The following is a 283,406-nucleotide window of genomic DNA, read 5'->3' as shown; positions in this document are numbered from 1 at the left end:
TCGAGACACAGGGCGAGGCAGTGCATGGCATGTGCTCGGACTGTAGGCGAGACGTCGGAGCGGCGACCATACACCACGCTGTGCACTAAGAAACGGTGCGAGAGGTACAACGCCAGATCGGGTTCGAGCGCCCCGTCTGCCTCCCGTTCCTCCTGCGCCAACAGCACCATGGCTACGTCCAGAGCAAACATCCGAAACGCTACCTGCATGTACAGGAAGTGAAATGGAGGTGAAGTTTCCCTACTTTAATGAACGTATGTGAATCGAGTTACTGTTTCTTCTTGATCTCTCACCCTGGTGTTCAGAGAATAGTTATGAAGCCACTTGACAAAAGCAGCATAGTTGTTACATGGCATCTTGGTCACAAGCTTCCCCACAGCCTCAGCACCACTGGCACGGTATTCTGCCTTTTCCACCATCTGAACACACACACACACACACACACACACACACACACACACACACACACACACACACACACACACACACACACACACACACACACACACACACACACACACACACACACAGCCTAGTCACATGTTGTATAATTTTGAATTATTCTAAATAAGTATTAGTAAAGTGAATCCTCTGTAATGTACCTGGTGACAGATGTGCTGTACGAGGATCTTAAGCAGTGGCAACATGACCTCTTTCTGCTCGTCCATGATGTGACTGCAGCGCACACACACACACACACACACACACACTTTTTTATTTTACTTTACAAATTTAGAAATACCTTTAATGATACATTTACACACAATACAAGGATTAATACAAGATTTTACCATCAGCTTCTTCTAATCATAGGTTTAACAACTTTTTTTCATGACATCAGTACATGTTTTTTTTCCTGACCTGATGAAGAGGATGGCCTGGTCTCGAGCGGCACAGACGGCCTGTGATGGAGTGAGCAGACACGGTTTAACTCTGTCCTTCTTCATCATCAGAATGACGTACAGCAGCCGGTGAAAGACACGCCGGCGACACTGAAGACAAAAAAACAGAAACCTCATTTCATTCATTCAACAAACTCACTAACACACCAATTCCACCACTTAGATTCCAGTATTCCCAACTCCTCCCAACACACACACACACACACACACACACAAACGAGATGATTTCTACATGCCCACCTCATTTCCTTCACCGTGATTGGAGGAGCAGAGAAGCCAAAGGCCATGAAAAGCGAGCTCAGGGAGGCTCTGCAGTTTGTCCACATCGCTGAAATCAAAATAAAAAACAAACAAACTACATTATTCAGCTTATTTTGAGTGTTCATGTCCATCGTTAATATATCTCTGAGCAAGGCGTTACTATAGCAACGAATCGCCTAAAAACCTGGTCCTTTTCACCTACATTGTAGGAGCAGATGCCACAGAAGACTAACACCTCGTTAACCAATCAGGAGGAAATACATCGTTACAGATACCCATCAGGAATTATAGTGTGAGACACTGACCGTTGCTCAGAGAAGGACAGCGCTCCGATGACTGGCTCGAAGTTGGTGAGTTCAGTGAACAACTGCAACATTGAGAGCACAGAAACAAATCCATCAGATGATCAGCAGGAAAAATATACCTTTTTGGTTTTATCAGATTTTCACTCTAAAGATGATCATTTTGATTATACTGTTTTATTGCTTTGTATCTTGGGTAAATCTCATTCACAGAACCAGAGCTATTCATTGTAAACCCAATTTCAGATTATTCTCCTCTGATAGCAAGTCCCTCATTACTTCCTTTAAGAACATTTCAGAATCTTTCAACTCAAAGGTCTAAACTATTCTTATCTTAAATCTGTTCTAAGAAACATTTATTGTTTTACAGTAACAGTTTTATACTTTTAAATGCTTATTTATACATGTTTTGTGATTATTTATTGTTGACTTCTTGTTCGCAATAAAAAAAAAAAAAAAAGAAACTTTATTCTATTCTGAGCAGCTGATAAATGAGTAATATGGGAGATAGAGAAGGTTGGAGGATGTGGAGTTGATGAAGCAGGAAGTGGATAGGATTAGTAAGGAGGAAGTGAGAGCAGTGATTAAAAAAATGAAGGCTGGAAAGTCGGTTGGATCAGATGACATACCGGTAGAAGCATGGAGATGTTTAGGAGAGATGCAGTGAAGTTTTAACATGATTTTGGAAGAAGAATAAAGGAGATGTGCAGACCTGCAGTAACTACAGGGGAATTAAGTTGATCAGTCACACCATGAAGTTATGGGAAAGAGGAGTGGAAGCCAGGCTGAGAGAAGAGGTGACCATCTGTGAGCAACAGTATGGTGTCATGCCGAGGAAGAGCACCACAGATGCCTTATTTGCTTTGAGAATGTTGATGGAGAAGTATAGAGAAGGTCAGAAGGAGTTGCATTGTGTGTCTGTGGATTTAGAGAAAGCGTACGACAGGGTGGAGAGAGGAGATGTGGTATTGTATGAGGAAGTCTGGTGTGTCAGAAGTATGTGAGGGTGGTGCAGGACATGTATGAGGACAGTGTGACAGCAGTAAAATGTTCAGCAGGAAATGGTTTAAGGTGAAGGTTGGACTGCAGCAAGGATCAGCTCTAAGCCCTTTCCTGTTTGCAGTGGTGATGACATTGTGATGTCTAACACAGGATTAGTGCAAGAGTGCTTTATCATCATCAGTGTTTACTGACCCGCACGCTGCTATCGGCGCTCTGCGGTTTGTCCCGGAGTGAAAACTTCTCCAGCAGTTTAAGCAGCGTTCGTACGAGTCCTGCCACGTCCTCACGCATTACCAAAAGATCCTGAGCTGAAAAATACACCTCCTCGTCCTCTTCTTCCTCTTCCTCATCGATCTCCATCTGGAACAGGAACGTAGACAGACAGTCACTCATCATACTCTAAAACCTTTTCATCTCATGGATTGGAATCACATCAACATGCACTGTTTTTTAATGTGTTATTATTGTATGACTGGTTGACGGAGAAGTGAACTTTAATTAACAATAGACAGACCTCCTCTGGGACTTTCTTCGGGGGTTTGGGGCGTTTCCCGCTTTTGGATTCAGCCTGCGAGCTCTTTATCGCATCTTTCTTACGTTTCTTCCCCGAGCTCTGCGGCCAGCATTTCAGCACAATGTCCAGGCATGTGTCGAACAGGATCTGGTGGAACACTTTATTGACCACGCTGCCTGCAAAAAGATAAATATTACACCAAGTTTCAATCACACGACCTCAGATATCAACCGAATAAACACTGCATCATGCTGTGAGTTTATTAATATGTTGTTGAGGGGTTTATGTCTTGAGCCCTATTCAGACGGGATTAATTATTCCCGCGTGGTGGGGCAGGAGGAGACACGGAGGCTCACCTGGGATTCTGAGGAGCAGCAGGTACAGAGACGCAGCCTGCAGACTGACGCGTCTCTGCTCCACACTGGACGATTTGGTTTTGGCGCCGAGGACGAAACACGCCAGCACGGCCACCAGAGACTTCACCGACACGCCGTTTTCTCCAAACACGTTCCACACGCTCTGAACAGAAACCCACACCACGTTATGCTCTATAAATCACAAAATCCACACGACGCACCTCCAATCCGTGGTTTCTGAGTCTCGGGATTACCTGCGTGTTTTTCTCTTCACAGGAGAAAGGCAGCAACTGCTTATACACTTTCTTAAAGACGTTCACGTCTTCTTTTATTTCATCTTCCACAGTGGGGTCGAGGGGTTCAGTGTCTGTGAACTCACACTCCCACACGGAGTCCACCCAGGCTGCACACACACACACACACATACACATTATAATTGATTGATTTGCACAAAAAAACACCTTTATTACCTTAAAAATGTTTTATTTAGTTTTCTATCTATCTATCCATCCATCCATCCAACACACTCTCCATCCTACCTGCTATCACTCTTTTCTTCACTTCTCTAACACACTTTCCATCACTCTTTCCTTTACTTCTCTATCACTCTCTCCATCACTCTTTTCTTCACTTCTCTATCACTCTCTTCATCACTTCTCTATCACTCTCTTCGTCACCCTTTCTTCACTTCTATAACACTCTCTTCATCACTCTTTTTTCACTTCTCTATCACTCTCTCCATCACTCTTTTCTTCACTTCTCTAACACTCTCTCCATCACTCTTTTCTTCACTTCTCTATCACTCTCTTCATCACTTCTCTATCACTCTCTTCATCACTTCTCTATCACTCTCTTCGTCACCCTTTCTTCACTTCTATAACACTCTCTTCATCACTCTTTTTTCACTTCTCTATCACTCTCTCCATCACTCTTTTCTTCACTTCTCTATCACTCTCTTCGTCACCCTTTCTTCACTTCTATAACACTCTCTTCATCACTCTTTTTTCACTTCTCTATCACTCTCTCCATCACTCTTTTCTTCACTTCTCTAACACTCTCTCCATCACTCTTTTCTTCACTTCTCTATCACTCTCTCCATCACTCTTTTCTTCACTTCTCTAACACTCTCTCCATCACTCTTTTCTTCACTTCTCTATCACTCTCTCCATCACTATTTACTTCACTTCTCTAACACTCTCTCCATCACTATTTACTTCACTTCTCTAACACTCTCTCCATCACTCTCTCCATCATTCTTTTCTTCACTTCTCTAACACACTTTCCATCACTCTTTTTTTTCACTTCTCTAACACATTCTCTCCATCACTCCTGCTTTTCACTTCTCTAACACATTCTCTCCATCACTCCTGCTATCACTTTTCTTCACACGTTGTTTCCTACCAGCGCAGGAAGAAGCTGATTTGAGACGGAAACTCCCTCGACTATGTGTTTATTTCTAGATCCTGAAGTTCAGTAATAGAGCAGAGTAACCCGCTGTAACTGTCCCAAGCAGAAATACACCGACATGATGTCCACGAGCTCCGGGATTGTTAGCGCCGCGCGCGCCCTGTTAGCGCTGTTTACTACCGGGACTCGGGCTGTTTTTAGCTAATGATGTTAGCTTAGCGCTTCAGTGACCAGCCCGAGTGGCAGAAGACATCAGTAAGTATTTTACACACCGGTCTCTAAAGGCTGGCTAAATTATAATGGAAATAAATGATATATAATATAATATGATATATGATATATAAAAGGTACCGGTGGACACCGCGGGTAACTTCAACAGCTGCAGCGCGCGCAACAACTCCATTTTTCCCCTTCAAATGCGCGCGCCGAATTTCAGCACCAACTACTGGCGTGCACTGCGCCTGCGTTAAATAAAATCCGGGTTGCCAGATTATATTCTCTCAAACTCTTACAACGTTAACCGTAACAGTCAGGTTAAGACTTATTATAATAATATATTATTAACATTATCATCATAATTATTATTAATTATCAATATCATTATCATCAAAATACCTTCCATTTCGTAACCTGCCTTTCTTATATATGTTCTTATACAAAAGTCAAATAGTTTAAGAATAACTAACTAAATAAATAAAATAATAGTGACATTATTAAATATATTGTGTTAAATAATAAAAAAGTTATATAGTTATTATCAGTAAAGCTGCCTGTAGAACATGTTCTTATGCCTAATACACATGATAAAGCATGGCCTCTTTAAACTTCCGTAATTACACCACAATAATTACATTATTATTATTATAATCATTATAATCATTATTGTTATTATTATTATTATTATTGTTCTTATTATTGCTATTATTATTATTATCATTTATATTGTTGTTATTATTATTATCATTGTTATATTGGTAATAATATTATTCACCATCATCAAAATAAAAATAAAAAATCCGAGTATAAGAAAAAAAGAATAGATAGCTAGTGACATTATGTAATATATTGTTTAAAATAAAAGATTGAGTTAGTAAATATAGGAAAATAAAAAAAACGATTATATAAGGAACAGTATATACACATGGCATTATGTCGTTTTTTTATTACTTAATAAAAAAAAAGATTTAATGCCAATAAACAGTCTGAAATAAAAGTAAAGAAAAGCAAAGTAACAGAAATGAAACAATGTTTTCACACAACTAAAACATATGATTAACATGAAAAAAGAAAATCAGAGTTAGGGTTATGATGTAATATTTGCTATGAAGGAATAGATATAAATCTGGCAACCGTGGTATTAGTTCCTGTTTGCCCGACATGCACTACGGCCCGCGAATATCAAAACACGACGTCACGTGACATGTTGGCAGATTGAACCGGGAAGACTCGGTGCGGCTTCATGACGGAAACATTACAAACTACATGCTCGAATAAAATAAACACTGTAAGTATTAAATGTGTAAAGTGTTACTATGTGCTTGATTTTATTCAGACCATTCAGTATTATGTTTTTTTGGCAGGCCACGAGCCTGTTGGATTAGTACCGGTGTCATGGCAACTAAACGGCGGGATACAGTTTTGGGTTTTAGATGAATAGATTTTATGGGAGTAGAATATTACAGGATAAAAGCTGTCGGTCTGATACGAAAATACAGTCTTACGTTTGTGCGACGTCATTGACGTCACGTCAAAATGTCATTGCGTCATGATGTTTTTATAACTTCCGCATTACGTCACCGCATCCGCCATGTTGGAAAGGTCCGAATGAAGTCACCTGGTACTCGGGTTTGGGTGGACAGTTTATAACTTGCACACACACACACACACACACACACACACCCCTAAGCTACAATTTTGTATGCATTTCTTACATGTTTATTTTCCGTAAATAACAATAATAATTCCATGAATAAATTATTCTCAATAGTCCATTCTCTTCATTTCGTAGCTTTTCTCTTGGTTGTGCTGCTTCCTGTAGTGTAAGTTCATGTTTAAGTTTCTGTCCAATCAGATTGCGCGTGGTCAGCAATTAAAAATCAACAATGCAAACTCCTCTGGTTTCTAATACATCTGAATGAAACTGTTGCTTTAACCAATCAGATTTCGAGTTGGGGTCTTCTAGCAGGCGTCCAATAACATCAGGATTTTCACGTCTTCTGACTATGAGGAAAAGGTCGGCCAAAAAAGTTTCTTGCTTTAGTGATGAGATTCATTCTCACTGTGTGAGATGCAGCGTTCATGGTGTCATAATGATGATATTATGAAGTGGATTGATTCGGGATGTCACTGAAGGCCTGGGGGTGAAATCCACAGCCTGAAACTGTGCTACATACAATAAAATACAAAATGTTTTGGATTGTATAACACGTGTTTTCCCCTTTCTCTTGTTTTTTACAATGACAGGGGAAGATGCATTGACACACCAATCTGCTGATGTGGTGAGGATGATGAGTGGAAAGTGGCAGGAGCGGGTGAAGGCGGTGGAGCAGAGGGCTCTATTCTATCACTCTGCCCCCATCAGCTGCCCTTATAAAGCTCGTCTGTCCCAACCGTGGCAGCCGACCTCTGTATGGAGACTGTTCCCTCGCCAGAGCCACGCCGTCGCCTTCAGCCAGCGCTGCAAACAGGTGATCACTCAGCTGTAAAAGAATGATTAGAGACTAATAATGCTGGGGATTCTGCAATACTAATCGTCTTTTGTCCTTTTTCAGGACGTCCATGTTTTTGCCTTGGAGAAAGCAAACACTGTGGCAGGACAGAGGGTTTATTTAGTCACCAGCTACAGTGAGCTCTGGCACTACTACAGGTAACGTTCCTATTCCATGTTCTGGAGCCGAATGTACACCTTCCTCACGTCTACACTGTGTAATCCGACTTTATCCTGTAGTTCACACAGACAGTCTCTGATGCACTGCTATGAGGTGATTCCAGAGGGCGCTGTCTGCAAGCTTTATTTTGACCTGGAGTTCGATGTGGCGTCTAATACACACCTGGATGGCACAAAGATGGTGGCGGCACTGATTCAGGTCAAACATCATATACGCAGAATGAAATCATAAAAAGCCTTTAGTGCTGTCTGAGGAAGAAGCGTCTGTTCGTCTATAGCGCACCATAACCATAATTCTGTTCTTCTCCAACATCAGCACGTGTGTGTGAAGCTGGAGGAGGTGTACGGTGTGCAGTGCACTGCTAAAGACGTGCTGAATCTGGACTCCAGCACAGCTGAGAAGTTCAGCAGACACCTAATCTTCCAGCTCCTCAACTGTGCCTTCAAGGACAACAAGCACACTGGTGTGTGTTACTGAGTGTGTTACTGTATCGTGTTCAGCTCACCATCTGTGTTCACGAGTCCAGTAGCGGAGAATCACCTCGTGAACTTCATTCTTTTATTCACAATCACGTTTTCACGCTTTCACTCACACAATCACGCTTTCACTCACACAATCACGTTTTCACGCTTTCCTTCACACAATTACGCTTTTACTCACACAATCACGCTTTCACTTACACAATCACGTTTTCACGCTTTCACTCACACAATCACGCTTTCACTCACACAATCACGTTTTCACGCTTTCACTCACACAATCACGTTTTCACGCTTTCACTCACACAATCACGTTTTCACGCTTTCACTCACACAATCACGTTTTCACGCTTTCACTCACACAATCACGCTTTCACGCTTTTACTCACACAATCACGCTTTCACTCACACAATCACGTTTTCACGCTTTCACTCACACAATCACGCTTTCACTCTTTTACTCACACAATCACGCTTTCACTCACACAATCACGTTTTCACGCTTTCACTCACACAATCACGCTTTCACTCACACAATCACGTTTTCACGCTTTCACTCACACAATCACGCTTTCACGCTTTTACTCACACAATCACGCTTTCACTCACACAATCACGTTTTCACGCTTTCACTCACACTATCACGCTTTCACTCACACAATCACGTTTTCACGCTTTCACTCACACAATCACGCTTTCACTCACACAATCACGCTTTTACTCACACAATCACGCTTTTACTCACACAATCATGTTTTCACTCTCACAATCACGCTTTTACTCACACAATCACGCTTTTACTCGCACAATCACGCTTTCACTCACACAATCACGCTTTCACTCACACAATCACGCTTTCACTCACACAATCACGTTTTTACTCACACAATCACGCTTTCACTCACACAATCACGTTTTCACGCTTTCACTCACACAATCACGCTTTCACGCTTTTACTCACACAATCACGCTTTCACTCACACAATCACGTTTTCACGCTTTCACTCACACAATCACGTTTTCACGCTTTCACTCACACAATCACGCTTTCACGCTTTTACTCACACAATCACGCTTTCACTCACACAATCACGTTTTCACGCTTTCACTCACACAATCACGCTTTCACGTTTTTACTCACACAATCACGCTTTCACTCACACAATCACGTTTTCACGCTTTCACTCACACAATCACGCTTTCACTCACACAATCACGTTTTCACGCTTTCACTCACACAATCACGCTTTCACGCTTTTACTCACACAATCACGCTTTCACTCACACAATCACGTTTTCACGCTTTCACTCACACAATCACGCTTTCACTCACACAATCACGTTTTCACGCTTTCACTCACACAATCACGCTTTCACGCTTTCACTCACACAATCACGCTTTCACGCTTTTACTCACACAATCACGCTTTCACTCACACAATCACGTTTTCACGCTTTCACTCACACAATCACGCTTTCACGCTTTTACTCACACAATCACGCTTTCACTCACACAATCACGTTTTCACGCTTTCACTCACACAATCACGCTTTTACTCACACAATCACGCTTTTACTCACACAATCACGTTTTCACTCTCACAATCACGCTTTTACTCACACAATCACGCTTTTACTCGCACAATCACGCTTTCACTCACACAATCACGCTTTCACTCACACAATCACGCTTTCACTCACACAATCACGCTTTCACTCACACAATCACGCTTTCACTCACACAATCACGCTTTTTACTCACAATCACGCTTTTACTCACACAATCACGCTTTCACTTACACAATCACGCTTTCACTCACACAATCACGCTTTTACTCACACAATCACGCTTTCACTCACACAATCACTCTTTCACTCACACAATCACGCTTTTACTCACACAATCACGCTTTCACTCACACAATCACTCTTTCACTCACACAATCACTCTTTCACTCACACAATCACGCTTTTACTCACACAATCACGCTTTCACTCACACAATCACGCTTTCACTCACACAATCACGTTTTTACTCACACAATCACGCTTTCACTCACACAATCACGTTTTCACGCTTTTACTCACACAATTACGCTTTTACTCACACAATCACGTTTTCACGCTTTCACTCACACAATCACGCTTTCACTCACACAATCACGCTTTCACTCACACAATCACGCTTTCACTCACACAATCACGCTTTTACTCGCACAATCACGTTTTCAATCTCACAATCACGCTTTTACTCGCACAATCACGCTTTTACTCACACAATCACGCTTTCACTCACACAATCACGCTTTCACTCACACAATCACTCTTTCACTCACACAATCACGCTTTTACTCACACAATCACGCTTTCACTCACACAATCACGCTTTCACTCACACAATCACGCTTTTACTCACACAATCACGTTTTTACTCACACAATCACGCTTTTACTCACACAATCACGCTTTTACTCACACAATCACGCTTTTACTCACACAATCACGCTTTCACTTACACAATCACGCTTTCACTCACACAATCACGCTTTCACTCACACAATCACGCTTTCACTCACACAATCACTCTTTCACTCACACAATCACGCTTTTACTCACACAATCACGCTTTCACTCACACAATCACTCTTTCACTCACACAATCACTCTTTCACTCACACAATCACGCTTTTACTCACACAATCACGCTTTCACTCACACAATCACGCTTTCACTCACACAATCACGTTTTTACTCACACAATCACGCTTTCACTCACACAATCACGTTTTCACGCTTTTACTCACACAATTACGCTTTTACTCACACAATCACGTTTTCACGCTTTCACTCACACAATCACGCTTTCACTCACAATCACGCTTTCACTCACACAATCACGCTTTCACTCACACAATCACGCTTTTACTCGCACAATCACGTTTTCAATCTCACAATCACGCTTTTACTCGCACAATCACGCTTTTACTCACACAATCACGCTTTCACTCACACAATCACGCTTTCACTCACACAATCACTCTTTCACTCACACAATCACGCTTTTACTCACACAATCACGCTTTCACTCACACAATCACGCTTTCACTCACACAATCACGCTTTTACTCACACAATCACGTTTTTACTCACACAATCACGCTTTTACTCACACAATCACGCTTTTACTCACACAATCACGCTTTTACTCACACAATCACGCTTTCACTCACACAATCACGTTTTCACGCTTTTACTCACACAATTACGCTTTTACTCACACAATCACGTTTTCACGCTTTTACTCACACAATCACGCTTTTACTTACACAATCACGTTTTCACGCTTTTACTCACACAATCACGCTTTTACTCACACAATCACATTTTCCTGCTTTTACTCGCACAATCACTCGCACAATCACATTTTCACTCGCACAATCACGTTTTCACTCGCACGATCACGCTTTTACTCACACAATCACGCTTTCACTCACACAATCACGTTTTCACGCTTTCTTTCACACAATTACGCTTTTACTCACACAATCACGCTTTCACTTACACAATCACGTTTTCACGCTTTCACTCACACAATCACGCTTTCACTCACACAATCACGTTTTCACGCTTTCACTCACACAATCACGTTTTCACGCTTTCTCTCACACAATCACGCTTTCACGCTTTTACTCACACAATCACGCTTTCACTCACACAATCACGTTTTCACGCTTTCACTCACACAATCACGTTTTCACGCTTTCACTCACACAATCACGCTTTCACGCTTTTACTCACACAATCACGCTTTCACTCACACAATCACGTTTTCACGCTTTCACTCACACAATCACGCTTTCACGCTTTTACTCACACAATCACGCTTTCACTCACACAATCACGTTTTCACGCTTTCACTCACACAATCACGCTTTCACTCACACAATCACGTTTTCACGCTTTCACTCACACAATCACGCTTTCACGCTTTTACTCACACAATCACGCTTTCACTCACACAATCACGTTTTCACGCTTTCACTCACACAATCACGCTTTCACTCACACAATCACGTTTTCACGCTTTCACTCACACAATCACGCTTTCACTCACACAATCACGCTTTTACTCACACAATCACGCTTTTACTCACACAATCACGTTTTCACTCTCACAATCACGCTTTTACTCACACAATCACGCTTTTACTCGCACAATCACGCTTTCACTCACACAATCACGCTTTCACTCACACAATCACGCTTTCACTCACACAATCACGTTTTTACTCACACAATCACGCTTTCACTTACACAATCACGTTTTCACGCTTTCACTCACACAATCACGCTTTCACGCTTTTACTCACACAATTACGCTTTCACTCACACAATCACGTTTTCACGCTTTCACTCACACAATCACGTTTTCACGCTTTCACTCACACAATCACGCTTTCACTCACACAATCACGTTTTCACGCTTTCACTCACACAATCACGTTTTCACGCTTTCACTCACACAATCACGTTTTCACGCTTTCACTCACACAATCACGCTTTCACTCACACAATCACGTTTTCACGCTTTCACTCACACAATCACGCTTTCACGCTTTTACTCACACAATCACGCTTTCACTCACACAATCACGTTTTCACTCACACAATCACGTTTTCACGCTTTCACTCACACAATCACGCTTTCACTCACACAATCACGTTTTCACGCTTTCACTCACACAATCACGCTTTCACTCACACAATCACGCAATCACGCTTTTACTCACACAATCACGCTTTTACTCACACAATCACGTTTTCACTCTCACAATCACGCTTTTACTCACACAATCACGCTTTTACTTGCACAATCACGCTTTCACTCACACAATCACGCTTTCACTCACACAATCACGCTTTCACTCACACAATCACGCTTTCACTCACACAATCACGCTTTTTACTCACAATCACGCTTTTACTCACACAATCACGCTTTCACTCACACAATCACGCTTTTACTCACACAATCACGCTTTCACTCACACAATCACTCTTTCACTCACACAATCACGCTTTTACTCACACAATCACTCTTTCACTCACACAATCACTCTTTCACTCACACAATCACGCTTTTTACTCACAATCACGCTTTTACTCACACAATCACGCTTTCACTCACACAATCACGCTTTTACTCACACAATCACGCTTTCACTCACACAATCACTCTTTCACTCACACAATCACGCTTTTACTCACACAATCACGCTTTCACTCACACAATCACTCTTTCACTCACACAATCACGCTTTTACTCACACAATCACGCTTTCACTCACACAATCACTCTTTCACTCACACAATCACTCTTTCACTCACACAATCACGCTTTTACTCACACAATCACGCTTTCACTCACACAATCACTCTTTCACTCACACAATCACGCTTTTACTCACACAATCACGCTTTCACTCACACAATCACGCTTTCACTCACACAATCACGCTTTTACTCACACAATCACGTTTTTACTCACACAATCACGCTTTTACTCACACAATCACGCTTTCACTCACACAATCACGTTTTCACGCTTTTACTCACACAATTACGCTTTTACTCACACAATCACGTTTTCACGCTTTTACTCACACAAACACACTTTTACTTACACAATCACATTTTCCTGCTTTTACTCGCACAATCACTCGCACAATCACATTTTCACTCGCACAATCACGTTTTCACTCGCACGATCACGCTTTTACTCGCACAATCACTCGCACAATCACATTTTCACTCGCACAATCACGTTTTCACTCGCACAATCATTCTTTCATCCACGCAGTCTCACTCACTCACTCACTCTCTTACTGTCTCACTCTCTCACTCACTCTCTTAATGTCTCACTCTCTCACTTTCACTCACTCTCTCACTGTCTTTCATTCACTCAGGAAATCATTCTTTCACTCAGTAACTCACTGACAGTCACTGACTCGCTCTGTCTCTAACAGTATTACTCTTTCCCTCACTAGACTCTCTCACTCATTGATCACTCTGAATCACCAATTCATTTATTCTTTATTTTACAGTAAATGACGTAAGCGTTTGTGTTTATCTCTTCTAGGCAATTTCATTCATCACATACTCAAACCAGCACTGAAATATCTGCATAAAGGGTGAGGAAGACTACAGCAGCCACTAATATTTTATACTGAACTGCATTTCATATTGATCTGCAGTTTTCAGTATGAGTAAGTAAATGATCATCGTGTGCAGAAAAACACAGACGGTACATTGTTATATGGGCTTTTCCTCCAAATGAGTTTGAAGGTGATTGAATACTGCATGATTAAAACAATCCCCAAAATCTGCTATATAATTTTTTTTTTTTTACACAAATGCCCTTGCTGGGAGGTTTCTCTAGAGCAGGGTCCCCAACCACCAGGCCACGAATTGGTACCGGGTCGTGAATTATTTGGCACTGGGCCGAACTTTAACATTTTTTTTTTTACTTCCACTTTCATGGACTGCAATATGTTTTATGCATTGATAAATGAAGCTCCCACTGATTCTGTATTATGATAAGTTAGATTTTTCAAAAGATAATATTAAATGAAAAGTGAAACATATAAGATGTTTATGTCATATAATATGCACATTATTGCACCTGATAATATACAGACCCCCTCCATGGATCATGGACCCCCAACCCCCCCAGTTAGCTTGAGTTCCGACTGACTTATCGTCAAAGCAAATTCAAGAACCGTTCTAGTAATTATTTTTAGATTATATTATAGTAGAAAAGAACTCCTTAATTCTGGGATAATTGTATAGTATATGGTTATCGTTTTTCTTTATGTACGGTCTTGTATTTGAGCTCTAAGGTCATATGTGTGATGTCATCCACAAAGCCCAGGGAACTCTCCAGAAGTCGTCGATGATGTCAGCGAGGAGCCTCAGTCGAAGCGAATGAAAAATAATGAGAAGGATGAGGAAGACCTGAGCTTTTTGATAGTGAAGGGAAAGGATGGACAGAAGCAGCTGTTTGTGGATCTCGGTGAGGCTGAATGCAGTTTTCTGAGCACAAACTGAACCTAAATGATGATCCAATGTTCTTAATCTAAACCCCGTGTATTTTGCAGGTGTGTACACTAAAAACCGAAACTTCCGCCTGTACAAGTCTTCCAAACTGGGGAAGAACGCCGCCTTCTCTGTTGCTGTGGATAACGAGTTTGTCCCGAGGTCCGGCAGACGCACTACGGAGGAGGAATGCATATTCCTGGCCTCTTTGATCACCAATGTGAGGTAATTGAAGCCTATATATGATGATATATTGTATATTCTGTAGCCTTGAACTTGTATATTTATAGCACACATTGTCATTTAACAACTAATCGACATCACCTACATTCAGTATTTAAAAAAATTAGCGAAACATTTTATTTAATGTTTATTGGTCAACTTTTTTTGCACAACCAAACGTGACGTCGTTTCTACTCAGCTTTACGTCTCAAAGGATTCTGACGTCTGATGCTCCAGACGGGACTTCGAAACAATCTCCGTGTTCAGCTCGACACAGAGATCCTCACAGCTCGGGTGGTACGTCCCTTACACACTGCTCATTCATTACTCAACACAACTTGTGTATTAGGGACCAGTCTTTTACCTGGAACTACTCTCAGAGCTGCTGTTAGATAAAAAAATTCACCGTCTGACTAATCAGAATCAATAATTCAGTAGCGCGATACTTGGAATAACCTGAAAACAATCTGGCAAAAGAATTTGGGGATTACAGTCATATTCATGATCATTTCTGACTGCATATCTTTTATAATGTGAGTAAGAATGTTCAGGAAGCTGAGGGGAAACTCAGTCACTACAAAAGACTACATAGATATTATTAATGATTATTTAGACTCTATAGCCTCTGTATAATGTGTTCATTTAAAGCACACACTGCCCATAAACTCCCATAAATCTCCCACAATGCACTTCGACTGCGTTGCCCTCGTAGTGACACTGACCCTAACTTTAGAGTGCAGTGTTTCCACATCAGCGTTTCCCAGCCGTTTGTTTTTAACGAGTGGAGATTAGAAATACCAACAATCAATACCAAAATGTCCAAGATGAGAAAATTGCTGGGAATCAAAACAATTCAATGAAAGACGTCGGCATTTCGAAGCCAAGAAAAACCTCAAATCGTCCAAGAATCAAAAGGAATCGCAGCAGGATATGTTTACTAAAGCTTCAGCCAAAGATTTTCAATTTTAACGAACAATTTTGGCCGCAGTGTTTTAGATTTTGGAATTTTTGGAAGTGTAAGGGAAAAGAGGACACTGATTTCCATGTGATTTGGGAATGTTCTCCAGCCATTCTGGCGTGGAATTCTGAGAAGATGAGTGGCTGGGCTTTCATTTTCCTGTGAAACCACAGTTCTTAGAGATAAACCAGTGGTACCCAACATAGCAAAAACATGAATTTACCCGTCTTAAGGTTCTATCCCAGCTGCCAGGATCCGAATCGGATTGTTCTGGGTGATTGAAACAACCTCATATGAGAGACTACAGAAGGAATGTGATGAAACAGGGCCGCTTAAGAACGTTTCATTTCCATGCGTTTAATCTACGATTCATCCTCAGAGCTGGCAGGTGAACATCAGACCTCACCGTACAAGGAGCTGGACGAGTTTGTGCTGAAGCTGCTGCACAGGGACGGAGTCCAAGGAAGTAAGCACAAGCTTTTGATTTGATTCTCAGTGTGTGTAATATCAGCCCGAGCTTGAGTTTAACGATCTCACAGACATCAGGCGCTGGACGTACTTCGTGTCGGAGCAGCTGCTGGTCTACGATGTGGGGAAGTTCCGCTGGTGTTCTAACGTGGGTCGCTTCCACAAGAGCAACAACATCATGTGAGTAAACGGTGATGAAATCAGTCACCGATCAAAGCGGGAGGACGTCGTGTCAGAACAAACCCACACCGGTGTTCTTCAATCTTTGCAGGATCATCGTGGATTTGAAAGAGGAAGTTTGGTACCAGAGGTGCCATGATCCTGAGTGCAGGAGACAGAACTACAGGTCCTCAAGTGAGTCCACACATCTGAAGTGAGTGATCGCATCACAGTTCTCCACCTGTTCCTTATTATAATCGACCCGTTTCACACAGGTTCCCCCCTGCCACAGGAGGTGTGTATGAGCTACATGCTGAAGGAGGTCCGTGACTCAGTTCTAACTCACTTTATATACAAAATGCCACGTATGTGACGATGTAACTTACGAGTGCGTTCGTTTTCAGGACGAAGACGATCAGCAGTTCCTCATGGACGAGCTGGGGAACATCGAATTGAGCTGCGTTTCAGAAAAGGGGCAGAAAACTGGCCGATCCGATCCACTTAACCAGACGGAGGAGGAGCAGGAAGGCTGGGATGATGACGCTCCGTGCTTGGAGGCGCTGCATGAGGTGGAGAAGACCATGCAGGAAAAAGAGGAGGTTCCTGACGAGCTCATGATCCAGGCGTTGGCTGAATGCGAGGCTACTCTCGTCTCCTGAAAACGGCTTCATTTTATTTTTTCCTTGCATGATTTATATTATTTTGCTAGAAGACTGTGAGAACGAGTTCAATTAACCAACCCAGTTATAATTCACCAGGATTATGGCAAGTTTTTGAAAGAGTATTTTACCCACTGTATCTATAATCAGGAGATCCTGATGGACAAGGTGTCCGACGTCATGTCGAGTAAGGATGCATTTCAGAAAGAGAACGGTTGATTTATTTATTTTTGCTAAAGGATGTAGTATATAAGAGCAGTTTGTGATTTTCGTGTTTTTGTTTTCCATTACAGCAAATTTGTTCTGTGCAGATTCAATAAATAATCTGATAATAAAAAGAAAAATTATGACTTTTTTTTTCTCTCTCTAAATACACATAATCTATTAGGAAATTTATTTTTCTCAAATTAATATTTCTGGATTTATGCATTTATTCTTATGCATTTATTTGTATTCTTTTTTATAATAAATTGTCTGAAACACCAGCTTTCCAAAATCGTATCTACAGATCGGGACGGCCGTCACCCTCTTCCACAGCGAATATTTTTAATTAATTAAGAAATGAGTGTAAAATATTGAGAGAAAAAATTTATTAAACCTGAAACACAACATAAAGTAATGAATATTACATAATCTCTGATTATCAATTAATTAAAATATAGATGATTTATAAGAAATAAAATATAAGAAAATATCATTCATAATTAATAATAATTAACCCATGTACATCTACATGTTTGTTTGTTTTTTATCCCTGAATCTCAAGATTTATTAAATCAATCAACATCAGTTCAACTCCTAACACACGTCACTGCTGTGGCCGCTGTCCAAACCGCGTCATAGTAAACACAAGGGCACTTACACGGCCATTCTGCTGCTCCCTTCGTAGTGCACTAGGGTAGGTTTTGACCACGTGATTCGGCACAGGCGCAAGTACATGTTGCCTAGCAACCTTAAACAAATCAGAGCGCTGAAAGTGGCGTTCAGTGGACGCGTCTAACTTTATTTTTTTACACTAATTCATAGTTTTTTTACTTGGAATTCCTATTTCAGGTGTAAATGTATGTTGGAACAGAAATATAACGTCATTTTATTTATTTAACCGCTCGCATGTTTCCAACTGAGAGAGGTAAATCGATTTTTATGCTAATTCCATGATCTAGATGATTAGCTCATTATTTCTGGGTAATTAGGAACAATAAATACGTGTTTATATTTTATTTATAATAAATAGATAGATAGATAGATAGATAGATAGATAGATAGATAGATAGATAGATAGATAGATAGATAGATAGATAGATAGATAGATAATATGATGAATAAATGCCATATAACTGTATTCAAAATATTGTTCATATTTATTTATTAACACATGTACATCTTCATTTATATACATTTTTTTTATTCCCCTGAAAATATGAGCTCATTCTTGGGATGGACTCGTTCCTGTTTAGATCATTGTCACTCCCTTGTGCTTTCATTTTTTAGGAATTAAAAGGAAACTGGAAGGAGACAGTGAAGACCGAGGGGCCACGATGTTCTCGCCCCACCCGTGTGCATCTTCCCAAGAGGATGGGGCACGTCAGATACCCCAAGTCCAAGCCCCGTTGTCACCGCTGACCCGCACGCCAGTGGATGCAGAGCTGCTGAGATCACGTCTCGTATCGACATCACTCAGTGTCCCTCAGCGTCATCCTGACACCCTGGTGTTCACACCTCACACCTTCACGCAGAAGAAACAGCAAAGTGCAGACAAACGTTTGTTGGTGAGACAAAAAAACATTTAATTTGTGCTTTCATTCATTCCGGACACTGGAAACTGGATATATGTGAGTGTGTGTGTGTGTGTATGTGTGTGTGTGTGTGTGTGTGTGTGTGTGTGTGTGTGTGTGTTTGTGTTTGTCCAGCCGGCGCTGAAGCAGCACCAGAAGCCAATCGTCCCAGAGAGCGCTGATAGGAAACACAGTGGGAGGTTGACCCATGCTGGACAGAAGCGTCCTGCAGAAACGTCAGACACGAGCTCCTCGTCTTTACACCTCCCTCGTATTTCAGATCATCTCAAAGAAAGACAGGTCTCTTTATTCTTCTTCTGATCAGCAGGCCAGTGTCTTTTACATCGGCTTGAACACATTGTTCTAAAGAGTGATTCGTCTTGTTTCTGTAGGTCTCTCAGCGCTCCGCTTCTTCAGCCAAAAAGCTGAGGAACTCCTTGAAGAACCTCACTGAAGCTGTAGGAGCCGTTAGCCACACTCCGTCCCAGCCCGTCTCCACCCTGCTGTACTTCAGCTCCGTAGAAGAAGTGATCAGCGCCGGGATTCGTTCTCCCTCCGAGATCGCTCAGATCATCCAGAACAACCCTCACCTCGGATTCTTCTACATGATGCCGAGGGCTTCGAAATCAACTTACGACCTGGAGTGAGATTCATCTCTCATCATCAATCTGATGGTTTCTGTAGCTCTGAGTTAAACCGACCTGAGATTTTTTTTTTCTCCTCACAGGATCGTCACATATGCAAACGTTCAGATGTTGGACTATTACACCATCAGCGCGCAAGGCGTGACACATTACGGTCGTGACGGCACAGACTTCACGCCGCTGGATTGCTGGGTGCGGGAGTACCTTTACCACCAGCGGCTCCTGCACATCCCGACCTTCGGCCACTTCCGCAAGAGAAAAGCCTTCCGCTTGTGGCGTGCCAACGTGCGCCACAAGACTATCAGCACGTGCAAAGAAGTCCTGCAACAGAGCATGTTCATCATGAACGAGGTGTGTGTCTGTTCCACGTTTCAGCGACAGTTTGTACAATCATAAAGCTTCAGTGAGGCTACAGGCGAACTACAGGCGAACTAAAACATTAAACAGTTTCCCCGTGTCGGTGTGTGTTGCAGTCTCTGAGACCAGCGCTGATCAGCATCAGGGAGCTGTGTGATCACGTCTCCGACGTCAACCTGTGCGTAATCGAGAAGCAGCAGTCGTACACGCTCGAGGAGTTCCTGTCTGCTCAGTACGCTCAAGTCAGCGAGGTGAGAAATAACACACACACACACACACACACACACACAGAGCAAATACACTTCTGGACAGAACCCGATTGCCCAATCATGTGTAAAAAATCTTCGTTTTAAATGATTGATTAATAATAAGCTTAATTTGAACCAAATCTTTCTGTAGGTATCTGCACGCCTGGGCACATTTCGAGAGCTGGTGAAGGAGGTGGCATTAACGGCGTGTCACACGGCTCTGCTGGAGGCCGGGTACATACCTGACTATGGCAAAGGTACAGAACATTACACGCATGTATTAACACACTGACTGGACATTGTCTGGAACCGATCAAAAGTCATCATGGGTAAATTCTGTGTTTGTGTGTGTGTGTGTGTGTGTGTGTGTGTGTGTGTTTCTCATCAGATGGAGATGGAAGTAAACCATGTGCTGATTTGGAGCAGTTGTATAAAGAGATTCCGGACACAATGAGCTACAGTCAACAACACACAAAGAAAACCCACTGCAATCGCCTCACTTGGTTAATATGTTTTACACACACACACACACACACACACACACACACACACACACACACACACACACACACACACACTCTCTCTCTCTCTCTTTGGCTACTTATTCTGTACAGGAAATGTACTGGAAATACGATTTGTAGTACATTGTAAAACTCTGATTTTGTATTGTGCGGAATGCCACTTGCTGCCATCGCCAATGTTTTCACGACAGTCTGCCGTTATGGATTCTTTAGCGTTCGCTTCAAGAATTTATCTCAAAAGGAGCAAATCTTGTTCCGCATATCCAGAGAATGAATGAATGAAAGATGGAAGGAATGAAGACATTTGTTAAAGTCTGTTGACATCAGTAGATCATATCTACTTATTTCCCAAATAGGGTATTGCATTCATTTGATTTATTCAAATGTATTTTTATATATTGTATTTTTTATAAAATATTATTTTATATATTATTTAAACCAAGCAGGCATTGTAGGTAAACTTGTTTTAAAAATGTAAACTGTTTACAAATGTAAATAAAAATAAACTACAGTAATAAAAACGTCAAGCAGTTTTATGGTTTGCATTTCCTCCCCTTAATTGTAGCAAAATTGTAACTAATAACCAAACCGTTAATTTATTTATCTATCTATCTATCTATCTATCTATCTATCTATCTATCTATCTATCTATCTATCTATCTATCTATCTGTCTGTCTGTCTGTCTGTCTGTCTGTCTGTCTGTCTGTCTGTCTGTCTGTCTGTCTGTCTGTCTATCTACACACACACACACACACACACACACACACACACACATATTGTGTGATATGATTGGTTGCTAAGCACGGCTTTGTGTGTGTGTGTGTGTGTGTGTGTTTGTGTGTGTGTGTGTGTGTGTGTGTGTGTGCAGTTTCATCCGCCTGGCTGATTTTTTGATAATGAGCACCCTGCACAAGGTGGCCTTTAACTCCATCAACAAGCTTCTGAACGCACTCCAGGAGTACCACATCCCATCACACACTCTAATACAGAGCTGGGCCAGTGCAGAGGCTGAACATGACACAGAAGACCTGGTGAGAGTGTGTGTGTGTGTGTGTGTGTGTGTGTGTGTGTGTGTGTGTGTGTGTGTGTGTGTTTATTAGTTCGTCCATAAGTAAATGCCAAGTTTGTGCTTGAATATACTGTACATGTGCTGCATGAGCTTCCATGTGTGTGTGTGTGTGTGTGTGTGTGTGTGTGTGTGTGTGTGTGTGTGTGTGTGTGTGTGTGTGTTACAGGACAGCATGTCGATACAGAACGCAGACGATTTAGCGTTGCCTATGTTTATCACAGAGTTGATGCTGGACATTCACGGGCTGTCCTTCCAACCGTCCATCAAAGACTTCCAGGTGTGTGGGAACTGAAACCTGCCATCTTCATATATTCAATCATACATGTACCAGACTCTCTAATGATACTCAAAATGCAGGTTTGGGAGATGAGTGTGTTGATGTTTGTGTGTTTGTGTGTATCCGTCAGGAGAGCGTAGCAGAGATAATTTCCCGTTTTCAGGAGACGGTGCTGTTTTTAAAGCCTCTTGTGCTGGACTCTGACTTTGACTCTTTCACACGACCCATTATTAACAACAAGGTACAAAACGTACAAAACTACAGATGCACAACACAAACTGTTAAGAACAGGTTTACAGACTCCCGGGAATTTTCAAGACTGGAAACATTACATGAGAATTAATAGGAATTAACTGTGATAAACTGTGATAAACTGGGAATTTACAAAATTGCAGGTTGAATGCAATTTCATTTGAATTTCTACCCTCATCAATTACATGCACTAATCACTGAGGCCACGCCCCCTACATGCACTGTGCGTTCCTCCTTTACATAACATATAATTTTTTACATCCTGCACACTAAATAATGTCAAAGAAATCCCCATCTTGGCGAGTATTTACGCAAATTACATCAATATTTACAAACATTTATGTTTAAAGTGTCCTTGTGCTGTGCTTAAGCTGTTGTGCATCAAAACTATACTAACAATTAAAGCAAATTCAAAAATGTCATTTTTTAAAAATCTGTATTAGTTTGCATGCATGTCAGCTTATGACAAACAAAACATTTATAGTCACGTTTGTATATGATACAGATTATACAAATTTCCCCAAATTTCAAGTAATTTCCCGATAAATTGCCAAAATTTCCATGGTAAGTTTCCAACTTGGAATATTTTTGCATATCTTTAGTTAAGAAACATAATACGCAAGTTTCTCAAGGTTTTGATATTTTATTTATTGTGTGTGTGTGTGTGTGTGTGTGTGTGTGTGTGTGTGTGTGTGTGTGTGTGTGTGTGTGTAGATCGAGGAGAAGACCTGTGGTGATGGTCCAGATTTAGAGGGTACTCTGGAAAATGATCAGCACCTGCAGAACCTCATACGCAACATCAAGGTTCGCATTGCGTTCTACCCAAACAACGGTTTAGTGTTAACACAAAGTTACACGTGCCCAAGCAATTCTAATGTTCGGTGAAAACGTTTTGTGTTTCCTACTCCCAGAATTCCATTCAGCGTGCGTTCGAGGCTGCCGACGTGTACGCCGACACTTTCAAGCCTTTCCATCTCTTCTATACGGAGAACGAAAGCCTGGATCTGGACACTCTTAAAGAACAGGAGCACGGTAGAGCTTTAGAGGACATTGCATACTGTTACAGAACAGTAAAGATTGTAGTTTACATTCTAATGTGTGTGTACATGTGTGTGTGTGTGACATAGCTGTAGCATTTTTTGATGAAAGCCTGAAGAGGTATCATCACCAGCATAAACAAGCACTGGCCATTAAACCGAAGAGACACCTGGGACTCTTGCTGGTGGACACAATGCAACTGAAAGACAAGCTAACGCCGTCTCCACTGCGCTGCCTGGAGGTCTTTCTCACACATACACGAACATTGTTTAGGTCACTAATAGTAATGGTGATAGATTGAAACCTGACTGGTTTTGCTTGTGGTGTATATTGTGGGGTCCAAATCCAAGCATTAGATTCCATCAGCATTCATTTTAATGGCTGTACAACAATACTAGCAGTCACATGCTGGACCAGGGCTCGCCAACATTTTGTATATCACAGAACGATTTCAGATCAGAACAATTATTCAGAATGTACTTTAGACCTGGTAGCAACTCTTTCACGGATTATTATGGGGTTGTGACCTGGTGGTTGGGGAACCTCTGAACTAGACTGTTATAGTTGCTTCTAGGGGTTTAACGGTACACCCATAGATATCAGGATTTTTCGGTACAGGGCTTTCGGTTCGGTACACGTGTGCACATCCTTTTTACACGCAAACCATAGATAAAATCTGAGTTCCCTCAGGAACGTATTAAGTGGTGAACTGCAACTTTGCTTAGTCTCCGTCTCGTATTTTGAGCGAATTTTTTTATTGTACTCGAAAACATACACAACAATGCCAAAGGTATAAAATAGAAACTGGAGTTAGCGCAGTGACGCTGTGGCTACACACTCCGTACCAGAAATACGGTTTGTTTTGCGCATGCATGAAAACGCTAAAGTATCTGTAGCGCTAGTGTTAGCCGCTAACCAGGAAGTGACTAGCGGCTAGCGGCTAACGCTAGCACTGTGGATTCTTTAGCGCTTTATGTCCAGCTTCACAAATTTCTATTGAAAGAAGAAAATCCTGAAAGTTAAACATATCAAGGGAGTGAATGAACGAAGGATGGAAGGAATGGAAACATTTGTTGTACATATTTTTTGAATATTAAATGTAAAACACACACACACACACACACACACACACACACACACACACACACACACACACACACGTCTTATGTATTAAGCAAATGGTCTAAAAAATTTAAACTATTTAATTACATTTTTCCATTTATTGAATTTTATTTATTCATGTATTCAATTTAATTGATTACTCAATTTAATCAATATAATAAAAAGTGTGTTGCGTTAAAATATTTATTCTATTTTATTTACAAAGGTTAACAACATGGGGGGATTATAGGGTTGGTGTTTAATGCATTGTGGATTTGTTATCTTGTAAGGAATATATAAAAAATATAGGATTTAGATGTCATATATTAAAAGATACACTGGAACTTTAAAGAATTGTATATGGGGTGGAAAATCTAAAGATTTGCTTCATCCCACTCCTTTTCTGACATTTTATAATGTAAAATCTTATGAAGGTGTGATTTTTGTTGTTGTTGTCGTAACACATTTGTTGTGTTTTGTATATTTATTTTTAATATTTAATATTTAGTCGAAAGTAAAGAAAATGAAAACGCTATCATAACCATGCGGCAGTTCTCAAGATGGCTAAATAAACCCCCTACAGGTTATTAACTGCATGCTGCCACTGTTGGCTAAGAGAAAAATGGATGCGGTTATTGGTGAGATACAAGAAGCCTGCTATAAAATGGGGCTCGTCCCAACAACTACCATTGAGTATGTCAACTCCCTCAGCTTCCTTGAGGACATCCAAGTGCGGGTAAGTTTTACGACAAGCCTTGCTAGTTTTTTCTGGTTTTATAAATTCGTTCCTTTGTTTTTCTCACTTTCTTTTCTGCTCTCTCACCGCGTCTCAGATTGAATTCCTGGACGAGGAGGCCGAGACAGTGTCTCAGATGTACAAGCTGATTCAAAGCTTCTCCATTCCCACTCCACCGGAAGACCTTGCTGTTTTCGGGACACTTCAACCATCCAGGACGTCTTTAAATAACACCATGGACAAGGCGGTGGGAGAGAGAGACGCCAACGTGTCCAAGTTTTGCCAGAACCTGCACCAAGACATCAAGGAACTCAACAGCGAGGTGACGAGGATCAAACAACAGGCGGAGGTAAGACAGTCGATCTACACACCGCTGTGGGTTTGATCACCGCTTCGTAGACGGAACAGCGTTGATCATTTTGTCTCCGTTTGCTTTGGATTTTCAGAACAGGATGATTTTGGATTATGAAGCAAACCGGAAAGAGGTTCGTACGCTGCTGGGAGAAATCCAGGAATCTACAGATCAGCTGCAACAGCAAGCCTTCAGCTACAAATCCTACCAGAAGAAATTTAAGGTCTGAAGACGTTTGGATGCACTTCAGTATAGCAGTGTTAATAATTTCTGTATTTTAACTGGCTCTTTTGGTGTGTGTGTGTGTGTGTGTGTGTGTGTGTGTGTGTGTGTGTGTGTGTGTGTGTGTGTGTGTGTGCTCGCGTGTGGTTAGGTGGAGGTGACTAAGTACGACTCTTTGGAGGAGCTGAGTTCCGACATGAAGCTAAAAGTTTTGCTGTGGGATTCATTAGAAGAATGGGACAAGATGCAAAACAGCTGGATGCAGGTAAACACAATCTTTTACAGATCCATAGGCTCACAGTCCTGTTTCTAGGAAAAAGGTCCATAATTATCGTTTCTTTCTCTTTTTAGGTCCAGGTCTGGGTTAAATCACTTAATCCCAGTTCCTGGATCTAAATTCTTGGGTTTCTGGGATAAAACTCCAGGAATTATCTCCCAGGATCTCAGTTCATGGGTTAAAGTTATTAGGTTCCAAATAGTTCCAAATGTCTGAAACAAGTTCTTGGACTGGTTTTCTGGGATTAATTTCCTGAAGCAAGGTCCTTGATCTTAGATTACTGGACATTCTAAACTTGGTATAAAGTGGGATATGATTTTTGTAGACTGCATTGGTTTATAAATTGCCCTCCACATTTATGTTCCATCCATCTTTTGTTCTCCTTCTCATTATTCTATGGAACATCTGATTATTCGATTCTTACATGTTTGTTCCAGAGTAAATTTGACGACCTTGACCCGGAGCTTCTGAGTGCTCAGGTGAACAAGTATAGCAAGTACGTGAACCAGCTGGAGAAAGGGCTTCCACCGAACAGTGTCGTGCCCCACCTCAAAGTTGGTGTGAATACCATGCGGGAAAAGGTGAAACAATAATTCTTTTTCTTTGACCAATTTGTTGGTTTGAAGGAGCGACACATACTTTGGTCCAGTGAAAAATGTTTAGTAATCTTCATAATGATCTCAATGGTTGTGTGTGTAGATGCCGGTGATCACTGATTTGCGCAACCCGTGTCTGAAAGAACGCCACTGGAGCATGTTGGAGAGCATTGTGGGGATCAACCTTCTGGAGAAACCACTCACTCTTGATGCCCTGAAAGAACTTGACATCTTCAGCCATGCTAAGGAGATCCAGGAGGTCAGAGACACATGGGTGGACAAATGGAAGATAGATAAATGAATGGATAAAATATAGAAATGGGAGATGTTTGGGAAGCAAAATTTTGTTCAGATGTTTTTTATTAGATGGTGTTCATCTTTTAACACCCTGTTTCAGATTTCAGGCCAAGCGTCAGGAGAAGCAGCTCTAGAGACGGTGGTGAAAAAGGTCAGTGGCTATAAGACCATAATTATTTCCATATTTCTTCGTGTCACCTGTTTGAGCAGTTTTATAGACTCACATTGCTACTAGGTGGAGGACTCTTGGAAGTCCACAGAGTTTGTGGTGCTGTTTCATCGTGACTACACAGACGTGTTTATTCTCGGAGGCACAGATGAGATCCAGGTGAGAAATAAAGCTATAACACATTACGACACAATATGTCATAAACTCGAGGTACATTTTGATTCAGTATTTTAGTGTTTTGAATAATCGAGTGCTTGCTTTTGACGTTCTCTGTGTATTCGCTTAAAGGCGTTGTTGGACGACAGCTGCATCAACATGGCCACCGTGGCATCTTCACGTTATGTGGGTCCCATAAAGGCCAAAGTAGATGACTGGCAGCAACAGCTCTCCCTTTTCAACCAGACACTGGTAATCAATCTCAGAGTATATACTGAATCCTATTCATGATCAGTTGTAAGTGTGACTGATTTAAATACTAGTCATTATATCTATTTTCTCTCTCTCTGTGTGCAGGATGAGTGGCTGACATGTCAGAGGAACTGGCTTTATTTGGAGAGCATCTTCAGTGCCCCTGATATCCAGAGGCAGCTCCCTTCTGAGGCCAAGATGTTCCTGCAGGTGGACAAATCCTGGAAAGATATCATGAGGAAGGTGAACACCTTTCCCAATGCACTGCGTTCTGCTACACAGCCAGGTCAGACACACCACGTCCGATAATCACATCCGTAATTATCTCTGAACTTGATATGCTTGTGACATCCCATAATACATCTCTGTATCCCATAATATATATCCTTTGCACTTTAGGGCTTTTGGAGACCTTCCAGAACAATAACGCTCTACTGGACCAGATTCAGAAATGTCTGGAAGCCTACCTGGAGTCAAAGAGAGTTGTTTTCCCCAGGTGTGTGAAGCCATGACAGATGAACACTGTACTCACAAACACAAATACACTTTAATGCAGCGGCTTAAGTTCACACGTGTGTATTTACCAGGTTCTACTTCCTCTCCAATGATGAGCTGCTGGAGATCTTGGCCCAAACACGCAACCCTCAGGCCGTACAGCCGCACCTCAGGAAGTGCTTCGACGCCATCTCCCGGCTGGAGTTTGCCTTGCAGACGTCCGACGTTCCAAACGAGGCAGAAAAAGTGTACACCAACGACATCCTGGCCATGATCTCGCCTGAGGGAGAGAAGGTCAAAATCGGATTAAAGCCTAAAATTAGTATAGAGGGTTTTTCTATTTTTAATTTCCCATAAAATATCAAATTTGACCAGGTGCACATGGACTCTGTGTGTATGTGTGTGTGTAGGTGGCTCTAGGAAAAGGCCTTAAGGCTCGTGGGAATGTGGAGGACTGGTTAGGGAAGGTGGAGGAGGCCATGTTCTCCTCGCTCAGACGCCTCAGCAAAGCTGCTATCGCTGACTACCAGGGCAAACCCCGGGTGGAGTGGGTGGTGGCTGGACACCCTTCACAGGTTCGTGTCTGTAACTTCGATAAGGTCTGGTTTAAACCATGATTAAATAACTGTCTGGTTTTGATGATCGAATTGTCACGATATTGATACCTTTTATAATGTTACTGTGAAGGAACAGCATTTTCTTTAACAATGTATGGGTTTCTGTGAAGGTGGTGCTGACGATCTCACAGCTCATGTGGTGCAGAGACATGAATAACTGCCTGGAAGGAGACCACGACCACTTTGAGGCTCTTCAGCAGTTTGAGATCACAAACTTTGAGGTGACGTCCTGGATAATTAGTCAATTAAAGCACTCTAATAAGTAACTACAATGAAACGTCTAGAGTCAAGACTGTAACTATAGACTTTTTAGGGAGTTGGAAAGATCTAGTACTAGTGATTATTATGTGTAATTGTAGACAAACGTCTTCTAGCTATTTACTGCTACAAGTATTATTCTGGTCCTATAATATGCAGTATACTGTATGTGTATAGAGGCTGAATGCATTGGCTGCTCTGGTGCGTGGTAACTTACCCAAAATCCATCGGAACATCATTACAGCTCTCATTACCGTGGATGTTCATGCCAGAGACATCGTGACTGAGCTGGTCAAAGAAAAGGTACACACCGCTCCAAGCACACAGAATCACGACTGTGTTCAGATCTGATAAAAAAAGATAGAATTTATTATATACTACCACACCATTGATATTGCTGTTGCCATGTCTTGAATTACCACATTTTAAGTTACACTGGTGTAACTGGTAAATATGGGACTACCTGTATTTTGTGTTCACTTGTATATATGCATTATGCATGATTAAAGCTTATTTCTTACCCAATGAGATCATACATCCTGTGTCTTTTTCATTGTGTTTATGTAGGTGGATTCGAGCAGTAACTTTGAGTGGCAGAGGCAGCTGCGCTACTACTGGGATCTGGATCTGGATAACTGTGTAGCTAAAATGGCTCTGTCTCAATACATCTATGGATACGAGTACCTGGGAGCCTGCCCACGTCTGGTCATCACCCCACTTACGGTAAGACACGTTAACAACAGGTTAAGAAGCCATCAAGCTAAACATACAATTTAATACAGTGTGCAAAAGTAAATCTTTATTAAACAAATCTGCGTAAAGCATTATTAGCAGAGGCTTGTGGAGTAATGTTCAGATATTAGGCTGTAAATGAACTTTCTGGTGCATCTTTCAGGTCAGGAACTCATTTGGAAACTTTATACTGTGTTGTTGTTTTTTGTTTTTTTTAGGACCGTTGCTACCTGTGTCTGATGGGGGCGCTACAGCTGGATCTGGGTGGGGCTCCGGCCGGTCCTGCTGGAACTGGAAAAACTGAGACCACTAAAGATCTGGCTAAAGCACTGGCCATCCAGTGTGTGGTCTTTAACTGTTCAGACGGACTTGATTACAAGGTGATGTGATTTATTCCTGGTTCCACTTTCTGTTTCTGCATTTTGACACTTTTTATGAATGAATCAGTCCAAGTGAAGTGCAGCAGTCTGTCACAAGGAGGCAGCAGAGCCCTGTATTACTTGCTTTTCTCCTCAATAGAGCCTCGGTCTCGCTTTATTATCACTTTTCACTTTTTATTATCACTTTTTATTTGATTTACGTCTTTTATTTTTAGATATAGAATATAGGAAGTTTTAGTCCTGTACTTTAGAGATCCTGTAATGCATGTTTATGAATTAGTTCTTATTATCAGTCTTAAGAAACTGGCCAGTGCCACAGATGCCACTGTTTTCTTTTGATGGACTGTACTGTGTGTGTGTGTGTGTGTGTGTGTGTGTGTGTGTGTGTGTGTGTGTGTGTGTGTGTGTGTGTGTGTGTGTGTGTGTGTGTAGATGATGGGAACCTTCTTCAGTGGTCTGGCCCAGTCTGGAGCCTGGTGTTGTTTTGACGAATTCAACCGCATCAACATTGAGGTGCTCTCTGTCATCGCCCAACAGCTCATCACTATCAGAAACGCGAAGGCCGCCAAGGTAACACACACCCACACACACACACACACACACACACACACACACACACACACACTCAGGCCTTCCGTTCTTTTTTATACTGTATACGTGGAAGAATGACAATAAAGCTTGAGTTGAGTTAAGTGTAGATAAATAGGCTGAATGTTTTGTGTGTGTGTGTGTGTGTGTGTGTGTGTGTGTGTGTAGTTGTCTCGGTTCCAATTTGAAGGGAGAGAAATTAAGCTGGTGATGACATGCGCCGCCTTCATCACGATGAACCCAGGATACGCAGGCAGGACTGAGCTCCCCGACAACCTGAAGGCTCTTTTCAGACCCATCGCCATGATGGTGCCCAACTATGCCCTCATTGCTGAGGTGTGATTGTCCTTCATTACGCTCCGATAACAGAATCACCTAAATCTTTTACTGCAGTTATAGTATATTCCCTCTCTCTCTCTCTCTCTCTCTCTCTCTCTCTCTCTCTCTCTCTCTCTCTCTCTCTCTCTCTCTCTCTCTCTCTCTTTCTCTCTCACTGCAGGTGATCTTGTACTCCGAGGGCTTTGAGTCCAGTAAGACTCTGGCGAGGAAAATGACTCAGATGTATAAACTGTGCAGTGAGCAACTTTCCCAGCAGGATCACTACGACTTCGGCATGAGAGCCGTCAAATCCGTTCTCGTCATGGCCGGGTACGTCCCTCTTCCAACAGGCTGAACGTGTAGATTTAATCTCTTACTGACATACACGTGAGCAGATCAAAATCCAAACACTGAGCTGTAACAGGACACATATAAGTGTTACAATAACAGCTCAGAATCTCTATACAAGTGCAGCACACACACACACACACACACACACACACACACACATGCGTATTACTGCTAATGAAGCGACGTTCTCACGAGACCATTAAAATCTGTCTGTACTTGTGTGAAGTGCAACAGCTACTGCAAACCAGGATCATAAAAAAGCTAAAATAAAAAATTATAACCTTCATAATGCTGATGAGAGAACGTGAAAATGACAAGAGGATCACAGATTTCAGTTTCAGGGAAAGTGATGGCTTTAAAATTGGATTCGGAGAGAGATATGGGATTCACACGCTCAAAGAGAAAACACGTGGAAACGGTGTCTGATGCGCCTCGGACGTCGTCCTCACTAAATGAGAACTCTGAATAATGAAACGAGTTCAGACACGTGGTCAAATGTGAGATCAGATCTTATTGTACAGATGTTGAAGTGAATCTTCAGTCATTTGCACATCTGTTGGGTAACAGCTGTGTGTGTATGTGTATGGGAGTAAAACAGTGTGTGTATTAATGTGTCAGAATCATTTCATTACTGTGTGTGTGTGTGTGTGTGTGTGTGTGTGTCAGGTCTCTGAAACGAGAGAACCCACACCTGAGTGAGGACGTGGTGTTGATTCGAGCTCTCCGAGACTCCAACCTGCCCAAATTCCTTAAAGACGATGCAGAGCTTTTTGGGTAAGAAACATCCAGACCATGAAGATTTCTTAAATAGAAAGTTGTTATTTAGTGTAACAACATTTTCAGTGAATCTGCAGTATTGAAATCATTAATATGAGGATCACTGGATTCAGGCATCAGGAGGAAATTCTAAAGGAAAATCTACAAAACTACAAAAATGCAATTCTTCTGCAAAGGCTTTTTTTTATACTAAAACGCATTTTTTTCCACAAAAAATCAGGATCCAGACCCAAACTATAAATTGCTAAATTACATAAAAAAGATTTTATTCCCAAATGCATCCTATAATCTGGTATATTATAGTGTTAATCTTAAAAATTAAAATTTTATTCCTATCTATCTCAATCTATATATATATATATATATATATATATATATATATATATATATATATATATATATATATATATATATATATATATATATCTAAATCGATGTAATTCTTTGTGTTTGTACAGTGGTATTCTGTCGGACCTCTTTCCTGGCGTCAACATCCCCGAGCACAACTACGGCTCTCTCCAGTTGAGTATCGAGGCAGCTCTATGTGCTCGCTCCCTGCAGCCCGTCCCCAGCATGACTGCCAAAGTGATCCAGCTATACGAGACCATGCTGGTGCGCCACGGCGTCATGCTGGTGGGTCCTACAGGGGGCGGTAAGAGCACGGTGTACCGCGCCCTCGCCGACGCCCTGCTCGCCCTCTATGAGGCCGAGGGCTGTGAAGTAAACCCCTTCTACCAGCCCGTCAAGACCTACGTTCTCAACCCTAAATCCGTGAGCATGGGTGAGCTGTACGGTGAAGTGAACCCTCTCACGTTAGAGTGGAGGGACGGTTTGATGGCCCTGTGCGTTCGTGCCGCTTCCAGCGACCCCAGCGATATTCACAAGTGGGTGGTGAGCGATGGACCCGTGGACGCACTGTGGATTGAGAACATGAACACCGTGTTGGATGACAACAAAATGTTGTGTCTGGCGAACAGCGAAAGGATCAAACTCACCCCATCTATACACATGGTGTTCGAGGTAAGCTGGAGAAACAGGATACAAGTCCTTTATGATGTTTTATGTGTCACTCTGCACGCTGTTCATTTGTCTACCTGTCTAACTCTCTCTCAGGTTCAGGATTTAGCCGTCGCCTCTCCAGCCACAGTCAGTCGCTGTGGGATGGTCTACATCGACCCAGAGGAGCTGAAATGGATGCCATATGTGCAGACGTGGCTCGCAGGCCTCTCAGACAAGGTTCAACCAATCAAGCACTTCACATCAACAACAACAACTCGTTTCTAACTTTTAGTCTTTCCAGCTTGTTTACAGGATTTTGTGGAACATTGAGAACAACCATGTGGAATTTAACAGTTTTGCTCAATGATCACTAATCACATTTTTAACGGATTTGATCATATTAGGTGGCTGAGCCTGTACGTGAATATCTAATTGAGCTCTTCGGGCGCTATGTGGAGAAGGGTCTCCAGTTTGTGACGAAGCACTGCATCCAGGCCATGGCTCAGGTGGACATCAGCAAAGTCACCACCCTCTGCTGCCTCCTCGAGGCACTGCTGTTCAGCAACGACTCCCCCAGCCTTAAAATGGTACAGTCCATCTCAGATTCTGAAATGTCTCCCTGCAAGTTCAGTAACTCGTGTGAGTTCTTCATTACAATGAAGGTGATATTGAAGTTAAAGGTTTGTATGTATGTGCTCAGGACTCTGCTCGACTGAACATCGTGCTCTGTCAGACGTTCCTATTCTGCTACGTCTGGGCCATCGGTGGGAATCTGACAGACGGCTGCTGGGACGCCTTCGACAGCTTCGTCAGGCAGCAGTTCGAGGACAACACCGATGCCAAGGTTCCCGCTGCTTCACTTCATTACTAAAATGATTTTTCTGTTCACACTGTTGAGTGATTCTGGTACAAAAAACTCCACGTTCTACTTCCTGTGTCTGAGCTGCTTATTCATTTCCTAATACTATTTATACTGTTCCACTTCTTCATTTCCATGTTTCACCTCTTATTGATGCACAGCAGCAGCTTTTATGGCAGAAAGAGTCAATACGATTCGGTTTATGACGCCGACCGTCTTCTAAAAGTCTCTCGCCAGAGTCCCTCTCATCTCTTTCTCTCAGTAAAACTGCCCCTCTTTAATATTAGAGGTGAAAATCCGCCCCGTGAGGGTGATATTTATTTCACAAGGGCTGAAAAGCAGTCCAGAGGGAGTGGGACGGACGGAGACGAGAGGACGAGGCGATGCTGAATACGGAATCATTTAACTTGTTTATTATTTATAGAATTATTTACACCTGTTTTATTAGCACACACTGGAGTCAATATTGCATTCAGAAAAAAAACAACATTTCCATTTCCATTAAAGCTCAAAAACACACAAAAATACCTACAAAGTCAACTATAAATAATCTACTTAAGGACCAGATGCTTCATTTGTTTTAATGATCTACTTTACTTTTCTTCTTGATGCAAATAGTAGTGTTGAATCTCTCTCTCTCTCTCTCTCTCTCTCTCTCTCTCTCAGTTTCCGAGTGCAGGGGACATATGGAGTGTGTATATGGATTTGGAGAGTAAGCGTCTGGAGCCATGGGAGAGGATCATCCCGCACTTCAGGTGAAATATATAATGTATAAGAGGAAAAAAACACTGTGGCATCATATTATATATCCTTTTATTATACATCTTCCATACAGTATTATATATTATATATATTATAATATATAATTATTTTTAATCACTAAACATTTGTTTTACTTATGCGCCAAGTCTCAAATTGAGCACCAAAATCTGCGGACAAATCCGGCAATTAAAACCGTCCGTGTGGAAACATGGAAGCAAAAGTTCCGTTTGGCGTCTTCATGATTAACGTTATTTAAAACACCATAATTACTTCAAAACATTCACAATAATATTTTGTGTTCATGCGCTATGTTGAGCCTGGTTTCATTAATATATAATAATATTCATTTAAGGTACATTTAGAACAGATAAAAACGTGCGAATAAGTTGCGAATAATCACGAGTTCGCTCATGACATCATTAAAAAAACGTTTTGTGTATATATTATACCATTTATTTCATATATATATCCTTTTATACATTTTTTTTTTGTAGGTATAATAACGAGATTCCTTTCTTTGAGATGCTGGTGCCCACTATGGACACGGTGCGCTATGGATACCTGATGGAAAAACTGCTCTCCGTGCAACACTCTGTGCTTTTTACCGGCATTACTGGAGTAGGAAAGGTATGGTGTGTGTGTGTTTGTGTGTGTGTGTGTGTGTGTGTGTGTGTGTGTGTGTGTGAGGTAGTAAACTAGTGAAACAGACATGACAGGGTTTATATATGTATACTGGTAACCTATATTTATGTTGAATAATATGTGTGTGTGTGTGTGTGTGTGTGTGTGTGTGTGTGTGTTTGTGTGTGTGTGTGTGTGTGTTTGTGTGTCAGTCTGTGGTGGCTCGTGGCTTGTTGAACAACATACAAGAGCGGGCAGGGTACATCCCTGTCTACATCAACTTCTCCGCCCAGACGTCCTCGGCTCGGACGCAGGAGATCATCGAGTCCAAACTGGAGAAGAAGAGGAAGAATACACTGGGTATGCACACACACACACACACACACACACACACACACACACACACACACACACACACACACACAGTCTGTAAAGTATACATGAAATGTATGAATGTGATGAATTATCCACTGAAACTCTCACATTTCCCTCTGTTTCTGTAAAAGCAGGGGAGCTTTTATTAAGGCTAAAACATAAATTGTATGTGTGTGTGTTTCAGGGGCCCCTGCTAATAAGCGAATCGTGGTGTTTGTTGATGATCTAAACATGCCCAAGTTGGACAGTTACGGCTCGCAGCCTCCGATTGAGTTGCTGCGTCAGTTTCTAGACTTTCAGGGCTTCTACGACCGTGAGAAGTTCTTCTGGAAGGAGATTCAGGTAGATTCATATGCACACACACACACACACACACACACACACACACACACAAGAGAAAACAAGTAAATTGCTGCAGAATGAAAAAAGTGCAGTTATGGAGTTAAAAATTGTGCGTCTTTTTTTCTATTTATCCCTTCATCTTCTCCTCCTCATCCTCTCCACTCGTCTCTTCGTCTACTCCTCGCCATTATCTTCCCTACTTATTCCTCCATCTTTACTTATCCCTTCATTCCCAATTCTTCCTCCTCATCCTCTCTACTCGTCACTTCATAAACATAATATGTAATGTATATATTTTCTCTTGTAGGATATGACTATAGCGGCAGCATGTGCGCCCCCTGGTGGAGGTCGTAACCCTGTGACCCCTCGTTTCATTCGGCATTTCAGCATGTTCTGCCTCCCGACTCCATCTGAGCAGAGCCTCAAGCTGATTTTTAAGGTACATCATAAAGACAAATAGAAATGTTGTCCCCCCCCCAACCAACACACACACACACCGATGCTCAGTTCTGACAGCTATAACAGTTCTGAGAGTTAAACACACACACACACACACACACACACACACACACACACACACACACTCGAGCTGTACTTATGTAGCTCAGTGCCTTTTTAACATACGTGTGTGTACAGTCATTGGACATTTCTATCAGGTATACAATGTGTGTGCATGTAGCCCATTTGTGATGTGATGTGTGTGTGTTGATTCCGTTCCTCCAGGCGATCCTGTGCGGCTTCCTTGCTGATTTCCCACTGGCAGTGAAGCAGGCAGCAGGGAGCATCGTGGACGCCGCAGTGGAGATTTACAACCGCATGAGCGTGGATTTGCTCCCGACTCCAGCCAAATCTCACTACGTGTTCAACCTCCGAGATCTGTCCAAGTGTGTGCAGGGTGAGACACACACACACACACACACACACACACACACACACACTCATGTGTACAGACTTGTATAATTCAGGTAGAAAGTGTATAAAACTGACAGACGGATGGACGGATGGATGGGCGGATGGACAGACGGACGGACAGACAGACAGACAGACAGACAGACAGACAGACAGACAGACAGACAGACAGACAAAAAGAAAGAAAAATTAAGAGAGATAGATAGATAGATAGATAGATAGATAGATAGATAGATAGATAGATAGATAGATAGATAGATAGATAGATAGATAGATAGATAGATAGATAGATAGATAGATAGAAAATGATGTTTACAGAATTTTTACTGCAAAGCAACACACACACACACACACACACACACACACACACACACACATACATACACCCACACACACACACACACACTTTATTCATGGTGTTCGTATGCTTCAGGCATTTTGCAGTGTGAGCCTGGCACTGTGCAGGATCACAACCAGATCTTCCGTCTCTTCTGTCACGAGTGCCAGCGTGTGTTTCATGATCGGCTCATCAACAACACGGACAAGACCTACTTCAACACCATGATCTGCGAGATGGCCAGTAAGAACCATCACCATACACTACAATAAACTCTTACTGAACAAACTTCAGTACCAGGCTTGAAAAGGTTCCTGAGTGCCATCAGTACTGTAGTTTATTTGTGTACAAATGATAAAATGATGAACATTTAGTTTTTTCCAATATTAAATGTTCAGTACAAGCATTTTTGATGGAACACTGTGGTAACGGGCAACAGGTGAGATGAATTACTCCTGCAACAGGGTAACGAGACCTGAACATTATCACCATATCAGGAACATTAAGGAGAAAATGGACATCTGGTGTACAGAGTGTAACAGAACAACTGTGTTCCACATCACAGAAATTCATTATATTCATTTACTAAAAGAATCATTTCTAAATAATCTACTGCACCAGAGCTCCAAGCTACAGGAAGCAGTTTGTTTCGTTTCTCCTTCAGTCTTTTAATGAGTGTTCGTCTTTGTGTGTTTCAGATAAATATTTCAGCATCAGTTTGGACCCCAGTTCTCTCTCCAAGCAACCGATCATTTTTGGAGATTTCATCAAGGTGACTCTTTTACACATTATATCCAGTCAGATGTTTTAATGGTACTATTTTTTTTATAACTGCCATTTAACAAGAACCCAGTGAGTCTTTAAACCCACTTTACCAAGACGGGATATAATCTGTAATTTCCAAAATCTGATCTCAGAACATTCTACAGTTCTGGACCTGAAAATGGTTCCACACTCTAAGCTCATTCAGTCAAACACTAAAGATCTCAATATATTTCATTTAGAGTCAGAATCTGAGGCATCTTAATGTTTTTAAAAAGAAACATCGTCCCCACATGAAGCAGTCCTTAAGACCTACAAAATGTGGGTATTCAGACGTTGCTCGAGTTTCTGCTGACTCATTCCCGTTTTGTGTAGGTGGGAGCAGAGAAGGCTGACCGCGTCTACGAGGACCTGACAGACACAGAAAAGATCCGGAATGTTCTTCAGGACTACCTGGATGACTACAACTTAGTCTTCTCCAAGGAAACCAAGCTTGTGTTTTTCCAGGACGCCATCGAACACGTCTCCAGGTTGGTCAGGTCACATGACTTTGATTGGTTGGTTGTAATATGGATTCGGGTTCTCTTATTCCTTTGTCTTCGGAAAAGTTTTTGCGCAGCTCCATTCATATCTGAAAACCTGGTAAAGGTGTGTGGGAAGTGAAGACAGTAGTCACGTGGTTTTCCAGCGGACCAACATAATCCACATCCATCACTTAAGTTTTACATAAACCATATAAATCGAAAGAAAGAAAATGCAAGGAAATGACCAAGTGAACCTTTTAGATTTCAGGGACTGATCCCACCTGGAAAAACATGCAGGATATACAGCATTTAGGAAGAAAATCTGATGGGTTCTGAACTCATTCCTCCAGACAGCCATAAATCTCAGGAAATCCAAATTCCCATCATAGAACGGTATCCTGGATGTAGACCCTGAGCAATTAATTTCATCTTAAAAACCTTAAAAAGTAATTTTAGATAAATATCACACAGATTATTGGTAATTCTAGTGCTAAGAGTGTTTAAAAGGAAAAACTCTCAAAGTGAATAACATTTAATCTTATAATATCTATATAAATATAGAGTTTGTAACATTTCTGTACAGCAGGATACAGACATCGACTGAAGTCAAGCATCCAGTCTTTTAAGGAACTGGATTGAACCAGTCATTGGAGTGTAAATATAGTTTTTGTGTCAATCAAATGGCCTCTTATTGTGCAGGTCTGTATGTAACTATTTATGGATCAGATTAGAGTTTAATTCACATGGATCATTTAGACGTACATTAGGGACGAACCAGTAACAAAAAGTCTGTCTTTGTTCCTGACATACTGTTTAGTTCCACTAGTAATTTAGTAATTTTTTTCAGAATCGCCCGCATGATTCGGCAAGAGCGTGGCAATGCCCTGTTAGTCGGTGTGGGCGGGACAGGGAAGCAATCTCTCACACGACTGGCTGCTCATATGTGCGGCTACCGCTGCTTCCAGATCGAACTCAGCCGTGGTTACAACTACGACAGTTTCCATGAGGATCTGCGTAAACTCTATAAGATGGCTGGCGTTGATGGACAAGACATGGTTTTTCTCTTCACTGACACACAGGTACAGACAGGACGAGGACTGAAATTCAATGTTAACCTCGTGCTACTTCATTATTGTGGTTCAGTGGGAAAGATTTGAGGTTCAAACCCTAGTGTTGCAATGCTGCCTCTGTTGGGCCCTTTGGGCAAGGCCCTCAAGACTGTCAGTAGAATTGTTCGGGTTGAGAAGATTCAATATGAGAGAAAGCACAGTGAATTGATTTTCTGTGAAACTTTCTGCCTGCAAATTTCTGCAGCTTTTGGGTTAAGGGGGTACGATGGGGAGAAGAAGATAGAGACAGAGCAGCTAGAGAGTGTAAAGTGTGGTGGTGTGTGTAGAGTTCAGTAACTTGAAGGAAAAAGCAATGTATCACTAGATATAGAGTGGAATTGCAGAAGTGTAATATGGTTAAGTGAAGGAGGTGAAATGATAATTATGTAGTATTCAAGAAAAATGCCAACAGTACCAGAAATATTTTAACCACTGAACCACCAGAATGCCAACACTGCCTTCTAAACGGGCTAAAATCACATACCTGAAGAGGCATTTGCACTCCACAAGGGACGTAGCTTTGATCTGAGGAGTAAATGTGTTAATGAGCTGTTTGTGATGTTCTCAGATTGTAGTTGAGGAGTTCCTGGAGGATATTAACAACATGCTGAACTCTGGTGAGGTTCCCAACCTGTTTGAGAAAGATGAGCTTGAGCAGGTGTTGGCAGCGACACGGCCCCGCGCCAAGGAGGCGGGTATCGCCGAGGGCAAAAGGGATGAGGTACATCCATCCATTTATCTGTTTAACACTTGCATACAAAAACATGCATCATCCTTTTATTCACCTACACTCCCATCTATCTATCTATCTATCTATCTATCTATCTATCTATCTATCTATCTATCTATCTATCTATCTATCTATCTATCTATCTATCTATCTATCTATCTATCTATCTATCTATCTATCTATCTATCTATCTATCTATCTAAAGCATCCACCCCTTTATTCCAAATCCTTCTTTTTATCTGTTTTTTCATCTATTACTCTTACCAAATCACTCATCCATTTATCCCTCCTGCTCTATATAATCCAGATTTATTTCTTTTTTTTCATGCAGGTCTTCCAGTTCTTCATCTCTCGTGTACGTGAGAAGCTGCACATTGTGCTGTGTATGAGTCCAGTAGGTGATGCCTTCCGGTCACGCTGCCGTATGTTTCCTTCCCTCGTCAACTGCTGCACAATCGACTGGTTTGTCCAGGTCAGTATCACAAACCTTCCTTTCCTAAATCAAGTCTCCCCGTTACTCTACTGAGAAACAAAGCATGATGCTTCCACCACCATGCTTCACTGCACAGATGGTATAGATTTTTGACTTGCCAGACCAAGAAATCTTTTTTTCTCTCTTGCTCTCTTGAGGCATGTCTGCTACAGTGTTATTTTGATGGAAATCTTTTTAATAGCTAGAGCCCAATAAAAAACTGATCATACCATTTTATACTGTTCCATGGAAAGTAGAAAAACCCATCTGTTATAGTCTTCCTGCTGTTAGTGTTGCACTTTTTTATTGTTATTACTATAATGAATTTGTCTCTTTGTCTCTTTCCGTGTCTCAGTGGCCGCACGAGGCTCTCCTGTCTGTCTCCCAGACATTTTTCCAGACGGTGGACTTTGGCAGCGAGGAGATGTCAAACTGTTTGTCTCAGATGTGTGTGGAGATCCACATGAGCGTGACGGACATGGCCGAACGTTTCTATTCGGAGCTCCGCCGCCGCTATTACACCACGCCCACTTCTTATCTGGAGCTCATTAACCTTTATCTAAGCATGCTGGGAAGTAAGAGGGAGCAGCTGGAGACGGTGAGGGTCATGAACACACGACATCAAATTTCTATATGGATGTGACGTGATGTTTACAGTGTTCCCTCATACAGTTTATACATTAAGGGGGTATGAGTGATTGAGAGAGAATTAACACTGAGTTCTGTGTGTGTGTGTGTGTGTGTGTGTGTGTGTGTGTGTGTGTGTTGGCAGGCTCGTGATCGAGTGAAAAATGGTCTGACGAAGCTGTTGGAGACCAATGAACTTGTGGATAAAATGAAGGTGGAGCTGTCAGCCTTGGAGCCCGTGCTCAAACAGAAATCCATCGACGTCAATGCCCTCATGGAGAAAATCGCTGTGGACCAGGAGAGCGCTGACCAGGTGTGTGTGTGTGTGTGTGTGTGTGTGTATAAAGGATGAATCAGCAAAATACTATATAAAGGATGGCTGAATTAATAGTGTAGATTTCATATTTTATATTCAATAAAATAGGTTAATGGATAGATGGATGGAGGGATGGATGGATGGATAGACAGAGACTGATGGAATTAGGGACTGGAATATAGACTAACAGACAGATAAATGGAGAGATGTTTATTGGATGGATTGAGGAAATTGAACACTTAATTACATAATTAATGGATGATAAAATTGGAACTCTGATTCCTATAGGATTGATGGATGATAACAATAAAACACGGAGGGGTGGATGGATGGATGATCGATGGATTTGAGTTATAGCTTTCTCGTCTGCTCTTTAACCCCATAGGTGCGCAAAGTGGTGAAGGAAGATGAGGCGTTGGCAAAAGAGAAAGAGCGTATTACAAAGGCCATCGCAAATGAAGCTCGGGAAGACCTGGATAAGGCACTACCTGTTCTGGAGAAGGCCAACAAGGCTCTGGATTCTCTGGACAAGGCCGACATCTCTGAGATCCGTGTGTTCACCAAACCTCCTGACCTTGTCATGACTGTCATGGAGGCAGTGTGTATCCTGCTTAACAGCAAGTGAGTCACCTGTGTGTGTGTGTGTGTGTGTGTGTGTGTGTGTGTGTGTGTGTGTGTGTGTGTGTGTGTTAGTTATTAATTATTATACAGAATGAAGAATCAATGACTGGTGTTTTTTCAATGATATTGTGTAATTAATGTAAAGTGGGCGGGGCTTATATTGGTCCTTAAATAATAGACGTTTTTTAATAGGAGTGGTGTTTATGTTAAATTAATTTGCAGTGATGAGTGTACTCAGGTACATCATCAGGGTGGGGGATGCTTGCTGGCAAAGGCAGGACACATCAGGCATCCCCCCACCCTGATGATGTACCTGATGATTACCCCTTACTCTGGTCTCCTGATCTCGGCCTGATTTCCCATCATTCCTCAAACACAGGACAGACTGGGCGGGTGCTAAGCAGGTCCTCGGTGACTCGAACTTCCTAAAGAGGCTGACCGACTACGACAAAGAAAACATCCGTCCACAGGTCCTTCAAAAGCTGCAGCGTTACATTCAGAACCCTGATTTTATACCTGAGAAGGTGGAGAAGGTTTCTAAAGCCTGCAGGTCCATGTGCATGTGGGTTATAGCCATTGACAACTATTCCCGCGTGCTGAAAGAAGTCGGGCCTAAACAGCAAAAGCTGGCCGCCGCCCAGGTGAGTTAATAACGTTTCTCCTCTTTAATCCTCATGTCTCGGTTTGTTTGTTTTATATATATATATATTGCTTGTTCTTTACCAGGCGGAGCTCGACGCTACTTCAGCAACTCTGAAGCAGAAGCAGGCCAAGCTGCAGGAGGTGGAGAACCAGATCGCAGTACTGCAGGAGCAGTTCAACTCCAGCCTCGCTGAAAAAGAGTCCCTGGGTGAGTGACTAGCAAAATGAAAATAATCTTTTAATTCATATAGAAGTGTTGGTATGTGTTAGAATGTGTGACTGTTTGCGTGCAGCTGAAAACATGGCTCTGACCAAGGCTCGGCTGGGACGTTCGGGGAAGCTGACGTCGGCGCTGGCTGATGAGCGCGTGCGCTGGCAGGAGAGCATTGCATTGTTCGAGATGGAGATCAACAACGTGGTCGGAAACGTGTTCATCGGAGCCGCATGCGTAGCTTATTACGGAGCCTTCACTTCTTACTATAGACAGCTGGTACACTGTTAACACACACACACACACACACACACACACACACACACACACACACACACACACACACACACACACACACACACACAATTCTTACGTCTAATCAAGAAAGAGAAACCAATGGCCAGCTTTGTTTCTGTGTGTGTAGTTGATAGAGCAGTGGATCTCACGCTGTCAGGAGTTTGGGATCCCCATCAGCTCCAACTTTAGTATGATTGGAATTCTGGGCGACCCGTTTGAGATTCGCCAGTGGAACGCTGAAGGTTTGCCACGTGACAACGTGTCCACCGAGAACGGCATCCTGGTGACCCGGGGACGCCGCTGGCCCCTCATGATCGACCCCCAAGATCAGGTGACCTGTTCTGATCAAGTCCTTATGCCATTTTATTCCATTATAATCAATGCAAATGTAATAGGACAAATAGGACTCAGGAAGGGTTTTGACGACCTTCTCTGCAATTTCAGGCAAACCGCTGGATCCGCACACGAGAGGCGAAGAACGGCCTGAAGGTTATTAAACTGACGGACACCGGTTTTCTCCGCACTCTCGAGAACGGCATCCGCCTGGGCATGCCTGTCCTACTGGAAGAGGTGACATTTATGCCCTCACCTCACCTCACCTCACCTCACCTCACCTCACCTCACCTCACACTAAGATGTAGATAATTGTGGTCACCATTTTGAGAACTTTTTACATTCTTTAGTAAACACATGGTAAAGAAATACCAGGAGATCTTATTGAATTCAGTGATGTCCACACAGAGTTTAGAGATGGACCACATATGCGAGTTGAATTTCTTTGTGTGTGTGTGTGTGTGTGTGTGTGTGTGTGTGTGTGTGTAGCTTAAAGAAACTCTGGACCCTGCTCTGGAGCCTGTCCTGCTGAAGCAGACTTTCGTATCCGGTGGCAGAACGCTGATCCGTCTGGGAGATTCCGACATCGACTATGACAAAAACTTCCGCTTTTACATGACCACCAAGATGGCCAACCCTCACTACCTCCCCGAGGTGTGTGTGTGTGTGTGTCCGAGTATTTAAAAAACTTTTGTAGGGGGTAAAACATCAGCTGGAATCCTCTTTTAGGGAAATACACATGTTTTAGTTTTGTATGTACTGTTATGCAGTACAGTGTAATGAGTCTGTGGTGTTACACGAATGCAGCACTGGATGTGTAATTACATTAAACAGCAGTTAATTATGATGTTGAAATCATTTCTTTGCCCACAGGTTTGCATCAAAGTGACCATTATTAACTTTACAGTGACTAAATCAGGACTGGAAGATCAACTCCTCAGGTAATTACTATATGATGGTGTTTTCATGCTTTTATGATTATCTTGTGATTCCGAGATGTTTACTGGTGTGGATTTGAGAGCGAGTGTCCCCCTCAAGTTTAAGCTACAGGCTTAAAAATATCCATTTGTACTATTAGACACAGTCTGTAACTGCATATAAAAACCTGATAAAAACCCGTTTCTCCTCACTTGTTCTTGTGGTGTTTGGTGTTTTACTCGCTCGTTCTTCACAGTGACGTGGTGCGCCTGGAGCGTCCCGAGCTGGAGGAGCAGAGGAACGAGCTGATCGTGCGCATCAACGCCGACCGCAACCAGCTCAAAGCCATCGAGGAGCGCATCCTCAAGCTGCTCTTCACCTCAGAGGGCAACATTCTAGACAACGAGGAGCTCATCACCACCTTGCAGGAGTCTAAGGTCAGACGTCACATGGACACCACAGTTCTTATGGTGTATGGCTGTGAGAAAAGTCCACACACACGCTACTGTAAGATCTTCATACATCTGTGTGTATCTGTGTGCAGGTGACCTCCGAGGCGATCAAATCCCGTCTGGAGGAAGCTGAAGCCACAGAGCTGAAGATAAACACAGCCAGAGAGAAATATCGGCCCGTGGCCACACGAGGCTCCGTCATGTACTTCGTCATCGCCAGTCTTTCTGAGATCGACCCCATGTATCAGTTCTCCCTTAAGTATTTCAAACAGGTAACACACACACACACACACACACACACACACACACACACACATATGGAAAACATAGTCATAGTGTTGCATAAATTTCAGGATAATATTGTGTGTGTGTGTGTGTGTGTGTGTGTGTGTGTGTGTGTGTGTGTGTTTTGCAGCTGTTCAACAGCACTATCGAGACATCAGAGAAGCACAGCGAGCTCAGTGTGCGCTTACAGACGTTGCTGGATTCCACGCTGTTCAGCGCGTACACCAGCGTCTCCCGAGGCCTCTTCGAGCAACACAAGACCATCTACAGCTTCATGCTGTGTGTGGAGATCATGATGCAGAGGGAGGAAATCTTACCACAAGAGTGGTTCTACTTCCTGCGAGGAGCAGGGGGCATGGATAGGGTGTGTGTGTGTGTGTGTGTGTCTGTGTGTGTGAGAGTGTGTGCTGCTTTGATGTTTATTAGCTGTAATATCCTATCGGCCTTCTCCACCATAAGCTAAGTCATAAATGAGATGTAACTGCGCTAATTGTTAATTGCGTTTGTGCCTGTGTTTTTCATGCACTGTATGTACAAAAGTATTGGGACACCTGTCTTTTCCAGCCATATGTGGTTCTTCCCAAAACTCATCCCACAAGGTTTTATACACAATTAAACAGGACGTCTTTGGATCCTCTACATGACGGTGTCCCTGTGCACAAAGCCAGCTCCATGAAAATCTCATGCTCAGTCTTAGGCATCTAACGTTTATAAATGATATAATCAGATAGACCATGTTAACTGAAATTAGTTGTTGATATAAACTCTCTCGCTTACTCTCTTTCCCTCTCGCTCTGTGTGAAGGAGACCCCGGAGAAGCCGAGTGCTCCCTGGTTGTCTGATTTCATGTGGGAGACGTGCTGTGACCTTGAGAAGAATCTGCCCTGCTTCGGAGGCATGAAGAAAGACATTGTATCAACACCAGTAACTGTACAGCTGGGTATGCTAAACACTTCGTGTGTGTGTGTGTGTGTGTGTGTGTGTGTTATTATTATTATAATTATTAAGAAATATTCTTTATAATGTGCTCTGAATCTCTGTCTTTCTCCATGCAGGACGCTTGGAGGTAGCGGTGAACCCAAACCAGTGGGACGGCTATGTAACAGAACTCGCACCCTACTCAGAAGACACCCCCTCCGACAAGCAACCTGAGGTCAGAGGTCACTGGAATGAGCGTCTCAGACCCTTCCAGAAGCTCATCCTGATTAAAAGCTTCAGTGAAGAAAAGGTAGAGGAGAACAACGTTCGCTTGGCACTACACGTGTTAGTTGAGTGTTGTTTTAGTTGTACAGAGGTCAGTGTGGTTGTACCCACGCTTCTCCCTGGGTCCATGTCTCCAGGTCGTTCTTGCTGTGACCGAGTTTGTGATCGTTAGTCTCGGAAAGGCATTCGTAGAAAATCCACCGGTGGATCTGGCAACCCTGTACGCTGACATGTCTCCTTCTACGCCACTGGTGTTCATCCTCAGCACCGGCTCCGATCCCATGGGGGCCTTCCAGAGATTCGCCAAGGAGCGTGGATACCTGGACAGGTACACGAGAAACACACCAAACTCCCACAATGCTTCATTCACACTGGGATCCAGACGATAATGCAGTAGATGTGGTGCTAATTACCTAGCGATTATTATCAGTAAACAGGATCCATGTTGACGGTTCAGAACACAGAAATGCTTTTTCCATTTAGCTTTTGGTGAATATTAGAAAATAATTATGGAGACTTGGTTGAAAATATAAATAACTGGCATTGCACACAATTACATATTTGAGATAACAGTAAGATTTGTGATATAATAATAATAATAATAATAATAATAATAATAATAATAATAATAATAATAATAATAATAAGTTTAATTTATATAGCGCCTTTCCCAAGCTCAAGGACGCTTTACAAGGTACAATAGTTCAATATTTCAAGACAGATGAAATATAATGAACATACATAAACATAAACATATTCGTCGGACATTTGCCCAGGAAGAAGGATCACATGCAGCTGCATGAGTTAATAACAAAGACAACACAGACACAAAAACATACAGGACAAGAGAAAGAACACTACATAGTACATGAAACATACACCACATTTCAGAAAAAATGAAGGACTCCTAACACATATGCATTGAGTGATAGTGGAGGTTGAAAAGGTGGGTCTTAAGCCTTGATTTAAATTCAGACAGAGTGGTGATGGTTCTGAGTGCAATGGGTAAGGAGTTCCATAGTATTGGAGCAATGACTGAAAAGGATCTGCCACTCGCAGAGGATAGACGGTATCTAGGAATACATAAAAGTTCAGAATTTGAAGACCGGAGTGATCGTGAAGGAACATAGAATGAGAGAAGATCGGAAAGATATGGGGGGGGGGGGGGGGGGCATTTAGTGCCTTATAAGTGAGCAGTATGATTTTATATTTTATGTGAGATGAGACTGGCAGCCAGTGACGATCAAATAATATAGGAGTAATGTGGGCAGATTTTTTATTGGAGTTTAACATTCTGGCAGCCGAGTTTTGTATGTACTGTAAACGTGAGATTGAGTGAGCTGATAGACCAGAGAAGAGTGAATTGCAGTAGTCGAGACGGGACGTAATCAAAGCATGCACTAATGTTTCAGCATAATTTCTGCAAATAAAAGGTCGCAGTTTGACAATTCGTTGTAAATGAAAAAAAGATGTTTTGGAGAGGCTGTGAATATGGGCATCAAAGGATAGCGAGGGGTCGAATATGATACCTAAGTTTCTAACAATAGCTGAGGGGAAAATCGTAGTAGCATCCAGATCAAGACTAAAGTCCACAGATTTGTTTTTTATTAGAGATGGGGGACCAGTTATCAGAATGTCGGTTTTACCCGGATTCAGGCTAAGAAAATTTAAGTGTAGCCATTGTTTTAACTCGCTAACACAAGAGGAGAGTGAGGATTTTACATTAACAGAATCTGGTTGACAAGCAGTATATAACTTAATATCATCAGCATAACAATGATAACTAAAACCATGTCGACGAATGATGTTGCCAAGCGGCTGAATGTACAGAATAAATAGTAGTGCGCCAAGAACAGAGCCCTGTGGGACACCCTGTTTAATTAAGACAGTAGGAGATTTGGAATTGTGTATGGAGATGTGATAAGAGGAAAACCAGGATAGTGCAGAGCCTGATATGCCAAATTCTGCTAAGCGGGAAAGTAAGATCTTATGACAGACAGTATCAAAGGCAGAGCTAAGGTCTAATAACAGAAGTATAGAGAGACTACCTGAGTCTCCAATGAGTACAAGATCATTATGTATGTGTGTGTGTTTGTGTGTGTGTGTGTGTGTGTGTGTGTGTGTGTGTGTGTGTGTGTGTGTGTGTGTGTAGAGTGGAGTCGATCTCTCTGGGTCAGGGCCAGGGCCCGATAGCGGAGGCGATGATAACCAAAGCTCAGAAGAACGGGAACTGGATCTTCCTGCAGAACTGCCATCTCGCCATCTCTTGGATGCTGGCCATGGAGGAAATCATCAAGAGCTTCTCTGAGCCAGGTGTGTGTATGTGTGTGTGTGTGTGTGTGCATTTGTGTTTGTCACTGCGTGAGTATAAAACTCAAAAAAAGCACTGCACGTGTTCCTAAACCTAAATGAACTTCTATTCTTCAAAAAAAATGCTCTTGGTCATCCGTTTGGAAACCACTGAGAGGAACATCAGAATAGAGAAAACTGTTGCATGCTGATTGGCTGCTTCTTAGTGCTCTGAGATGTGATTGGTGTTTTGGTTAATTTCGCAGACATTATTATCCATGAGAACTTCAGGCTGTTCCTCAGCTCCATGCCTACCAGCGTCTTCCCCGTCACTGTACTCCAAAACTCTGTCAAGGTAACCTGCACACACACACACACACACACACACACACACACACACACACACACACACACACACACGAAGAGACACACACATCAATACATTCTTAATGACAGAGCTTCTCATCAGCCATTTCACACTCAAATGATGTGATGACATGATGTGTGTATGAGTTCCACCAGTGTGACCTCCTCTCTTCTCTCTGTGTGCAACTAGGTGACTAACGAGCCGCCGAAGGGCCTCCGTGCGAACGTACGACGAGCTTTCACAGGAATCAGCAGCACGTTCTTCGAGGAACACACCCTGGGCAGGAAGTGGAGGAAGGTCATCTATGGGTTGTGTTTCTTCCATGCCATCATTCAGGTCAGAGCTTCAGGGTGCACGTAGTCTCCTACAGCACTTCTATTCACACACACACACAACATAATAATCACACTCCCAGTGCGATACCCCACACTCCAGATTTACACACTGACTGCTAGCTTCTTTTTTACATCCCTAATCATCCTGTTAAAATAATCAACCACTAGGTGGTGTGCTACGGCTCCTTTTATCCCTCTGTGGTTGATTTAGAGTATTTTACTCTATTATCACTAATTCAACTTTTTATTTGTTAAAAAGGGAAAATTTTTAACCATTTATAATTACATTGAATGTTCTGGAATGTCCACGAAACAAATAGATGTTAAACCATAATCAATATCTGTGATTAATGACTCCTAAAGAACATACTGATATTCTGTTATATAGTGTTATTGTAGAATGTGTACGTTTAAACCCACCTGGATATATGTGAATGTGAGTGTGTGTGTGTGTGTGTGTGTGTGTGTGTGTGTGTGTGTGTGTGTGTGTGTGTGTGTGTGTTACACCACACTGAGCTGTCTGTATGAGAAGGCATATTCGTACATTCTTTTATTTAAACATGTAAAAGAGTATCTGAATGTAGAATGCTAATTTGTGTGTGTGTGTATGTGTGTGTGTGTGTGTGTGTGTGTGTGTGTGTTTGTGTGTGTGTGTGTGTGTGTGTGTGTGTGTGTGTGTGAAGGAGAGAAAGAAGTTTGGGCCTCTCGGCTGGAACATCCCTTATGAGTTCAACGACAGTGACAGGGAGTGCGCTCTTCTCAACCTAAACCTCTACTGCCAGACAGGCAACATCCCATGGGATGCTCTCATCTACATCACCGGTATGTGTGTGTGTTAGGGTGTCTGTGTGTGTGTGTGTGTGTGTGTGTGTGTGTGTGTGTGTGTGTGTGTGTGCATTAGAAAGCATGATTAAGTAAGAATTATTCATTGAATTATTCATTGATCTGCACCATGTCCCCGAGCCCTCATCTGTGCATGCAGGAAGTGTGTGTACTATATGGACAAAAGTTTGTGGACACTTACGATTTGGTTCCATCTCATTCCACATTCAGTCTTTTTTAGTTTGCTGTTATAATAACCACCGTTCTTCTGGGAAGATGTTCCACTAGATTTTTTTCTGGAGAGTTGTGCTCATTTACAGCCACAACAGTGTTGATAATATCAGGTACTGATGTAGGTGAGAAGGTGAGGAGGCTTCTGGGGGGGGTGAATAGAGTTAAGAGCTCTATAGCAGGAGATGTTCTCCAACTCCACTCCAACTTATGTAGCATATCTTCATGCAGCTGGCTTTGTGCATAGTGCATAAGTCCAATAATGGCTTCCACTTTTGTAATAAAATAAAACAAGAATAAACACTGTTGGTTTTTGAAAATGAAGTATATGTACCCAGGCAGAAAGTGTGAATATTAGTCCCGGGTTTAAAGATACGACGCATCTTATTCAATGTCCTGTCAGGTTTATATAATATACCCAGTTGTGTGCAAAAGTTTTAGGCAGTGGTGAAAAACCGATTTAAAGTTAGAATGTTTCAAAAGTGATCATCACTGATACTAATGCAGCAATGTTATGTTGTGTGTGTGTGTGTGTGTGTGTGTGTGTGTGTGTGTGTGTGTGTGTGTGTAGGAGAGATTACATATGGAGGGAGAGTAACAGACGCTTGGGATCAGCGTTGTTTGCGCACCATTCTAAAACGCTTCTTCGAGCCAGAGATTTTGGAGGAGGGGTACAAGTACTCAGCATCAGGTACTCTTACACACACACACACACACACACACACACACACACACACACACACACACACATACACACACACACACACACACAAGTGGTGGGTGACCAGGATCATTTAAAACAGAACTGTTAAATGTTACCAAAGTATTATTTAATACATGAAGACGTAAAACGACGAGCGTTTTGGTTCTCAGGGATCTACTTCGCACCCGAGTCTGACAGCCTGGTCGAGTATAACAGCTACATTGAGAATCTGCCCATCATCGATGATCCTGAGATCTTTGGCATGCATGAGAATGCGAACCTGGCTTTCCAGGTAACACAATCACACACACACTGCTAGTCACAAACACCACCATCTGCACAACCGAACACCATATATGCAAACACCACCACCCGCATACACTAACACCAAACACCTCCATCTGCACAACCTTGCACAAGACTTGCACAAATGAACACCTGATGTGCTTGGTGTGTTCACACAGAGGCAAGAGACAGCGACTCTGATTAACACCATCCTGGAGGTGCAGCCGCGATCCACAGCAGCTGCTGGAGGGAAGAGTAATGACCAGGTGGTGCACGAACTCGCAGACTCCATTCTAAGCAAGATTCCAGGTGATTGATAAGTTCACTATCCACCATAAACTACACCATCCACCACAAACTACACCACTTACACCATTCACTATAAACTACACCACCTACACCATCCAACATAAACTACACCATCTACACCATCCAACATAAACTACACCATCCACCATAAACCACACCATCCAACATAAACTACACCACCTATACCATCCACCAATAACTACAACTACACCATCCAACATAAACTACACCATCCACCATAAACCACACCATCCAACATAAACTACACAACCTATACCATCCACCAATAACTACAACTACACCATCCAACATAAACTGCACCATCCAACATAAACTACACCACCTACACCGTCCACCATAAACTACACCATCCAACATAAACTAGACCATCCAACATGAACTACACCACCTACACCGTCCACCATAAACTGCACCATCCAACATAAACTACACCACCTACACCGTCCACCATAAACTAGACCATCCAACATGAAATACACCATCCACCATAAACTACACCATCAAACATAAACTACACCACCTACACCGTCCACCATAAACTCCACCATTTACCATAAACTACACCACCTACACCGTCCACCATAAACTACACCATCCACCATAAACTACACCACCTACACCGTCCACCATAAACTACAACATTCAACATAAACTAGACCATCCAACATGAACTACACCACCTACACCGTCCACCATAAACTGCACCATCCAACATAAATTACACCACCTACACCATCCACCATAAACTACACCATCCAACATAAACTAGACCATCCAACATGAAATACACCATCCACCATAAACTACACCATCAAACATAAACTACACCACCTACACCGTCCACCATAAACTCCACCATTTACCATAAACTACACCACCTACACCGTCCACCATAAACTACACCATCCACCATTAACTACACCACCTACACCGTCCACCATAAACTACAACATTCAACATAAACTAGACCATCCAACATGAACTACACCACCTACACCGTCCACCATAAACTGCACCATCCAACATAAATTACACCACCTACACCATCCACCATAAACTACACCATCCAACATAAACTAGACCATCCAACATGAAATACACCATCCACCATAAACTACACCATCAAACATAAACTACACCACCTACACCGTCCACCATAAACTCCACCATCCACCATAAACTACACCACATACACCATCCACCATAAACTACACCATCAAACATAAACGACACCACCTACACCGTCCACCATAACCTACACCATCAAACATAAACTACACCACCTACACTGTCCACCATAAACTACACCATCCACCATAAACTACACCACCTACACCGTCCACCATAAACTCCACCTACACTGTATGTTTGTGTGTGTGTTTTTAGAGAAACTTAATATGGATGGTGTGGCAGAGACCCTATTTGTTCGTGACTCTAATGGCCGACTGAACTCCCTGACGACTGTGCTGGGACAGGAAGTGGACCGTTTCAACTGCCTTCTGCGTTTGTTACGGGTGAGCTTCACTAAAATGGTGCAAATTTAAAATAGCGATTGTTTTACTCCATGCACATGCATCATGAAATTTCAGAAGAGGTATCCCTCAGGACTGAGAGGGAAAAAGAGAGAGAGAAAGAGAGAGAAAGAGAGAGATTTACTGATCTACATAAGGATTTGGATATTAATGTAACTGTGTAAACTGTGATCTGTGTGTGTGTAGAACTCCCTCCACACCTTGCAGAAGGCCATAGCTGGTTTGGTGGTGATGTCTGAGGAGATGGAGCGGATCTACAACAGCTTCCTGAACAACCAGGTGCCGGAGCGCTGGGCCAGCGCTGCGTACCCGTCTCTGAAGCCCCTGGGCAGCTGGGTACAAGACCTGGCACTGCGCACCGCCTTCATAGACGTAAGAGAAACTTTACATTCCGAGGGTTTAATAACCTGCAGCTCTAGTTACCATGTCAGATCTCTTTCCTTGTCCTACATGGGAACTGAAGCAGAAGCGATTGTCGCCCAGTGAGGAAACCTCAGGCTGATTTTTAATGTCCGTCTGTCCTGATGGAGGTTGTTTTGTACTCGCAGCTATTCGGTCGTTAGAGGCTAACTCTGCTATACTATAAGATATAGATTTTTAGCCTAATTTTTGTTTGTAAATACTGATTTTTCTCAGTTGCTGCTTTCTGTTATTGTTAACCTTCTTCGCCTTTCTCATCACTAAGTTGATGGAAATGTGCACAAGCGGATCAGGAAAAAATGGCTAGAGATATTTGACCTATTACAAGGTCACCAACTACAGCTAGCCACTTTCTGCTACATGTGTCTTTTCTCACATATTTTTAGGTTGCAAAACAGTCAGTGGGTGTCATTTCTTTTCTGTGTGTGTGTGTGTGTTATAAACAGAGCTGGATAAACAGAGGTCAGCCCAAGTCTTTCTGGATCTCAGGGCTCTTCTTCCCTCAGGGCTTTCTGACAGGTTGGTGTTCTTCAAGTCAAGCTAATGTGTGATCTTATGTGATCTACAAAAAGATTTACTACACACACGTTACTGTTTAACAGGGACGCTGCAAAATCACGCGCGGAAGTACAACCTGCCCATCGATGAGCTCAACTTTCGCTTCAACGTGACCACGGTGTACCGAGACCAGGCCATCATCAACGAAGGCCTGAAGAACCTCGGAGCAGACAAGGAACTCGAGCAGGACCAGAAGGTTAGCCAGATGTAGTCAATTAGTAACCATAAATGTATCTTTAATAAATGATTGATTTTTACATGTTGACTAAAACCCATTTTTTTTTTTTTGTGTGTGCATCTGGCTGTAGCTCCCCAGCATAAAAGACGGGGTGTTAGTGCACGGGATGTTCATGGACTCGAGCCGATGGGATGATGTGAACATGGTAATGGAGGATGCGTTACCAGGGGTGATGAACCCCATGCTGCCAGTGGTGCAATTTGAGCCTCAGCAGAATTATGAACCTGATCCATCACTGTATCACGCTCCGCTGTACAAAACCTCCGCCAGAGCCGGAACCCTGTCCACTACAGGTAACACAACTGTACAGTACACTACACTATAGAACATATTGTTTATATATACCGTATTTTCCGGACTATAAGCTGCTACTTTTTTCCCACGCTTTGAACTCCGCGGCTTAAACAATGAAAAGGCTAATTATGGATTTTTCCTGGGTTTTTCCCGGTTTCACAAACTTCAAGCCAAAAAACTGAACCCCATAACATTAGACCAATGAAATTGCTGAACGGTTTCAGGTGAACCAATGAAACTCTTTATATTAAATCAGATGCGCTCCCACTGAATCGGGCCGCACCACATCATAAATATGGATGATGTTCCTCTGACGTTTGACCTGCCGCTCACTCGGAGTGTCTACAGGAAATGCGAATCATTCGTACGCTGAAAACAACCGGGCATGAAAACACACTTCACCTGTGTTCTGAGCTGCATGGCATCGGGAGAAAAGCTGCACCGATGGTGATTTTTAAACGCACGACGATGCCAAAAGAAAAACTCCCGAGAGAAATAGTTGTGAAAGGAAGGAGGAAGACAGTGAACAATGACTTTCCTGGTAGGCTACTGTTTAGATACAAGCCGTGTAACAGACACTGTCTTTCGTTAAAGCCTGTGTAAAGTTCATTAGTTTCAGTGTAGACCTGCGGCTTATAGACAGGTTTTATGTTCAAAATAAAAATCGTTCTCAAATTCAGTGGGTGTGGCTTATATATGGGTGCGTTTAATAGTCCGGAAATTACGGTGTATATATATATATATATATATATATCTTTATATATACATAGCATATATACCTAGTATAGATATAGTGTCTTTAACAGCTTCTCAAGGCACTTTACATTAAATAAAACTATGAATACAGTTCATAAAATTATAAAATCTAATTATACAAATATATATCTTTTTTTACAGGACACTCCACTAACTTTGTGGTGACGGTGATGTTGCCGTCCAACAGGCCAAGCGATTACTGGATCTCCAAAGCCTCAGCGCTGCTGTGCCAACTCAACGAGTAAACAAAACCCGATCACATTTCTTCAGTCCTATTTATACTTCTCTCTGTACCTACAAGAAAAAACAGTCCTGAAATGCAACACATTAAATAAAGTCATATATGGAAGGAAAAATTCACTTTCTTTTACATAAGACTGATCAGATCAGTTAAACCAGAATCTTATTAGAGTTCTGAGATAAAAGCTACTCACGTCGCAGTGCTTCAGTAAACGCTCACTGTGTTCACACAGTGTTCACACAGGATTGTCATGAAGCTTTACATTCACTGGAGTTTAATCACGAAATAAAATCGACGATAGAAAATGCGGACCAAAGAAAGATTTTTTTTCTGAAATGTAATATGATGCAACAATAAAACAAGAGACAATAAAAAAACTTATTATCCAGTAGCTTATTGAATAGCATTTGATCCAGTTCATCCTTTTCACTGAATCACGTACATTTCAGGCCCGAACTCTGAATACTTCAGAGGGCATTGTTGTGCATTCCAGCACACAAGGCATTTAAGCTCATAAGGAACAAGACATTGAGTTTCCCACATCGGCCTCTTTTATCATTGTGTAACAGGTGCTCCAAATTCATTAGCCGATGGTGACTATGTTTTTCGAGATACGCAAATCCCCTCATGTACTCTTTTGTTATATTAGATAAAGACACTGCAAGCCAAATTTCAGGTCAATTGGACTAACAGTTGCGTAATTATAGCTGTTTATATGGTTGTTCCATCTTATGGCGCTATCAATATTCAAGAGCCACAATTTTTTAATTTGACCAAAGTTTGAGCTCATAAACATGTGGACCGAGTTATTGCCGTTTTAGTAAAAGTGGCCACGCCTATTTTGAACGTTTCGACGACCCTTTGCGATGGCGAGTTCTGAGATTCAGTAGGAATTGTCTACACACACAGTGTACGCAGAGTGACACATTTTAGAAGCAGAACCGTAGCAGCAAAAAGAAGAGGCAGTCAGGTGTCTCGTGAAAAACTAGGAGGTGTTAAGGTGACATACATTAAATACCTTCTGCTGCACAAGGGCTACAGGGAGCCACTACAGCGCCACGATAACTACAGTCCAACAGAGGCTGTAAACAGAACACACACATTACATTCGTTCTTGTCAATTGCCTCAGTCAGAATCTTCTTTGTCAAAACCAGGACCCCTGCAGAGGTCCTTCTCTATATCCAGAAATGAACAATGGGACTCATCCTCAAAAATGGTCTCCCTCTGTCTGAGAGAGACCCCGGGATATGGACCCTCTCTCTGCTCTCTGTTGGAAGAGAATGTGAGGTGGAAGTTTTATTCTTTACATCCTGACACTCAACCTAAAGCAGATGAATGTGTGTGGATGTACAGTAGTTTTCAAACACCGTAAATTACAGGCCAAGATGGGAACAACTATTAGATCTGCTGTGATAGACAATTATTGCTTACCCTCTGAACAAACATTTAGAAGAATTCAGCAGTACTAAAATTAATTGGTTCAATATACAATCACATCTATGATTAACTTCATACTAATAATATATTTAGTGTACTCAGGCAGGAAACTGTGTGGTGATGGGGCTGTTTTAAGGTCTTCCTGCTCATAGATTAATTCCCAGAAAAACACACTGTCGTCACTTGTTCGTCACTGCATGTTGAAGTTTCATTAAACAGGAAATAGACTGTGGTTAGTGTTTAGTCAGTTAGCGATCCTTTAGTGCACATTAAGACAATTAAATACCAGTAAGTGTGTCTATCAGGACTGATACCTACAGCACTGAAAGATCAGGATTACTGCGAGAGAAGAATGGACATGAGGGAGGATATTTATGCAAATGCAGAAGTTTCAGCAGAAAATCGAGCTGATTCCTGTGACAGTAAGAAATCATATGAAGATATTTATATGAATGAAGACAAATTGGAGACCCAGAGGGCTGGAGGCTTTAAGCAATCTGAGAGCTCAGGTAACAACACACTCACATTCAGAAATAGTGTGTGAAAATGTACTGATCTGCACATTTACTGATCTCATTTACTGTGTAAAATGCAGCTGCTCATTAACATAGAAAGGCTTCAAAAATCTGTAAAATAAAAATAGACAATTTGTAATGTGATCTAAATGCACACACACACACACACACACACACACACACACACACACACACACACACACACACACACACACACACACAAACACACACACACACACACACACACACACACACACACACACACACACACACTCTCTCTCTCTCACCCCCACCCTCTCATTTTTTTTAAAAAAATATGTACTTCCTTTTTTTCCCCTCAAGCAAATGATCACATGTGCAGACAACACTACTGAGGCATTTTCTGCATTTAGACTTTAAACTGTTTAATAGACAGCAATTAAAGCATTGCAAACAGTTAAGTAGCTATCGATAAAGACGAAAAGAAACTTTTAAAGTGTCACATACCTCATTGTTAAGAATCGAGCTTTACAGTAGGTCTATACCGCTATGATCTCTGGTGCCTGAGAAAGAGTCCATAGCATTTGGCCATTTTAGACGACTGGTACTTTATTTTCAAGTGTCAAGTGGTTTTTAATGTCATTTCAATCAGTGACGGGCCATCAGGGCCAGCAAGGCCTTCTCTCCTGGCCTAAACACTATCAGAACACTGACCTACATTTACATTAAATTTTAATATTTGTTCCATGAAATTGTATTAATTTATTCACAACAGTTTATTCTCTTCATTCTGTAGCATTTCTCTTGGCTGCACTGCTTCCAGTACGTGTATGTGGATGTTATATTTTTTGTCCAATCAGATTTCAGCTTCTATGTGCTGCCATGTCAATCTAATCTGCCTTACCTAAAAGAAACCTTTTAACAAAAGGCTAAGGTACTGCAGCGTGAGACTGTTCAGTGCTTAACTACATGTTAATAGTACGATTTTATAATCATGTGAGTATTGATTTTAATTATATTAATTATATTAAAACACATCTGTGTGGCCATTCCATTTTTCTTTTTAGGGGTAGTGAGTACAAGTAGCAGATGTTACAGACTGAGTGCAGTGTGTGTGCTGCTGCTGCTGCTGTGTGTTCTCCTGCTGACTGCCGTCACAGTGCTGTGGATCAAATTCAACAACCTGAATACAGAATGCAACCAGCTACAGAACAGATACAACAACCTGACTGTAGAGAGAGAACAGTTACAGAACAGTTACAATAACCTTAAAGCTGAGAGAGACCAGTTACAGACCAATTACAAAACTCTGAGTGTAGAGAGAGACCAGTTACAAAAGTATAAAGAGGAACTACAGAAACTTGGTGAGCAATACATAATACTGACAAAATTTTACATTTGCAAAAACATGAAAAACTTCCAATTTTCTTTTATAAATAAAATGTATGTATTTGTAATTTTTTTTATACATTTTTTAATTACAATTTAATTACAGTTGAATTCTCAATATTTTTATATTGAATTTGTCTGGTTCCAGGATGGACACATTTTAGTACCAGTATTTACTATACCTCCACTGGGGCAAAAAGCTGGACTGAGAGCAGACAGGACTGCAGAGAGAGAGGAGCAGATCTGGTGGTGATAAACAGCAAAGAGGAACAGGTGAGAGAGAGAGAGAGAGAGAGAGAGAGAGAGAGAGAGAGAGAGAGAGAGAGAGAGAGAGAGAGAGAGAGAGAGAGAGAGAGAGAGAGAGAGAGAGAGAGAGAGAGAGAGAGAGAGAGAGAGAGAGAGAGAGAGAGAGAGAGAGAGAGAGAGAGAGAGAGAGAGAGAGAGAGAGAGAGAGAGAGAGAGAGAGAGAGACTCTTATTTATTATTATATTTCACTACAACCTGACAGGAGTTCATCAGTATATTGAGGAAAAACAGAGGAGCTTGGATTGGTCTGAATGACAGAGACAGAGAGGGCGAGTGGAAGTGGGTGGACGATACACAACTGACTATTAAGTAAGAAATCACTGAACTAAAATTTACTAATGATGATAAGTTAAAGATTTTTACACAACATGATCCTCTGATTCTCTCCTTCAGGTATTGGTTGAAAGGCGAACCCAACAGTAATGCAGGTGAAGAAGACTGTGCTGTAACAGGTGAAGGGTCTGATCCTGTCAGGAACTGGGCTGATTATCCCTGTAATACTGAGTTTATTTGGATCTGTGAGAAAAGAATTTAAAACTGAGTTGTTGTATGTGAATGAAAAGCAGAAAAATGGATTGACATTTTTATCTGTGTAGATCAGAGTGTTTTGTGTCTGAAAAGTCCTCTCTGTAAATATCATTGCGTCACCTCTTTTCTGTTTTACCATTTGGGATCGTTGAGGAAAAGGGACAGATTCTGCAGCAGTGATGTTTAAGCATGAATATAAATGTGGTTTATGGTCAGCAATCTGCTGTGATGACGCTTACGATTTCATTTACTTAAATGATCCTTTACTTTTATAAATCATTATACTCAGTGTAAAATCACAGTACTTCTACACAGGGAAAGAAAACCCTGAACAGAAAAAGAATAAAGTGTCAATGTATCAACATTCATTCGTCTCCGTATGGTTTCTGTAGCTGCCTTTTAACTTCAATTCAATTCAATTCTCTTAAATTCAATAAAATTATTATTTGTTTAGCATTTTTTAAAATGGACATTGTCACGAAGCAGTTTAACAGAATTTATAGATCAAAACTTTACATCCCTATACATTTTCCCTAATCAGTTTATCCCTAATGAGTGAGCGAGAGGCAACAGAGGTGAAGGCAAAAAACTAAACAAAAAAAAAACCAGAGGAAGAAACCTTGAAAGGAACCAGACTCCTTCTAGATGACCATAAAACCCCAATCTTATCATAGATGACCTGTTGTGAGTTTTGAATCAACTACAAACTTTTGTGACTTACCTACAAAGACCTAAATGATTTATCTCCCATGTATCTATCCAAGTCTTCTAACACACTACAATCCATCATGCTCCTTGAGATCCCAAAACTCTGGACTTATAGTAGTTCCTAGAATAGCTAAATCCACTAAAGGTGGTAGAACATTCTCACATTTAGCTCCTAAACTTTGGAATAGTCTTCCTGACAGTGTTCGGGGCTCAGACACACTCACCCAGTTTAAGTGCAGATTAAAAACGTATCTTTTTAGCAAATCCTAAAAGAAGTCCTAAAAGAAGTCTAAAAGAAATACTACACATAACATACGTCTCACATCATAACCTTGTGCTCCAGAACATCTGATCACATGCACATTATCAACTTGTGCTGGTAATATCATGAACAGCAGCTACGCTAATTCCTCTCCACTGCTTCTTTTTCTCTCCCCATCCCAAGGCATCTTAAAGTTGCTCCAGCTCCAGTCACATCCCACCTCATGAAGATTATGGACCTTTAAAGAAGTAGATGTATCAGCGCCAATTGGATTTCATGTAAAGTTTGGACATTGGACCTCTTTCAGTGTTTAAAGGCTCTGGCATGGAAAAACTGGTGTTGGATGTGTGATGATCTCAAATGTTGAGTTATTTTATGAGTTGCTCAGTAGCTCCTGGTTCCATAACCTCAAATGACTGTATAAGACTGTAGAAAGAACATCACTCATAATAACACACTCAAGTGCTCATGTTAGTTCTCACTCTGTTCTGTATTGTTTTAAAGACTATAATTACACTCCTGATGTCACCCAAATGAGGATGGGTTCCCCTTTTGAGTCTGGTTCCTATCAAGGTTTCTTCCTCATAACATCTAAGGGAGTTTTTCCTGCACCACAGTCACCATCAGGGATAAATACACATCATTCACGTTAATTCTTACATTCTGTAAAGCTGCTTTGATTTGACTTATCTGGGTGATGTCCAGATATTCATTCATTATAATTTTAGCAATGTTGAAGTTATCAGCTGCTCCCTGATGGAGACTTGAGCACAAATTAGTTTGTAACAGTTGTCATCCTAAGCCATTGCAGCAAAGCTCTTCATATTAATCTAAAGACTTCTTCAAGGTTTCTAAGTGTTTATCATCCATGGTAATTATGTGCTTTTGTCAGCTATCCGTATGGAGCCACCCTTAGCAGCATGTGATTGGTGAGTGTGTATATGATGTGGTGATGAGGTATTTTATCACATTTATCATGTGTCATTGATTTTTTTAACAACTTATTTAACCTGTTGGTCAATTTATTAGTCCTAGATTAAATGGATCACATGCCATACAAGTCCCCGTGAACAGTTACTATGGCAACATTAGTGGATCAGAGCCGTCACTGTATCATGTGAATCATTTTTATTACTTTTTGTGACCAACAAATCAAAATATATTGCAGTTTATTGTGGTATATATATATCGTTGTCAGTTTGAGTTGCTTAATTCTGATTCAGGATCTTTTTCTTTAACAAGTTTCTCTAATGCTCTTACATACGTTGTGTAGCGTATCACCTCCTGCTCCATATAATCTACAGGTAATGTACTTTTCCTATTTGGCATTGATATATAGTATGTTAAATAGTTTGAAACCTTCTGTAACTGGCTTTCGGTGTACTTAAGCTGTTGCTCCAGAGACAGGTGACTGGGGAATGCTGGTAGGACCTGAGGGCGATGTTCCTTGATGTTGTATGATGCAAACGTGAGAGGAGGAGCGGAGTAACGGGCAGCAATCTGGTTAATGGCCGCAACCCATGAACTCTGTTCTTCTTCATTCTCGGCCTGGAAGTAGAAGACCCTGGAGTCTGCGGTCTTGATGCACAGCACATGGGGTATGTTTTTGTACTTCAGAGGGTAGGCTATGGTATGATGCAGTCTAATGGTAATCTTCTTGTCTACTTTGCTGTCTTGTTGTAACTGCAGAACCATGTCTTTAAGAACTGCAGTAAAGGGCTTCCATGATCTTCTGCCCTTTCTGGTTTTTCTTCCATTTTCATCCATAACTTGTTTGCAGATGAGATGACCTGTTTTGTGGACGTTGGTGGTATGGCTGTTATTATTGTCAAATGCATCCTGAAATCTTGTTTTTACTCTGAACACCTCAAGTGTTTTCATCTCAATCGAGTCATAGATTCCTATTAATTGTATGGGATCATACTCATACCCCTCACGGCACGCTCTAATCAGGTTCAATGAAAATTCACTGCAAGACATTTTCTTCCCTTTGTGACCTGCATGAAGATCGGCGTTCAGCATGATCATGGCCCAGGTCACGTTGTAAATTTCAGGTTGGAAATCGAGCTGCAGCTTATTACACGCAATGTACTGCTGAGTGAAGTGATTTATAAGTAGATGCTGTAACTCAAGTTCATCCTCTGGCCAGAACACTTTGAGGAACGATCGGAGAGCCTCGTTGATAGGCATCGATTCAAATTTAAAGAACGTAATGTAAGCTTTCACTGTTTCTTCTGCTAACTTCACATCATCTCTCAGCTTCCAAACAACCTCCCGACTTCTGAACTTTTCATGGTGGTACAGTCCTCTGGCAAGCATTTTCCCTTTTTTACATGTTTCGTTTTTCTTTATAAAGGAAGGCTTTTCATCCTGTATTGTACTAGACAGGCTATGAAGGAAGTCCTTCAGAGCTTCTTCCTGGTCTGCAGCACTTGCAGCATCTTCAGTGTTGCTGCATTCACTTGCAACATCATCCTCTTCTATTGGTCCGAGGGCATGTTCTTCCTGCCTGGTTATATCTGAAGCTTGTTGTCTTTTCATCTCCAACTGGCTCTGATAGCAAGTTTATAAGCACTAATAGCAGAGTATACTTTTATATATCCAGCGACACGCGTGTGCGGCCGCTTTTATAGGACCGTACAGACGCGTCATAGTGTACGTCACATAACACATGGCCCCGCCCCCTATTCGAGCGTCTCCAATTTCCGAGCTGTGTTCTCGCTAAACACGGAGAGTCACGTGGTCAGGGACTATCGCGGACTGTCGGCATGCGCAGTGAGAACTTCATTTTGGAGTGGATCAGAGTTTCAGTGGAGCTTTCAGCAAGAAAACAACGAGCTACAAATCAATGTTTAATGATATGAAATGGTGAGATAAGATGTGTCAGATCTAATCTGTCATTATCTCAAAGAGAGAGTTGATTCTTTGGGTTTAATGACATTTGATTAGATTGGGAGGCTACACAAGGCACCAAACTGTATAGTTCTGACAGTGGAAAGCTGCACATGGCATCATCATCATCATCATCATCATCATCATCATCATCATCATCATCATCAACATCATCATCATCATCATCATCATTATTAATTATTTATAAAGGAAGGTTGATTTATTTGGTTTATTATAAAGGTAAAACAGGTCATTGTTTTTAGTATTTATAGTAGTTTTGACATCATTACATTATTATTTATGATCTCAGTCTTAATTGCATTAATAATTAGTCATAAATAATCACACTAGGTGAGTCGAGTGGTGTGGTGTGGTGTGGGTACAGTGAACAGAAAGTTGGAGTAATAGTGTTTACAATCCCAAAACATTGTGGGTGATCACTTTTCTGATGAAAATTCTAAATATGCAAAAAGTTAAATCTTTGTTTAGTGTTTCTCCAGACAGTAAATAGGTGTGTACCCGAGTCCCACTGTTTTCTGACAGTTCTTTGCTGATGACACTGCTGGACACATTTTAGTGTTGAAGGGAAGTAAGCATGATGTGTCTTTCATCCACTACAAGTTTCCTCAGATGAGCACTGCATCTACGATCCTCAACATTGATGTTTCTTTGTGATTTTACTAAATAGCTTGAAAAGCACATCTTAAAACCCCAATCAGGTTAAAATGACCCCATGTCTTGTTGCTGTGCTGTTTTGCCATGATGTATGACCTGTGACATGAAACTGTCTTCCACATCTTCCACACATTAGCACCTGCCTAGTATCATTGGTACCGGAGTATCATACAGTGTAGTGTCATACACCAGCATCATACATAGTGTCATAAACCAGCATCATACATAGTGTCATACACCGGCATCATACATAGTGTCATACACCTGCATCATACATAGTGTCATACACCGGCATCATACATAGTGTCATACACCTGCATCATACATAGTGTCATACACCGGCATCATACATAGTGTCATACACCGGCATCATACATAGTGTCATACACCGGCATCATACATAGTGTCATACACCTGCATCATACATAGTGTCATACACCGGCATCATACATAGTGTCATACACCTGCATCATACATAGTGTCATACACCGGCATCATACATAGTGTCATACACCGGCATCATACATAGTGTCATACACCGGCATCATACATAGTGTCATACACCTGCATCATACATAGTGTCATACACCGGCATCATACATAGTGTCATACACCGGCATCATACATAGTGTCATACACCGGCATCATACATAGTGTCATACACCGGCATCATACATAGTGTCATACACCTGCATCATACATAGTGTCATACACCGGCATCATACATAGTGTCACACACCTGCATCATACATAGTGTCATACACCGGCATCATACATAGTGTCATACACCTGCATCATACATAGTGTCATACACCTGCATCATACATAGTGTCATACACCTGCATCATACATAGTGTCATACACCTGCATCATACATAGTGTCATACACCGGCATCATACATAGTGTCATACACCTGCATCATACATAGTGTCATACACCGGCATCATACATAGTGTCATACACCTGCATCATACATAGTGTCATACACCTGCATCATACATAGTGTCATACACCGGCATCATACATAGTGTCATACACCGGCATCATACATAGTGTCATACACCGGCATCATACATAGTGTCATACACCTGCATCATACATAGTGTCATACACCGGCATCATACATAGTGTCATACACCTGCATCATACATAGTGTCATACACCTGCATCATACATAGTGTCATACACCTGCATCATACATAGTGTCATACACCTGCATCATACATAGTGTCATACACCGGCATCATACATAGTGTCATACACCTGCATCATACATAGTGTCATACACCGGCATCATACATAGTGTCATACACCTGCATCATACATAGTGTCATACACCTGCATCATACATAGTGTCATACACCTGCATCATACATAGTGTCATACACCGGCATCATACATAGTGTCATACACCGGCATCATAAATAGTGTCATACACCTGCATCATACATAGTGTCATACACCTGCATCATACACAGTGTCATACACCTGCATCATACACAGTGTCATACACCTGCATCATACATAGTGTCATAAACCAGCATCATACATAGTGTCATACACCGGCATCATACATAGTGTCATACACCTGCATCATACATAGTGTCATACACCTGCATCATACATAGTGTCATACACCGGCATCATACATAGTGTCATACACCTGCATCATACATAGTGTCATACACCGGCATCATACATAGTGTCATACACCGGCATCATACATAGTGTCATACACCGGCATCATACATAGTGTCATACACCTGCATCATACATAGTGTCATACACCTGCATCATACATAGTGTCATACACCGGCATCATACATAGTGTCATACACCGGCATCATACATAGTGTCATACACCTGCATCATACATAGTGTCATACACCGGCATCATACATAGTGTCATACACCTGCATCATACATAGTGTCATACACCGGCATCATACATAGTGTCATACACCTGCATAATACATAGTGTCATACACCGGCATCATACATAGTGTCATACACCTGCATCATACATAGTGTCATACACCTGCATCATACATAGTGTCATACACCGGCATCATACATAGTGTCATACACCTGCATCATACATAGTGTCATACACCGGCATCATACATAGTGTCATACACCTGCATCATACATAGTGTCATACACCGGCATCATACATAGTGTCATACACCTGCATAATACATAGTGTCATACACCGACATCATACATAGTGTCATACACCTGCATCATACATAGTGTCATACACCGGCATTATACATAGTGTCATACACCTGCATCATACATAGTGTCATACACCGGCATCATACATAGTGTCATACACCTGCATAATACATAGTGTCATACACCGACATCATACATAGTGTCATACACCTGCATCATACATAGTGTCATACACCTGCATCATACATAGTGTCATACACCGGCATCATACATAGTGTCATACACGTTGCACGATTTTTGTGTAAGTGTACAAAGTGTGCAAAAGTAAGAATTGTAAGCCAAATGTTGATATTTAGTGAAATATTGATTTGATTGGATTTTTCTTCTGTTTATTTACTTTCCATTTTGTCAATTGATAAAAATAAATAAGCATATATTTTTGAAAGCATTCTCACTTCACAGCATTTTTTTCCTACCTGCCTACAACTTTTTTTACAGTGTGTGTGTGTGTGTGTGTGTGTGTGTGTGTGTGTGTGTGTGTGTGAGAGAGAGAGAGAGAGAGAGAGAGAGAGCTAAATGGTGGGAAATGGTGCTAGATGTTCTGGTGTAGGAAAATCTATGTGCAATGCATTTTGGTAATGAAACTGTCTCACATTTTCACCTCTGATATCTTCACATCTTGTCACATAAACTCACAGTTGTTTACTTCCTGTTCTGGCAACCAAACTTGTTAATCTCATATATGACATACGACATACTCGAGTAAAAAGCTGCAGATTTACAGTCGTGTTCTCAAAATTTTAGTTTGTATTTTAGAAATGTTCCAGTTATGCATAGAGGAGCAGAAGAGAGACGACAACAAGGACATGACGGTGGTCATGTATACAGTCACAGAACATGTTGAAGGCTATAACACAGGGATTCTGGAAAACAACACAAAAACTATCCAACAAATTTATCATGCAGGTAAGGAAGAATTAAAGCTGGGCAAATAAAAATGCATGAAATAAGAGGAAGGGAAGAAATCCTCACTTGTATTTATCAGAACGATCATGTTTATTATTAAGATTTTATAGTTATAAAGAAGTTATGTACTGAATTAGATTCATTTGTCATAAATTAGTTTGTTTAATGTGGTCGGTGTAAACATTTATAATCACACATGATTAAATTCATACTAATCAAAAGTTCAGCAAACAGTTGCTGTTATTGAGTGCAGACTGTCCCATGTCTTAAACCTCATTTACTGTTATAAAATGTTGAAACTGAATCCTTCCATTAAACATTGTATAAATGTAAATCGCACCCAAAATCAAATTATATCAGTTAAATGAATTATCATGTGTAATAGATTTTTAACAACACATTTAACCTGTTTGTTATTAGATTATATGGATCACATGCCATACAAGTCCCCGTGAACAGTTACTATGGCAACAATATTGTTTTCTACACACACATTGGTGAATCAGAGCCGTCACTGTATCATGTGAATCATTTTTTATTTGTTTTTTTAACCAACAAATTGAAATATATTGCAGTTTATTGTGGTATATATATATCGTTGTCAGTTTGAGTTGCTTCATTCTGATTCAGGATCTTTTTCTTTAACAAGCTTCTGTAATGCTCTTACATACGTTGTGTAGCGTATCACCTCCTGCTCCATATAATCTACAGGTAATGTACTTTTCCTATTTGGCCCTGACATACAGTTTGTTAAATAGTTTGAAACCTTCTGTAACTGGCTTTCGGTGTACTTAAGCTGTTGCTCCAGAGACAGGTGACTGGGGAATGCTGGTAGGACCTGAGGGCGATGTTCCTTGATGTCGTTATGTGCAAACGTGAGAGGAGGAGCGGAGTAACGGGCAGCAATCTGGTTAATGGCCGCAACCCATGAACTCTGTTCTTCTTCATTCTCGGCCTGGAAGTAGAAGACCCTGGAGTCTGCGGTCTTGATGCACAGCACATAGGGTATGTTTTTGTACTTCAGAGGGTAGGCTATGGTATGATGCAGTCTAATGGTAATCTTCTTGTCTACTTTGCTGTCTTGTTGTAACTGCAGAGCCATGTCTTTAAGAACTGCAGTAAAGGGCTTCCATGATCTTCTGCCCTTTCTGGTTTTTCTTCCATTTTCATCCATAACTTGTTTGCAGATGAGATGACCTGTTTTGTGGACGTTGGTGGTATGGCTGTTATTATTGTCAAATGCATCCTGAAATCTTGTTTTTACTCTGAACACCTCAAGTGTTTTCATCTCAATCGAGTCATAGATTCCTATTAATTGTATGGGATCATACTCATACCCCTCACGGCACGCTCTAATCAGGTTCAATATAAATTCACTGCAAGACATTTTCTTTTCTTTGTGACCTGCATGAAGATTCGCGTTCAGCATGATCATGGCCCAGGTCACGTTGTAAATTTCAGGTTGGAAATCGAGCTGCAGCTTATTACACGCAATGTACTGCTGAGTGAAGTGATTTATAAGTAGATGCTGTAACTCAAGTTCATCCTCTGGCCAGAACACTTGAAGGAACGATCGGAGAGCCTCGTTGATAGGCATCGATTCAAATTTAAAGAACGTAATGTAAGCTTTCATTGTTTCTTCTGCTAACTTCACATCATCTCTCAGCTTCCAAACAACCTCCCGACTTCTGAATGTTTCATGGTGGTACAGTCCTCTGGCAAGCATTTGCCCTTTTAAAAATGTTTTGTTTTTCTTTATAAAGTAAGGCTTTTCATCCTGTATTGTACTAGACAGGACTTCCTCCTGGTCTGCAGCACTTTCAGTTTTGCTGCATTCACTTGCAACATCATCCTCTTCTATTGGTCCGAGGGCATGTTCTTCCTGCCTGGTTATATCTGAAGCTTGTTGTCTTTTCATCTCCAACTGGCTCTAATAGCAAGTTTATAAGCACTAATAGCAGAGTATACTTTCATATATCCAGCGACACGCGTGTGCAGCCGCTTTTATAGGACCGTACAGACGCGTCATAGTGTACGTCACATAACACATGGCCCCGCCCCCTATTCTAGCATCTCTAATAAACACGGAGAGTCACGTGGTCAGGGACTATCGCGGACTGTCGGCATGAGCAGTGAGAACTTCATTTTGGAGTGGATCAGAGTTTCAGTGGAGCTTTCATCAAGAAAACAACGATCTGCAAATCAATGTTTAATGATATAAAATGATGAGATAAGATGCGTTCATGCAGCAGCTCAGGTCTAATCTGTCATTATCAGAGGCAGCAAAAGTACACACATCCTTAAGTGCAGATACTCATATTTTAAAATACTCGGGTTAAAGTTGAAGTACTGAGAAGAAAATTCTTGTAAAGGTTTTAAAGTAATAATGGGGGTTCAAATTACGTAAATCATCAGGACACCAAACGGAACCTTTGCTATGTTTCCACACGGACAGTTAATGAGGTGAAACTGCACCTCTTCAAGTCAAGAATCTTTTATTATAATCATAATGATTTATGGTATAAATAATACTGATTTATGTTTTCAAACCGATTACATAATCAGATCATATTTGTATTCGATGTGAATGTGGTTTATGTAAAAGACATTGCGAGGTTTCTATACATATATTTATTATGTATGTGAGGTAAATATTCACTGAGATTCAGGTTGTTTTATTGAGAGATGACTTGCCGGAGAGCGCCCCTTGTCGGTTCACTTTATTTTACAAAAGCACAGTGTTTTGTTGTTTACAAGTAAAATTAGACATTTTACAGATTTGAATGATGTATTGTTTTTATCTGTACGATCAATGAAGACAGTAATTTAAGTTTGTGTCGCCACTATGAGCGAAAAAACCCCACAAAACGCCACCCAGAGGGTTAATTGTGTGAATCATGGAGGATTTGTTGTTTGATTTGAGACTTGGCATATAAATAAAACAAAGGTTTACTGATTACAAATATTTTTTTAAGGAAGTTTATTTATTTATTTAATATCTAATTAAAGAAAGGACGTTGTGAATAAATGTATGTTCAGCTGAAGGTTTTAATTTCGCCTCTTTTATATTTAGATATTTATTTATGTATTTATATTTTTTATAAAAATGGCAAAAACAGAAATGTGCGCTGAATTAATCAATACAAAACGAATTAAAAATGTTGTTACCGAATGAATGTGTCCAGACTGAACATCCACATATAGAACACAAGCAGAGAAAAGATGATGATGATGATGATGATGATCAGGAATGTCTCTGTTCTCAGTCATGTTTACATCACTGACTCCCTCTGTCTCATCCACGTTAACTTTACTTCTTGTTGCTTTCTGCCCTGCTCATTCTTAGCTTTGTAAACTAGTGTACATCTGTGGTGTGTGAGAGACAGGACTTTATACACCATTGGACTGAACAAGACGCACAATGACAGGAAATCGTTTGGTGGGCGGAAATCGGCGCAGTGAAAATAACAAATATAAATATATTTTTTTAGACTGTAAACTAATTCAATAATTTGGAAAGATTTTTGTACTTAAGATTTTCTGACAATTCTGCAAACACTGTAATACAACATATTCTTTGAATAATGAGAGTGGAAATGCAGTGTTATTATTTGCTTTGTAAACAACACACTGAAACTCAAATTAAAATAATGCCATTTCACAAATCGCAAATACGCCATGCTCACAGGAATATTCCCCCCAGGCCGGCGTGCCAAATTGAAGAGCTCCATTATAAGCGCCCATTAGAACACAGTCGACTTTGCTTGTATTATCATTATATATAATCCACGGGAATCTGTAAACACAGAGAGAGTCAAAATGTATGTGAAAATTCCAGAGTGAGATACTAAATTTCAGTTCACTGTGATGTGTGTGTCTTACTTAGTGGTCAGTGGTGTACCATCTACCCATGTATATCCCCCCTCAGTCTCAGTCAGACCAATCCAAGCTTTAGTACTGCCAAAATATTCACTGATGAAGTCCTGTAAATATAATAAGACAAATATGCATACTCATTTATTCTCTCACACTTTTTCTCACATTTCTCTCCTTCTCTCTCTCTCTCTCTCTCTCTCTCTCTCTCTCTCTCTCTCTCTCTCTCTCTCTCTCTCTCTCTCTCTCTCACACACACCTGTTCTTCTGCGCTGTTTATGATCACCAGGTCTGCTCCTTTGTTTTTGCAGTCCTGTCTGCTCTCATTCCAGCTTTTCATTTCATTAGAAATGTAATAAACACCAGAGCTGAAATATCTCCATCCTAGTTTGGAGTATTTACATAAATAAGAACCCAAACCACATTATTTATTCATAATGCTTCAGATCTCAGTGTAAATGTGAGTTTTACTATTAATCTATGTAAGTATAATATTCACTTACCAAGTCTAGAAAGCAGACTTAGCAGTCCAGTTTTCTCCTGCAGTAACTGGTTTCTCTCTATGGTAAGGATGTTGTAACTGGTCTGTAACTGGTTGTTTTCTGTATTCACATTGTTGTATTTGATCCACAGCACTGTGACGGCAGTCAGCAGTAGAACACACAGCAGCAGCAGCAGCACACACACTGCGGTCACTCGGTGGCCATGTAGTCTGCTCCATGCACTATTCTGTCCTATTGGGGAAATGAACAGAGACACATAATGTAGCTTATTATTCAGTCTTAGACGTCACTGGAGACTCAGACTGTCGTTAGAACACAGATCATACAGCCCAGAGTCTGAACACAGAACCCAAAATCCGAACCCAGAACCCAGATTCTGAACACAGAACCCAGAGTCTGTAAACCCAGAGTCTGAACACAGAACCCAGAGTCTGTAAACCCGGAGTCTGAACACAAAACCCAGAGTCTGTAAACCCAGAGTCTGAACACAGAACCCAGAGTCTGAACACAGAACTCAGAGTCTGTAAACCCAGAGTCTGAACACAGAACCCAGAGTCTGTAAACCCAGAGTCTGAACACAGAACCCAGAGTCTGAACACAGAACCCAGAGTCTGAACACAGAACCCAGAGTCTGTAAACCCAGAGTCTGAACACAGAACCCAGAGTCTGTAAACCCAGAGTCTGAACACAGAACCCAGAGTCTGAACACAGAACCCAGAGTCTGTAAACCCAGAGTCTGAACACAGAACCCAGAGTCTGAACACAGAGCCCAGAGTCTGAACACAGGAACCAAAATCTGTAAACCCAGAGTCTAAACACAGAACCCAGAGTCTGAACACAGAACCAAGAGTCTGTAAACCCAGAGTCTGAACACAGAACCCAGAGTCTGAACACAGAACCCAGAGTCTGTAAACCCAGAGTCTGAACACAGAGCCCAGAGTCTGAACACAGAATCCAGAGTCTGTAAACCCAGAGTCTGAACACAGAACCCAGAGTCTGAACACAGAACCCAGAGTCTGTAAACCCAGAGTCTGAACACAGAACCCAGAGTCTGTAAACCCAGAGTCTGAACACAGAACCCAGAGTCTGAACACAGAACCCAGATTCTGTAAACCCAGAGTCTGAACACAGAACCCAGAGTCTGAACACAGAGCCCAGAGTCTGAACACAGAATCCAGAGTCTGTAAACCCAGAGTCTGAACACAGAACCCAGAGTCTGAACACAGAACCCAGAGTCTGTAAACCCAGAGTCTGAACACAGAACCCAGAGTCTGTAAACCCAGAGTCTGAACACAGAACCCAGAGTCTGAACACAGAACCCAGAGTCTGTAAACCCAGAGTCTGAACACAGAACCCAGAGTCTGAACACAGAGCCCAGAGTCTGAACACAGAAACCAAAATCTGTAAACCCAGAGTCTAAACACAGAACCCAGAGTCTGAACAAAGAACCAAGAGTCTGTAAACCCAGAGTCTGAACACAGAACCCAGAGTCTGAACACAGAACCCAGAGTCTGTAAACCCAGAGTCTGAACACAGAGCCCAGAGTCTGAACACAGAACCCAGAGTCTGAACACAGAACCCAGAGTCTGTAAACCCAGAGTCTGAACACAGAACCCAGAGTCTGAACACAGAAACCAGAGTCTGTAAACCCAGAGTCTGAACACAGAACCCAGAGTCTGAACACAGAAACCAGAGTCTGTAAACCCAGAGTCTGAACACAGAACCCAGAGTCTGTAAACCCAGAGTCTGAACACAGAACCCAGAGTCTGAACACAGAACCCAGAGTCTGTAAACCCAGAGTCTGAACACAGAACCCAGAGTCTGTAAACCCAGGGTGATTTCATTTGTTTGAATTGATAATTTGAACATTTAAATAATTGACTTAACCATTACTACCTCCAATTATCTTCAACTTCCTCTTTTTTTTAATAATTACTTCTACTCAATACTTCTTTTTTTATTTATTTGTGGTGTGTCATAACTTTTTTTTATTGTTGTGAAGTTAAAACCATTCATTCCACACTGTATAAAGATATTTAGAATGTATTATACTGTTATCTAATACCAGGCCATGTCATGTGATACGTAGATTATGAATAAATAAACAAATGTATTTATTTCTGAATGAATATTGTGGAATGCCTGTGACATTCCTGTTCCGGTTTCTGTTTACACTTTACACATTGAAACAGTAATAAAAAATCAGAATATCTGTTTCTATATGAATCATACATAATTACATTAAAAACAATTAGAATCAATGTCTTCAAATAATCATGTGATTTGTCACGTACCCAGAGCTTCGATCACAGCTGCTGTTACAGAGAATTAATTAACATTTTATTCAAATTCAACTCTATTAAATATCTGACCAGTGTGATTACAGCATTTAAAAGCACATTGTGACTTGTCAGTACAGTATATATATATATATATATATATATATATATATATATATATATATATATATATATATATATATATATATATATATATATAGTTTAATGTCTAGTAGTCACGTATTATATTATAACATAGTAGAACATAACCAACAATTTTACATACACACAATTAATACTCCAAAAAAAAAAAAAAAAAGAAAACAGAAAGAATGAAATTAATAAATTGATAAAAGTGATAAGAAGTACGTCAACAATGTCTGTTAGAGTTTTGTAAATAGAATTAAATTAATGATCATTTGTGTGTGTGTGTGTGTGTGTGTGTGTGTGTGTGTGTGTGTGTGTGTGTGTGTGTGTGTGTGTGTGACTGCACCTGAATTTGCAGGATCCTGGTTGTTTCTTTTGCAGCGAGTCTTCAAATTTGCATTTTCATAAATGCCTTCATCTTTGTTATTAGTTATAACTCCTTCATTCACATAGACTTCCTGAGTCATCTCCATTTTGCACTTATCACTAATCCACACACACACACACACAACACACACACACACACACACACACACACACACACACACACACACACACACACACACACACAAACACACACACACACACACACACACACACACACACACACACACACACACACACACACACACACTGTGTTCAGCTTTCTCTCTCCCTGAGGCCCCGATTTCTCTTTTATTATTACCACTGCTCACTGAAACAAAGTGCATGTGTTTTAAACATGTTCTGTATCATAGTAATTCAAATTCAGCTCGGGTGTGATCCTCACCTCCCATTTCTATTGGCTCCGCCTACTATTCACAAGGGCTCTCACTTTCCAAATAACCCCACATTTACTTGTCATCACATTGTGCTTGCTTTCTTGCACTGAAAAATTTTCTTTCGTAATAATGGTGATGAATTTGTGAAAAAATAACTGTTCTTTTTGTACCCGCTGGAGTCTGGAGTTTTAAATGTGCCAAGATTGTGCGAGTTTTTGTGAAGTGTAGAGCGGGACAACGTGGGAAACTGAATTTGCTATCAGAGTTGATACAGTATATGTATGTACAGAATGTGTGTGTCTGTGTGCGTGTGTTAAAGGAGTGGCATCTAACAAAAGCAAACCACACAAAAGACATACAATTATAAACTGTTTCTCATGGCTTCCTGGTTCCCTCTTCAAGTTTTTAATGGGCCAGTGACAATATGGTGAGCAGCACAGGGGTAAATAATATATAGTAGAAAATAACACATGAAATGCAGCATAAATGTGATCATTGCTGAGTTAAAAAAGCCAAGAGAGTACTGATGAGGTGACTCTGATAAATTCCATGATCTACAGAAACAGAACATCATCATCGTCATCAATGCTGACAATCAGTGACCTCCATGTAGAGAGATTTATAACGAACTTCCTGTTTATAATTGAACTTCCTGTTCTGTTCTGAGAAACACAGACGAGCAGCAAACACGCACGCACGCACGCACACACACACACACACACACACACACGCACACACGCACACACACACACACACACGCACACACGCACACACTTACAAAATGGTAGGCACTATTTTATTTTATTTTTTTCATTTCTCAAGCAAAGTAAAAACATGGAATGAGGACGGATCTCTGTATCAGCAAAGTGATTAATAAATAAATAAAACAATAAACGAATCCCTAAATATTTTGCAGGCAATAGTAGTTTACTAAAAGTCGTTTATTTCCTACGTAACCATGATTTTTTTTATTTAAAGAGATCTGCAAATACAGTGACACAAACTCAGTCGTATATTAAATAATTGTGTATAGACAGTTGCTTAATTGTAAAGAAATTACAAGAAACAGCATACAAACAGTATTTTACCTTGTACTATAATCAGTCTTATAAAATGTAAAATTGTAAAATTACTTTTTTGTTATATAACGATAAGCATTGAATATAGATAATAAATCTATCACTAGATATTTCTAACTTGGCTGCCAATAAAGGAAGAAGCCATATTGCAGGAGCTTCCTGTTCTCAAACTGTACAAAAAAAAAAAAAAACCAAACAGAAGATCTAGAAACATCCTAGAAATTGGTGCATTTATAGAAAAATGTGACTTGCCTGGAACTGGAACTGCTGTCAGACCTGATGTTACAGAACATTATTCAGTACCTTAAACATATTTATAAATTCAACAGTGATGAAATAAATTGTATTAATTCAGTCTGTATAAGATTCTACTTTCTCTGTACCATGTTTACACGATTTGCTAATTAAATGTTTATTACTTCACTGAACACTAATATTAGCTGACTGCTTTTTTGTTTTGCTAAATAAAGAGAAACCTCTGAATATACAGTATGTGGTAGAGATGCTTTAGTTCAGGACCCAGTAATCCATTCAGGGCAGTGAAAATGATTTAAAAGCATCATCTATAATTAACTTCATGCAAGTAAAATCTTCAGACAGGAGTCTGTTAGTCACATGACTGCGTAGTCACATGGGTCAATGCAGTATTAAGGCCTTCACACAGTCGCAGTTTCACAACCAAAAGTCTCTGATGTTGAACAAGCCAGGACTTTTAAAAGATCAGAATCACACATAGTTACGTAGTCAGATAAGATCGTTCAATACCGGTGGAAGTGAGTCTCCGAGGACTGATACATACTTCACTTAAAGATCAGGATTACTACAAAGAGAAGAATGGAGATGAACAGGATTTATGTAAATGCAGAAGTTACAGCACACAGTAGAGTGAATTACAGGGACACTGAGAACTTGTATGAAGATATTCATGTGAATGAAGACAATCTGGAGACCCACCAGTCTAAAATCCTTCAGCAAGCTGAGAACTCAGGTAAAGGACACTTACACTCAGAAATACCTGGATATGTTCTTAATTCACTTATGCTGAACACATGCTGAATCATTTCAAATGTTAATAAGTGAATGCAATAGATAAGAAATTAACAACCCCATGTCCCATTCCTCTGTGATCCTCTGAGAATTTGTCCATATTGATGATTCGTGGTGTAAATAACTCCACAGGGGCTGCTACAGCACTCACGATGTTTCTGTCTTTCCATAGTTTAGAAAGTTTGTTTATTCAACTCATTATAGCCCCTTGGAGTTTCACTGGGTTCCCAACATCCTTTTCTAGTTATCAGAACTGTAGCATGATGCAGAGAGACTGGAAGCTGGTTAAACTGCAGACTGACATCATAATGCTGTGGATCATATTTCACATCATTAATACAGAGTAGGAGCAATTACAGAAAACTATATAATTGATTGATTAATTTATTATTAATTTTATTTTATTTCAGCATTGAATGCAGATATTAAAGGCTATTAATAGCTTGGCTGCCATGAAAGGAAGAAACCAAACTGCAGGAACTTGTCAAAATGTAAAAAAAAACTAAACAAACAGAAAATCTTGAAACTTTCTAGAAAGAAGTGCATTTATATAGATTTGTGACTTGCCTTGCAACTGCTGTCAGACCTGAGGTTATAGAACATTATTCAGTACCTTAAACATATAAAAAATAATACACAAATCTACTGGTTTTTATTCATAATGATTATGTCGTATACGTTTTTGCACCATGTTTAGTACTTCACTGAACATAATAATGCTAACTGACTGCTTAATGAGCTCAATAGTTCTGGAGTTAGCTGTAGTATAGAACTCAATACAGAATTTGACTAACATCTTTAGCTTACACCGTGTTAGGTATATATCACCCAGTATTTCACCCAAATGAGGATGGGTTCCCCTTTTGAGTCTGGTTCCTCTCAAGGTTTCTTCCTCATAACATCTAAGGGAGTTTTTTCTTGCCACAGTCGCCACGGCTGCTCATCAGGGATAAATTCACACCATTCACCTTAACTGTTGATTTCTGTAAAGCTGCTTTGAGACAATGTCTGTTGTGAAAAGCGCAATAGAAATAAATTTGACTTGACTTGACTATATTTCCTGGGGTGTCTGCATGATTTTTTTTTATTTTGAACTGTTTCATGATCAATTGATTGATTTATTACTTTCTTTATTCTCTAATTACAGGAATTAATCAAGCACAGAAAACATGTTACAGAGTGACTACAGTGTGTTTGCTGCTGTTCTGCATTCTCCTGCTGACTGCTGTAATAATGGTATGGATGAAATTCAACATCCTTCATACAGAAAAGGATCAATTACAGAAGCAAAAAGTTGAATTTCAGAAGACTGTAAATGATATTGGTAAATATACACTTTATTGATGGTCAGTGTTTGTAACAGATCCGTGTACTTACTCTGTGTGTGTGACTCAGTCCATGGATTATGTGCAGTTATGTTTCCAAAGTCTTCTTATTGTTTCCATTAATACCTTAGTGCCCAGATCTAGATTATTTTTCCACTATTGACAGTGTACACTATTTATGTCATGAACACACTGGAGCACAGATTGGCTAGACACGGCTAATTCATTGCAAGTAATTAAAGTATCAGAGGTTTTGTTAATTTGATGTTCTCTCCTGTTAGGAGAACATGCCAAAGGTTCAAAGTCTTTTAATTGATCATTTGTACATAATAATTTTATTAACACTAAAATCACATTAAGACATGCACTTTAAAGAGATGATTATTGGCCCCAAATGCCATTTTTCTGATGTTTTGTGGTAAACATAACCTACAGACCACATGCTGCTGCAATCAAGAATCATGTTTAACACTATTGTACTCAACCTGACAGACATCGTTCTATTGTAGCTTCTGTATCGTGCCCAAGTCTTTAGTATAAGTTGTGTATACAGATGTGCACAATGTCAGTATGAAATATTTCATTACACTAAATTACACTTTATAAAATCCAACTCTGAATACAGAACTGATTTTCCTACTCTGTTTAATCAGTTGCACTTTACAAAGCGACGTGGAAATCCTTCAACTCCAGTATTTACTACATTTCTACTGAGAAGAAAAACTGGACTGAGAGCAGAGTGGACTGCAGAGAGAGAGGAGTGGACCTGGTGATCATAAACAGTCTGGACGAACAGGTGAAAGAGAGAGAGAGAGAGAGAGAGAGAGAGAGAGAGAGAGAGAGAGAACACAAACTGATGTATATTTTTATTCAATAATAAATAATCATTAACAATAATTAATAATTCTAATAGTTAATAATAATTAAGATGAAATACTTTGATTATCATTTCTCTGAATCACAGGAGTTTCTCCTGAAACATCTGGGAAGGAATCGGGCTTGGCTTGGTCTGAGTGACAGGGACACAGAGGGAGAGTGGAAATGGGTGGATGGTAAACCACTAACCACTGCGTAAGTCCATATTCTATATATATTTATACATTTATTTTTTTTAATGTGTGGATTAAAGGTTACTGAACACTGAATTGTGTTTTCAGGTACTGGCGTGATGGGGAACCCAATAATGAGAGGGATGAAGATTGTGCTGAGATTTGGGGTATTTCCAATAGGAAGGGCTGGAATGATATGCCATGCTGGCATAAGCAATTATGGGTCTGTGAGAAAATGTATTTCTAGTAAAACAATGAACAATATATTGCAATATTCACATATCAATCTGAAATTGTCAATACATTTTTAAAACCATTGACAGAAATCATATTTATAAAAAATAGAAATACATTATAATAAATATTGTATTTTCAGGTCTTATCATGAAAAACTAATTATAACTATAATATATATATATATATATATATATATATATATATATATATATATATATATATATATATATATATATATATTTTTTTTTTAACAGCACAACAAACAGTATTTACCAGTATAGCAATTTAAATACAAAAGTGACAATCTTTTGAAGTGGTGCTACCAGTATCAACTCAACTCAATTCAACTCAATTCAACTCAACTCAATTCAACTCAACTTAAGCTTTACTGTCATTCTTCCACATACACAGTATTAAAAAAAATTGTTACTGATGGATTAAGGCGCATAGACTGTGAAACAGCATAAGTAAACATTAAACACAAGCGTTAAAGTGTGATAAATATAAGGTAGATGTGATAAATATGAGGTTAAATATGCAAGAACAAGAGTAAAGTAAAGTGCGAGTGCACAGTCAGAGGTAACTGTGTGCAAGTGTGTGCAATGTCCAATTTGGATGTTTTTGTCAGAGTCTGGAAATGTTTGGGATCTTTGTTTTTGCTTTGGCCACCAGATGCCGCCACTGAGCTCTTATCCCCTACTCCCTAGCCCACTTACTGTTCAATGTCTTCCACCTGCTCCTTGTTAGTGTTGTGCATTTATCTTACCCCCTTTTCCTTGGTCCTTGTGGTTCCATATTTTTGTCGTGGTATATTCGACTTTATATTTGTCACTATATTGGTCTTGGTATTTGTCTTCCCCCTTTATTTGTTTTGTACTTGAATCTGGATCTGTGTGGGTTTGTTTGTTGTCATTTTGGTGAGATTCAGGCTATTTACGGTTGTTTGATTTCTTTAAATCTCCTGTTTTCCCGAGTCTCCAGGCTTCTCCTGTCTGCCTGAGTTTTCTTTCTTCCCTAGTCTTCTGTCGTCCCGAGTCTCCTGTCTTCTCGAGTCTCCTGGTATCTCCCTGGCTTCTTCTGTCTTTCCGAGTCTTCTGTTCTCCCTAGTCTCCAGGCTTCTCTGAGCTTCCAGAGTCTCCTGGCTTCTCCGGTCTTCCCGGCTCTCAAACCTGACAATTTTAACAGAATAATCTGATGTCTATAGTTAACAGTTAATGCCCCTGAGTGCAGATGTCTGCAGATGTGCTACAATGTTAATTTATAGTGCACAGTAAAGTGCTGATTGTGGGTTTGTGTTAATCATAATTCATTAATAATCGTTGGTGTCATAATTTTAAAACCCGCCCAATATTGTGTAGGTTCCCCCCCAAAATAGCTCTGACTTGTCGATGCCTAGCCTCCACAAGAAGGTGTGCTGTGGAATCTGGAATCAGGGTAATAGGAGGAGATCTTGTAATCCTGTAAATTGCATTGTGGGGCCTCGATGGATTAGGCTTTTTTTTTGTCCAGTGCATACTGTACAACAGATAATATAAAAAGAGCTGACAGGAACCAGCTCGTAAAATTGTTTTAGAAATACATGATTACTTTGGAAATAATTGATCAAAGAGTGTTACCCTGTACTGCAGTCGTGCTCTATTCTTATAATTTAATGTTTATCATGATATTAATTAGCTAATCAGATAATGAATATTTTTAATAGCTCAGCTCAGAAAAAGGAACAGACCGAACTGCAATAGCTTCCTGTGGTGTAAGTAATATAGTATGAGAATTGCAGCCAGAACTACTGCTGTTACAGAAAATTATTCAGTAGCTTTTGACCAAATATATTTAAGAACAATGCTGAATAAACTCTATTCATTCATCATGACTTTGAGACTACACTTAACATATACACATGCATTTTATGAATACAGTCAAATTACCAACTGACTGTTTTCTTATACTCTATGTAATTTTTATTATCAGGCTGGGGCAGGGTTGAGCTGATTCACTTCAGCAAGTTATACAGGGCAGTAAAAACATTTTATATCATCTACCATCAACTTCATACTAACAAAATGTTCAATAAACTTCTGAGGCAGGAGTCTGGTAGACACACGACTGTGTAGTGACATGCGTTATTGATGTAAGTGTTAACATGGTGACAGTTTCACAACCAGATATAACACACTGATCACACTTGTTACTTGCTTCATGTTTAATATGAATTAAACAAGAAATAAAACATAACTGTAACACAAACACAAATATAACTTTTTGGCAGTCTTTACTCTGCTTTTCACTTTAAATTACTATCATTTTAATTTACTGATATATATATATATATATATATATATATATATATATATATATATATATATATATATATATATATATATATATATAGAGTGCACACACTTTGGTGTTTAAACAACTACAACTGTTCTCATAACAGTCCTATAAATAGCCATTTTGTGTTTTTATGTGTGTAAAAAATAAAATAACAGTATAATGTCATGTGGTGTTTATCTGAGGTTGTGTTTACATAATTTTAAGCCCTGATAGTCTGATTTTAATGATGTTCTGGTATGTAAAACCATAGCATTTACAAAGGGTATACTTTCTTTTTTACATAACTGCACATGAAACAGTTCCCTCACATACTAGTTACATTACTTTGTGTTAAATGTGTGAAACATTTTCAAAGGAACAGTCATGTGATATTTTCCCTCAGAAACTGTGTATACATTCTAAATGCTCCTCTTGTGGGAACGTTACATTGGCATCTCAAAAGTGCAGTGTGATGGCAGTGGTAAAAAAGGCATATGGAGTGAAACCAGTGCTAGCTGGGGAAAGAAGTGCTGCAGGGATGCAGGCAGTGTGGCATGGAGATGCAGCGTTTCATTCCCTCGGCAAGCCATGGTTACTTACGCAACCTGGAGATGTCCCCCTTCACTAACTCAAGCTGCGTCAACAACGCTTTAGGAACAAGAGTCCAATAACGCCAGACTGACCAATCCCTGCCTAGTGTGGATGGGCACAGCTAGGCTGAAAGACAGCAGCCAGGACTGGCACTAATGTCAAGGCTATAAAATCTTACAAAGGTCAGTTGGGTGGACCAGCCCACAGCATTGCAGATGTTTAGGAGGGAAACTCCAGAGGACAAAGCCTTAGAGGCTGCGACACTCCAAGTGAGCTCTGACCCTGAAAGGAGCGGGGAGACCAGAGGACTCATAAGAGGATGAAATAGCATCCACAATTTATCTGCTGAGCGTCTGCTTGTTCACATGGAGGCCTCTCCTCAGAGGGCCATAGCAGATGAACAGCTGCTCTGAACAGAGGTGTTAAAAGTCCACACATCCGTCACTCAAGTAGAAGTACAAATACTCATGTTTAAAAAATACTCGGGTAAAAGTTGATGTTCTGACTACACTTTTTTTTAGTAGTAAAAGTAAAGTAAAAGTAAAGAAGTTTGGGCTCTGACATGTACTTAAGTAAAAAGTAGCCATTACTACTACCTGTTTTAGTGTCACGCTGGTAACTGGATGCCACGTAATATTAATATTAGGGCTGTTAATCAATAAAAATATTTAATCACGCTTTTCTAAATGTACCTTAAATTAATACTTTCCATTTTTTATATTCTAATTAACAAAGGCATGGACAAATATTGATGCTTTATGCAAATGCATGTGTTTAATTTTTATTATGCCCAAACAAAACTTAATTCTTTCGAAAGGTTTACCATGTGATCTATGATGCCCCTGGTGTCTTCGCTGATCAGGAAAGAATCACACAGCACACAGAATTGTGCATATATTCTCTATATTCTACAAACTGGAAAAAAACTAAACTAAAACTGTTCCTGATTGGGAAAGAAGACATAGTAACCAGAGATATGTGAGCCCAGATAAAGACTTCCTGTGTACCTTAAATAGCTGGTGGTTCCCTGACATTACCCCCCCTTCAGGGGCGGCACCTGACGTACAAGGAGTACATCCTTCCCAGCTCGGTCCCTCTGCCTGGCCAAATGGTATAAATCTTATTCTCCTTGCTAGGTGTCTAACTTCACATACAGATCCTCATATGCCTTTTCCTTGGCTTTTGCCACATCCCTCTTTACCTGCTGCCTCATCTCCTTGTACTTCTGCATACCTTTCTCATTACTCTGATGATCTGACGTTTTGAATATTTTATGCTGGATGCCCTTCCTAATGCAACCCTTTCCCATTTATCCAGGCTTGGGACCTGCACTAAGAATGCACTGGCTTGTGCAGCCCTAATGGCTGGGTTCTTCTTATGCAGATAATAAAGTAATAAAGACCTTTCAATAGCTCAGCTGTCAGTAAAAGAAAAGACTGCAGTAACTTCCTGTGGTCAAAGTGTAAAAACAACAGAGCATGATGGAAACTTAGACAGAGTGCACTAATGTGTGACTAATATATCTGTAACTGTTACATCTGCTCTTATAGAAAATGATGCAGTGCCGTTTGACCAAATATTTTGAATATCAATTTTGAAATAAATTGTATACTTTCATTATTACTTTGAGACCATACTGTTTATACACCATATACAATACATATAATAAACAAAGTAACACAGCTGACTGTGATGGGGTTGAGCTGATTCTAGTGAGAAAGAGAAATAATATGAAGATGTGATGTTTCATTTGGAGAGACAGAGGGCCAGATGCTTCAGTAAGTCTGAGAGCTCAGGTAAAATACACTTAAACTTAGAAATGTGTGTATGTGCTACTTTATCTGAATATCTACTTAAATTTATTTTAAATAACTTTTATTTAAATTACTGCTATATTTTGGTACACACATACTTTAGTGTTTAAACAACGTCGCTTACAACAGTCCAAAAAAGGTTCTTCAAGGCTGTCTGGAACAGAAGGTCTGCAGAAAACAGTAAACCTCTTTATTCACCATCTCTATCTGCCCATTGGCCTGCAGTTGATAGTTGGATGTAAGGTTGTCTGTAAATTTTAGTTTTCCCATGAAGTGAACTGAGAACCACTTAATGGAAAAGTGTTGCCAGTGTTGGTCACTGATGTTTTCATAGTGCATAACACTGAGCTACATACTGAGGGGTGCTAGTGCTAATGCTAACGACGTCATGCAAAAGCTCAAAAATACAATCAGTGAGCAAAAAGTATCTTGGAGTTCTCGCAGCGCTTCCTGTTTGAAGCACACCCAAAAATGTGGTGGTCTTTTGTCTTTTAATTGTTACTTGTTTCAACCACTTAAAGAAGGAAACTGTTACACCAAGGCTTGACCAGCACATCAACTTTGCCACAAGAGAGACAACATACTGGATTTATTCTACACAAACATTTAGGCTACACACAAAGCCATCCCTCAACCCCACCTAGGACAATCAGACCACCTCTGCGTGCCGCTATTCCTGGCATACAGGCCACTAATGAAGCACTCCAGGCCAGTACAAAGAACCATCAGAGCATTGGTGGAAGGAGCTACTTCAACCCTACAGAATTAACATATATATATATATATATATATAAAAAAAAATTTTATGGAGCAGAAAATAAAGGTTTCTTTTATGTGCATGTACAATAGACTGGTTTCCTCACAAATGACTTACAATAATTAACAAAAGATTCAGCAGCTCATTACATACATTTTACAAATTACCACTTTTTAAACACATTTTTCTCACAGATCCACTTTGCGGTATGATGACATGGCTTGTCATTCCAGGCCATCTTATCCTGAACCTTCCTGAATACAGCACAGTCTTCATCATTACCTGCATTATTTGGTTCACCATTATGCCAGAACCTGAAAAACAGAGAATCAGAATCAGTGTTTAGTTATCTTTAACTTCACACCTTTATCTCAACCATCTTAGTCTGAGTTCACTGACATTTACAACAATCATAAAACCTCCATAACTTGAACTAATAAGCATATAACAGGAGATTGCATGCAGTGATTAGTAGATTCACACTCAGTGGAAAGTCTGATAAAAGAATAAGGATACAGACTTAATTCTTATCTCTTACCCAGTGCTGCTGGTCAGATCTGTCCCATCCACCCATTTCCACTTTCCCTCTGTGTCTTTGTCACTCAGACCAATCCAAGCCTGATCATTACTACTTATCTGTTTACTAATGAAGTCCTGCAATTGACAAAACAATATGAAGAAGTTGCACTGGTTTAGAGATTACTCCCGTTAACACACACACACACACACACACACACACACACACACACACACACACACACACACACACACACACACACACACACACACACCTGATCTTCTCTGCTGTTTATGATCACCAGGTCTGCTCCTCTCTCTATGCAGTCCTGTCTGCTCTCAGTCCAGGTCTTCTTCTGAGTAGAGAGGTAGTAAAGACTTGAAGTTTCAAAGACGCTCCATCCTTGTTTAACAAGCCCTAATCACAGAGTAGTACAAAAACACACAAAGAGGATTTAATATGCACTCATGGGTTTTACTGGGTTTTTTAAACTATTAATTTGTTTAAAGCATTTACTCACCTTTAATATCCGATATATTAAATGGGCACTGGTTTCTTTCTTCAGTGAGGGTGTTGTAACCTTTCTGTAACTGGTCTTTCTCTACAAGTAGGTCATTGTACCTGGTCTGTAACTCATTTCTCTCTACGAGCAGGTTGTTGTAACTAGTTTGTAACTGATTTTTCTCTACAGTCAAAGTGTTGTAACTGGTCTGTAACTGTTTTTCCTTAACAGTCAAAGTGTTGTAACCTTTCTGTAACTGGTCTTTCTCTACAAGCAGGTTGTTGTAACTGTTCTGTAACTCATTTCTCTCTACAAGCAGGTTGTTGTAACTGGTCCGTAACGCATTTCTCTCTACAGTCATAGTGTTGTAACTGGTCTGTAACTGTTTTTCCTTAAAAGTCAAGGTGTTGTAACTGGTCTGTAACTGGTCTCTGTCTACAGTCAGGTTGTTATAATTGGTCTGTAACTGGTATTTATCTATAGAGACATTCCTGAATTGGATCCACAGCACTATGAAGGCAGTTAGCAGCAGAACACACAGCAGCACAACACACACTGCAGTCACTCTGTAACATCTGCATCCTGCAGTTTTGAGTCCTAATGGAAAAACAGATAGAGAGGCATGTCCAATGTCCAATTTAATACCTAGAAATCTCATACAAACACACACATACACACACACACACACACACACACACACACACACACACACACACACACACACACACACACACACACACACACACACACTCACACACATACACAAAAACAAACACACAGACACAAAACATTTAGGGAGTAAATTGCTTTACTGGTTTCATGTTGCATTTCCTCTTAATAGCATTTTTAAAACTGAAATCTTTTTTTTTTTTTTTTTTTGTGTAAGTATGAGTGTATTTTACCTGAACTGTCAGATTGTTTGAAGCTTCTGGTCTTCTTGGTCTCCAAATTGTCCTCATTAACATAAACATCTTCATATGAGTTATCACTGTCACTGGAATCAGCTCTATTGTCTGCATTTTGATAAATCTCCTCACTCATCTCCATTCTACTTACGGCAATAATCCTGAACTATCAGTGAACAGACACTTTTTCACCAGTATTAAAGTCTCGTAACTACACACAGAGTGTCTGAAGGAGCACTGACTACATATCTGTGTGCATTTCCGTTATATAGAAGCTATATTTCCTGTGTGAACAATGAATGTCAAATGTTAAGAACCTTTTATTAGCCCTAAACATGTTCTTTATGTGTTTTTTTTCTTTTTGAGATGTAGTACTTCAGTTCCCTGACAGTGCTGACGATGCTAAGCAAAAGGCTGACAGCATCTCTTCAACTGCAGTTTTGCTTAACAGTGCTGTTCAGCCGTCCTTGCTAGAAGTCTAGAAGCTAGATGTACAAAGCTAGATATATAAAGAATATATTCACTTTTAATCACTAAATTATCTGTGTAAAGCTGCTTTGAGACAATGTTTATTGTTAAAAGCGCTACACAAATAAAAATGAATTGAATTGAATTGAACCATCTTCTCTTAACAATTTCTATTATTTTTATTTGTATATGATCATTTGTCCACAAATTGTGCTGTAATTGACTCTATGCACCACCAGATGGCACTCGTTTGTAGCATTGACGATTTTAAATCCCTTATAGTGTCAGATCTTCACCAATAAATGTTTATGTAATATGATTTTTCGATGCTACATGTAAAAATATGAGTATTTAATACTGACGGGTTTTTGTGCTGTTTAGAATATACAAATGATTTGCATCCATACAGAAGTGTGTCTCAATGACATGTGAACCTCTAAAGAATATTAAGCACAGTAACAAGTAAGCAGGTTAAAATAATGAAATGATTTTTTTGGCTTGAAAATACATATAATAACTATATAACACCATGTGTATATTTCCAGACTTTTGCAAAAACTCGCTGTGTGCCACAGCAGCAGGTAGCTCAAGCTGATTACATTAGTCATGTGGCTCCCTCTGGTGGCCAAAGTTCACAGCCTCTGACAAGAAACAGTTAATTAAATAACTTTACAATTGCATAAATCACAACAACACACTTGTTACTCGCTGCATATTTAATATGAATTAAACAGGAAATCTATTTTGAACTTAACAGCAACACTAACGCAAGTATTTCTTAAGCACGTTTAAATAAATACAAGTATGTTTATAATGACTGATAGCTACAGAAACATCTGGATTACTGCAAGAACAGTGACGAATAATGGGATTTATACAAATGTAGAAAGATACAGAGATACAGAGGACCAGAATCTTAAATAAATCTGAGAGCTCAGGTAAAACTCACACTCAGAAATATCTGTATATGTTCTGATCTCCTTTAATTAACTTTAAATCACTCAGTTTAATTTACTGGTGAACACACTTTGGAGTTCTTATAAAACATTTAACGTTTTGTGTGTGTGTGTGTGTGTGTGTGTGTGTGTGTGTGTGTGTGTGTGTGTGTGTGTGTGTGTGTGTGTGTGTGTGTGTGTAATTTTTGGTTATGGAAACTGGTCATGGGAATATTTGGACAGATTGTATTTGAAAATATCATTTGCCTAATATAAAAAAAAAAGCAAAATTGCACTTATCATGCTTTTACTGAATCATAGTAATGCCAATAAACATTATAATGTCACTCTGAACAAATGCTAAACAGGAGCTAAGTTTTTTCATCCTAAGCATCCTTTCAGTGCACAAGCACAAGGTTTTACTGAGTTCAGGAGTTGATGTGGCTCAAGTTCTCAAAAACTGGGGCTTAATAGAAAAAGGTTTGACTTGCATTGTAAATCACAACAAGACTTCAGGACAAATTCAAGACACAAGACGTGAGAGAAGACTGTTGGACAAACTAATCAGAAACTAATATAAAACAGAAGCTGATGGGGAAACATAGTTCAGGCTTGGATTTAGCATGAAACTGACAGCAAATAGTTGAACACTGCATTCAATCATGCAGATACAAGTTAAAAGTTAAAGTAGCTAAAAATGATGTAATAACTGTGGCATGGTTATTGGTGCCAGATGTTGTGAGATGACATTAGATGTCAGTTTCTCTCAGAGAAATCCTCAGCAGCAAGCCCACTCCCAAGCCTCTGTTCGCCACTAAGAGCGCCCCCTATCATCTGAGCCCCACTGGGGACCCTGCCCAGCCTCAGAACTCAGCCGGGAATGCCCAGCCTTTCAGCCCTTCTGTGAATCCCTCCTGGTCCTGTTGCTTTGCAGAGAACGCACACCCCAGCCTACCTCCCATGCTGACTACTTCTCTCCGCACCCGAGTTCCACTGATTGCGCTGTTCCGCTCCCGAGATGATGCTGCTCCACCCTCAAACCCTGCCGATGCCGATGCCGATGCTCGCTCATCTCAGAGACCCGTGGATGGCTGTGGTTTAATTTGACCTTCTCTTTAGCTGAAAACCTGAAAAATCTTTCTTCATTCTTCTATATTTCCTGTCATGCATGGCGTTTTCAATCTACCACTGGTGTATCATTTCCTGGATGTTCAGCCTGGATTCATTAATTAGGGAACAACATTTGAAATTCGTTTTGTATAAATATATGTATATTAGGGCTGTCAAAACTCAAACGCAAAATTAATTTCAACAGCACTACATTTTATTAACATTAATCAGTGTAGTGCGTATTTCTGTTTGACCGTTTTTATAAAAAAATATAAATACATAAATAAATAACCAAATATAAAATAGGTGAAATTATACCCTTCAGCACTTCATACATTTATTAACGACATCCTTTCAGATATAAAATAAATAAATATACTTAATATACCGACAAATGTTTTTAATCAGTAAACATTTGCTTTACTGATGCGCCATGTCTCAAATTAAACACCAAAATCCGCATTTATTCACACAATTAACCCTATGGTTTTTTGGCATTTTTCTTCATAACGCATTTCCTCATAACAACCTTAAATTACTGCCTTTTTTGATCGTACAGACGCTGTGCTTTTGTAAAATAAAGAAAACAGACAGGGGACGCTCTCTGCCATCTCTGTCATCTCCCTTCAAAAACGCATAAATAAAACAACCTGAATCTCAGTGAATATTTGCCTCACAGACAAAATAAATATACGTTTAGAAAACTCAAAAATCTCTTGAACATAAACCATTTCACATTGAAAACAAATATTCTCTGATTCTGTAATCCGTATGAAAGTACATAGTACAAGTACAAGTACAGTTTCTCTGGTATCACCTCGTTAACCGTCCATGTGGAAATATTCCCTTTGGTGTCCTTATGATTTACGTAATTTTACCACCATAATTACTTAAAAAAATTTACAAGAATATTTTGTCTTCATGCTCTATGTTGAGTTTGGATTCACTAATGATGAACATACATTTGTATAAGGCTTCCATATGTCTCCATGTCCATGTTGCTTAGAATATTAAAAACATAAAGTTTTAATATATGGTATATTTAGAACAGATGTGCGATTAAGTTGCGAGGAAGCCCTAATATTTATATGACGTGATGTAATTTACCAGCGTGACACTAAAACAGGTAGAAGTAATAGATACTTTTTACTTAAGTACATGTCAGAGCCCAAACATTTTTACTTTAACTTGAGTAAAAAAGTGTAGTGGGTACTTTGTGGTGGGTTTTAAACCCGAGTATTTTAAACCATAAATATCTGCACTTCTACTTAAGTGAAGAATGTATGTACTTTTGCCACCTCTGCTCCTGTCTGACCTCTTCCTCCTTCAGTTTCCACCATCTTATTCTTCTTTCAGTCTTCACTCTCCTCCTCTTCTTCTTCACCTCCAAAACCATCCTACAGACCACCATCCGATGCTGTCTAGCTACACTGTCCCCCGCTAACACCTTACAGTCTCCAATCTCCTTCAGGTTGCATCTCCTAAATAGAACATAGTCCACCTGTGTGCACTTTCCTCCACTCTTATACGTCACCCTATGATCATCCTTCTTCTTAAAAAAAAAAAATTTCACTGCCATTTCCATCCTTTCCTCCATGCCCTACCACAATCTTTCATTTTTAGGTAGACCATCTACCACTTCATCTAACTTACTCCAGAATTTTTCCTTCTCCTCCATCTCACAGCCCACTTGTGGATCATAGGCACTGATGACATTTACAATCACCGATTCAACTTCCAGCTTCACATTCATAACCCTATCAGAAACTCTCTTCACCTCCACTACACTCCTACTGTACTCTTCCTTCAATATCACCCCTACACATCAAGTCAAGTCAAGTCGAGTTTATTTCTCTTCACAATGGACATTGTCTCAAAGCAGCTTTACAGAATTTTTTTAATTAAAGTGAATTATGTGTATTTATCCGATTATCCGATTTATCCTACACTTCTCCTTTTCCTAAGAGTGATACCCTGTACTGCAGTCATACTGTAGTCTTACAATGTAATGCTTTTCAGATTATGCAGATAATAAAGACCTTTTAATAGCTCAGCTGTCAGTAAAAGAACAGACCAAACTGCAGTAACTTCCTGTGGTCAAAGTGTAAAAACAGAGCACGATGGAAACTTAGACAGAGTGCACTAATGTGTGACTAATATATCTTCTGTTACATCTGCTCTTATTGAAAATGATGCAGTGCCGTTTGACCAAATATTTTGAATATAAATTTTGAAATAAATTGTATACTTTCATCATTACTTTGAGACCATACTGTTTATACACCATATACAATACATATAATAAACAAAGTAACACAGCTGACTGTGATGGGGTTGAGCTGATTCAGTAATCTATGCAGGCAGTAAAAACATTTACAATCATCATCTACCATTAACTAACTACTAACATAACATACTAACCAAATGTTCGCTAAACTGTTCGGGTAGAAGTCTGGTAGTCAGATTACAGTGTAGTGACATGGGCCCTCCGAGGCGTTAACACGGTGGCATACATCTTCACAAAGAAAAATAACACACTGATCACACTTGTTACTGTATGTTTAATATGAATAAAACTGGTAAAGTCTGTTTTGAACATAATATCGAAACAGTGTAGGCTGAGAGAAGTGTGTTACAATTAGTATTTAAAATGACTGAATAGGACAGCACTTAGACATCAGGATTACTGCAAGAGAAAAATGAAGATGAATTGTAGATATTACAGCAGACCACAGAGCTACTTCTAGTGAGAAAGAGAAATAATATGAAGATGTGATGGGTAATTTGGAGAGACAGAGGGCCAGATGCTTCAGTAAGTCTGAGAGCTCAGGTAAAATACACTTAAACTCAGAAATGTGTGTATGTGCTACTTTATGTAAATATCTACTTACATTTATTTAAAAAAAACTTGTATTTTAATTACTGCTATATTTTGGTACACACACATTGGTGTTTAAACAATTGCACTTATAACAGTCCATTAAAAAGTTGTTCATTACAGTATCTGGAACAGAAGGTCTGCAGAAAACAGACCACTTCCTTGTGCACCATCCATATGTGCCTATTGGCCTGGAGTTGATAACTGAATGTAGGTTTAAATGTAGCTTTTAGTTTCTCCTTAAATTGAACTGAGAACCACTTCATGGAAAAGTGTTGTCAGTATTGGTCACTAATGTATTCAGAGTGTATAACACTGAGCTACATACTGCATACACTTTTTTGCTCAATAATTGTATCTTGGAGCTCTCGCAGCGCTTCGTGTTCGAAGCACACCCAACACTGTGGTGGTCTTTTGTCTTTTAAATGTTAAACCATTTAAAACTGGAAAATGTTACACCAAGACTTGACCAGCACATCAACTTTGCCACAAGAGAAACAACATAATGGATTTATTCTACAAAAACATCCAAAATGCAAGAGATGCTGTAGAGAACAGTAGAAAGATAGATAGGTAGAAGAACCTCTCAGGTCAGCAAGGGCTCAGCTTTCCAAAGCAATCAAGAAAGCAAAACACCAGTCCGTACAGAAAATTAACAATCACTTCTTTGATACTAAGGACCGGAGAAACATGTATATATATATATATATATATATATATATATATTAAGCTATTAAGCGCACCCAAATATAAGCTGCACCCACTGAATTTTACAAATATGTTTATTTTAAACATAAATACGCTGCACCTGTCTATAAGCCACAGGTGTCTACACTGAAACTAATTAACTTTACACAGGCTTTAACGAAAGACAGTGTCTGTTACACGGCTTGTATCTAACAAATTTCATTGGTCTGATGTTATGGGGCTCAGTTTTCTGGTTTGAAGTTTGTGAAACCGAGAAAAACCCAGAAAAAATCCATAAATTAGCCGCTTCATTGTTTAAGTTGCGGGGTTAAAAGCGTGGGAAAAAAGGATATATGTATATGTATATATTTTTTTCATTGAGTTATATGAACATGAGTATCATACAAAACAAAACATGATTTGTAAAGCAAAAAAAAAAGTTTTTTTTTTTATGTGCATGCACAGTAAACTGGTTTCCCCACAAATTACTGACAATAATTAAAAAAAGATCCAGCAGCTCATTACATACATTTGATAATGATAATAATAATTATTACTTTTTGTAATCACCACTTTTTAAACACATTTTTCTCACAGATCCACTTTGCGGTATGATGACATGGCTTGTCATTCCAGGCCATCTTATCCTGAAACATCCTGTACTCAGCACAGTCTTCATCATTACCTGCATTATTTGGTTCACCATTATGCCAGAACCTGAAAAACAGAGAATCAGAATCAGTGTTTAGTTATCTTTAACTTCACACCTTTATCTCAACCATCTTAGTCTGAGTTCACTGACATTTACAACAATCATAAAACCTCCATAACTTGAACTAATAAGCATATAACAGGAGATTGCATGCAGTGATTAGTAGATTCACACTCAGTGGAAAGTCTGATAAAAGAATAAGGATACAGACTTAATTCTTATCTCTTACCCAGTGCTGCTGGTCAGATCTGTCCCATCCACCCATTTCCACTTTCCCTCTGTGTCTTTGTCACTCAGACCAATCCAAGCCTGATCATTACTACTTATCTGTTTACTAATGAAGTCCTGCAATTGACAAAACAATATGAAAAAGTTGCACTGGTTTAGAGATTACTCCAGTTAACACACACACACACACACACACACACACACACACACACACACACACACACACACACACACACACACACACACACACACACACACACACACACACACCTGATCTCTGCTGTTTATGATCACCAGGTCTGCTCCTCTCTCTATGCAGTCCTGTCTGCTCTCAGTCCAGGTCTTCTTCTGAGTAGAGAGGTAGTAAAGACTTGAAGTTTCAAAGACGCTCCATCCTTGTTTAACAAGCCCTAATCACAGAGTAGTACAAAAACACACAAAGAGGATTTAATATGCACTCATAGATTTTACTGGGTTTTGTTAAACTATTAATTTGTTTAAAGCATTTACTCACCTTTAATATCCGATATATTAAATGGGCACTGGTTTCTTTCTTCAGTGAGGGTGTTGTAACCTTTCTGTAACTGGTCTTTCTCTACAAGTAGGTCATTGTACCTGGTCTGTAACTCATTTCTCTCTACGAGCAGGTTGTTGTAACTAGTTTGTAACTGATTTTTCTCTACAGTCAAAGTGTTGTAACCTTTCTGTAACTGGTCTTTCTCTACAAGCAGGTTGTTGTAACTGGTCTGTAACTCATTTCTCTCTACAAGCAGGTTGTTGTAACTGGTCCGTAACGCATTTCTCTCTACAGTCATAGTGTTGTAACTGGTCTGTAACTGTTTTTCCTTAACAGTCAAGGTGTTGTAACTGGTCTGTAACTGGTCTCTGTCTACAGTCAGGTTGTTATAATTGGTCTGTAACTGGTATTTATCTATAGAGACATTCCTGAATTGGATCCACAGCACTATGAAGGCAGTTAGCAGCAGAACACACAGCAGCACAACACACACTGCAGTCACTCTGTAACATCTGCATCCTGCAGTTTTGAGTCCTAATGGAAAAACAGATGAAGGCATGTCTCTTACACTTACACTAACACTTACACTTACACTTACACTTATGCACACACACACACACACACACACACACACACACACACACACACACACACACACACACACACACACACACACACACACACACACACACACACACACAAACACAAACACACAGACAAAAAAACATTTAGGAAATGAATTGCTATACTGGTTTCATGTTGCATTTCCTCCTAATAGCAGAAATATGTTTGTGGTTTATATCATCACATGATATGATCAGTATATTGTGTGTCTCTATGTGTTATAGTTTTTTTGCTACCACAGTGTCCAAAAAACACATTACCAAAACAATTTACCTCAGTTTTTACGAGAGATCGCTACATTTACACCGTTTAATAAATTAGATAATTATATAGGAATAGGCAATGAGAGGGTGTGTGTTATTTTATCATCAGCAAATGCTTTAAAAATCAAAAGATTTTTATTAATGAATATTTAAATTTCCTATCACGAGTGCACAACATGACAGACAGAGCTTGTGTTTATTTTTATTTATATTTGTGTTAAATTTGTGGGTTTTCATCTGGAACCTAGGTGAAAGGTAGTGTGTGAGTCTTATCTACAATCAGTCATGTAGTGTATAATTGCTAATTTCCAAGCATTCGAAAAACGTACAATGTTCATGAGAAACAAAATGCAGCATTTTTGGTTAAAAGCCTGGCTCATTACTAAAAATTATTGTGATGTAATTACAGGTGTGTGTGCCTTAAGAAGTTTACAACACTTTTAAAATCAGCATGTTCAATCAGATTTTAGAACTGAAATCTGGGTTTTTTTTGTGTCTAAGTATGAGTGTATTTTACCTAAACTGTCAGATTGCTTGAAGCTTCTGGTCTTCTTGGTCTCCAAATTTTCCTTATTAACATAAACATCTTCATATGAGTTATCACTGTCACTGGAATCAGCTCTATTGTCTGCATTTTGATAAATCTCCTCACTCATCTCCATTCTACTTACGGCAATAATCCTGAACTATCAGTGAACAGACACTTTTTCACCAGTATTAAAGTCTCGAAACTACACACAGAGTGTCTGAAGGAGCACTGACTACATATCTGTGTGCATTTCCGTTATATAGAAGCTATATTTCCTGTGTGAACAATGAATGCCAAATGTTAAGAACCTTTCATTAGCCCTTAACGCCCTTAATGTTCTTTTTTTTTTTTTTTTTGAGATGTAGTTCTCCCCTTCCCTGGAATGGAGAAGGAGTGTGCTGGTACCGATCTTTAAGCATAAGGGAGATGTGCAGACCTGCAGTAACTACAGGGGAATTAAGTTGATCAGTCACACCATGAAGTTATGGGAAAGAGTAGTGGAAGCCAGGCTGAGAGAAGAGGTGACCATCTGTGAGCAACAGTATGGTTTCATGCCGAGGAAGAGCACCACAGATGCCTTATTTGCTTAGAGAATGTTGATGGAGAAGTATAGAGAAGGACAGAAGGAATTGCATTGTGGATTTGTGGATTTAGAGAAAGCGTGCCAATAGAGGAGTTGTGGTATTGTATAAGGAAGTCTGGTGTGTCAGAGAAGCATGTGAGGGTGGTGCAGGACATATATGAGGACAGTGTGATAGCAGTGTGCAGTAGGAACGACAGACTGGTTCAGTGTGAAGGTTGGACTGCATCAAGGATCGGCCCTGAGCCCTTTTCTGTTTGCAGTGGTGATGGACAGGTTGACAGACGAGGTCAGACAGGAGTCTCCCTGGACTATGATGTTTGCGGATGATATTGCGATTTGTGGTGAGAGCAGTGAGCAGGTTGAGAAGAGCCTGGAGAGGTGGAGATATGGAAAGTTTATAGGACTGTGGTGAGACCTGAGATGTTGTATGGATTGGCATTGAGTAAAAGACAGGAGGTGGAGCTGGAGGTAGCAGAGCTGAAGATGTTAAGGTTTTAATTGGGAGTGACGAGGATGGACAAGATTAGAAATGAGTTTATTTGAGGTACAGCGCATGTTGAACGTTTTGGTGACAAGGTGAGGAAGGCGAGATTGAGATGGTTTGGACATGTACAGAAGAGGTACATGAATTATATTGGTAGAAGAATGCTGAGGCTGGAGCCACCAGGTAGGAGGAAAAGAGGAAGGCCAAGGAGAAGGTTCATGGATGTGGTGAAGGAAGACATGCAGGTAGTTGGTGTGAAAGAGGCAGATGTAGAGGACAGAGTGGTATGGAGACGGATGATCCGCTGTGGCGATCCCTAATGGGAGAAGCCTAAAGAAGAAGAAGAAGAAGAAGAAGAGTACTCCCCTTCCCTGACAGTGCTGACGATGCTAAGCAAAAGGCTGACAGCATCTCTTCAACTGCAGTTTTGCTCAACAAGTTGCTAGAAGTCTAGAAGCTAGAAGATACTGCAAGATGTTTATGATGAGCAGCAGATTACTGATTTGATAGATTCCGCAACTCATCACAACCATCTGTGCACAAAATATTCTCAAAAATTGGGACACAAAATGAAAAGGTTTAAGTTGCATATAAATCACAACGAGACCTCAGGACAAGTCCAAGACATAAGAGGAGACAATTAGACAAATCATCTATCTACAAAGAAATGAGACCCAGTAGCGAACTTACTGTCTGCTCATTATAATGCTCTTGTTTATTGTTCTGGGAAATCTGGGAACAATACTTTAAGTACATAATCAGTTTCAGAAGTGACTGAGAGATGGTTTGTCAATTGTTTCAATCCCTAGAAGACCTCTGCTTTTAGTGGTAGCATGTTTTTTATAGCACAGAAAGAGGAACAAATTACAGGATGTGAATTCAGAAAAAAAATGCTGCTCACTGCATCTGTCATAAACTGGGGTTTCTTTCCCTTGTGTTCTGTGGATCATTTTGGTTCATCTTTAACAGCATAAAAGTTAAATTACAATGATGTATGACTGTCAAAGCTGCTTTTAGAAAATGAGCACAGCTTCAACAGCACTGTGGTATAATTTGGCCTTCTCTTCAGCTGAACACCCAACACCTAACAGGTTAACAAGGTTAACTGTTACAATTAACCTTGTTTGTTAACTGTAACAGTGTGCACTCATGAATATCCAAAATCTTATCCATCACTCAGAAACACACTGAAACATCTATAAAAGCCTGTACTACAGCATCTTTCCTAAACACAAACCAAACCTAAACAAATTCCTGTATGTGGTTCTGCATTTAGATTTCTCTTTGGGTCACTGCTTTCATGGTCAGAGTGGTGGCCTCTAAAAGCATCTACACAGTCAGATATCCACCAAAGTTTCTATTTGCTCAGAAGAATGCTTCAGCATTTCTACTTATAAAAGACCCACTAACATAAAATAACTGCATCTTTGTGTGAACATGGGAAAACGCCTGCACTTTCTTACTGGTTTACACCAAATCAAGTTTGTTGTCAGTAAAGGAAGTAAAATATCTGAAAGGGGTGTTGCTGTCAGTAAAATTATATTTAATTCCCAAATTAAATATTTTTTTAAATACAATCTTTTCTTAACAATTCTTATTATTTTTATTTGTATATGATCATACATCAACAAGTAAGCAGGTTGAAATGATTAAATGATTTTTTTGGCTTGAAAATACATACAATAACTATATAACACCATGTGTATATTTCCAGACTTTTGCAAGAACTCTAAAACGACTGTGCAAAAGAGAGCCTGTGTGCCACAACAGCAGGAAGCTCAAGCGGATTACATTAGTCATGTGGCTCCCTCTGGTGGCCAAAGTTCACAGCCTCTGACAAGAAACAGCTAATTAAATTACTTTACATTTGCATAAATCACAACAACACACTTGTTACTCGCTGCATATTTAATATGAATAAAACAGGAACTCTATTTTGAACTTAACAGCCACACTAACGCAAGTATTTCTTAAGACCAGAGGTGGGAAGTAACGGAGTACAAATACTTTGTTACTGTACTTAAGTAGATTTTTTCGGTATCAGTACTTTACTCCACTATTTATTTTTCAGACAACTTTTTAATTTTACTCATTACATTTTTACACAAATATCTGTACTTTTTACTTCTTACATTTTCAAAACAGACTCATTACTCCATTGATTTGGTGAAATATTAAATTTTTATTTTCACTGCGCGCTGATTTCAGCCGAACAACCGATTTCCTGTCACTGCGCGTCTTTTTCGGTCCGCTGGTGTATAAAGTCCTGACTCTCACTTTTTACGAAGATAAGAATCAGCAGGCAGAAGGCAGTAAGAAGTTTGGGGTTAACGTGGATGAGACAGAGGGAGTCAGTGATGAGAACATGACTGAGAACAGACACATTCATGATCATCATCATCTTTTCTCTGCTTGTGTTCTATATGTGGATCTTCAGACTGGACACATTCATTCGGTAACAACATTTTTAATTAGTTTTGTATTTATATATATATATATATATATAATTAAATTTGGCTGTCAAATTTATTGTAAACGGCACTAAATGTTATTAACACGCTATCAATTCAGCGCGCATTTCTGTTTTTACCATTTTTATAAAAAGTATAAATACATAAATAAATAACTAAATATAAAAGAGGCGAAATTAAAACCTCTAGCAAAAAAAAAAAAATTTATCCACGACATCTCTTCTTTACTTAGATATAAAATAAATAAATAAACTCCACCGAAAAATATTTTTAATCAGTAAACTTTTGTTTTATTTCTGCGCCAAGTCTCAAATCAAACACCAAAATGATTCACACAATTTATCCTCTAGGTGGCGTTTTGTGGGTTTTTCCCTCATAATGGCGACACGAACTAAAATTACTGTCTTTATTGATCATACAGATAAAAAACAATACATCATTCAAATCTGTAAAATGTCTATGATTATATATATAAAAGCTTCTTGACTTGACTTGAAGAGGTGCAGTTTCTCCGGTATCACCTCATTAACTGTCCGTGTGGAAACATAGCAAAGGCTCCTAATAATGTCCACACGTCTCTGCACTGTTATAGCCTTTATATTTAATCACTGTACATATGCTTACATACATATCACATGCGGTACATATGATACATATTTATCTTCATTATTTGAACAATTTATACTTTTTGCACTTCTGGTAGATGCCAAACTGCATTTCGTTGCTGTACTATGCAATGACAATAAAGTTCTATCTATCTATCTATCTATCTATCTATCTATCTATCTATCTATCTATCTATCTATCTATCTATCTATCTATCTATCTATCTATCTATCTATCTATCTATCTATCTATCTATCTATCTATCTATCTATCTATCTATCTATCTATCTATCTATCTATCTATCTATGAATATGATGTGAGTTCCAGTTAACAGCTAAAACAGGTAGAAGTAATAACTACTTTTTACTTAAGTACATGTCAGAGCCAAGACTTCTTTACTTTCACTTAAGTAAAAAAGTATAATCAGTACTTCAACTTTTACCCGAGTATTTTAAAACATGAGTATCTGTACTTCTACTTAAGTAAAGGATGTGTGTACTTTTGCCACCTCTGCTTAAGACAGTGCACGTTTAGATAAATACAAGTATGTTTATAATGACTGATAGCTACAGAAACATCTGGATTACTGCAAGAACAGTGATGAATAATGGGATTTATACAAATGTAGAAAGATACAGAGATCCAGAGGACCAGAATCTTAAATAAATCTGAGAGCTCAGGTAAAACTCACACTCAGAAATATCTGTATATGTTCTGATCTCCTTTAATTAACTTTAAATCACTCAGTTTAATTTACTGGTGAACACACTTTGGAGTTCTTATAAAAACATTTGAATAGCTGTTTTGTGTTTGTGTGTGTGTGTGTGTGTGTGTGTGTGTGTGTGTGTGTGTGTGTGTAATTGGATACAGGTTTGCCTAATTAGAAGCTGAATGAATGTTCTTTTTTCAAACTTGAGTAAAAAGTGTGGTGAGTACTTTAAATTTGACCCGAGTATTTTAAAACATAAATATCTGTACCACTACTTAAGTGATGGACGTGTGTGCCTTTAGTTTAAACCTTCTTATTCTTCTTTCAGTCCTCACGCTCCTCCTCTTCTTCCTCACCTCCAAAATCGTACAAACCACCATCCGATGCTGTCTAGCTACACTGTCCCCTGCCAACACCTTACAGTCTCCAATCTCCTTCTTGTTGCATCTCCTACATAGAACATAGTCCACCTGTGTGCACCTTCCTCCCCTCTTATACTCCATTTCCATCCTTTTAGAAAAATCTACCACCATCTGCCCTTCCACATTCCTCTTTTTAAGGCCATACCTACCCATCACCCATTAAAGTCTGCCCCAATAACTAATCGTTCTTTGCTAGGTACACCTTCTACCAATTCATCTAACGAATGTTTTATTCTCCTCCATCTCACAGCCCACTTGTGGATCATAAGCACTGATGACATATACAATCACCCCTTCAACTTCCAGCTTCATGTTCATCACCCTATCAGAAACTCCCTTCTAATACAGATAAGAAAGACATTTTAATAGCTCAGCTGTCAATAAAAGAACAGACCAAACTGCAGTAGCTTCCTGTGGTCTAAGTGTGAAAACAACAGGAAACTAATTAGTCACTAATATGTGACTAATATATCTACTGTTACATATTAGTGACTAATTAGTTTCCTGTTGCCTGCAGAAAACAGACCACTTCCTTGTGCACCATCCATATGTGCCTATTGGCCTGGAGTTGATAACTGGATGTAAGTTTTACTGTAACTTTTAGTTTTTCCATGAATTGAACTAAGAACCACTTCATGGAAAAGTGTTGTCAGTATTGGTCACTAATGTATTCAGAGTGTATAACACTGAGCTACATACTGCATACACTTTTTTGCTCAATAATTGTATCTTGGAGCTTTTGCAGCGCTTCGTGTTTGAAGCACACCCAAGACTGTGGTGGTCTTTTGTCTTTTAATTGTTCAACCACTTAAAACTGGAAAATGTTACACCAAGACTTGACCAGCACATCAACTTTGCCACAAGAGAAACAACATAATGGATTTTCTACAAAAACATCCAGAATTCACACAAAGACATCCCTTAACCCAACCTAGGACACACAGACCACCTCTGCATGCCGCTATTCCTAGCATACAGGCTACTAGTAAAGTGCTCCAGGCCAGTAAAAAAAATCATCAGAGCATGGGCGGAAGGATCTATTTTAGTGCACAGGCTGGAACATGTTTAGAAAATTCACTGGATACACAGTGAATTTTCAGTGAACACACAGCAGCACAACACACACTGCAGTCACTCTGTAACATCTGCATCCTGCAGTTTTAAGTCCTAATGGAAAAACAGATAGAAAGACATGTCTCTGTGTGTGTCCAATTTAATACCTAGAAATCTCCATAAAGCAAGTGAAAAACACACACACACTTACGCGCACACAGACACACACAGACACACACACAGACACACACACACACACACACACACACACACACACACACACACACAAAACATTTAGGAAGTGAATTGCTATACTGGTTTTATGTTGCATATTGTGTGTCTCTATGTGTTATAGTTTTTTTGCTACCACAGTGTCCAAAAAACACATTACCAAAACAATTTACCTCAGTTTTTACGAGAGATCGCTACATTTACACCGTTTAATAAATTTGATAATTATATAGGAATAGGCAATGAGAGGGTGTGTGTTATTTTATCATCAGCAAAAATTGTTTTAAAGAAAATTGTAATTTACTATCATGAGTGCAAAACATAACAGACACAATAAGCACACAATAAGCGTGTGTTTATTTTTGTTTATATTTGTGTTAAATTTGTGGGTTTTCATCTGAAATCTAGGTGAAAGGTAGTGTGTGAGTCTTATAGTCATGTAGTGTATAATTGCTAATTTCCAAGTGTTCAAAAAATTTATAATGTTCATGAGAAACAAAGTGCAGCATTTTTGGTTGAGAGCCTGGCTCATTACTAAAAATTATTGTGATGTAATTACAGGTGTGTGTGCCTTAAGAAGTTTACAACAGTTTTGAAATCAGCATGTTCAATCAGATTTTAGAACTGAAATCTTTATTTTGTGTCTAAGTATGAGTGTATTTTACCTGAACTGTCAGATTGCTTGAAGCTTCTGGCCTTCTTAGTCTCCAAATTGTCCTCATTAACATTAACATCTTTATATGAGTTATCACTGTCACTGGAGTCAGCTCTATTGTCTGCATTAACTCCTGCATGTTGATAAATCTCCTCACTCATCTCCATTCTACTTACGGCAATAATCCTGAACTATCAGTGAACAGACACTTTTTCACCAGTATTAAAGTCTCGAAACTACACACAGAGTGTCTGAAGGAGCACTGACTACATATCTGTGTGCACTTCTGTATATAGAAGCTATATTTCCTGTGTGAACAATAAATGCCAAATGTCAAGAACTAATGGGAGAAGCCGAAAGAAGAAGAAGAAGAAGAAGAAGAAGAGTACTCCCCTTCCCTTTCGGAGAATCCAAAAGAAGAAGAAGAAGAAGAAGAAGAAGAGTACTCCCCTTCCCTGACAGTGCTGACGATGCTAAGCAAAAGGCTGACAGCATCTCTTCAACTGCAGTTTTGCTCAACAGTGCTGTTCAGCCGTCCTTGCTAGAAGTGTAGAAGCTAGAAGATACTGCAAGATGTTTATGATGAGCAGCAGATTACTGATTTGATAGATTCCGCAACTCATCACAACCATCTGTGCACAAAATATTCTCAAAAATTGGGACACAAAATGAAAAGGTTTAAGTTGCATATAAATCACAACAAGACCTCAGGACAAGTCCAAGACATAAGAGGAGACAATTAGACAAATCATCTATCTACAAAGAAATGAGACCCAGTAGCGAACTTACTGTCTGCTCATTATAATGCTCTTGTTTATTGTTCTGGGAAATCTGGGAACAATACTTTAAGTACATAATCAGTTTCAGAAGTGACTGAGAGATGGTTTGTCAATTGTTTTAATCCCTAGAAGACCTCTGCTTTTAGTGGTAGCATGTTTTTTATAGCACAGAAAGAGGAACAAACAACAGGATGTGAATTCAGAAAAAAAATGCTGCTCACTGCATGTGTCATAAACTGGGGTTTCTTTCCCTTGTGTTCTGTGGATCATTTTGGTTCATCTTTAACAGCATGAAAGTTAAATTACAATGATGTATGACTGTCAAAGCTGCTTTTAGAAAATGAGCACAGCTTCAACAGCACTGTGGTATAATTTGGCCTTCTCTTCAGCTGAACACCCAACACCTAACAGGTTAACAAGGTTAACTGTTACAATTAACCTTGTTTGTTAACTGTAACAGTGTGCACTCATGAATATCCAAAATCTTATCCATCACTCAGAAACACACTGAAACATCTATAAAAGCCTGTACTACAGCATCTTTCCTAAACACAAACCAAACCTAAACAAATTCCTGTATGTGGTTCTGCATTTAGATTTCTCTTTGGGTCACTGCTTTCATGGTCAGAGTGGTGGCCTCTAAAAGCATCTACACAGTCAGATATCCACCAAAGTTTCTATTTGCTCAGAAGAATGCTTTAGCATTTCTACTTATAAAAGACCCACTAACATAAAATAACTGCATCTTTGTGTGAACATGGGAAAACGCCTGCACTTTCTTACTGGTTTACACCAAATCAAGTTTGTTGTCAGTAAAGGAAGTAAAATATCTGAAAGGGGTGTTGCTGTCAGTAAAATTATATTTAATTCCCAAATGAAATATTTTTTGAAATACAATCTTTTCTTAACAATTCTTATTATTTTTATTTGTATATGATCATTTGTCTACAAATTGTGCTGCAATTGATTCTATGCACCACCAGATGGCACTCGTTTGTAGCATTGACTTGATTTTAAATCCCTTATAGTGTCAGATCTTCACAAATAAACATGTTTATGTAATATGATTTTGCAATGCTACATGTAAAAATATAAGTATTTAATACCGTGTGGTGTTTAGAATTTACAAATGATTTGCATCCATACAGAAGTGTGTCACAATGACATGTGAACCTCTAAAGAATATTAAGCACAGTAACAAGTAAGCAGGTTGAAATATTGAAATGAATTTTTTTGGCTTGAAAATACATAAACTAACTATATAACACCATGTGTATATTTCCAGACTTTTGCAAGAACTCTAAAACGACTGTACAAATGTGCCACAACAGCAGGTAGCTCAAGCTGATTACATTATTCATGTGCCTCCCCCTGGTGGCCAAAGTTCACAGCCCCTGACAAGAAACAGCTAATTAAATTGCTTTACAATTGCATAAATTACACGGTGGCCGAGAAGTGCAAAACTCATTAACAAAACCCGAAAACACATTAACAAATCCAAAAACAAATTAACAAATCAGAAAACAAATGAACAAATCCGAAAACAAAATAACAAATCCGAAAACAAAATAACAAATCTGAAAACACAAGTCAGATAAAACGGAAAAGGTAGGGGGTTTGTGAATGGAAACTTCCCGATCATTGGACGAGACACCTGTCATTCACCTGTATATCTTGTCCAATAATCTGTAAGTTTCCATTCACAAACTATACCTACCTTTTCCGGTTTAAAATGTTAAATTATCACATGTCTACTGATGGTGTGCATGTTAATGTAATCTTTACTATATATTTTTATATTTAATCCAAATGTTAGATAAAGAGTTTGTCCACTTCTATAAATGGGTCCCATAACATTCGGATTTATTCCTATTGAATCTAGAATAGACACAACTGCTATTTATTAGGGGTCTTCCTGATTATTAAAATAAATAAAGTCATTGACAATAATTGCTTTGTCTAAAGAAGTAGCTAGGTTTGAAATTAAATCTGCAAATTTTAAAAGAAAAAAAGAAATAGTAGGGCCCTGAGGGTCTATAAATGATAATTAATGTAAATAACTGAGTGGACTTGTTTTTGGAAGCTACAAATGTTATCTTGTTTTTAATGTGTTATGTTTAGTTTTTAGTTAACTAAGTTAACTGTGACACTCTCTTCTCTGCCATTTAGATGATATATACGATAATATTGATAACATTTATAATTAGTGCAAACGATTCAAATGTTTAAATATCTACAGATCAGTGGTGCTATTCAGCAGCTTGCTGTGTATTCAGTCTTATCTCTTTTTTAAAGTAATTAAGTTACTTAAACATACTTTTGATACTTTTATACTAGATTTTGGTTTTACACAGGAAACAAACACAGTCTCAGTATTGCATAATATTGCTGATTTAGTTGATGAAATGTAAGAAATCTTTATTATTTGTATAGATTTACTTTTAAGGAAGACACATGTTTAGATCTTAATCATACCAACATAATACCGAAATACATAATTATATAAATACACATGACAGATTTGACAGTTATTTTATTAATACATGTATTTATTTATTTATTTATTTATTTATTTATTTATTTATTTATTTATTTATTTATTTATTTATTTATTTTTATTTTTACAATTGCCCTTCTCTAGCATTACACTGCTGATCCAAATAATAATGTGAGTTTATATTTGTTTCTGAGAGTTCTTTTCAATGTTTGTATTATTCTGGTGTAAAATATACCAATTGCTGTATTACTACTTGCAGAATTCAGTACCATGTCAGGTCTCTATGAGAAACTGGTCTGGTGGTGGTTTCTGAATGGAAGGGGGACTCAGAAGAACCGAGTGATAAGAATAACATACATGTGCTGAATTTATTCTGTGTTTCAGTGAGCAGGGGCAGGTATAAGAGACAAGATCTTTGCGAGAGAGACAAACCACAAATACATTATCATGTAACCTCTAATGGCAAATACATTTTAAAGTAAAAATAAATTTAAAAGTAAAGACACAAATTTACAACAATGATCTAAAACATACTGCTAATGTAACATGTGGAAACCCGTTTCTCTTTTTAATGTGCATAAAAACGTACACATACGAATGTATACTTGCAATTTATACTACATATGTACTACAGCTCTAATTGTTGAAGCATCAATCGTAGCAATTAAAAACAAACAATAAACGAGTGGACGTTAAAACACAAACTTAAATTTTTTTCCATTGTTAATACAAAGTACATAGAATGTAAATACAAAGACTTTTATGATTTGTTAATTACCGCTTTTTACCTCTCTACAGTGCGATTTAAAAAATCATTGCCTTGCACCGCCATTTCAGGAATGAGCCCCACTTATGCAAAAAATATTGTTAAATGTCATACGCTAATATTTTACTCCTCTTTTTTTTAGATGCTGCCAGTTCATTGGCTGCATAGAATATCATATCATCATATTTTATGTTGGGTTTACTTAATTTTTACACTAATGTAATGCTGGTTGATGTAACTTGTTTTTCCATTTTATTTACACATACATTTATGTTCACCTTTTAATTTATATATATTTTTAATTAGAATTACAATTACATTATGATCCAGCGATGGGAAGTAACGAAGTAAAAGAATTTCATTACTATACTTAAGTAGATTTTTCAGGTATCAGTACTTTACTACTTATTATTTAATCAACTTTTTACTTTCACTTATTACATTTTTTACACAAATATCTGTACTTTCTAATTCTTACATTTTCAAACCCTTACTTTTTTCTTCTCATAGCACATTGTTTTTAGCCCATCATCCTATAAATACCTGATCATCATCATCTTTTCTTTGCTTATGTTCTATATAATGGTTGTTCAGCCTGGATACATTCATTAGAAAACTAAATTTGAAATTCGTTTTTCAACAGGTTTTTACTTAAATACATGTCAGAGCCCATTTTACTTTTCTTTAACTTGAGTGAAAAAGTGTAGTCAGTATATCAACATTTACCAGAGTCTTTTAAAACATGAGTATTTGTACTTCTACTTAAGTGAAAGGTGTGTATTTTTGCCTTCTCTGGAATGATCACATCTTCAAAAAAGTAGCAAGAATACTCCAAAACAAACAAACAGCTGTTTTTAGCATTAAAACAAGAAAATGATGAAAATAATGGATGAATAATAGACATTTTTAGTTTTATATTTTGTAGGTAAATCAGAGGACTGGTCATGTATTGGGTTAGATACTGAGAGGGTGACAAGATAAATAGTTCTTCACAAATAATAGTTACAAGTGGTGCAACTGTTCATTACATTGATATGATTGCAGGCATTTAATAATAATAATATTTTGCAGTTGTTTCTAAAATGACCACTTTTATAAAAGGTTTATCTCACAGATCCACCTTGATGCATCATTACATGATCTGTCATTCCAGGCTTTTATACCTGCAATATTCCTGGTCTCAGCACAGTCCTCATTATTACCTGCATTATTCGGCTCCCCCTCATACCAGTACCTAAAATGCAGAGAATTACACTTTAATCTTCTTAGCCTGGGTTCAATGAGATTTCTAACATTTGCAACAACTCCATGTCTCTGACCAATAAAAATATATCATGATATAATGTTAGCATGTCTTCATCAATGTCCTGCAGGTAACAGGACAGTTAGAAATTCAATCTCACAGGGACAGTCTGATAATAAAAATAGAGACAGAAAATAATTGTAATATTTTACCCAGTGTCATAATCAATCAGTTCTGTCCCATCCACCCATTTCCACTTTCCCTCTGTGTCTCCATCATTCAGACCAATCCAAGCCTGGCGATTATTGCCCATTTGTTTAACAATGAATTTCTGTTATTGAGAAAAAAATAAAATTGCACTGATTTAGACATTATGCATGTGTATATATTTCATACACACACACACACACACACACACACACACACACACACACACACACACACACACACACACACACACACCTGTTCCTCTCTGTTGTTTATGATCACCAGGTCTGCTTTTTTCTCTCTGCAGTACTTTCTGCTGTCACTCCAGCTCTTGTCCTCAGCAGAGATATAGTAAACACTGGAGCCAAAGACGTGCCATCCTTGTTTAACAAGCTCTGATGTACACACACACACACACACACACACACACACACACACACACACACACACACACACACACACACACACACAAACACACAAAGGGTGTTTATTGTACATTCACATGTTTTAATGGGTTTTGTAAATTTTATTGTGTATTTATTTTATTAGGTAAATGTGATGTGATAAAATAATTAAGTATTTGCTCACCTAATATAACCAACATATTACTGGACTCATACAGCTCTCTGAGGTTGTTGTATCTGGTCTGTATCTGGTCTCTTTCTATACTTAAGTTGTTGTAACTGGTCTGTAAGTGGTTCCTCTCACCAGTCAAGGTGGTGTATCTGGTCTGTAACTGGTTTCTCTCTAAAACCAGGGTGTTGTATTTGGTCTGTAACTGGTTTCTTTCTAAAGTCAGGGTGTTGTATCTGGTCTGTAACTGGTTTCTCTCTAAAGCCAGGGTGTCGTATCTGGTCTGTAACTGGTTTCTCACTAAAGCCAAGGCGTCGTATCTGGTCTGTAACTGGTTTCTCTCTAAAGCCAGGGCGTCGTATCTGGTCTGTAACTGGTTTCTCTCTAAAGCCAGGGTGTTGTATCTGGTCTGTAACTGGTTTCTCTCTAAAGCCAGTGTGTCGTATCTGGTCTGTAACTGGTTTTTCTCTAAAACTAGGGTGTCGTATCTGGTCTGTAGCTGGCTTCTCTCTAAATTCATGGTATTGTGTCTAGTTTGTAACTGGTCCTTCAATTCATTCAAGGTGTTGTATCTTGTCTGTAACTGGTCTTTCTCTACAGTCACTGTGTTGTATTTGGTCTGTAACTGGTCTCTCTCTACAGTCAGAGTTTTATAAGTGGACTGCAACTGGTCTCTGGCTACAGTCAGATTGTTGTAATTGGCCTGTAACTGGTCTCTCTCTACTGTCAAGTTGTTGAAACTGTTCTGTAACCGGTTTATCGCTAGAAGCAGGTTGTTATTACTCGTCTGTATCTGGTCTCTCTCTTTAGTCAGGTTGTTGTACCTGGTCTGTAACTGGTCCCTAGCCATAGTCAGGTTGTTGTATCTGGTCTGTATCTGGTCTCTCTCTATAGTCAGGTTGTTGTACTTGGTCTGCAACTGGTCCCTAGCCATAGTCAGGTTGTTGTATCTGGTCTGTAACCGGTCCCTCTCACCAGTCAAGATGTTGTATCTGGTCTGTAACTGGTCTTTCTCTACAGTCTGTGTGTTGTATCTGGTCTGTAACTGGTCTTTCTCTACAGTCAGTGTGTTGTATCTGGTCTGTAACTGGTCTTTCTCTACAGTCTGTGTGTTGTATCTGGTCTGTAACTGGTCTTTCTCTACAGTCAGTGTGTTGTATCTGGTCTGTAACTGGTCTTTCTCTACAGTCTGTGTGTTGTATCTGGTCTGTAACTGGTCTTTCTCTACAGTCAGTGTGTTGTATCTGGTCTGTAACTGGTCTTTCTCTACAGTCAGTGTGTTGTATCTGGTCTGTAACTGGTCTTTATCTACAGTCAGTGTGTTGTATCTGGTCTGTAACTGGTCTTTATCTACAGTCAGTGTGTTGTATCTGGTCTGTAACTGGTCTTTCAATAAATTTAGTGTGTTGTATCTGGTCTGTAACTGGTCTTTCTCTACAGTCAGAGTTTTGTGAGTGACCTGTAACTGGTCTTTATCTACAGTCACATTGTTGTAACTGATTTGCAACTGGTTTCTTTCTACAGTCAAGTTGTTGAAACTGGTCTGTAACTGGTTTCTCTCTAGAATCAGGGTGTTGTATCTGGTTTGTAACTGGTCTCTCGCTACATTCAAGGTGTTGTAATTAGTTTGTAACTGGTCTGTTACTACTGTCAGATTGTTGTAACTGGTCTGTAACTGGTCTCTCTCTACAGTCAGATTATTGTATCTGCTCTGTAACCGGTCTTTTTCTGTAGTCAGGCTGTTGACTTTGATATACAGCAAAGTGATCGCAGTCAGCAGGAGAACACACATCAGCATCAGACACATTGTTGTTAGTCTGGAACATCTGCTTCCTAAAATTTTTTAACATTTGAATACAATAGGGTGAATAAATTTCTGGTTTCTGGATGGTCACCTTATACTAATATAAGACTCTGAGGAAAACTAATAATAAAAAAGCTATAAATATTTAAATAATGTTGTTAATATTTTTTCACAGCTTTATTAAGTATCTATTACAGTGTAGGCCATAAGAGGATGGGTGTTAGGCACTGAGTTTATCATCAGTAAGAGCACCAGTATGAATGACAACGTAATACTGTAAACGATTCTCATGAGTATTTCTTTCTTTTGAAAAACAAAAACAGAGTAAACATCATGGCAGACATTTGGATTTATTTAAATTTGTGACATGCGATGTCTGCACTCTCTACATGTGAAAATTCTATGTTGTGTGTGAGTCATGTAGTGTGCACACTGCTACATGTGAGCAATTTTCCAGTCTGAAAATCAAGCAGTGTTCATGAGACATACTGTAAGTGCAGTTTTATTTTGGTTGTAAACCTGGCTCATTAAAAATAATTTTACATCAGCTTTATAAACAGCTTGTCAATCATATTTTAGAACAAAAATGTTATGTTTTTTTTAACAACAAATATTTATGAGTGTAAGTGTATTTTACCTGAACTCTCAGATTGTTTGAAGCTTCTGGCCCTTTGGGTCTCCAGATTGTCTTCAAGAAATTTCTCATTGTCACTGAAATCAGCTTTGTTGTCTGCAGTAACTCCTGCATTTTCATAAATGTTCTCACTCATCTCCATTCTTCTTTTTGCAGTAATCCTATTGTAGCTTATCAGTAAAAAAATAGACCCAGAGTAGCTGTCTGGAGGAACACTGCCTAAATATCTCTGTGCAATCATGCTATATTGAAAGTTCCTGATTAACTGCTAGTTTTTCACAGTCAGCAACATGTGTGAACAACAAATGCTTCCTGAGTTTAGACCCAACAAAATGTCATGACACTTAAAACTGTAAAAGTTAATGACTAGAAGACAAATTTAGTGTATCCTTTGTATGTTCATTTATTTACATTTATTTACATTTTTTTCTCAGCAAACAGTTAAACAATCACAAAGAAAAATAATTAAAAATTAAAATTGGTTATTTGTGGCTGTTTCTGGACCCTCACAACCTAACCATGACTATAAAACAGCAGAATTACTCCAGAATTACTCTAGTACTGCGTTCTGAGACTTCCATTTGGCATTCAGTCTGTTAGTGGGATAAGATTATGACAGGGGCAAATGCAGGAAAGGATGGATTGGGTAAATGTCTTCTACATAAAGTCTATACAGTGTACAGACATCATGGCCCACGCTTTTAGACAAAAGGTTAACTCAAATTGACCCAGATTTTTGTTGTCTAATGTCAATATTTAAATCTCCAATAGTATATGAGTATGGACGAATACATATGAGTTAGGTTTGCCTGAAATTAGAGTATGAGCGTTTCTTGGTTGGTGGACAAAAAAAAAGTGAAGAATATAACAAACACTGTATGCATTTATGTCCTTTTCACTTAACATGCAGATTATTTCACAATATATAGTAACCTTGTGATGAGCCAGTACTGTTGGTGTAAACGTTTGGTATTATTATTATTATAACATTTCAGATAATGTGTTTTTAAGGTCAATTTCTGCTTTCCCTCAGGGTTAAAGATTACTGAAAGACAAAAAACACAGATAACCATATTACCGAGAAACCAGAAAACACAAACTCCAATTGTTCTCTTAAATAAATTACTTTACTGTCAGCAGCACATTTATCACTTCTTTATCACAGAAAAGAAGTTCCAGGAAGTGCAGAGTACAGTTTTTATGATTCAGCGTTCTTCTAGGTGAACTGAAATTGTGGTGGATATCTATTAGAGAGAGGGGGAGTGGTGGCTCCAGCGGTTAAGGCGCTGGGTTACCGATCGGAAGGTCGGGGGTTCAAGCCCCGGTATCGCCAAGCTGCCACTCTTGGGCCCTTGAGCAAGGCCCTTAACCCTCTATGCTCCAGGGGACCCTTACGAGAAAAATAAACCAAGGACCGTGACGTCGGAGAGACGTGGGGCCGCCTTCCCGTTGGCTCACTACCTGCAGGAAGGACCGTAAGGGACCGGTGCTGAAAGGATTGGGCAGCAGTCGAAGGCGGGGGCCTTGACAGCCTGATCCCTGGACACGGAGAAGTGGGGAATCTGCTTAGACTGCTGCCCCCGCGACCCGAATTACGGATAAGCGGGAGAAGATGAAATGAATGAAATGAAATCTATTAGAGTGCAGATTCTGTTAGAGGTCAAGACACCAATGTTGAGAAGGAAGACGGAAGTAAAAAAAACCACAAGGAATTTAGACAGATCTACACCCAGGATCGCCCAGGTTAAATACTTAGATTTGCAAGGTCAAAAGTGTTTCTAAATGCAGCAATTCAGCAGTTCAGGGATGTTTCAGAGTAGAGATGATGGATTAATAAATAAATAAATGAATGAATGAAGGAAGGAAGGAAGGAAGGAATGGCAAAAGGAAGAAACCTTTAGAGGAACCAGACTCAAAAGGGAACTCATCTTATACAGTCATTTGAGGTTATGGAACCAGGAGCTACTGAGCAACTCATAAAATAACTCAACATTTGAGATCATCACAGATCCCACAACAGCTTTTCCATGCCAGAGCCTTTAAACACTCGAAGAGGTCCAGTGTCCAAACTCCACATGAAGTGAAATCCAAATGGCACTGGTACGTCTCTAGATGGTTCAGTATGTTTGCGGGGTCGCCATCTACTTCTTTAAAGGTCCACAATCTTCATGAGGTGGGACGTGAATGGAGCTGGAGCAACCTCAGGATGCCTCGGGATGGGGAGAGAAAGAGAAGCAGTGAAGAGGAATTAGCGTAGCTGCTGTTCAAGATATTTAAAGCCCCAAGTTGATAATGTGCATGTGATCAGATGTTCTGGAGCACAAGGTTATGATGTGAGACGTATGTTATGTGTAGGATTTGCTAAAAAGATAAATTTTTAATCTGCACTTAAACTGGGAGAGTGTGTCTGAGCCCCGAACACTGTCAGGAAGACTATTCCAGAGTTTAGGAGCTAAATGTGAAAATATTCTACCATCTTTAGAGGACTTTGCTATTCTAGGAACTACTAGAAGTCCAGAGTTTTGGGATCTCAAGGAGCGGGACGGATTGTAGTGTGTTAAAAGACCAAACCATTTAGTGTTTTGTAGGTAAGTAACAAATGTTTGTAGTCAATTCGAAACTTAACAGGTAGCCAGTGTAGGGATGATAAGATTGGGGTTATATGGTCATATTTTCTCGACCTTGTGAGAACCCTGACTGCTGCATTCTGGACAAACTGTAGCTTGTTTATAAATGAACAGGACATCTTTCGGAGCTGTTCCACAGGTGGACACAAATCAAGGTGTAGAAACATCTCAGCAGTGATCAAGAGAACTGAGAAGCACCTGAGCTAATTTTTAAGTGTTGTAACAAAAGCCTTTTTTTTTTTTTTTTTACATAAATTTATAGAATTCAGTTTTCACATTATAGGGTACTGAGTGTATGTACAAAGTAAATGTAATCTGAACAATTGTAGTATCAGACTGCAATATATATATATATATATAAAAAAGTAAACGGTGTCTGAATATTTTATAAATGCACTGTACAAATTTATGTTAAAATTACATGATTCTTCTTCTGGCTGTATTCTTTTTACTGGCTGTGTATCCTAAAACGGTACACACAGGTATAGTCAGGGTGGCCCCAGTTACTCAGTATCCTCAGTTCCACCAGTTGATATGGCCCAGTCGAAGGGTCCTAAAAAACACAAACATCCACAATATATAATATATAGGAATATCCAAATGCCAGAGTCCACCTTAAATCATGTAAACCTCACTGTAAGTCCCTTATGAGTCCTTACTGTTTTTACTCACACATTTTACTGCTTTTATTAGCAAAGAATCATAAAAAGTTTTTCTTCTAAACATTTTGGCACGGAATAGGTTTATTCAAATTTGTTATGCAAAAAGAATATGTTCTTTAATATGCTTTTTCTCACCGGAAGTTGAAAAGTCTGAATCGGTTCTCCATCCTGGTCATAGGTGAATGTTCCAAGATGTTTTCCTTCATCGTTCATACTGATCCTTCCCTGAAAATGTACAAATGTTTTATATTATTAAATGTTATTATTGAATTAAAAGGCAAAAATCAGTATGAAAACTGATTAGTAATTGTTGTGCTGTTATTGTTTTGTAAAATGAATAAGGAAGTTAAAGTGCAGTATATCATGAATGTACTATATAAAAGGTTCTAAAGCGTATATGTGGTCACTTGTTTTCAGTCAGACAAGAATACAAGATTAACTAGAACATATTAATGTGTTTTTTGTATGTTTTTGTAGACTCACGTAAACTGAAAACTCTTTGGGTGCAGAGTGGATGTTCTGGGTGGGAGAGAGCACTCTGGGTAGGTGCTCTAGGGTCACATTGGTCACATGTATGGGGCTGGGGAGAGAGATGACTAGGTATCCTTCTGAACCTTTAAATGCCCAACATTTACCAGGGAAGACTTCTGGCTGTGGTAAACACACACACATAGGCAGTTATTAAGGCACTTTCAAAGCTACTAATAGTGTTATTTCTGAGTGTGTATTCATGGCTATGTGTGTTACCTGTATAACAGTTTCAGGGCCGTTATTTTGGCACCAGAAACTAAAACCCAGCATTTTGCAGTATTTCGTTTTATGACTGTCCGAACTGGCTATGATTTTGGCACCTACACACACACACACACACACACACACACACACACACACACACACACACACACACACACACACACACACACACACACACACACACACCTCATAAGTATACACATCCCTTAAACCTTTCCACATTGTTACACTGGACATTGTTAAAATGTTATAGGATGGAGCTTATTGTCAAAAAGTTTGGGACTTTTTTATAACCCAAAATCTGATTAGAAAATACTCCAAACAGCTCACTAAAGCATATGAGAGTTAATGTATTACCAAAAGATTGTAATGCGTGGTCAGCCATTCCAATACCATCAGCTCTGTAAAGACTCAGCGCCTTGTATAACTTTTTGTCAAAGTCCTGTAAAATAAATAAATAAAATGTTTATTATGTAATAAAGAGCCAGCATTACACAGATAAACTACAGACCAAGACATTCCTTTTACTTTGATTAGCTATTATTACCTGGCAAATATATTAAAACACTAAACACTAATGTTGCACCCTTAACACTATACCCTAAACACTAACGCTACACCCTAAACACAGTACCTTATACCCTGAACACTAATGCTGCACCCTTAACACTGTACCCTATACTCTAAACACTGAAGCTACAAGCTAAACACAGTATCCTATACCCTAAACACTAACGCTACACCCCAAACACAGTACCTTATACCCTAAACACTAATTCTGCACCCTTAACACTGTACCCTATACCCTAAACACTAAAGCTACACCCTAAACACAGTATCCTATACCCTAAACACTAATGCTGCACCCTAAACACTGTACCCTATACCGTAAACACTAACTCTACATTGTAAACACAGTACCCTATTCCCTAACACAGTACCCTATACCATAAACACTAACGCTACATCGTAAACACAGTACCCCATACCCTAAAAACTAATGCCACACCCTAAACACAGAACCCTATACCCTAAACACTAATGTCACACCCTAAACACAGAACCCTATACCCTAAACACTAGAGCTACACCGTAAACACAGTATCCTATACCCTAAACACTAATGCCACACCGTAAACAGAGTACCCTATACCCTAAACACTAATGTTACACCCTAAACACAGAACCCTATACCCTAAACACTAGAGCTACACCCTAAACACAGAACCCTATACCCTAAACACTAGAGCTACACCCTAAACACAGTATCCTATACCCTAAACACTAATGCTGCACCCTAAACACTGTACCCTATACCGTAAACACTAACTCTACATTGTAAACACAGTACCCTATACCCTAAAACAGTATCCTATACCATAAACACTAATGCTACATCGTAAACACAGTACCCTATACCCTAAAAACTAATGCCACACCGTAAACACTGTACCCTATACCCTAAACACTAATGCCACACCGTAAACACTGTACCCTATACCCTAAAAACTAATGCTGCACCCTAAAGACTGTACCCTATACTCTAAACACTGAAGCTACACCCTAAACACAGTATTCTATACCTTAAACACTGATGCTGCGCCCTAAACACTGTACCCTATACCTTAAACACTAACGCTACATCGTAAACACAGTACCCTATAGCCTAAACACTAATGCCACACCCTAAACTCTACCCCTAAACCCTAAACACTACCCCTGTACTAAACAATGTAGCCTACACCCTTAACACTTCCCCTAAACCCTAAATATTGTTCCCTAAACAATGTACCCTAAACACTTCCCCTGAACTCTAAACATTGTTCCCTACACCCTAAACACTACCCTTGAACCTTAAACACTGTACCCTAAACACTCTCCCGGAACCCTAAACATTGTACCCTACTCCCTAAATAATTCCCCTGAACCCTAAATATTGTTTCCTAAACACTGTACTCTAAACACTACCCCTAAACCCTAAACATTGTACCCTAGACGCTTAACGCTGTACCATAAACACTACCCCTGAACCCGAAACATTGTTCCCTGAACACTGTATCCTAAACACTGGGTCCTATTCCATATACACTGTCCCTAAACACTGCATTCTACACCCTGTGTGTGTGTGTGTTTGTGTGTTGGATGTGGTGTGTTCTTACTTGGTGTAATAGCCTCTGCTCTCTGATAGACTGCTTTAGTAACTCAATCTCATTAAAAAAAAAAAAAAGAAAGAAGAGAGTAAATAGAGTATAAACCCTAAACGTTTATAAGCCATACATGTTACACTCTACACCAGAGTGTGTAAACTCTACACCAGTGGTCACCAACCTTTTTAACCCCAAGATCTGTGACCTTGGTCTTAATGGATCTACTGATCGACAAACTGATCTGGCTACCCGGGTTATTGTACTTTCAACTCGAGGCGTTTTTATTTAGTGTTTTAATTGTAATTGAATTACATCAAATGCTTTGGTGTTAAACTTTTAAACTGACGCAAACATACAGTAAGAGTGTCACGGTACTGTAACAGGTACACTGAACATTGTCTCAAAGCAGCTTTACAGGGATAAAGACGTTATAAATTTTTTAAATGATAAGTGCCTACACGTTTGTTCCTTATCAGTTTATTCTAAATGAGTGAGCCAGTAGAGTATATGGTAAGGAAAAACTCCCTGAAACGGTATGTGGAGGAAACCTTGAGAGCCTCAAAAGGGAACCCATCCTCATCTGGGTGGCATCACTGTTGAGGTGTGGTGAGGTGTACAGAAGATGGCTTCTGCTCTTTAATTTATTTTCATCGGTGAAAATGCCATTTAACAGAGGTTGGCGGATTCAAAATAGGCACTCGCTTGTATGGAACGAATGGAGAAAAAGTCCACAAAAATGATTGTCCCCCGATCTGGCTTTCAGCTCTGTCATTTTGCAAATCAATGATCTCCATGTTAACTCCACTTGTCAAAGCAAATACCTGCTGGAATTTAGCTGCACCATGTCCTATATCAGTGTGCATGAATAGGTTTTGGACAAATTCAGCAATACAGTGCATGAGGTCTAAATCATGTTTAGGTTGCCACTTGCTCACTCAGGCTGCCACTAAGTCCAGGTGAGCATGGTAATTATTGTCCTGGATGCGCTGTGACATTTTGGGAAAGTGTGTTAGGGTCCTGTTCTTTCGTCACATGACTCTCATATACACTATGCAGTTAATATATATATATATATATATATATATATATATATATATATATATATATATATATATATATATATATATATATATATATACATATATCAGTTATTGGAACTATAGTCAAAGCTCGTGTATAGACGTGTTTTGGGGATCTGCTTAATGAAAGAAACGAAATGTACTAAATGACTTACAAAAAAAAAAAATGAATGAACGAGATTTAAAGAACCAGATCTTCCCATCACTGGCGTGCAGTAACCGAGTTTTTAGTGGCACAACCTACATACACACTAATCTTTCAACAAGAAACAAGGAAATTCCTCTTTTAATCCTATATAGACGCCATTATAGTTTCACCGTTACCCAGCAGGCTGTCGTTACCATGGAGACAGAGCCGTAAACATTTGGACGTTTGAGACAGTTCACTTCCGGTGCTCTGCTCTCACCTGACTGGTCACTTTTAATGCAAATACAGACATCGAATTAAGAAAATAACAGAGAAAGAAAGACGCAAAATGTATTTTTTTGTTTGTGCTTGTGATTTTTCGATACATTTCGGAAGCTACCTGTACAGAGTTAAAGATCTACCTGCCGATCACCGTGCTGGCGAACACTGCATTACACTGCATTACACTGTATTACATTCACATTCTATAAAGTTGTGTTTTAGAGTAAATATTAAAGCAGTGATGACACTTACCATTAGATAATCTTTGATATGTGAGCACTGCTGTATATGTGTGTGATGCAGGTACGATGAAAAGAACACGCACGCAAAAATAGAAACTATAAAGAAACACACACACACACACACACACACACACACACACACACACACACACACACACACACACACACACACACACACACACACATTTCAGTCAAAGTTTTTCGTGTAAAATTAGCAGAATTATTAGTCGATGTAAAAAGATAATGAATGTATGGACACACTCACCGCATCCTAACAGGAAGAAGAGGAATGCAAAAGAAACAAGCTTCCATACAATTAGGGAACCACTATAAGAGATGAATATCATATATATAGAATATATATATATATATATATATATATATATATATATATATATATATATATATATATATATATATATATATATATATATATATTAACACACACACACACACACACACGCGCGCGCGCACACAGCTTACATGGTGGGGATGGAAGTCTGCTGATGATTGAAGTCTGTTGATAAAATGTGCTGATGATTGAAGTTTGCTGATAAAATCTGCTGATGATTGAAGTCTCCTGGTGAAGTCTGATGATCATTTTCCAGCATCACTTCATCTACACAAATAAAGAATAAACTTCATGTGTGTTAATGGCAGCAACACGTTTGTAAAGCTGGTGAGAATTTTACTTTGTTCTTCCTTCCCAGATGTGAAAATGAGAAATGGGAAATGTACCTATTTGCAGTTCCTGTACATCCATCATTAAGTCTGTACAGTTCTTGTCTGCTCTTTTTTTCATCCTTCTCTTCTTGAAGATCCTGAAGTGAGCGAGAAAAACAACATTCAGGCTCACAAAGAGGGAGAACTCATTTGCTGAATTAATACTCATCACTTTCACACACACCTGGCAGGAGTCTCCTTATAGGAGACCAGACGAATGTTGTGGTCATCTGGATGATAATACCCGTTCGTAATCAGTCGAGGGCTGTGACGGAGCACTTTTTGCAGGATGAGAGGAGAGGAACATGAATTTATAGTAAAACTAAAGAAACTTTAATACCATCAACATTACAGCACATCACACACACACACACACACGCACACGCACGCACACACACGCACACACACACACACACACACATTACCAGTGTTGTAGTCACTGGGTTTAAAATACTCGCTCTTAATCAGCCGAGAACTGCGGCGTAACACTTCTGCAGGATGAGAGAAGATGAACAGAAGAACTTCAAATTACACGGAAACCAATGAAACTTAAATACCGTCAAGATTTCAGCACATCACAGCATTACCAATTTTGTGCTCATCTGTATTATTATACTCGCTCTTATTCAGTCGAGGACTGCGACGCAAAACATCTGCATGATGAGAGAAAAGGAACAGAAGAACTTTACATTACACTAAAACACTTAAACTGATGAAACTAAAATACCATATTTACAGCACAGCATTACCAGTGTTGTGGTCATCTGTATTATTACACTCGCTCTTATTCAGTCGAGGACTGCGACGCAAAACTTCTGCATGATGAGAGAAAAGGAACAGAAGAACTTTAAATTACACTAAAAATGATGAAACTAAAATAGTATTAGTTTTACAGCACAAAAGGCATTGACATATTCTTTTAATTATCATGTTCATTATACTTACTGTTTTGCTTGCAGGAACACATTTCGCTGCTTTCACTAGCTGTGTTCCATAGCAAGTGAACTGGGGAACGGATAATAATTGAATACAAACTGTGAACAGGACATCATTTTGTCCTGATGGTCCTGATGTCATAGAACCTTTGGTAACGGGGGGAAAGTAGGCACTTCGTATCTTTGACCACCAGATGGCAGCAACGTGTTAAAAATCAATCCCTTACATTCAGTAAATCTAAGGCAGCAGAGTTGAAGATGTTGAGATTTTTATTGGGAGTGACGAAGATGGACAGGATTGGAAACGAGTTTATTCGAGGTACAGCGCATGTAGGACGTTTTGGGGACAAAGTAAGAGATGCCCGATTGAGATAGTTGGGACATGGGGTACATCGGTAGGAGAATGCTGAGGATGGAGCCACCAGGAAGAAGCAAAGGAGGAAGTTCTAAAAGAAAGTTCATGGATATGGTGAAGGAGGAAATGCAGGTTGTTCACTCACACACACATACATTATATATATACAGAAACAGTTCATTTTAATGAGACGGAGACTAAGCTGACTGAGGTGAAGCAGCCAAGCTAATTAACCCAGGAACAGGGTAGGAACATTCTGATAACCTGCTCAACCTGCTTCTTTTTCTTTGAGACTGCTCAAAGCAACATGTTTGTCGAGACTGGACTGTTTTCTTTTCCTTTGTTTTCGTAACACACTAGTTTTTTTGGAACTGTGGAATCGAATCATTTCCCGGTGAATCTATCGATTCAGATTCGATGGAACCGACTCTCCTGAACCCTATTCGTTTGAATTGAAGTGATCAGACTAAACTCTTTTGAACCGCGTTACTTGAATTACATCCAAGGAGTCGAAATGAACGAATCGAATCTTTTTGAAGGGAGAGTACTAAATCAAACTTTAAACGAATTGTTTTGAGTTGAAAGGGGACATAACACACCGTTTCCGCTTATATCATGTTAATCCTGAGGACCTATAGAGTGTTATTGCATCCTTCATATCTCTTTTTCTTTTTTCCTTTTTTTTTCACATTTTATAAAAGAAAGATATATGCTTCTGTCCGAAAAAAGCCGAGCTCTTGGAGGCGTTCCGTGGGCGTGGCTAAAGAGTCGCGAGCACCCGAAACTTTTGCGTCACTATAAATAAAACAAACAAAAACTTTATAGTCTTACACTAACTATGGATAACAATCCGATCCAGCCAGACATGTTTAAACCAGAATCGGATCCCAGGTCTGAAATTGAGCAATTGAACATCAAGAACAACAGCAATGACTACAGCAGGATGTGGTACGGTAAGTACTGTACAAGGCACTGTACAAAGTTCTCCTTCCTTCACATCCAAAAACACACTTCTTTAGAGACGTTCTTCTCAAATAAGTCCTGTGCAGAGCCGCTGTCGACTTCCCTAACCAAATGAAGCATGGTGATGGGCGTTCTACTGAAAAAGAGTCCATACAAGGAATTCCACCCTTCATGACGTCATGAAGGGCTATACTTGAAAAAACTTTCAGAAACCTAAACGAACTCAGAAGCAGTGTATTTGGCACAGAAATTCTCAGTCATATGTCCAAATATTTTTTGTTAAACTTTGGCCATGTTTAGCATGAGAATCCAACTCTTTAACAGTGTAAACAACTCAGAATGTATGAAATAGCATTATACCCACCACTGAACTGTATAGTATTGGTGTACACCCTCATAAGCCAATGAGTAACTCATGTATTTTGTAAATTGAATATCTGTGCTATTGTGATTTCATATTCACAATATCAGTTTAGTTAACTGTTAAATAACTGCTCTTTGTATTTTATTTTATTTTCTATAAAAAATCTATTTATTTTTACAGATATATATACACACACACACACACAAAATGAAAATTTACATGAGTATTTACACATTTTCTATAATATATTTTATATAACTCAATTTCAGGTCAGATAAAGTGCACAAGTTAACAAAGCCATGTTTTTTTAATACTTTACATACTAATAAATATTGTCATAAAAAAGTATTACTGCCCTGATTCACCCGCTCAATAAATACATTTCTTCCTTTGTACTTCTTGTTGTTTTTCTAAAAATTAGCACATGAGTGTTGAGTTATGGGTTTGGATGGAAATAGTGTACAATGGTTTACTTGTTGGTAGCCAGTGGGAAGTAATCAGAAATATAATCACTGTAAGTCGTTGCTCACTTCTGTAACACTAAAACCTGATAAGTAGGAATCAATAAAATATGCCAAACATGCAGTAACATTGTTCAACAAGAACTCTGTCAGCTATTTATTCAAACAGTGACTAATGCCTAATTTAATGTAATTTAATTTAATGCAAATCACAGACTCCATTTTAGTTCTTTCATAAATTAACATTTGATTCTGTTTTTTTGCCTCTAAATAACTACAAAATTTGTTTCAGACACAAGATGACAGCAAATATAAAGATTTAGTGTCTGCATTTTCAACTCTCTTTATGGACCCCTAGACTTGTGCACATTATTATGAAAACAAACAAACAAACAATCTTGTTTTTGAGGGTGCCACTTACATTCATTGATGCATTAGAGAGGGACATCAATCACTGATGCCTGCAGGATTTTGAATAGGCTAGATTGAATATAGGTAGAGAAGTCATTTTTGTCCTTTTTTTTGATCTGGCAGTCAGAGTCCATCTTCGCTAATATTCTGTTCACTCTGTGTACCTCTGTGTAAAAGAAGTTACACAAGTTGCAGTAGACGATTAATAAAGATTGTGCTTTGACTGTGTTGGTGCTTCTATGGAACCATCTGACTTTGTTTCTGCTGAATAAAGGTCTTTTTCTTTGACACCACAACACTGGATCCTAAACTTAGTGTTGTTTTGTTTGTTTGACATATAAAACTTTGTTATTAAATTTGTTACTTTTGATAATAATTGGCCATGACAAAAGTAAACAGAAACTAAATGACTACTACTAGGCCTGTCATTTTCTTCCAGACTCCAACACAAATACAACACATTACCCTAGACGTTAAACTGAACTTAACTAAGATGTTAAACTGGAACTTAAATTTGAAGCGTACTCAGAATGGAAATGTGGGAATGGGGAAAAGGGCCTTTCAAAAAGAACATACATATGAAACAAAAAGTAATATGCACTTATTGTTTACATGGCTGCGTTTGCATAAATCAAAAGTCCTATTTGTAAAAAACTCTTCTGGCCATGTCTTCTGATAATATAGCCACCTCTACTATAGTAACCATTTCATTGTTCCAGTGAAGTTATATTAAAAATATCCACCTTATGGGAAAATTGAAAGTTTATCAATAGGCAGTTGATTCTCAAAACACAGTGCTGTTTGATTTGATCATGTCATAGGACATTAAACCAAATACAGACTAAAAGTAAATAAAGGGTGTACTTTTTGTGTATAGTCTGTCAGTACCTTTTTGAGTCCTAAAATGACTTGAGTACATTCTGTTGGTTTCTTGCTATTTATCAGATTTGATTAGATTGCCTAAAACACTAATACAAAGATAAGTATATGTGATATGTGTATGTGATAAGGTAAGATCAGAAGAGGCCCCGCCCCGTCTGTGCTACTTGATTGCTCTCTTTCTCTAATGAACCATGTTCTGTTGGGCATCTCTTTATTCTGCTGGCTGAATCCACTGTTGCTGGAGGGTCCAAAATTGTTTTACTGTTTTTAATGGGTTCAATCTCAGTCAACACTGTCTCCTGTAAGAAAGGTATGAGTAAACTTTTTTGGGGCAGAGGGGGAGAAGCAGACGTTATTGCGCACAATGTTCAATTTCCTTATTAAAGCTTGTGTATAATCACAGACAGTCACTTCCAGATCACCTGAAATGAAAGTAGTTTCTTTTTAGTTCATGGAGTTGAGTTTAAATAGCAACAGTTGTGTTTAAGGCTGTGGTATTATCCTGATTTCATATAATACTGCAGGTAAAAGATTTACCCACTTCTGTTTCTAGCATTTTTGATAAGGTGATTTTTGGTAAAATGTTTCTTATTACAATTTGCGAACTATGAGGATGGTAGAGGAAATAAAACTTCCAGTCAATACTCGATAGTTACACAGTTTTTGTGTCAGTTTGGCAGCAAATGAAGTATTGCTGCCACAATCACTTAAATATAGGATACTATGTCTAGGGATGATTTCTTTTGCTAAAATGTTAACAGGCATTTTGCATTTTCTTTTGAACCATATTTACTATGACCAACAAATATGTCCATCAGGAGCATGGATGATTTCATATAATCCAGGAGTGAGGTGTTGAGATTGGCAAAAGGAGATATCAGACTGAGCGGAATTAACCTATTAGAATTTAATGTCAGTGTCTGGTGGATTTGGTGTAAAAACATTATAAAACTACGAAAAAACACAATCTTTACTTGTGGGTGGTGAGGGCATGTCTTTTTTGTCAAACCATTGAACAATCTTTAACTATGCAACATCAAGTTAAAGCCCCTTAATCACCAAATAGTGCAAAATAATGCAATTTGCTTAAAGCATAACATGAATAAGTGCAAACAATGACCTTTAAACAGTGTAGTGAACTAGTAAGCAGAACCAATCCTGCAACCTTCATCTCAAAAACAGAAACAAAAGCATGGCTTTCAAAAAGTGTGCAAAATTGCTGTTTGCTTTTTATTGCTGATGAGGAAATGCATGATGAGTGTGAGGCAATGCACAATGTTATCTTAGGGCAAGGATGCTGTGCTTCTGGTAAGCTTTTTTTTTTTTTTTTTTGAGAGAAGGAAGCAAACGGCTGCCTCCCCCATTGCTCTGTTTGGCGTCTGCTGAGGAAATCTCACGCACTGAGATCAAAGGGGTTTGCAGGTTGTGCTTGCAGAAGAGGGTTGGATCATGCTTTTTTCCCATTCACCTGAAACAGAGTGTTTGCACATGGCAATTTTTCTACAGGCTTATTAGTTATGGAGGTCCTAAAGTTAGCCCTTTTGGCTTGCCTAACAAACCCTGTGACATCTGAGTTTTCATTCATAGTAGAGTGATGAGGTTGAGGAGACACTTGCAGCTTATCGCTCACTATCTGTGATATCATGAACAATGGACCAGGTCGTCCCTTTTATATAAGCCTTGCAGTGTTATATCGGAAAGCGTATGTAGCAGCTGGTCAGGTGGGGGGCAGCGCTACACATTATGGTGGTACTACATGCCTATCAGGCAGAACTTTTAAAAGAAGCAGATAAAGGTGAAGGGTTAATGCCTGTGTCAAAGAGTTCTATGGAAGCTGTGGTGGCGAATGAAAAAGGCATATCTGGCTTAAATATGGTCTCAGAAAGCATATTCCTAGCTGCATGTGGTCCTATTCCCAAGTACATGCATCTTATCAGAATTAAGCAGAGGAACAAGCATCCACTGTCTAATGTCCTTTGCATTTTTTTCAAACATTATTAAACGTATGTCTCTCATCTGGCTTTGCATCAGCATAATAATTGTAGCTAATGCCTTGTTTATGAATCATTTCACCTAGCATATACAAGGGAAACGACAGCACGCCTAAGACAAATTCTTGTGGAACACCAAACCTTGTTTAGCAAGTGTAGAGAACTCACCATTTAATCAATAAACTGATATTGACCTGATTAGTGAGATAAGACCTGAGCCAGGAAAGAGCCCTTAATTTCAACATTTCCTAGTCAAGGAATTTAGGAGAATATTGTGATTAATTGTGTCAAAAGCTGCACTAAGATCAATTAATACAAACCAGAATACACTGCCATGTTTAGTGGCAGGTTATTTATAGTTTTTTGTCTTACATTTATGGCATTTGGCGACTTACAACTGAGCAGGGGAAGGTTACGGGCCTTGCTCAAGCGCCCAGCAGTGTCAGCTTGGTGGTGGGATTTGAACTTCCAATCCAAAGTCCAATGCCTTAACCACTGAGCTACCACCTCCCACACCTCCCAATTTATCCTGTTATCTATTGTTCTTTCTCTTACAGTTCTCACATAACTACATTATAACTATATGATAATACAATTAATATACACTCATTAGCCACATTACTAGTTCATCACACAGTTGTTTTTTATATATATATATATATTGCGCAATATATCATGTCAATATATATCAGTTGCAAGTTACTAGAAAAGCACATACTGTACATGCATATAGCAGTTGTAATATTAATTGATTGTTTAGCCATCGGTTAAGTAACTCTCATACACCTGTTCCAAGCAAACTCAAATTCCCTTTTCCTTATTTTGTCATTCAGTGGTTATGGGAACAGGATTATACAGTGTATCGACATTTATTTTGGGCGGCACCCAGGAAACATCTGTTGTTCTCACATAACGCTGACTGTAAAACACTTTAACAGTAAAACAGGAAATAGGCTTTTAATATAACACAAATGCAAAGAGACAAGTGCTCCATTGACAGTCACTCTGGGTCTAGTTTTAGACAATTTAATAAGCAATTTTCTCAAGTACTAAAGTATGACTTAATTGTAAGATTCTATATTAATACTTAAATATAGAAGTGAACAATTTTTGATTGAAGATTTCAAGTATTAGATTTGTATTTGTTCTACCATTAGGACTCAACACAGCAGGAGGCAGATGCTACAGAGTGACTGCAGTGTGTGTGTTGCTGCTTTGTGCTCTCCTGCTAATTGCCGTTACAGTGCTGTGGATCAAATTCAGCAACCTCTCTATAGAAAAAGACCAGTTGAAGACCAGTTACAACAACCTGATTTTAAACAGAGACCAGTTACAGACCAGTTACAACAGCCTGACTTTAGACAGAGACCAGTTACAGACCAGATACAACAACCTGACTTTAGAGAGAGACCAGTTACAGACCAGATACAACAACCTGACTTTAGAGAGAGACAAGTGTCAGTATAGTAGCATGAAATATAAAGGTGAGTACTGTAAATACTTAAAATTGATTAAAAGTATAACACAAAGGTCATGTATGTACATTAAACACCTAGAACTTAATTGTGCTACTGTGTAATCAGAGCTTGTTAAAGAAGGATGGAGACTCTTTGGCACAAGTGTTTACCACATCTCTACTGAAAAGAAGAGCTGGGCTGAGAGCAGACAGTACTGCAGAGACAAAGGAGCAGACCTGGTGATTATTAAAAGCAGAGAGAATCAGGTGTGTGCATGCATGTGTGTGTGTGTGTGTGTGTGTGTGTGTGTGTGTGTGTGTGTGTGTGTGTGTGTGTTTAAAGCAATGTCTAAATCATTGCATTTATTTCATATTGATCTCTGTATCACAGGAGTTTATTATTCAACAAATTGGCAAAGATTATCAGCTGTGGATTGGTCTCAGTGACATAGAGACAGAGGGAAAGTGGAAATGGGTGGATGGGACAGAGCTGACCAGTGGCACAGGGTAAGAGATGATAATTTATTCTGTATCTTAGTGTATTTATCAGACTGTTCCACCAAGAGTGATTTTCCAACTTCTTGTCACTTTTCTCTTGCATTAAAAAGAGAAATCACACTATCATCATCCCCCTGTTATATTCTTATTTGTAAGTTATAAAGGTTTTATGATTGGTATAAATCTCAGTGAACACAGATGAAGAAGGTTGACATGAAACTGAACATAAGTAAACACTGATTCTGAATCTCTGGCTTTCAGGTTCTGGTATAATGGGGAACCAAGTAATTCAGGAAATAATGAGGACTGTGCTGAGATGTGGAAGTTTCCAGATAAGATGGCCTGGAATGACAGACCATGTTCTGAGCAATCAAAGTGGATCTGTGAGAAAAAATTATTATAAAAATGATCATTTTTGGACAGACACAAAATAAATTATTATCACATGCCTTCCAACCTATTTAATGTATGTAATAATTAGTAAGAGCTATTTATCTTGTAACGCTTTCACTAACCTGCTCACAACATGTTACTTTACATTTTACATCACATTTCACATTTCAGTGATAAAAAGCAAAAAGCATCTCTCTCTGCTTCTGGCTTTGCTGGAATCCTCAGTATCAGTGAAAGTTATGGGGATTGCAGTGGTAATCAGAGCCTTATTCCCATCCCAGCAGCCCCTGCTCCGAGCTTCCCACTAGGCCTGAAGCAGCGTTTTCAGCCCTTCGGCAGCTCTACAGCTTCTCGTGTGTTTCAGAGCACCACCCCAACTTCTCCATTGCCGCCAAAGAAAGTAAAGCTTGATTCTGAAGGGATTGAAGATCAAGGTAAGAAGAAGAAAAAGAAGAAGAAAGAGAAACACAGCAGAGATGAGACTCTGATGAGATGTGGCCCACATTAAACAGGAAGATATAGCTTATGAATGTAGTGAGCTGCAAGTCTCAGAGCTAGTGGAGGAAGATAGTACAGCTGAGAGAAAGAAGAAAAAGAAGATTAAAAAAGAAAAGGAGAGAATGGATCCAGAGGATGAGGTGGCTATTGATGCCAGTTTAATAGCCAAACAGGAACCAATGGACACTTCCTTCGGTGACATTAAGAGCTCTGTGCAAAAGAAAAAGAAGAAGAAAGCCCAAGCTGAGTAGGCATTTATTAAAGGTCTCACTTACTTACTTGCTAAGCACTTTTAAGGAACACTGTACTAATACTGAATATGGCCAGATTTGATTTCAGAACAGCTTCAGCTCTTAGTATTAGCAGTAGTGGTATTAGTAGGTAGTCCAGTGGTTAAGGTGTTGGTCACTGTGGATAAGGGCATCTGCCAAATGCCATACATATAAATGGAATTAGCTGATCCAAACTGTGCCAAGATTCATTCACCAACCCATTACACCACCTCCACCAGTCTGGACTGTTAACACAAGGAAGGCTGGGTCCATGGATTCCTACTTTTGACACATAATTCCGACCCTACCATCTGTGTGCTTCAGATGAACTTGAGATTCAGGAAAGCAGGCTAGATTTTTCCTGTTTGGCAAGCTTGTGACCACTGCAGCCTGAGAGAGAAGTGGAGTTTGATGTGGTATTTTGCTGTTGCAGCAAATCTAACATCCACCTCAAAGTTCAGCATGCTGAGCATTCTGAGATTATTTTCTGCTTACCACAATGGTAATGTGGTTACCTGAGTTACTATTGTCTTTCTGCTTGCTGGAAACAATCTGGCCATTCTCTGTTAACCATCATTTATCATCAACAAGGCATTTCTGCATGAAAATGTGCCGCTTCACTAAATGTTTGTTCTTTATTGAATCATTTTGAGGGAACTTTATTGACTGCAGTGTGTGATCTTCGATGATCAGCAAAATAAATATTCAAACCAGCCGTTGGACCCCAACAATCGTACCATGGTCAAAATACATTTTGATGGGTGAACATCATTCAAAGCTGCTGGCTTACATGTGCATGATTTTATGCATCACTTTGCTGCCACACGATTGGCTGATTCGAAAATTGCATTAATGATGAGTGTACAGATCTTTCTAATAAAGTGCTTTGTGAGAGTATGTTTTGATTGTAACTTTGGCAATTTTAAGATGTCAAAAATGTTATCTACAACAGCTAGTCATGTTATTACAAGCTTTATAAAGACTGAACATTTTCAGGGGAGTGGTGGCTCCAGCGGTTAAGGCGCTGGGTTGCCGATCGGAAGGTCTGGGGTTCGAGCCCCGGTATCGCCAAGCTGCCACTCTTGGGCCCTTGAGCAAGGCCCTTAACCCTCTATGCTCCGGGGGTCCCTTATGAGGGAAATATCAAGGTCCGTGACGTCGGAGTGACGTGGGGCCGCCTTCCCGTGGGCTCACCACCTGCAGGAGGGACCGTAAGGGACGGTGCTGTGAGGATTGGGCAGCAGTCGAAGGCGGGGGCCTGCTTAGACTGCTTCCCCCGCGACCCGAATTACGGATAAGCGGGAGAAAATGAATGAATTTCATACTTTAGAATCCTTACATACTTTTTCATATTTTGTAAGATATGAATAGTTCACTGATTTAACTGCACAATAAAAAAACTACTTTATATTATTAGTCTATAATTTATTTCATTTTCTTTTGATGTGTTTCTAAAGATTATGTAAGATGTTTCTTTTATGATCTGAACATGGTGTCCAAAGCTGCACTAAGATTAAGCAATACAAACAAGAAGGCACAGCCATAGCAGGTTTTTATCCTTTTTATACTGATATCCTCACTCCTCCCTTCTACCTGGCTGGAGGGGCTCCATTGTGGGGCCCAGGCTTTATCTTGGGGAGGGGCCTTTTCATGGGTTCCAGGATCTGCTGGAGAGGCCCCTTATAGGCTCCTGGCTTGATATTGATTGGATGCCCCATAAGGCAAGTTCTAGCCTTCTCCTTCTTAATGAATCAACATCGGCCGATTGCAAATTACGCCGATTATTAGGCAGGTGCATCTGATGCCCCAAACCATGCGTGTACATTCTGCACTTGCGTGAGAGAACATAACTCTCTCATACCAACAGGTGGCAGAAGTCTGTATTCGTCATCTAACAAGGAAACCGGAAGAGATAGAACTGTGAATATATAAAGCAAGCAGCATTTCCACCTACCACAATTACTGCTATCAGATTTGTGTAGCTTTTTTTTAATCATGTCTGCCAAGTTGCTGCTCGCTGCCACAAACAGGAGGGGTTATTATACTATTATATCAAGTTGCAATAAAGCACATACATGGACATACAACAGTCTCACAACATTTTATAATTGAATCTATTGATTCGTGTTCATGGGCATGAATTTTGCTCTTTTTCAGGGGATCATGGGTAATGATGACATAAAGGCCAAAGTTAATCTTTTTTTTAAAATAACAAACAAGAAAAAAAATTCAATGTCTGTGGTATCCAGTGGCAGAAAGAAAACTTTGGCGGAGGTACCAAAAATACTTCCTATTGAAATACATTACATAGAAAATCGTCCTCAGTGACCCAAATAAAAGAGGGAACTATATCAAGAAATGCTGCAAGACTGAGCTGGCCTCGCTGCAGGAACTAATGTCAAATCTGCAGGTACTGAAAAAATTTTCACTGCCTTCTGACCAAACATATTGAAGCATTCAGCAGTGCTTAAAAAAATTGTATTTATCAATGATTTTGTCTGATGGAGACTAAACAGTCTGCAACATACTGTAAGAGTATGATTTGATTTGAAATGTTCCTGATTGAATCTAGCCAAAATTATTATTAATTTGCTGAAAACAGTAACAATAAATAACAGCTGACTACTTTTTTTAATTGTAATGATTAGAAATGCGGCTGCTCCTGATACAGCAGGCAGGGGTGGAGGTGCTTTATTTCAGGACTTATTAATCAATGCAGTGAAAAAACTTCTAAAATCAACTACCTTTAACTTTAAACTAGTAAAATGTTCATGAAACATTTCAGGCAAGAGTCTGGTGGTCACATGACTGTGTAGTGACTTGGGCGACTGCTGTATTTAGGACTTCCTGCTTAAGTGTAAGTTTCACAACTAAAACAAGTTACACGCTGATCACACTTGTTGCGCATTGCACGTTTAATATGAATAAGAAAAATATTTTCAGCATACCAGCAACAGAAATCGGCACTCAGGCAGTGTTTCTTCAAGACAGCGCAGTTTTAGACAATATAATACAATGGTGATCAATCTAATGACTGATGAATACAGCACTAAAATATCAGGGTTACTGTAAGAAAAGACTGGAGATAAATTACATTTATGCAAATAAAGAATTTACAGCAGTGATTAAAACTGGATCCAGTGATAGTGAAAAATCAGACGAAGATGTAAAAGTCAGTTTGGAGACCCAGAGGGACAGAAGCTTAGGTAAGATACACTTATGTGAGTGTATAAGCAAAAAATATATACAGTATATGGGGATCTTTACTTTAATTCGCTCTTAGTTTACTTTACTACTGTACTTGTTTTAATCTACTTCATCTAAGGCAGACACACAATTTGGTGTTTAAACAACTGTGCATATAACTGTGCTTATAAATCCAAAGCATGAATCAAATCTGACGGTCAGGCAAGTAGCATACAACATAAAACAGTTAAAATCCGTTATGTGGAGCATAAATCAAATCAAACAAACATGAAACAAGACTCATGAAAGGAGGGGGATATTATATGGGGATAAAAACCATATTTAAAATATCCTTGGCCTGAGAACAAGATTTTAGGACAATTAAAGCACAAGATATTTGGAAAAGGCTAGGTCCCCCCTCACCGCTGTGGCCCGAGTTCGATCCCCGGTCAGGGAACCAACCCCAGCCACTCTTAATGCCGGTCCCAAGCCCAGATAAATAGGGAGGGTTTCTTTAGGAAGGGCATCCAGCATAAAAACATGTGCCAAATCAAACATGCGGACAATCCGCTGTGGCGACCCCTGATAGGAGAGGCTGAAAATTTGTTTAATAGAAGTGCTCATCTATGTGACAGCACTGGAAGATAAAGTGCTCGTTTGCTACCCTCAACAAGTGGCATGGTCAAGCAGCGATTCATGGATTTTGATTATGTTGTAAGGCGAACAGAGACAGGTGGGACATGGCAAATGTACTAAGAGGGACATAGGAGGTCAAGTTACAGGTCAAGTTCATTTCAACTAGCAGAATAGGTGGAAGACGTGATCAAAGTCTTCTTCTTTTGGGTGCTTCTGTTAGGGGTCGCCACTGCGGATCATCCGTCTCCATACCTCCATGTGTTCTACATCTGTCTCTTCAAACCAACTACCTGCATGTCTTCCCTCACCACATTTATAAATCCCCTCCTTGGCCTTCCTGTTTTCCTCCTTCCTGGCAGCTCCATCCTCAGCATTCTCCTACCGATATACCCGATATACCCCTCCTCTGCACATGTCCAAACCATCTAAATCGCACCTCTCTCACCTTTTCTTCAAAATGTCCGACATGTGCGGTCCTTCTTATAAACCCGTTTCTCATCCTTTCCATCGTCCATCGTCTCTCCCAATAAAAATCTTCAGCAAAAATGTAAAAATAATTGTATTTAATTCTCATTATTCTATATTCAATACTCTATACTCCAAGTGAAAACAGAATTCTAGAAATGTCTGTAAATTAATAAAAAAAAAAACCCACAGAAATATCACATGCACATGAGAATTCAGAATCTTTAAGTTAGTATTTAGTATGGAATGGTGAAACACGCTTTGCATACCTGGTTTGAGGGATTTTCTAGCATTCTTCTATGAGAATCCACTCAAGCTGGGTTAGGTTGGAGGTGGAGCATCAGTGGACACCCACTTTCAGGTCCCTCTAGAGATGTTCATAGGGTTCAAGTCAAAGTTCTGGACAGGCCACTCTAGGACATTCACTTTAGGTTAGGGTTGTTGTCATGTAGGAAAATGAACATTCGGCCCAGACTGAGGTCCTGAGTACTGTGGAACAGATTTTTATTGAGGCTATCTCTGTACTTTGCTCCATTTAGCTTTCCCTCAACTCTGACAAGTCTCCCAGTCCCTACTGCTGAAAAACACCCCTACAGCATGATGCTGCCAACATTATGCTTCACTGCTGGGATGGTTTTGGGAGGTGATGAGGTGCCTGGTTTCTTTCAGACAATACGTTGAAAATTGAGGGCAAACATTTCAATATTAGTTTCATCAGACCAGAAAATCTTGTTCCACAAAGTCTGTGAGTGCTCTAGGTGCTTCTGTGCAAACTTCAAGCAGGCCTTCATGTGTTTACCACTAAGGAGAGTATTCTGTCTAGCCACTCTCACATGAAGCCCAGACTGGTGAAGGGCTACAGTGATAGTTGTCCCTCTGGAACTCTGTCCCGTCTCCACACAGGATCTCTAGAACTCAGTCAGAGTGACCAGCAGGTTGTTGGCCAACTCTCTGGCTAAGGCCATTCTTAAGCTGGCACTAACTGACATAAACGCAAAGGGAGTTAAGACATTTATTTAATATTCACTTTGTCATTAAGGATTTGTTTTACCATTATATTGTTTTTGACTTATTATTTTCAAGATAGACAGAAAGAGAGAGAGAGAGAGTGAGAGAGAGAGAGAGAGAGAGAGAGAGAGAGTGAGAGAGAGTGAGAGAGAGTGAGAGAGAGAGAAGCTTTTAAGAGAACAAAAGTTTGATACTTATAGCCTCAATTCACAAAAGTTTATATGCTGTGTAAAATGTAATAGAAGGCATAATCTGCCAATTTTATAAACCCAAATGTGTGTAAGGTATAAAAGACCCTGGCCTTTATAATCTAAACACTTTTTTTTTTACCTGAAATTAATGAGTTATATGAAAAATTAAATAAGTAAATTAACATGTGGAAGTTTGTAGTGGGCAGGTTAATGAGGGGGACACAGAGTTAACTATTCTCAAATGATGGATACAATTGGTTGAACTGCACATTACATACGTTTGATACGTTTGCATTTAATAATAATAATAAATTTGCAGTAGATTCTAAAATTGCCATTTCTGGAGCACATTTTTCTACAGATCCATTTTAATTGATGAGAGCATGGTCTGTCATTTCAGGCCATCTTATTTGGAAAATCAAAATTTTCAACACAGTCCTCATCATCTTTAATAGCCCAGAAACAAAAAAAACCCTGGTTTCTCTGTACAGTCAGGTTGTTGTAACTAGTCTGTAACTGGTCTTTTTCTGTGTTCAGGTTGCTGAATTTTGAATTTGCTGAATCTCACCACAGTCCTATAAACTTTCCCTTTCACTCTCACAGATACTCTTCTATCACAAATTACTCCTGTCACTCTTCTCCACCCACTCCACCCTGCCTGCACTCTTTTCTTTACTTCTCTAACACACTCTCCATTACTTTGCACTGTTGACCCCAGGTACCTGAACTCCTCCACCTTCTCCACCTCTTCTCCCTGCAACCCCACCACTCCACTGCCCTCCCTCTCATTCACACACATGTACTCTGTCTTACTTCTACTGACTTTCATTCCCCTTCTCTCCAGCGCATATCTCCACCTCTCCAGGCTCTACTCGACCTGTTCCCTACTCTCACCACAAATCACAATATCATCCACAAACATCATAGTCCAGGGAGACTCCTGTCTGGACCACCTCATCCGTCAACCTGTCCATCACCACTGCAAACAGAAAAGGGCTCAGGGCCGATCCTTGATGCAGTCCAACCTTCACCCTGAACCAGTCTGTCGTTCCTACTGCACACTTCACTGCTGTCACACTGTCCTCATACATGTCCTGCACCACCCTCACATACTTCTCTGACACACCAGACTTCCTCATACAATACCACAACTCCTCTCTTGGCACTTTGTCGTATGCTTTCTCTAAATCCACAAATACACAATGCAATTCCTTCTGTCCTTCTCTATACTTCTCTATCAACATCCTCATTGCAAATAAGGCATCTGTGGTGCTCTTCCTCGGCATGAAACTATACTGTTGCTCACAGATGGTCACCTCTTCTCTCAGCCTGGCTTCCAATACTCTTTCCCATAACTTCATAGTGTGACTGATCAACTTAATTCCCCTGTAGCTACTGCAGGCCTGCACATCTCCCTTATGCTTAAAGATCGGTACCAGCACACTCCTTCTCCATTCCTCAGGCATCCTCCCACCTTCCAGAATCTTGTTAAACAATCTGGCTAAAAACTCCACTGCCATCTCTCCTAAACATCTCCACGCTTCTACCGGTATGTCATCTGGTCCAACTGACTTTCCAATCTTCATCCTCTTAATCGCTGCTCTCACTTCCTCCTTACTTATCCTATCTACATCCTGCTTCACCAACTCCACATCATCCAACCTTCTCTCTCTCTGATTTTCCTCATTCATCAGCTGCTCAAAATACTCCCTCCACCTTCTCAACACACTTTCCTCTAACTTGCAGCACATCCTTCCCAGCTTGGTCCCTCTGCCTGGCCAATCGGTATAAATCCTTTTCTCCTTCCTTAGTGTCCAAACTCTCAAACAGCTAGTCATATGCCTTTTCCTTGGCTTTCGCCACATCCCTCTTTACCTGCTGCCGCATCTCCTTGTATTCCTGCCTACTTTTTTCATCACTCTGTCTATCCCACTTCTGTTTTGCCAACCTCTTTCTCCTTATGCTCTCCTGCACTTCCTCATTCCACCACCACATCTCCTTGTCTTGCTTTCTATTTCCAGATGTCACACCAAGTACTTTTCTAGCTGCCTCCCTCATCCCTCCTGCAGTAGTTTCCCAATCACCCAACACCTCTTCACCACCACCGAGCCCCTGTCTGACCTCTTCCCTGAACCTCACACTACAATCTTCCTCCTTCAGTTTCCACCATCTTATTCTTCTCTCAGTCCTCACTCTCCTCCACTTCTTCTTCACCTCCAAAACCATCCTACAGACCACCATCCGATGCTGACTAGCTACACTGTCCCCCGCCAAAACCTCAGATTCTCCAATCTCCTTCAGGTTGCATCTCCTTCATAGAACATAGTCCACCTGTGTGCACCTTCCCCCACTCTTATACGTCACCCAATGACGGCTTGCTCATCAGGGACAAACGCACACCATTCACCTTCACTGTTGTTTTCTGTAAAGCTGCTTTGAGACAATGTCTGTTGTGAAAAGCGCTATACAAATAAACTTGACTTGACTTGACTTGACATGAGCAAGCCGTGGCGACAGTGGCAAGGAAAAACTCCCTTAGATGATATGAGGAAGAAACCTTGAGAGGAACCAGACTCAAAGGGGAACCCATCCTCATATGGGTGACATCAAGAGTTTGGTCATAAATCTTTGAACAATACAGAACAATTTGTGATCATCATAGATCCAGCATCAGCTTCTCCATGCCAGGGCCTTTAAACACTCGGCATCTACTTCTCCATGATCATCCATAGGTCCATAATCTTCACGAGGTGGGACGTGACTGGAGCTGGCCAAACCTCAGGATGCCTCGGGATGGGGAGAGAAAGAGAAGCAGTGGAGAGGAATTAGCGTAGCTGCTGTTCATGATATTAACAGCACAAGTTGATAATGTGCATGTAATCATATATTCTGGAGCACAAGGTTGTGATGTGATGTGTGTGATGTGTGTTATGTGTAGGCTTTGCTAAAAAGATATGTTTTTAATCTACACTTAAACTGGGAGAGTGTATCTGAACCCCGAACACTGTCAGGAAGACTATTCCAGAGTTTAGGAGCTAAATGTGAAAATGCTCCACCGCCTTTAGTGGACTTTGCTATTCTAGGAACTACTAGAAGCCCAGAGTTTTGAGATCTCAGGGAGCGTGACGGATTGTAGCGTGTTAAAAGACTGGATAGATACATGGGAGCCAAACCATTTAGTGCTTTATAAGTGAGTAGCAGTAGTTTGTAGTCTATTCGAAACTTAATAGGAAGCCAATGTAGGGACGATAAGATTGGGGTTATATGATCGTATTTTCTTGACCTAGTAAGAACTCTTGCTGCGGCATTCTGAACTAACTGAAGCTTGTTTATTAATGATGCAGGACATCCACATAGTAATGCATTACAGTAGTCTATTCTAGAGGTCATAAACGCATGGACGAGCTTCTCTGCATCAGATATAGATAACATATTTCTTAGCTTAGAAATATTTCTAAGGTGAAAGAAGGCTGTTTTTGTAACTTGATTGATGTGATTTTTAAAAGATAAGTTGCTGTCTAAAATAACTCCCAGGTCTTTAACCGTTGAACTAGTAGTTACAGAACAACCGTCTAAATGCAGGCTGAGATGCTGGAGCTTCTGTGTACTAATTTTTGGGCCGATGAGCAAAATCTCCGTTTTATCAGAATTTAATAGCAGAAAGTTATGGGTCATCCAATCTCTTATTTCTTCAACACACTCAGTTATGCGAGCTAATTGAGCTGTATCGCCTGGTTTGGATGAAATATATAGCTGGGTATCATCAGCATAACAATGGAAGCTAATTCCATGCCTTCTAATAATATTTCCTAATGGAAGCATGTATATTGTAAAAAGCAGGGGTCCTAGAACTGACCCTTGTGGCACGCCATAATTTACTAGCATTATCCTGGATAGCTCTCCATTTAAATCTACGAAATGGTAACGATTGGACAGGTAGGATTTAAACCAGCTTAATGCCTGTCCCTGAATACCGATGTAATTCTGTAAGCGATCGAGGAGAAGATCATGATCTATAGTGTCGAACGCAGCACTAAGATCTAGTAAAACTAATAGGGAGATGTAGCCTTGGTCTGAAGCTAAAAACAGGTCGTTAGTGATTTTAACTAGAGCAGTTTCTGTGCTATGATGGGGCCTAAAACCTGACTGAAACTCTTCAAAGATATTGTTCTCCTGCAAGTGGTTACATAACTGGGCAGCGACAATCTTTTCTAAAATCTTAGACATAAATGGGAGATTTGAAATTGGTCTGTAATTCGATAGCGTGTTTGGATCCAGATTAGGTTTTTTAATGAGGGGCTTAATAACTGCTAACTTGAGAGATTTAGGGACATGACCTAACGATAGTGAGTAGTTAATAATATTGAGAAGAGGCTCACCAGCTGTATATAACACTTCCTTCAGTAGTTTAGTGGGAATTGGATCTAACTGACATGTTGTTGATTTAGCTTTCATAATAGCATCATACAGCTCTTCCTGTCCTATACATGTAAAACAGTGTAGTTGTGGGGTTGTAAGTACGATTGTGTCAGGAGATGCTGTCAGAGGTTGAACTGCCACAATTGTTTTTCTAATGTTATCTATTTTTTCAGTGAAGAAATTCATAAAGTCTTCACTACTAAACTGTGATGGAACACATTTTTCAGATCCCTGATTTGTTGTTAATTTAGCGACTGTACTGAAAAGGAACCTGGGATTGTTTTTGTTATTTTCTATGAGTTTGCTCAGGTGTTTAGCTCTAGCAGCTTTTAGCGCCTGTCTGTAGCTAAGCATACTGTCTTTATACGCAATTCTAAATACCTCCAATTTAGTTTTCCTCCATTTTCTCTCCAGATTACGTGTTGTTCTCTTTAGGGCATGCGTATGACTATTATACCAAGGTGCAGGTGCTTGTTCTCGAACCTTTTTTAACCGGATGGGGGCAACAGTGTCTAAAGTGCTAGTGAGGATAAGGTCTATGTTGTTCGCCATCTCATCAAGATGATCAGCAGTTATGGGTTTAATGTGAAACTGAGATAACAGGCAGGTTATTTATGAATCTGTCCTTAGTGGTTGGAATAATAGTCCTACCAAGTCGATACCGTGGTGAAACACGGTTAATCTGCTCTACCGGTAGTGTGTACAGTAGGAGATAATGGTCTGTGATGTCATCACTCTGGGGTAAAATATCTATATCAGTGACGTCTGCTCCGTAGGATATTATTAAGTCTAGTGTGTGGTTAAAATGGTGGGTTGGTCTGGTGACGTTTTGTTTAACTCCAAAAGAGTTTAGTAAATCGACAAATGATAATCCTGATAATGATAATGATAATCCCCCCCCCACACGACCAGTCTGACGGGGCTCATGCTTATAAACATTCCTTATTACTAAAATACGTGTTCACCACTGCCATTTCCATCCTTTTAGCAAAATCTACCACCATCTGCCCTTCCACATTCCTCTCCTTAAAACCATACCTACCCATCACCTCCTCATCACCTCTGTTCCCTTCACCTACATGCCCATTAAAGTCTGCCCCAATCACCAATCATTCTTTCCTAGGTACACCATCTACCACTTCATCTAATTCACTCCAGAATCTTTCCTTCTCCTCCATCTCACAGCCAACTTGTGGAGCATAGGCACTGATGACATTTATCATCATCCCTTCAACTTCCACCGTCACCCTATCAGAAACTCTCTTCACCTCCACTACACTTTTACTGTACTCTTCCTTCAGGATCACCCCTACACCATTTCTCTTTCCATCCACACCATGATAGAACAGTTTGAACCCACCTCCAATGTTCCCGGCCTTACTCCCTTTCCACTTGGTCTCCTGAACACACAACATATTTACCTTTCCTCCTCTCCATCATATCAGCTACCTCTCTACTTTTACCAGTCATAGTACCAACATTTAAAGTACCAACCAAACCTCCACTCTCCTACACTTCTCCTTTCCCTGCCGTCTCTGAAGATGTCTTCCTCCTCTCCTTCTCCTCCTTTGGCCAACAGTAGCCCAATTTCCAACGGTACCCTGTCGGCTAACGATACCTGTGGCGGTTGTTGTTAACCCGGGCCTCGACCGATTTTACGCTGGATGCCCTTCCTAACGCAACCCTTCCCATTTACCCGGGCTTGGGACCGGCACTAAGAGTGCACTGGCTTGTGCACCCATAATGGCTGGGTTTTTTAATTTCCTTATCTAGTCAGCAAAATATGTGAACAACAGATACTAGGAAGAAATGTGCCTTTTGTGTCTGTTTGACCAGCATCACTTTGAGACTTCCATTTGACATTCAGTCTGCTTGTGAGATAACTGGATTGTGACAAAAGCAGCATAATTTTTGAATAAAACTTTCATTGGGCATATCAAGCTGTCAGGGTCAGGCCTGGAGTTGGCTGCATGAGAGTAAGGTGCTCTAGCAATCTGCTACAGGGAGGTGGGTGAACCAAAATAAATATCCAACACAAAAGCAGAGCAAAAAAATCCCACAACTTTAAAAAGGAAAAAATAGAATCTCTTCAGGACCTCAGGAAAAATCTTAAAGTCTTATTCTTAATATGTGGCAAAAAGCACATTTTCCCTAGAAAACGCAGAACAAAACAAAAATAACAAGCAAAAACAAGGACTTATTTGGAAAAATTCTGAAAAAGCTTTTATGATCAAGCAAGCATTTGAGAAATTTTTTTTTATTTAAATAAACACAGGTTAATGGAGCACAGGTGGAACAATGAGATATATGGGGACACAATGGAGGCATCAGATGGGGAGACAATGGAGGCATCCAAGTGGAAAACACAAGGAAAGAAAAAAATATTTGCAACACAAGTCTTGAGAGAGTGACACTACATTGACCAGTCAAAGTGATCAGACATGTCACTCAAAACAGACAAGCACAATGTACAATAACTAAATTAAAGAAATTATAAATAATTAAAATTATAAGATGGATTAGGTGAACATATTCTATAAAAAGCTTTTCCACTGTAGTATGCATGACAACACATCCCTGGATTCTATACTTACTTTGTTTCTTTTGACTTGGAATTTAAACTGTTATTGAATTTGTTGTTTTAAATATATATATATATATCAGTTAAATCAGTCACCTAGTCATATCTCATAAAAATATGAAAAAGTACTGTATGTAAGTGAAATGGGTGAAGTAACGTGGTAGGTTGTGAGCAGGTTAGTAAAAGTGTTACAAGATAAATAGCTCTTACTGATTATTACATACATTTGATAGGTTGGAAGGCATGTAATAATAATTTATTTAGTGTCTGTCCTAAAATTACCATTTTTATAATAATTGTTTCTTACAGATCCACTTTGATTGCACAAAACACGGTCTGTCATTCCAGGCCATCTTATCTGGAAACTTCCACATCTCAGCACAGTCCTCATTATTACCTGAATCATTTGGTTCCCCATTATACCAGAACCTGAAAGCCAGAGAATCAGAATCAGTGTTTACTTATGTTAAGTTTTATACTTTTTTGTCAACCTTTTTAGTCTGTGTTCACTGAGATTTATACCAATCATAATACTCTCTATAACTGACAAATAAAAATATAACAGGAGATGATGATAGGGTGATTTCATCCTTTTAATGCAGCGAAAAGGAAAGTTGGAATTTTACTCTTGGTTGAACAGTTTGATAAATACACTAAGATATAAAGATAAATAAAAAATCTTTTACCCTGTGCCACTGGTCAGCTCTGTTCCATCCACCCATTTCCACTTTCCCTCTGTCTCTCTGTCACTGAGACCAATCCATGCCTGATTATCAATGCCCATTTGTTGAATAATAAACTCCTGTGATAGAGACCAATATGAAAAATTGCACTGATTTAGACTTTGCTCTAGCTCACACACACACACACACACACACACACACACACACACACACACACACACACACACACACACACACACACACACACACACACACACACACACTGTTCCTCCTCGCTTTTAATAGTCACTAGGTCTGTTCCTTTGTCTCTGCAGTACTGTCTGCTCTCAGCCCAGCTCTTCTTTTCAGTAGAGATGTGGTAAACACTTGTGCCAAAGACTCTCCATCCTTCTTTAACAAGCTCTGATTACACAGTAGCACAATTAAGTTCTAGGTGTTTAATGTACATACATGAGCTTTGTGTTATACATTTAATCAATTTTAAGTATTTACTCACCCTTAGCCTGCATGCTACTATACTGACACTTGTCTCGCTCTCCAGTCACGGTGTTGTATCTGGTCTGTAACTGATCTCTCTCTACAGACAGGTTGTTGTATTTGGTCTGTAACTGGTCTCTCTCTACAGACAGGCTGTTGTATCTGATCTGTAACTGGTCTCTGTCTAAAGTCAGGTTGTTGTAACTGGTCTGTAACTGGTCTCTGTCTAAAATCAGATTGTTGTAACTGGTCTTTAACTGGTCTTTTTCTACAGAGAGGTTGCTGAATTTGATCCACAGCACTGTAACGCCAGTTAGCAGGAGAGCACAAAGCAGCAACACACACACTGCAGTCACTCTGTAGAATCTGCCCCCTGCGGTGTTGAGTCCTAATGAAAGAACAAATACAAATCTAATACCTAGAAATCTTCAATCAATAAGCACACCCACACAAAGTTTTATACACACAACACCACCACATTTTTAGTGAAATCTTTAGAAAATTCATGAAACTTTAATAAAAATAGTGAAATTATGGTAAAAATCAAAGCTGACTTGGTAATTTTTGGGTTCCAAATCAACTTAAATTTTTTAGGGTGGCACAGTAGGACAGTAGACATTGTTTCTGCCTCACCAAGGTTGGAAAATATGTGAGAAATTCAAAATTTTATATTTAAGTATTATTATGAAGTATTACACTTGAGTCATACTTGAGTACTTAGAAACGTATCAAGAAATAGGGTACATGGAAAGGAAGCACATTTTCAGGAACAAAAGCATAAATGACAATTAAAAATGTTTTTGAAACTGCTGGTTTTTTTTTTTTTTTTTTACAAACAAAGGTCCATAGCTGTATATGCCAACTTTGGTTGATCACTTCAGAATAATCATTGGGAACTATATAAAAAGTGCTGTAAATTTACCACAATTACTTTTACTGAGTAACATATGTATGAATAAGTAAATAAATGTTTTATCTTTGACCACAGAATAGAGCAATCACAGAACTACTTTGGTTCCATCAAAGCATGATTTTCGTGAAGTTCTGTGATGATATGTACTGCTTTTTCCATGTCAACATTTGTAACCTACACCTCAGGTCATGGTTCTGAAAAAGCATATAAGGTGCACTGAGATAGAGCCTTACTTCATGTTTGGTGGCTTTGCAGTGGCTTTTCCCGTTATAAACAACCAAAGACCAATTTTTCTAAAAGCCTGATTAGGTAGAAATTAATAGCATAGGGTACACTGACTTGTGCAGACCCAGGAAATCCATAAACACCTGATCCAAAAGAAGATGACAAAAATGTAGAATAAAAATAGCGTGCATGCATGTGATTTTGTACTAGGGCTCCTGGCAATGAGGAAAGGTAAAATAACCCACTCTTTGTGCTTGACCCCCTAATAATATAAATATAAATGTTTTTTTTTTTATGTGTTTTTTCTTCTTCTTCTTCTTTCGGCTGCTCCCATTAGGGGTCGCCACAGCGGATCATCCGTCTCCATACCACCCTGTCCTTTACATCTGCCTCTTTCACACCAACTACCTGCATGTCTTCCCTCACGACATCCATGAACCTCCTCCTTGGCCTTTCTCTTTTCCTCCTTCCTGGTGGCTCCATCCTCAGCATTCTTCTACCAATATAATTCATGTCCCTTCTCTGCACATGTCCAAACCATCTCAATCTCGCCTCCCTCACCTTGTCACCAAAACTTCCAATATGTGCTGTCCCTCTAATAAACTTATTTCTAATCCTGTCCATCCTCGTCACTCCCAACGAAAACCTCAACATCTTCAGCTCTGCTACCTCCAGCTCCACCTCCTGTCTTTTACTCAATGCCACTGTCTCTAAACCATACAACATCTCAGGTCTCACCACAGTCCTATAAACTTTCCCTTTTTATTCTTGCAGATACTCTTCTATCACAAATCACTTTGTGTTTTTTTATTATTATTAAATTTTATAAATAATTAAATAAGAGGTTAAATTATTGATGCCCGGCACATTCATATAAAATTGTATTGTGACATTACTACATTATTACAGGTTATTACAAAAGCTTTAAAAACAGCTTGTTTTGTTTGAAATGAACTGTTTTATAAACATGAATTTATAAATGTGTGTGTGTTTTACCTGAGCTTTCGGTTTGTTCAAAGCTTTTTGTCCTCTGGGTCTCCATATTGTCCTCATTCGCATAAATATCTTTATATGATTTCTCACTGTCATTGGAATCAGCTCCGTTGTCTGCAGTAACTTCTACATTTGCATAAATGTCCTCAATCATCTCCATTTTTTTCTTTTAAATAATGCTGACCTTTCAGTGGACAGGCTCTTTTGCATTAAATTGTCCAAAACTACACCCAGAGTGACTGTCAAAGGAGCACTGCTTACTTGTGTCTTTGCATTTCTGTTATATTGTAAGCCTATTTCCTGTGTCACTATCATGTGTGAACAACAAATGTTTCCTGGGTGCAGCCCAAACTAAATGTCAATGCACTGTATAATCCTGTTCCCAGAATCACTGAATGACAAAATAGGGAAAAAGAAATTTGAGTTTGCTTGGAATTAATATATAAGGGTTACTTAACTAATGGCTAAACAAGTTAACAATATTACAACTACCATGTGCCATGTTATTTCAATGTATTCTATTTAATAAGTTTCTATAGTGCTTTGTTGATTTTACACTTTGACCACAGGAAGCTACTGCAGTTTGGTCTCCTCCTTTACTCGCAGCCAGTATTATTAATCTTTATTTGTGCATACAAAGCTGGTTACTCTCAGGAAAATTAAGAGTAGCACACAGACTCTTACAGTATGTCCTTTGTCTCTTTTTGTTACTTTCTTTGCACTAAAAATATTTGCACTAGTTTTTTAATCACCTTATCATTGTATAAAATATTTTCTTATAATAATCTTCTTTTTCTTTTTTTTTTTTTTTTTATGTATATATATATATATATATATATATATATATATATATATATATATATATATATATATATATATATATATACAGTGAGGAAAATAAGTATTTAAACACCCTGCTATTTTGCAAGTTCTCCCACTTAGAAATCATGGAGGGGTCTGAAATTGTCATCGTAGGTGCATGTCCACTGTGAGACACATAATCTAAAAAAAAAAAAATCCAGAAAACACAATGTATGATTTTTAAACTATTTATTTGTATGATACAGCTGCAAATAAGTATTTGAACACCTGAGAAAGTCAATGTTAATATTTGGTACAGGAGCCTTTGTTTGCAATTACAGAGGTCAAACGTTTCCTGTAGTTTTTCACCAGGTTTGCACACACTGCAGGAGGGATTTTGGCCCACTCCTCCACACAGATCTTCTCTAGATCAGTCAGGTTTCTGGTCTGTCGCTAAGAAACACGGAGTTTGAGCTCCCTCCAAAGATTCTCTATTGGGTTTAGGTCTGGAGACTGGCTAGGCCACGCCAGAACCTTGATATGCATCTTACAGAGCCACTCCTTGGTTATCCTGGCTGTGTGCTTCGGGTCATTGTCATGTTGGAAGACCCAGCCTCGACCCATCTTCAATGCTCTAACTGAGGGAAGGAGGTTGTTCCCCAAAATCTTGCAATACATGGCCCCGATAATCTTCTCCTTAATACAGTGCAGTCGCCCTGTCCCATGTGCAGAAAAACACCCCAAAGCATGATGCTACCACCTCCATGCTTCAGAGTAGGGATGGTGTTCTTGGGACTCATCATTGTTTTTCCTCCAAACACATTTAGTGGAATTATGACCCAAAAGTTATATTTTGGTCTCATCTGACCACATGACTTTCTGCCATGACTCCTCTGGATCATCCAAATGGTCATTGGCAAACTTAAGATGTGCCTGGACATGTGCTAGTTTAAGCACTGGAACCTTCCGTTTTTCACCAAGCTGCTTGTCAATTTCTCCGTAGCCCTTTCCAGCCTTGTGGAGGTGTAAAATTTTGTCTCTAGTGTCTTTGGACAGCTCTTTGGTCTTGGCCATGTTAGTAGTTGGATTCTTACTGATTGTATGGGGTGGACAGGTATCTTTATGCAGCTAACGACCTCAAACAGGTGCATCTAATTTAGGATAATAAATGTAGTGGAGGTGGACATTTTAAAGGCAGACTAACAGGTCTTTGAGGGTCAGAATTCTAGCTGATAGACAGGTGTTCAAATACTTATTTGCAGCTGTATCATACAAATAAATAGTTTAAAAATCATACATTGTGATTTCTGGATTTATTTTTTAGATTATGTCTCTCACAGTGGACATGCACCTACGATGACAATTTCAGACCCCTCCATGATTTCTAAGTGGGAGAACTTGCAAAATAGCAGGGTGTAAATACTTATGTTCCTCACTGTGTGTGTATGTGTATATATATATATATATATATATATATATATATATATATATATATATATATATATATATATATATATATATATATATATATATATATATATATATATATATATATTTCACGAATGACAAATTTAAGGTGAGTTAGACTCTTGCATCCACAGTCATTTTTGAATTTTTTGTATTCTTAATGTTGTTAAAATGATAATTAGGGTGAAATGTTACTTGAACTAAGTGATTCCTTGAATATAAATTATAATAAATGCTGGTTGGAACAAAAAAATCACCTTTTAGAATAGAATAAAATAGCCTTTATTTGTCACATATACATTACAGCATAGTGAAATTATTTTCTTCACAGCTTGAAGCTGTGGTCAGAGTGCAGGGTCAGCCATGATACAGCGCCCCCTGGAGCACAGAGGGTCAAGAGCCTTGGTCAAGGGCCCAAGTGTGGCAGCTTTGCGATACTGGGGGTTTGCATTACCATTCACTATTAACTAAAATGAGCTTTTCTCACAGATCCATGAATTATTTCTCGAGCATGGCGTGTCATTCCAGCTCTTCCAATTTGCAGTACCTACAATCTCAGCACAATCCTCATTTTTTAAATTATTTGGTTCCCCCTCACGCCAGTACCTGAAAAGCACATTTCAGTGTTAAATTATCTTTAATTCCACACATTTAAACAAAACAATTAGGTTGCATTTACAGTCCCTGAGAAAAGTCTTGTCGCTTATCTATTTTGTAAAAAACCCTGCTATTAACCTGACTTTTAAATAATCAATTGGTGTTAGAAATAGCTCATATGAAAAGCTAAAACCCTCCCAAATGATGTTTAATGCACTAAAAAAAGATGTATCATTTAATCAAGACAGAAAGGTCAAATTTTGGCAAGACAAAAAAGTTTTGTCGCCTATACAGAAATTGAACCAATTTACTGCAAATACAAAAATATGTCAGCAAATTAAGTAGTGGTGCTGTGAGATCCAAATTTAATATCTTGTATGACTTCCATGAGCTTGAAGGACTGCATCCATGCGGTTTGGCAAGGATTCATACAATCTATTGATGAAGACAGGAATAGCAAAGAAAGCAGTCTTGCATGCCTCCCAGAGTTCATCAATATTCTTTGGTTTCATCTTCTATGCTTCCTCTTTCATCCTACCCCAAATATGCTCAATGATGTTCATGTCTGGTGACTGGGCTGGCCAATCCTGGAGCATCTTTATCTTCTTCACCTTGAGAAACTTTGATGTGGAGATGGAAGTATGCGATGGAGCACCATCCTGCTGCAGATTTTGGCCTCTTTTATGGTTGGGAATATAAGCGGTAGCTAAGATTTCTTGGTATTTTAGACTATTGATGTTGCGTTATACCCTGCAGATCTCTCGCACACCCCCATACTGGATGTAATGCTTTTTTTGGATCTAAGATTCACCCATTTACTGTTTTCTGGGTGAATCTTAGATCCATGTGGGCTCCAGTAGGTCTCCTGCAATATTTGTGCCGACTGTGGTGTAATTCATCAGAAGATTCATCTGAAAAATCCACCTTCTGGCACTTTTCCAGCGTTCACAGCTGGCTGTGGGCCTTGGCAAATGCCACACAGTTTTTGAATTGTCTTTTGTTTAGTGCTAGCTTCTGGGCACTGATTCGACCATGGAGGCCATTTCGAGACAGAATCCAACAAACTGTTCTGGTTGACACAGGGACTTCAGGTGACCAGGTCTCGTGGAGCTCTGCTGCAGTGAAAAATGGGCTCTCCTTGTTTTTTTGAGCCAACAAACGGTCCTCTCGAGCAGTTGTCTTGGGTGGTCTGCCTGACCTGGGCTTGTCAAGAACGTCTCCAGTCTCTTCAAATCTTTTTTTTTTATCCTCTGTACTTGACGCTGAGACACATTGAAGGTGTCTGCCACATCAGCGGTGGATCTGGTCTTCAGCCTTTTGATAATCAAAACTTTAGTCTCAGGGTGAATCTTAGGCATGTTTGCAGAGGTCTAGTTGCAGTTGCTGTGAAGGTCTAGTGTGCTTGGGTTCTTTTTATACACACCTAAAACCTAATTGATCCATTATTAGTCACAGGTGAAGCTCATATGACAAGGCAACAACACTTACGTCTTTGCAAAAATTGACTCAATTGGCTTTACCAAGCTGTGAATATTAGAATACTTTTTGACAGTTTCGTTTTGCACTGAAACATTATTACAAAAGCTGTTGGGATTGAAATGAACCATTTCTTGTAAAAAAAATCTATATTTCAGCGGCATTTCAGGTCAATTTGTACACAAGTGACAAGACTTTTGTCAGGGACTGTATATAGAATATGTACTTACGCAGTGGTTAGTGGTGTACCATTCACCCATTTCCACTCTCCCTCTGTGTCCCTGTCACTCAGACCAAGCCAAGCCTGATTCCTTCCCAGATGTTTTAGGAGAAACTCCTGTGATTCAGAGAAATAAATATAAAGTATTTAATCTTACTGATACTGATCTGTGTTCTCTCTCTTGCTCTTTCTCTCTCTCTCTCTCTTTTTTCTTACCTCTTCCTCTAGACTGTCTACGATCACCAGGTCTGCTCCTCTCTCTCTGCAGTCCACTCTGCTCTCAGTCCAGTTTTTCCTCTCAGTAGAAATGTAGTAAATACTGGAGTTAAAGATTCTCAACGTGTCTTTACATAGTGAAGTGACTGATCAAACAGAGATGTAGAGAGAGAGAGATAAGAGAGAGAGAGATTTAGTGCTGTATTCAGAGTTGCATTAAGTGTAAATTAATAAAGATTTCATTCCAAAATAGTGCACGTCTGTATTTAAGTCTCATTTGAAACTAATGATTCGAACACAAAATAGAAGTTACATTAGAATTTTGTACTACAACAGTCTAAAATTAGGTTTTTAGTTAACAATATTAAGTGTCACGTTTTCTGTATTATACATAAAATATAATGGAAAATGACATTTGATACTAAATACACAATAAACTAATTCATTACTACTATTATCTAAATAAAGTGCAATAAAGTCTTAATGTTAAACGTAATTTAAACTGATTACCATTTTTGTGTTTTGTGTAAAATTGTTATTAACATTTTAATTAACAAATTATTAACAAATGAATGAACAAATCATCAGATAATTAGTGTAATACACTGTCACTAGTGGAATAAAGGTGTTAATAGAAACAACATAATTTAAAGACATTTTTGCACATAATCCATGGACTCAATTCACAGTATTTCCTGTATATGGATCCTTGAAAAACACTGAAACACTTATCATTACCATGTATATTTACCAGAATTATTTAATGTCTTCTGAAGTTCATCTTTTTGCTTCTGTAATTGGCCCTTTTCTGTATAAAGGATGTGGAATTGCATCCAAAGCATTATGGTGGCAATCAGCAGGAGAATGCACAGCAGCAGCAAACACACTGTACTTGCTCTGTAACATTTATTCCATACCGGATTCATTCCTGTAACCGGAGAGAAAATAAATAATGTAATAATTAGCAGATCAGGAAACAAATGAGTCAAGAGGTTATTGTTCGAAAGCCACTAAAGAGTACTTTTTATCATGTGGCAATAGCAAGTTAGCATAGTCTTAGCAATCCAAAACTACCAGGTTATTTCTCATCTATTACATTAACTTATTAACACCTTCTTAATTTGAACTTTTGAACCTTTGGTATGTTTCCACATGGATGGTTTTAATTGCCGATGTGCACATAATTATGGATTTTGGTGCTTGATTTGAGACTTAGCGCATCTGTAAAGCAAATGTTTAATGATAAAAAAAAATTCTGTTGGATTTTTTAAAATATATATTTATATATAGCTTAGTAAAGAAAAAAAAAAGGAAATAAATATGTCTCATTGAAGGTTTTGATTTCGCTTCATATTTATTTATTAATATTTTTAACAAAAATGGTCAAACAGAAATATGCTCCGCATTAATCGTGCGTTTATAAAATCAGTGTCGTTGAAATTAATTTGCGTTAATGCTTTATTAACCCATTATTTTGACAGCGCTAAGATGACCTATGGCATTTGGATTCACACACCTCTCTGGCAGACTGCTAGACTGCCTGCCTCTCACACAGTGACACCCAGGGTCAAGGTCTTAGCTTGACTTACCTATATGTTAGGGAAGTGTCCAAAACATACTAAATAAGACATTTACACATGACATTTGTGCCTGTAAATAAAAAACAGAAGAGCCTATATTAAAGCTTCAATTGTCCTTTTGACTCTTAAATAAAAATGAAAGAGATACAGAACGAGAAAGAGAAAGTCAGCGAAGAAATATAACCAATAATGCTGGTGGTTTTCTTTTTCCCAAGCTTACTTCTTATCAGCTTGTCAGAGAGAACAACAGAAGCAATCAGCATTTTATTATTCTACTATTATTGTAGCAGCTACACTGAATCATAATTGAATTGCATTGGTGCTAAACCAGATCATATCAAATCAGTACTGAATGTTTGAGTGTGTGTGTGTGTGTGTGTGTGTGTGTGTGTGTGTGTGTGTGTGTATGTGTAGGGTTGTGGTGTTCAGTTCAAATAACATAGTGTCTTTTAAAATGACAAATACATCAATTTAGTTCAAGTTGTTCACACTTTCTTTTTGTAATGGTTTTAATTTAATAGATCAAAACCTATTTCTGAGTGAGTGTCTTACCTGAGTTCTTAGCTTGCTTGACGTTTTTGAACTGCTTGCTCCTAAAATTGTCTTCATTTACATAATCATTTTCATATGATCCCTCAGTATCAGTATCCACTCTACTTTGCGCTGTAACTTCTGCATTTACATAAATCTCCTTCATCTCTATTATTCTCTTTGCAGTAATTCAGATTTTTAAGTAAAGTACGTATCAGTCTTTAGAGACACACTTCCACCAGGATTTAACTGTCCAAGAGTGCACAGTTTGAAGAAACATTGACTGTGTAATTGAGAGTGATGACATTATGTTGAAAGCCTAGTTCCTGTTTAATGCATGTTGAACATCAGTCATTTTAGTGTGTGAAGTAAAAGCCTTAATGAGCCATGAGACTATACAGTCATGTGACCAACAGATTCCTGCCTGAGTAATGCACATTTTATTAGTAACAATTACATAAAATTAATTAGTAAAGTTATATATAATTGTAAGTGCTTTTCACTGCCCCGTATGGATTACTGGATCCTGATGTGAAGTAGCCACCCCCAGCCTGACTAGGTTGAAGCCTGAAGTTCCTTTTTTAGTTTTTTATCCATTTCTGCATGAGAACTATATTTTTCCAAATACATATATTCTTCCCTATATAATTAAACATTTTATTTTATTGAAGCCTGGTTTCACATTTGCAGATACTCTTTAGATGACTTGCCATTTATCCAAATTAAAAAGTGTATGATAATAGTGTACCATTTTGCAGAAGTGAGAGTGCACAGGCGTAGAGAAGTTGTTGCACAATGGTTAAGAAATTGGACTCCCAACTAGAAGATTCTTGGTTCATATCCTAACCCTGCCAAGCTGCCATTGTAGGAAACTTCGAACAGACAAATCTTGGGTGGATCCTGTTTGTGGACTTCACACTATGAATAAAGAATATGAATGAAGTTTGTTTGTGCACGCATACTGTATATTATTATATCATTATTTCATGGATCCAGGTCATGTGAGTCTCCACAAAGAACCTCACATGTAGGAGTCTTATGAGTCAGATGATATATCGTCTGCTAAAATTTTTGAGATTGCATAATCTCATCTCTATCTCTGTTTTCCTTTATCAGCCTTTTGTCTGTGTGATTTTTGTTAGACACTAACCCTCCAGCACACACACACACACACACACACACACACACACACACACACACACACACACACACATATATATATATATATATATATATATATATATATATATATATATATATATATATATATATACATACAGTATATATATATATATATATATATATATATATATATATATATATATATATATATATATATATATATATATATATATATATATATATATATATATACATAAATACATACATACTGTCAACTCAGAATGCATCGTAGTACATAACTTACATACTCTAACACATTCAAATTACCAGACTTCTGATGACACTTACTGCTTTACAATTACACATCATTTATAAACGGTTCTTGGGTAAGCAGATTGCAGAAAAGGGACATATGTGGTTTATAAGCTACAGACTGATCATATAAGATGAACTTAATTATCTTCACAGCCACACTCTTGGTATAAAAAAAGTATTTTACACTTTCTGTGAAGTGTACATTGTATCTTTTGATACGGTTTCTACAAGGCTGTTCATTTATTTATTTATTTTTAGCTTATTTCTGATTTTCTTGATTTTTCTATTGACTGTCCTTGTCTACCTTGTTTGTTTTTCTACAGGGTTATTCAGAAATATTTCATCACAATTAAGTCTGTGGGAAAGAGGTTTTTTATATATATCTTTTTTTTTTTTTTTTTTTTACTTTTTTTTATTAAATGTTTTTTTTTATATAGTTTTTGAGTACCTATTTACTTAAAGAGCAAGGAAAAGCAGAATCTAATGAGGAAGTTAATTAGAGTTTATTCTTTTCCTTTCCCTGACATTCAAAATAACTGAATGTATTTGAAAAAGGATTAAAAAAGTGTAAGCGACCTTTCATTTATGAATGGAAAGGAAATTACAGGTAAATATTCAACTTTGAGAAGTAACTTTGCTTTACATCAAGATATATCACACCAACTCATCGTTTATAATCATCTTAAATGTATTTCTTTATTGTGTTTTTTAGTTTAAGCAATAAAACTATAATAGCACAACACACATACAGAAAATGAGGGTGAAACAGAATGATGTAATCTTGAATAACATTTTCTTTGTGACTTCCTCTATAATGCTATTACACGCACTGACACATGCACACCGTGATTTTTAGTTTAAAACAAAATATACCTAGTAAGAAGTCAGTAACCTGCTTTACAGTATTGCTGAAATCTAAAAGATGTTCAGTACAAGATTAGGATTAGTGGCGAGTGCAGAATGGAAATGATTCAGGGAGCATTTACAAATGCAGGAGCTCTCGCTCAGATTTATGTACTCGCTAAAAAACACCCAGGCTCCTGATACGGAGCACACAGTCACACACTGTTATAATTTAGGCCTAATACTCATTATACAGTATGTTTATGATTCAGGTTAATCAGGAGTTTAATAGAGTTGAAGTGTATTAAAGTGTTCATATTTTTTTATAATAGCATCTCTAACCAAAGATCTGGCTGCCAGGCAAATTACAAGATTATTTTAACACAATAAATCTAATACATTAATATTTTAATTTAGTGCATGGACTCGTGTATATAAAGCACACACTCTGGCTTTTAATAAATGAAATAATGTAAACAGTAACAGACATTTTTTTAATGATATAAACACATTTGTTTATATATTGCATCTATCACCTGCGTAACAAGAACATGTATTAGATGAGTCCATTGCAGTTTAGCATTAAATATTACTCAAAATATTTTTTAATAAATTCATAAATTGAAGTATTCTGTGTGGTGTGAATGTTTTAACTCACAACTGCATGTTATGACACCACATATTAAAAAGCAAACAAAGAAATAGCATGTACACATTAAAAAAAAACAAAGAGAGGAAAATTAGCATGTTTTAACCTTTAAATTATTTTCTCTGTGACTCTTTAGGTGTTAAATGATTAAATAAAAAATCCAGTGATGTCTAAAGAATGAATAATGTGCACAATTTGTAGTTTTAACTCCTCACTAAAAAAAATACCAATACGACATGACTGTCAGGCACAAGAACTCGCAGGAAACCGGAGGTTGAATGTACAAGAAACGTGTTTACTTAAGTCACTCAAGAAATGAAAGAGCAAAGCAGAACAACACGCAGGCATGAACTAAAACACAAAAGAAATACAGAAAACAAAAGAAACGTCCAACACACATGAAGCGTGATGTAAACACAAAGGGTGAGAGAGTCCACAATGTTCGTAGGCCTAAGCTGTAGAACGGACGGTGAGACTGTGAACGACTGGGGTTTATATATGGTGGTGACTGATGTGACCCAGGTGATGATGATTAGTAATCAGGTGAGCTGCTAGGGTGGATATGAGGGTTAGGAGAAGGCGTGGCTGGTGGATCCCTGACAGTACCCCCTCCCCCAGAGGCGGCTCCTGAAGCCCTGACCCTGCGCCACGGCCGACCCCGACCCCGGGGGGCAGGACGCAACGGATGAGCGGCGTGGTACTCCTCCAGGAGCGCAGGGTCCAGTACGTCCCGCCGCGCCACCCACGACCGTTCCTCGGGGCCGTAACCCTCCCAGTCCACGAGATACTCCAGGCTGCTGCCCCGACGCCGTGAGTTCAGTATCTCTCTCACCGAGTAGACCGAGGGCTGCTCCAACACCTCCGGTGGCGGGGGTGCAATTTCCCTGGGTCGCAGTGTGTCCACGGGGGTGTAAGGTTTGAGGAGCGACACATGAAAGGTGGGGTGAATCCGGTACCGCGGTGGGAGTACTAGCCGGTAAGCTGCCTCGTTGACCTGCCTCTCGATCTGAAATGGCCCGATGTACCGGGGGCTCAGCTTCCTGCAAGGAAGCCGCAGTCGCAGATCCCGAGTGGACAGCCAGACCCAGTCTCCGGGCCTGTACTGGGGGGCCTCCCTTCTGCGTGCGTCAGCATGACGCTGGGTTTCACTGGTTGTCCGGCGCAGTTGGGTGTGTGCAGCCTCCCACGTCCTAACACTCTCCCGGAACCAGTGGTCCACTGCAGGTACATTGGCGGGCTCGTCGGTCCAAGGAAACAGCGGGGGCTGAAACCCTAACACACACTGAAAAGGCGTGAGTCCTGTTGTATCCTGGCGCAATGAATTCTGGGCGTACTCCGCCCAGGGCAAGAACCGACTCCACTCCTCCTGATCCTGGTGGCAGTATGACCGTAGGTACCTTCCCAGGTCTTGGATCCTCCGTTCGGTTTGGCCATTCGACTGGGGGTGATACCCAGATGACAGGTTGACCGCGATCCCCAGTAGCCGAAAGAATGCTCTCCAGACATGTGAGGTGAATTGGGGACCTCGGTCAGACACCACTTCCTCCGGAAGGCCAAAGTTGCGGAAGACGTGATGGAAGAGGGCTTCTGCCGTATCCAGGGCTGTGGGGAGGCCTTGTAGGGGAACAAAGCGGCAGGCTTTAGAGAACCGATCGACGACCACTAGGATGCATGTATAACCCCCCGAGCGAGGAAGGTCAGTGACGAAGTCCACGCCGATGTGCGACCATGGTCGTTGTGGAATAGGCAGGGGGATGAGTTTACCCACTGGCAGATGCCGGGGGGTCTTTGACATGGCGCAGGTGTTGCAGCCCCGGACGAACTCCGCCACCGTATTGCTCATCCTGGGCCACCAGTAACGTCCCTGAACCAGACGTAGGGTTTGTTTCCGACCCGGGTGCCCCGAGCCTGGGTTTTCGTGAACAGACCTGAGCAGGGTCTGTCGGCATTCTTGTGGCACATAGGTTCGGTTTCCGGGGCAACCAGGGGGCGCGGGTTCCCTCCGTGTGGCCGCGCGAATATCCCCGTCCATGTCCCACACAATGGGACTCAAAATGAGCGTGGGAGGCAAGATCGGTCCTGACTCGACGGGTTCTTCAGGCCCATAGACCCTGGAGAGCGAATCAGCCTTGCCGTTCTTTGACCCTGGCCGATATGTGATGCTAAAGTTGAACCTGGTGAAGAAGAGAGCCCAACACGCCTGACGGGGGTTTAGACGCTTGGCCTCGCGGAGGTACTGGAGATTCTTGTGGTCGGTGATGACTATGAAAGGATGAGCGGCCCCCTCCAGCCAGTGTCTCCACTCTTCCAGGGCCAGCTTGATGGCCAGGAGTTCCCGGTTACCTATGTCGTAGTTCTGTTCAGCGGAGGATAACTTCTTTGAGTAGTAAGCACAGGGATGGAGCCGCGGGGGGTTCCCTGAACGCTGGGAGAGGGCGGCCCCTACTCCCGTGGAGGATGCATCCACCTCGACGACGAACGGGAGCTGAGGGTCAGGGTGACGAAGCACTGGGGCGGTACAGAACCTCTTGCGTAGTTCCCCGAAAGCCTTCTGTGCCTCCGGGGTCCAGGAAAGGACCTTGGCCTTACCACGCAATAGTGATGTGAGCGGGGCGGTAACCAGGCTGAAACCTCCTATGAACCGGCGGTAGAAGTTAGCGAACCCTAGAAACCTTTGGAGCTCCTTGATCGTGGTGGGGGCCGGCCAATCTCGTACGGCCATCACTTTTCTCTCATCCATCCTGATGCCTGCTGCGTCGATGACGTAACCTAGGAACTGCGTCTCCGAATGGTGAAACTCACACTTGGAGAGGTTGAGGTACAGTCGGTGTTCTCGCAGCCGTTCTAGGACTTGGGTGACGTGTTGATGGTGTTCTTGTAGCGTACGTGAGTAGATCAGGATGTCGTCGATGTAAACGATCACGAACCGATGGAGAAAAGGACGGAAAACCTCGTTCATGAAGGTCTGAAAGACGGCTGGAGCAATGGAGAGCCCGTACGGCATGACCCTGTACTCGTAATGGCCTGAGGGAGTGATGAAGGCCGTCTTCCATTCGTCCCCCTCTCGGATGCGCACCAGGTTGTAGGCACTTCGGAGGTCTAGTTTGGTGAAAACGCGAGCCTCCCGTAGTTCCTCCAAGGCTGCCGGGACCAGGGGGAGCGGATACGGAAGCGGGGAGATCTGGGCGTTCAAGCCCCTGTAGTCGATGCACGGCCGCAAACCTCCATCCTTCTTGGCCACAAAAAAGAAACTGGAAGCCGCCGGAGAGGTTGACTGTGTAATGAAACCCTGACGGAGGGCCTGCTGGATATAACCCTCCATCGCTTGGTGTTCCGGGGCTGCCAAGGGGTATATCCGTCCCTTCGGTAGCTTAGCTTCGGGCTTCAGTTCAATGGCACAGTCCCATGGCCGGTGTGGGGGTAACCTGGTAGCAGCCTCCTCGCTGAAGACGTCCGAGAAAGCATGGTAGACCTGGGGGACTTCCACCTGAGAGGGTTGTCTTGCTCCTTCAACTCGAGTTGCTGCCAAGGTCAAGGTGGTCCGGGGTGGAGTCGGGAGTGGATGTAAGCATGTCTGCCGGCAGGTGGGGCTCCACTCCAAGATGTCACACGGGTCCCAGGAACAAGTAGGGGAGTGTTTGGCTAACCAGGGACGACCTAGGATCACGTCCACTGTCAAATCCTCCAGTACGAGAAGCTGGATTTCCTCGTGATGTAACACTCCGACCTGGAGGGTGATAGGGGGCGTGCAGTGCTTCACCTTACCCCGTCCTAAAGGACGTCCCTGGATAGTCTGCACGGTTAGTTCCTGAGATCCCCGCTGCCGGCGTAGCTGGAGGCGTTCTAGACACGCCTGTGAGATGAAGTTTCCCGCTGATCCTGAGTCGACCAGAGAAACGACAGATAAAGAGTGAGCGGGGGTTTTTAAGGTGACCTGGAGTGTGGACAAATGAGTAATGTCAGAAGTAAGAGTGACACCACTCACCGTCCGACGGGGAGGTCTAACTGGGCATTGGTTGATGATGTTCAGCAGCTGATCTGCCGTTGAGGTATCCCCGGGGGCGGTGCTAAAGACTTCGGCGAAATGCCCAGTGAAAGCGGCAAATGACGTCAGCGCCGGGCTCGCTGCGCTCCAGAGCGCTCTCGCCCACGCGAGCGCTCTTCCGGAGAGAAGGGATATCAAAAACGCGACCTTAGCTAGTTCGCTGGGAAAGTTCTGGGGTTGCATCTCGATATACAGGGATACCTGAAGCAGGAAGCCCTGGCACTCAGCCGTGTTTCCGGAAAAAGAAGCCGGGAGCGCAACCGGGCTGCCGAAAGCTGAACGGGGAGGAATCGCGACCGCGGTTCGGTCAACCAAATCCGCAGCCGCGGCTGCGGGCTGATCCTCCATACCAAGGTAACGCGGTTTAGCTCCTTTCCCTGTTGCCCTTCGGTTTTGTTAAAGGTCCGTTCTTCTGTCAGGCACAAGAACTCGCAGGAAACCGGAGGTTGAATGTACAAGAAACGTGTTTACTTAAGTCACTCAAGAAATGAAAGAGCAAAGCAGAACAACACGCAGGCATGAACTAAAACACAAAAGAAATACAGAAAACAAAAGAAACGTCCAACACACATGAAGCGTGATGTAAACACAAAGGGTGAGAGAGTCCACAATGTTCGTAGGCCTAAGCTGTAGAACGGACGGTGAGACTGTGAACGACTGGGGTTTATATATGGTGGTGACTGATGTGACCCAGGTGATGATGATTAGTAATCAGGTGAGCTGCTAGGGTGGATATGAGGGTTAGGAGAAGGCGTGGCTGGTGGATCCCTGACAATGACACACTGCATGTAGCAGATGTTAGAGTTCCTGTAATGTGTCCGTTGCTGCTGTGTGTTTTTTCCTGCTGACTGGTGTCACAGTGCTATGGATCAAGTTTAACACCATAACTATAGAAAACTATCAATTTATGACTTATAGAGAGAGAACAGTCACAGACCAATTACAACAACTTGACTACTGACAAAAATCAGTTACAGGCCAGATACAAGAACCTGACTATAGAGAGAGAGAGCAGATACAACTATATAAGACTATACTATAGTCTTATAGGCTATAGACTATACAAGCTACAGACCATAGCTGACTATAGAAAGAGACCAGTTACAGCATTGGACTGCAAGGTGTGCTTTTAAAACTTGGCAAGTAAATATTGTATATAAACTCATTCAGCAGTAAGTTTAAAACTGTCTGCCTAATATCCTGAAATCCTGCACTCCACAAGACCTCTGGTATCTGACACAAAAGCATTAACAGCAGAGCCTTTCAGTCCATAAGTTGTGAGGTAACGCCATGGATCATATTTTTCCAGCATATTCAATAGATTCAGTTCAATTCTATTTGCTTAGTACCTTTAGCAAAATAGTTTATACATTTGTTCCTATAATTTTATTTATATAAGTTTGTCCCTATAAATTAATTAGCAAGCCAGAGATGTTGCTGAAAAAACTCCCTGTGACAATATGAGGTAGAAATGTTGAGAGGTTAATAATTAAGCCATAATAAAATGACACATTAAATATTCAAATATTAAATAATGACAAATACATTTCTAATTCATCTTTGTAGTTTCTTGTTTATCTCCATCAATCTCCATCAGATGAACATGAGAAAGGCTTTTTTATCACAGAGATCACCACCACTACACTCATCATGTGGCTCGTGAAAAGAAGCATGCTTAATCAGAGCCAATATAAGAATTTTAACTGGAAATGTCCTGAAAACATTTTTTTTTACCTATAACTGCTATTATTATACCCTGCTATTTAGCAAGTTTTCCCACTTAGAAATCATGGAGGGGTCTGAAATTGTCATCGTAGGTGCATCTCCACTGTGAGAGACATAATCTAAAAAAAAAATCCAGAAATCACTATGTATGATTTTTTAACTATTTATTTGTATGATACAGCTGCAAATAAGTATTTGAACACCTGAGAAAGTCAATGTTAATATTTGGTACAGTAGCCTTTGTTTGCAATTACAGAGGTCAAACGTTTCCTGTAGTTTTTCACCAGGTTTGCACACACTGCAGGAGGGATTTGGGCCCACTCCTCCACACAGATCTTCTCTAGATCTGTAAGGTTTCTGGCCTGTCGCTGAGAAACACGGAGTTTGAGCTCCCTCCAAAGATTCTCTATTGGGTTTAGGTCTGGAGACTGGCTAGGCCATGCCAGAACCTTGATATGCTTCTTACAGAGCCACTCCTTGGTTATCCTGGCTGTGTGCTTCGGGCCATTGTCATGTTGGAAGACCCAGCCTCGACCCATCTTCAATGCTCTAACTGAGGGAAGGAGGTTGTTCCCCAAAATCTCGCAATACATGGCCCCGGTCATCCTCTCCTTAATACAGTGCAGTTGCCCTGTCCCATGTGCAGAAAAACACCCCCAAAGCATGATGCTACCACCCCCATGCTTTACAGTAGGGATGGTGTTCTTGGGATGGTACTCATCTTTCTTCTTCCTCCAAACACGTTTAGTGGAATTATGACCCAAAAGTTCCATTTTGGTCTCATCTGACCACATGACTTTCTCCCATGACTCCTCTGGAACATCCAAATGGTCATTGGCAAACTTAAGACGTGCCTGGACATGTGCTGGTTTAAGCAGGGGAACATTCCGTGCCATGCATGATTTCAAAACATGACGTCTTAGTGTATTACAAACAGTAACCTTGGAAACGGTGGTCCCAGCTCTTTTCAGGTCATTGACCAGCTCCTCCTGTGTAGTTCTGGGCTGATTTCTCACCTTCCTTAGGATCATTGAGACCCCACGAGGTGAGATCTTGCATGGAGCCCCAGTCCGAGGGAGATTGACAGTCATGTTTAGCTTCTTCCATTTTCTAATGATTGCTCCAACAGTGGACATTTTTTCACCAAGCTGCTTGGCAATTTCCCTGTAGCCCTTTCCAGCCTTGTGAAGGTGTACAATTTTGTCTCTAGTGTCTTTGGACAGCTCTTTGGTCTTGGCCATGTTAGTAGTTGGATTCTTACTGATTGTATGGGGTGGACAGGTGTCTTTATGCAGCTAACGACCTCAAACAGGTGCATCTAATTTAGGATAATAAATGTAGTGGAGGTGGACATTTTAAAGGCAGACTAACAGGTCTTTGAGGGTCAGAATTCTAGCTGATAGACAGGTGTTCAAATACTTATTTGCAGCTGTATCATACAAATAAATAGTTAAAAAATCATATATTGTGATTTCTGGATCTTTTTTTTTAGATTATGTCTCTCACAGTGGACATGCACCTACGATGACAATTTCAGACTCCTTCATGATTTCTAAGTGGGAGAACTTGCAAAATAGCAGGGTGTTCAAATACTTATTTTCCTCACTGTATGTTATTACAGAATAATTACATGGCCGAGTGGCTCTTTAGGCAACTATTGTGTTGCTCTGTACACGAATTTCAATCAACGTACAGTTCTCTGAGAAGAAAAAAAAAAATAAAAAAAATAAAAGACACTGATATCAGACGAGAATAGACTTTTGTATTATTGTGCTTTTTTATGTAAAGAGCCTTAAACGTTTAAATATTTGTTTATTTACTTATTTATTTATTCATTCATTCGTTCTGACTTGCCCTTCAAGGGCAATATAAGGTCTGTTCATAGCATGACTTAAGTTCATTTTGACCAGTTTAGCTTTTGTGTTGCAACTTCCTTAACTGACACCCAGGACTGTAATAAGGAAACTTTCTCTGATTGTGTGCGCACACACACACACACACACACACACACACACACACACACACACACACACACACACACACACACACACACACACACACACACACACATATTTATTTCCTCCCCAACAGACAGACAGTACGTCAGAGTTTTATATAGATCTTGTATAGATGAAAGATGTCCGACTGTGTGTATGCTGATCCGTTTTGCCCCGAGGAGCTGGAGAGAGGAGAGAAGGTAGAGAAGGTGGTGGATATCTATGACAGTGTTGATGTGGTTAGAGTTCATGACCCTGATGCAGAAACAGAGGATCCTGACACAAAGGGGAACCTTCAAGATCATCACACAGGTTTTAATAATGTCACTTTTGATCTTTTTTTTTATAGTTCTTTTGTAAATTCAGTATTACTTGTGGGTTATTATCAGTAAAAAACCCATCTTTTGCTGAAGAGCACCTATGCTTGTTGTGAGCAGTGCTATTTATTCCACAACTATTCTATAGGAACAAAGGACACCTACAGCTTATAGCATTTTATGAATGTTTGTATCCATATCACCCACAACCCTTTCTTTAAAGGAAACACTACATGGTGCAGATGTTACAGTGTGACTGTGGTGTGTTTGGTGGTGCTGTGTGTTCTCCTACTGACTGCCATCACAGTGCTGTGGATCAAATTTAACAACGTAAATACAGAAAACAGCCAGCTACATTCAAGATTCACCAATCTGACTATTCAAAGAGATATGTTACAAAGGGATACAACTGAAATCCAGAGGCTTTCCAAATTAGGTATGTGATATAATATACTCCAAAATAAAGAAAAATGTACTTTTAATAATTTTCTGGAAAACTGTGTAGATTAACGTCAATATTTATACTGCTGCTTTGTAGATTTTTATTTTGCTCACTTACATTCTTACAAGAATCAATCGTTTTTCCAAATGAAAGGAAGTTGTGTAGGGTAAATACAGATTACATTTAAATACCACAGACAACAGTGTTAACTATAATATAGTTTCACAATATATATATATATAATAACACTAACGTTATCACTATCGGCTGGAACCAAATTCATTGTGTGTGTCAACACACTTGGCCAATAAACCTGATTCTGATTCTGAATATGTGCCTGGTCAAAGAGTATGATTCACACACATGCCAGGACACTCAGTTACCAGGTTACTCATTTAAATAAATCTAGAATAATTGCTCAGCTCCCCTCTTTGTACACCTGACTTTAACAAGCAGTTTGATTTCGATTGCTATATTGTTTTTAGAACTGGTTCTCTTTCTAATTCTTAATACTCTTATCTATCTTGGACTGTTGATTTTTTAAATTCAGTTTTGCCTCTTCGATATAGATTCATTTTTTTGGATTATTCTGCCTTGGTATTAATAATGAACTGCTTTCCTTACACTTGTATCGGTCTGTATATTTATTCTATAACATGCACATGGTTGCAGCTGGAAAGCCTGAACTGCGTACAGATCTCACAACACAGGAACAGTTCATAGAAGAGCAGCAGCAGCATCTCTCCTACCTGGAGGCCTAGATGGGTGCTTATCCAAGCTCTTACTGCTAACACCCATGCCAGGTCTTAACTTAAGCTAGTTCCCACAGTGGACCTTCATGCATTCTCAAAAATCCTTTAATGGCATTTTAGTTTGCCTAGATAGCAACCAGTTACAGTGTCAGCTTGTGTTTTAAGACCTGTGTGTCCTCCTTGCTGACTGAGACAACTCACTAGTTGGCTGAACTCCTGCTTGCCATCAACACCAAAGGTATTGGCAGTGCGTTTGTTTGCCTGCTAGTGAGGGTGCTTGGTCACAGACAGCCAATAACTCCATTTTCCAGTAAGGACATGGCCTTCAAATATGGCCACCGCAGACAATGATTCCCACACAATTCAGCACTCTCAGTCACCAAGTTACTGATTGAACACACCTGTATATAAGGATTCAGATTCATTCACATAAACACAAGAAAAAGATTTGTTAAAAATATTGAGGACTAGTTTACAAAACTACACCTTATGCACATTTGCTCATCTAAGTATGTGGAGCTACAGGTAGCCAAGGAGGGGAATTTTGTTGGTACACCTAATAGTTGTCAGGATGTGGGACCAAATATTTTGATCTGCTTCAGCCTATAATGATTCAGCCCTTTATTTCACAAGGATGGAGATTCTACAGTTCTAGTCTTTACTACATTTCTGCTGAAAAGAAGGACTGGAATCAGAGCAGAGATGACTGCAGAGAGAAAGGAGCAGACTTGGTGATCATAAACAGCCGAGAGGAACAGGTAAAACAAACTTGCAATTATAAGGAACAATCTTGATGATTCTTTATTAAAGCATTATCTCTGTGAGGCTGCTTTAAGGCAATGCCCATTGTTAAAATGCTATATATATAAAAAATTAACTGAATTGGATGTTGATGATCATTTTATTTTGTGCTCTCAATCACAGGAGTTTATTAAACGCATGCATGGCAGTGCTGCTTGGGTTGGTCTAAGTGACAGAGACACAGAAGGCGAATGGAAATGGGTGGATGGTACACCACTGACCACTGCGTAAGAAATCTTTTAACTAAAATCTGTTTATCATGCAGTTACCAACACTTCATTACTTAAAGCAAAACAGTTGGTCCTCTGATTCTGTCTTTTAGGTATTGGAATAAAGGAGAGCCCAACAGTAATGGAGATGAGGACTGCGCTGTAATGAGCTATGTGAATAATCCTGTAGAAAACTGGGCTGACTTTCACTGTAACAATAAATTTACCTGGATTTGTGAAAGGAGAATTTTTTCTTAACATGAAAATGAATGTAGTCTGTATTATATATATATATATATATATATATATATATATATATATATATATATATATATATATATATATATATATATATATATATATGTATATATATATATGTATATATATATATATATGCATTTTTTATCTTCTTACTCATGATACATCAACATCTAAATAAAAATGTCTGTTACCACACGTATATATGTGAACCTGAATTTAACTGTTCCTCCTTAAAGCTGAAGCTTCTCGGACTAAATCTGTAATAGTCGAATTTGCTATTTTAATTTTGCTTTTCTGTTTTTTTGGAATGCAGTTAATTGATTATTTTGTTTATGACTTGCTAAAGGTGAATAAAAGCTGTACATAAAATTCTTCCTCTTAGATGTTTGTACTGTTTCTCTGTGTGCACCGATCTTTTTTTGTGGTTTAAAATGGTTTAGTAGTCTGAAATTTACCAACTGGTCTCAAATATGGCAGCTGAGATCATTGAATTTCCAATTTTTAGATAATAGAAAACAAATGTCACTCTTGAATTCTATATGGTTACCTTTTAAAACTATATACTTTAGTTTAATTTATATATAATTGTTGATAATAGAAATTTTTTTAGTATTTAATTTTTCTTATAACACATTTAGCGATGCATTTGCATGTTGTGAAACAGCCACAAAACAACTTGCTTCCTGTTCTCACTATCATTACAAGTTGTAAAACTTATACCGTAAAATCTTACCATCACTTACATAAACGGTTGTTTCCCCACCAGTCTCTCAATTTTTCATGAATGGATGTGGCTTTAACATGGAATGAACTACACCCGATGATGTGATGAATATTTCTTTGTTGCACAACAGCAATTTAAAGATTTACACATAGATGCTAAAAGCAGGTAACAAAATAATTACAGACTTGATGCAATGAGGATTTTTCTGAAACAGATCTACACAGAAATGTCAATATTTAATTAACAGCTTTTAGTAAAAATGTCTTCTCACAGATCCAAATAAACTTAGATTTGCAGGGATAATCAGCCCAGGTCCTGACAGGATCAGACCCTTCACCTGTTATAACACAGTGCTCATCTTTATCATTGGGTTCTCCACTGAACCAATACCTGCAGGAGAGAATCAGAGAAAATGTGTTTAAGTCATTGAATGAATGAATGAATGAATGAATGAATGAATGAATGAATGAATGAATGAATGAATGAATGAGGAAATATTAGTGATTTTCTTACTCAGCGATCAGTGGTGTATCGTCCACCCACTTCCACTCGCCCTTTCTGTCTCTGTCATTCAGACCAATCCAAGATTTTCTGCTTGCCTGTAATATATTTATGAAATCCTGTCATGGTTGTAGTAAAATATAATAATAAATGAGTCTCTCTCTCTCTCTCTCTCTCTCTCTCTCTCTCTCTCTCTCTCTCTCTCTCTCTCTCTCATGGCCGCAGGAAGTGGGGGTGCTGGGGTGCTGCAGCACCCCCTATTGGCGAGAGAGAGATTTTTTTAAAATGCAGGCCTATTAAAAATATTTTGCACAATTTATAAATTCCTTATGAATATTTTAGGAAATGATTTTGACACACGTAGGCTATTAAGTGTATTTTGGATTTTAATGTAATTATTTTGATTATTTTAATTATATTGATTTTTCAAGTTCATTTGTAAAGCGCGTTTCACACGCGCGGGTGATTTTAGTTTGGCTTTCTCTGGCAGCGAGCAAACATAGCCTAAATGCCTTGCCCTTGTGGAAGATCAAATTAGCTCTTCGTACCTTTTACAACAACATGAAGATATCAGAAAAAGAGATCGGTGGTCTCTTTCTTGCTCGTGTTCCACATCCCTCTCAAAGCGCAGAGCGGGAGGCTATAACGCGTCTTTGTGTGGAAATATAAAACTGTTTTTTTTTGTTGTTTTTTGTTTTGTTTTTAAATGGATTCAACTTTATTATATTATGTAAGTTACCAGTATTTACTGATATTTATTTCAATGCTTTACAGGCTTTAGTGTGTTGTTTCTTTTTTTATTTATTATTATTATTTCAAAACAACCCCCCAACCACCGCAACACCGCCGGTATTTGGTCCACTACCACCGCGGTGGAAAAAAAAAAAAAAAAAGTGCCATCGTCACAGCCCTATGTTATTTTTTCAAATGTATTCTAAATAGGCTAATAGGTTTTTTTTTCAAAAAAATTTTATAAAAAAAATTTCACAGCACCCCCTGTTCAAAATTACTTCCAGCGGCCCTGTCTCTCTCTCTTTCACACACATGCACACAAAAACCCCTCACCTGTTCCTCTCTGCTGTTTATGATCACCAGGTCTGCTCCTCTCTCTCTGCAGGCCTGCCTGCTCTCAGTCCAGCTCTTCTTTTCAGTCGAGATTTTGTAAATACTAGAACTGAACAAAATCCAGCCTGGATCCAGATTATTTAAATAGAAAATGTTTATTATTATTATTATTATTATTATTATTAATAATATTATTATTAATCAGACACGAAATAAAAAAATAAACTACAGTCCATCTGGCTGTAAAAGATTTTGCCTCATCACTTTTTTTTCCCCAGCATGCCTCCACATGTGTAAGCCCTTTTTATTCAGACCAGTTTGCCAAACATGTAAGACTGCTTTAGAAGTACCTATCTATACATTAATGGGTAACTTAAGAATTATTCAATTAAAATTATTGTGAAACTTTTGCATCAAGTATTACTTACCCAGCTGAATAAACTTCTGTAGTTCCTCTTTATGCTTCTTTAACTGGTCTCTCTCTGCAGTCAGGATGTTGAGTTTGATCCACAGCACTGTGACAGCAGTCATTAGGAGAACACACAGCAGTAACACACACACTACACACAGGGTGTAACAGATATTCACTGTACAGTTGATTCCTGTAACCAGAAAGAAATAGGTTAATGTAATATTTTAACAACAGAGTTGTAGCTTCTTATGAAAATGGGCAAATTAATATATATTTAATATTTGTAATCCATGCAAGTAGTGATATTCAGAGCTTAACATTTATGAAACATGTAAAAGTTGTAACAAAAAGGTAAAATACAGTCTAAAAAGGAACAACACAAAAACAATTATTTATATTTACCAACTTTGTTGTTTTGTAGCACACAAAAAGGTCAAATTTACAGTGTAAACACAATTATTTGAAAAGCTGAATTAAAAGTAAGTTGTTTGTCCCCTTCTGCACGATAAAAGACTTCTCCAGACTTAAATGATGTCTAGTGAGGTTTTGTGAAACCAGGATGACATGAGAGATGCTAATTCCAACCATGCTGTCATTACTTATTTTCCTATTACAGCATAATCTAATATATTGTAATATAATATCTTGTGTTTTATTCCTCACAAGACATCATCATAAATAAATATAACATGATCAAATTTAATAAATAAATGGGGATAATAATTCTTCATTCATCACTTTTCAAATATTGACAATGAAGTTATGCAGAATAACCATGTTAAAAATTGTAAATAGTAATAAACATCTGGGGTCTTTGCAGCATAAACAAGCAAACAACATATTGTCTGAATTTCTTCTATGGGACAGCCAACCGTCTTCCAATGCTATAAAAACTCATTTTTATTTAACAAATAAAGCAATAAACTCTAAAAGTAAAATTAAATAAGGATGTTATTATAAAACAGCCACATTACAGGAAGATTCTAGAAATAAAATGTGGAAATTACTATTCAGAAATATCTTTTTGTTTATTGACTAATTAGAAAAAAACAGTTCTGTAGTTCTCATAGAGAACATAGAGAGTCTGAGGTCTGTAAAGGGGTCAGCAACATATTTAGTTAGTTCCAAAATTCACAAGTTAATCAAAATGAGATGATATTATTTGTGATTCTAGATGTAAAATTCCTTCTGCTATTATACTAATTAACTGATTAATTGATTTGAACTCTTTATTTAAAAGCTTAATAAATTAAAAAGTTGGCCACTAATAGATTTATAAAAAATATCAGCTTAAATATAATGACAGTTTATTAGTTCTGTCAGTCACTAACATACCCCACATCCCTGTAATGTGTACTTTTTTCAGTCAGAACATACGCTTCATTAACAATACAAAATGAAGAAAGGTTTGAGGGGTGCGTATACTTGTGAGGTATGTGTGTGTATATGTAGGTGTTACTGTGAAAGCCAAAGAGGTATGTGTGTGTATATGTAGGTGTTACTGTGAATGTCAAAGAGGTGTGGAACAACATACTGCAAGCTGCTGGGTTCCAGTTTCTGGTGCCAAAATAACCCTGGATACAGTGTTAGTTCCCTAATAACTGTCTTATGTTGTGTGTGTTTACCACAGCCGGAAGTCTTCCCCAGCAAGTGTTGGGGATTTAAAGGTTCAGATGGATACCTAGTCATCTCTCTCTCAGCCCCATACAAATAAACCCCGTGACCCTGGAGCACCTACCCAGAGTGCACTCTTCCACCAAAAACATCCACCTAAAGAGTTTGCGGTTTATGTGAGTCTACACAAACACACAAAACAGATTAATTAACCAACTAAGTGACAACATATAAGCTTTAGAACTTTTAGATAGTAGATTACTGATATACTGCACTTCAACCTAATAAAATCCTTATTCGTTCGAGCAATCAATCACAGCATAACAATAACTTATTCCTACTGATTTCTGCTCTTTAAGTGAATAATAACATTTAATAATATTAATATTAAATATTTTGACATTTTTAGGAAGGGGTTCAGTATGAATAATGAGGAAAAACACTTTGGAACATTCACATATGACCAGGACACAAACCCGATCAAGACCTTCCAACTTCCAGTGAGGAAGAACATATTCTTTTCGTAAAATAAGAGAGAGAGTGTAAGTCACTCTGTATAAGAGAATCTGTGAAAAGCTGTAAATGTAAATACTTTACTGACTGTGAAGGAATAGTGTGCCAAGAAATGGGATTGACTTATTGTTGAGGGGGCTGGTTGACTGCTTTTGGTTGTCCAGTAGACAATAGCAGATAAAATGAACATGGGTTCCAAGACCAAAACCGCTGCTGAGTAAAAAGAACATAAAGGCTCATCTCAATTTTGCCAGAAAACATCTTGATGATCCCCAAGACTTGTGGGAAAATACTCTGTGGACTGACGAGACAAAAGTTGAACTTTTTGGAAGATGTGTGTCCCATTACATCTGGTGTAAAAGTAACACCGCATTTTAGAAAGAGAACATCATACCAACAGTAAAATATGGTGGTGGTAGTTTGATGGTCTGGGGCAGTTTTGCTGCTTCAGGACTTGGAAGACTTGATGTGATTAAATGGACAATGATCCAGAACACACCAGCAAGTCCACCTCTGAATTGCTGAAGATAAACAAAATGAAGACTTTAGAGTGGCCTAGTCAAAGTCCTGACCTGAATCCTAATGAGATACATTCCCTTAAAAAGGCGGTTCATGCTCGAAAACTCTCCAATGTGGCTGAATTACAACAATTCTGCATAGATGAGTGACTGAAACTCCTCCACAGCACAGTAACAGAATCACTGCAAGTTATCGCAAACGCTTGATTGCAGTTAAAACATTAAAGTGTGACAAACATGAAAAGATATAAGAAAACAGGTCACCACTGTAGTTGGTAACTGCTTTTATATAAGGTATACATGTTTAATTTACTGAGGCCCTTTTGTACAATTTCTGCAAAAAGTAGTTCCTGCTACAGCACTTGTCACATCACTTTCAGCTTCTGTGCTGAACTCCCCTTCCTAAAATTCACTGCTAGTTCAGACAGCAGTAACCTCTAAGTGGTTGCAGGAATTTAATTTAAAAACAAAAGGTCATGTGTGGTTTAAAGGTTTTGAGGTGTGGTCTTGAAGAGATTCTGCCTCTTATAGTTAACTTTTAATACAGTCACCATAAAGTATAACTAAATCAAGCCAGCTTTTTTTTAATTGTATTTAAATAATAATTTAAATTTACCTTATTCTGTGATTGAAAAAAATACTAATTTGTTTACCTGGGCGCTGGGTTTTTAGGTTACTGTTTGCATCAGCATCCTCTCTCTCCGATCCATAACCACCTGCAGTTTTGTAGATGACCACCGTAATTACCTCTTCATCTCCTCTCTTCCCCTTTTCCTCCATGCAGTTAACATTAGAAGCACATTAAAACATTTTTAAACTATAAAACCCTGACAAAAACACGTGCCTCTCTACGTGTGAGGATACGACTGTACAACTCGAGTGTCCTGTATAAATTAATGTGCTGCTGTTAGAAAAGGAAGTGAGACAGAGGTTATCTGTGGTTAATGTATGAAGTTGATCGAGCTGCAGGTTTCATTCTGTACTTTATAAACCCTTAAAATGCAGCATTTTCTGCCAATGAAAACAAACAATATTCTACTTTAATTATACATTAGTTGGGTTTATTAGTGTGTTTTCTTTTTGGACACATTAATTAGACCTTTTACCTTTGGCTTCTTTAACAGATTGGATTTGATTATATACATTTATAAATGGTTTGTTCATGTGGGAAACAGACTTAAACTTACCAAAAAATGTAGACTTAACTAAAAGTTTTAGTTTTGCAGACTAAAACTTTAAGCATCTTTACTGTATTTTGCAAGACGTTTCCCCAAAATCAAGTTTAACATCACAATGGATTCACAGTATGTGTGAGTTACTCTGTATTCATATAGTCATCTCTACTCATTTTAGATATTTGTAGACACTTGATTATTGCACCCATGCGTGATTCCTTTAAAGGATGTTGTTGGGTCGCTGCAGGCAGTGAATTTACACTCCCAACAGACATTGATGCTTTCAAATATGGTTTTCACAGACTACAATCCCCACTTACTCCAGTATTCTCAGTGACCCAGCTATTGACTGAAAAAATGGACAAAAAATTAGTGAAGCAAGTAAACAGTAAATGCACTTTTTTCTATTTATATACTTGAAATGACCAATCCTGTTATATCTGTGACTGTCTTTTAACCTTGACTTGTTTTGTTTCTCATTGTTGCATGGCTTCTTACTTATTATTTTGTATTTGTCTACTCATACCACATTAAAAACATCTTTGCTGCACTTGCATCTGTCTGTATTTACAAGAAAATATACTTTACTCAAAACATGGTTGCAGCAGAAGTCCAGACTGGCATCAAGCCCTCATAGCTCATCAGCAAATCATGTGTGATCAGTTGACCTGGGCACTAATCCAGTTCCTTGCATTGAGCAGTGTTTTACATTGTGAGAGGTTCCTGCTTCAATGCTCACTGTACTTTACCTACTGTGAGTAAAAGAGATAGACTACTGAAGCAAATCAATCTAAATTCAGCTATGAAAATATATATACAACTAAATAAAATATCAAACGACACTGTGTAGTTTAAGTTAGTGAGCCGTTACATCATTTAAAACATGTTTATTCCTCCAAATGGTATAAAGAGCTTGAAATCTACACTTTTAATAACTAAGGAAGAAACATTAAGGACTAGGGATGCATAATCCAGATAATCCTTCCGTTACAGAGATAAATATACAGCCATATAATAAATAGTCTCTTATCAACCAAGAATTTATATTATTTATTTATTGATTTAAAGATGGGTAGAAATTTGGACTTACACATTCTACAACTTTTTATACCAAAATACATGACCTGACTTCCTACTGGAATATAACATTCTGTATTTAACAAACTATTGTATTTCAACACTATTTATACATTTCAGTATTTCAAGAAAGATCTAAAATTAGCCATATAATAATTTATTTGCAAAATGTCTTTGTTATAACGTCAGAAACTGCTTCGGATTTGTTTGTTAGTAGAATAAAACCCACTCATGATTTTATTTCATTGTTTATTTATTTTTTTCTTTATATGCTGTGTTTTCACCAACACTGTGTGTAATCGGTACATTGTGTCGCATTCTCATTATAAGCACAATATGCGCCCTCTGGCGGGATAGATTGAAAATTACTACTTGAAAATAACTACTCCCCTTGTTTTTTTGTCAATTTATTTCTATTTTTTAATACTTTATATTACTTTTATTTTTTCAATACTACTTTCAACAAAAACATACAATCAAATTATTAAAAAACGAAGATAAACATCTACAGAAAAATAATTCTTGCACTCGCTTGGTGTCGCATTCTCAATATAAACACAATTTGCGCCCTCTAGCGGTGGGGAGAGAACAACTCTTCTTCGCGCACTTTATCGGTGTTATATTCTTAATGTAAACACAACATGCGCCCTCTAGCGGTGAGGAGAGAACAACTCTTCTTCGCGCATTTTATCGGTGTTAAATTCTCAATGTATTACAACATGCTCCCTCTAGCGGTGGGGAGAGAACAACTCTTCTTCGCGCACTTTATCGGTGTTATTTTCACGATGTAAATACAACATGCGCCCTCTAGCGGTGTTAAGATTTATTTTATTTCGTGCATATCGGTATCGCATTCAGATGTGGCGAAAGTACACACATTTTCCACTCAAGTAGAAGTACAGATACTCATGTTTTAAAAGATTCTGGTTAAAGTTGAAGTTAGCGACCTGCACACCCGCGAGACACAGGACAGGACAGGAGAATCACTGAGTGATTATCCATATTTCATGATTTTGTGCATTTTCACTCTACAGTCTATGTAAGATCTAACCCAGCCATTAGAGGGGCACAAGCCAGTGTACTCTTAGTGCCGGTCCCAAGCCCGGGTAAATGGGGAGGGTTGCGTTAGGAAGGGCATCCAGCGTAAAACATGTGCCAAATCAAATATGCGGATCACAAATGAGAATTTCATACCGGATCGGTCGAGGCCCGGGTTAACAACGACCGCCACAGGTATCGTTAGCCGACAGGGTACCGGTGGAAATTGGGCTACTGTTGGCCGAAGGAGGAGAAGGAGAGGAGGAAGGCGTCTACAGAGACGGCAGGAAAAGGAGCAGTGTAGGAGAGTAGAGGTTCGGGTTGGTACTTTAAATGTTGGTACTATGACGGGTAAAGGGAGAGAGATAGCTGATATGATGGAGAGGAGAAAGGTAGATGTGTTGTGTGTTCAGGAGACCAAGTGGAAAGGGAGTAAGGCCAGGAACATTGGAGGTGGGTTTAAACTGTTTTATCATGGTGTGGATGGGAAGAGAAATGGTGTAGGGGTGATTCTGAAGGAAGCGTACAGTAAGAGTGTAGTGGAGGTGAAGAGAGTTTCTGATAGGGTGATGATCGTGAAGGTGGAAGTTGAAGGGATGATGATAAATGTCATCAGTGCCTATGCTCCACAAGTTGGCTGTGAGATGGAGTGAATTAGATGAAGTGGTAGATGGTGTACCTAGGAAAGAACGATTGGTGATTGGGGCAAACTTTAATGGGCATGTAGGTAAAGGGAACAGAGGTGATGAGGAGGTGATGGGTAGGTATGGTTTTAAGGAGAGGAATGTGGAAGGGCAGATGGTGGTAGATTTTGCTAAAAGGATGGAAATGGCAGTGGTGAACACGTATTTTAAGAAGAAGGAGGATCATAGGGTGACGTATAAGAGTGGAGGAAGGTGCACACAGGTGGATTATCTTCTGTGTAGGAGATGCAACCTGAAGGAGATTGGAGACTGTAAGGTGTTGGCGGGGGACAGTGTAGCTAGACAGCATCGGATGGTGGTCTGTAGGATGGTTTTGGAGGCGAAGAAGAAGAGGAGGAAAGTAAGGTTTGAAAGAAGAATAAGATGGTAGAAACTGAAGGAGGAAGAGTGTAGTGTGAGGTTCAGGGAAGAGGTCAGACAGGGGCTTGGTGGTGGTGAAGAGGTGCTGGATGATTGGGCAACTACTGGAGGAGTGATGAGGGAGGCAGCTAGAAAAGTACTTGGTGTGACATCTGGAAATAGACAGCAAGACAAGGAGACGTGGTGGTGGAATGAGGAAGTGCAGGAGAGCATTAGGGGAAAGAGATTGGCAAAACAGAAGTGGGATCGACAGAGTGATGAGAAGAGTAGGCAGAAGTACAAGGAGATGCGGCAGCAGGTTAAAAGGGATGTGGCGAAAGCCAAGGAAAAGGCATATGAGGAACTGTATAAGAGGTTGGACACTAAGGAAGGAGAAAAGGATTTATACCGATTGGCCAAGCAGAGGGACCGAGCTGGGAAGGATGTACTGCAAGTTAGAGCAATAAAGGATGGAGAGGGAAATGTGTTGACTAGTGAGGAGAGTGTGTTGAGAAGATGGAGGGAGTATTTTGAGCAGCTGATGAATGAGGAAAATCAGAGAGAGAGAAGGTTGGAGGATGTGGAGTTGGTGAAGCAGGATGTAGATAGGATTAGTAAGGAGGAAGTGAGAGCAGCGATTAAGAGGATGAAGAATGGAAAGTCGGTTGGACCAGATGACATACCGGTAGAAGCGTGGAGATGTTTAGGAGAGATGGCAGTGGAGTTTTTAACCAGATTGTTTAACAGGATTCTGGAAGGGGAGAGGATGCCTGAGGAATGGAGAAGGAGTGTGCTGGTACCGATCTTTAAGCATAAGGGAGATGTGCAGACCTGCAGTAACTACAGGGGAATTAAGTTGATCAGTCACACCATGAAGTTATGGGAAAGAGTAGTGGAAGCCAGGCTGAGAGAAGAGGTGACCATCTGTGAGCAACAGTATGGTTTCATGCCGAGGAAGAGCACCACAGATGCCTTATTTGCTTTGAGGATGTTGATGGAGAAGTATAGAGAAGGACAGAAGGAGCTGCATTGTGTATTTGTGGATTTAGAGAAAGCGTACGACAGGGTGCCGAGAGAGGAGTTGTGGTATTGTATGAGGAAGTCAGGTGTGTCAGAGAAGTATGTGAGGGTGGTGCAGGACATGTATGAGGACAGTGTGACGGCAGTAAAGTGTGCAATAGGTACGACAGACTGGTTCAGGGTGAAGGTTGGACTGCATCAAGGATCGGCCCTGAGCCCTTTCCTGTTTGCAGTGGTGATGGACAGGTTGACGGACGAGGTCAGACAGGAGTCTCCCTGGACTATGATGTTTGCAGATGATATTGTGATTTGTGGTGAGAGTAGAGAGCAGGTTGAGAAGAGCCTGGAGAGGTGGAGATATGCGCTGGAGAGAAGGGGAATGAAAGTCAGTAGGAGTAAGACAGAGTACATGTGTGTGAATGAGAGGGAGGGCAGTGGAGTGATGCGGTTGCAGGGAGAAGGGGTGGAGAAGGTGGAGGAGTTCAGGTACCTGGGGTCAACAGTGCAAAGTAATGGAGAGTGTGTTAGGGAAGTAAAGAAAAGAGTGCAGGCAGGGTGGAGTGGGTGGAGAAGAGTGACAGGAGTGATTTGTGATAGAAGAGTATCTGCAAGAATGAAAGGGAAAGTTTATAGGACTGTGGTGAGACCTGCGATGTTGTATGGATTAGAGACAGTGGCATTGAGTAAAAAACAGGAGGTGGAGCTGGAGGTAGCAGAGCTGAAGATGTTGAGGTTTTCGTTGGGAGTGACGAGGATGGACAAGATTAGAAATGAGTTTATTAGAGGGACAGCACATGTAGGATGTTTTGGTGACAAGGTGAGGGAGGCGAGATTGAGATGGTTTGGACATGTGCAGAGAAGGGACATGAATTATATTGGTAGAAAAATGCTGAAGATGGAGCCACCAGGTAGGAGGAAAAGAGGAAGGCCAAGGAGGAGGTTCATGGATGTGGTGAGGAAAGACATGCAGGTAGTTGGTGTAAAAGAGGCAGATATAGAGGACAGGGTGGTATGGAGACGGATGATCCGCTGTGGCGACCCCTAATGGGAGCAGCCGAAAGAAGAAGAAGAAGAAGAAGTCTATGTAAGATCTACTAGATCATCATCTACTAGCGATTGTGTTGTTCCTTTTCGTCATTCTGCATTTGGGCATCATCTTTCTCAGTAAAGGCTACTATTCACTGGAACAGTCGACCAGAAGACGTGTACAGAAGGATGGTTAAAAATGAGAGGAAATCGGCTAGTGGGCTGAAAACGCGCATTGAGAAGAAAAAATATTGACATTTTACCAAATAGATTAAAACTAAAGTAACGAGCCTGTACGTAAAAAGTTGTCCGAAAAATAAATACTGAAGTAAAAATCTAATTAAGTACAATAACAAAGTATTTGTACTTCATTGCGTCCTATTTCTGGTCGCATTCTCAACATAAACATAATATGCGCCCTCTAGCGGTGTGGAGAGAGAAACGCCTTCTTCGAACCCGACATCGGTGTCGTTTTCCCAACTTAAACAAAACCTGCGCCTTCTAGTGGTGTGGAGAAAGATTTCTTAGCGCATAACATTAGTGTCGCATTCTCAACATAAACACTATCGCCCTCTCGCGGTGTGCATTGAAAATGACTACTTCCCGTATCCCACTTTTCGTTTTATAGAAATTACTTCACTTATTTGATTTAATTTATTTTAATTACCACCATAAACAAAAACAATACAATAAAAAAATACACGCCATACATGCTTTTAAAGTTATAAGATCTAATTGCACTTTTATTTTTTATGAATTTAACAACTGCAGAAGATCTTACCCACTGTATATCTATTTTATGATCACTGAAGTGCAATATTGTCAAATCCATTTAGCTGTAAAACAATATAAATTTTTTTCTTAATGTTACATATAATCCAATATATTTTTGTAATGAAAAAAAAAAAAAACTAAACAAAAAAAAAAACAGTAATGCAGCTTCACATCCATAACGTCCTGGAACATTGCTGGGCAAATTCATGATCACGTCTGTCACATTTCCAAATCCTCCAATGTCTCCTGCAACATCGAAGAAAATCAATGAGTTCCTGAGAGTTCAGCCAAAGACCTTAAAGTGGAAACAAATGACCAAAAAAGCTATAAATAAGGGAGCCACTTAGTCACCACGCTTCACTGACAAGCCAAAACTACACCCCTGTGGATATCTTCTCTCTAACTATCCACTGCAGAGCCCAGCAAGGATAAACGTCAAAAGAAACTGTACCTGTGTATTGAGCTTAAAAGTTTCTCTTTGCTGTTCATTGTTTTTGTGATGTTTTAGAATCTAAACTCCTTCAGATGTCTGTTATATTTTTTTCTTTCCTGAATAATTATTACATCCACAGCAGCAGCACACCAAGACATCTCTTCAAAAAAAAATCACAAAAATGAAGAAACTGTGGAATCAATCTGTGTAATACAGCTCTATGATATTGTAGGCAATTCTTTAAAAAAACAGCAAAAAAAAACCAGATGTATAAAAGGGAAGCAAATATTGCATGGCATAATAAGTAGGGACTCACCAGCAGAACTGAGATTAAGCAAATATTACAAGAATTTGCAATCATGGCATCACGGCATTGCAATTCATGTCCTGTGCTGCTGTTATATGGAAGTGTTAAAAGGGAGAAAAGAAAAAACTTTCTACTCTTTTCATTTCAAGTTTTTTTGCGTGCGTTTTGTAAGTTTTTGTAGTTATATTATTACAAGAATGAATTACGAATGAAATTGATGTTTCCTGCTCAAAATGGAGTTAACTGTTACGACACTTTAAGAACGAAGAATGATTCTTTAAAAATTACTCATTCACAATATGAATTACCATTAAAACAATATATTTACTCATTCATTCAGTTCTGTTTATGCTCGATGACTTCCTTATTTAACAGCATTGTGCAATTTTGACTTTCCTATTCAGCAACTGCAACAGTTGACTCGTGTCATTACAGCTTACACACATACACAAAGTGGTGGTTGATAAATGCAGACTGAACCACTGTACTTAAATGTTTCAGACCCTCAGATATTAGAAATGTCTGAGCTATTTTCTGACTATGTGAACTACACTGAGATAAGAGGAGAGCGCATAGAGAAGGTGGTTGAAATCTATGACAGTGCAGATGCTGCTAGTGGTCATGATGTTTTAGACGAGACAGAAGCCACCAACGTACAGAAAAGCGTACCAACTGTACACACAGGTATGCAGATTTTCAATGTTTTATTTTTATTGTGATTAGAAAGATATAAATAATTTGGGCTCTTAGTGTGTGGTATATGTAAATATGGGACATCATCTTTTTACCAGACCCAGAATATGATTTTAATATGGAGCAAGGCTCTGTCTTTGCTCTTAGAACAAACTTAATTATTCACTGGATGGACTCCACATTCTGTTAAGTTTTCATGCTGACATGACTGCATGACATAAGGTTTTTAAATGAACACCCCAAATGTGCTTTATGAGGTTCTGTTGATGGGCTACGCCACTGAATTATAATTAATTCAATACCATCTTGATTGAATCAGTTTGAACGGAGCTCTGCAACATAGAACATTATGGTGCTGCTGATTTTAAGATGAGTAAAAAGTTGCCATAAATGGATGCATGTGATCAGCAACAACGCTTAGATTAATTATGGAAATCAAACAAAACTCAAATGTAACTAAGGGCTCAGATGTGTTCCACTGCCACCACCAGCCTGTACTGTTAACACATAAGTTAATGCTGGTAATGCAAACATTTTAACACAATTTTACAATAATTTATTAGACCAGGCTGTTTTTTTTTACTGTTTTAGTAAACTTGAGGTTCAGTGAGTATAATTTACATCATCATTAATCCTCAATATTCAATGGTAGTGTTAAGCATAAGCCAAAAGCTGCTTTACCCCACACAATCCTCATTCCAATTTTCCTATTAAAGAGACAAGCAGTTCATTGCTTGTAGGTTGATGATCTTAAAATACATAATGCAATTCAGTGCTTAACAGCAGCTGGTCTACGATGACAAAAAAATCCCAGAATGTGTTTGTCAGGTCATTGCCTATTTCAGACCCCATTTACAACAATACAGCCTCCAAAAATGGCCACCAAAGATTCCAACAGTCACTATCACATTCACAGTCATGAAGCTATTATTCATTACCAAACTGTTACATATTGTTCGATATTTTGATGCTGAACTATTTTTGTCTCTCATTATTGATTTGTGCCTGACTTTAGATATTAAATTTGTTCAATGCCTGACCTTACTGCCTATTCTGTTTTTATTGTTGAAAGAAAATAAGATTAAAACAGTGTGAATTTGTGTAAATTCATCTCTAGGATACACTGCATGGAGCAGAAGCTACAGACTGACTGCAGTGTGTGTGCTGTTGCTGTGTGTTCTCCTACTGATTGCAATTACAGTGCTGTGGGTCAAATACAGCAACCTGAATACAGAAGACAGACAGCTACAGACCAAGTACAACACTTTGACTCTAGAGAGAGACCAGTACCAGCAAGAGATCTCTGAAATGAATGGTCTGATTGGAAAACTCGGTAGGTGAATACTATTCTTATGTAAAACGGTAAAAACTCATCTCTACACCAAAAACTGTTTCATTTTATTTTTTATTTCTTGGCGAGATGCTGCAGGTACAGAGGATATGACAAACAAATAAATAAATATTCTTACTTAGTCTTTGCCATGTGGTTGCTCTTGAATGTTGTCTGTTTTTTTTTTTTAATAACATTAAACCTTTTCTTATGTTAAAAATTACACTCTGGTTTATGGTGTATTACACTAATTATAAGAGATTATTAGATTATTATTAGGGTTGAAAAGTAATGTTGAATAAATTGATGTGTATGTCATAATGACACATAAACTAACAAAAAGGAAACAAGCCTAAATGACATGGCAAAACATTTCCTGTTCTAAATGCAATTCATTCCTCCAAAAAACTTTAAACATTTTATTGATGTGATAGACTATTTATTTTTACTTATAGTGTCTTGCCTTGATTTACACTAGATAAAGTTACATAATCTGTTTATACTCTTGAAATGAAGCAAAATGACTTAATAATAGTGCTGTTGAATCAATATGTCAATAAATTAATATATATTTTTATTTGAATTCTCCAAACAAGGATGGACATTTTTCAGCTCGAGTGTATATCGTAAGTGTACTAAACAGAAGACCTGGAATGAGGGCAGACAGGAGTGCCAAAGAAAAGGAGCAGACCTTGTGATTATAAACAGTACAGCAGAACAGGTGAGTGAGAGAGAGAGAGAGAGAGAGAGAGAGAGAGAGAGAGAGAGAGAGAGAGAGAGAGAGAGAGAGAGAGTACAAATGAAAATCTATATTCATATTGTGCTATTACAATTACAGGAGTTCATAGGTAAATATTTTGGAGGTACTGAATTTTGGATTGGTCTGACTGACTCAGAGAGAGAGGGGAAATTTAAATGGGTAGACGGTACACCACTGACCACTGAGTAAGAGATCATAAAACTACAATTTACACATGATCTAGTTTTTATCTCAGTCTAATAAAATAATAAACATTCTGACTCTCTTTGTGTTTTTAGGTTCTGGTGGAATGGAGAACCCAATGATTATGGACAAAGAGAGGACTGTGTTGTAACAGGCTTCAGAAATGCTATGAATAACATGTCCACCTGGGCTGATGTTCCCTGTAACCACCATGCATTTGGGATTTGTGAGATAAAATTACTGGATGGAAGACATGAGGTCCAAAAAAACTGATATCGAACAATTTGGAATTGAAAACTTGGTGACGCTTGGAGTCTGTGCTTTTTGTCCATTTAATCTCAAAAACCCAATTTTCTTGTATTTTGAATGGTGAATGTTGCTGTTTTATTGTGTTTCAGGTATTGTTTTTTTACCAGTAGCAAAAAGTGTACAGATTACATGACCATATCAAGCAAATTTCAACTCTGATTTTGACACAAATGAGAGTGTTTATTGTGTTTTTGTATTTACAATGGATTATTTGGTATAAAGGAGTTGGAAATGAGTAAACATTTACAGTTTTTGACAGATGCACTTATCCAGAGCAGCTTACAGTTACACAGCTAAGCAACTGAAGGTTAAAGCCCTTGCTCAAGGGCCTGCCAGTGGCATCTTAGTAATTTGGGGATTTGAACCCACAACCAGCCAATCAGAAGTCCAGGATCTTATCCACTGAGCTACCACTTACCTTAAACAGTAATGCACACATCAACAGGGGTGGCAAAAATACACACATTCATTACTTAAGTAGAAGTACAGATACTCATGTTTTAAAATACTCAGGTGAAAGTTGAAGTACTGATTATACTTTTTTACTCAAGTGAAAGTAAAGAAGTCTTGGCTCTGACATGTACTTAAGTAAAAAGTAGTTATTACTTCTACCTGTTTTAGCTGTTAACTTGACCTCACATCATATTAATATTAGATGATTAGATGATTAGATAGATAGATAGATAGATAGATAGATAGATAGATAGATAGATAGATAGATAGATAGATAGATAGATAGATAGATATGTAAGCATATGTACAGTGAATAAAGGTTATCAATCAAATATTTAATCACAACTTAATCGCACATTTCTATCTGTTCTAAATGTACCATATATTAATACTTCCTGTTTTTAATACTTTAAGCAACATGGACATGTAGAAATGTGGATGCAACATAGAGCAAGAAAAAAAAAAAACCTTGTTAATGTTTTAAAGTAATAATGGTGGTTAAAATTACGTAAATCATCAGGACACCAAACCAAACGGAACCTTTGCTATGTTTCCACACGGGCAGTTAATGAGGTGATACCGGAGAAACTGCACCTCTTCAAGTCAAGAAGCTTTTGTAATAATCATAGACATTTTACAAATTTGAATGATGTATTGTTCTTATCTGTTCGATCAATAAAGACAGTAATTTAAAAACAAAACGCCACCCAGAGGGTTAATTGTGTGAATCATGGCGGATTTGGTGTTTGATTTAAGACTTGGCACATAAATAAAACAAATGTTTACTGATTACAAATATTTTTCGGTGGAGTTTTCATTTATTTATTTTATATCTAAATAACGAAAGGACGTCGTGAATAAATGTATGTTTTGCTAAAGGTTTTAATTTCGCCTCTTTTATATTTAGTTATTTATTTATGTATTTACATTTTTTATAAAAATGGTAAAAACAGAAATGTGCACTGAATTGATAATAAATACGGCTTTAATAAAATTTTGTGCCGTTTAAAAGAATTTTAATTTTGACACCCTAATAATAGTAATATATATTAATACAAAACAAATAAAAAATGTTGTTATCTAATGAATGTGTCCAGGCTGAACATCCACATATAGAACACAAGCAGAGAAAAGATGATGATGATGATGATGATGATGATGATCAGGTTATAAGGAATGTCTCTGTTCTCAGTCATGTTTACATCACTGACTTCCTCTGTCTCATCCACTTTAGCTTTACTTCTTGTTGCTTTCTGCCTGCTCATTCTTAACTTCGTAAACTAGTCTACGTCTGTGGTGAGTGAGGGTCAGGACTTTATACACCAGTGGGATTAAAAAAGAGACGCAATGACATGAAATTGGTTGTTCGGCTGAAATCGGCACGCAGTAAAAAAAAAAAAGATATATGTATATTTCACCAAATCAATGGATTAAAACTAAAGTAACGAGCCGGTTTTGAAAATGTAAGAAGTAGAAAGTACAGATATTTGTGTAAAAATTTAATTAATAAAAAAGTCAAAAGTTGTCTGTAAATAAATAGTGGAGTAAAGAACTGATACCAAAAAAATCTACTTAAGTACAGTAACGAAGTATTTGTTAATTCCCACCTCTGCACACCAATAAGTGAAAGCTCACTGAATAAACCACTGAACTGTGTTTACATCTGCATTTGTGCATTGTTTTCTTAATGCAAAGCACAAAAAGCACCCTTTCTGCTCCTTCAATTTCCATACAATTACCATACAATTGTAGAGGGTGTCTTAGGATGCAGTAGCTGTTAAAGTGTGGTATTTTCATGTAAAAACAGGAGTCCATATTCTTTGAACTGACCAACGTGGTCTGCCTTTATTATACAGTCTGTTAAACACAGTGACCTAACCGAGACTCACTTCTTCTCTCACCCTCCGCCTCCCCGCCTAGCATGGCCCTTGTTCGCCCCCTAGTGGCAGGTATAACCTGAACAGACATTACAATAATTCCATATTGTTACATCCTTTCTCTTTTAAAAAGTTTTCTTTTCCCTGAAACACATTTGCAAACATTAAATGCAAATAGAAATGTACTTTCCAATGTACAACATTTTTTATTTATTTTTTCTCTCTTTTTACATAAATGCCATTACCCAACATAACAAAATGGCTTTAACATCTCAAAACTTTACATTCCATTTCTTTTTTTTTTTTTTTTTCATTTTTTCTTTTTTTTTTTTTTTTTTTTCTCTCTTTTAACATAAATGCCATTACCCAACATAACAAAATGGCTTTAACATCTCAAAACTTTACATTCCTGTTAAAGTGTGGTATTTTCATGTAAAAACAGGAGTCCATATTCTTTGAACTGACCAACGTGGTCTGCCTTTATTATACAGTCTGTTAAACACAGTGTCCTAACCGAGACTCACTTCTTCTCTCACCCTCCGCCTCCCCGCCTAGCATGGCCCTTGTTCGCCCCCTAGTGGCAGGTATAACCTGAACAGACATTACAATAATTCCATATTGTTACAGTAGCATAAAAACTAAACGTGGAATCTAATGTTTAACACCCACTATAACTTTTGTCCTTTATGATCTAAATCAGATGGTTGATGTGTGTCTTTACTAAAGAGATATTATCTATAAAATAAATATTATGAAAAATTAGTGTGATTATAAGATGTATTCATTGTACAAACAATATATAGACCCCAAACACAATCCAAATCTTTGTTTATAGACAAAATATCAGGCATTAGAATTTTTGACAAAACCAGAATAGACAATGAGACCCAATCAGCACATGTACAAACACACATACAGTACAGACCAAAAGTCTGGACACACCTTCTCATTCAAAGAGTTTTCTTTATTTTCATGAATATGAAAATTGTAGAGTCACACTGAAGGCATCAAAACTATGAATTAACACATGTGGAATTATATACATAACAAACAACTGAAAATATGTCATATTGTAGGTTCTTCAAAGTAGCCACCTTTTGCTTAGATTACTGCTTTGCACACTCTTGGCATTCTCTTGATGCCTACTTTGAAGAACCTACAATATGACATATTTTCAGTTCACTTTTTTGTTATGTATATAATTCCACATGTGTTAATTCATAGTTTTGATGCCTTCAGTGTGACTACAATTTTCATAGTCATGAAAATAAAGAAAACTCTTTGAATGAGAAGGTGTGTCCAAACTTTTGGTCTGTACTGTATATATAATATATATAAACTTTTGGTCTGTACTGTATATATTATATATAATATATATATATACAGTACAGACCAAAAGTTTGGACACACAAGGTGTGTCCAAACTTTTGGTCTGTACTGTACATATACTCACAATCAGAAAAAGAATAATGATAAGAAGATGCGCTTCAAAATGTAACAAAAAATGCCCTCTGGTGGTCTTGGGGAATGATATCAGATGTTTAAACTGTCACTTTATGCTGCTGTGAGCATGGTATGAGAACCACCGGGAACTCTGTCACTATTCCGCTTTACCATTTACTGCAGACTTTCACTACCGCTTAAATATCTGCCATATTGGAAAATGTTCTGATGACTAAAAAATTTTACATCATTAGATGCACACAGATATCACAGAAGTGTTAAAACTGTAGAATCTCTGTCACTTTGCATCACTTTGATTGTGAAAGATATGATTAACTGGTATTGCTATAAAAAGGGAAACCACTATTGCATGATGGCAAGTCCCCAGCAGAAGTGAGTTTAAGCAATAACTGCATCCATGTCCTGTGTTACATTTAAGCATAAGAAAAGTATTTAATGAAATCCTTACTTCATTATAAATAGATTTCTATCAGACTTTAAATTGTGGTTATGGACATTTTTGCTGATATAGGGCGTAGAGTTTGGGGTGCAGTCAGCATTCAATTAATCCCAAAGATGTTTAATAGGACTGGAGTCAGAGTCTATAGCAGGCCACTTAAACCCATGTAAAGCATATCTTCAAGCAACCACAACCTATACAGTTATGTACTGTACTATATAGTGTATATGCTAAAGTCACCCCAGTCTTCTAGTAATATTAGAAACAGGTTTAGGATTTGGGATGACTTTAACAAATGAGGATATACTCCCAATACCATGCATAAACATTTCATTCACATTCACAGAGTATGTAAAATATGTTCAGGGATGTCCATCTTTCATTCAAAGTTTTTTTGGCTTTTATTAAAATACATTGCATACTAATAGTGGTTAATTTTGCTGGTGCCTGCTAACTTCCTCTTTGCACATTAATGATTTCCCTATTTAACAACTGACCTGTGTCATTACAGAGTGCGTACACAGAAGTGGTGGAGATTAATAATTACAGGCAGAGACACTGTAGTTCAGTGTTTTAGAGAACTGAGATGTCAGATCTAGTTCAGAATTATGTGAACGTTGCTGAGAAGAGAGGAGCGTACATAGAGAGGGAGGTGAAAATCTATGACAATGTAGATGCTGTTAGAGGTCAGGACCTTAAAGAAGTAACAGAAGACATCAATGTGAAGAAAAACCTACAGACCAAACACACAGGTATGTGCTTTAAAAAAACATAGATTGCATAATAGTGATAAATTAAGGAATATAACCCTTAAAAAAGAGTAAATCACAAAATGATAAATGATGGAGGAGCAGCAACACACTAACACATCTAACAGTGAATTGATCAAGGGAATGCTCTCATTTAACAAAAAAAATGTCTTACCACTATGCTTAGCATAAGTTAGTTTTAATGTTAAATGTTAAAGTAAGTTAGATATACTGTATATACTGTAAAAGAACATATGCAAACAGAATCTTAAAAAGCCTGAAAATAATGTTTGGTAATTGTTTTTAATTGATTCAATAATGCAGCTAGAATAAACAGTACATGTTATATAAATATATATATATAAACGTGTACTGGTTCATTTTGCAGCGTTATTGAATCAATTAAAAACACTTATCAAACATTATTTTCAGGATTTTTAAGATTCAGATTGCATATATTCTTTTACAGTATATACAGTATATCTAACGTACTTTTTTTGTTTGTATGAACTGCCACTTTCCGGTGAAATGACCAGAAAAAGCAGAGGTTCTGATGTCCTCAAAGGTTTTAATTTGCCATTTTAAAAAGAGCAAGAAAAGTGGAATAGGGAAACAGACAACCATTTAGACGTTTTAGATCTGCATAATGCAATGCAAAGCAAAACTCTTCAGGAGCTGATTAAGTGGTATTAATGGTCGAGCACATTGTAAATTGATAACAAACTGATTCAAAGCCAGCATGACCCTGAAAGTGTTCATGTGTATATGATTGATTGAGCACACAGAAGAGACTTTTTTATTAATTGTAAGGCTTTTTTTTTAATAGAATAAATGTTATGTTATGTAGAGTTTTATTGGCATTTAACTTGTTTTCTGCTGCTGCATGAAATTTCTGCACTTGTCAAAAGGTCTGAGCTGTAAGATAAAAGCATTTATCAAATGCTGTCTAAAGACAATTTAAATATTTTTTTTAGGGAATATAAGACTAAAATAATTGTGCATCCGTGTCTGTTTATCTTGAGCAGGTGGCACTGCTTGGGGCAGATGTTGCAGCCTGACTGCAGTAAGTGTGCTGTTGCTGCTGCTGTGTGTTCTTTTGCTGACTGTCGTCACAGTGCTGTTGTTGAAAAACAATAAACTGGACACAGAAAAGAACAAGTTCCAGTCCAGCTACAACACCATGAATACAGAGAGAGAGCGTTTACAGACCAGTTATGACAAAATGAGACTCCAGATAAACCAGTTACAATTTCAGAAAGACCAGCTACTGCAGCAAAGAGATCAGTTCGAGCAGCAGAAATCAAGCCTGAAAAACATTCTTTTAAAGCTCGGTAAGTGAATATTACTGTACATTTTTTATTATTATATATTTACAAAAGTATTGGGTCACCTGATCTTTCCTGCTACATGTCGTTCTTTTACAAACTGTTACCACAAAAGCTGGAGGCACTCAATTGTACAGGACATCTTTAGATGCTCTATAATAAAATTTTGCATTCACTTAAACTTGGAAACCCAAACCTGTTCCAGCATGGTGATGCCCATGTGCACAAAGTGAGCTTCTTGAAGATCTGGTTTACATGCTTTGGAGAGGAAGATCTTCAGTGACCTGCTATAGAGCTCTGATCTCATCTAATCCTTACTGAACACTTTTGGGATGAATGTGAACACTGACTGCACCCCAGGTCTCCTCACCTACATCAGTAGCTGCCTTTTGTAAAACCCTTGTGGCTGATGAACAAAAATATCCATAAGCACACTCCAAAATCTAGTGGAGCATCTTCCCAGAAGAGTGGAGAGAATTATAATAGCAAATTGGGACTAAATGTGAAATGCAATGTTTAAAAATTACATACCATACTTATGACCAGGTGATCCAATACTACCAATACTATACCCAACTACTATTATCCAACTGGTCAATGATGTAAAATGCTAAAATCTCTTTTTAAAGTATTAATAATAATTCTCACTGGTATTATTTTAATGGTTTTAATCTGATTTTGATAAAAAGAAAAATAATATTTTTTGCAAATGAAAAAAAACTGCAGATTAAATTTTCATTAAGTATAATTAATGTGGCGACCCCTAATGGGAGAAGCTGAAAGAAGAAGAAATACTTAATTAAAAATGTTTTTGTTGTTTGAAATCGTTTCTTAAAATTGAGAATATAAAGAATTAATTGTCTCTAAACTGTAATGAAGCTGCTATCAAAGGACAATTATTCTGACACTATTTACAAATACTCTATACAAGGATGTGGATTTTTCAGCTCAAGCATTTACTACATATCTGATGTAAAGAAAACCTGGAGTGAAAGCAGAAAGGACTGTATAAACAACGGAGCAGACCTGGTGATTATAAACAGCACAGAGGAACAGGTAAGAGAGAGAGAGAGAGAGAGAGAGAGAGAGAGAGAGAGAGAGACAGAGAGAGAGAGAGAAAAAGAGAGAAAAAGAGAGAAAAAGAGAGAAAAAGAGAGAAAAAGAGAGAAAAAGAGAGAAAGAGAAAGTTTATATTAATGCTCTGCTGTTACAATTACAGGAGTTCATCAGTAAAAGATTTGGTAACGCTGAAGCTTGGATTGGTCTGTCTGACACAGAAATGGAGAAGAATTTTAAATGGGTTGATGGTACACTACTGACAACTTCGTAAGAAATCATTAACTGAAATTTACTCCCAATGCATTTTTTATTACTAAATCTATATTTCTAGGTAAGAACTGACATTTTGACTCTTTGTGTTTTTAAAGGTTCTGGTGGCCCGGAGAACCCAATGACTATGGGGGAAATGAGGACTGTGCTATAACAGGTTATACATTTGCTACATTTAATATTTCAACCTGGGCTGATTTTCCCTGTGACTTTGCTGGATTTGGAATTTGTGAGATGAAAATATTTAACTGAGCACATTGGAGTCAGACACTGTAATAAAAAAATAAAAATAAAAAAAGTTGGAATTCAATTACAGAACAACTGTGTGAAACTAATGTCTGTGTTTCTTTTACATTTATTCTCACAATTGTATTCCTTAAGTAGCTTGAATGATTCTGTGTAATGGTCTTGTGTAGGCTGAAAAAGAAAACAAAACTCAAGTCTGTACTTTAACAGCAAAGAAAATATTTTTTTGGACTTTTGGAATTACAGGATAAAAATCTGATAAGAAAAAAAGCAAGAAATGTGCTTTTAATTTTTTTTTTAAATAACTAGATGACTGCTTTCACTATGATGTAACTGTGTCTTAGTCTTTTATTTTATTTTAAACAGTAGCACAAAGTATTCAGAAATTCACATGACTAGAAATGTTCATCTTATCATGTTTGACTCAGACAAGACTGTGTATTGTTTTATTTTTGTTTTGACTATGCATGATTTGGTTTAAAAGAGAACTGGAAATGCGTAACACAGTGAATACAGATTTATACTGAAGTCAATAAACTTTGATAGCTTTTGCAATAGATGTTACAATATTCATCAATTCCTGCTACAAGAAAAAGCAGAAATTATTTTACTGTTTTGAAAAGCTTTTTATTTTATTATTCTATTATTCTCTTAAACTTAAACTATTAATTGTATTAGTTAGGAGCCATAAATAATCTTTACAAAAATGCTGCCAGTGTTGTCAAATGTTTGTAAGAAATTTCAGACTGCCTCAGTAATATGTGTAGAAATAGTACTGTAATATCTGTAGTTTTGTAATATTAGTGAAAAAATTGGGTAAATACCTTTAATTAGTCTTAGAATGGGAGAGGCAAAGAAAAGATTTATTCTAAGCAACATTATCATTTGGCCATTTGGTCTATTACCCAATTCTTACACTTAATTTACATTTAAAGCTAAATCCCATTTTACAAGTGAGAATAGGAATTTTGCTGTGTTCTTTTTGACTCTGATGAATCCAAAGTACTTTATGCATTTGTCACTGCTACTCTGCCAAAAACTTCTTCATCAAGATCCTGATGTCCACATCATTTTTTTTCCTACACGTTTGAACCTCTTCCTGAACTCAAAATGTGGTTACAATTGCAGTATTTTTTATGTGAAAAAAAAAACAACAACTTCTCTTTGGGGAAGTGAATTAATGGCTTCCATTCTAATATGTAGCAATAAATTATCTGCCACTTGAAAAGCACATGCTACTGAGGAAAGCTATATAATTACAATGTATGTAATATTTGACCTGAAGCTATAATACACTCTGATGCCTTACCCTTATTGTTCTTTTACATTTACAATAAATGTGATATTTCTAATGGATATATCACCAAAATACACAATATGTATTGTTTTATTTTCTTATTATAGAGAAAAAAATATATGTTTCAAATGTTGGTAAAACTTTAAAAAAAAACCCAACCTATAAAGTTATAAATCAATTATCAAACATGTAAAAAAAATTTTAATACTGATTATAGATTTAATGTAATGCATGCAGTATGCTCCTTCATGACAAGACAATACAGTACAAATAACCTGACAGAGTAATTAGAGAGGGCGACCTCTAGTGGGTAGAAGCTGGCATAATGTGTGAAGATATTTGAACGTGGATGTGACAGTTTAGATCTGTGGATGTCACAGATGTGACAGATGTGAGAAACTCCTACTGTCAGTGATTTATTTTTCTTGTTGCTTGTTTCTTTTTACAAATAAAATACAGCATTAATATTGGTTCATGGGTAAGAAATGAATACAAAATCTTATCATCAGTTAATATCATTTGAATCCCCCTTAAATGGTCTTTCATCATACATGATAAATAGCTGAATGATTGCCAAATGTATTATATATGCAGATTAATAAAATACAATAAATAATTAAACATGAACAATTTTATTATACTTCAAGTTAATCAGAATTAAAGCCCTAAGAAATCCAACTGAAATATTAGTAAAGAAAAATAATTATAAAAGTAGATCTCCCATACAGCTTGTCCCTTTTTTTCTCACTCACCCAATCCCTCAAAAACAGTTTTCTCACAGACCCACCACTGTTTCTCATCACAAGGAAAGCTGCTCAATCTAGTTTTTCCAGTAAAAGCTTCATTTGTTTCATTATTTGGTTGCACCACACTCCTAAAACCCAGAGAATTAGAAAAGGTGATTAGTTGCCTTTACCTTTACAATTACACACTTCTAGCTCAAGCCTATTAGCATGCGTAAACAGTTCTTTGTATGCAGGCATTTCCATGACTGGGTTGCCATTCATCTCTCATGACATATTTCAGTTACAAATATGTGTATTATATTTGTATAATAATTTTGGTCCGAGCAGATTTGTTTTTCCTATGCCTTATTACCTCACCTCAGCAGTCCCATTGCTAATTCTGGAAACATGGAATTTGTCATAATCAACCAGGCTCTGTGTATATAATGTATTGTGTATATAATGTACTTTGTGTATATACTGTAAGGAGGTTATCCATCAGTATAAAATGCTTGAATAATAAATTAAATTGGTTACATATTAATTATTAAAATATTAAAGACCTCAGACTAAAAGTTTCTTACCCAGTCTTGTGTGCTAAAACTTCCCTCCAAGCCCAAGCCTGAGATTTGTTGCCCATCAGTGTAATGATGAAGTCCTGTGAGAGTAGAATATGAATAACTGGATCATTTTCCCCATTATACCCCCAGCTATCTCTCTTACCTCTTCTTCTTGGCTGCTTATGGTCACCAGTTTTGCTCCATTCTTTTTGCAGTCCTGACTGCTCTGATACCATCTCTTCTTTTCATTAGAAATGTAGTAAAGTTTGGAGTTGAAATATTTCCATCCCAATCCGATGATATCCACTTTTAATAAAAGACACAATTAGCTGTAGTAAAAGACCCTTAATCATTTCATTTATGTGTCTTGCCATTCGACACTTAGGTAAGTCACTTCATGAAAATATCTTCTCTTCAAATCTTTATAAAAACACTAAATGGGATTTCCGAGTGAGGTGACAGAATAGAGTATAACTTATCTTTAAAAGACTGAGGATCTAAATTCCAAACTTGAACCTAAATTTGAGAATGAACTCCATTTCCTCAGTCAAACATCTAATCATAAACTGAGGCAATGACATGATCTGCTGCCTCCTTCTACATCTCTGGACACAAGCTTATTGATAAGTGTTTTGTCGTCTATTTAAAAGCTTACTTAATACATATGAAATTGCTAACTTTGCTTGCTAGTATAAATTCATTGCTATCATATGAAAGACACCAAGCTTGGCTTGGCTATTCTTTATTTTATATACAATTAAATTAAATATCCTGTTAAACCACTATATATCAGCATAAATTTACACAAGTAACATTTTCCATGTCATTTTGACCAATTAATGATAAGTAGGTTACATTGTTTCACTCTCAGCCCCACTAAAAACAGCTATCCAAAAGCATGTACTCCTTCTCAAACTGAAAAACAGGTCAGTACATACCTTTCTAACCCTCATTTTAACAGTTTTGCTGTAAGTGCATCAAGAACAGGATTTAGACTTTAGACACTTAAAACCCACATGTGGCATCACAATAATGTAAGCAGTATTAACAGGAATACATAGTGATGAAACCTTGGGCCCTTGAGCAAGGCCCTTAACCCTCTATGCTCCGGGGGTCCCTTACGAGGCAAATATCAAGGTCCGTGATGTCGGAGTGACGTGGGGCTGCCTTCCCGTGGGCTCACCACCTGCAGGAGGGACTGTAAGGGACGGTGCTGTGAGGATTGGGCAGCAGTCGAAGGCGGGGGCCTGCTTAGACTGCTGCCCCCGCGACCCGAATTACGGATAAGCGGGAGAAAATGAATGAATGATGAATGAAACCTAGCCAGCAAACATTTTATCCTTAAAATTGTTTTCGTGTAAAAGATCTATGTAAAATGAATGTTCGTTATTTTCAGGTAATGTTTTGGACTGAAATGTTTACCTAGTGTTTTTTAGCAACCGTACAGATAAACAATCTAAATTCAGTTCAATAAAATGGAGTCGATCTGGTAAGCTTCCTGCACCAAGATGGCTACACTGCTAATGTTTGTCTAAGCTCAAAAGAAATAACACCCTCAGGAAAAAAATGCACATGAAACAATACCTAGGAATGTACCGATGATTTTAGTAAAAAATACAAGTGTTCACTCACCCAGTTCAGGAAATGTCTTCTCAAACTGGTCTCTCTTCTTAACCAAACGGGTGTAATTGGTTTCCAACTCATCTCTCTTCTTAACCACTTCGGTGTACCTGGTCTCTAATTGGTTTATATCTAAGTGTAACTGATGATTCTCTTTAAACAGTTTGACGTAAATGGTCTGTAGCTCTTCTATAGTCAAGTTGTAATAACTGTTGTTTAACAGTTCTGTGTCAGGCTCAGGGCTAGCTAAAAGAAATAGTATATTCTGTTCAGAGTGAACAGTAGTTGGAACTACTCAGTAAATCATACTATTCGATTAAACCTATTCTATTTGATTTTTAAATAGTAATAATATACTGAGAAATTATAAAAAAAAAAAGAAAACTGAACTTACAGTGTAGTCTCAGGGTGATGTTCAGAGTTGCTTGAAGAATACACATCACACCAAGACAGACTGCAGTCAACCTGAACGCTTCAGTATGCAAATAAAGTAAACTACACAAATGAAAGTCTGAAAAGGTTGAGCAGTAGTGTGTGTGTGTGTGTGTGTGTGTGTGTGTGTGTGTGTGTGTGTGTGTGTGTGTGTGTGTGTGTGTGTGTGTGTGTTTACCTTTATATCGTGTATCTTTTGTGTGGGTTTTGTCCACTTTCTGTAGACATTCACACTCACACAAGTCCTGTTCTATATTCAAAGCCATAATGTAGCACCACAGATGTGGTGTGTGTGTTTATGTATGGGTTTGTTTGAGAGAGAGAGAGAGAGAGAGAGAGAGAGAGAGAGAGAGAGAGAGAGAGAGAGAGAGAGAGAGAGAGAGAGAGTGGTGTGTGTGTGTGTGTGTGTGTGTGTGTTGCTCTGTGATTGGTGAGAGATATCTAATAGATATTCTGCTGTGAAAAACAGGAAATGCAATAACCATTTTAACTGTGATATACATCAGTGTGCTCTGAGGTAAAAATCACTTTTAAGCACCCTGCCTGCTTTTTTCCACTTTTACCCAAGTCAAGATGTCTGTGTGTGTGTGTGTGTGTGTGTGTGTGTGTGTGTGTGTGTGTGTGTGTGTGTGTGTGTGTGTGTGTATTGCTCTCTGATTGGAGATAGATATGTTTTAGATATACTGCAGTAAACAGGAAATGCAATAACCTTTTTAGCAATGCTATTCATCAGTGTGCTCTGAGATCAGACCACTTTTTCATTTCTTTAGACACCCTGTTTATTTTCCAGTTTTACCCTAGTCATTGCCATGGCCTAATATAACATAGATATCATATTATTCAGATTATTGTACAAAAAGTACATGCTCACCCATGTCAACATTCCATATGACACCGAGATAGGTGCTTTTCTGTTATAGAGAAAGCTATTTTTTTTCGGCATTTCCCTGATAATCAAATGTATTAATCAGTAAATGTTATATGTCCAGGTATTAACAATTTCTTTTACCTGGTTGTTGAGTCTTCATGTTGTAATCCTCCTCTGTTTTGGGATTCTGATCTCTAACAGCATCTACACTCTCATAGATTTCCACCACCCTCTCGATGTTCTCTCCTCTATCCTCAGTGTAGCTCACATACTCAATAGTCTGAGACATCTCTGATCAATAATAAAAATGACTAAATTGTTAAATTATAGTGTCTCTGTTGTGTGTAGACAACAGCTGCACACTTTATATGATGAACTGCTATGACTTGAGGAAGTCTACTGTATGTAATAGAGAAGTTATTGTTGTGTGCTCCACCACACTGTATCTAGTTTCTAGTAAAATTTATAAATAATAGTTTCCATTTAAAAGAAAGTTCATATGGTTATCAGAAACCAGAAGAACTGATTGAACATAGATATCATATTATTTGGATTATTGTTCAAAAAGTACATGCTCACCTATGTCTATGGGTGAATTTGTGTGTGTGTGTGTGTGTGTGTGTGTGTGTGTGTGTGTGTGTGTGTGTGTGTGTGTGTGTGTGTGTGTGTGTGTGTGTGTGTGAATGGGGGGTTGATACAGGACAGAGTCAGACACACATGAGTGTATTCAGTTGAGTTGACTTGAGTTATGTTGACTTGTATTCACATTGTGCAGATTTAACACTGACACTGTACACATCAGTAGAACTGTAAAACTGACTTGAACATGGAGCAATATTAAGTCAAGCACCATCCTCTGGCATGTAAAAGTAGCCACAATATGTCAGGGTGAAGTTTTTTTTCTTGCACGTTCAGTACTTGACACTTAAAGTCTGCTTTTCATAACTGTAGTTATATTTCCTTAACAGAAGCAAACATTGAATGATCAAATAAATCATCTTTACTTAAAGTTATATAAGCAAATCCAAATCCAAAGCATGATGAAATAGACACTTCTTCAGAAAAATTTTAAAACTGTCAAATTTGGTAAATATAAATGTAGAAAATATCAATAATTAAGAGTTTGTAATTGACAGGCACCTGTCATTTAGCAATTTAGTAAAAATTGGAAAAAAGTTTGGAAAAAAAAAATCATAGTTACCAACAACAAGTAGCTGTGAGCAGCTTGCCTTAACTCATTAATTTTTCAAAATCAATCAATCTGATATTTTACTAAACAGATAAAAAAATTTTCTCACAGATCCACTGTGCAATTGAAGAGCTACGTTGGTCAAACCAACTTTGGATGCTATCAGGCTTATAAATCTGAGCATAGTCCTCATCATTGTAATTGTTTGGTTCCCCAGAATGCCAGAACCTAAACCCAGAGAACAAAAATGAATAACACTTTTGACAAAGAAGCATATTATTAATATATATTAAAAGGAACAAGTTATTTATTGGATTATATAAAACATTTTTTTTTTTTACCCAGTGGTCAGTGGTGTATTGTCCACCCATTTCCACATTCCTTCTGTATCTTTATCAGTGAGACCAATCCAACCCACACCGTCTTTGCCCAGGAGATTATTGATGAAGTTCTGTAAACGATCAGAAAATAACAATATCACCGATCAGAAAATAACAATATCAGAGCATTGTTCTTTGTCTAAACATTTCATATTCTCTCTCTCTCTCTCTCTCTCTCTCTCTCTCTCTCTCTCTCTCTCTCTCTCACACACACACATACACACACACACACAGTCACACACAAAGTCACACACACACACACACACACACACACACACACACACACACACACACACACACACACACACACACACACACACCTGTTTCTCAGTGTTGTTTATGATCACCAGGTCTGCTCCATTCTCTCTGCAGTACTGTCTGCTATCTTCCCAGTTCTTCTGGGTAGTAGAGATATAGTAAACACTAGAGTTTATGTAGGTCCATCCAAGTCTGGTATATGTATCTGAGCACACATTGAGAAATATACAGTCAACAATCATTGTATGATGGAAATGAATCATTTATATGATTCTTACAAGGAAATAAGAGTACACCTTTAATAGTAAAATAATCAGCATGCTAAAGTTTTAACCCTGAAAAAGATTTATTGTAATCTAAATCAAAACGCATCTTTTTGTTATACAAATTTAAAGTGCTGACATAGATAAATGCTTACATAAATGTTAAAAAAATATCTTTACAGAAATCTTATCTATAATTATGCATATTTTTTATAAAGTCCTTTTGTAAGTTGTTATTGGTCATGTGCTAAATGCACGCAGGATATCGGAAGTACTGGATAAGAATGATTTGTTAATATATATACAATCAACTCCAAATCTTTAGGCAAAATCATGAACGAGAAATAGACAAAGGTCAGGCAATTAGCAAACAATAGGAGGTCAAAAACGAGAAACAGAAGCAAAATCAAGTAAACCTACAAAACATGAAAATGTGAAACAAACTAGGTTACTTTTAAGGATGGAAGATGGATAGATAGATAGATAGATAGATAGATAGATAGATAGATAGATAGATAGATAGATAGATAGATAGATAGATAGATAGATAGATAGATAGATAGATAGATAGATAGATAGATAGATAGATAGATAGATAGATAGATCGATCCACTGAAAAGACAGGTTAAAAAAAAGGTCAAATTTTCTGACCAATGGAATTTAAAAATTAGTTTTAGGTTTTAAGCACCAACCCCTCAAATGGATGGCTGGTTTACTGTTCCTAAGATGCATTTATTGAAGTATTAAAGAATCTGCTGACCTATAAAATCCAACTTGCTCTGAAGTCTGTCTTTCTCATTCTGTGTCTGGTTCCTCTCTATAGTCAGGTTGTTGTATCTGGTCTGTAACTGGTTGTTTACTGTAGTCAGGTTGTTGTATCTGGTCTGTAACTGGTTGTTTACTGTAGTCAGGTTGTTGTATCTGGTCTGTAACTGGTCGTTTACTGTAGTCAGGTTGTTGTATCTGGTCTGTAACTGGTTGTTTACTGTAGTCAGGTTGTTGTATCTGGTCTGTAACTGGTTTTTATCTATAGTCAGGTTGTTATAACTGGTCAGTAGCTGTTTGTTTTCTGTAATCAGATTAGTGAATTTGATCCAAAGCACTGAGATGGCAGCCAGCAGGAGAACACACAGCAGCAGTACACACACTACAGTCACTCTGTAACATCTGCTCCCCTTCTTCTTTACTTCTAAAGACCAATGAAAACAGAGACAGATTTAATGTAGCTTCATTCATCATGTGATGCTGGAGGGTGCATTATTAAACAACCAGACTACACAAGCCTCCATCATCAACAAGATAACAAAAAAGATAAAAACCTTTTTGTTTAGAAAATAATTAATGGTTGTGTCAGGTTAGTGTAAGATAATACTTAGAAACAACAATGGATTGGAAAAAGATCCTTAAAATTTATTCTCGAATTTAATTCACAGCCCCAAATGCTGTCAGCGCTCCAGTTATAAAATATTAATCAATGCTGTCTTTACAATTAGAATCTGGCTATGATTAAGCCAAGGGATTCACTTGCCATTCTCTTTTTTCAATGTCACTTACTTTTTATTCTGTTTAACATGATGGTCTTTTTCTTACAATTTGAAGCCTATTTATCTTAAATTCATGAGATGCACAAAATGCTACCTATATTTTGTGTTTGAATTTTCTTTCTTTCTTTCATGTCCTCCAACACTAGACTGTCGATTTGTCCCATGATGATGTCTGGGGCCTCCGACAGCTTTTGTGTCCCTAAAACCAAATGTATTAATCAATAAATGTACAGTCTGTGATGAACACATCATATCTACTGTAAGCAATATTTACAATTAGATGATCAAATGCAGTATGTGTACATATATATATATATACTCTATTACCTGTTTGTTGAGTCTTTATGATGGGATTCTCCCCTGTTTTGGGATTATATCTAACAGCATCTGCACTCTCATAGATTTCCACCACCCTCTCAATGCGCTCTCCTCTATTCTCAGCATCGTACTTCTGAGTCGAAGATTCCACAGTCTGAGACATCTCTTAACAATACCAAATTGGTGAATTATAGTGTCTCTGCTCTTCTTTGCAGAACAAAATGAAACACTGATTGTGGAGGCAACAACTGCACACTTTAAATGATTTATTGTTATAACTTGAGGAAGTCTATGTAATAGAGAAGTCTTTGTTGTGTGACCCAGTGCACTGTATCTATTTCCTATCTTTTTCCTATATATCCTGTATCAATTATCTAGTTTCAAATAATAAATCATAATTTGCATTTACAAAAAAAGTGTATTTGGTTACCAGAAAACAGGAGCATGCGAACGCACATTCTGGAGACAGGGGGAATTGGTGACACAGATGGCAAGGTGGTGAACTGAAGTCAGTTTGTAGAAGTAAATGTGAGTGGAGTGATCATAAATATTGATGCCTCACACACATTTAATTTCATTCCATATCATATGTCAGATCCACATCATAAAGATTAAATCTAGCAGTGTTATTTGCGCTTGTACTGATAATTGTTTCATAAAACTTATGGTTAAATATGGGTGTATACCCCATAGCTGACTCACGTATGCACACTTGCAGGTGAATTAGTATGACATTTTTGGCTTTAGGGTGCACGTATACTTTTAGTAAGCATCCTACGCACAGTTTTACAAATGACACCTCAGGACTTAAAGATGAAGCCAACTGCAGTAAACAGATGGAAAATAAAAGGCTCAAATACATGCAAATATGAGTGGGAAAGTAGACAATGATGTCTAAAATGAGGAAATAAAGAACACAAAAAATAAAGAAAACAAGTTTTTTTTTTTTTTTTATGAAGCTGCTAAAGCATTGTGGTATGCTAAATCTATATATCAGAATCATTGCTAATAGTCTTTTCATTGGAAATATATATTATTTTAAAAAAGCTAAATGATTTGTATAAAACAATCTTTTCTTTTAGCAAATACAATGAGATTTGACCTGCAGTAGGTCATGAATGTGCTGACTTTTGACAGTATAAGCAGAAAAATCATTGGACAATAGAAAAATAATAAATGTGGTTCAGAAACCTTTTTCCCCTTTAGACTCTCAAACACCTGTAAATATATTGTTCACTTAGAAATGCGAAAATGTGCACATGATAAAAATTTGAATGGAATAAAATGTACAACATGCTATAAACAGGTCTTATTATAAAATGCTGCATAATTCTCCAACTGCTTATTAAACACATTATAGTACACATACTGAATTAACCTTTCTTTTAGGTCTAGTATATTGTAATGGAACGTGGAACATCATTTCATGCTTTATTATTTACATTATTTTTATGTGGCAGCAAAGGCTGAGTGCCGGTTTGAGAATAAAGAGCAGAGCTGGAGAAAACAAGCAGTGAGAATCACAAACCTACATGAAGCAACATCTAGCAAATCTGTGTTCTTTTTTTTTTTTTTAGAGGGCAGAGGAAGGAACCAAGAGAGAGAGAGAGAGAGAGAGAGAGAGAGAGAGAGAGAGAGAGAGAGACAGACAGACAGACAGACAGACAGACAGACAGACAGACAGACAGAGAGAGAGAGAGAGAGAGAGAGAGAGAGAGAGAGAGAGAGAGACAGACAGACAGACAGACAGACAGACAGACAGACAGACACAGAGAGAGAGAGAGAGAGAGAGAGAGAGAGAGAGAGAGAGAGAGAGAGAGAGAGAGAGAGAGAGAAGCGAGAGAGACAGACAGACAGACAGACAGACAGACAGACAGACAGACAGACAGACAGAGAGAGGTGTTTCTGTTTTATCTCCCAAATCAGAATCCCACAAGAGCTCAAGACTACCAAAACATGGCATTTACTTCAGGGACACTTCACTAGCGTTACAAATGATTAGGGACTAAATCGATCCATACTAGCATTTATCATCTGCAAACAGGCAGTTAAGTGGAGTAATTTAACAAAACCCTCAAAATATGATTTGGAAGGATGAAACGGCTTGAGCTCTTATTGTTCGCAGTACAAGAGATCTCACAAGCCTCCACAGGGTTTTTTCCTTTCTAATTAGTACATGGCCATAAACCACGCAGAGTGCCAGAAATCATCTGTGAAAACTAAGAGGAGGAAGCTTCAAACAGCAAAAATAAAATTCAGTACGTCCTTGACTCCAAACCATGGTCAATTAACATTGGGAATTTGAAACAGACTCAAGAAGGGCAGTCCTGGCTGTATAATAGGAGCAAAACGTCTGCTGTATAATAAAAAAGAAAACTGCTGTATTCTGAAGTAACTGAAGCTTATTTATGCACATATGAGAACATCCAGTCATTACAATAATCCAAACTGGATGGAACAAAAGCATAAATAAGTTTTTCTGCATCATGTAACATTTTTTATTGTAGCACTATTTCTATGGTGAGAGAAGCCTATCCTATTAATGTTATCCACATACATCTCAAAAGAAAGGTCTTTTACAGCTGTACATGCTGAGATAGAAATCCATTCAGAGATGATATGCAATAAGAAAGTTTACTTTTAGCTTCTTGTGGAATTAGTAAAAGTACAGAGTTATCAGAACTAACACACATCAATGAACAAACACCAGACAAAAACGGAAGATAAACTTAAATACACACAGGGTTAACAGGATTCAGGTGGAAACAATGAGAGCTAAAAAGGGACACAGGGACAAAATGGCTTCATCTAGTGGGGAAAAACAGGAAACACAAGGTAAAGAAAAAAACTCAAGGCTAGAAATAGAGTAGTATGGATGATCTGCTTTAGCGACCCCTAATGGAAGCAGCCGAAAAAAGAAGTACGCAGCACATAACATTTAACATAGTGCCATCTAGTGGCATATTTAGGTAACAAGCTCAATCTGATATCACGTCCACTTTTATTTAAAGCAAAGTCTAAACACTAAACATAATGTTATTTTATAACATGTCTAAACGTGTAACATTTACATTTATGGCATTTACTTTTACCGCATTTAGCAGATGCCCTTATCCAGAGCGACGTACAAAAGTGCTTTGAGTCTCTATTAATGAATAAATCAACACTTGTTTGCTAAATTACAAACTTAAGATACAATTCAGGATTTTTGTTAATGCAACTGATAAACTATAAACGTGCAATTATTTTACTGATGCATTTTAAACAATTTCTTACAGGTTTAATATATTAGGTCTTTTAATGCATCTAGACCTTCTAAGTAGGAGTGCATGACTGTTAATGTTTCTGTGTGCGAATCGGAGTTACAGTCTTTTGTTGTGTACAATGCAGTTGAATCAGACTCAGTATTGCTTTGATTCAAGTCTTTTACTTAAAAAAACATTTTTCAAAAGATCACTTCTGTTTCGATCACTTCTTGCCTAGCTGTCGCTTTTTTCCTCTAGAAGTACATCACTACTGAATCTGATGACATCATCCTGTATCAATAGTTGTAGCTGGTTTGCGGTCCTGTTATAGTAGAACATTTGTTTTCTTTCAGTTGCTGTGGGGTTTCTGCTTCATTTTTACAGATCCTTTCTGTTTTGAACATAATAGCAGTGTCTTCCAGCCGAGAACCAGTGAGGTCCTTTACACAGAGATTTTTCAGGTTTCTTTGTGGTTTCTTTACTGAAGAGAGCAAACCTGTTGGATACAAGAGGATTGGAGTGGTGCTCCTGTAGACAATCTTTAGACAATAGACTTAGTGCTGGATTACGTACTCTGCCTAAGTACTGCTCTCACTTTCACTACCCCTCTCTTGAATGTGAATGATGAGCAGCCTGGGGTGACTGGTGCAGAGCAAAAACTCCCTTAGATGTTATGAGGAAAAAACCTTGAGAGGAAAAGGGGAATTGTTCTCATCTGGGTATATCAAGAGTGTGATTATAAATATTAAAGCAATGAGAGTGAGAACTACCGTGAGCACCGGAATGTAAGGTTTTAAGTAATGTCTTATCTACAGTCTTATACAGTCATTTGAGGTTATGGAACCAGGAGCTACTAAGCGACTCATAAAATAGCAAAAAATTTGATAGATCCTACATAGATCAAACACCAGCTTCTCTTCCAACACCAGAGCCTTTAAACACTCAAAAACACCTTTTTGGATGCCCACCTTATTAGAGAACTTATGTACGTTAGTGTGGTTCCTTTAGCTTGTTTTTTTGCATTTACAGACACTTGCTGCTGCATTCTTGACTAACAGGAGCTTATTTATGCACATATTGAAACATCCAGACTATAAGGCATTACAATATTCCAACCTAGAAGTAGCAAAAGCTGCATCATGTAACATCATTTCATATCCAAGAAATACTTCTAAAATTATAGGACGCTATTTTAGTAATATTACCTAAGGAAAGGCTGGAGTCAATAATCACATTAAGGTCTTTTACTGCTGCCCATTAAAAGACAGAAATATCACCTAGTGATACCATGTACAGTAATCAGAAAGCAGCAAATTGCATTAAGGAATGAGTTCAGGAGACACAGACTAATTGTATATGTACTTTACTATATACTATATATACTCCAGTATGTCTTTCAGGTTGTAACAACACACAAATAGAAATGTAGGTAAACTGTATTTAATAAATCCAGGCATAGTTTAGGTAATCAACAAAAAAACTAAAACAAGGCAGACATTATCAGAAACGTGGACAATAACAGTTCAGTAATAAAAAAACAATCCAATAAATCAAGACTCACATGTCAGGTGTAGCAAAACAGGATTTTAAATTAAGTCGAAGTGAGACATTGAGATTTCTTACTTATGACATGAGAGAAAATTAGGAAATTGAATATACAGTAGGTTCTTTGTAATAAACCGTGTCAGTGTTACAGTGAGAGGACAGGATCTACACTTCCCAGCAGTATTGGGTCACCTGATTTTTCCTGCTATATGTGGTTCTTTTCTAAACTGTTACCACAAAACTGGAGGCACTCAATTGTACAGGACATCTTCAGATGCGCTTTAATAACATTTTGCATTGACTCAAACTTGGAAACCCAAATCTGTTCCAGCATGGCGATGCCCCTGTGCACAAAGTGATCTCCGTGAAGATCTGATCTCCTACCTTCTGAACACGATGAAGGTGAACGTTGACTCCAGGTCTCCTCACCTACATCAGGACCTGACTTTTATAATGACTCTTGTGGCTGATGAACACAAATATATAGTGGAATACCTATCTACCAAAATATAGTGGAACATCTTCCCAGAAGAGCAATTATATATATTATAAAATATATTGTATAATAATTGTATATAAGTATATTGGGACTAAATGTGGAATGCAATGCTCCAAAATCACATACTGTACTTATGACCAGGTGACCCAGTACTTTTGGCAAAATATGTATGTCATGCTAAAATTTTTTATTTGCACTTCCAGTACTTAAAGTCTGCTTTTTTATTTATACCATAGTTATGTTTTCTTTGCAGAAGCAGACATTGAATAAACAAATACATCATTATTATTTGAAGTAAAAGCAGAGCATGATGAAACAGACTTCTCAAGAAACATTTAGCACCTTTATGTATGGTTTATTAGATTAGAAAAAAAAAATTATAAATAAACAAAAAAAGAAATCACTGACTAAGAAGACTTTGTTATTGACAAGCAGCTGTAATTTTGCAGTTTTTAAATATGTAGAAATAAAAGAAAAAATTGCAATTGCTGACTACAAGTAGGGTAATAAATAGTTTATTTAATTATATAATTTTATGTTGTTTTTTTACCCAGTGGTCAGTGATGTATTGTCCACCCATTTCCACACTCCCTCTATATCATTGTCAGTGAGACCAATCCAACCTATTCCATTTTTGCCCAGGAGATTATTGATGAAGTTCTGTAAATGATCAGGAAATACAATCAGTGCTTTTTTCTTTGTATAAACTGACATTCTCTCTCTCTCTCTCTCTCTCTCTCTCTCTCTCTCTCTCTCTCTCTCTCTCGCTCCCTCTCTCCCCCTCTTTCTCTCGTTCTTGTTCTCACCTGTTCCTCTGTGCTGTTTATAATCACGAGGTCTGCATTTCTGTTTTTGCAGTCTTTCCTGCTCTCAGTCCAGTTACTTTCATTATAAGAGATATAGTAAAAGCTGGAGCTGAAGTAAACCCATCCAAGACTGGTATTATTATCTGAGCACACATTGAGACAGTGTTCTTATGGTGTTATGGTAAAACAATCAACATCATAAAGTCATCACCATAAAGTAGTTTTATTGTTTTCTACCTTCACATGCATTTTTGAAATATCTATAAAAGTCCATCTGTACCACAGTAATCATAACCTGGCCGAACTAATCATTTGAAACATTGTTGGCACTATGACTGTCTGAGAAATCAAAATCAACAGCTTCTGGCCAATGGGATTTGAAGGTACTGTGGTTCGACTTTATTAAATTTTATTTTTTTTATTTTTGGGAATCTACAACCCTGAAATGCACAAAATAGATGTTTACGGTAGGGTTCCTGATGTCCCTTGGTCCTTAAGTAATGGTATTGAAAAAGTATGAAATCATTTGCTCACCTATATCAAGCAGCTTGCACTGAAGTCTGTCTTTCTGATTCTGTAACTGGTCTCTCTCTATAGTCAGGTTGTTGTAACGGGTCTGTGACTGGTTTCTCTCTATAGTCAGGTTGGTGTAACTGGTCTGTAACTGGTCGTTCTCTGTTTTCAAAGTGATGAATTTGGTCCACAGCACAATGATGGCAGTCAGCAGGAGAACACACAGCAGCAACATACACACTAAAGACAAGCTGTAACATCTGCCCCCCTTCTTGTCCTCTCCTAGAGATCAATGGATGCAGTAACAGATTTAATATCGTTTCTTTTACACATTCATAATGTAATGGAATCTTCCGGTAACCAAACAACCATCAATATGGCAAACAATTGAAATAGTGTTTGCCATTGTTCTCTACAGGAAGTTGCATTTATTAAATGGCATCAGACTTTCTAGTCAACAACTCCTTCAGCAATTACACAGAAATAGATAAAAGCCTTTCTGTTTACAAAAATAATAAGTGAAGCAGTGGTGGTGTGGGGTTACTATTACCATGCCAAAGACACGTATGCCATCAGGCAGAAACTTCACAGCAATCAGAAAAAGATTTACACTGTCATTTGAATGCTGTCAGAGTTTCAGTTATAAAATATTAATTTAAACTGTCTTAACAATCAAAATCTGGTCATAATAAAGCCAAGGGATCCCTTTGCCATCTGGCATTTTATTTAATTGTACATGACTGACTTTTTTTCCTTCAAAATGAACCTTATTTATCTCCAAGCCATGAGACACACAACCATCTAAAATACAAGAGTTAAATGATACCTGTGTTTACTGTATGAATTTGAGTTGTTCTTTTTATGTCCTCCAACTCAAGACTGCCTTTCTGGGCCTTGATGATGTCCGGGACCTCAGAGAGATTTTGTGTCCCTGCAAATCGAATGTATTAATCAATAAATGTTCAGTATGTGCTAAAACATTAAAAAGTTCTTGAAAATTATTCAAAGATTTTTTTTACCTGGTTGTTGAGTCTTCTTGTTGGGATCATTCTTTGGTTTTTGATTATGATCTCTAACAGCATCTGCACTTTCATAAATTTCCACCACCCTCTCGATGTGCTCTCCTCTATCCTCAGTGTAGTTCACATACTCAACAGTCTGAGACATCTCTGATCAATAATAAAACAAATACTAAATTGGTAAATATTTAGTGTCTTTGCTCTACTGTGCACAACAAAGTGACACACTGATTGTGTAGGCAACAGTTACACATTTAAAATGATTTACTGTTAAGATTTGAGGAAGTCTATTGTATAATTGTAATAATAGAGAAGTCACTGTTGTGTGATCCACCACTGTTTCTAGATTCTATTAAAATTTATAAATGATCATTTGCATTTACAAGAAAGTTCATGTGGTTAGCAGGATCCAGGAGCACGGCACAGTCCAGTCTATGGTCAATTGTATAACAACCTAATAAACTAATGAATAATATGATATGACAAATTGGAAAACATAAGTAAAAGACAAAAGCTTTGTTTCTGTTGGCAAAATTTAACATTTAAATAGTAAAATAAGTCAAAAATGCATGTGTTTAATGATAAAACTGACATTTCTGAAGGATACACCAAGAATTATTGTTGTTTTATAGAAGGTTCAGTTTTTAGACACATTGAGCAAGTCAAGGACTAACTAGAAGATGATTTATAAGAAGAAAATGTACACAACAATGCTCAAATACTGTACATGCAAATATGAGTGGGAAACTAGACAATGATGTGTAAAATGGGAAAATAAAGCACCTGCAAAAAAAAGGAAAATAATCAGTATGAGCTCTTAGATCAGCCATCTGCTAAACCATCTAAATTCATGGGACATAATAGTACAAACCCCTATGTTTTGCATTGGAATTAGATTTTTTTTTCCTGTCCTCCATATCTAGACTGCACTTCTGACTCCTGATGATGTCTGGGGTGTCAAATATGTTTTGTATCTTTGCAGTCAAATGTATTAATCAATACAATATAATAATATGTATGTATTGTAAGAATTGTTCAAGACTCAAATAAATAAATGAAAAACAAAAGTAGTAATCATGAGAACTTTTTTTACCTGGTTGTTGAGTCTTCATGTTGGGATCATTTTCTGGTTTTTGATTATGATTTCTAACAGCATCTGCACTTTCATAGATTTTCACCACCCTCTCGATGTGATCATCTGTGTATTTCACATACTCAACAGTCTGAGGCATCTCTGATCAATAATAACACAAATACTAAATTGGAGAATTATAGTGTCTCTGCTCTACTGTGCACAATAAAGTGACACTGATTGTGTAGGTAACAGTTGCACAATTTGTAATTATTTACTGGTATGATTTGAGGAAGTCTATTGTATATAATAGAGAAGTCATTGTTGTGCTCCAGCACACTGTATTTAAATTACATTTAAATCTATAAATCAAAATTTGCATTTACAAGAAAGTTCATGTGGTTACCAGGATCCAGGAGCATGGCACAGTCCAGTCTATGGTCAATTGTATAACAACCTAATAAACTAATTCATAATTTGATGATAAATTCCAAACCATAAGTAAAAGCCAAGAAGCTTTGTTTCTGTTGGCAAAATTGAACATTTAAAAGATGATTTATAAGAAGAAAATGTACACAACAATGCTCAAATACTGTACATGCAAATATGAGTGGTAAACTAGACAATGATAAATGAAATAAATGAAACTAGACAATGGTAATTTAGGGAAATAAAACACCTGCAACAAAAAAAATTAAAAAATTATAAAAAAAGCAAATTTTTTATACAGCTGCATCGTTGTCACCATGAGTTTTAAGAGACAGTCAGCATGTTTTTTCTTTTAAAACAAATCTAATTGATAAAAACATCTTTTTTTTTTTTTGCAGAAACCTGTTTCTACCGTTATAGTCTCAAATACTTGCAAATATATATGGCTCTGATAAATCTGCATTAATGACAATTAGGAAAGGTGTTACACGATAAAAAAGGCTATGCCTTCAATTAATTGTACAAAAGGTTAGCAGGTCTAATTATAAAGTGCTATGGGATGCTTTAACTGCTAATTCAGAAAACAATACTACACATACCGAATTACAGGTGAAACACATTTTTCCTTCAGATTTAGAGAAATGTAACAGGACATGGAACATCTCTCCATGTTTTATTATGAACATTAGTCTCCTAATAGCACAGTCCTCTTTAGTAAAATTATTTGGTTTTATATTCTATTTATATAATAGTTATCATCAATTATGAATTCAATTTGATAAATATAAAGCTGCGATTTTATTTATAGCCTACTGTCAGAGCTGCAGTTAAATTAGATCAGTTAACACCATCTGACCAATCAGAATGAAGAATTCAGCAGCACTCTGGCAAAATGGGCTCTAATACATGCAGCAAATTGCAGTATTCCAAAAATGTATTTATTTCATCCCCAAAACATGCCAACATGCTCTGAAGTCTGTCTTTGCTTTCTGTAATTGGTCCCACTTTATAGCCAAGATGCCATAACTGATTGTTCTTCTGTATTACAATGTGTGTGTTTTCTCAATAACCGCGCAGTACACCGTCATGTCCAACTCACATGGTGAACAGCCACTTTATTCTTTCTATATTATAACTTTTATCCCCTCCACATACATCATCATTCCACGCTCTCCAGTGCATGGCTAAAGACTGGCACTCTCTCTTGACCCATTTGTCAAGTCCACACATATACGTATTTTTCCATTTGCTTTAGGAACAACAACCATTCTGTGGGGCTGCTCAACTTTGAGATTACACTCATTGACTACATTCTGTCAAGTTCTTCTTTCACTTTCATTCTGAGGGGTATGGGAACTCTACGAGGTGTTGACAACCCTAGGCCACTGAACACTGATGGAAATACTCTAATGTAGTCGCAGTCCTGTTGTGTGACTGTTTCCATCCTGTGGATGAGATTTAATGCATCAATAGCGGGAGAAGAGATTTTGTGAGTTTGTTTACAACATACATTTCCTGAATGCTGCTTTGACCTTTAGCACTCAGCACGCACTGGAAACACCCTTTAACATCCAAAACGTTGTGCCCTGGGTTATACAGTATTACTGGTGCTGTTTTTAGCTCAACAAAATAAGGATCATCGTCATGTCCAACTCACATAATGAACATCCATTTTATTCTTTCTATATTATAACTTCCGTCCCTTCGACATACGTCATCACTCCGCGCTCTCCGGTGCATTATGGGTAATGCAGACCCTAGAGTTACAGCTTCCGCCTGTTCTTCCCCCATTAGCCAGACTCTTCACACAGGTTAATTGAAAGGGTCATAAGATGTACAAATAGACTATAGATGATTAGGCAAGATAGAAATTGAGATACAGTAAACTGACAAGTACTGAACAGCTATTTTAAACATAAGGTATAAAGGCATTTTTACCCATTTTAGGACCCATAATCAAGGCTTAAATGCACAGAAAGCACAAAATATAATCCTTTGAAAGCACTCTATGACATTGTGCACAAGCTAATATGAGACTCTTAAAGCATCTGTTTTACCAGAAGACTGAATCGCTCATGAGTTTCATCTTAATTTGAGACTTGCCGCAAAAATAAAACAAATGTTTTCTGATTAAAAATATTTTTTCGGTGAAGTTTATTTATTTATTTTTTTTATCTAAGTGAAGAAAGGACGTCGTAAATAAGGGTATGTTTTGCTGGAGGTTTTAATTTCGCTTAATATATATATTAATACAAAACTAATTAAAAATGTTGTTACCTAATGAATGTATCCAGGCTGAAGATCCACATATAGAACACAAGCAGAGAAAAGATGATGATGATCAGGAATGTGTCTGTTCTCAGTCATGTTTACATCAATGACTCCCTCTGTCTTCTTACTGCCTCCTTCCTGCTGATTCTTAGCTTCGTAAAGAGTGAGAGTCAGGACTTTATACGCCAGCGGATTGAAAAAGACTTGCATTAAAGGAAATCGGTTGTTCGGCTAAAATCGGCACACAGTGAAAAGAAAAATTTTATATTTCACCAAATTAATGGATTAAAACTAAAGTAACGAGCCGGTTTTGAAAATTTTAGAAGTAAAAAGTACAGATATTTGTAAAAAAAAAAAGTAATGAGTAAAATTAAAAAGTTAATAATAAATAGTGGAGTAAAATACTGATACCAGAAAAATCTACTTAAGTACAGTAACGAAGTATTTGTACTTCGTTACTTCCCACCTCTGGTGTCAAGTACTGAGCACACTGAGTTACAAAACATTTTTTAGTTGTCATAAAGTGACGAGCAAATTTCTAGATATTATTGTACAAAACAGGTTAAAACCAAAATAGAAACAAAGGCTCAACAGGATTGATAACAGCATGTGCACAGAGACAAAGCATATACTTCGGATGTGCATGAGTGAACTGAGGCCCTTTAACTTAAGCCTTTAATAGTTTTTCATTCATTGCCAAACCTATTTGTCTCATAAGGAGCTAAAAATTATCTTTTGCGTTTGAATTAGACTTGGTGGGCTGTCAGGGCCAGCAAGGCCTTCTCTGCTGGCCTAAACACTATCAGAAGCACTGACCTACATTTACAACCTAAATTCTAATATTTGTTTAATGAAATTGTATTAATTTATTCCCGACAGTTTATTCTCTTCATTTCGTAGCGCTTTTTTTGGCTGCACTGCTTCGTACATGTACAGCTTCGTACATACAGTACGTGTATGTGAATGTTAGATATTTTTTGGCCAATCAGATTTTAGCCTCAAGTGTTTAATTCTGCTGGTGCCTGCTTACTTCCTCTTTGCACATTAGTGATTTCCTTATTTACCAAATGATAGAAGAGACCTGTGTCATTACAGAGTGTGTACACTAAAGTGGTGGAGGTTATAGTTTACAGGCAGAGACACTGTAGTTCAGTGTTTCAGAGAACTGAGATGTCAGATCTAGATCAGAATTATGTGAACTTTGCAGAGAAGAGAGGAGAGTACATAGAGAGGGTGGTGGAAATCTATGACAATGTAGATGCTGTTAGAGGTCAGGACCTTAAAGAAGTAACAGAAGACATCAATGTGAAGAAAAACCTACAGACCAAACACACAGGTATGTGCTTTAAAAACATAGATTGCATAATAGTGATAAATGAAGGAATGTAACCCTTAAAAAACATTAAATCACAAAATAATAAATGATGGAGGAGCAGTAACACACTAACACATCTAACAGTGAATTGATCAAGGGAATGCTCTCATTTAACAAAAAAACTTCTTACCACTATGCTGAGGTGATCTTTAGGAGAGCAATATAGCATAAGTTAGTTTTAATGTTTAATGTTAAAGTAAGTTAAATATACTGTATATACTGTAAAAGAACATATGCAAACAGAATCTTAAAAATCCTGAAAATAATGTTTGGTAATGGTTGTTTTTAATTGACCTAATAATGCAGCTAGATTAAACAGTACATTTTATTTTCAATATACAGTGGTCCCCCGCTTATCGACCGGCTCGGACATCAAACTTTTCGCTTAGCGAACAGTTTTTTGACCGAAATTTGTGCCCGCTGAACGACCAAATGCCCGCTTATCGACCTTTTATTACCCCGACCCACGTGGAGCAAGGGAAAGAAGCTTCCCTGTCATGCCTCAGCCTTCGTGGAGAGAGCATCTATCATAATTTAAACTTCTGTTTGTGAACAATATAGTGTTATTTAGCAGTCAATATAACAATTTAGTGCGTATATATTGTATATACTATACTTTGTTTAAAGTGTAAAGTCTTTTTTTTCCCCTTCGGCGGCTGTCAAAACCGCTTTCCCTGAAGCCCCGGCTTCATTCATGCACACCTGCTGCTCATTATTCACTCATCCCCAGCTCCTATATAAACCCCTCATTCACAAACACTCCTTGTCAGTTATTGTTGTTATGTGAAGGTGTTTGGTGTAGGTTTGTCTGTGTTTTCCCTGTCACATGTATATCTTCCTTACTAAATAATATAGATTCCACGCGCTCTCCACGGCTGTGCTTTCTTTCCAAAGCGCATCCCGGATTATATTTTTTCCACCCGTGCGTTCGCCCGTGGACCTCGTACCACGGATATCTCTCTCTCGTTCGTCGGGGTTCTATAGACTGCCGTGTCTGTGTGTGTGTGTGTGTGTGTGTGTGTGTGTGTGTGTGTGTGTGTGTGTGTGTGTGTGTGTGTGTGTGTGTTTTGTGTTAAACTCTCCGTGTTTTCAATAAACTCAAAGCGAACTGTGCTCCGGCTTTGCCTCCGCTCATTACGCGGCATAACAATTATATACAGTATTATTTATGTACCTGTATTATTTAGTATTAATACTGCTAAAAACAGGGCAAAAACGGAAACGGATTAATTGGTTTTCCATTATTTCTTATGGGATAATTACATTCGCTCTTCGAACCTTTTCGCATTTCGACCGATTTTAAGGAACGGATTAAAGTCGATAAGCAGGGGACCACACATATATATATATAAAGAGAGAGAGAGAGAGAGAGAGAGAGAGAGAGAGAGAGAGAGAGAGAGAGAGAGAGAGAGAGAGAAAACATGTAAAAACATGTACTATGAGATTGTATGAACTGGCACTTTGAAATGAATTGTCCAGAAAAAGCAGAAGTTCTGATGTCCTCAAAGGTTTTAATCTGCCATTTTAAATTGAGGAAGAAAAGTGGAATAGGGAATCAGACAACCATTTAATCACATTTTCTATATGGCGAAATATAAACAATGGGTCATAATTTGAGTCAGAAATGTCATACACTAACCGAACACTTTATTAGGAACAAATATTTCTTTGCTTTGATTTACTCTCAGACCAGCTTTAATTCTTCATGCAAAGGATTCCACAAGGTAGATACTTTAAGATTCGGATCCATATACTTTTTTTTTTTTTTATAATGGCACGTTTAGATCTGCATAATGCAATGCAAAGCAAAACTCTTCAGGATCTGATTTAGTGGTAATAATGGTCAAGCACATTTTAGATTGTGGCCTCAACTACAAAGTACTAAAGAAGGACCGAGTGCAGTAATGGCATAAACATGAGTAACCGAAGAATTCATTGTTCATTTTCAAGTCTTTTTTTTTTCAACAGAAAACTATACTGATAGAAATGACACAAGCGGCTCGATTGTGCTTATTGTTTAATGAATCCAAAAACAGATGCAGGTGCAGACTTTCTTTATTACCAAAGAATACATAATGACAAAGAAACTAAACATGAAATAATGAGACAAGGTACCAAGATAACCAAACTGATTCATAGCTAGCAACAAACAACAATGGAAGACATAGTTAATTCAGCATGACCCTGAAAGTGTTCATGTGTATATGATTGATGGTGCACGCAGAAGTGTCTTTTTTTTTTTATAGAACAAATGTTATGTTATATATAATTTTGAGAGCATTTACCAAATGCTGTCTAAAGACAATTTAAATATTTTTTTTAGGGAATATAAGACTAAAATAATTGTGCATCCGTGTCTGTTTATCTTGAGCAGGTGGCACTGCTTGGGGCAGATGTTGCAGCCTGACTGCAGTAAGTGTGCTGTTGCTGCTGCTGTGTGTTCTTTTGCTGACTGTCGTCACAGTGCTGTTGTTGAAAAACAATAAACTGGACACAGAAAAGAACCAGTTCCAGTCCAGCTACAACACCATGAATACAGAGAGAGAGCGTTTACAGACCAGTAATGACAAAATGAGACTCCAGATAAACCAGTTACAATTTCAGAAAGACCAGCTACTGCTGCAAAGAGATCAGTTCGAGCAGCAGAAATCAAGCCTGAAAAACATTCTTTTAAAGCTCGGTAAGTGAATATTACTGTACATTTTTTATTATTATATATTTACAAAAGTATTGGGTCACCTGATCTTTCCTGCTGCATGTGTTTTTTTTTTACAAACTGTTACCACAAAGCTGGAGGCACTCAATTGTACAGGACATCTTTAGATGCTCTATAATAAAATTTTGCATTCACTTAAACTTGGAAACCTAAAACCTGTTCAAGCATGGTGATGCCCCCGTGCACAAAGTGAGCTTCTTGAAGATCTGGTTTACATGCTTTGGAGAGGAAGATCTTCAGTGACCTGCTATAGAGCTCTGATCTCATCTAATCCTTACTGAACACCTTTGGGATGAATGTGAACACTGACTGCACCCCAGGTCTCCTCACCTACATCAGTAGCTGCCTTTTGTAAAACCCTTGTGGCTGATGAACACAAATATCCATAAGCACACTCCAAAATCTAGTGGAGCATCTTCCCAGAAGAGTGGAGAGAATTATAATAGCAAATTGGGACTAAATATGAAATGCAATGCTCAAAAATTACATACCATACTTATGACCAGGTGATCCAATACTTTTGGAAATATAGTGTACTATACCCAACTACTACTATCCAACTTGTAAATGATGTAAAATGCTAAAATCTCTTTGGGGTGGGATTGAATTTAAAGTATTAATAATAATAATTCTTACTGGTATTATTCTAATGGGTTTTATCTGATATTTAAAATACATAAAATAAAATTTTATGCAAATGAAAAAAAGTTCGGAGATTAAATTTTCATTAAGTATAATTAATGTGGCGACCCCTAATGGGAGAAGCTGAAAGAAGAAGAAATACTTAATTAAAAAAATTTTTTTGTTGTTGTTTGAAATCATTTCTTAAAATTGAGAATATAAAAAATCAAATGTCTCTAAACTGTAATAAATCTTGCTATCAAAGGGCAATTATTCTGACACTATTTATAAATACTCTGTACAAGGATGTGGATTTTTCAGCTCAAGCATTTACTGCATATCTGATGTAATGAAAACCTGGAGTGAAAGCAGAAAGGACTGTATAAACAACGGAGCAGACCTGGTGATTATAAACAGCACAGAGGAACAGGTAAGAGAGAGAGAGAGAGAGAGAGAGAGAGAGAGAGAGAGAGAGAGAGAGAGAGAGAGAGAGAGAGAGAGAAAGAGAGAAAGAGAAAGTTTATATTAATGCTCTGCTGTTACAATTACAGGAGTTCATCAGTAAAAGATTTGGTAACGCTAGAGCTTGGATTGGTCTGTCTGACACAGAAATGGAGAAGAATTTTAAATGGGTTGATGGTACACTACTGACAACTTCGTAAGAAATCATTAACTAAAATTTACTCCCAATGCATTTTTTATTACTAAATCTATATTTCTAGGTAAGAACTGACATTTTGACTCTTTGTGTTTTTAAAGGTTCTGGTGGCCCGGAGAACCCAATGACTATGGGGGAAATGAGGACTGTGCTATAACAGGTTATAAATTTGCTACATTTAATATTTCAACCTGGGCTGATTTTCCCTGTGACTTTGCTGGATTTGGAATTTGTGAGATGAAAATATTTAACTGAGCACATTGGAGTCAGACACTGTAATAAAAAAATAAAAATAAAAAAAGTTGGAATTCCATTACAGAACAACTGTGTGAAACTAATGTCTGTGTTTCTTTCACATTTATTCTCACAATTGTATTCCTTAAGTAGCTTGAATGATTCTGTGTAATGGTCTTGTGTAGGCTGAAAAAGAAAAGAAAACTCAAGTCTGTACTTTAACAGCAAAGAAACATTTTTTTGGGACTTACAGGATAAAAATCTGCTAAAAAAAATGTGCTTTTTAAAAAAAACATGTAAATGTGCTGTGGTTCTCAGTCTGTTATTTTATTATTTAACCAGTAGCACAAAGTATTTAGAAATTCACATGACTAGAAATTTTCATCTTATCATGTTTGACTCAGACAAGACTGTTTATTGTTTTATCTTTGTTTTGACTATGCATGATTTGGTTTAAGAGAGAACTGCATTTAAATAACACAGTAAATACAGATTTATACTGGAGTCAATAAACTTTAATAGCTTTTGCAATAAATGCATCAATTCCTGCTACAAGAAAAAGCAGAAATTATTTTACTGTTTTTGAAAGCTTTTTATTTTATTATTTATAATTTTATGAAACTTTCTTCTGCAAGAATTTCTCCTAATGAAAAAAAAATTGTTGAGTAATAGTGTTGTGTTTATTGGAGATAAAAGCAGTGATATTAGTGGTGTTGCCTTGTATTTATTGTATTTGTTCGAAGCCATAAATATTCTTTACAAAAATGCTGCCAGTGTTGTCAAATGTTTGTAAGAAATTTTAGACTGCCTCAGTAATATGTGTAGAAATAGTACTGTAATATGTGTAGTTTTGTAATATTAGTGGAAAATTGAGTAAATAACCATTAATCAGTCTTAGAATGGGAGAGGCAAAGAAAAGATTTATTTGACTGTGATGACTGTATAAACCAGGGTTCACCAATATGAGTCGCCTACGGGGCCTTTTCTAAGAATAGCTGTTTCCTACCTTGTTAAATCATTGTTGATAATTATTGTGAGAAATCATTAACATGATCAGTGTCTTCACATAGATCAGGGGTGTCAAACTCAGTGTCAAATCCGGCCCGACGTACAATTATATCTGGGCTGCGAGATGATTTTATATAGATCTATTATTATTGTTTTTAATGTCCCGACGATATGAAGGGCTGATAACACAAACTACAGATCCCATAATGCAGCGCTTCAGCTATCTTACCGAACGCTAGACTACCTGAGAACATTTCAGCGTCCAGCATTCAATTCGAGCTTCTGTTGATGTATTTAACCCTATTGTAAAGTTATTGTGTAACAGCGCCTCACAGTGGTGAAGAGAAAAGCTGATTCTGAAAACAGAGCCTTTCAAAACCAATGGAATTCTGAGTGTATGTTTACTGACACTGGCGGTAAACACGTGTCTCTTATTTGTGGAGCGAATGCGGCTGTAATTAAGGAATTATATCTAAGACGGAACTACGAAACAAAACATCAGGAGAAGCTGAAAACCCTGAATGCAGAGCAGAAGATACAGAAAGTAGAAGAGTTAAAGTGAAGCTGGTGTGAAAACAGAGGAGAAATCAGAGGCACATCAGCCGGTTATTTACTGAGGGAGAGTTTTTGAAGAGCTGCATGATGAAGCTGTGAGACGTCTGGTGTTTGACTGGAGATATTTTTATGGAAAGCAAAATATTTTAAGTTATTTAAAGTTTAAGATTATTTTTTATAAAATGGCATAAGAGCAAAGAAATCTGATTGTTTTGATTTGTTGTTATTTTAACGTTTTCTTTAAAGCACAATTTAGATTGTGGCCTCTGCAACTCTTCTTCTTCTTCTTCCGGCTGCTCCCATTAGGGGTTGCCACAGCGGATCATCCGTCCCCATACCCCCTCTGTCCTCTACATCTGCCTCTTTCACACCAACTACCTGCAAGTCTCCCTCACTACATCCATAAACCTCCTCCTTGGTCTTCCTCTTTTCCTCCTACCTGGTGGCTCCATCCTCAGCATTCTCCTACCGATATACCCCATGTCCCTCCTCTGCACATGTCCAAACCATCTCAATCTCGCCTCCCTCACCTTGTCTCCAAAACGTCCTACATGTGCTGTCCCTCTAATAAACTCATTTCTAATCCTGTCCATCGTCATCACTCCCAACAAAAACCTCAACATCTTCAGCTCTGCTACCTCCAGCTCCACCTCCTGTCTTTTACTCACCGCCACTGTCTCTAAACCATACAAGTCTCACCACAGTCCTATAAACTTTCCCTTTCACTCTTGCAGATACCCTTCTACCACAAATCACTCCTGCTATCACTTTTCTCCACCCACTTCACCCTGCCTGCCATCTTTCCTTTACTTCTCTAACACACACTTCATTACTTTGCACTGTTGACCCCAGGTACCTGAACTCCTCCACCTTCTCCACCTTTTCCTGCAACCGCACCCCTCCACTGCCCTCCTTCTCATTCACACACATGTACTCTGTCTTACTCCTCCTGACTTTCATTCCCCTTCTCTCCAGCACATACCTCCACCTGTCTAGGCTCATCTCAACCTGCTCCCTACTCTCACAGTTTAAGTTCTAGAAATTAATGAATGCAGGGACATGTGACCTGTAGTTGTAGTCAGACATTACATTCATTGTCTGGGATTAACAATTAGATTTACACCCTTCAACTTTACGTCTTTTTTTTTTTTTTTTACAAAATCACTGGCATGCAAAATGTAGGAATTAAAAGCAAGTGCAGGAAATTTACTTTAAAATGCACATCCAAATACAAAAATACAAAACAAACCTCTAAAGACTAAATACATGCACAATGAACAAAACCTGAATATGAGCAATGACAATCAGGAACAGCATTTAAAAGTCACAGAGTGAGGTGGACAGTGAGTTGATTGTTTGAATGAGGAGCAGTATTAAATTCAGTGACACCCTCTCAATTTACAGTCAGTACACTTAACAATTTAAGTCAGCTTTTCATGTAAGTCATGGTCATAGTTGATTAGGCAAGATTAAAAATGAGATCCAGTAATACCTCAGTACTTTTCTGTAATTTGTTCCAAGACTCATAACAAGTGCTGAAACTGACTTTTTTATGCAGTACTGTACTGTATAGAACGCTTTGGATTGCACTCTGTGACACTGTTCACGAGGAGACTTTTTAGGCATCTGTTTTACCAAGACTGAATCGCTAACGAGTTTCATCACGAGAGTTAGTGTCGAGTTCTGAGCATGAGCACGAGATAGAAAACATTTTTTCAGTTGTCATAAAGTGACGAGTCACAAATATAATGAGTTCCGCAGCCGACGAGAACCGAGGTTTTACTGTACAAAACAATTTAAAACCAAAATGTGTAAGAGACAAAGCATATACTTCAGATGTGCATGAGTGAACTGAGTCCTTTTTAACTTTTATTCAGTTTTTTATTTATTGCCAAACCAATTTGTCTCATAAGGAGCTAAGAATGATCTTTTGTGTGTAATTGTTTTTTTATTTTTTATTTTATATCCTCAAACTCTAGATTGCAATTCTGTCCCTTGATTATATCTGGGGTGTCCGAGAATTTTTGTGTCTCTGCAATCTAATGTATATGTCAATAAATGTACAGTATGTGCTAAAAAAATTGGCAACTTTTATAAAAAAAATAAAAAAAGACCAAAAAGGTATTAGAAATATTTTCTGTATGATTTCTTTCATGCAGGCTTTTAGATCATTTAATTACACTCTGTGTTCAGTCTTGATGTTGGTATCCTCTTTCTCCAGTTTGGGATTGTGACCTTTAACAGCATCAGCACTGTCATAGATTTCCACCACCCTCTCAATGTGCTCTCCATGATCCTCTAAGTAGTTTACACACTCAGTAATCTGTGACATCTCTGTCTAATTAATAAAAACACTAAACTGGTGATTTATCGTGTATCTGCTGTTCTGTGCACAACTAAATGTCACAATGATTATGTTGACAACAATCGCACATTGATGGAACAGGGAAGTCAATACTAGTCCTAGTAGTAATAAGAGTAGTCATTATAATGTTATGGCTGGGGGTCATTAGTCAGAGAAGCAACCAGCACACTGTATATAGTTCCTCTTTTAGTTTAAAATAATAATTTGCATTTCAAAGAAAGTAAATTTAGTTCCCAGATACAGGGAGCACTGAACAGTTTAATGTAGCACCCATTGAATAGCAGCCTAAACTAATGAATAAAAATAAAATGACATTTTACAACCCAACATTTAAAAACAACAATTGTCTTTGACTGTGGCAAAATGAAAAGGTTATAAACAGTTGTGTTCCACAAAATAATTACCAGGAAAAAAGTGCATTTGCTTGATGTGATTTTTATAAAGAGTACACCAGAGATAAATTGTGGAATAGAAGATTTATGTCACAGATAAACAGGATAAATGAATTAGTCACTCAGAGATGGACTGAAGGGAGACATAAAAACAACATACTCAAATATATGCAAAATATTGAGCAGGAAACGAAACAGTGATGTACAAATTAGGGGGAAATAAATCACACCTTAAACCAACCAGAAACAAAACCAATATCAACAAATAAATACATTTAGAAATTACATGCTTTAGATGTAAGAGAGGACAATCAACTAAGCATGAAAAAGACTGAACATTTTAAACTATGGAAGGTTGTTTGACAACATACTGGAGTCACTGTATGTACCTTTTTGTATAGTATCAAAAACCGTTCAAGACTAATTTGGTAACATGGCAATAGATGGTGCAAAGTCACAGAGAGCAGCGACCTTCAAAAGACAGTGTGCTAAAAGACATTGTCCTGTGTACATCGGGAGCTGTGCAAGTAGTGCTTTTCTCACAACTTATGTTACGATATCTGCAATTTCATCATGAACAGCAAGCAACTCGTGAAAATTATGATGAATATATAAATAATACAGAACTTGTCTATAAAACTTTTGATACCACCTATATATATATATATTTATTTATTTTGAGCATTAGCAATATGGTCACAAAAAACAATGTAATATTTGTTTAATGTAATTATATTGTAGAAACCAGTTTCTCCCTTCAGAATGTCAGTCACCTGAAAAAATATATTGTCCATGTAGACTTGCATTCGTGACAGGATGGAAAGTGTTACATGACAAGGATTTGGTTTGATTTGGATGAAATATATAATAGGCATGTACAATAAGCAGGTCTATTTAGAAAGAGCTACAGGATGCTCCAACTGCTAATTTAGCACATTATATAGACATACAAAATTAACTTTACAGAAACACATTTTTCTCACAGATCCAGGATAATGTAACAAAACACGGAACATCATTTCATTGTTTACCACGTTGATTAGTCTCGATCTTAACACAGTGCTCATTATTATTATAATTATTTGGTTGCCCCGCGTACCAGAACCTGAAATCCAGAGAATCAGAATCAGACTCTGATCAGTGTGCATTTGCCTTTAGGTACAGTATACACTAATTGCTAATCAGAGTTAATCACCATAACAAAAACAACTTATTTTGTCTGTCTAATAAGAATATCTACAAAATAGATTTTGTTATACATTTTTGAAACATTTTTTTTTATTATAGTTTTTATGGTTGTGTTTTAGTTGTGCACCTATCAGATGTTTGGAAAACCTGATGTAAACATACAGTATAATAAATCACTTACGCAGTGATCAGTGGTGAACCGTCCACCCATTTCCAAACCCGCACTGTCTCAGTGTCACTCAGACCAATCCAAGCCTCCTTGTTGTTGAGCTGATTAACGATGAACTTCTGCAAATGACATCACAATATACTGTATAATTACATCTCTCTCTCTCTCTCTCTCTCTCTCTCTCTCTCTCTCTCTCTCTCTCTCTCTCTCTCTCTCTTTCTCTCTCTCACTCTCTCACTTGTTCCTCGGCGCTGTTTATGATCACCAGGTCTGCTCCTCTGTTGATGCAGTCCTGTCTGCTTCCAGTCCAGGTTTTCATCCCAGTAAAGATGTAGTAAAAACTGCTGTTAAAATATTTCCATCCCAGTCTGGAATATTTGTCTAAATACATAATTGTACATGTAACAGCAAGCAATATTGTATTTCCTTCTCATTTTTATTTTAACCTAAATTAACACCAGACTTTATGTATGTGCATAGATGTGTCTGAATATACAATGGTACATGTTTTTTTGTTGTTGTTTTTTTTCTGTTGTTGTTTTTTACAAAACGATCTCAGTTTTACATAAGAAAAATAAACAATATGGCATCCTGTTCAAGGAAACTGCTCAGTGGCGAGGTGGCATAATGAAAAGGAGTATCTGATATTTAATTTTATCCAATAAAAATTTAATTGTAAGTTTGCCTTGTAACTGAAAAATCTTTTTCTTATTTATTTATGATTTGTGATTTATGAATAACACCCTACAGTTAGTGCTGCTGTAAAAGAAAATAAATACCGAAATTCAGTACATTCTTGCTAATACTTCTGAATCAAGAATTTACCAGCTCTATAGTAAAAGGCCTTGAAAACCACCTACAAACTGGGACATAAAAAATTTATGCTTTCTGATTGCCTTGGTGCTCATTTAAGTATACTGACTAAGTATAAGATTTTCCCACACTTACCCGTCAACATTCTCTGAAGTCTGTCTTTTTCATTCTGTAGCTGGTTTTTTTGGGTTATCAGGTTGCTGTTGTTGGTTTGCAGCTGGTTTCTCTCTATAGCCAGGTTGTTGTAACTGGTCTGTAACTGGTCTCTCTCTATAGTCAGGTTATTGTAGCTGGTCTGTAACTGGTCTCTCTCTATAGTCAGGTTGTTGTAATTTGTCTGTAACCATCCTATCTCTGTAGTCAGGTTGTTGTATCTGGTCTGTAACTGGTATCTCTCTATAGTCAGATTGTTGTAGCTGGTCTGTAACTGGTCTCTCTCTATAGTCAGGTTGTTGTAACTGGTCTGTAACTGGTCTCTCTCTTTAGTCAGGTTATTGTAATTGGTTTGTAACTGGTCTGTCTTTACAGTCAGGTTATTGTAACTGGTCTGTAATTGGTCTCTCTCTATAGTCAGATTGTTGTAACTGGTCTGTAAGTGGTCTCTCTCTATCGTCAGGTTGTTGTATCTGGTCTGTAACTGGTCTCTCTCTATAGTCAGATTGTTGTAACTGGTCTGTAACAGGTCTCTCTCTATAGTCAGATTGTTGTAACTGGTCTGTAACTGGTCTCTTTCCATAGTCAGGTTATTGTAACTTGTCTGGAACTGGTCTCTCTCTATAGTTAGGTTGTTGTAACTGGTCAGTAACAGATTTGCTCTAGTATCACTTTACATTCATAAGATAAAATATGAAATCCTTGGCAGCATTCTGTTTTAGCACAATAATCAGTGGTGGGGTGGGTTTTCTGTTAGCATGCCAAAGTTGATCTTCCAAAAATAATCCATGGGAATGCTGTCACAAGCTACTGTCAACGCTCCATTTAGAGAAAATAAATAAACACTTTCTGACAAATCAGAATCAAGAAATCTAAATCTCTGTGGTAGACACTTTGATCTCAATTAAACATAGGAGCTCCTTTTAATGCTATCTGGTGTTTTTTTTTTTTTTTTTTTTTTTTATGAAACTAATTTGTCTCAGTAGGAGCTCTCAGATCAACCATCTTAATGGATCTTAACCATTTCCATTCATTGGACATAAGAGTACAAATACGAATGTTTTGTATTGGAATTTTATTTCTTTTTCTGTCTGCATTTCTGACTTCTGATAATGTCTTGGGGTGTCCAATATTGTATCTCAGCAGTCAAACATATTATTTAATACAATATGATAACGTACTAAAAATAATAAGGTAAAATGTAATAATGTAAATAAACAATCATATCTATTGTAAAAAACTGTTCAAGACTTAAATGAATAAATGAAAAATAAAAGTAGTAATCATGAGAACGTTTTTTACCTGGTTGTTGAGTCTTAATGTTGGGATCATTTGTTGGTATTTGATTATGATCTCTAACAGCGTCTGCCTTTTGCCGGTTTTATCCCGCTCTGCGGGTGTTTTGTTTTGGCTCTGCCTTCTTCCTTTAATAAAGACGCCGGCTTCTACTTCTGCCTCCGCCTCTGTGTTCGCCGCGTGACATATATATATTGTAAATTATAATGTATCTGCTCTTCTGTACACAACTAATAAACACATTTATTGTGTAGGCAGCAAGTGCACAGCTTTTAAACTGTAATGAAACAGGAAAGTCTGTATAATAGTCATTATTATGTGATGGCCAGAGGGCATTAGTCAAAAAGGCAACCAGCACAATGTACGTAGTCCTAGTGTGGTTTTAATAACAATTTGCATCTCACAAAAAAAAAATTTGTTACCAGACTACAGTCCAATGTATAGCCTCTTGTATAAACCTAACCTAAACCAAAAATTACTGAATAATTAAAAATAAAAATTTTGCAATCCATTAGTTAAAAACTAAACAATTTTAACAAAACAAAATATTAAGAGTTGTGTTCCATTAAACAATTATCAGGTCACAAGTGCATGTGCTTGATATGGCTTTTATTAAGAGTACACCAGATGTAATTGTAAATTTATAAAAGGTTCAGGTTACAGAAACACTGAGTAAAGTAACAGTCACAATCATAATTAAAAAGCACCCAAGAAACTGATTAGAGGAAGGCCAGAACTATGAGATGACACCATTTGCAGCACTTCATTAACTGAAAGAAAGCAATGGGCTCGAATATACACTGTATGGACTAAAGTATTGAGACACCTGACTTTTTGAAAAACTGCTACAACACAGTTAAAGGCATGCAACTGTATAGAAAGTCTTTAGATGCAACAAGTTGTAATAAAATGGGGAAGACTCTGGAAATTCTCCAGGAAAAGGCTGTCAAGATTCGGAGTATTTTCTGGGTAATGCTCCCACCCGGGACTTGTTACTGTATGTATAAATAGCTCTACTTTAATTACTTTTTATACTTTTTTTTTATGCTGGTTTGTTTGCTTTGTTTTTCCAAACATCTGTTCAGTTAATCGTGTTTTTCTTTTGGACATTTTGTATCGTTCTGTGTAATCTAGCCTTTAAGTTTTGTTTTCCATAAGTTCTTTTTTCCTGTTCCTGATTCCTTGATTTTTCATTGCCATTAGGTTAAATGTGTTTTTGTCCCATGTTTGCCTTCCTTCCCAAACACCCTCCCCCACGAAGAGCATTGCTCCACCCCCTGGCTCAGTTGAGCATGTCACTTTATTCCAAGCGCTAACTGCTTCTACCTGGGATTCGTTTCAGTGTGTATAAACAGCTCTCCCTTTATGCTGTCCTTTTGCTGGGTTGTCTGCTTTGTTTTCCCTAATGTTTTTCAATCAAGTGCAGCAGTTTACATTTAAGGGCCCATGAGTTAACAGTTAATGTCAACAATTATGGAACTGAATGGACATTAGATGTCACCAGATAAGGATGGTTTCCATTTATAGTCTGGTTCCTCATATGATCTTAAAGTTTTTTCTTGCGACTGTCACCACTGGCTCGCTCATTAGGGATGAATTTATAAGAACAGAATTATCCATTTAAAATTAATATTTATAATCTATTTATTTCTGTAAAGCTATTATGTGACAATGTCCATTTTAAAAGTGCTATTTAATTAAATTAAATTGAAGTGAATTAACTGCCCATTTTTCAATTAAAATTAATAAATATAAAAATATTACATATAATGTATCTCCTCTACAAAAATTTGGGCTCATTGAATGTTCTAGGAATTAAATACACTAAAATATCAATAGAATCCAAATTATGGCCAAAATAACTTCCATAAACATGACAGTTAATTATTTTATTTTGTATCTTTTACATGCTACAAAAACAAACAAAAAAGCTTATCACGAAAATATGCTACTAATCAAACATTTACCATGAACAAATTTATATAGAAACAGTCGTGACTGAACTTTAAGTGAGCTTTGAGGGTAGCAGGGGAGCATGCAAAGAACCATCACAAGAACATATTTCATTAACAAAAACTTTGTCAATAGTTTATTCATTCACAGAAATTTTTTAAAGCAAAGCCATTAGTAGCTTGTAGATAAAATTGAAGCAAAATAAATGTTCAACATACAGTATCAGAACTTAAAGATGATAAGATAATGGCATTGCCCCACACATTATGGGCAAATGAGATAAGCTGAGTTGACCTGCTCACCATACAACATTTTCTTTCACATTTTGTTAAATGGTCATTAAAACAAATGGCAAGATTGTCAATGTAAATGTGGTGTAAAAAGGTCTAATTAGAATTGCTACATGATGCTCTGATTGCTAATTCATCACAATATTTTACACATACTGAATTAACTTTACAGAAACACATTTTTCTCACAGACCCAGGATAATGTAGAAGAACACGGAACATTATTCCATTTTTTACCACGTTGATCAGTCTCAATCTTAACACAGTGCTCATCGTTAATATTATTTGGTTCCCCTTCATACCAGAACCTGAAAAACAGAAAATCAGAATCAGACTCTGATCAGCGTTCATTTGCCTTTAAATATGCACCTTTAACACAACTCTTAATAAAAGTTATTCATCATAACAACCTATTTAGTCTGTCTAATAATAATGAAAATAAACTGATTGTGTTATCATGGGTTAATCCAAGGCCAAGATATTATGGTTGTGTTTCAGTTCCTATCAGATGGTGGGAAAACCTGCTAATAAACATACAGTATAATAAATCACTTACGCAGTGGTCAGTGGTGAACCATCCACCCATTTCCAAACCTGCACTGTCTCAATGTCACTCAGACCAATCCAAGCCTCCACGTTGCTGAGCTGATCAACGATGTACTCCTGCTAATGACATCACAATATACTGTATAATTACATCTCTCTCTCTCTCTCTCTCTCTCTCTCTCTCTCTCTCTCTCTCTCTCTCTCTCTCTCTCTCTCTCACCTCTTCCTCTGGGCTGTTTATGATCACCAGGTCTGCTCCTCTGTAAATGCAGTCCTGTCTGCTTCTAGTCCAATCTTTGTTTTCAGTAGAGAAGGAGTAAAAACTCCAGTTGAAATATTTCCATCTCAGACTGGCATATGTGTCTAAATACACAGTGGGACATGTTACAGCATGGAACAATATATTGTCTTTTTTACATGCCAACACCAGACAACACATTTTACATAACATCCTGTAACTGTAACTGATTACTTTTTAAATAGCATCATTGAGGGTTTTTCAGCATTTTTCAACAACTGTGGTTTTAATTTATTACACTGTTAAATGAGTTCTTTAAATAATTATTTTTTAATTTTTAATTTTATTTGCATTTTTTATTTTTTCCCATTCGGGAAGTTCTAGCTGCACCAAAACGCTTTGGGAACGCCCCTGCGTTATCCACGCTCTGAACCACGTGTGAAATCTGGCCAATAGGCAAGATGTGTGGGGGGTACACGCAGTGGATGTGTTGTTTGCTTAGCTTAGGAGCATGCTTAGTCGGCTTTAGAGAGAATCGGCTATTAGCATTTTAGCCGTGTGGCAATGCGCTCCCGGCTGCTGGCCAAGCTCCCGTTCCCCGGGGAGAGCGCTTGTTCCTTCTCCCGGTGCGTGTAACGCAGTGCTCCATATTTCTTCCTCCGGACTTTTCCCTGGTGAGAACAATTTCGAAAAGCGCTCTCCGAGGAGCGCAATCTCCCTCGCGGCTCTGTCCCGCTTTGCCGAGGCTAGCGGCGTCGGCGGTTGTGTGGCTAGCAGGCCGATCTGGCAGAAGGCGTGGAGTCAGACAGGTCCTCTCCAGCCTCCCCTGCCAGGGTTGAGTGCCTGCTCATCGGGGAAGCATGCATGCGAGCGGCGCGGTGTTACATGTCTCTCTCTCCGAGAATGAGATGATGGATGCTAGCGAGCTCGTGGACTCCTCACAGCCTGTGCTGTACGAGAAGCTTCTCGAGGTCGTGACACGGGCCGTGTCCAAGCTGGATCTAGCTTGGCTGGTCGAGAAACAGAAGCAGGGCGCACCCAGTGAGCTGGATAAGTATTTCTTGCACCACGTTTTACAGCCTCAGCGTTTTCCCCTACCTGCACACCCAGGTGTCCGGGTCCTGGGAGACCCGTTTGCGGCACGTGCTTTTTCCAGTGTTCTCGAGACAATGCCGCATGAGGTAGAGACGCTAGCTAGCTATCTCTCCCCAAGTGTTGAATCAATGAAGGCTTCAGTTTGCCTACAAAGAGCCACTTTGGCTCTGGTAGGTAGGGCTACACGGCAGGTCAGGCTGCGAGTTGCCTCCACACGATGAGTGTGTTGCAGGCATACCAGGCTGGCCTGCTATAAGAGATGGTGAGGGCTCCCTTCTGAGTGCCACGGTGGCCCCTCCTGGCCTGATCTGGTGACGCTGTAGGTAAGGGCGATTGCTCAGGAGACCGCTCACTTACAAGGAAGTACCACTGAAATTCTGCCGTGGTGGGGCTGATCGGCAGCAGCCTTGGCCTGGTACGTCCGGGCCCGGAAAGAGAGCGTTGCCACCCAATTCACACGGGGAGGTCCTAGGGGCTCTAAGCCCAAGGAGGGGCTGGCTGATCTATGGATCATCCTCGCCTCTAATAAATGGCCCATGGTGCGTAAGCCCTGATGGCTAACATCTTGGAGGGCGGTGTACACCTCATGCTATGGTGCCTGTCCCTCCCCGGCACCACCGGAAGGACTGTCTGCTAGCCCTGCCAGGGGACGTGTTTCAGGGCGCAGCATCCCTCCAGCGGTTCGCTCCCCGTATTTCTGCCCGAAAGGTGGCTGCGGACGGGGGAGATCTGCTGCCTCTCAGGAGGTGTTGTTGGCTGGAGAGCAACGCTCCAGCCACTTTGACTGGGTCAGAGGCTAGCCCTGAGGGGTTGGTTCCCCTGTGTAACTTTGTCAGTCTGGGAGGGCTGCCAGAAGTCTCTCAGTAGGTCCTGCGTACTGTAGAAAAGGGCTACACGATTCAATTAGCGTCTTCTCCTCCCCAGTTTAACGGGATGTGCCCCACCCTGGTGGGACCCAAGCAGGCTCTGGTCCTGGAACAGGAGGTGCATACTCTCCTGAGGACGTGGGCCATCATGGTGGTTCCCTCCCCCTCGGTCAGAGAGTCAGGCTACTACAAACCCATACTTCCTTGTTCCGAAGAGGGTTGCGTCCAATTCTAGATCTCCACTCCTTGAACCGCTCATTTATGAGGCTCTGGTTCAGGATGCTCACTCTCAAAGAGGTCATGTCACAAATTAAGTCCAAGAACTGGTTTGTCACGTTAGATCTGAAGGACGCATGTTTCCACGTGGCCATCCTTCCCGCACACAGGAGGTTCCTGAGGTTGCTTTCCGGGCAAAGCTTACCAATATTGGTACTCCCATTCAGCCTAGCACTCTCACCCCGTAGCTTCACAAAGTGCTTGGACGCAGCACTGACCCCGCTGCGGCTCTAGGGCATCCGCATTTTGAATTATATCGACAAATGGTTGATATTGGCTCATTCAGAGCACCAGGCAGTTCAGCATTGAGATGTCGTTCTCGTCTGCATGAAGGAATTAGGCTTCAGACTAAACGCCGGGAAGAGTGTACTTTCTCCAGTACAGAAAACCACTTTTCTGGGCGTGGTGTGGGACTCGGCCAGGTTGCGGGCACGGTTGTCTCCTGCTCGGATCGAAATTCATCCTCACTGTAGTCAGGAGGGAAAGAGAAGGCCAGCCACTCATTCAGAGGCTGCTGGGTTTTATGGCGGCATCGTCCTGTGTAATCCCACTCGGCCTCTTCCACATGAGGCCTCTCCAACGGTGGCTCCGGGGCAGAGTGTTCTCCCCCAGAAGGAATTCATATCATACCATCAAGGTCTCACGGTGTGCCCTTTGAGCCTTGGATGTGTTGATGGACCCGACGTTTCTGTCCCGAGGCCCCGTCTTAGAGACTCCTTGTCATCGCATAACGCTTACGACGGACGCTTCCCTCACGGGGTGGGGAGCGGTCATGAGTGGCAACTCTGCCCAATGCCTTTCCCTCAATCGTGCTGCTCTCGGGAGTTCTGGAGAGAGTTCGCCGGGAAGGAGTTCATCTACTCCTGGTAGCGCCTTAATGGCCGAGCAAGCCATGGTTTGCAGACCTGGTGTCTCTGCTCGAAGGCCCTCTGTGGAAAATTCCTCCCAGGTGGGATCTCCTCTCGCAGGTGGGCGGAGCCCTGGTTCACCCCCGCCTGGAGTTGTGAAAGCTGTGGCAGCTTCGTAGCAGCTTCATAGCAGCTGGTCTCTCTACTGAGGTAGTAGAGACCCTACTCCATTCCAGAGCTCCCTCCACGAGGATGTCGTACGCCGCAAGGTGGCGGCTGTTCAAGTCATGGTGTGAGCACCGTGGCTTAGACCCAGTTAACTGCCCGATTGGTTCAGTTCTGGAGTTCTTACAGGAACAGTTTGCCACAGGGTTTATCCCTTCAACCCTGAAGGTTTACGTGTCCACCATCATGGCATATATCACCCCGCCTGGGGGGCAGTCACTGGGTAGGCACCCTCTGGTGACACGTTTCCTTCGCGGCGCCCGGAGGCTGAGGCCCGGGATGCGACCCAAAGTGCCTGTCTGGGACTTGGCCAAAGTGGCCCTTAGGTACCTGTCAGTCAAGACCGCCTTTCCCTTGGCGATTTCCGCCCTGAAGAGGATCGGGGGTCTGTAGGCTCTGACCGTGGCCCCATCCTGCCTTGAATTGCCCCTGGCATGGCCAGCGTGTCTGAATACGAAACCTGGGTACGTACCTAAGGTGCCTACGGCTTCCACATGACCTGTCGTGTTACGGGCATTCTGCCCTCCTCTGTTTACAGCCCCTGGCCAGGAGATACAGAACTGACTGTGTCCAGTGCGAGCACTGGACACTTGCCTCTACAGGACGAGTCCATGTAGGAAGTCGAAGCAGCTTTTCGTCTGCAATGGCCCTAATAGGAAGGTTTCCTACCCAATAAGCAGACGTTAAGCAAGTGGGTAGTGGATGCCATGCTTTCAGCTTACGAGTCCTCTGGTCTCCCCGCTCCGCTCGGGGTCAGGGCTCACTCCATTCGCAGTGTGGCGACCTCTATGGCCTGGTCTGCTGGAGTGCTTATTGGCCAGATTTTACACGTGGTTCAAAGTGTGGACAACGCAAAGGCGTTCCCAAAATGTTTCGACGCAGCGTCTCGTTCCCTCTGGAAACTAGGGTTACATATGTAACCTAGAGACGTTACTATTTATTCATTTAATTTTATTTCAGAATTAGATTTTTTTGTAAACTTACAGCACTTATCGCATATTCTTTCTTCTCTGTCTTGAAGTTATGAGAAAAAACTAAATAAGCTTTTCATATATCATGAAAATAAGTTATATAGTAAAATATATTAGATTTTATAGTAAAATAGATTTTTATACAAGCTGCAAACTGGAACATACCCAATGTATTTCTGCTGGATTGTGATGCTCATTTAAGAATACTAAATGAGGATTGCAATGATTTTCTCATTCATACCTATCAACTATATAAAATCCACCATTCATCAATGCAATATTCTGTATTTTAACAAGCGCATTTATATTAACAGGTACATTTAATTATAATTAACCTGTTAAAAATCTATGCACTATGTTAAAATTGGATTTAATTACAAGCTGTAAAAACTAAAACTTACCAAATGTATGTTTTCTGATTTTCCCTGGTGACAATTTAAGAATATTAACTGAGGAATTAAATGATTTTCTCACCCATATCTGTCAACATTCTCTGGAGTCTGTCTTTCTCTTTCTGTAACTGGTTCCTTTGGTTTATCAGATTGCTGTTATTGGTTTGCAGCTGGTTTCTCTCCACATTTAGATTATTGTATTTTGTCTGTAGCTGATTGTTTTCTGAAGTCAGGTTGTTGTAACTGGTCTGTAACTGGTCTCTCTGATCAGTCACATTGTTGTAACTGGTCTGTAGCTGGTCTCTCTGCACAGTCAAGTCGTTGTAACTGGTCTTTAACTGGTCTTTTTCTATAGTGAGATTGTTGTAACTGGTCTGTAACTGGTCTCTCTGTACAGCCAGGTTGTTGTAACTGGTCTGTAACTGGTCTCTCTGTACAGCCTGGTTGTTGTATCTGGTCTGTAACTGGTCTCTCTGTACAGCCAGGTTGTTGTATCTGGTCTGTAGCTGGTCTCTCTGTATAGCCAGGTTGTTGTATCTGGTCTCTAGCTGGTCTTCTTCTGTAGTCAGGTTTTTGTACCTGGTCTGTAACTGGTCTCTCTGTACAGTCAGGTGGTTGTTTGCTCTATTCAGAATGTTGAATTTAATCCACAGCACTGTGGTGGAAACCAGCAGGAAAACAAACAGGAGCACCAAACACACTACAGTCACTGCTTCCTTTCTGCTCTTTTCCTAGAGAGAAATGGACACATTGAAAGAGTCAAATCAAATCAAAGTTGCTGTAGTGTCATTTGCATTTTTGTAAGATAAATGTTATGGAACAATAAACAGTGGTGTGGTGGTTTACTGTAACCACAATGTCCGGTAAAGAAAAATGCATGTGAAATGCATGTCAAAATATTAAATTATAACCAGGCAAACATATCCAGAACAAACATTACAGTAGGCAAGGGCCAGAAGATATACAGTCAGACTATAGTGGATTAGAAAAGATTAAGATTAAAAAAAGCTTGCCAAATCTAAAATTTCAGCCAGGTCAACAAGATAAATAATAAATCAACATTTTCTGAATAATTAGAATTCGGAAATCAACAGATATACTGTTTGTGCTTGGTTCGGCAAGCACATATACCATGGTTGGATTGCTCCACAAAAGGTTAGCGTTGGACAGAAGACATTGGACTACTGATCGAAAGATCAGATTTTCAATATATTCAATTTTCATAAGTTCAAATTTGTTTGCAAAGCAGTTTTTAGATTTACAGCCATGAGATGCATAACCATCTAAAATCTATGGGAAATATAACGGTTTAAATAATACCCATGTTTTGTGTTTGAATATGTGACATGGTGCGAGCGAAACAGAAGGCGGAAGCCGGAGTACAGCTCGCTCAGGTTTTAATGACCAGTATTACACACGCGCACACACACACACACACGGCAGCCTTCGGTTAAATAAGTCAGAGGAGCGCTTTGGGAGCAGCGTAGCTGACCCAAGATGCACAGGGAGGAGAAGCGCAGCCGGTACGGAATTGTGGAGTCCGAATGGAACGACCTGGACACGAAAACATAGACCGTACGTTGAGACCAACACATACAATAACGAACGCTGGGTGAATGTGAGAGAGTGGTTTATATAGGAGCGAAGTGGAGTGATGAGTCGCCACCAGCTTGCTCATCAGGGACAAACTTACTCATAAAGAACATATTCATTTTTAATCACCGCATTATCTGTGTAAAGCTGCTTTGAGACAATGTTCATTGTTAAAAGCGCTATACAAATAAAAATGAATTGAATGAGGAGCTTCAGGTGTGCGTGATTAGGCCTGGAGCTCCAGAGAGAGTGAAGGCATGATTGAGGATGAGCCCCAGGTGTGCGTGGTTAAACCTGGAGCTCTAGGGAGAGAGGAGGCATAGAGAGCCACCAAAGGGGGCGTGGCAGGTGGATCCCTGACAATATGATTCCTCCTTGTGTCCTTCATCTGTAGATTACATATCTGTCCTGTGATTATGTCTGGGGTGTCCAAGAACTTGTGTGTCCCTGCAATCAAATGTTTTAATAAATAACTTACAGTATATACTGAAAATAATAATAATAAAAAAAACATCATTAACCAATTACAAATATTTTCTATGTTTAAGGTTAAAATAAATACATAAAGAACAAAGTTAAAATTAATTGTTTTCAACGAATTTTACCTGTGTGTGGGGTTTCCATGCTGTTATCCTTCTTTTTAGTTTCGGGATTATGATCTCTAACTGCATCTGCACTCTCGTAGATTTCTACCACCCTCTCCATGCGCTCCCCCCGATTCTCAGTGTAGTTCACATACTCAACATTCTGAGACATCTCTGATCACTTAAAACAGAACCTTACTAAACTGGTGAATCTTCTTCTGTCTGCAAAGAAGTAACACACTGATTGTGTGTGCAAAAAGTGCACAGATTAAATAATATGCTTTTCTAAATAACCCTAAAGGTGTATTTAACATTTTTGATTGATTAAAACCTCTTAGGCTTCGTGGTTGCGTGAACGCAACTAATAGCCAATTGTTCTCATGAGTTAATGTTTAGCAATAGATTCAATAAATAGGGAGAAGAGTAACCATGACTAACTATACATCATTCTAAAACTCTAAGTCTCAAGCAGCGATTTTAGATCACTGTTTTTCAATGGAAAACCTATAACGCATGTATTTGCTGAATTTGTGTGAGCAGTACACAACATGCGTAAAAAAAAAAAAAAAAAAAAACGCACTACTTACATAAATATTGCAATAACGAGTCACAAACTCATCCACTGCTGCTCATCCCGGTTTAATAGGAAAGATAAGGGTCCAGTGAACAACATGCCGCAAGCATTTCTGCTCCAAACAAACAATAGTGTTGTAATTTAGATGTTTATTCCGACGTTTACATCACATAACTTCGCCTGGTGTTTGTGTATATATGTTTCCGAATAACTTTCGCATAAAAAAACGACATCTTGGTAACAGAAAACAAATATGGCTCGTAGAATAGAGTGTTACAAAACGGTTGAGACCACAAAAAAGTAAAAAAAAAAAAAAGATAATAAAAAAGTAAAAGAGTATAAATCTTGTGTGGAGTCTCTACTCTCGCTACAGGTGTTGCCATGGTTTTTTATGCCTCTCATTTCAAACATTTTATTTCCCAGCCAATAGCATTATGGAAACAAAATGACTGATGGACAATGTAGCCAATAAGTGCAGGATTCTAACGATATATGGGAGGATTTTATTCTCCACGTGTGTGAGGCTTGGTTTTATTACTCTTTACAAACTATACCTGGCTGAATCAGGGAAGAAGCAGTGACGAACCAGGAAGTGATGCAAATCTCAGGTCAACATGAACAGCTGTTTATAGCTCGTGCTAACTGGACTTTGTTTACAAAAAAAAAGAAAACAATGAAAAAATATTTTTGGGGGCGGAGTAACAACAGAGACTTGGAGCTCTACATCTGTAAGTTACAATAAATCTCCACTTATAGCTTTATACGATTTTATTGGTGCTATTCCCTGTTTGTTTTTATAAGAGAAATGCTTGAAAAGTAAGTGTGTGTGTGTGTGTGTGTGTGTGTGTGTGTGTGTGTGTGTGTGTTGTTGAGATTGGAATGGCCATGACTGCAGAACAATAGCTTGTCTGGCTACCTGGCCATCAATATGAATGGCAAATTAATATCAATAGCCCCAAACATGTATAACAAAAGCCTTTAATGGTCAGCCATTCATTAATATGCAGACTGTATGAATAGAGTATGAATGATCACCTGAGTTTAGCAGGTGTCTCTCAAACAGAGGGAGGGAGAAAAGGCTCAGACAGTCTCAGATAAATGTTTGTAGGACTCTCATTTGGTTTGACAATCTTCATAAAATTTGAAATATAAACATGTGAGACATGCAGCTTTTAACCCAGTACTTTTCTGGATTGCTCCAGGACTGATTTCATGTATTTATATATGAAATAAAATAATGTTCAATGCAGGAAATGTATATCTTTGGCACTTCATCATCTATAACTTAAAATCTTTTTAAGCAATATTAACTTTGCTGATGGACAGTAAAGCTCAAAGTGTCTTCTTTTCAAATATATTTTAATTGTGTATGTAGCACATTTTTATCAGGAACTGTTAACATTTAAAGTTAGGTAGAGCATTTCAGCTGGGAGTCCAAAAATTTGGGCAGGGAGGGGCGAACCAGACATAGTATCAGAATAAATGTTTGTAGGAATCTCATTTTTTATGATATCTTCATTCAATTTAAAATATAAACTCATGAGACATGTGGCTTTCAACCCATTACTTTTCTGGATTGCTATAGGACAGATTTCATGTATTTATATATGAAGGAAAACATTTTTTTTTTAACAATATCAACAGTGAATAATGGACAGTAAAGCTCAAAGTGTTCTCTTTTCAGAGATATTAATTGTGTATGAAGCCCACTTTTATCAGGAACTGTTAACATTTAAAGTTAGGTAGGGCATTTCAGCTGTGAGTCCCAAAATCTGTGTCGAAGGCTAACATAATTTCTTAATGTAATGATTGACTGTCTTTTCTCTTTAATTAACTGAGGGTGTTTTCTGCCATAATATGGATTTGTAAGTAGTTGGGGTAGCTCTAATAGGGCTACCTACTCTGTACTCACTCTTTTTCTGCAAAGGGCAAGAAATGTCATAAAAAAACACTGACAAGGTACACCAGTTTACCAAGCGGAAAATGTAGCTGAAAACCTTAGCATGCTATATGAACAGTTTGCTACAATGGCAAAGGACTACATTTGCCATGAATAGTTTTGTTTATCAGTAAACCTGTAATAACCTCAATTATGATGGAACTAAATTGAATGGACATTTGTTGTCACCCAGATGAGGATGGGATTCCTTTTGAGTCTGGTCCCTCTCAACGTTTATTCCAAATATGATCTCAGGGAGTTTTGCCCTGCTACACTTCGACTGGCTCGTACATTAGAGATTGAATTGAATTTTAATTGAGGGAAACAATAAATGAAGATAAAGGATAGAATACACTGTTAACAATTTACACCAACTGTAGTTTGTGAGGTGATGATATTAACACAATTTGCATTGCATTTTGGGCAATTTCTGTGATGGCACTTATTCATTATAGTAACAATTACAAACTGTAAATAATAGTAGCAAGGTAGTAAAAAAAAAACTAACTTTTGAAAAATAATCAATTTTGGCAAATTAAGAAAAAAATATTAAATTAATAAATCATCTGCTTTAGTATATATGTTAGTTTTGAGCTTATTTGTCAGGGTACAGTTAACTGATGATTTCAGTTCCCAGCAGCCATCACAATCCCCCAATATTCCCGGCACAGATTTTAAATCAGAGTCAACACACACACACTTTCGTGCTCTGCATCTCCAAGCTACTGACGGAGTACAGGTGTGCCCAATTACACACTATATACTAGACTCCCTCTAACCATCTTGCTGGTAAAGAAAACCATTAAGAATGCTGTGTTTTACTGAGCTAGTATGTTGATTTTTTTCCCATATTTCACTGTTCTAATTTTTTTTTCTTGTTTATGCCCTAGTAGTGGGGTTTGCCTATTACCTGACCATGGCCTGTTATATATTTTTTTTATTCTGACTGCTGATTAGTATTTGTTTGCTTGTTTTATACTTAACCTTTTTACCCAGCATATGTATCCCCCTCTGCCATTGTGTTTTCAGTGCACGTATGTAACAGTATTATTAATTTTTTTAAAACTTTATAAAATTAAGACCTATCTACACTGAGAAACATAGTTGTATCTACTTTTTAAATGAAGAAATCAAATCTTATAGATATTGTTACACATTGACAGTAATTAAGTAAGAAATTAAACACTTTTCCTGAGCCTGTACCTCTGAATACTGTGAGGTGTTCACAAACCTTTGGTCATAGTGAACACAGGACAGACGTTCCTTCTAGCTGAAATTAAAATATTACTTAAAATATCTTTTAAACTTATGTAAGTGTAATTGTTTTTATTGCTACTGGAACATTTGTCAAAGATGCGGTTAGAAAATATGTTGAATGACCTCTGACTAATCATAACTAGGAATTTAACACCAGTGTTGGGCAAAGTTACTTTTAAAAGTAATGCATTACAATATTGAGTTACTCCCCAAAAAAGTAACTAATTACGTTACTTAGTTACTTTTTATGGAAAGTAATGCATTATTTTACTTTTGCGTTACTTTTGCGTTACTTGTATCTCTTTCACGCCTTACATGTGTAAGAGGTGTAATATAGCTAATTGCCATTAAGAAATAAGTTATATTAGGGCAAAAGACATTTCTTAAACATTTAAAATGTTTAATAACTTCTTAGAGAACAATAAGATGATCGACCAAATTTTGACCACAAGGCTGAACACTTATCAGTGCCTCCTTAATAAACTGTCATTCACAAAATAACTGCTATAAAGTGAAGAGAGGGATGGTTAATGTGAACTCATTATAATTTTTAAATTAAGATGTTCGCATATTAAACCATTTGTTCAGAGTCTGTAGTACTATGGGGAAATTATTTAACTTTTTTTGTGTGTGTGTGTGTGTGTGTGTGTGTGTGTTATTCTACAAGGAGTCAGACAATTAGACTGCAGGTGCAGGCTAATAGGAGTGTGTTTGATCCTGCTGTGCAATCCTCCATTTTGGAGCAGGTGAGCTGCATGATGTCTCCGGAATATCCCCGTTAGCATTCTCATTAATCACCTGCTCGAAATTCTGTTATTCTCTAAAATATTACTTCTTTTATTAATGATTGCCTGCTTCATATTCCTTTCATTTTTGCTTTGAGTAAATAAAACATATTTCTGGTTGTCAGATTAAGCAGAAACTGGTAAAAAAATTAAAATAAAAAAAATCTCACAGTGCAGCTAGATGGAATCATCTTCCAGAACAAAAACAAGGATCACCTGTGACATCTAAATACTCTCCTTCATACCGAATAGAATAAAAACAAAATTTGTATTTAACGTACCAATGTTTAAACTTTAATCAGTAGGAAGAGTCAGAGGATTAGTCTGTAGTAGAGGAAGAAATGTATCACGTTAGTGCTCTAACATCCCTTTTTTTTTTTTACTTTGTCACCGTAATAATCCACAGCAGACAATGCCGAAGAGGTAATTCTAATTGTAGTCAAGAAAAAGGAAACATTCAGGCATTTAACAAACAAACTATAACGGCACGCAAAAATCAGAAACGTGGACAAAAATTGTTCAGCAACAATATAATAAATCATAGTTGGGTAACATCAGCAGTACTACATTAGGATGAAAAAAACTGAGCAAGAAGGTCACAATTTCTGAATGATTTTATATTCTCTGTGTGGGCATGTGGGTACCTGGGCACAAGTGTGTTTAGTCAGTATGGTCAGGTTGTGATATTGTTTTGACCTCTTGTTATATGCCGTTATATCAATTAATCAACTTTAAACAATGGTTTAATTGAACTGATTTCTATCTGTCATTCATTTTAATATATACTGTATAGTCTCTTTATTCTTCATTCTTGGTGATATCAATGGCACTAAAGGATTTGCACAAAAAAATCTATTGCTTTTATTGTTTATTTTTGTTTTTATTTCTTTCTTTTTTTCCTCATTTATACATATCGTTGTTAGTTTTTCAATTGTTTCCAGTTTTGTCAAATTGCTTATATTTAAGCTCATTTTTAATTTCTGTACATGAAGTACTGCAGTTCTGATGTTTTGTATATTTTCTCTTTTTAATCCTTTTCCTATTACTCCTTGATTTACTCTGTGTGACTGACACATGAACCTTTAATGGAGCAAAACTAGTTTTTTTTTTTTTTATCTTTAATAAAAGCAACATTAAGCACATGCACTTTGGGCCTTAATTTTTTTTTTACACAACTGTTAAAATATTCAGTTTTTCTATAGTCTTGTTGGAATAAACTGATAGATTGCACAATTTGTATTTCACATTATGGTATAAAAAGATTAAATAGGAACTACGGTATTTACATATTAATGGTTGATGCAACAATGACTTCTCTGTATGTACAGACTTCCCATTTTCATAGCACTACATCAGTGTGCAGTTGTTGCCTTTACAATCAGTTCACACAAAAGACCAGAGATACGAATATCCAGCGATAGAGTGAGTTAAAAAAATTATTAGAAATGTCTCAGCTTGTTGCATATGTGAACTATGCTGAAGATGAGGAGCACATCGAGGAGAGCACATCGAGAGGGTGGTGGAAATCTACGAAAGTGCTGACTGTATTAGTGGTCAAAATCCCAAAACAGAGAAGGAGAATGCCAACATGAAGACTCAGCAAACTGGTAAAAAAAAAAAAAAAAAAAAAGCATATTTTATAAAATAATAATATACAGTAAATAAAGGAAAAGTAAATAATCAATCTGACAAAAAAAAAACAACAACATTGTATAGCTTTTGCTCTCTGCATTTATGAAAGTTTTTAACAATGTTCAAAATAGATATGATTAGTTCATAACATTTGATGCTTTTATTGCATTTTATTCAGTACTTGCTTTCCATTTATTGATTAATGCACTTGTTTTCAGGGACACCTAAAGTCTCGGACACACCAGACATCATCAAGGGACAGAAATATAATCTAAAACCAGGAGTAATTTTAAAGTTAAATATTGATGCTTCTGCTAGAGATGATGTATAGGTTTTTTGCTTTTAAAAATAGCATTTATTCTCACTGTATGAGTCCTGTCTGTGATGAAGCTCTTTGTTGTACTGCAATAATATTGATGGGTTCTATAGCTCTATCATAATGATGGGATTAAGAGGTGGATTGACTCAAGTAGGACACAATGCAATATTCTGTATTTTAACAAGCGCATTTATATTAACATGTAAATTAAATTATAATCTACCTGTTTAACTCTATGCACTATGTTAAAATTTGATTAATTACAAGCTGTAAAAGCTGTTTTCTGATTTTTCCTGGTGATAATTTAAGAATATAAACTGAGGAATTAAATCATTTTCTCCCTTTTGCCGGTTTGTCCGTTTTGTTTTCCCTAATGTTTTTCAATCAAGTGTAGCAGTTTTACATTTAAGGGCCCATGAGTGAACAGTTGTTAATGTCAACAATTATGGAACTGAATTTCTGCATTACGGTTTTCCTAAAGATTTAAAATAAAGGCAAATGTAGTGTTTTTGTGCAAATTCTACAGCAAAGAAAATGCTAAAGAATAACTGGCTCATGAAAAAGCTATTTTGAGCTGTTTTGGTTGACTTTTACTCATGATGTAAAGCTTTTCTTGAAAATTCAGTCATGTAAATGTCCCTGTATGTGTATCTGTGACCACATCAATTTCTACTCTTTTGTTGGCTGTTGTGGAATTAAAAAAATGCTATTAAATCCACACAATAGATTTGAGCTTGTGCAGTTTGCTTCAGTTGTGGGTTGCGAGCTCTGACTAGTGCGCTCTGCGACCATCCAATCAAAGAAGTTACTTGCAGGTGCTGAATGTGAAGGGCTTATGGTATATAGAAACCTTTTGAGAGAAACACTATGAAATTAAGACAATAGACTATTACGAAATATTTCATAAATATTAATGAACAACAATATAAAACGTAAGTCAGTGATTCTGATAAATTGTTAATTTGATACCAATTTACACAAGGACTTGTTTGGAGGATGTTCCACATACAATATGACAAATAGTGAAGAAATTAGAAAAATTTGTTAACACGTTTATGGAAAGAGGAAGCCTTATTTTGTTATGGGATACTTCTGTTTTACTAAACTCCTCATGATGGGGAATATTGTGATTTCTCAATTACATGGCAAGCTTCATTTTTTTGCCTGTGTGTCATTAGTTTCAAGAATAAAGAAAATTTTTATAGGTGATATAAAATAGGTGGTAACTATAACAAAATAAAATGAATTAAAGCGAAAAAAAATAACATACTACTATAAAAAAAATTTTACTAAATAAAAATCACACTTTCTAAAAAGAAGAGAGAGAGAGATGTACTTATACAGTATTTTGTGATGTCATTTGCAGGAGTTCATCGTTAATCAGCTCAACAACAATGAGGCTTGGATTGGTCTGAGTGACCCTGAGACCGAGGGGATGTGGAAATGGGTGGATGGATCAAAACTGACTATAGCGTAAGTGATTTATCTCATAATTTTATAAAGGAAACACAATCACAGGAACTTAAACACAGCCAAAATCACTTCAATAAAAACTTGACCATAATGTTTTCAGCAGATGGATTAAACTGTGAAAACACAATTAGTTGTTTTTGGTTTTTTTGGTTTTTTTTGCACATGTTCTTAAAAGACAGAAACATTGCTTGTTGTGTTTATGATGATTAACTTTGATTTGGAGTTGTCATCTGCTGTGGTGATGCTGGTCAAATTATTGTCCTGAATTATATAGATAGGTTCTTCAAAAACATTTTCACAGAGGGTGATGCAATTATATAAAAAATATAGTGCCTGACTGAGACATTTCACAATAATTTTAATGTATTCTGCTCCTGCTTGATTACTTTTATAAAAATGCAACAAAATAACAAATTAATTTAAAAACTACGTTTTTGTTGCATTTTTTTTTTATATAAATTTAAGTATATATAGTCCAATAAACATAGTTATGTTAGATGTTTTGTGTTTGCTTTATTGTTTTTAAGTGTAGGCAATATTCATTTTCATATGAAGTACAAGGTATTTTCAATTTACAAAGTGTTCTGTTTCCAAATAATTTTCCATGGTGTTTTTCATTTTTAACAGTAATCTTGCATTTTCATTTATTGAATTTTCCTTTTCCCATCTACTGCATTCTCATTTCTTTTTTCAAAAGAACCCATCTATTTTGTATAAAGTCAGCAGGACTTTAATCTGTTAGAAAAGTGTGTAAAAATAACATTAAAGATTTTTCGAGCTAATGTACATTATATATTTTTAATGTGGCCATTCCTTTCCACTTAATGTGGATAACAGGTCCTCGAAAAACTTAAAAGAGATCTGGATATAGAAGAATCTACACTATATTTAAAAAAGTACTAGGTCACCTGCTATATGTGGTTCTTTTCTGAACTGTTACCAAAAAGCTGGAGGCACTCAATTGTATAGGACGTCTTTAGATGCGCTATAATTATACAATCATACTGCAATCATCAATCTACAAGATTTACTGCATCAGAATCATAAGAAAGATAGATAAATGAAATGAACAGTTATGAACAATCTCAGTGCACTGTGAGAAAACAAAAACAGACACTGAGATACAATGCTTATCAAAAAATCTTTTACACTGTATATATTTGGCTCATTTTGTGTAAATTAAATTTACTTCAGGGAAAAAAATTTTTTACAGACCCAATGTTGTTTAGTGCAGCTGTTGTCATTCCATAAGTTCATGGTTGAAGATTTGTAAATCTCACCACAATTCTCATTCTCCCTACCATTCGGTTCATCCTGACCCCAGTACCTGAAACCCAGAAAATTAAACTTAGACTCAGATCAGTGTTAGGCTTTCTTCAATTCCACATCTTTAACTGAATCCTTTCAGTATTTGAACATTAGAACAATATAAACATACAAATATAATAGAGATTCAAATGTCCATGATTTTTAGGATGAAATATTACTGAAACCGTATTTATAAATAATTTCTTACTTGAAGGTCACTGGTGAACCATCCACCCATTTCCACTGTCCCTCTTTATCTCTGTCACTCATACCAATCCAAACCCCACTGCTAGTGCTGAAGTGTTTACTGATGAAATCCTGCATACAACAGCACATATTACACATCTTGCTCTCGCTCTCGCTCTAGCTCACCCCCAACCCCTCTCTCTCTTTCTCACCTGTTCCTCTCTGCTGTTGATGATCATCAGATCTGCTCCTTTGTCCATGCAGTTCTGTCTGCTCTCCTCCCAGCTCTTACTCTCATTAGAGACGTAGTAAAAACTGGAGCTAAAAATGATCCATCTGCATTTACCTATCGAGAGAAATGGTGAGAATTTACAATGAATTTAAATGAATTTGTTGCTGAACTATGGTTTTTAAATAGCCATGATTTCTATTTCACAATATAGGTTATATATAATATCAGGAATAAATATATAAAAACATGTGGATTCACCTTTTATTAACTATTTAATGGATTTTATTTAAGTATAAGAAAGGTTGCTTTTACCTCTTTTTGGCTTCTTTGTGGAATGAAAAATAGGCTTAAATGAATAACTTGGTTCAAGTATACAGTGATGTCATACTGCACATAGACTATATGGACAAAAGTTTTGGGACACCTGACTTTTAAAGACATATGTGGTTTTTCCCCAAACTGTTACAGACACAGTGGTAGAGAAGCAATTGTATAGCATGACTTTAAATACGATAGCATAACATTTTTCAATCACTTTAACTAGGAGACCCAAACATGTTTAAGCATGGCAATGTGCCTTTGCACAAAGCCAGCTTCATGAAGATATGCTTGACATGGGTTGGAGTGGAAGAGCTCCTGCTAAAGAGAGCTGACCTCAACCCTGCTGAACATCATTAGATGAATGTGAACATTGACTGCACCCCAGAACTCCTCACCTTCTCACATACATCGGTACCTGACTTTACCAACACCCTTGTGATTGAATGAATAAAATCTCCATAAAACACAGTCCAACAAACATCTTCCCAGAAGAATGGATGTTATTATAACAGGAAATGAGGACTAAATGGAGTTAAATAAACTGCATTTTGGCAGCAATACAGCTTGTAATTTTATATAATCTGATAATAGGGTATAGTTGAGTATTTGTCTCTTTAGGCTGACTGGATAAAGAACAGTGAATTCACTATGAACAAAACTGTGGACTAATGACTGATATAGTCATTGTCAGGATTATACCCAGAATCACATACTATGATTTCCATAACCCACTGCCCACCTGTTTCACTTTCTTGATTATAATACCTTGTGTATATATACTGTACCTTTCACAGCAGTACATATCTTTTTAGCAAAGCCTACACATAACACACATCACATCATAACCTTGTGCTCCAGTACATCTGATCAAATGCACATTATCAACTTGTGCTGTTAATATCATGAACAGCAGCTACGCTAATGCCTCTCCACTGCTTCTCTTCCTCTACCCATCCCGAGGCATCCTGATGTTGCTCCAGCCCCAGTCACATCCCACCTTATAAAGATTGTGGACCTTTAAAGAAGTAGATGCCGACCCCGCAAACACCCCGAACCATCTAAAGTTTGGACACTGGACCTCCTTGAGTGTTTAAAGGCTCTGGCATGGAGAAGCTGGTGTTGGATCTATGATTATTGCAAATGTTGAGTTGTTTAATGAGTTGCTCAGTAGCTTCTAATTTTATAACCACAAATGTCTGTAAAAGACTGTAGAAAGGACATGACTCATAAGCTTATATTCCAGTGTTCATGTTAGTTCTCACTCTGCAGTGTTCTGTAGTGTTTAAAGATTTATGATCACACTCCTGATGTCACCCAAATGAGGATGGGTTCCCTTTTTGAGTCTGGTTCCTCTCAAGGTTTCTTCCTCATAACATCTAGGGAAGTTTTTCCTTGCCACAGTCACCATAGCTGCTCATCAGGGATAAATACACACCATTTACCTTAACTGTTAAATTCTGTAAAGCTGCTTTGAGTCAATGTCTGTTGTGAAAAGCGCTATAGAAATAAACTTGACAGCACTTATTGTCTCTCGTTAGTTGTCTTTAACAGTTTTGTCAACTCACAACCTTTTAGCTCATGTTCTTGATGAATATTTCATGTCATTTAGTCTTTTGTTTATTTTTTGTCCTTGTTTCTATGCTTTTATATATTTATATATAAAATAAATACAAATAAATATACTGTAATATATATATATAAAAAATACACACTTGCACAGGCTTTATTTATATGACCGACATTTATATTTTAGTGTCATAATTTAATGTGAACTGAGGTGGGATCAGATCACATTCAAACGACATCGGACGACAAAACAAAATATGGAAGGGCAGTGAAGTTTATATACAAGTGGTAATAAACCAAACATTTTAAATAGGTACAAACTTCCATGTTAAATGAAACTAGGAGGTGCAGTGGCTGATGGGAAATGTAGCTCTTCTCCAAACTCTTACCACAAAGCTAGAGGCACACTACAGCATAACTTTGTAAATTTTGCGTTCACTTGAACTTGGAAACCCAAACCTCTTCCAGCATGGCAATGCTCCTGTGCACAAAGCCAGCTCCATTAAGATATGGCTTACATGTTTTGGAGAGGAAGATCTTGAGTCGCCATCTATAGAGCTCTGAACTCCTTCAGGAGGAATGTGAACACTGACTGCACCCCAGGCCTCCTCACCTCACCTACACCAGTACCTGACTTTACTAACACACTTGTGGCTGATGAACACAAATGTCCACATGCACACTCCAAAATCTCATGGAACATCTTCCCTGAGGAGTGGAGGGAATTATTTGAGTAAATTGGTAGTAAATGTAAAATGCGATGCTCAAGAAGCATCACATTTTATTTGGCAATATAGTGTATTTCTGAGGTTTAAAATGGCACTGAATTTACATGAAGGGAATTTAAATGTTGAACAGAAAATCTACTTACACAAATCAAAATGTATCTTCAGGAATGCATCCATCTCCTTTTGAAACTGGTCTCTCTCCGTAGTCAGGTTGTTGTAACTGGTCTGTAACTGGTCTCTCTCTGTAGTCAGGTTGTTGTATCTGGTCTGTAACTGGTCTCTTTCTGTAGTCAGGTTGTTGAATCTGGTCTGTAACTGGTCTCTCTCTGTAGTCAGGTTGTTGTTTGTGGTCAGTAGCAGGTTGTTTTTTCTAGTCAAGTTGTTGAATTCAATCCACAGCACTGTAATGGCAGTCAGCAGGAGAACACCCAACAACACAACACCCAATACAGTCAATATGCAACCTCTGCTCACCTTTTTGTCTTCTCCTATAGGGCAAAGGACACATATACAGACTTGATTTTGTTTTATTTGCTCAATAATATGAAATGAAATTAATCAGTAAATGTACTCTATGTCCTGGACAAAAATGCAATAAATGTTAAATGAAGACCAAAATGTTTTATGATAGAGAAAATTCACACAGAACAATCTATCAAATTTTTTACAACAATGCATGCGTATGTATAGTTATATGTTTCTTTACCTGGGTGTTGAGTTTCCTTGTTGGTATCCTCCTTCGCTGGTTTGGGATTGTGACCTTTAACAGCATCAGCACTCTCATAGATTTCCACCTCTCTCTCGAGGTGTTCTCCTCTCTCCTCAGTGTACCTCCCATACTCAAAAGTTTGAGACATCTCTGGTTAGTTATTTTTTGTTTTAAATTGTAGTGTCTCTTGTCTTTTGTGTGCAACAAAGTGACACACTGATGGCTGATGCCACAAGTGCACACTTTATTTGATACAGTGCTATAAAAGTGGGAAGTCTGAAAGAGAATTAATTGTTTTGTGAACGTTGAATCGTAATTAGTTCCTATAAAGTTTTTTAAGTTTTTTTTTTTTACGTTTTTTTGCAAAACTGTAATATCATAATTTAAAGCCAAAATAATTGTCTGGAACTGGCAAAATTAAGTATTGAAATTGTTGTGTAAATTAAACTAATTGACCGGACACAAATGCAGAGTCTTTACATGTTTGTTTTTTTACTAAACATAGACAAATAATTAATGGTGTTCAACGAAAGGTTCAGGTTGCAGACACAAAGGATAAATCAAGTAGTGTAGTTCAAAACAGGAAATTATACAAAACACCAGAACTCTGAGAGGAAATAAACTTAATGAACAGAGGAAAAATGAAAGGCCTATACAATATATATATATAATATAATGTGTGTGTAATAAATGAGTGATTTCAACTGAATCAGGTCATTGTGGCAACACAAAGGTAAGCATAGTAAAAACTTGTGTGTGTGTGTGTGTGTGTGTGTGTGTGTGTGTGTGTGTGTGTGTGTGTGTGTGTGTGTGTGTGTGTGTGTGTGTGTGTGTGTGTGTAACTGATATTAAATAGTCAATTTTCCACTTGCTCTACCACTCCACTTTCAAGTAAAACTAATTTAGGGGCATGTCAAGGTAACAGCTGCTCTTATTTCCCTGAAACACGCACCCCACAGACTCAAAAGCAGTAGATGGCTGGGTCTGGTGACACAAAAAAAGCCGGGTAGTATAGACAAAGACCATCCTTAAAAAGGCAAACTGAACAACCCAATTATTAACCCATTTTGTCTATCCATTAACTAGGTTGCAAACCCATACCTGACATTAGCCCTCGCAATCAATACAGTAACCTACAAGCTTGACTTACCTTGCCATAGCTAACTGACAAGTAAAATATTTACCTAGTAAAACCCCAAAAATATCAATGACTCCCAGAGAAAACCCTTTGGGGAGATATTCGTCAAAGTAAGATCAAACAGCCTGCATTGCTCTCACTCTTATTCCTCAAGCTACTGATGGACTGCATCTGTGCTTAATCACACATGCACACACAGATCTAAACTTTGCTTGTTTTTCAACACTATTTTGGATCACTGATTTGCATTTGTCTACCCTGGATTTATTCATTATTAAATAAATATTGTCACAAACGTATGGTTTTAGTTGTGGCCACCAAAGGGTGGAACAACCAGTTTTTACAGTAGGATTAGGGGGCAATTTATTTTTCACATAGAGCCAGGCAGGCTTGGACAGCTTATTCTTTTAATAAATGAAATTATCATTTTAAAACTGCATTTAGTATTTACTCTGGTTATCTTTGTGTGATATAAAAATTATCTGAATCATTAAAGTATGACAAATTTGCAAAAACCATGGTAACATGCATAGTCTACCAAGAATCTTTCCTCCTGGTCCTCCTTCCTCGTGTGGGCTGAGCACGTCCACACCACCCTGCATTCCTTCGCTCTGGAGACACTGGTCTACACCTCTCAGCAGGAACAAGCTCTGAGGGTTGGACAGAGGGTTTGGTTGTCCACAAAGAACTATGGCTGGAGTCTCTGAAGAAGCTTGCACAGCACTGCATCAAGCCCATAATGATAACCACCTTTCATGTTTCCATTCGCAAGCCTTTTGGGGCAAATTTGAAATGTGCTGTAGAAACCTGTGTCTCCCTCCAGCATGTCAAACACCAGAAAATCTATTGCTTTTCAGACAAGCAGGAAATAAATGTTAAATGATAAGAATTTGCAACACTGATTGATTTGGATGAAATGTACAATATGCGAGAGGAGCAGGTTCTATTAGAAGGTGCAGCAAAATGCATAATGTACTACATATACTAAATTACAGCTAAATCCAATTTTTCTCACAGATCCAGTATATTGAATAATAACATGGATAGTCATTCCATTTTTTTGCAAAGCGATTAGACAGGATCGCAGCACAGTCCTCATCATTCCCAAGATTATTGGGGTCCCCCGTATGCCAGAACCTGAAATCCATAGAATAAGACTTTGATCAGTTTTCATTTGCCTTCGAACATGCAGAGTTAATCTTAATAGCATCAACAAACAATTTTGTTTGTCTATTAAAAATATATACAAAAAGTTGATTGCGTTATCGCGGCTTAATCCATTTACTGACAACAACAAGGTCATATTCCCCAAAAAGCTTTGCGCACCTTATAGGATGATAGCAAAACCTGTAAATAAATATACAGTGTAATCAATCACTTACTGAGTAGTCAGTGGTGAACCGTCCACCCATTTAAACTCCCCCTCTGTCTCAATGTCATTTAGACCAATCCAAGCCTCACTGTTTTTGAGCTGATTAAGGATAAACTCCTGCAAATGACATTGCAATATACTGTATAAATTAATTTCTCTTTCTCTCTCTCTCTCTCTCTCTCTCTCTCTCTCTCTCTCTCTCTCTCTCTCTTTCTCTCTCTCTTTCTGTCTCACCTCTTCCTCTGTGCTGTTTATGATCACCAGGTCTGCTCCTCTGTTGATGCAGTCCTGTCTGCTCTCATTCCAATTTTTCATCACAGTAGAGATGTAGTAAAAACTGCTGTTGTAATATTTCCATCCCAGTCTGGCATATGAGTCTGAAACACAATGGGACATATTACAGGTAATGTAATAATATAATACAATACCAGGGGCTGTTCTTTGTACATGGATTAGTCGGTTATGTGGATTTTATTTATAATTATTTGACTTGATTGCTTGGTCCTTTGAAACTTATCCTGGAGTTTTAGTCACATTGACAGGTTCGTAACCTATTCGGAAACATGCCTCATTTCACAAAAACAGGATTAGATCATTGCGTTATAAGCGGAGGTGAAGCGGGAAGTTTGTCACAGCCATATCCTCTCTATTTATTTTTTTAAGAAAGCAAAAATAACATGGAGATCATATAAGGAGTTGTATGCGAAGTTGGACACTAAAGAAGAAGAAAAGGATTTGTACAGAAAGGCCAGGCAGAGGGACTGAGATGGGAAGGATGTGCTGCAAATTAGGGCAATAAAAGATGCAGATGAAAATGTGTTGACTAGTGAGGAGAGTGTGTTGAGAAGATGGAGGAAGTTTTTTTAGTAGCTAATAAATGAAGAAAATGAGAGCGAGATGAAGGTTGGATGGTGTAAAGATGGTGATGCAGGAAGTGGATAGGATTAGTAAGGAGGAAGTGAGAGCAGTGATGGGTGAATAATAAAGGTGACAGAATCAATCCCTGTGGTACCACGCAAGTGAGGAGGGTCACAGAAGACACCTCTGAGAAAATTTCTCTTAGATAAAAAGGACTGGAATCACGTACTGTACCATGCATGTGATACCAATTGACCGCTCCAGTCGAGATAAAAGAATCTTGGGGTCAACAAAGTCAAAAGCTGAGCTTAAATTAAATGTCTAATTAACCTAATAGCTGAAATGTGTTTGTCATTTGGTTTCGGCTGTAGTTAATCAATTATATAGAAAAGGCCACAGATTTTAGAAAACCACGTCTTGTTAAAATACTTAAATACTTGACGAGGTGATGTGATAAAGATGAGTAACTGATGTTTTATTAACAGCACATCTTGGAGACTTATCAACATTTTATTAGTAATTTTTTTAATTATTTATTTATTTTATTTATTTATAAATGATTTATTAATAATTATCACTTACCACTTACTGTCAGTGCTACTGTTAAAGAAAAATAATCACCACCTTCTGACCAATAAGAAAATCAGGAATTATACCTGTCAGTTCTCTCTGAAACTTCTGTAACTGGTCTCTGTCTATAGTCATGTTGTTGTAACTGGCCTGTAGTTGGTTGTTTTCCGTAGACAGGTTGTTGAATTTGATCCACAGCACAGTGATAGCAGCCAGCAGGAGAACATACAGCAGCACCACGCACACTACAGTCAGTGTGTAACATTTGGTCATGTTCTTCTCCTTTCCTAGAAAACAATAGACACAGAGGCAGATTTGTTGTAGTTTCATTTGCACATTGTTAAAATTAAAGATACAACTCTTAATGGGATTCTGTTTTATGAAAATACTGTGTGTATATATATATATATATATATATATATATATATATATATATATATATATATATATATATATATATATATATATATATATATTACATTATTATTATTATTATTATTATTATTATTATTATTACAAATTTATGACAGCAAAAGCAGTTACAAAATACCAAAAGTACTTTGGGTTCATCAGAGTCAAAAAGAACACAGGACAATTCCTTCTCATACATTTTAGAGTGTTCTGCTTGCTTATAAATAATGTAAAGTATGCATTAAATGCAAATGAATTGTAATAATTAATGGTTCAAATGGCCAAATGATACTATTGTCTAGCTGGATGTCTGTAATTGGTATTCACAGTCATGTACACGTTTGCTTGGTATTTCTATCAAATGGTCGAGTGATAGTATTTGTTAAATGGTAATCAGTCCCATACACATTTGGTCAGAGATGGTCTTTGATGTCCCATTGCTGCTCCCATACTAAAATTAATTAAAGAATTTTCACCTGATTTTCTACACACATTACATAACTGCCTTCATTATATTTGAGCCATTTTGGAGATGAGCTCAATCTGACATATATCTTGGGAGTGGAATAAAGGTTGGTGCTGTCTTTAATCTCTTACATTCATAATTTATGTATTTGAGATGAGTGGGAAAGGTGTTGCATGAAAAGACTTTGTTAATGAGCAGATAAAATAAAAAAGTGCTGCAACTGCTTTCAACTGCTAATTCAGCACATTATACTACTGAATCAACCTTACAGCTGAAGCATTTTTTTTCTTACAGATCCAGAATAATGTAGAAGAACATGGCATGTCATTCCAGTTTTTCTTTTTTGGATTAACCACAATCTCAGCACAGTCCTTGTTGCTACCATTATCATTAGGTTCTCCCACATCCCAGAACCTAAAATCGAGCGAATCAGAATCAGACTCTATTCACTGTTCATTTGCCCACAAGTACGCACACTTTTAGGGCTTTTTTCAATTTTGTTATGTTGCACCCTGATACTACAATCGCTGAAACAGATTTCTTTTCTCACTAGTCTACACTCAGTACACCATAACAGCAAACATAAAACAGAATTATAGAAATGTCTGTAAATTGTTTGATAGTCAAACAGACTACAGTGGAGACATGGTAAACCAAAAACAAAGTAAAAAAAAATAAATAAAAGAAGAAAACCAACATAGTAACATAATCAACAGTTGGGCAGTGACAATCTGAGTGTATAATGAGTTTGAACTTGTGGCTGTGAGTAAATGTTTATCCAATAGCTGGATTACTGTAAGTGTGTAAACGAAGTCTGTGTGGTCAGTGGTGACAATGTTTATAGTCCATTGCGTTAACTGGTTATTGAAGTAAATGGATCTCTCTGACTAACACACATTATCACAAGTCCCTTTGTAAGCTCTTGCAATAGAAACTAAATCATATTAGAACTGCCCTGTCAAAGTTCCTGTAAGATAAAAATAATTATCTCAGAATTGTGTCCCTGCTTATGTATTACAGTTTTTCTTGGTTGCTTTGGAGCATTTCTTAGAAATTCTCAAACTACTTATTCAACCTCTACATCATTTAGTCATTTGTTCTCATCATGAAAAATGTCTTGTTGCTTTGATCAAATTGTGAATGCTTTTGTACATTTAATCAATTGTGTTTCCTACATTATTAGTTGTTTATGTCATGTTGATCAAAATATATTATACTGGTTTTACCTAAATAGTCTTAACCCCAAAAAAATTTGGCATCAGTTCATTGCATAAATCAATTAATGCAAAATGGTTAAACCAGTTGAAATTGTCTAAATTATCTAAAATTTCTATTAAACCTTTTTTTTTTATTAATTGTGTAGATGAATCTTGAATGTCTGTAATGAAGAAGAGTGTATGACATCAGATCAACCAATAATTAACTATTTCTCTATAACTGGTCAAAGGTGAATCTTGTGAACCTTCAGTTGGAGAGTGTATACAGACCGAGAAAATTAAAATGGATGAACAACAAACGAACACTTGTATAGTACAGTAAAAGTGTGAATCCTGTCTGGTCTCTTGCAATCAATATAAATCAAATATGCAATCAACTAAATTGATTTGTGCTGCTATAATTCATAGATGCCAAACAGAATGATGTGAAAGTTTGTGCATTTTCAGTCACTGTGATCCAAACCATAGTTTATATCAAGAAATCCTGAAACTGTGTGCCATCATACTGACAACACGACTGAACATTCTGATGATTTTGTATGTAAACAATGACAAAAGGACTTTTTATTCTGATGGGAATGAGATGTTCATTGACACAAATACTTACTTTTAAAAGGTGAACTAAGGATTTCGAGAAAAGTACATGCTTTTGCAAGAAATCCTAATCAGCTGAGAAAAAATGTAAGCAATAATTCAAGACTTAATAAAGAGACCTTTTTTAGTTTTATTCACTATGCCATGCAAAATTTGATTTTTTTAATTATATATATATATATATATATATATATATATATATATATATATATATATATATATATATATATATATATATATATATATATATATTTGTATTACCTGTGTCTTGGGTCTTCATGTTGGAATCCTCCTCTGTTTTGAGTTTGGGATTTCTAACATCATCTGCATTTTCGTACATTTCCACCCAAGTCTCGATGCGCTCTCCTCTATTTTTAGTGTAGTTTTCATACTCACCAGTCTGAGACATCTCTGATCAATTTAAAAAACCTCACTAAGTTGGTCAATTATAAGGTCTCTGGTCTTTTGTATGCAACGAACTGACTGTGTGGACAACAAATGCACACTATAATATAGTGCTCTGAAATACAGAAGTCTAAAATTAAAGAAGCTCTGAAATTAAAGAAGTCATTGTTTCTAAAGCAACACGCCATATCTAGTTCCTATGAAAACTTAAATCATATTTGCACTGCAAAATACCAAATTGCAACCCATCAGTTTGAAACTGAAAAAAACATTTGAAAACATTTAAACAGTTCATGTGCTTAACGTAGCTTTATTAAGGGTTCACAAAAGATTAATCTTGTTCTGTGAAAGGTTCAGACACACAGGATAAATCAAAGGGGGACTAAAAGATGGATAAAAAGAACAAAATATCTCCAGAACTTAGATAAGCCAAATATATATGAAGCCAAATACAGCATTTCATGAACAAAATTAGGAGTGGTAGCTCAGTGGTTAAGGTGCTGGGTTACTGATCGGAAGGTTGGGGGTTCAAGACCTGGTATCGCCAAGCTGCCACTTTTGGGCCCTTGAGCAAGGCCCTTAACCCTCTGTGCTCCAGAGGCACCATATCATGGCTGACCCTGCGCTCTGACCCCAGCTTCTGAGCAAGCTGGGATATGCGAAGAATGAATTTCACTGTTCTATAATGTATATGTGACAAATGAAGTCAATTCTATTCTAAAAGAAGTACACAAATATATGCAATTGAAAGAGTGGAAAGGTAAACAGTAATGTATTAAATGAGGAAATAACTCACACCTCAAACAAAACAGGAACCAGAGGGTAATCAACTCTTATTTTTCACTCCTTTTGGCATGGTAAATGTAATTGGTTAAGAAAATGCTAGTATTTCTTTTTTTTATTATTTTTTTTGCAGAAAACAGAAACCCTATATATCTCTCTGGTTATTTGAACTAATCTAAAATGTTTAATTGAATGCTATTACACTGCCACACCAGTAGATGTTGTGGTTGCTTTCTCTCTGTAAAAGCCATAATTTGTCTTTCTGTTCGACTTTCCCACAGGTATGGCAAGTGATTCTTGAATCCTTAGAATTTACAGAATATGTAGACTTATGAATCCCATTTACAAGTTCCTTGGATCCTGCTGTTTTGCTTCGGTCTTTGAGTTGGACGGATCCCCTGAATCCCACAGTCCAGGTGGATCAGCTATGACACGAAACATAGTGATAGGGCCTCTGCTTGCTTTTGTCATAATCCTTCCACTAGAGGGAGCTCTTTAAAACCCAAGAATCCACTGGATCCTTGGACACATGAATCACACACACACACACACACACACACACACACACACACACACACACACACCAAGTCCCTCAGATCCTGCTGATTCACTACACACGAACTAACTTCACGAATCCGGATCTGCTGAATCCCACTTTTCAGAAGAGGACTTGCATAGCATCTGTGATTCTGAGTCTCTAGTTCAATTTAATTAAATTCATTTTTATATGTATTGCGCTTTTAACAATGAACATTGCCCCAAAGCAGCTTTACACAGATAATGTGTTGATAAAAATTAATAAGATGTTCTTTATTAATGTGTAAGTTTGTCCCTGATGAGCGAGCCGTGGCGACTGTGGCAAAGAAAAACTTGCCAAAAAAGTTTTTTTTTATGACCATACAGGAATTTTTCTGTAGTCAACTACTTGTTGCTGCAGTTACTTGCAACAACAACTTAGAACAACACAATAATGTAATTTAAAATTTGTATTTATATATGTTGTTGTTAGGATTTCAAGATAACCAAGAATTTCAGTAATCCAAGTAAATGAAAAGAATATTTCATGAATCCTGAGTCATATAAAGGATTATTTAACCCGGATGAATTCGGATTCGCTCATCTTTAGTTTAAAGAAAATGTTCTTATAAATTAAATTTTGTTAGCCCTGCTGCTATCCCTGATGCTGTTAGCCCTGATGATATTAGCCCTGCAGCTACCCCTGCTATTTAAAACATCTTTCTCACAGATTCAGTTTAGTTTTTCAGTGCATTTCTTGTCAGATGATGCTGTTTGAAGATTTGTGAATTTTACCACAATCCTCTTCCTGTTTACCACCCGGTTTCCACTGACCCCAGTCCCTGAAACCCACAGAATCAGATCAGTGTTCAGTTTCCTTTACTTCCACACATTTAACTTAATAATTTCAGTCTCCGTTTACTGACATGTACATTAGAACAATATAGAAATATGAGTATAATAGTGAATAATCTCAACCCAACTGAAAATCTTTGGGATAAACTGGAACACCAACGTCATGCAAGACCTACTTGCCCAACTACATGAGCCACAGCAACACTCCAGAATCGATGGTAAGGCTTCCTAGAAGAGTGGAGTTTATTACTGTTAGATTTGTATCATGCCCGAACAAAAAATGTATACTCGCAGAGGTTTCCCATGTGATCTACAAAGCCTGTGGTGTCTTTTCTGATCAGGGAAGAATCACACAGCACACACAATGGCACATGTGTTCTTTTTCAGTTTAATGCACCTGAGCTAAAACCTTTCCTGATTGGGTAAGAAGACGTGATAGCAGAGATGTTTGAGCCCAGACAAAGACATTCTCCATACATTACGTACTCCTATCCTAAAAATCCTATAGACACTGAACAGACAACATACAAATGTGTGTTTAGAAAACTAGTGTGAGGCCCATCTTAATACTAACAATTACTGATTGATCAGTAAGCTCAAAAGAGTGCTTTAGTCACATGCCCTCAAATGTTTATCTAGATTGTGTATCTGTTTTGGGGTCATATTAAAGCTGAAGCATATTTAATCTATAAAAGACTCAGTAATACATGAAATGACTGTCTCTGGCTGGACATGATGGAGAAGCTGCACTTCTGTTCTCTGTGCGAAGTGAAGAAAATGTGATGCTGTTAGCCAGCTCTGCTGCTGTTAGCACTGCTGCTGGTGTTTATAGCCTTGCTGATGTTAGCATTACTGCTGCTGTTATCCCTGCTGTGATCTAGTTGTTATTGTTGTTAATAGTTATTGTTGCTACACTCCCATTTTTTTTTACCACAGTGGGAATGTAACAGTATGAAATATAGGAAAAGACGAAAAGTTTCTGTGCACTCTGAGAAATCAAGAACAGACACTGAGACACAATTCACAACAAAATATTGTCTTTATACTGAATATAATCAGCTCAAGTGATTTTCACTTCAGGGAGAAACATTTTTCTCACAGATCCAGTTTAGTTTTTTAAAACAATTTGCATCATTCCAGATGATGCTATTTGAAGATTTGTAAATTTCACCACAATTTTTTTTCTCTTCACCACCCAGTTCCCCCTGACCCCAGAACCTGAAACCCACAGAATCAGATCACTGTTCAGTTTCCTTCAATTCCACACATTTAACTAAACATTTCAGTCTCTGTTTACTGATATGTACATTAGAACAATATAAAATATAAGAGTATAATAGAGAATAATCTTAATAAAGATTATTATTTTATTTTATTGCATCATAAAAAAAGAGAAATAATTTCTTACTTGAAGGTCAGTGGTGAAGCGTCCACCCATTTCCACTCTCCCTCTTTATCTCTGTCACTCAGACCAATCCAAACCCCACTGTTACTGCTGATGTGTTTACTGATGAAATCCTGCAAACAACAGCACATATTACATCTCTCTCTCTCTCTCTTTCTCTTTCTCTCTCTCTCTCTCTCTCTCTCTCTCTCTCTCTCTCACACCTGTTCCTCTCTGCTGTTGATGATCATCAGATCTGCTCCTTCGTCCCTGCAGTTCTGTCTGCTCTCCTCCCAGCTCTTATAATCATTAGAGACGTAGTAAAAACTGGAGCTGAAGCTGATCCACTTCCATTTACCTGTAGAGAGAAATGAAGAGAATTTAAAACACACTGTTTATAAACTAATGTTTGTGTACAGACACAATTTCTATTTCACAACATAATCAATATAATATGATAAAGTATTTAATATGCATGAAATCACTATTTCTGGATGTTAAAATTGAATTTTTTTTTTTTAATTAGTTTGAATTGTTGGTGTGTTTTTAGACTGCATATGATTAAACAAACAAAAAGTGGGGAAACAATGGTTATAATTAATTAATTATAATATTATAATTAATTCACTGCTTTTATACAGTTAATGGAAATTTAAAAAACATTTTTAGAAAATTTTACAATCAAAAATTACTTAAATAGGAATATACATTAGATAAATATTCACTGAATGTTTACTGCATCCAAAAATTTTTTTTTTCCTTTTGTTTGACAGTTTAAATATGACAGTTTAAATATGGAGAGTTTAAATATGACAGTTTAAATATGGAGAGTTTAAATATGACAGTTTAAATATGACAGTTTAAATATGGAGAACATGAGTTTCTACAGGAAATAGTTGTTTATTTCACTCTTTAGACTCTGACTGGATAAAGTTTGTTTGTTTGTTTCTTTGTGTGAATTCAATGCGCTTCCTTAAATGAGAACAAACATTAGATAAATATTTACTGTATTTTTACTGCATCCAGACTTTATTTTCTCTTTTTGTTTGTCAGTATAAATATGTGGCGTTTCTGCAGCACTACAGCTGTACTTTTATAAAACCTGATAACAGGAAATAGTTGTTTATTTCTCTCCCTAGACTCTGACTGGATAAATAAAAACTGCACATTGACTCTAAACAGAACTCTGTAGATAATAATGACTTCTATAGATATTTATGTTTTAGACATTGTGTGTTAGACATGTCCAGGGTACATCTATTATCTCCAGGAGGAAGGGAAGCTTTAGTCATTTGGAGTTAATGTTTAGGTGATCAGTAATTAATCAGGTGTTATTAATAAAATGTAATTAATAGCTGTCATAGCTATTAGTTCTCCAGGAAATATGTTTGACTCACAAAGAGTCAGTAATCACTGCTTAGTTCATAGTGAACTAATACAAGTATAATACAAGAACTAGGCTCATCATCAAGGCCTTAGAATGACAATCTTATTAACACTGTAAGATTCAGCTATGAGTTATGGAACAGAATCGTTAAATCTTATAGTGTTAATAAGATTGTCATTGTAAGGCCTTGATGACGAAATATGGTTGAACATGTAAGAGGCTTTGAGTAAAAGGTTTTATATCCAGTTTTAAAATGGCACTGAATTTCCACTGAGGGAACTTAACTGTTGGGCTGAAAATTCAAGGATAAATTTATCCTTGAATTTTGAGGTTGTTGAATTTGATCAACATCACAGTGGAGACCACAAACAGGAGGACACACAGCACCACACACACTGCAGTCAGTCTGTTACACCTGCCCCATGCAGTGTCTCCTCCTAGAGGTAAATGGTAATCATTTTCACAAATATTTGTAAAAGCAGACTGCATGGATCATTGCATGAATTTATACATCTGTCAAAATGTGTCTGATTGAAACATCTTAAATTTTCAAGAGAGAAGCCTCAGTACTTTTGTCCATATAGTATAGGTCAGAGGTTCTCAAAGTGGGGTCCACAGACCCCGTTACCAGAATGCACTTCTTAAAGTAATATTATTAATAATAATAATAATAATAATAATAATAATAATAATAATAAAATATTATTCGATATATTGTGACTGTTTAATTTGTATAAATAATTGCATTTAACCATTATTTTATTTTATTATAATAATAGTTGTTTTTTTTTATTATAATCACAAATGTCGTTTCCCATAATGAGATACTGAGTAAATATTAGCAATTAAACTTAAACATTTTGTACCTCTATGTTGTGCTTGTAGGCGTCTCTCTGCCTTCTCTCTTCCTGCATCAGAATTTTCCTTCTCTCTGTTGGGGTCTTGACGCAAAGCATCTAAACTATCATAGATATGCACCACCATGTCCACCTGCTCAGAAGAAGAATAAAGCATCTTTAATCTTTAATCTATAAAAGATTTATAACACATTAAGTGACTGTCTCTCTGTGTGGACGTGACAGACAGCTGCACCTCTGTACTCTGTGTGCAGTGAATTAAATGTGCTGTTGTTAATTAGGGAAGTTAGAGGAAGTTAATAATCAGAGGAGGGGCATCAGTGACTTGTGGTCAATGTTGAAAGCATTTCAGCAGCAATTCTCACGCATACCAGTTATATAAATACCTCAATAACATTGTCGCTCGTAATTTTGTTCCTCATAATACAATGAAACAAAATTATTAGGCTTTTTATATTCTGCTTTTATTTGACTTAGATATTTATAGCAGGTTGAATCCAGTCATATAAATTAGACGACATGTTCCTGCAATAGATCTGGAATTATATGTATTTACCTTTTCAGAAGCTTTGATGCAGCTTTACTGTGAGGTTACAAGACACAATTGCCACTGGCCCAGCATTAACCCCTGCTCTCTTTTACAGAGAGCAATTTCTTTGAGTAATTCCTCTCTAATTAACTTTAAGAGAGTGGAAAAAAAGAGGAAATGAAAGGAAAGAGAGCGTGCGAAGGAAATTACTCTTTATACACCATACGGCCACTATAACATAACTGTGGTTTATCATATGTGGTTTAGGAGGAACATCAGTGGCTTGTGTTCAAAGTGTAATGGCATTTGAGCTGCAATTCTTACTCTAACCAGAGATGTTTTTTGTTCAAGTCTAGCAGTTAAACTACGTAATACCAAAATAATATGGTTGTGTGTTATAATGATGTATAAATTGCACCAATTCATCATATATCATTCCTTGTAATGTCATTACACACATCATTTGGCCTGATATTTAAATTGATGTATATCTTTACAGCAGGTTAAATTCTGTCATTTGAAGTAGTTGATCTAAGTAGATCTGAAAATATTTATATGCTTTGTGGTTTCTCAGTAACATGGTATCAGGATTATGTCGTAATGAACACTGGCCTGTAGGTTTGCACACCATGTTAACGTCATTCTGCATGTAAATCCTATTCACAGTTTGTTAGCACTTGCATGTATCCACACCCATTACAGCAGTGGCTCCTGAAAAATGTAGTCCAGTGTTGTTGTTGCTGTTCCTCCCTTTCCTGCTGAGGATGTTGCTGTGCCTCCTTGCCCTGTTGAGGATATCTCTCCTTGCTTTCTGTTCCCTTCTGCTTTTCTAAAGATACCAGACAGATGCTAGATGGATTCTTTAATTAACAGATCAAGAAGTTAACAGATAAAAGATCACAATGACAAGAAATAACTCCCTGTGAAATAAAAGCAAGAAACTTTGAGAGGAACCAGACTTGATAAATTAGGAATATTATATATAATAATTATATAAATATAAATATAAATATAAATATATATATATATATATATATATATATATATATATATATATATATATATATATATATGTGTGTGTATGTATTTATCATTAGTGAAGCAGTCAGGGAATTTTGACTGCAAATGTCTCAATGATTACTAACTGAAAAGAGGTCTATTCTACGGAAGCGCATTGCATTTACAAAGAAAAAAAAATTCACAGCCAGGATCTCATAATTATGACTTAGTATCTCATAATTATGAGATCCGTATTTCGCTATAATATGGCTTAGCTTGATAACTGTATATGTTAGTGTTAAGATGGTTCTTACACTGGTTCTCTAAACACAGTCCTATTAACTCACTGAACTGCTCTTCCTGTTAATGAATTTAGTTACGGTAAGTATTGCTTTAGTTAACAGATACGGGGCAATAGCTATTATTATTATTATTATTTTTATTATTAATTTTTAACATTAACTACTAATATATATGTTACATGCTACACATAAAACAAACGTTTATCAAGTGGACAGTCAGAACGTGTAACATATATTAGTAGTCAATGTTAAAATATAATAATAATAATAATAATAATAATAATAATAATAATAAGGGTAGGTCAGTGAGGAAATGTCAATTAGCTAATTAAACTAATATAATGTTAGATTTTTATTATGACCAAACAAAACTTTATTCTTGGAGAGGTTTTCCATGTGATCTGCGATGCCCGTGGTGCCTTTTCTGATCAGGGAAGAATCACACAGCACACAGAATGGTGTATATGTTTTTCTTCAATTTAATGCAGATAACAGACAAGTATATATACACACACACACACTGGAAAATACCTGAGCTAAAACTGTTCCTGATTGGGTAAGAAGACATAATAACCGGAGATGTGTGAGTCCAGATAAAGACTTCCTGTATACCTTACATACTCACATCATAAAGATCCTATAGACACTGAACAGATAATAGGACTGTGTTTAGAGAACCAGTGTGAGAACCATCTTAACACTAACATATACATTTATCAAGCTAAACCAGAAAATAGCTTCTACGTCTCCATTGTTGCGCTATGAGGCGCTTCCGAGCAGAAAATGCAGTAACGTCAAATCCGGTGTTATGCGCTAAAGCGCTCCCCTGCCACAGACTTTTTTTTTTCTTTGTGAATGCAATGCGCTTCCGTAATTTTATGCTGTTTTATGATAAAGAACAATTAACATCTGTCTTTAGGACCCAACACTTACTTGTGTTTTGAGCTTTGCAGTTGTAATGTAGCCACATGGCCAGCAGGCGGCAGGCTATCACTAATAGCACTTGGTAGACAATATTTTGTTCAGAGAATTTGTATCAGACATAAATTAATTCAGTACACAGGTAATAATATTAATGTATGAAATTTAAAGCCTATAAAATATGTTCAGGATTGAAAGGAGTGTTTGTAATTAGGCCAGAAATTAGATTTAGCTTTTCTCAGAGCAGATGTACACTACTGTACCAGGTACATCGAGTGTACTGTGCTGCTAAATGCTGAAATTTTTATTTATTCATGTGAGCATATAATGATTACATAATTGTTGTAAAAGAGCTATACAAATAAAATGGAATATATTATATACACTATTTATTCTAAACAGCAGTGGATTCATGAAAATATATTATCTCCTTACTGCTTAGCAAATCCCTTGAATTTTCTCTCTTCTATATCACTGTATCACTAAATGATTTAAGTATCACCATCGTAACTCTACCATGAAGCCAGTGGTGCACAGTAATCAAGTAAATGTAATTCATTACTGTACTTAAGTAGCTTTTTCATTTATCTGTATTTCCATTTAGGGAGACTTTTATTTTAACTTCACTACATTTCGAAGTCAAATATTATACTTTTTACTCAACTAAATTTTGTGAAATAAGTCGTTCCTTTTTATTTTTGAGTGAATAAAATCCTAAACAGTCAATCACGCCGCAAGCCACCAATCAGCATCGAGCGTGTGGTCTGTTTTAAACATGTTTTGATTGGCACTTCGTCGTATCTACTTATCACCAACATACAGTTCAGATTCAGCTCAACAGCAGAACATTGTGAGAGTAATAAATGATGGAAGAAACTCCTGATTCCAACTTGCCACAACATCATACCCATAATAAATCATAGTACTTTGGATAAGTACATTTGAAGGCAAATACCTTTGTACTTTTACTCAAATGAAAGTTTAAAGGGAGCACTTTTACTTTTTCTGGAGTAATATTTTACAGAGTGTCTCTACTTTAACTTAAGTACAGGGTTTGTGTACTTCATCCACCACTGCATGAAGCCTTCATATTATTACAAGGAACAATATCATCAATGGCCTGTAGAGGGCATCTGTGTATGAAACGGTGGATCACATTTTCTGTCTGTCTGTTTCTTACACCTGTGGAAATTCATTGCAATAGTTTGATAGTCCCCAGTTTGCCAGCACTGGCCGAGAACTGAATCTGATACCAGATTTCAAACCATTTAAGAGTGTCTGGCAACGTCTAGGCTTATTGAAAATGGTAGGTTTATATAAATGTTTTAAACCTAGTGCTCAGCAGGTAATAAGAGTGTAGAGAAATGTTTGACAAATTTAGCTTAGGCCAGCTTTACTTAGCATTAAAACAGCTTTTGCCAATATCATCCAGCATTACAGAGTATTCAGCATTAATTTCAGCATTATTACTCTCAGTAGAGGTAGTCTAAGATATATTATGAAGAGATACTTAGTTATGGAATTGTGAGAATGTATAACTAAGCTGTGTCAGCGGTGCACGAGTGAATGGTGAAACTGGACAGAACAAGCGGGGACAGAGCCACCAAGCAGAGACGAGCGAAAGAGTCGCCGAACAGTGACTAAGCACGGCCAGTGAGTGCACTCAGGTGGGCGCTAAGAAAAGGCGTGCAGGTCCACAAGGAAACTCGGGCAGGCACTAAAGACAAAGCATACCACTTTGAGAGTGAGACAGGTGGACGCCAAAGAAATGCGTTGTATTATAATGATGTGTAAACATTGCACCAATTTGTCATCTTATTGTTCCTCGTAAAATCATTACACGATGCTGGTAGGCTTTTCATTACACACAGGCGTGCAGAAGAGTGAAGGATTTAAATTTATTATTCACTGTGTAACATTTGTACATTTTCCCTGCGATGGTGTTCAGTAGAGAGTTTGTGATTTTGATGTAAAAAGGCAGCCCAGTATTTAAATCTTATTAACGATTAAAAGAGTAAAAAACAGAGGTTGCAGAGGAAATGACTGTTTATACACAATATGGACAAAAGAATGCATCGTTGCCACAGTTGTATAAATTATCTTTGTATGCTGTTGCATCACAGTTTCCCTTTCCTTCTTTATTGTCCTCTTTTGCACATTGTACTGTATAACACATTATAGTATAACACTGTAGGTTACTAGTGTAGCCTTGTTGTGTTTTGTGTATCTGTCTTACACTGTCTTGTGTTGTCTGTTTGCACTGTCTTTTGTCTGCACTGTCTGCACTCAGTTGCACACGATGCACTTTACTTTAGTCCTTAGCTGTGTTCTGTATGTAGCTCTGTTCTGTGATGTAGCTCTATATTGTGTGATGTAGCTCTGTGTTCTGTATGTAGCTCTGTTGTGTGATGTAGCTCTATACTGTGTGATGTTGCTCTATATATTGTGTGATTTAGCTTTGTATTCTGTATGTAGCTCTATGTTGTATGATGTAGCTCTATATTGTGTGATGTAGCTCTGTTTTCTGTATGTAGTTCTGTGTTGTGTGATGTAGCTCTATGCTGTGTAATGTAGCTGTGTGTTTTGTATGTAGCTCTATGTTGTGTGACGTAGTTCTATATCAGGGGTCACCAACCTTTTTGACATCGAGAGCTACTTCTTGGGTACCGACTAATGTAAAGGGCTACCAGTTTGATACACAATTCTGAAATAACAAATTTGCTCATTTTACCTTTAATTATATGTTATTATTCATTCATTCATTTCATTTTCTCCCGCTTATCCGTAATTCGGGTCGCGGGGGCAGCAGTCTAAGCAGGCCCCCGTCTTCGAACGCTGCCCAATCCTCACAGCACCGTCCTGCAGGGACCGTAAGGCAGTTATTATTAATAATTAATTATATTTATGTATGTCAAACTCAATTGCACATGGGGCCAAAATTTAAAGCACACTTTAGGTCATGGGCCGAACAGGATAAACATTTATTGAACACACTAAAACAATGTTTTTTTTAAACATATATATAAATAAATACAGACAGGTATATTATTCCAGAATAAATAAACTTAAACTTTAAATAACTTAAAATATTTTTCTCTCCATAAAAATATCTCCTGTCAAACACCAGAGGTCTCACAGCTTCATCATGCAGCTCTTCAGAAACTCTCCCTCAGTAAATAACCAGCTGTGATTTCTTCTCTGTTTTCACACCAGCTTCACTTGGTGATTTTGCTCTGGTGAAACACATCTGCTGAAATGTCAGATTCTTCTTTAACTCTTCTACTTTCTGTATCCCAGACCCAGAAAAACATGAAGTGACCGTGTCTCTGTGTGGACGTGATGGACAGGCTGCACTTCTGTACTTCTGTTGAAGTGAATTAAATGTGCTGCTGTCAGTAAAAAAGTAAACTATCAGAGGAGGGGCATCAGTGGTCACGTGGTCAAAGTGTGAAGACGTTTGAGCTGCAATTCTCACACACACCAGAGATGTTGTTGTTAAAGTCCAGCAGTTTTATAAATACCAAAATAATATTGTTCTGTTCTAATGGTGTGTATACGTTTACAGATTCCTCATATTTTTGTTTCTAATAACTTCTTTACAGAAAACTATTAGAATTTTCACATTTCACTTAAAATTTATTTTATTATTTATAGCAGGTTAAATTCAATCGTATGAATTAGTCGACATGTTCCTGCAGTAGATCTGGAATCTTTTCTTTTTTTTTAAGTTTTCATGCAGCTGAATTGTGAGGTGGCACTGGTCTAAAATTAGCATTAATCCCTGCTCTCTTTTGCAGAAATAAAAAAAGTTCACACCTATAACCACATAGATCACATCCAGAGTGCCAACACACATGTGAGAAAGACACAAGACTATAATGCCATATATGGCTCTATATGAGGCATCAGTGGCTTCAAAGTGTGAAGACATTTGAATTGCAATTTTCACTCTTACCAAAGATGTTCATGTTAAAATCTATTACTTCTGTAAATACAAAAATAAAATTGTTGTTTTATAATGATGCATATGTTACACATTGGCACGTGACAAGAGCAGGATATTTATTACATATTTACTCCGTAACATATGTTAATTCTCCCTCATGCAATTGTGTTCATTACAGAGGAGTTTGTGATTTGGGATTATTCTGTAACATGGCAACCCAGTATTAATTCTGGTTTTCACCACATCTGTCTATGACTCACTCTTGATGCATGCAAGGTTTTGTTAGCCTTGCTAAACGCTTGTCTTGCTTTTGGAGGGGTTATTGTTTTTAGCCCCACTGCTGTTACCCTTGTTGGTGCCAGCTGTAGAGTTGTTGGCCATGCTGGTGTTAACCATGCTTTTGCAAACCTGTGTGCTGTTAGCACTACTTTCTTTCAGCCCTATTGCTGTTAACCATGTTGGTGTTGGCCTTGTTGTTGCTAACCTTGCCGCTTTTAGCCCTTCTGCTGCTACTGTTAGACCCGCTGTTGTTAGCATTGCTGCTGCTGCTAGCATTGCTGCTGTTGTTAGCCCTGCTGTGATCTAGTAGTTAAACAGTTATTGTTGCTACACTCCCGTTAGGTTTCGCCACAGTGGGAATGTAACAGTATGAGATACAGGAAAAAAACATGAACAGTTTCTGTGCACTCTGAGAAAACAAGAACAGACACTGAGACACAATTCACATCCACATATTGTCTTTATACTGAATATAATCAGTTTAAGTTGTGTAAAAGTGATTTTCACTTCAAGGAGAAACATTTTTCTCACAGATCCAGGTTTGATTTACAGAGCAGTTCTTGTCATTCCAGATGATTTTGTTTAAAGATTTGTAAATTTCACCACAATTCTCTTTCTCTTTACCACCCGGTTCCAACTGACCCCAGTCCCTGAAACCCACAAAATCAGATCAGTGTTCAGTTTCCTTCAATTCCACACATTTAACTCAAACATTTTAGTCTCTGTTTACTGATATGTACATTAGACCAATATAAAATATAAGAGTATAATAGAGAATAATCTTTATTAAGATTAATTTTATTTTATTGCATCATAAAAATAGAGAAATTAGACATTCTTACTTGAAGGTCAGTGGTGAAGCGTCCACCCATTTCCACTCTCCCTCTTTATCTCTGTCACTCAGACCAATCCAAAACCCACTGATACTGCTGATGTGTTTACTGATGAACTCCTGCAAACAACAGCACATTTTACACATCTATCTCTCTATCTCTCTCTCTCTATCTCTCTCTCTCTCTCTCTCTCTCACACACACCTGTTCCTCTCTGCTGTTGATGATCATCAGATCTGCTCCTTCGTCCCTGCAGTTCTGTCTGCTCTGCTCCCAGCTCTTATTATCATTAGAGACGTAGTAAAAACTGGAGTTAATGCTTATCCACATCCATTTACCTGTAGAGAAAAATGGAGAGAATTTAAAACACACTGTTTATGAACTAATGTTTCCACAATTTCTATTTCACAAAATAATCAGTATAATATGATAAAGTATTTAATATGCATGAAATCACCATTCATGGATGTTTAAATTGATTATTTTTTTTATTATTAGTTTGACTTTTTGGTGTGTTTTCACACTGCATTTTATTAAACAAACACAAAGTGTGAAAGCGATGTTTATAACGTAATGAATTCACTGCATTTAAACATTTAATGGAAATTTTAGTGCATTCATGCAAAAACAAGTGCATTGCATTCACCAAAAAAAATTGATGCAGTCTTTGGCAGGGGAGCATTTTAGCGCATAACACCGGATCTGACGTTACTGCATCTTTGCCCCGTATCTGTTAACTGAAGCAAGACTTACCGAAACTTAATTAATTAGCAGGAGTGGCAGGTCAGAGAGGAAATGTTAAGTAGCTATTTAAACTAATATACAGTCATCAAGCTAAACCATATTTTTAGCTGCTACATCTACATTCCGAGCAAAAAATGCAGTAACGTCAGATCCGGTGTTAAGCGCTAAAATGCTTCCCTGCGACAGACTGCCCCAACGTTTATTTATTTATTTATATTTTTTGTGAATGGAATGTGATTTTTTTGTTTGTTTGTTTCTTTGTGTGAATTCAATGCGTTTCCTTAAATGAGAACAAACATTAGATAAATATTTACTGTATTTTTACTGCATCCAGACTTTATTTTCTCTTTTTGTTTGTCAGTATAAATATGTGGCGTTTCTGCAGCACTACAGCTGTACTTTTATAAAACCTGATAACAGGAAATAGTTGTTTATTTCTCTCCCTAGACTCTGACTGGATAAATAAAAACTGCACATTGACTCCAAACAGAACTCTGTAGATAATAATGACTTCTGTAGATATTTATGTTTTAGACACTGTGTGTTAGACATGTCCAGGGTACATCTATTATCTCCAGAAGGAAGGGAAGCTTTAGTCATTGGGAGTTAATGTGAAGGTAATCAGTAATAAATCGGGTGGTATTAATAAACAGTCATAGCTATTAGTTCTCCAGGAGAAATGTAAGACTCATTAAGACTCAGTAATCACTGTTTAGTTCATAGTGAATTAATACAAGTATAATACAAGAACTTTTCTTCATTCTTTCTTCCTCTGCAGTCAGCTATGAGTTTGGGACAGAATCATTAAATATTATCAGTGTTAAAAAGATCAATGTTAATGTCAAACTAAGACCTTGGTGACAATATATGGTATTAAGACTAGGTAATCACTGTTTAGTTCATAGTGAACTGAATTTCCACTGAGGGAACTCAACTGTTGAGCAGAAAATTCAAAGATAAATTTATCTACTTACTAAAATCTCTCTCTGTCTGTAACTGGTCTCTCTCTTTAGTCAGGGTGTTGTAACTGGTCTGTAACTGGTCTCTCTCTGCTATTAGGTTGTTGAATTTGATCCACAGCACAGTGGAGACCACAAACAGAAGGACACACAGCACCACACACACTGCAGTCAGTCTGTTACACCTGCCCCATGCAGTATCTCCTCCTAGAGATAAATGATAATCATTTACACAAATATTTGTAAAAGCAGACTGCATGATCATAGCTTGAATTTATACACCTGTCAAAATGGGTCTGATTGAAACATCTTAAATTTTTAAGAGAGGAGCCTCAGTACTTTTGTCCATATAGTATAGGTCAGAGGTTCTCAAAGTGGGGTCCACAGACACCCGTTACCAGAATGCACTTCTTAAAGTAATATTATTATTATTAATAATAATAATAATAATTATAATAATAATAATAATAAAATATTATTCAATATATTGTGTGACTGTTTATTTTGTATAAATAATTGCATTTAACCATTATTTTATTTTATTATAATAATAGTTTTATTTTATTATAATCACAAATATTGTTTCCCATAATGAGATACTGAGTAAATATTAGCAATTAAACTTAAACATTTTTTACCTCTATGTTGTGCTTGTAGGCGTCTCTGTGCCTTCTCTCTTCCTGCATCAGCATCTTCCTTCTCTCTGTTGGGGTCTTGACCCAGGGCATCTAAACTATCATAGATATGCACCACCATGTCCACCTGCTCAGAAGAAGAATAAAGCATCTTTAATCTATAAAAGATTCATAACACATGAAGTGACTGTGTCTCTGTGTGGACGTGACAGACAGCTGCACCTCTGTACTCTGTGTGCAGTGAATTAAATGTGCTGTTGTTAATTAGGGAAGTTAGAGGAAGTTAATAATCAGAGGAGGGGCATCAGTGACTTGTGGTCAATGTTCAAAGCATTTCAGCAGCAATTCTCACGCATGCGTTCAAAGTGTGAAAGCATTTGAGCTGCGATTCTCACTCTTGCCAGAAAACAAGTCTAGCAGTTAAACAATTACCAAAATTATATGGTTGTGTTATAATGATGTGTAAATTGCACCGAGTCATTATATATCGTTCCTTGTAATGTCATTACACACATCATGACACATTTAGCCTAATATTTAAATTGTTGTATATCTTTACAGCAGGTTGAATTCTGTCATTTGAAGTAGTTGATCTAAGTAGATCTGAAAATATTTATATGCTTTGTGGTTTCTCAGTAACATGGTATCAGGATTATGTCGTAATGAACACTGGCCTGCAGGTTCGCACACCATGTCACGTCATTCTGCATGTAAATCTCATTCACAGTTTGTTAACACTTGCATGTATCCTCACCCATTACAGCAGTGGCTCCTGAAAAATGTAGTCCAGTGTTGTTGTTGCTGTTCCTCTCTTTCCTGCTGAGGATGTTGCTGTGCCTCCTTGCCCTGTTGAGGATATCTCTCCTTGCGTTCTGTTCCCTTCTGCTTTTCTGAAGATACCAGACAGATGCCAGATGGATCTTTGATTTACAGATCAAAAAGTTCCATCAAGAGGTTCTTTTTTGAAGTAAAAAAAAATGTTAGTCATGGAGTTGTAAATGGTCTGTAACTGGACTCTCTCTGTTGTCAGAGTGTTGTAATTTGTCTGTAGTTGAATGTTTTCTGTATTTAGGTTGTTCACTTGATCCACAGCATTCTCAGCAGCACCAAACACATTACAGTCAGCATATAACATCTGCTCTATGCAGTGTGTCCTCCTAAAGCTAAAATGACACAAAGACAGGTGTTTTTTATTAAATTCCACTATAAGTGTATAGTGCTTTTAACAATGGACATAGTCCCAAAGCAGATTAACAGAAATAAAAGATCACAACGACAAGAAAAAACTCCATGTGAAATAAAAGCAAGAAACTTTGAGAGGAAGAAGACTCAATGAATTAGGAATATTATATATATATAATAATTTTATTTATATATATATATATATATATATATATATATATATATATTTATCACTAACTGATAAGCACCTTAGGTGAGTCAGGTGAATTCATCTACAGCGACTGCGGTTCCAATTCTGCGTATGAATCAGCCAATCTGTTTCTTTCTGTTAAAAAGTTAACTTTTTCAAATAACATTCTTGTTTCTGGATTGTAAATGACCGTACATAGTTTGATCAAATCGACTTTTAACCACTTATTGTTTGAAAACAAACAAACACAACTTAATGGTTATCATTAGTGAAGCAGTCAGGGAAATTTTCTGCCTCCACCTAAGCTCCGCCCACAACAAATGTCTCAAAGATTACTAAGTGAAAAGAGGTCTATTCTACCATAAAGCTCTCCTCTTATTACAATAAGCAATATCACTAATGGCCTGTAGAGGGCACCTGTTTATAGAGTTGGTCTTCATGTGATCCAATTGGAATTTTACACTTATCTGTTTTTCCAGGACAAGTGACCAAATGGTTCAAACATTTACAAAACTGTTGTCTGAGTTCACTTATTACTGTGTTATCATCGTGTTCAATGATTACAAATTGTGGGGATTTTTTTTATTTCCTGCCGTTTCATACTGTGTGAACCTTGCAGAGATTTACATGTAAATGGGGAAGAAGGACGGCCTTTTCCCCAATGCTTACTGTTTTTTTTGCAGTGGCCATGATGGAACCTGCACCCTCTTCATGATTACGTGAAACTTAGTACAGAGCTGTGCAGAGAGTTGTGAACTGATTTCTTTCCTTTTAATACATGAGAAACATTGCCTATGAAACATTCTCTAGAAAAAACACCTTAAAGTGTTATCACTCAAAGCAAAATCACTCATCAGACACAAGAAAGGAACGTTTTAATCAGGTAAGCAGTAATTCTGCGCAGGAAAGAGAGCGAGAATGGCGTTTTCCAAAGTGAAATACTGAACAAATGTTAGCAAGAGAATGAAAACATTGTGTACCTCTGTGTTGTGCTTTCTTGTGTTGACGTCTTTCTGCTTTAAGATCTTCCTTCTCTGACTCTGCAATCTAATTGATAACGTCTACCATCACCCCATTAGAATGCTAAAGCATCTTAAATCTAAAAAAAGACTCACTAATACATGAAGTGACCGTGTCTCTGTGTGGACGTGACAAACAGACTGCACTTCATTACTGTTGAAGGGAATTAAATGTGCTGCTGTCAGTAAAGGAAGTGAATCATGAGAGGAGGAGCATCAGTGGCTCATGGTCAGAGTGTGAAGACGTTTGATCTGCAATTCTCACACTTACCAGAGATGTTCTTTTTAGTAGTTTAATAAATACCAAAATAATATTGTTGTGTTCTAATGCTATACATTTACTGATTTATCATATTTTTGTTTCAAATAATTTATTTACAGAAAGCTATTAGAATATGTACATTGTTAAGTGAAATTGATTTAAATATTTATAGCAGGTTGAATTCAATTGTATGAATTAGTCGACATGTTCCTGCAGTAAATATGGAATTATTTGTATTGACTTTTTTTTTTTAAGTTTTCATGCAGCTGTATTGTGAGGTGGCACTGGTCTAAAATTAGCATTAAACCCTGCTCTCTTTTGAAGAAATTAAAAAGAAATTCACACCTATAACCACATCCAGAGTGCACCCACACACACACACACACACACACACACACACATATGTGCACACACTCACATGCACAGAGGCCAGGATATTTATTAACTATTTACTTTGTAACAGAAGGTTTAAGGAAATAAAATTTCCCTCATTGGAGAGGAAGAGAGGTTTGTGCTTTGTGTTTTTTACTGACATGGCAACAAGTAATTTGTTCTCATTCATTTTAAGAAAGTGAAAAAGGAGAGATGGCAGAGGAAATGACTCTCTACACCATATAGCCAAAGTTAGAAAGACACAAGACTATAATGCCATATGTGGCTCTATAAGAGGCATCAGTGGCTTCAAAGTGTGAAGACATTTAAATTGCAATTTTTACATTTACCAGGGATGTTCATGTTAAAATCTAGTAGCGCTGTAAATACTGTGGTTTTATAATAATGTGTATGTTACACACTGGCACACAACAAGACCAGGAAATTTATTACATATTTACTGTGTTCAATACAGAGGAGTTTGTGATTTGGGATTATTCTGTAACATGGCAACCCAGTATTAATTCTTATTAACTTTTAAAGAGTGAAGAAAGAGAGACTGCAGAGGAAGTGAATGTTTATACACTACATGACTATAGTGTTTTATTCTGCTGCCTCTGGGTCTCTGTTGTTCTACTATAAGTGGACTCACCTGTCAATCAGAATGCTGTTAGCTCCGCCCTCGCTGTTAGCCTCACTGCTGTTAGTCTTATTGTTGTTAGCCTTGCTGCTATTTTCTTTTGTGTTGGTAGTGTTGGTTATTTTAGCCCTGCTGCTGTTAACCTTGTTGTTATTAGCATTGCTGCAAATAGCCTTGTTGCTGCTAGCCCATTCCTTGTTATCCCTGCTGCTGTTCCATTTACATTTGCGGCATTTAGCAGACGCTCGTGTCCAGAGTGACGTACAAAAGTACTTTGAGTCTTTAGCAATAAATAAATCTACACTGGTACACTAATTACAAACCTAAGATAAATCAGACTACAACTCTATTGAGAGTTATTTTAACAAAGTAAACTTGGAAAGTGTTAGTTTAAGTGTTTCAGGAAGGTGAGGGTTTTCATCCGTCGATTGAAGATAAACAGGGACTCCGCTGTTCAGACATCTAGGGGAAGTTAATACCACCACATCAGTGCCAGAACAGTGTTAGCCTTACTGAAGGCTAGCCATTGTGTTGTTAGCCCTGCTGCTGTTAGCCCTGCTGCTATTTCTTTGGTGTTAGCTCTGCTATTGTTAGCTTTGTTTATGTTAGCCATGCTGTTGTTACCTTTATTACTTTTAGCCATTCCGCTATTAGCTCTGCTGTTGTTGTTAGTCAAGCTGTTTTTAGGCCTACTGTTCTTAGTCTGCAACTGTTAGCCATGCTGCCCTAGCCTTGTTGCTAACCTTGGTGTTGTTAACCCTGCTTTTGTTTGCTGTTAGCCCTGCTGCTGTTAGCTTTGCCATTTGTAGCCTTGCTGCTGCTGTTAGCCTTGCTGCCGTTGTTAACCCTGTCGCTGATAGCCTCACTGCCACTGTAAGCACTGCAACTGCTGTTGGCTCGCCCACTTTTGTTTGCCTTGCTGCTGCTGATAGCCTCACTGCTGTTAGCCTTGCTGCTGTTGTTAGCCTTATTGTTGTTATCTTTTCTGCTGTTAGCATGCTGCTATTTTCTTTGATGTTGGCAGCGTTTGTGATTTTAGCCCTGCTGCTCTTAGCATTGATGCTGAAAGCATTGCTGCTGTTAGACCTGCTATTGTTAGCATTACTTATGTTAGCACCACTTATGTTAACCTGGTTGCTGCTTACCTTGGGTTTTGTTAACCTTGCTAAAGACTTTTTTGCTGTTGTTAGCTTTATTGCTATTAGCTCTTCTTTTTTTTTTTTTTTTGCTTTTTAGCCTTGCTGCTGTTAGCTTTGTTGGTGTTGGACTTGTTGTTAGCCCTGCTGCTGTCAGCCTTGTTGGTGTTAGCTATACTGCTGTTGTCAGCATTGCTGCTACTGCTAGCATTACTGCTGTTGGTAGCATTGCTAGCTGCTGTTAGCATTGCTGCTGCTGTTAGCATTGCTGCTGCTGTTAGACCTGCTGCTACTACTGTTAGCATTGCTGCAGCTGTAAGCATTGCTGTTGTTGTTAGTATTGCTACTGATGTTGTTAGCATTACTGCTGCTGTTAGCCCTGCTGTGATCTAGTAGTTAAACAGTTATTGTTGCTACACTCTTGTTAGGTTTCACCACAGTGGGAATGTAACAGATTGAGAATACAGGAAAATACATGAACAGTTTCTGTGCACAGACACTGAGACACAATTCACATCAAAATATTGTCTTTATACTGAATATCAGTATAAATAAATAAAATCAGCTCAAGTTGTGTAAAAGTGATTTTCACTTCAAGGAGAATCATTTTTCTCACAGATCCAGTTTAGTTTTTCAGAGCAGTTCTTGTCAATCCAGATGATGCTGTTTGAATGTTTGTAAATTTCACCACAATTTTCTTTCTCTTTACCATCCAGTTCCCACTGACCCCAGAACCTGAAACCCACAGAATCAGATCAGTGTTCAGTTTCCTTTAATTCCACACATTTAACTCAAACATTTCAGTCTCTGTTTACTGATATGTACATTAGAACAATATAAAATATATGAGTATAATAGAGAATAATCTTTATTATTATTATTTTTATTTAATTGCATAAAAATAGAGAAATACTTTCTTACTTGAAGGTCACGGGTGAAGCGTCCACCCATTTCCACTCTCCCTCTTTATCTCTGTCACTCAGACCAATCCAAACCCCACTGTTACTGCTGATGTGTTTACTGATGAACTCCTGCAAACAACAGCACAAATTACACTTCTCTCTCTCTCTCTCTCTCTCTCTCTCTCTCTCTCTCTCTCTCTCTCTCTCTCTCTCTCTCTCTCTCTCTCTCTCACCTGTTCCTCTCTGCTGTTGATGATCATCAGATCTGCTCCTTCGTCCCTGCAGTTCTGTCTGCTCTCCTCCCAGCTCTTACTCTCATTAGAGACGTAGTAAAACCTGGAGTTAAAGTTAATCCACCCCAATTTACCTGTAGAGAGAAATGGAGAGAATTTAAAACACAGTTTATAAACTAATGTTTGTGTAAAGCCACAATTTCTATTTTACAACTTAATCACAATTTATGGATTTTAAATTGATCATGTGGTAATTATTAGTTTGACTTTTTGGTGTGTTTTTACACTGCATATGATTAAAAACACAAAGGGGGGAAACGATATTTATAACAGTAATTAATTCTCTGCTTTTATAAAGTTAATGAAAATTTCACAATTCAAATAAGAACATACATTATATAAATATTTACTGAATGTTTACTGCATCCAGAATTTATTTTCTTTTTTTGTTTGTCAGTGTAAATATTGAGAGCATGTGGTGTTTCTGCAGCACTATAGCTGTACTTTTATAAAACCTGATAACGGGAAATAGTTGTTTATTTCACTCTTTAGACTCTGACTGGATGAATAAAAACTGCACATTCACTCTAAACAGAATTCTGTAGATAATAATGACTTCTGTAGATATTTATGGTGGTGTGAAAAAGTTGTTCCTGATTTTAAAGATTGTCACACTAATGTTTCAGATCATCAAACTAATTTAAATATTGGTAAAAGATAACACAAGTGAAGACAACATGCAGTTTTTAAATGAAGGTTTTTATTATTGAGGAAAAACAAAATCCAAAACTACATGGCCCTGTGTGAAAAAGTGTTTGCCCCCTAAACCTAATAACTGCTCTAAAATGCGGTGCAGATGTAATGAGACACACACCTTCCAGAAAGTTCAACTTTTGTCTCTTCAGTCCACAGAATATTTTTCCAAAAGTCTTGGAAATCATCAAGATGTTTTCTGGCAAAACTGAGATGAGCCTTTATGTTCTTTTTGCTCAGCAGCGGTTGTACTCTGCCATGCAGACCATTTTTGCCCAGTCTCTTTCTTATGGTGGTGTCATGAACACTGACCTTAACTGAGGCAAGTGAAGTCAAGTCAAGTTTATTTGTATAGCGCTTTTCACAACAGACATTGTCTCAAAGCAGCTTTACACAAATCAACAGTTAAGGTGAACGGTGTGAATTTGTCCCTGATGAGCAGCCGTGGCGACTGTGGCAAGGAAAAACTCCCTTAGATGATATGAGGAAGAAACCTTGAGAGGAACCAGACTCATTTGGGTGACATCAAGAGTTTGATCATAAATCTTTCAACAATACAGAACACTGGAGAGTGAGAACTAACATGATTACTGGAGTATAAGATTATAAGTGATGTTCTTTCTGCAGTCTTATACAGTCTATATGGTTAGTAGCTCCTAGTTTTATAAGCTCAGCATTTGTGATCATCACAGATCCAGCATCAGCTTCTCCATGCCAGAGCCTTTAAACACTCCAGGAGGTCCAATGTCAAACTCCACACATGTAGCGGGATCCAAATGGCACTGGTACGTCTCTAGATGGTTCGGGATGTTTGCGAGTTCGGCATCTACTTCTTCAAAGGTCCGTAATCATCATGAGGTGGGAGGTGACTGGAGCTGGCCAAACCTCAGGGTGTCTCGGGATGGGGAGAGAAAGAGAAGCAGTGGAGAGGAATTAGCGTAGCTGCTGTTCATGATATTAACAGCACAAGTTGATAATGTGCATGTGATCAGATGTTCTGGAGCACAAAGTTATGATATGTGATGTGTGTTATGTGTAGGCTTTGCTAGGCAAGTGAGGCCTGCAGTTCTTTGGATGTTGTTGTGGGAGTCGTCGCTTTGCTCTTGGGGTATTTTTGGTCGGCCGGCCACTCAGTGGCGGCCGGCCAATAGACGCCCTCCCTGAACCACACCACACGCAAAATTATAATCATAAAAATTATTTAAATCTATATTTGTATGATGTAATATATTAGAAAATCATCTGTGTAAAAATTTTTTTTTCCACAATCACTATATGTCCTCTCTGTGTGCACCACTCAATTTCAGCTAAGGGGCAATCGAGAAATCGCCCAAAGGAGGCGGGTCTTTGTAGAATTTAGTCAAATGCCTATTCAATATATAAATATATTCAAGATGTGACATAAAATTTAGCCAATCAGCGTCCTCAATTCTTATCTGCAATGGGCGACTTTTTTTGTCACCCCCAAACTGCTCAAATGAGGGCTTGGCCAGTAGTGGCGCGATTTTCAATTAATGTTATGTGACAATAGTGGAGGTCCCCTGGTGGTCTAGAGGTTAAGACGCAGCGCTCTCACCGCTGCGACCCGGGTTCGATCCCCGGTCAGGGAACCATCCCCAGCCACTCTCAGCGTAAAAACATGTGCCAAATTAAACGTGCGGATGATCCGCTGTGGCGACCCCTAACGGGAGAAGCCGAAAGAAAGTTTTTATGTGACAATGGCGGACTCAGGTGTAATTAGTTCCGGACACGAAAACTCTGTAAAATCTCTACTCCAATGCCCATTTGAGAAGAGAACTTTGGCAGAAAAACTGAACATGGTTCAGTTCCATGGTTGTACATTATCCTCAGAGTCATGGAAGTATCCAGAATTTAACTGCGACTTGTAAATTAACTGTTCAGAGATGCTTTAACGAATAAACATGTGACCAGATGTTCTTAAACTGTGTCTGCATTTCAATAAATCATATTGCAGCGCTTGCTGAAATTGTTTGCTGTGCCAGTGTGCCACAGCCCCACTTATGAAAATTTTCACCAGCCGCCACTGCAGCCACTCCTGAAAAGGTTCTCCACTGTTCCATGTTTTTGCCATTTGTGAATAATGTCTCTTACTGTGGTTCGCTTGAGTCCCAAAGCTTTAGAAACGGATTTATAACCTTTTTTCAGACTGATAGATCTCAATTACTTTCTTTCTCATTTGTGTCTGAATTTATTTGGATCTCGGCATAATGTCTAGCTTGTGAGGATCTTTTGGTTTACTTCACTTTGTCAGGCAGGTCCTATTTAAGAGATTTCTTGATTGAGGACAGTAATCAGGCCTGGGTGTGGCAAGAGAAATCGAATTTGTGTAATAAACAACAGTTTTAACACTTTTTCACACAAAGCCATTTAATTTTGGATTTTGTTTTCCCTCAATAATAAAAACCTTCATTTTAAAACTGCATGTTGTGTTCACTTGTGTTATCTTTTACTAATATTTAAATTAGTTTGATGGTCTAAAACATTAAAGTGTCAGAAACATGTAAAAAATAAAAGAATCAGGAAACACTTTTCACACCACTGTATGTTCTAGACACTGTGTGTTAGACATGTCCAGGGTACATCTATTATCTCCAGGAGGAAGGGAAGTTTTAGTCACTGGGAGTTAATGTTGAGGTAATCAGTAATTAATCAGGTGGTATTAATAAACAGTTATAGCTATTAGTTCTCCAGGAGAAATGTAAGACTCGTTAAGACTCAGTAATCACTGTTTAGTTCATAGTGAATTAATACAAGTATAATACAAGAACTTTTCTTCATTCTTTCTTCCTCTGCAGTCAGCTATGAGTTTGGGACAGAATCATTAAATATTATCAGTGTTAAAAAGATCAATGTTAATGTCAAACTAAGACCTTGGTGACAATATATGGTGGAACATGTGAGAGGATGTGAGTTAAAGGTTTTTCCCCTGTTTCAAGACAGAACTGAATTTCCACTGAGGGAACTCAACTGTTGAGAAAACATAAAAATCCACTTACTTAAATCTCTCTCTCTCTGTAACGGGTTTCTCTCGTTAATCAGGTTGTTGTAACTGGACTGTAACTGGTCTCTCTCTTTAGTCAAGTTGTTGTTACTGGTCTGTAACTGGTCTCTCTCTTTAGTCAGGTTGTTGTAACTGGTCTGTAACTGGTCTCTCTCTTTAGTCAGGTTGTTGTAACTGGTCTGTAACTGGTCTCTCTCTTTAGTCAGGTTGTTGTAACTGGTCTGTAACTGGTCTCTCTTTTTAGTCAGGTTGTTGTAACTGGTCTGTAACTGGTCTCTCTCTTTAGTCAAGTTGTTGTGTATGTAGATTTTGATCCACAGCACAGTGGAGAACACCAAGACGAGGACACACAGCGGCACCGCACACACTGCAGTCAGTCTTTTACACCTGCTCCATGCAGTGTCTCCTCCTAGAGGTAAATGGACATAAAGACAAATATGAGCATGACAAAATAATCAGTAGTGCAAATTATTTACTCATTGGAATTGGAAATAATTTATTTATTATTTTATTGATACTAAGACAAATAAAATGTCTAATATGAAAAAACACGCATTACATCAGCTGAACCTTTTTAACAGCTCTGAGTAGAGAAACCTGCCTGACCTTCATTTCTCAAATTTTGTTTTATAGCTAAAACCACTGTTAATGTCTGTAGAAAATGGATGTTTGCACTTGTCAAGCAAATCGTCTTTCTGTGTTTTGTTGAGTGCATTAAGACCAGTGAACATAAAGTCACCGAATAAAAGGGCACGTCCATATATGAATATATTAAAAACAACAGCAAGAGTTCCATGTCCTGACAAAAAACCTAAGAAATGTTTGTTCTTAAACATAGAAGTAACACTAAAAGAGCTGCCAGTCAATAGTCAGTGATTTTACAGTATTCTGATCTGTGTGACTAACAAATAAAAAATGCTCAACACCAAGCTGATCAAACAGCTGATTTGATATTTTCCCTGCTGTTCCTGCTTTTTCCCTGCTGTTCATATTCAAATGTGCTTATGATCTCTTACCAGCGAAGCCAATAATCCACCCACAGTTTTAAACTAATCTGTAAGCATTGTGCAGGTCTAAATATGCATTAGCACATATCTCACTCAGAGAGCCTGGTTGGGAGATCTGGAGTGAAATTAATTGCCAATTTGCACCAATAAATCGTCCTGATTTTCCTGTAGGAGAGACGTTTCATCTGAAGCTTGAAGTTAATTTTGAGATTAAATGGATTGTTGAACAGCAGGTGAAGGAAAGTCACACACTATTTACCATATCTCAGTTGGAAAAAAGAAGCATGAGTTCTGTTTCTCTGCACCTACACAATTCAGAGTCTTCTTTCTTGAGTTTTAGTTGAGAAACAGATTTCTTCGATCGCACTTTCACTTCACTACTGCGTTCTTGGTAAACAAACGCATTATTGATTAAGCCGGCTATAACTCTATCCACCTCTGGTTGTATAACATTGAAGATTTCGTGGAGATTAAAGTTTCAGCAGTGGTACTCATTTAATGCTGTTTTAGGATAAAGCAGAATAACCATCTGTCTTTAGGACCCAACACAAACTTGTGTTTGAGCTTTGCAATTTTAATGTAGGGAGATGGCCAGCAGGGGACAGGCTATCATTAATAGCGCTTGTTAGATAATATTTTCAGAGAATTTGTATCAGACATACAGTAATTCAGTACACAGGTAATAATATTAATGTATGAAATTTACAGCCTTCAAAAGATGTTCAGGATTCAAAGGAGTGTTTGTAATTAGGCCAGTAATTTGATTTAGCTTTTCTCAGAGCAGATGTACACTAGTGTACCAGGTGTTCGAGTGTACTGTGCTGCTAAATGCTGAAATTTTTATTTATTCATGTGAGCAATATAATGATTACATGGTCGTTGTAAACGAGCTATACAGATAAAAAATTATATATATATATATATAT

At 38.3% G+C, this 283,406-nt stretch overlaps 25 protein-coding genes and 4 long non-coding RNA genes across 45 annotated transcripts in view; 10 read left to right on the top strand and 19 right to left on the bottom strand.

Annotated features, from left to right (window-relative positions):
* The window catches only part of ncapd3 (non-SMC condensin II complex, subunit D3), an 11,872-nt gene extending 6,672 nt beyond the window's left edge, over positions 1–5,200 (bottom strand). The window contains exons 1-11 of the mRNA XM_083532710.1: positions 5,096–5,200; positions 3,592–3,740; positions 3,338–3,500; positions 2,982–3,157; positions 2,660–2,827; positions 1,469–1,530; positions 1,143–1,230; positions 862–992; positions 603–675; positions 294–419; positions 1–203 (exon numbers count right to left, since the gene is read on the bottom strand). The exon at positions 1–203 is cut by the window's left edge and continues 59 nt beyond it. Of these exons, the coding sequence (XP_083388836.1) occupies positions 1–203; positions 294–419; positions 603–675; positions 862–992; positions 1,143–1,230; positions 1,469–1,530; positions 2,660–2,827; positions 2,982–3,157; positions 3,338–3,500; positions 3,592–3,740; positions 5,096–5,147 (1,391 nt within the window). The 5' untranslated portion in view covers positions 5,148–5,200. The remainder of the gene's footprint in view (positions 204–293; positions 420–602; positions 676–861; positions 993–1,142; positions 1,231–1,468; positions 1,531–2,659; positions 2,828–2,981; positions 3,158–3,337; positions 3,501–3,591; positions 3,741–5,095) is intronic.
* Positions 5,201–6,105: 905 nt separating this feature from the next.
* primpol (primase and polymerase (DNA-directed)) lies at positions 6,106–18,016 on the top strand. 2 transcript variants are annotated; one of them, XM_083532903.1, is made up of 14 exons: positions 6,106–6,248; positions 7,208–7,431; positions 7,516–7,610; positions 7,692–7,830; positions 7,948–8,095; positions 14,251–14,302; positions 15,038–15,183; positions 15,269–15,431; positions 15,628–15,722; positions 16,766–16,852; positions 16,926–17,034; positions 17,126–17,208; positions 17,289–17,335; positions 17,418–18,016. In XM_083532903.1, the coding sequence occupies exons 2-14, from the start codon at positions 7,249–7,251 to the stop codon at positions 17,670–17,672; spliced, it is 1,602 nt and encodes a 533-aa protein (XP_083389029.1). In that variant the 5' UTR covers positions 6,106–6,248; positions 7,208–7,248; the 3' UTR covers positions 17,673–18,016. The 2 variants fall into 2 exon arrangements, with proteins under 2 accessions (XP_083389029.1, XP_083389028.1); XM_083532902.1 differs by having other exon boundaries at positions 15,628–15,725.
* A 633-nt stretch (positions 18,017–18,649) lies between these two features.
* On the top strand, positions 18,650–56,750 carry dnah6 (dynein, axonemal, heavy chain 6). Its single transcript, XM_083532637.1, has 80 exons — positions 18,650–18,801; positions 19,164–19,441; positions 19,583–19,747; positions 19,840–20,090; positions 20,175–20,442; positions 20,565–20,699; positions 20,848–20,953; positions 21,085–21,199; positions 22,087–22,249; positions 22,454–22,564; positions 22,695–22,805; positions 23,531–23,620; positions 23,728–23,848; positions 23,944–24,095; positions 25,539–25,691; positions 25,789–26,040; positions 26,138–26,266; positions 26,417–26,530; positions 26,980–27,123; positions 27,242–27,397; positions 27,536–27,586; positions 27,671–27,763; positions 27,893–28,012; positions 28,118–28,298; positions 28,412–28,508; positions 28,600–28,801; positions 28,918–29,082; positions 29,235–29,345; positions 29,560–29,685; positions 29,950–30,105; positions 30,333–30,494; positions 30,927–31,064; positions 31,251–31,418; positions 31,582–31,730; positions 32,418–32,525; positions 32,987–33,548; positions 33,642–33,764; positions 33,932–34,114; positions 34,228–34,371; positions 35,053–35,141; positions 35,643–35,775; positions 35,982–36,129; positions 36,329–36,486; positions 36,794–36,925; positions 37,210–37,381; positions 37,829–37,975; positions 38,431–38,504; positions 38,870–39,024; positions 39,866–40,097; positions 40,696–40,848; positions 41,189–41,329; positions 41,685–41,927; positions 42,102–42,269; positions 42,658–42,893; positions 43,273–43,534; positions 43,620–43,743; positions 43,829–44,025; positions 44,171–44,374; positions 44,488–44,613; positions 44,866–45,030; positions 45,250–45,317; positions 45,551–45,731; positions 45,839–46,018; positions 46,162–46,395; positions 46,836–46,971; positions 47,087–47,259; positions 47,372–47,562; positions 49,387–49,547; positions 49,790–49,878; positions 50,080–50,226; positions 50,909–51,047; positions 51,850–51,969; positions 52,152–52,273; positions 52,446–52,575; positions 53,983–54,110; positions 54,315–54,500; positions 54,995–55,067; positions 55,151–55,302; positions 55,415–55,637; positions 56,536–56,750. Exons 1-80 carry the CDS (start codon positions 18,783–18,785, stop codon positions 56,637–56,639), a joined length of 12,468 nt encoding a protein of 4,155 aa, XP_083388763.1. The 5' UTR covers positions 18,650–18,782; the 3' UTR covers positions 56,640–56,750.
* Positions 56,751–58,275: 1,525 nt separating this feature from the next.
* On the top strand, positions 58,276–61,114 carry LOC310721361 (uncharacterized protein). Its single transcript, XM_083533013.1, has 5 exons — positions 58,276–58,582; positions 59,635–59,931; positions 60,105–60,229; positions 60,465–60,571; positions 60,656–61,114. Exons 1-5 carry the CDS (start codon positions 58,426–58,428, stop codon positions 60,795–60,797), a joined length of 828 nt encoding a protein of 275 aa, XP_083389139.1. The 5' UTR covers positions 58,276–58,425; the 3' UTR covers positions 60,798–61,114.
* A 10,827-nt stretch (positions 61,115–71,941) lies between these two features.
* LOC310721373 (CD209 antigen-like protein A) lies at positions 71,942–75,769 on the bottom strand. Its single transcript, XM_083533032.1, has 5 exons — positions 75,621–75,769; positions 72,849–73,079; positions 72,605–72,729; positions 72,355–72,455; positions 71,942–72,268 (listed from the first exon to the last, which is right to left on the bottom strand). The coding sequence occupies exons 1-5, from the start codon at positions 75,745–75,747 to the stop codon at positions 72,115–72,117; spliced, it is 738 nt and encodes a 245-aa protein (XP_083389158.1). The 5' UTR covers positions 75,748–75,769; the 3' UTR covers positions 71,942–72,114.
* Positions 75,770–77,791: 2,022 nt separating this feature from the next.
* Positions 77,792–80,910, top strand: LOC310721375 (CD209 antigen-like protein C). Its single transcript, XM_083533037.1, has 5 exons — positions 77,792–78,102; positions 79,309–79,485; positions 80,140–80,282; positions 80,451–80,557; positions 80,644–80,910. Exons 1-5 carry the CDS (start codon positions 77,949–77,951, stop codon positions 80,780–80,782), a joined length of 720 nt encoding a protein of 239 aa, XP_083389163.1. The 5' UTR covers positions 77,792–77,948; the 3' UTR covers positions 80,783–80,910.
* A 5,491-nt stretch (positions 80,911–86,401) lies between these two features.
* On the bottom strand, positions 86,402–88,624 carry LOC310721341 (uncharacterized protein). Of its 2 annotated transcripts, XM_083532983.1 has the most exons (6): positions 88,169–88,624; positions 87,513–87,863; positions 87,285–87,344; positions 87,039–87,181; positions 86,786–86,901; positions 86,402–86,561 (listed from the first exon to the last, which is right to left on the bottom strand). In XM_083532983.1, exons 1-6 carry the CDS (start codon positions 88,311–88,313, stop codon positions 86,411–86,413), a joined length of 966 nt encoding a protein of 321 aa, XP_083389109.1. In that variant the 5' UTR covers positions 88,314–88,624; the 3' UTR covers positions 86,402–86,410. The 2 variants fall into 2 exon arrangements, with proteins under 2 accessions (XP_083389109.1, XP_083389108.1); XM_083532982.1 differs by having other exon boundaries at positions 87,285–87,863.
* A 6,190-nt stretch (positions 88,625–94,814) lies between these two features.
* On the bottom strand, positions 94,815–113,072 carry LOC310721282 (uncharacterized protein). 2 transcript variants are annotated; one of them, XM_083532835.1, is made up of 5 exons: positions 112,844–113,072; positions 110,418–112,235; positions 110,085–110,224; positions 95,191–95,306; positions 94,815–94,966 (listed from the first exon to the last, which is right to left on the bottom strand). In XM_083532835.1, exons 1-5 carry the CDS (start codon positions 112,980–112,982, stop codon positions 94,816–94,818), a joined length of 2,364 nt encoding a protein of 787 aa, XP_083388961.1. In that variant the 5' UTR covers positions 112,983–113,072; the 3' UTR covers position 94,815. The 2 variants fall into 2 exon arrangements, with proteins under 2 accessions (XP_083388961.1, XP_083388962.1); XM_083532836.1 differs by lacking the exons at positions 94,815–94,966; positions 95,191–95,306 and adding exons at positions 107,753–109,613; positions 109,835–109,953.
* LOC310721547 (uncharacterized protein) lies at positions 95,361–98,945 on the bottom strand (the record flags this gene model as incomplete). The annotated part of the gene is made up of 4 exons (XM_083533331.1): positions 95,361–95,599; positions 95,704–96,240; positions 97,111–97,162; positions 98,880–98,945. 4 exons carry the CDS (start codon positions 98,943–98,945, stop codon positions 95,361–95,363), a joined length of 894 nt encoding a protein of 297 aa, XP_083389457.1.
* A 2,754-nt stretch (positions 113,073–115,826) lies between the features above and the next one.
* LOC310721328 (sperm-associated antigen 4 protein-like) lies at positions 115,827–122,662 on the bottom strand. Of its 2 annotated transcripts, XM_083532942.1 has the most exons (15): positions 122,428–122,659; positions 122,232–122,297; positions 122,070–122,135; positions 121,908–121,973; positions 121,667–121,760; positions 121,498–121,580; positions 121,243–121,378; positions 121,025–121,086; positions 120,764–120,855; positions 119,042–119,089; positions 117,240–117,324; positions 116,877–116,980; positions 116,613–116,780; positions 116,265–116,354; positions 115,829–116,020 (listed from the first exon to the last, which is right to left on the bottom strand). In XM_083532942.1, exons 1-15 carry the CDS (start codon positions 122,447–122,449, stop codon positions 115,916–115,918), a joined length of 1,287 nt encoding a protein of 428 aa, XP_083389068.1. In that variant the 5' UTR covers positions 122,450–122,659; the 3' UTR covers positions 115,829–115,915. The 2 variants fall into 2 exon arrangements, with proteins under 2 accessions (XP_083389069.1, XP_083389068.1); XM_083532943.1 differs by lacking the exon at positions 119,042–119,089 and having other exon boundaries at positions 115,827–116,020; positions 120,770–120,855; positions 122,428–122,662.
* Positions 122,663–122,949: 287 nt separating this feature from the next.
* LOC310721359 (uncharacterized protein) lies at positions 122,950–132,369 on the top strand. Its single transcript, XM_083533011.1, has 6 exons — positions 122,950–123,725; positions 129,002–129,328; positions 129,428–129,567; positions 129,692–129,807; positions 130,060–130,361; positions 132,292–132,369. The coding sequence occupies exons 1-5, from the start codon at positions 123,611–123,613 to the stop codon at positions 130,199–130,201; spliced, it is 840 nt and encodes a 279-aa protein (XP_083389137.1). The 5' UTR covers positions 122,950–123,610; the 3' UTR covers positions 130,202–130,361; positions 132,292–132,369.
* A 2,381-nt stretch (positions 132,370–134,750) lies between these two features.
* LOC310721403 lies at positions 134,751–146,491 on the top strand. Its single transcript, XR_014532023.1, has 3 exons — positions 134,751–134,917; positions 134,950–135,330; positions 146,406–146,491. It is a non-coding gene; the product is annotated as an uncharacterized lncRNA (long non-coding RNA).
* LOC310721352 (uncharacterized protein) lies at positions 143,558–147,428 on the bottom strand. Its single transcript, XM_083532999.1, has 5 exons — positions 146,742–147,428; positions 144,627–144,995; positions 144,390–144,532; positions 144,134–144,246; positions 143,558–143,876 (listed from the first exon to the last, which is right to left on the bottom strand). Exons 1-5 carry the CDS (start codon positions 146,896–146,898, stop codon positions 143,735–143,737), a joined length of 924 nt encoding a protein of 307 aa, XP_083389125.1. The 5' UTR covers positions 146,899–147,428; the 3' UTR covers positions 143,558–143,734.
* Positions 147,429–149,264: 1,836 nt separating this feature from the next.
* On the bottom strand, positions 149,265–153,913 carry LOC310721376 (CD209 antigen-like protein C). Its single transcript, XM_083533038.1, has 5 exons — positions 153,648–153,913; positions 152,267–152,443; positions 151,516–151,661; positions 151,310–151,416; positions 149,265–149,612 (listed from the first exon to the last, which is right to left on the bottom strand). The coding sequence occupies exons 1-5, from the start codon at positions 153,790–153,792 to the stop codon at positions 149,474–149,476; spliced, it is 714 nt and encodes a 237-aa protein (XP_083389164.1). The 5' UTR covers positions 153,793–153,913; the 3' UTR covers positions 149,265–149,473.
* Positions 153,914–164,212: 10,299 nt separating this feature from the next.
* On the top strand, positions 164,213–167,138 carry LOC310721369 (C-type lectin domain family 4 member M-like). Of its 2 annotated transcripts, XM_083533026.1 has the most exons (5): positions 164,226–164,634; positions 164,863–165,075; positions 166,467–166,591; positions 166,758–166,861; positions 166,957–167,138. In XM_083533026.1, exons 1-5 carry the CDS (start codon positions 164,463–164,465, stop codon positions 167,099–167,101), a joined length of 759 nt encoding a protein of 252 aa, XP_083389152.1. In that variant the 5' UTR covers positions 164,226–164,462; the 3' UTR covers positions 167,102–167,138. The 2 variants fall into 2 exon arrangements, with proteins under 2 accessions (XP_083389153.1, XP_083389152.1); XM_083533027.1 differs by lacking the exon at positions 164,863–165,075 and having other exon boundaries at positions 164,213–164,634.
* On the bottom strand, positions 165,296–166,459 carry LOC310721409. The gene is made up of 2 exons (XR_014532030.1): positions 165,909–166,459; positions 165,296–165,838 (listed from the first exon to the last, which is right to left on the bottom strand). It is a non-coding gene; the product is annotated as an uncharacterized lncRNA (long non-coding RNA).
* A 99-nt stretch (positions 167,139–167,237) lies between the features above and the next one.
* LOC310721381 (CD209 antigen-like protein C) lies at positions 167,238–173,593 on the bottom strand. The gene is made up of 5 exons (XM_083533045.1): positions 173,105–173,593; positions 169,823–169,996; positions 169,395–169,519; positions 168,342–168,448; positions 167,238–168,218 (listed from the first exon to the last, which is right to left on the bottom strand). The coding sequence occupies exons 1-5, from the start codon at positions 173,229–173,231 to the stop codon at positions 168,065–168,067; spliced, it is 687 nt and encodes a 228-aa protein (XP_083389171.1). The 5' UTR covers positions 173,232–173,593; the 3' UTR covers positions 167,238–168,064.
* A 7,151-nt stretch (positions 173,594–180,744) lies between these two features.
* LOC310721358 (C-type lectin domain family 4 member K-like) lies at positions 180,745–183,859 on the top strand. 2 transcript variants are annotated; one of them, XM_083533009.1, is made up of 5 exons: positions 180,750–181,028; positions 182,155–182,370; positions 182,964–183,088; positions 183,206–183,312; positions 183,406–183,859. In XM_083533009.1, exons 1-5 carry the CDS (start codon positions 180,812–180,814, stop codon positions 183,581–183,583), a joined length of 843 nt encoding a protein of 280 aa, XP_083389135.1. In that variant the 5' UTR covers positions 180,750–180,811; the 3' UTR covers positions 183,584–183,859. The 2 variants fall into 2 exon arrangements, with proteins under 2 accessions (XP_083389136.1, XP_083389135.1); XM_083533010.1 differs by lacking the exon at positions 183,206–183,312 and having other exon boundaries at positions 180,745–181,028.
* A 4,434-nt stretch (positions 183,860–188,293) lies between these two features.
* Positions 188,294–192,847, top strand: LOC310721356 (uncharacterized protein). Of its 2 annotated transcripts, XM_083533007.1 has the most exons (6): positions 188,295–188,604; positions 189,627–189,932; positions 190,858–190,982; positions 191,146–191,252; positions 191,354–191,513; positions 191,634–192,847. In XM_083533007.1, exons 1-5 carry the CDS (start codon positions 188,439–188,441, stop codon positions 191,505–191,507), a joined length of 858 nt encoding a protein of 285 aa, XP_083389133.1. In that variant the 5' UTR covers positions 188,295–188,438; the 3' UTR covers positions 191,508–191,513; positions 191,634–192,847. The 2 variants fall into 2 exon arrangements, with proteins under 2 accessions (XP_083389132.1, XP_083389133.1); XM_083533006.1 differs by having other exon boundaries at positions 188,294–188,604; positions 191,354–192,847.
* Positions 192,848–192,918: 71 nt separating this feature from the next.
* Positions 192,919–197,077, bottom strand: LOC310721370 (C-type lectin domain family 12 member B-like). Its single transcript, XM_083533028.1, has 6 exons — positions 196,314–197,077; positions 196,098–196,175; positions 195,716–195,949; positions 194,247–194,389; positions 194,108–194,181; positions 192,919–193,672 (listed from the first exon to the last, which is right to left on the bottom strand). The coding sequence occupies exons 1-6, from the start codon at positions 196,399–196,401 to the stop codon at positions 193,543–193,545; spliced, it is 747 nt and encodes a 248-aa protein (XP_083389154.1). The 5' UTR covers positions 196,402–197,077; the 3' UTR covers positions 192,919–193,542.
* Positions 197,078–197,749: 672 nt separating this feature from the next.
* On the bottom strand, positions 197,750–210,198 carry LOC310721323 (uncharacterized protein). 5 transcript variants are annotated; one of them, XM_083532932.1, is made up of 8 exons: positions 209,676–210,191; positions 208,583–208,732; positions 200,965–201,120; positions 200,732–200,836; positions 199,854–200,282; positions 198,893–199,035; positions 198,534–198,643; positions 197,750–198,420 (listed from the first exon to the last, which is right to left on the bottom strand). In XM_083532932.1, exons 1-8 carry the CDS (start codon positions 209,812–209,814, stop codon positions 198,276–198,278), a joined length of 1,377 nt encoding a protein of 458 aa, XP_083389058.1. In that variant the 5' UTR covers positions 209,815–210,191; the 3' UTR covers positions 197,750–198,275. The 5 variants fall into 5 exon arrangements, with proteins under 5 accessions (XP_083389058.1, XP_083389059.1, XP_083389062.1 ...); XM_083532933.1 differs by having other exon boundaries at positions 208,583–208,746; positions 209,831–210,189; XM_083532936.1 differs by lacking the exons at positions 198,534–198,643; positions 198,893–199,035; positions 199,854–200,282; positions 200,732–200,836; positions 200,965–201,120 and adding exons at positions 206,795–206,904; positions 207,051–207,193; positions 207,585–207,845; positions 208,390–208,494 and having other exon boundaries at positions 209,676–210,198.
* A 3,227-nt stretch (positions 210,199–213,425) lies between these two features.
* Positions 213,426–218,199, top strand: LOC310721357 (uncharacterized protein). The gene is made up of 6 exons (XM_083533008.1): positions 213,426–213,690; positions 216,104–216,409; positions 217,372–217,496; positions 217,618–217,724; positions 217,826–217,985; positions 218,106–218,199. Exons 1-5 carry the CDS (start codon positions 213,525–213,527, stop codon positions 217,977–217,979), a joined length of 858 nt encoding a protein of 285 aa, XP_083389134.1. The 5' UTR covers positions 213,426–213,524; the 3' UTR covers positions 217,980–217,985; positions 218,106–218,199.
* Positions 218,200–222,301: 4,102 nt separating this feature from the next.
* LOC310721563 (uncharacterized protein) lies at positions 222,302–234,476 on the bottom strand (the record flags this gene model as incomplete). Its single annotated transcript, XM_083533347.1, has 6 exons — positions 222,302–222,838; positions 222,901–223,383; positions 223,648–223,754; positions 228,907–229,049; positions 233,680–234,328; positions 234,444–234,476. 5 exons carry the CDS (start codon positions 234,474–234,476, stop codon positions 223,299–223,301), a joined length of 1,017 nt encoding a protein of 338 aa, XP_083389473.1. The 3' UTR covers positions 222,302–222,838; positions 222,901–223,298.
* Positions 234,477–235,454: 978 nt separating this feature from the next.
* On the bottom strand, positions 235,455–237,016 carry LOC310721399. Its single transcript, XR_014532018.1, has 3 exons — positions 236,362–237,016; positions 235,796–236,014; positions 235,455–235,637 (listed from the first exon to the last, which is right to left on the bottom strand). It is a non-coding gene; the product is annotated as an uncharacterized lncRNA (long non-coding RNA).
* Positions 237,017–243,763: 6,747 nt separating this feature from the next.
* Positions 243,764–249,449, bottom strand: LOC310721354 (uncharacterized protein). The gene is made up of 5 exons (XM_083533001.1): positions 248,801–249,449; positions 248,238–248,582; positions 245,460–245,593; positions 245,270–245,379; positions 243,764–245,080 (listed from the first exon to the last, which is right to left on the bottom strand). The coding sequence occupies exons 1-5, from the start codon at positions 248,949–248,951 to the stop codon at positions 244,939–244,941; spliced, it is 882 nt and encodes a 293-aa protein (XP_083389127.1). The 5' UTR covers positions 248,952–249,449; the 3' UTR covers positions 243,764–244,938.
* A 459-nt stretch (positions 249,450–249,908) lies between these two features.
* Positions 249,909–255,911, bottom strand: LOC310721371 (C-type lectin domain family 4 member K-like). The gene is made up of 5 exons (XM_083533029.1): positions 255,691–255,911; positions 252,828–253,028; positions 251,548–251,690; positions 251,324–251,430; positions 249,909–251,078 (listed from the first exon to the last, which is right to left on the bottom strand). Exons 1-5 carry the CDS (start codon positions 255,836–255,838, stop codon positions 250,937–250,939), a joined length of 741 nt encoding a protein of 246 aa, XP_083389155.1. The 5' UTR covers positions 255,839–255,911; the 3' UTR covers positions 249,909–250,936.
* A 3,089-nt stretch (positions 255,912–259,000) lies between these two features.
* LOC310721374 (CD209 antigen-like protein C) lies at positions 259,001–271,998 on the bottom strand. Of its 4 annotated transcripts, none has more exons than XM_083533036.1 (6): positions 271,766–271,998; positions 271,197–271,334; positions 271,143–271,154; positions 259,597–259,730; positions 259,397–259,506; positions 259,001–259,206 (listed from the first exon to the last, which is right to left on the bottom strand). In XM_083533036.1, exons 1-6 carry the CDS (start codon positions 271,911–271,913, stop codon positions 259,065–259,067), a joined length of 684 nt encoding a protein of 227 aa, XP_083389162.1. In that variant the 5' UTR covers positions 271,914–271,998; the 3' UTR covers positions 259,001–259,064. The 4 variants fall into 4 exon arrangements, with proteins under 4 accessions (XP_083389162.1, XP_083389160.1, XP_083389161.1 ...); XM_083533035.1 differs by lacking the exons at positions 259,001–259,206; positions 259,397–259,506; positions 259,597–259,730 and adding exons at positions 269,034–269,242; positions 269,435–269,544; positions 269,629–269,762; XM_083533034.1 differs by having other exon boundaries at positions 259,007–259,206; positions 271,143–271,334.
* LOC310721404 lies at positions 261,099–263,092 on the bottom strand. Of its 2 annotated transcripts, none has more exons than XR_014532024.1 (3): positions 262,839–263,092; positions 261,626–261,780; positions 261,099–261,196 (listed from the first exon to the last, which is right to left on the bottom strand). It is a non-coding gene; the product is annotated as an uncharacterized lncRNA (long non-coding RNA). The 2 variants fall into 2 exon arrangements; XR_014532025.1 differs by having other exon boundaries at positions 261,626–261,749.
* Positions 271,999–277,073: 5,075 nt separating the features above from the next.
* LOC310721350 (C-type lectin domain family 17, member A-like) overlaps positions 277,074–283,406 on the bottom strand; it is a 24,656-nt gene continuing 18,323 nt past the window's right edge. The window contains exons 2-5 of one of the 2 annotated variants that reach the window (XM_083532996.1): positions 281,469–281,882; positions 277,699–277,832; positions 277,485–277,594; positions 277,074–277,298 (exon numbers count right to left, since the gene is read on the bottom strand). In XM_083532996.1, coding sequence (XP_083389122.1) covers positions 277,157–277,298; positions 277,485–277,594; positions 277,699–277,832; positions 281,469–281,882 — 800 coding nt within the window. In that variant the 3' untranslated portion in view covers positions 277,074–277,156. The remainder of the gene's footprint in view (positions 277,299–277,484; positions 277,595–277,698; positions 277,833–281,468; positions 281,883–283,406) is intronic. The other variant, XM_083532997.1, reaches the window with a different exon arrangement.

Source organism: Silurus aristotelis, assembly GCF_946808225.1.
Source record: "Silurus aristotelis genome assembly, chromosome: 27".
NCBI lineage: Eukaryota > Metazoa > Chordata > Actinopteri > Siluriformes > Siluridae > Silurus > Silurus aristotelis.
Note: the sequence above shows the minus strand (reverse complement) of the source record. Positions and strands in the feature narration are given on the sequence as shown.

Excerpts from the sequence above, each read along its gene's own strand:
- primpol (XM_083532902.1), top strand. The coding sequence starts at position 7,249 with ATGATGAGTGGAAAGTGGCAGGAGCGGGTGAAGGCGGTGGAGCAGAGG. Across the intron at positions 7,432-7,515 it reads TCAGCCAGCGCTGCAAACAG|GACGTCCATGTTTTTGCCTT; the intron begins GTGATCACTCAG and ends GTCCTTTTTCAG. Across the intron at positions 15,432-15,627 it reads TCTTTGATCACCAATGTGAG|CTTTACGTCTCAAAGGATTC; the intron begins GTAATTGAAGCC and ends GTTTCTACTCAG.
- dnah6 (XM_083532637.1), top strand. Across the intron at positions 20,443-20,564 it reads GCATGTTCATCATGAACGAG|TCTCTGAGACCAGCGCTGAT; the intron begins GTGTGTGTCTGT and ends TGTGTGTTGCAG. Across the intron at positions 31,731-32,417 it reads TCCGTTCTCGTCATGGCCGG|GTCTCTGAAACGAGAGAACC; the intron begins GTACGTCCCTCT and ends TGTGTGTGTCAG.
- LOC310721361 (XM_083533013.1), top strand. The coding sequence starts at position 58,426 with ATGGACATGAGGGAGGATATTTATGCAAATGCAGAAGTTTCAGCAGAA. Across the intron at positions 58,583-59,634 it reads TAAGCAATCTGAGAGCTCAG|GGGTAGTGAGTACAAGTAGC; the intron begins GTAACAACACAC and ends TTTTCTTTTTAG. Across the intron at positions 59,932-60,104 it reads AGAGGAACTACAGAAACTTG|GATGGACACATTTTAGTACC; the intron begins GTGAGCAATACA and ends GTCTGGTTCCAG.
- LOC310721373 (XM_083533032.1), bottom strand. The coding sequence starts at position 75,747 with ATGGAGATGACTCAGGAAGTCTATGTGAATGAAGGAGTTATAACTAAT. Across the intron at positions 73,080-75,620 it reads CCAGGATCCTGCAAATTCAG|GACAGAATAGTGCATGGAGC; the intron begins GTGCAGTCACAC and ends TTTCCCCAATAG. Across the intron at positions 72,269-72,354 it reads GGTACACCACTGACCACTAA|ATTCCCGTGGATTATATATA; the intron begins GTAAGACACACA and ends CTGTGTTTACAG.
- LOC310721375 (XM_083533037.1), top strand. The coding sequence starts at position 77,949 with ATGGAGATGAACAGGATTTATGTAAATGCAGAAGTTACAGCACACAGT. Across the intron at positions 79,486-80,139 it reads GAAGACTGTAAATGATATTG|TTGCACTTTACAAAGCGACG; the intron begins GTAAATATACAC and ends CTGTTTAATCAG. Across the intron at positions 80,283-80,450 it reads TAAACAGTCTGGACGAACAG|GAGTTTCTCCTGAAACATCT; the intron begins GTGAAAGAGAGA and ends TCTGAATCACAG.
- LOC310721341 (XM_083532982.1), bottom strand. The coding sequence starts at position 88,313 with ATGGAGATGAGTGAGGAGATTTATCAAAATGCAGACAATAGAGCTGAT. Across the intron at positions 87,864-88,168 it reads CAAACAATCTGACAGTTCAG|GACTCAAAACTGCAGGATGC; the intron begins GTAAAATACACT and ends TTTTTCCATTAG. Across the intron at positions 87,182-87,284 it reads TAATATATCGGATATTAAAG|GGCTTGTTAAACAAGGATGG; the intron begins GTGAGTAAATGC and ends CTCTGTGATTAG.
- LOC310721282 (XM_083532835.1), bottom strand. The coding sequence starts at position 112,982 with ATGGAGATGAGTGAGAACATTTATGAAAATGCAGGAGTTACTGCAGAC. Across the intron at positions 110,225-110,417 it reads TAATATGTTGGTTATATTAG|AGCTTGTTAAACAAGGATGG; the intron begins GTGAGCAAATAC and ends TGTGTACATCAG. Across the intron at positions 95,307-110,084 it reads TAAACAACAGAGAGGAACAG|GACTTCATTAGTAAACAGAT; the intron begins GTGTGTGTGTGT and ends TGTCAATTGCAG.
- LOC310721328 (XM_083532942.1), bottom strand. The coding sequence starts at position 122,449 with ATGTGTTCCTGCAAGCAAAACA. Across the intron at positions 121,761-121,907 it reads ACCCAGTGACTACAACACTG|TGCTCCGTCACAGCCCTCGA; the intron begins GTAATGTGTGTG and ends TCCTGCAAAAAG. Across the intron at positions 116,781-116,876 it reads GCCCTGAAACTGTTATACAG|CCAGAAGTCTTCCCTGGTAA; the intron begins GTAACACACATA and ends TGTTTACCACAG.
- LOC310721359 (XM_083533011.1), top strand. The coding sequence starts at position 123,611 with ATGGATAACAATCCGATCCAGCCAGACATGTTTAAACCAGAATCGGAT. Across the intron at positions 129,329-129,427 it reads TAGTAGCATGAAATATAAAG|AGCTTGTTAAAGAAGGATGG; the intron begins GTGAGTACTGTA and ends CTGTGTAATCAG. Across the intron at positions 129,808-130,059 it reads GAGCTGACCAGTGGCACAGG|GTTCTGGTATAATGGGGAAC; the intron begins GTAAGAGATGAT and ends TCTGGCTTTCAG.
- LOC310721352 (XM_083532999.1), bottom strand. The coding sequence starts at position 146,898 with ATGGAGATGATTGAGGACATTTATGCAAATGTAGAAGTTACTGCAGAC. Across the intron at positions 144,247-144,389 it reads AAAGCGAGGAGGAACAGTGT|TTTATTATTCAACAAATGGG; the intron begins GTGTGTGTGTGT and ends CTATCACAGGAG. Across the intron at positions 143,877-144,133 it reads GAGCTGACCAGTGGCACAGG|GTTCTGGTATAATGGGGAAC; the intron begins GTAAAAGATTTT and ends TCTGGCTTTCAG.
- LOC310721376 (XM_083533038.1), bottom strand. The coding sequence starts at position 153,792 with ATGAAGGAGATTTATGTAAATGCAGAAGTTACAGCGCAAAGTAGAGTG. Across the intron at positions 151,417-151,515 it reads TAGACAGTCTAGAGGAAGAG|GAGTTTCTCCTAAAACATCT; the intron begins GTAAGAAAAAAG and ends TCTGAATCACAG. Across the intron at positions 149,613-151,309 it reads GGTACACCACTAACCACTGC|GTACTGGCGTGAGGGGGAAC; the intron begins GTAAGTACATAT and ends TGTGCTTTTCAG.
- LOC310721369 (XM_083533026.1), top strand. The coding sequence starts at position 164,463 with ATGTCCGACTGTGTGTATGCTGATCCGTTTTGCCCCGAGGAGCTGGAG. Across the intron at positions 166,592-166,757 it reads TAAACAGCCGAGAGGAACAG|GAGTTTATTAAACGCATGCA; the intron begins GTAAAACAAACT and ends TCTCAATCACAG. Across the intron at positions 166,862-166,956 it reads GGTACACCACTGACCACTGC|GTATTGGAATAAAGGAGAGC; the intron begins GTAAGAAATCTT and ends TCTGTCTTTTAG.
- LOC310721381 (XM_083533045.1), bottom strand. The coding sequence starts at position 173,231 with ATGGAGGAAAAGGGGAAGAGAGGAGATGAAGAGGTAATTACGGTGGTC. Across the intron at positions 169,997-173,104 it reads CCTAAAAACCCAGCGCCCAG|GAATCAACTGTACAGTGAAT; the intron begins GTAAACAAATTA and ends TTCTGGTTACAG. Across the intron at positions 168,219-168,341 it reads GATACACCACTGATCGCTGA|GTATTGGTTCAGTGGAGAAC; the intron begins GTAAGAAAATCA and ends TCTCTCCTGCAG.
- LOC310721358 (XM_083533009.1), top strand. The coding sequence starts at position 180,812 with ATGCAGACTGAACCACTGTACTTAAATGTTTCAGACCCTCAGATATTA. Across the intron at positions 182,371-182,963 it reads TGGTCTGATTGGAAAACTCG|GATGGACATTTTTCAGCTCG; the intron begins GTAGGTGAATAC and ends TCTCCAAACAAG. Across the intron at positions 183,313-183,405 it reads GGTACACCACTGACCACTGA|GTTCTGGTGGAATGGAGAAC; the intron begins GTAAGAGATCAT and ends TTGTGTTTTTAG.
- LOC310721356 (XM_083533006.1), top strand. The coding sequence starts at position 188,439 with ATGTCAGATCTAGTTCAGAATTATGTGAACGTTGCTGAGAAGAGAGGA. Across the intron at positions 189,933-190,857 it reads AAACATTCTTTTAAAGCTCG|GATGTGGATTTTTCAGCTCA; the intron begins GTAAGTGAATAT and ends ACTCTATACAAG. Across the intron at positions 191,253-191,353 it reads GGTACACTACTGACAACTTC|GTTCTGGTGGCCCGGAGAAC; the intron begins GTAAGAAATCAT and ends GTGTTTTTAAAG.
- LOC310721370 (XM_083533028.1), bottom strand. The coding sequence starts at position 196,401 with ATGGCTTTGAATATAGAACAGGACTTGTGTGAGTGTGAATGTCTACAG. Across the intron at positions 196,176-196,313 it reads AAAAGATACACGATATAAAG|CGTTCAGGTTGACTGCAGTC; the intron begins GTAAACACACAC and ends TGCATACTGAAG. Across the intron at positions 193,673-194,107 it reads GTTTTAGCACACAAGACTGG|GAGTGTGGTGCAACCAAATA; the intron begins GTAAGAAACTTT and ends TCTGGGTTTTAG.
- LOC310721323 (XM_083532932.1), bottom strand. The coding sequence starts at position 209,814 with ATGCCTCAGACTGTTGAGTATGTGAAATACACAGATGATCACATCGAG. Across the intron at positions 200,283-200,731 it reads AATTCAAACACAAAATATAG|AAGTAAAGAAGAAGGGGAGC; the intron begins GTAGCATTTTGT and ends ATTGGTCTTTAG. Across the intron at positions 199,036-199,853 it reads GAGCAAGTTGGATTTTATAG|ATACATATACCAGACTTGGA; the intron begins GTCAGCAGATTC and ends ATGTGTGCTCAG.
- LOC310721357 (XM_083533008.1), top strand. The coding sequence starts at position 213,525 with ATGTCAGATCTAGATCAGAATTATGTGAACTTTGCAGAGAAGAGAGGA. Across the intron at positions 213,691-216,103 it reads CCTACAGACCAAACACACAG|GTGGCACTGCTTGGGGCAGA; the intron begins GTATGTGCTTTA and ends TATCTTGAGCAG. Across the intron at positions 217,497-217,617 it reads TAAACAGCACAGAGGAACAG|GAGTTCATCAGTAAAAGATT; the intron begins GTAAGAGAGAGA and ends TTACAATTACAG.
- LOC310721354 (XM_083533001.1), bottom strand. The coding sequence starts at position 248,951 with ATGTCTCAAACTTTTGAGTATGGGAGGTACACTGAGGAGAGAGGAGAA. Across the intron at positions 248,583-248,800 it reads CAAGGAAACTCAACACCCAG|GAGAAGACAAAAAGGTGAGC; the intron begins GTAAAGAAACAT and ends TTTGCCCTATAG. Across the intron at positions 245,380-245,459 it reads TCAACAGCAGAGAGGAACAG|GATTTCATCAGTAAACACTT; the intron begins GTGAGAAAGAGA and ends TGTTGTATGCAG.
- LOC310721371 (XM_083533029.1), bottom strand. The coding sequence starts at position 255,838 with ATGTCTCAGACTGGTGAGTATGAAAACTACACTAAAAATAGAGGAGAG. Across the intron at positions 253,029-255,690 it reads CATGAAGACCCAAGACACAG|GAAAGGAGAAGAACATGACC; the intron begins GTAATACAAATA and ends ATTGTTTTCTAG. Across the intron at positions 251,431-251,547 it reads TAAACAGCACAGAGGAAGAG|GAGTTTATCCTTAATCAGCT; the intron begins GTGAGACAGAAA and ends TGTCATTTGCAG.
- LOC310721374 (XM_083533034.1), bottom strand. The coding sequence starts at position 271,913 with ATGCTTTATTCTTCTTCTGAGCAGGTGGACATGGTGGTGCATATCTAT. Across the intron at positions 259,731-271,142 it reads ACAGACAGAGAGAGATTTTA|GTAAATGGAAGTGGATCAGC; the intron begins GTAAGTAGATAA and ends TTCTCTCTACAG. Across the intron at positions 259,207-259,396 it reads GCTTCACCACTGACCTTCAA|GTTCTGGGGTCAGGGGGAAC; the intron begins GTAAGAAATTAT and ends TGTGGGTTTCAG.